Source organism: Anopheles arabiensis, chromosome 3 (genome assembly GCF_016920715.1).
Source record: "Anopheles arabiensis isolate DONGOLA chromosome 3, AaraD3, whole genome shotgun sequence".
Lineage (NCBI taxonomy): Eukaryota > Metazoa > Arthropoda > Insecta > Diptera > Culicidae > Anopheles > Anopheles arabiensis.
The window spans coordinates 75,828,973-76,117,330 of NC_053518.1; the positions used below are offsets into that span (position 1 = coordinate 75,828,973).

The 288,358-nt window shown below is 43.1% G+C and overlaps 14 protein-coding genes and 1 pseudogene across 31 annotated transcripts; 5 read left to right on the forward strand and 10 right to left on the reverse strand.

The window, feature by feature from the left end:
- Positions 1–13,271: 13,271 nt before the first annotated feature.
- Positions 13,272–25,818, reverse strand: LOC120902485 (retinol dehydrogenase 14). 3 transcript variants are annotated; one of them, XM_040311268.1, is made up of 4 exons: positions 25,461–25,810; positions 17,380–17,556; positions 16,986–17,124; positions 13,272–14,155 (listed from the first exon to the last, which is right to left on the reverse strand). In XM_040311268.1, exons 2-4 carry the CDS (start codon positions 17,500–17,502, stop codon positions 13,413–13,415), a joined length of 1,005 nt encoding a protein of 334 aa, XP_040167202.1. In that variant the 5' UTR covers positions 17,503–17,556; positions 25,461–25,810; the 3' UTR covers positions 13,272–13,412. The 3 variants fall into 3 exon arrangements, with proteins under 3 accessions (XP_040167202.1, XP_040167204.1, XP_040167203.1); XM_040311269.1 differs by lacking the exon at positions 13,272–14,155 and adding an exon at positions 15,449–16,389 and having other exon boundaries at positions 25,461–25,818; XM_040311270.1 differs by lacking the exon at positions 17,380–17,556 and having other exon boundaries at positions 25,461–25,811.
- Positions 25,819–29,391: 3,573 nt separating this feature from the next.
- LOC120903377 (protein sly1 homolog) lies at positions 29,392–32,289 on the reverse strand. The gene is made up of 6 exons (XM_040312789.1): positions 32,145–32,289; positions 31,928–32,087; positions 31,553–31,854; positions 30,523–31,486; positions 30,313–30,454; positions 29,392–30,245 (listed from the first exon to the last, which is right to left on the reverse strand). The coding sequence occupies exons 1-6, from the start codon at positions 32,170–32,172 to the stop codon at positions 29,919–29,921; spliced, it is 1,923 nt and encodes a 640-aa protein (XP_040168723.1). The 5' UTR covers positions 32,173–32,289; the 3' UTR covers positions 29,392–29,918.
- A 1,732-nt stretch (positions 32,290–34,021) lies between these two features.
- On the forward strand, positions 34,022–36,525 carry LOC120901191 (protein ALP1-like). Its single transcript, XM_040308899.1, has 3 exons — positions 34,022–34,117; positions 34,602–34,679; positions 35,498–36,525. The coding sequence occupies exons 1-3, from the start codon at positions 34,022–34,024 to the stop codon at positions 36,245–36,247; spliced, it is 924 nt and encodes a 307-aa protein (XP_040164833.1). The 3' UTR covers positions 36,248–36,525.
- A 2,096-nt stretch (positions 36,526–38,621) lies between these two features.
- Positions 38,622–42,467, reverse strand: LOC120903484. 2 transcript variants are annotated; one of them, XM_040312940.1, is made up of 7 exons: positions 41,750–42,467; positions 41,492–41,678; positions 41,125–41,421; positions 39,952–41,058; positions 39,739–39,878; positions 39,406–39,665; positions 38,622–39,337 (listed from the first exon to the last, which is right to left on the reverse strand). In XM_040312940.1, exons 1-7 carry the CDS (start codon positions 41,793–41,795, stop codon positions 38,705–38,707), a joined length of 2,670 nt encoding a protein of 889 aa, XP_040168874.1. In that variant the 5' UTR covers positions 41,796–42,467; the 3' UTR covers positions 38,622–38,704. The 2 variants fall into 2 exon arrangements, with proteins under 2 accessions (XP_040168874.1, XP_040168875.1); XM_040312941.1 differs by having other exon boundaries at positions 41,746–42,466.
- A 4,972-nt stretch (positions 42,468–47,439) lies between these two features.
- Positions 47,440–118,459, reverse strand: LOC120905120 (arrestin red cell). 8 transcript variants are annotated; one of them, XM_040315870.1, is made up of 11 exons: positions 118,259–118,458; positions 73,092–73,389; positions 71,999–72,090; positions 71,606–71,748; positions 60,829–61,188; positions 60,559–60,716; positions 52,256–52,399; positions 51,172–51,201; positions 50,741–50,827; positions 50,424–50,633; positions 47,440–49,946 (listed from the first exon to the last, which is right to left on the reverse strand). In XM_040315870.1, the coding sequence occupies exons 2-11, from the start codon at positions 73,184–73,186 to the stop codon at positions 49,865–49,867; spliced, it is 1,401 nt and encodes a 466-aa protein (XP_040171804.1). In that variant the 5' UTR covers positions 73,187–73,389; positions 118,259–118,458; the 3' UTR covers positions 47,440–49,864. The 8 variants fall into 8 exon arrangements, with proteins under 8 accessions (XP_040171804.1, XP_040171802.1, XP_040171803.1 ...); XM_040315868.1 differs by having other exon boundaries at positions 73,092–73,462; XM_040315869.1 differs by having other exon boundaries at positions 118,239–118,458.
- A 2,661-nt stretch (positions 118,460–121,120) lies between these two features.
- Positions 121,121–122,327, forward strand: LOC120903899 (checkpoint protein HUS1). The gene has a single exon (XM_040313565.1). The coding sequence runs from the start codon at positions 121,402–121,404 to the stop codon at positions 122,278–122,280; it is 879 nt and encodes a 292-aa protein (XP_040169499.1). The 5' UTR covers positions 121,121–121,401; the 3' UTR covers positions 122,281–122,327.
- On the reverse strand, positions 122,306–123,561 carry LOC120903898 (GATA zinc finger domain-containing protein 1-like). Its single transcript, XM_040313564.1, has 2 exons — positions 123,425–123,561; positions 122,306–123,353 (listed from the first exon to the last, which is right to left on the reverse strand). The coding sequence occupies exon 2, from the start codon at positions 123,317–123,319 to the stop codon at positions 122,390–122,392; it is 930 nt and encodes a 309-aa protein (XP_040169498.1). The 5' UTR covers positions 123,320–123,353; positions 123,425–123,561; the 3' UTR covers positions 122,306–122,389.
- Positions 123,562–127,079: 3,518 nt separating this feature from the next.
- Positions 127,080–158,278, reverse strand: LOC120901282 (ras-related protein Rab6). 5 transcript variants are annotated; one of them, XM_040309012.1, is made up of 7 exons: positions 158,098–158,278; positions 156,734–157,497; positions 153,665–153,723; positions 136,011–136,170; positions 132,068–132,273; positions 131,920–131,986; positions 127,080–130,171 (listed from the first exon to the last, which is right to left on the reverse strand). In XM_040309012.1, exons 2-7 carry the CDS (start codon positions 156,801–156,803, stop codon positions 130,101–130,103), a joined length of 633 nt encoding a protein of 210 aa, XP_040164946.1. In that variant the 5' UTR covers positions 156,804–157,497; positions 158,098–158,278; the 3' UTR covers positions 127,080–130,100. The 5 variants fall into 5 exon arrangements, with proteins under 5 accessions (XP_040164946.1, XP_040164943.1, XP_040164944.1 ...); XM_040309009.1 differs by having other exon boundaries at positions 158,090–158,278; XM_040309010.1 differs by lacking the exon at positions 158,098–158,278 and adding an exon at positions 157,926–158,048.
- Positions 158,279–159,368: 1,090 nt separating this feature from the next.
- On the forward strand, positions 159,369–161,025 carry LOC120902897 (protein FAM8A1). Its single transcript, XM_040311979.1, has 3 exons — positions 159,369–159,922; positions 160,031–160,172; positions 160,302–161,025. The coding sequence occupies exons 1-3, from the start codon at positions 159,544–159,546 to the stop codon at positions 160,771–160,773; spliced, it is 993 nt and encodes a 330-aa protein (XP_040167913.1). The 5' UTR covers positions 159,369–159,543; the 3' UTR covers positions 160,774–161,025.
- Positions 161,009–163,135, reverse strand: LOC120902896 (glutactin-like). Its single transcript, XM_040311978.1, has 4 exons — positions 162,138–163,135; positions 161,692–162,066; positions 161,285–161,615; positions 161,009–161,222 (listed from the first exon to the last, which is right to left on the reverse strand). Exons 1-4 carry the CDS (start codon positions 163,071–163,073, stop codon positions 161,089–161,091), a joined length of 1,776 nt encoding a protein of 591 aa, XP_040167912.1. The 5' UTR covers positions 163,074–163,135; the 3' UTR covers positions 161,009–161,088.
- Positions 163,136–164,449: 1,314 nt separating this feature from the next.
- LOC120902898 lies at positions 164,450–168,780 on the reverse strand (annotated as a pseudogene).
- A 1,782-nt stretch (positions 168,781–170,562) lies between these two features.
- Positions 170,563–171,464, forward strand: LOC120904167. Its single transcript, XM_040313976.1, has 2 exons — positions 170,563–170,835; positions 170,911–171,464. Exons 1-2 carry the CDS (start codon positions 170,625–170,627, stop codon positions 171,312–171,314), a joined length of 615 nt encoding a protein of 204 aa, XP_040169910.1. The 5' UTR covers positions 170,563–170,624; the 3' UTR covers positions 171,315–171,464.
- Positions 171,465–173,206: 1,742 nt separating this feature from the next.
- On the reverse strand, positions 173,207–178,426 carry LOC120900973 (gelsolin-like). Of its 3 annotated transcripts, none has more exons than XR_005739265.1 (7): positions 178,088–178,426; positions 176,131–176,205; positions 175,574–176,060; positions 175,290–175,504; positions 174,130–175,212; positions 173,510–174,064; positions 173,207–173,417 (listed from the first exon to the last, which is right to left on the reverse strand). XR_005739265.1 is itself a non-coding variant. In XM_040308619.1 (7 exons), exons 1-7 carry the CDS (start codon positions 178,145–178,147, stop codon positions 173,355–173,357), a joined length of 2,220 nt encoding a protein of 739 aa, XP_040164553.1. In that variant the 5' UTR covers positions 178,148–178,422; the 3' UTR covers positions 173,207–173,354. The 3 variants fall into 3 exon arrangements, 2 of the variants coding, with proteins under 2 accessions (XP_040164553.1, XP_040164554.1); XM_040308619.1 differs by having other exon boundaries at positions 173,828–174,064; positions 178,088–178,422; XM_040308620.1 differs by having other exon boundaries at positions 173,828–174,064; positions 174,130–175,209; positions 178,088–178,419.
- Positions 178,427–180,392: 1,966 nt separating this feature from the next.
- Positions 180,393–182,253, reverse strand: LOC120900974 (gelsolin-like). Of its 2 annotated transcripts, none has more exons than XM_040308622.1 (3): positions 182,119–182,253; positions 181,509–181,737; positions 180,393–181,417 (listed from the first exon to the last, which is right to left on the reverse strand). In XM_040308622.1, exons 2-3 carry the CDS (start codon positions 181,734–181,736, stop codon positions 180,479–180,481), a joined length of 1,167 nt encoding a protein of 388 aa, XP_040164556.1. In that variant the 5' UTR covers position 181,737; positions 182,119–182,253; the 3' UTR covers positions 180,393–180,478. The 2 variants fall into 2 exon arrangements, with proteins under 2 accessions (XP_040164556.1, XP_040164557.1); XM_040308623.1 differs by having other exon boundaries at positions 182,115–182,219.
- Positions 182,254–185,618: 3,365 nt separating this feature from the next.
- Positions 185,619–220,647, forward strand: LOC120902183 (insulin-like growth factor-binding protein complex acid labile subunit). The gene is made up of 2 exons (XM_040310730.1): positions 185,619–186,826; positions 211,715–220,647. The coding sequence occupies exon 2, from the start codon at positions 211,755–211,757 to the stop codon at positions 213,387–213,389; it is 1,635 nt and encodes a 544-aa protein (XP_040166664.1). The 5' UTR covers positions 185,619–186,826; positions 211,715–211,754; the 3' UTR covers positions 213,390–220,647.
- The last annotated feature ends 67,711 nt before the right edge of the window (positions 220,648–288,358 follow it).

The following is a 288,358-nucleotide window of genomic DNA, read 5'->3' on the forward strand; positions in this document are numbered from 1 at the left end:
AGAGAAAGCGTTGTGTTTGAAAAGAATTTAATCCTATCGTTTACATTTCACCGATAACGATCATTGCAATCGGAAGGGACACAAATAGAGGTTTTTATTTTTTTCTTTCCTTCACATTTCTGCTTAGAACGCACCCGGAAGTGAGTGATGGAAAGTTTGTACTGGTCAATAAATAAATGATCGATTAGAAATGAAGATAGCTGTCCCTGGCGAACAGTGGGGAAGAAAAATAAATCATATCAAATGGTTGATTGGTTCTTCCTATTAACTTACACCACAATTGCATCGGACCTGGGAAACGATTTCTGTAAACTATTTTCCACCAATCGAGCTACCAACTTCAAAGAGATCGGTTTACGCCGGACCGGGTGTAAATTAGATTTAATACGAAATCAATCGACTTTTGAAAATAGTACAATTTGCTTTGAACATGAACCGACACATGAAGCGATAGGGAATAGGGAAATGGCTCTATTGATGATAGCAATCAATCAAAAAAAGAATAAATTCCATTGTAATTTATAACATGTGTGGGCATGTGTAATATGAATTTCTTCTTCACCTGTTCCTGGTAATAGACGCCTACAAGTATGCAACGTGTGTGTTGCATTGGTGTAGTAATCATTAACAACATTATTTTTTTCTATTTGTAACATCACAGCAATAGATTTTCAAATAAAAGAAGCATGAAGCTATTAAAGAAACAGTAATACTGATTGTTATCAATTGCCAAGGTTTGGATCGACAAATATACGTACTATAAGTTCTTACAAGTAAAAATAACGCCTAAAGATATGCATGTAAATTAAATGCTTTCTTTCGGTAGCTTCAGGGCGCAAACATTATAGAATCATAGTTAATTAACATTGTCAATACTAATTTAATACCATTTATTTCCTTTTCATTAGTGAGCAAAACAGAGAACAACTACAACAAAATACAATTCAAACAATACTTACTTACTTATCCGGCGCTACAACCGCCTTGCGGTCTTGGCCTGCCTCAGGAGTGTCCGAAACTGCTCACGGTCACGCGTCTTCGTCTGCCAGTCCGTTATCCCGGCCTCTCTCCTCGCCATCTTGCCACCTCAGTTTGGGCCTACCACGACGCCTCTTTCCTTGTGGACGGCCTAAAAGACTTTACGGGCTGGGTCGTCCGTCCGTCCACCGGAGCCTGGCGAGCTTGATACGCTGCACGACAGTGAGGTCGCCGTACATCTCATATAGCTCGTCATTATAGCGGCTCCTCCATTGTCCTTCCACACATACGGGGCCAAGTATCCTTCTGAGCATCTTCCTCTCGAACGCGGCTAAGAGGGCTTCGTCAGATTTGGACAGTTTCCATGTCTCAGAGGCGTATGTGAGTACCGAACCTATATAGGTACTATATAGTCCCAGCTTCGTCCGTCGCGACAGGTTGTTGGAGGTGAACTGATTTTTCAGGCTATAGAATGACCGGTTGGCAGCCAGCATCCTTGCGCGCAACTCAGCTTCCATACTGTTGTCGTTGCTGACCTTTGACCCAAGATAGGTGAATTCTGGGACGACTTCAAAAGTGCGTTCACCTATCTGCACGTCACGCCTACGTAGATTCTGATTATTTGTTGGTAGGCCCGCTGATGTTGCCACCATCAGTTTGGTCTTTGTCTCGTTTATCTGCAATCCCAGGCTCTCTGCCGCCTGCTCGATCCCTTGGTAGGCTTCTGCTACATAGGAGAGCCGCAGACCAATGATGTCTATATCATCAGCGTATGCCAGGATCTGGGATGACTTATAGAATAATTCAAACACTAAGTACATAAATATAACTTTAAACCATGCAAAGACATTCTACAAAATAAAATATATTTTAAACATAACATAAGAGGATGCATCTAAAAAAACAACATATTTCGAAACAACTCAATCCTTTCAAGAATTTCAAATGAAATAAATGTTGTAACTAAATTTGATTTTGAACTCTTCGTCCTATCATTGTTGGTGCAATGACTTCCTCGATGTTTTAATTACTTATTCTAAATGTGGACGAAAACTAGGACGCTCTTGTTGAGATGTACCCATGACTGCACCGATTCCATTACGCTAACTCAAACATGCTTCGCTAAAGTGGTTGCAACCATTCCCAAAGACGAAGATAGCGAAAAGGTAAATAATTTTCCATTTAACACTTCACTCTGATGCAGTTGTTGTGTACGTCCTCCCACTTTCTATGGCAGTTTTAAACGCTTGTGAGTCCACGATTTGAGCAAAATTACGTTTAATAGCTGTACTTCCTGGCTTAAAAGGTGATAAACTGCTTTAAAAAAACAGCCTCTCCAACTAGGTGTTACGTGCGAGTTAACTGCAAGTATAATACATAAGTAAGAGTTGCTTTTACTTTGTCGATAGAAAAGAAGAGGAAAAAATACAACAAGTTCTATGCATAACTCATGAGCCACTAAACACGCGCCCGGTATAAATCAATAGACAACTTCTGGCGCAATAAAACCAGCAGGCCATTCCGGTGGATAGGAACGCTTTCGGCCAGGGCATATTCATCACCGGCCACCAGCGGCAAAGGGAACGTATCAATTATTCACAGCATAAGAACGGACTGTCTTAATTGCCCGTACTTACGACATCGGCATAACCATCGACATTGTCCCCGAAAATAGTTCGCACATAAACCATATGAACAGCGGCTCGGCTTGACGTTTAGTTTAGGTTTTTTTCTATAAGTCTTTCTCTATTTCTCTCTCTCTCGCTTTTTTGTTTTGTTTTTCTCTCCCCAACGAGAATCTGTTGTTGTGCGAGTCCGAGCAGGATAAATTGATGGCTCGAGGAAGCAAGTCACACACTGCGTGCACCGCCCGAGTCGAGATCGGTATCGTTTAGAGGATAAAAGGAAGTTTATGAACTCATTCTTGCCGTTTTTATTTTCCTAGCCCGGGGGGGACTTGTGTTCCTGCTAGGAGTGCCTGTGTCGATGCTGCGTATGAAGTTTTACGGTCTAGTGTCTAGCATAAAATCAAATGACTTGCTAAAGCACTTTGTGCAGCGCAAAAATATTGAAACTGGCCTTTGCAAAAAGGGCATTCTTTGTTATGGATGAAATATTCAATCGAGGAAAGCTTAAAATGAGTTGCTATATTGAGATTTTAATGTTGCTATATTGAGCTTAAGCTTTTTGTTGAATATGCATAAAATTTGCTGAGCAATAAAACAGCTCGAAAACATAATTTTTGTTCTTTTTTTCCTTATTTATCGTTGTTTGTACAAATGTTTCATTTATCAGTTTTTTTTCTTGTTTCTGATTTTTTATTTCATTTCGTCGCTGCACTTATATGTTTCTTTCAATTTTTTTGAAATAAAATAGCATAAGTTTCTGTTATTACTTTTTTCTTATGCCGTTTATCTCATACTTTTTTAGTTCTTTATCTTTACTATGTGTTCAATAATATGTTATTTATTTTTTATTTTCTTATTTCCTATTTTATTTATTTCCTTTTATTTTATTTTCTACTTTTATTTCCTTCTTATTTCGGTAGTTTCCATCTTTTTTTCTTCATTTAGTTCTTTTTTTCTTTTTCATTCATCGTTGCATTTATGTGTTTTATACTAGAAATTCTTACCCTTTGATGCATTAGTGCTGTCTATTTATTCAGTGGTTCTGTTTTGTATCAAATTAAAGAACTAATTTAAATAAAATCAACAATTTGTGTTATCTACTTTTAATTTTTATTGAGGTTATAGTTCATTCACAAGGTTTTTTTTATCCTAAAACAATGCTTTTGAAGAAATAAAAATTTATAAAATTTAATTTCACCTAACATCAATGTTCAAAACTTTTATAGCGCCATTTACAATGATAACAAACGTGAAATATGAACCCATTAAGTACTCGCGCAAAAACACTCGAATGTATTTCTGCAAACTCGATTTACTTCTGATGAAACATTTTTCTGTACCGCCCCTTTCCAGAGGACCCGGTTGCCAACAACGAACTCCCTTCCACCTTTCCCCGTACCCGATGATGCTCACTCTTAAGGACAATATCTGCTTTCATAATCTTTCCACCGACCATTCATCCTCATTTCGGTTCGCAAAGCGTGGTTTGCGTCCTTCTTTTGGCAGCGGCTGGGAGTTTGGTCGAAAACCGCACAGCTCCAAACTCAACCGAACGCTGCCGTTCCGATGATGTTGCGTGTGGTAAAGTGTACAGCGAGATTAATGAATTAACCTAAGACAAGCTGCTTACGCTGTGGGGGTGAGGAGTGAAAAATATGAACGCACTCGGTGGATGGTTCGTTAAAATGAAATACCGGAGAGAAAGAAGAACTCGAAAAAAAACAGCAAACACAAGAATGAGCTGAAACTCGCAGAAAACGCAGCCACACAAGCACACACAAATTCCTAAACATACCATCAGCAAAGTCCGAAACAAGCATGAAAAGTCCATTTATTTTCCTTCCACATAAACACTGGCGAACGGTTTTGCTTATCGACACTAAACCGACACCGGGAGCCGACCGAACCCGGGCATGGTGTGGCGTGGCAAAAAGCATATTTTAGAGATAATGTTTCGGTTTTTTTTGGTGGCCGGTGCAACGAAAAATCTTCAGCCTGCCCTCGTCCCCGTTTGCCGGCTCCGTTTCGGCCGTCAATAAATTACTGAATCAAGTTTAGTGCCAGAAATTAGGAAGAGCATCCTAATAAGCTTAAGTGAGGATCTGCCGTGCCGTGTGCTGCCCTATTATAGCGGACAAGGGATGTACTTTTAAAGTGATTTAATGACGAGTTGGTGGTGTGGATCTTGTTTCGTTGCCAGCCGCTCTTCACCCGAACTGGATACTAAATTTGATTTCCGTGCACTTTTTGGTTTTTGCTTTTCCGCTTCCTTGGCTTGAATGAAGCAATCAAGCATACGAAAGTTATTTGCCGTGCTCTTTTGGAGAGTAGGATGCGGCAACAATTAAGCTTGAAAAAAACAGGAACAATTATAAGGGAACGAGCTTTGCATGAGAAAGCTATCAATTTGACGGGTTTTACGGGACTATTACCACGTGCTTTTAACTTTTCAAACGATCGGATTAGCCTGGCAAGACTTTTCTGATAACATATACATTCTATAGGAAAAACAGATGCTTGTAGCAATTTTTGGGGAAAAATGGATAGTTTATCATTTTAAACAGTACTACAAGCTATAATATATCTAATTTTGCATTTATATTATTTTTATTTTATTAATTTGTAACTAGTGATGGGGCGGAAGAGCTTTGGTCTTTGACATGATAGTGACTCATAACAAAGAACATTGCAATCCTAAATGAAAAAACGAAACAGAAGTTCGTCCAATGGAAAGTTCATATGTTAAATTCAAAGCCTAAAATAAGAAATTTCTGTTGTGACTAGATTATTAGCAACATTTCATTGTAAGTTCATTTCTTAAATGCATCAGATAAATTTAGAGTTTTTTTACAGATTTCATTTTACTCCAATGCCCAATCATAAGTTGTTGAAAGTTGTCTTTACCTTCGACATGTTTGATACTAGATGAAGCTTCTACAGATTCAACATAACTACTTACCAGATTCTGCGAATCAGGATAGGATAGGAGTTTGGAGTTTCAGCGTCAAATATACAATAACAGAACAAGGATTATATAAAAAATTCAAAATTCAAAATGCAACAAATATAGCACACACATCAAACAAATATCTCAAAAATAAATATGATAGAAACACGTCATATGCTTTAGGCCTAAGGTGCTAATGGATTTGATAATGAATGCAAAGAAGCATCGATAATTTAAATAAAGGGCATCGACACAGCTGTAAAGGAGGGACAAAGGAAAACAGAATACATCAATTAACTAAGCTTGGATGCTTCGAGTGTCTACCCAAGTGACATTTGCTCGAAATTGTTTTCCCATATCTGCTCGATTAGTACTCGATACGCTTGAAATTGTGGATTTGTGTGTGATCAAGTGGGTTGAAAGCGCCAAAATTTGATCCGTTCGTAAATAAGACGTTCCTATATCGATGGAAGAAGATGCTGTCGAGGTCATTTTTCATTCATAGCTATGGTTTTTTTGTGAAAAACAAAAGCTAATTTTGTGTGACCCTTAAACTGGTTGGGGGAAGTTTAAGGCTCCAGTTTAAAGGAATTAGCTCAAATTCCCGATTATTCGTGCTCGAAAAAGTTAATTGGGTAAATACTAAAAAAAACAGATATTGTAGTAACCAATCATTGAAAAAATTGCTTTGAAAGCCGTTTACTTTAATATTTAATTGTATTTAAAACATTTTAATTTCTGAAAGTTCCTATTTCGTGAAATATTGACAAAGATTAAACACTGACATGGAAACAAACCTCCCGCTTTAATGTTGGCCTATGTAACACAAACTCACTTAGCATTGATAGCAGCATCCGCGCATTGAATGCATGAAAAACGTATCAAATCAATCGACCCGTTTGTGGGACTTTTTCTTCGGTATGGATCGGCGACAAATGAAAACGTACAAACCCTACCCCGACGCGGACCAGAATTTTGATTACACGTTTTCCATCATCCCGATGATGCTTTGTGGGCACAGGTTGATTCATCAATTTCTAAGGCAATATCCATCCACTTCCAAACTGAACGCAACTCACGGCGAAACGGCAGCAGCCCCGGTGACACACAGCACAACAAAAAGGAGGTCCTCCTTCATTTAGGATCAGGTTGAAAATTAATTTCACAAACGACACATCTCGTTTCGCTTTTCACTCTCTCTCTCTCTTTTGCCCATTTATTTCCTTTTCTCTTCTTTTTTGTGCTTCTCTTTTGATGCAATGCACTGGTCAGGCCTGGTCCCGGTGTAAGTTCAATAGATTCGAGCTTTGCTATCGTTCACTGAAATATACAAAATCGACCACAGAACGATTGGTACAAAAACACATCCAACCCATCGGCTGACGGGCTGACTGGCTGGCTGGCTGGTAGTTTTTGTATCTGTGGCTTGTTCCAAATACACACACACACTATTGGCAATAGGTTGGTGGCGGTTGGCAAAATTTGCCTGTTTGTTGTTTGCATTTCATTTTTCCATCCTTGCGCCGTCCAGTTCTTCGGTCCCATTGAAACGGAGGGGGGGGGGCGCAAAGCGTATCCCTGAATTGGATTGCTTTCTATGGTTTCGATAACGATTGGGATAGGTTCGTGACGGGAATGTTTAAATATTTGTAAACCGTGTGCGTTCGTCCGGCCCGCACGCCACCCGCTCCACGCCTTTTGGCTGGTGGGATGAATAAAAAAGCCTAACGGATCCTCGCCCGACCTCGGCTGGATGATTTGGAAAATTACAATTGCGATTGAATGGGAACAGGGGAAACAGTGGGGTGTTTTTCTGTGCGTGTGTGTGTGTGTATTTGTTTTGTGTTTGTAAGGCGGGAATGTCCTGTTAGTTTGGTTGGAGGAAAATAACCATCCCAGTAATCGATGGGCACGATTTGGACACTGTTTGGTGACGTTCGGTTCACTTCTTGCACGCTGGCGAGGCTTCAAAACGACAGAGGATTTAACATATGTAATGTTTAGCGGAAAAAAAAATATAAAATACAAAATTGCTGGATCGCAGGCAAAACATTGATATCACATGGTAAAGAATCCATATCATTTTTGGACTACAGATTTGATATTGATTTTTGTTTTATTTGATATTTTTGTAAAGTTTTTAGTGAGGACTTTACATTGAAATGGATAGATTTTTAATTTTGTAATTCTAAGAAGCGTTTATGGTACAAAATGAGTTTCCATTTATTCTATTTCATTATTTTGTACCTCAAAAGTCCGAGCGATCTAAGCAGAATTATGCTTTAGTTGTGAAACGCCTAAATGTATGCAATTTTTTTTTCAATTCAACATCGACCCTAGCCGTACTTACTAACCTCCTGAATGTATGCAATGTTATATTTTCGATCATTTTTAATGCAATAAGTAACAAAAAATTATCATTTTGCCTTAATAGAGCTGCTTACGTGTCGAAAAGTATGCAATATATTACTTGTTCATATTTTAACAATTTTATGAGAAAAGAAATCCTCTAGGTGAAGCCAAAACCATCACAATTTTATAATTGTACAACGGAGCATATTTCTACCTAAAATCTGAAAATAATTAAATGTTTTTATTATTAAAGTGTTTTAATGCATATTGCATACATTTCATTACTCGAAGTGAGCGGAGAGAAAATTTCGGGAAAAGGCGTATTATATGTCAATGAACGACCACGTTTTAATACTTTATTTGCCTTTATTATTTTGAAGCACACTCAATCCGAAAAAGGTTTTAAATCAACGACCACTTCGAGTGCACAAAAACTATTTTTTATTCCGATTACGATTACATTACCTTTCAATACGCAATCCCTTGCTAACAGTGCTGCGACATACAATAAAGATAGAAAATTATTCCATTTCTCTCATGCAAAAATATCCTTCGTATCAGATGATGCATAAAACCCTCGGAAACCCATTTCCAAACTTCAACACTGAACGTTCGATAGCGTCCTGGTGGCACGAAATCCGTTCACCAAACCAGAATGCAAAGCTCCAAATGTGTATTGTAGCATTATTTAAACCACAAAATAACTTCCGCTTCTACGAGAAAAAAAGAAAAAAAAAACAAATCATCACCCATTGCATACGCGTCACATACGAGCTCTTCCACAAATGACATGAAAATCTTCCGATGATGATCGTAACTACCGGATTTACTACGAGATAACGAAAGCCACTTCGGTTCAAGGGCGTAACCACTCGAATGTGACAGACCATGAAGTAGCGGAGAATGGTCATCATCCTTCCCTCTCTCTCTACGTGCCTCTCCTATACGGTGGATGAGGTCCTTTCGCTTACAATCACCGCTGCTCCGGCGTGAACGTGTAGAATGTGAGGTTCAAATTTGAGTTGAACAACCCACCGACAGATGTCGCATACCATCCCCCTTGTCCGGATATGCTAACCAACCTACTAGGTCCAGACAGTTCCAAAGGGAAGCAGAAGAAGAGCAAGACAAACACTTTCGAAGCGAGTTGCAGCGACGCGACACGTACCAGGTTTTTTCGGTACCCATCCAATTTGGTGCGCCATTCGTACCGCTTTTCGGTCGGCTGGCTGGGTTTGGAGCAGGTTGTTGTGTGTTTATTTTTTGTTCTGTACCTTTTCACACATCATCCTTTCTGTTTTCCCTGAGCAAATGTCCAACCGTTTTTCATAGGGATGCAGCGAGACAGTAATGGACACCGTACTTGGGGGTAGCTCAGAAAAGCTACAGCACGGTCAACAAAAGCTGAAGCTGCAGTCGGTGTGGGTTAATTTAAAATGTATGCTCCAGTACGCTTACACATTCTTCAGCTTAAAGTTTACTTTTACACACCGCTCTCCATTCCTTTTATTTTTTGCCTTACTGCTCACCACCATATTCGGTTGTCAATGTCTCCCCATGCGTTTCAGGGACACATTGCAGTCGAGTCTGTTTTCGTAAGTACCATCCACCAGCTCGTGGTTGTGTTGCTGCTACCGTTTGACGTGAAGAGAAAATGTATCCCCTTTTGTCACAGGGCGAGACAACGGGACAGTCTTATTATTTTTCTACCTTTTCCTTCCCTCTTGCGTTTATTTATTTTTTTTGAGCAAATGGTGAAAAATTCCAATTAAAAAACTTTACCCACTGTCCCAGTGCCTGTCCGTCGGTTTCGGGACAAGAATGAAGCGAATGAAGTGATTGCTCCTTCCTCCCCAAAATCATGACAGTACCAGCAGCTTCGGTAAGTGTCAAAAGTAATACTAATTCCATCCCAACCATTAACCCTCCTCGGAAAACCGAAGAAGGCAGCTCGCAGGGGGACAATAATCACCCACCAAGCTGTACGCAATGTCTCCTTTCCAGCAGCTCATCCCACTACTATTGCAGCTTTCCTTTCTGGTTCGACACTGCCAGCGGCAACCGAGTCCGTTGAATGGATGAATGGAATGGAAAATTATTACCATCATCACCCACACCACCACCGAACACGGGATCAACAACGCCACCGTTTTGGGTTGATTTCATCTCAAACAACCTCAAACCTACCGCCTGCCATTCATCAAGCGGGAAGGAATATTTGTGCAATTAATTTTTCCACCGTTCCACCAGCGGCAGGATTGAGGGGAAGGATAAAGTTTAGCTGCACTTGAAACATAAAATCGATTTGATGCACCCGTGGTGCCCGTTTGGGGGTACGCGTTTGGGGAAGAGAAACTTTTACACGCGAAGAGATTGGCGCTCATTTCGATCAGTATCAGTGGAACGGATGGAGTGGGTTCAATGGTTGCGTTACATTTGATTGGAGTGCAAGATTGAGTGGGAAAATATTTTAAACCTATTTAAAAAACTGAATCACCATGCAAACATTTGGCGTACCCAGCATGAAGTTGAAAAATAAATTGCAATTGGATTTGCAAATGTTGATGCTACTTGGGACTTTGGTTACATGGATTGTAGTGGGTTGAGCGTAATAAAGGGGTTGTAAAATAACAAGCGCAATTTATAGATTGTAACAACTATTCGCTGAAAAAGTACAATAAGCATAATCCAATGTTTGCAGTTCATTTGAAAACATAACAATCACGACACTCTGCAATACATTTGAACCATGAGTCACAGAGTAGAAATTGATAGAATTTATTTGTTTATTTTTTTCATTTTTTTGTACATTTATGTCAAGTTCTCCGTGTTAGCTTGTTGTTAAATGTAAGCTTGTTGCAGTATTTCGATACAATGGGACGATATTTTTTACTTGGTATTTTTTTACTTCTTTCCTTTGATTCGTTAGTTATTGGAAAAAAGGTACAAGGGTGTACCAAGGGGTCATCCATAAATAACGTAAAGCTAGACACAAGCAAAGTAAAGTAAACTTGTTTAAAACAAAATGTTACGTTGGAAGAATCGCAGTCAGAAATTTATTTAATTTATTTAAATTTTTTAATCCCAGCCAAACTGATACGGCTAGTTAGAATGACTATGACCAACGTCACATGCCAGGTGAGGGTGGATGGAAAACTCTCAGGACCTTTTGCTACCACCACGGGTCTGCGCCAGGGGGACGGGCTTGCCTGTCTCCTACTCAACTTGGCGCTAGAGAGGGCCATGCGCGACTCGAGGGTGGAGACTACGGGAACCATCTTCTATAAGTCAACCCAGATCCTGGCATACGCTGATGATATAGACATCATTGGTTTGCGGCTCTCCTATGTAGCAGAAGCCTACCAAGGGATCGAGCAGGCGGCAGAGAGCCTCGGATTGCAGATAAACGAGGCAAAGACCAAACTGATGGTGGCAACATCAGCGGGTCTACCAATAAATAATCAGAATTTACGTAGGCGTGATGTACAGATAGATGAACGCACTTTTGAAGTCGTCCAAGAATTCACCTATCTGGGGTCAAAGGTCAGCAACGACAACAGTATGGAAGCTGAGTTGCGCGCAACGATGCTGGCTGTCAACCGGCCTACAGCTACAGTTGCTATATATTCTACAGCCTGAAAAATCAGTTCATAGTACTAGTACTCACATACGCCTCTTACTATATAGTATCAGTACTCACATACGCCTCTGAGGCATAGACACTGTCCAAATCTGACGAAACCCTCTTAGCCGCGTTCGAGAGGAAGATGCTGAGAAGGATACTTGGCCCCGTATGTGTGGAAGGACAGTGGAGCCGCTATTACGATGAGCTATACGAGATGTACGACGACCTCACTGTCGTACAGCGTATCAAGCTCGCCAGGCTCCGGTGGGCTGGCCATGTTGTACGCATGGAAACGGACGAAAGTAAAGTAAAGTAAAGTAAAGTCTTTTTAGGCCGTCCACAAGGACAGAGGAGGCGTGGTAGGCCCAAATTGAGGTGGCAAGATGGCGTGGAGGCGTCCGCCATTAAGGCCGGGATAACGGACTGGCAGACGAAGGCGCGAGACCGTGAGCGGTTTCGGACACTCCTGAGGCAGGTCAAGACCGCAAAGCGATTGTAGCGCCAGATAAGTAAGTAAGTAATTATATAAAGATATTTGCACGGATATTGTTTGGAATTTATATATAGCTGAAATCTCAAGCAAAAATCGATTAAAAACCACGGGTTTGTATGAAAAAAAAAACGATTTTTTGCAAAAACGTATCGTGAGGGAAAATGTGCCAATGAAATAGTTGGGGGACAATCTAGGCTCAAGAAATAAATTCAGAGTTGGATGTAAACAACACTACTTTCATGTTTTACAAGGACAACCATACATTTTTCAGTATCCAGAAATCTCTTATGATTATTAACGCTGATGTCCAACCGGTAATTTTATAGGTAAAACAGAGACCCTGCTGTCATATCGAGCTGCTGGAGCTGTAACTATAGTCCAGCATAAACTAGCTTTGCTAGACCAGGCAATGGTATAGGCACGACAACGAAGTTTAAAGTCATATCATGACTCCCACGATGACATAGTGGCCAGATTAAGGTTTAAAAAGCCCTTCATTGGGGCAGGCTTAATGGATTGGTAGACGACGGTTCAATACTATAAACGGTTTCGGATAGTCCTGATGCTATAGAAAGATGTGTAGGAATGTTATTATGATATTACTTTTGTGTGTGTGTGTGTGTGTGTGTGTGTGTGTGTGTGTGTGTGTGTGTGTGTGTGTGTGTGTGCGTGTGTGTGTGTGTGTGTGTGTGTGTGCGTGTGTGCGTTTCAATTGATCTAGGATCTAATAAACAAACAAACGAAATTACAAATAAACGTAGAATACAAATTAACAGTAAAAAGTTCTTCTCATCGATGAGTATTACGTAGTTTACGGTCTATTCATAACGCAGTTGTTGAAGTTAAAGTTATTCAGATTTTTTTATGTCGTGTGTTAAGAGCTCAGGAGAGGTAGTACTCTGATAAATCAGTCAGTAATTTCTTCGAAGCTTTATTAGCTATCGGCTTCTAAGCATAAAAAAAAAAACAAATAAATACATGAAAGCTGCATATAGTCCGATCCTGATTATGTGATCATAATAACACGAAGCAAACCAATTCGTGAAATGTCTGACAAGTTGATTAGTGCCCGAATTCGTTGAATTTGATTTGGATTGAGATTGAATGGACATCAATATTGATATTAAATATAAAATTTAATATAAATCCCATAGGATTTTTTGAGAATTTAAATGGCAATAAACGATTAAAACTGTTCAGTTTCAAGGATTCATTAGCAAAAATATCAAAGAAAACACACGCAACAGCCAAATTTCACTGGGAAATACCATCACGCACTGGCACACAATATGTACGCCAAAGTTTTATTATAAATCTTACTTCCTAAAAACGTACATTCGAACCTGTGTTGACCGGACAGTCAACTGCCTACTTCATCCCAATCGCCACCTAAATCTGTGGATCGTCGGCCGTCAGCTTCACCAGCTTCTTGGACGCTTCCCACAGATCGTGCTGCCGGGCGACGTGCTGCACACGCCGGTTCAGCTGATGCACCCTGCAGCCCCGGAAGTACTGGCCGCTGATCTGCTCCACGTCCGGCGACACCGACAGATAGATGCTCGTTCGCGCCCCTTCCTCCGGCGTGCGGAAGCACATCTGGATCGGCTTGAACAGTATGCTGATCGGGAACGGCACGTTGCGCCAGATGCCGGTATCGATTACGCCCGGATGTAGGCAGTTGGCCGTCACCTTCGTACCGCGCAGCCGGCGGGCCAGCTCCTGCGTGAACATAATCTCGGCAAACTTGGACAGATTGTACAGGTGGATGGGGAAGAGCGAGAAGTAGTTGATCGGATTGATGCTGTTAATGTTGGCCGGATTGAGCGAAGCGAACTGGTACAGCTTGGACGACACGATCACGATGCGGCCCTGGTCGGACCGCTTGAGCAAATCTATCAGCAGATGGGTCAGCAAGAACGGTCCGTAGTAGTTGGTCGCCATCGTAAACTCCAGCCCGTCCGATGTGACCTTGTTGTTGAAGCCCTGCGCCACACCGGCATTGTGTATCAGCACGTCGATCACGGGCTCGGTCGCGACGATCTCCTTCGCGAACGCGCGGACGGAGGCGAGCGAGCTGATGTCGACGTGCTTGATGAGCAGCTTCGTGTTGCCCGTTTCGGCCATTATTTCCTCTGTAAAGTAGTGGCAGCATCAAGTGAGAAACCGGAGCAAAGTGGTCGGAAAAGAGTTAGCATGAGTTGAACGACGTTACGCAGCATACTCGTTCGAAGAGAGCGCATTGCATCGTTAAATGAAATGTTTATGTACTCTTTATGCGAACTAAAGCCAAAATTGTTAATAAGCAGCCAAATCAAGCATTGTTTTATAATTTTGTAAGTAAGCAGTACATTTTTGAGCTATCTTTCTTGTATTAAACTGTCCAGAATGAGGTTTTGAGAATCATTTGCTAAAAATAATACGAAAAGAACAATAGAAAAATGATTTCGCTCCGTGTAAACGTTCATTCATTCGTCTGAAAGCTTTTTGGGAAAGCTTTCACAATTGAAATATTTCGTCTAAAGCCGTTAACTAAAGTCTGCCTAATAAACGATCCTGTTTTAGGTTAAATAGAGGTAAATATTATGAATTTTATCGCTCTTATAAACTTTTAGAAAGATCTTTTAATTTAAAAAATGCCATTTAGTAACATGATTATCGGAAACAAATATTAAAATATACAATTGAAAGTTTAATGAAATGTTTCATCGAAAGCGCATTTCGCATCATACAGTGTGTGTCAAAAATGTTGGAACAGAAACAAATAGAGTAGAAGTTAACATTATTTTTTATAAACAATGTACGAGCAATGAGAATATTATGAGAAAAATAGTACTCTAATACATTAGACAAATGAGTTTAATTAAAATGTCACATGAAAAGTAATGGAACCTTTATGAAAAAAAAATATATGTTATGACTTTTAGAGATTTTATCCCCCTGTTGATGCCTTTCGTCTGATTAAAAGTTATTAAAAAAAACATACATTCTCCTACGTTCAAGAAGTTTCTTATTTTCACCTACTGACCTAGCTCACAATTCTGCTGACACATCGAGTCTATTTGCTCGATGAATAATGAAATTTGTCAGCAGTGGAAAAAACGAGACATTTTTTAATGAAGCTTAGCAATATTAACCACCGAGCGGAGGTGGTCTTCTAAGGCGCTGTTATTATTATATGTAGGTTAGCGAAAACGCGGATGAAATGAAAAACAAAACAAACCCTATAAAAGTAAGAAAAAAGCGTCAACGAAGCGTAAACGAAGCAAACGCGCCCTCAGCACCACACGAACAAATGAAGCGAAGTAATGCAAAAATTGACAATTGAGGTAAGAGCAAACACAAACACAGCACAGCAAAAAAAACGCACGCATTATCTCGAGGGGGTTCGTTCCGCTCTGCAAAAAAAAACGGATGGAACGCCTATCTCAGGTTCATTGACTTGTGGAGGATGGAACCGCTAAACGGACGGATCAACAGATTTTATTTACCCAATACTTCTTGGACCAGCTTGAACGTTAAATGCTAAATTATAAAAAAGAAAATGGATGGAAAACAACAATACTATCTCTGTCTCTCTCTCTCCCTGTCTAGAGATATCTGGAACACAAATCAGGGATGTCGCCCTGGATCTACTAGAGGAGTTAGATTTTAGGATCGCTCTCCGTCAGCTTGACAATTTTCGCCGACTCGTCCCACAGCTTGCGCGCCTTCTCCATGTCGCTGATGCCCGCGCTCAGGCTCGCCTCCTTGCAGTCCATGAAGTACTTGCCGCTGACGCCCTGCACCTCCTCCGAGCAGGCCAGATACAGTGACGTTTGCGCGCCCTCCACGTTCGTCTTGAAGAAGCTCTTGATGACGCGCATCGGCAGCGTCAGCGGGAACGGTACGTTGCGCCAGATGCCGGAATCGATCATCCCCGGATGCAGACAGTTGGCCGTCACGGACGTGCCCTCGAGCCGGCGGGCCAGCTCCCGGGTGAACATAATGTTCGCACACTTGGACACGTAGTACAGGTAGGCGGGCAGGCTGCCGACCGGGTTCAGGTTGTTCAGATTGACCGAGGCGAAGCGGTACAGCTCGGACGCCACCACGACGATGCGGCTCGGTGCGGAGCGCTTGAGCAGATCGATCAGCAGATGGGTCAGCAGAAACGGGCCGTAGTGGTTGGTGGCCATCGTGAACTCGATACCGTCCACCGATTGCGTCTTGCGGAACGTTTCCGCAAACCCGGCATTGTGGACCAGCACGTCCAGCTTGCGCTCCGTGCGCAGCACCTCCGCGGCAAACTCGCGCACGGAGGCCTGGGAGCTGAGGTCAAGCTTCAGCACGGTTACGTTCTGGTTGCCCGTTTCCTTCACTATCTCATCTGCGGAGGAAAAAATCGTTCGTTCGTGTCATCCGGTGCGGGTCTCATCCGTGTATTGGCTTGATCCTTGATGTTTACTTAAGGGTGCCCTTGTTTTGTACAGCGGGTCATATGGACATGCATCGTGCAGTAGAGAGATTGGAGAGATGTTTGGAAGTTGCTATGTACAACAGCTTAAAGAGTAATCCCAATGGTAAGAACCGTCGTCTGCGATCCGTTGGCGATATATACAGAGGTAGATCTCCAGGTGATCGATACGATCGAGGATGAACATGCAAGACTTAAACAGTCTTTTATCAATCCTACATCATTAATAACTAGTTGTACGACTCACAGGTTAAATCAAAGACCTTGATGTATTTCCCAAATTTTGAGGAGGACAACAATCAATAACAACAGAAATGAAAGACTAAATAAACGATAGTATTCTAGGTAGAAGATGATCTCCAACACCAATATCTTTACTCCCCCAAGATACCCCAACGACCTACTTTACTAAACCCACTTCATATTCTACTCTGAAGACACCAACACCATTAGGAAAGTAATATCCTTACATCTATGTTAGCCCATTACAACACTGAAATCGTCCATACCTTGCGCCTGCTTGGCCGTCTCCATGTTCCGGCACGCCATAATGACGCGGGCGCCTCGTTTAGCCAAATCGCGGGCAGTTTCCTTGCCAATGCCCGAGTTTGCGCCGGTAATGATGACCGTCTTACCCTCCATCTTTCGCTGCAGCCATTGAACGGGGGAAAAGGTTTACAAGAACAATTAAGACGAAAGAGAAAGAGATTAATAAAAAAAACGATAGTTAATCTAGCTGGCTAGCGGTAATACACTTCATGATGCCCAGCCGTGCATTACGGGGATATTAGGACCGATGGCATCTTCGTGGCGTGGTTTACACCCCATCGTCCACCAGCACTTTCACCGCCCTGCCCAGCCCACTGTCATGCATCAACTTTTACTATCATATCGTATGCTTACAGATGAGGTAAAGTGCCCGCAGGTAAGGTAGAGGTAGTATTTGATTAGTGACAGTACGATCGCAACTCCCGTGACTACGGATGCCACCGCCGACAGCGGATCGTTGAACCCGAGTGGCGACATGGTCGGTTTTTTTGTTTTTTGGTTTTCTACAGTACAGTGGAAAAGTGTGGGGAGCTAAAATAAATGAGACAAGCACCAGAGAAAAAGAAATAAAAAGAAATGTATTAGTATTAGTTGTACGTGTTCATGCAACTTAGCATTTAGAGCCCAAATTTCCCATTGTGTATAAACAGTTTTGATACAATTAATTGCGTTTTTTTTAGGAAATTAGGTTTTAATTAATTTCACGTCTAATAGATTTGTGCGCTGTGAGGAAAAGCGTTACGTTTCTCTTTCTTTAATTAAGTTTCCGTCTGCCATGCATTGAGATAAATAAAATTTGGTTATTTGGCTCTCATAAACTAACAAAAATAAATATAAATAAATCTGAACGTAGCAGAGCAATTAAATATTAACCGCCAATCACTTTAAACAAGAAAATGAAACTTTGATAGCTAAATAATCAACAAATAAATTAAAATAATAAATAAAAAATAATACAAAGGAAATAATTGAATGCAATGAAAAGCGTAACAAAAGAAAATATTTGTATATTCGTAATTGTTTCATAGTTCAGAATTTCGTTTTACAGTCTTCTGCACCTCTGGGCATTGTACAAATGACCAATATTTATTTAACTCACATAACAACCAAATAGATCAGAATATGACAATAAACCAAGGTTAGGAATTATTTAATATACAATCTCCGTTAGCAAAAGCTCGATATTATTGTTTAATTTTTTTTTTTCATTTGTGCTGTGAATTGTTGGACTTTGTTCTGAGCTTTAATCAGTTAAATGTGTTTAATTAATTTAAACACATTCAATTAAATATGTTATTTGTTGCATAGGCAGCTATTTGCAAGATAATTTAAACCTTAAATAAATAAATAAATATATAATAACTAAATAAATTAAGAATGGAAAAAAACATTATGTAATAATTGATTTAAAAACAAATTTTAAGCGTTTTACAGCGAAAATACGTAATCCACATCTCTTAGCAGTTAATATTACGAGATTATTTTTTTGTAAAAATATATATCTATGTATAAGGATTACTTCCAAAAATATTAAAATTGATTATTTGAAAAATAATGAGAGTGAATTCAAAAAAACTCAAATTTTCAAGTGCAAATATACATTTATGGCATATGAAATGAATAAATATGAATTTTGATCGCCTGGCGATATTGGAGTTGCTAAAATTGCTTACGAAAACTCAAGCAATTCATTATAAAATATGCAAATTGTAATTGTTTTTCAGTGCGTATATTCATTTTACTGAGATTTTCATCTTTTTGATATTTTATAAAAAAATCAGGCAATAATAGAACCATTGCCGACATTATTAACAAATTTAGTACATTAACCCAAACGAAGCAAAGTTATCCTATAATAGCAATATTAAGATCAATCATCGAGCATTTACAAAATAACGCACACGATACAAGCACTATCACTTAAAAGGAAACTAAAAGTTTCAGTAGTACTCCCGCCATGCCAGTAGCTTATACATACAGCAAGTAATGAGACAAGACGCTTTGTTCCCCCTTTTTTTACGTATGCCAAGCATTGTAAAATATTTATATTAATTAATAACCAAAGTTGAACCGTAAATTCGTAATTCATTCATTCGCTTAACGCCACCGAACCGCTTCCCTTCCACGATTATTACCACGCATTTGTGTGTTTCACTTCAAAAGCGTAAGAGTGATGACACAGCAACAAGCCATTACCAAAAGGTCCACTTTACTTCAAATTACCTTGCCCGAGGCCATCCACGGAAGTAGCGACCGTTGGCCAGATATTTCATGCGTTTCACTGTGTGTTTTTTTACGCGCCTCTTCCTATGTTATCCAGATAAACAAAAAGCGATCGATCGCGTTTTACGTCGATCGTGCACGTCAAGCAGGGAGGAGAACATTCTTGAACATTCATTGGCACGTATGAACGAGGACCCCCCCTCCCCCCCCTCCAAACATAAACCATTCCTTCGTTCTTTCACCCATTTTTTGTTCTATTTTGTTTCTCTATGTGCAGCATAACTCCAAGTACTGTCGATGGCCAGTATCGATTACGGAATCGCTACAAAAAAAACGGGGAAACGTCGCCCCACCATAATTTCAATTTGCATCTTTCGCTTGCTTTTTTGCGGAAGAGGATCGCAATGAGGTAGCACAACGTGTGCGCAATAAGATATTCCACTTCGCAATCGTATTTGAGTCAATATTTACACATCGTGGTGATGTGTTTCTGGGAGGCGCGAGTTTTTTTTTTTCTTCTTCCTTCTCGCATACTCATGAGACACTCCTCGAGCGTCTGCTCGAAGTACTTAGCACTCCTGCCACTTGTAGCTACAAAGACACGGCCTGCGATCACAATTCTTTGTCTTTCTTGCTGGGCAGCGTCGCGCAGGGCTGCGATCGTCTGGACATTGGACATGATTTGGAGTTTGCTGGTGGTGCCCCACCAAGCCCCATAAGACAGGTTGCGTCCCCGTTCCACATACAAAAAAAAGACAGAACAGAACGCGAATGGTTTTGAAATCAAACAAACGCAAATTTTTCTGACCAATTGAACCACACTTAACCGCGACGATACGAGAACGGTGCGTAGTTGCCATGCTAATTGCTTCCATACCAAAACGGGGACGCTATGAGCATGTGGCCCGGTGCCCGGTTGAAGCAAACACAACTTGAGAAACTTACTTGCGCTTACGAAAAAGGAAGCGAGCCATACAATCATTTCGTTGGTTGGAATATGTTTTTTTTTTGCGCTTTGTGTTGTTTTCTTTACCGCAGTCGACAGTCAAGACAGTCTGGGTAGGACTGTCTTGTCTGCCGATCCCGGATATGCTGTGAAGATAAGCAGTACAATAAAAAAATACCCATTTTTTCCTCTCTCCCTCGCTATGTTACAGCAAAATCATAAATAAGTCCTGCCTTCGGTGTTAATCGCCTGGCAACATTGAATTGTACAGAAACATTGAAGACTTTTACACGGTTTTGCATATCATCGAAGCTGATTTGGAACGTTCTTAGGGACGTTACTTTGCCATTAAAATGATTAGTAACTAATGTTCCACGACTCCAATTGCTATGCTGTAGATGTTAAGATTTTTTTTCGATTTCCCTTCTCGTTGGTGAACCATTACCAATTTTGTTTAACAAAAAACACAATGAAAAAAACTTAGAATAGTATTTTTGTTTCGTTTGTTTTTGTTGTGTTGTTTTCTTTTTCTATTTTATTGTTTTCTCACTTATGGAACTCAATTGAAATTCAATTTTTCAATTATACTTTCGTGGCTGACTACAACATAACAGTTTGTATGATCAATTAAACTTGTTTTGTTTATATCACAAAATACACATTATTACTCCTTTCTAAAAATTATGCATCAACTATCGAAGTGATTCAAATTGAGGTCAGTAAATAACATTTATTCTAATTTCCTACGAGGGCGGCGAGGGCGGTACAGTCGTCGACTCGAACGACTCAATAACATGCCCGTTAAGGGTTCAAGCTTAGAATGAACCGTCCACGCCGTAGCAAGGATTGACTATTCGGCTGCGTGGTAATGTATTAAGTCTCAAAAGCCTGTTAAGGCCGGCATGTCCGCGTAGGACGTTACGTCAAATAGAAGAAGAAGAAGTCTAATTTCAAACCCCATCATAATAGTACCTATTCATTAGTTAATAGTAGTAAATAAGACATGTGAGCGGTATCACATTTATATTGTTTTCATTCATATTGATTACTGAAAGCTGATTTTTTTTGTTCTTCTCTTTAATACTGTTGCATTGTTCCCTGAACATTAATTCTCTTGTCCTCAGTAATGGAACTATTAAAAAAAAAATAAAAGGCTATTATTACACTTTTTTGAATAAAAATCTGATCATGGTTATCATCTTTTTACTACACGTAAGGTTACAATCTAAACCAAATTTATCTTTGTTGTATTTGTTTAAAATTTGTCAGAACTATTACCTATAACTATGACGCGTAAAGTGAGCCTAGAATACAAAATTCCTCGACTGGAACTGTTGATAATAATCAAACGGTCCATTTGTTCGATCATTAGAATTCGACCGATAGAGGGCACTAATAGAGTTTAATTAGATAACAGGCAAAATCGATTGGGACAAGGATCGGTATGTAATTCGTATGATCAACCGAAGAAGCACCGAGGGGAAAGGGCATCGACCGTCGGGTCGAACGGGAACGAGAGAAAGGGCACTTTAATAACATCAGCAGAAGTAGCGACCTTTTTCTCGCGCATTAAAGTTCCGGAGATATGAGCAATTTTTGAACCCCTTTCGCTAAAATAAAGTGTTAACATAACTTTCGTCGTTATGCATTCACGGATCTGTGAGCGGTCCCAGTTGCTGCGTTGCAACAAGAACCAAAACAGAACAAAAAAGAATTGAAAAGAGAAAAAAAACGAATACAAAAAGCCTTCATAAATTGTCGATAAATAATCGAATACAAACCGATACCGAGACGCATGAATATTCTGGCAGATTCCATTAAAGCAACATCAGCATATGAATGAATAAATTGAGAACCGGTTTTTTAAATGTATTTAAGCCCAGGCAGATAAATGCTTGAAACTGTTCCCATATGTAGTACCGGGATTCACAAAGAAAAGCAAAAACCATACGATAGAGTGAAACAAACATTGCTCCACAATTAAAATGTTTATCACATTTGCGTCGCATTCGTTTGTATGCCCTTCATTTCAACAACGTTAGGCTACATCCTAATCTACTTCAGCGTTTTATTGAAATTACCTAAATCACACTAAGGCGATTGCACAGTCGATGCCTTGATTGAGATAGAAAACACGTAAAATCGGATAAGAAAATCATCAAACCAAAACAAACCCTTGCGTAAGGTGTTTCTGCATTTTGACCGTTTCGGCCAGTTTCGTGGTAAAAATGTGACCTCGCTCGCTCGCTCACTGACCAACAGCTCACACGGTGACGAAAACTGTGTTACCGAACCAAAGGGGAGCGCTTGTTAATCGAAAGCGAAACCCAAATCGGTGTATCGTTTTTCCCATTTAAAGGCTAAATTCGAACGGCTAAAAGATAACCTTAGTTAACCCAACATCTCGGAGTATCTTAATCTCGGTCGAGTGTTGTAAGTGCTTGGGAGGCGAACATCGCAAAACAGAGCCCGTTCAGTTCGCCTACATAATCACAAGGTGAGCTAGCCCTTCGCCAAAAGACAGCTTTTAAAAATGGTGAAGTGTTAAATGTGAATAAAAACGAACAACTTGAATGCTGAGTAAGCGACGAAACGGGAACGCGGAGCGAAATGTCCGAAAATAAAACAAAATTTCATTGTTTTTGATTGTTTACCTGCGACAACTTTTACCAGGAGTCGGCCTTGACCCGAATACTAGCTTTCAACTTGTTCAGACTCTTGTTCAATGCTTGGATCTGACTGGTACGCGATCAACCAAAGATCAGCCTTAATAAAGCTTAAATTATAGTTAATTCCATTTGTTTTTGCTAACACACCTCTTAACCTTTACCAGCATCGCAAAACTACCTATTTCCCAAACATGCAACAGAACTGTCCAAAAATGACCCTCAAAACTGCTGTTTACAACTGACACAGGAAGTGACCCAACATTACAAAAAAAACAACAGAAACCCTCAAATTCCAGTCGAACTAATGATTATTTAAAAGATACTATTAAATGCGTGATATTTTTTTTTTTTTTTTGCTATTCCAAGCAACGTCAAACCATCGATCGAAGATGGATTTATAAGTAGTGTGATTCGACCGGGCAATCGCAGCTCACGAATTCTACCGTTCTTCGGTAAACACACGCGCTTGGTAGTTTAATTTTTCAAGCGAGAAGGGACACGTTAGCTTTGAGAATCAATAAAAGCCCTGTGTGAGCTTGAACACACAATTCCTAACAAACGGAATGAGTGACGTGTTTGAATTTACACCGCTAGAAGTACGGCCATAATTAAATCACAGCACTCGATCATGCCCCTACAGATGTAAAACCGGTCAATTATATGGACAGCTGCACATCAACATGCTACCGCTCCTCAGCACCAGACCGGTGGAATATTTGAAATGTTTTATTTATACAGGAAACTTTACAGAATACATCAATTGTACTTTATGTTTTGAATGGTTCTAATGCAGAATTAGATTGATCAGCTCAACAAAATAAGGTGCTGTGGAAAATTTTAATTTGTTTATTTAAAAAAAAATAAGAACAACAATGATACAGGGTTTTCCCGGTGTTCTCATAGTTGTCGGACACTTTCGTTACTCTTTCTTATTGGAAGTCAACTTGATATGTTGGAATTTGGAGTCTATGGAGGGCACGCTTTTTTGATAGGATTCCTGGAAATTCCAAGTAGATTTGTCCAACTAGGGTGCTATAGAGTCCAATTCCCATTACAATAAGTCCATTTCACGTATGAAAGAGACAATGAAGTGTGTCACAGCTATGAGAACTCCTAGAAAACCCTGTAAAAAGTTTCATTTAGTTTTTGTAGAAAAAATGGAATAAAATCATTATAATAGTTGAAAAAACACTACATGTAAAGTTTGTTTTTAATTTGAAACAAAACTATTTTTTCCACGTGTTTGTATCACACGATCCTATGGCACAATCGCAAAGACAATCTAACAACATGCGATAGCTTCAAATCGCATGTGAATCCCCTTATTAGCAGCACTTATTATTCTTATTAGTCATTCTATCTACGGGATACTTGGGTAAACATAGCCAAGCCCCTGCCCTGAGTGGCTTAGGCAAGTCCAACTGAGAATAATTTTTGCATCCAATAAGAAGAAGATAAAAAAAGATAAAAAATAAGTATTGAAATCAAAATGTAAAATTGCTTTCTCTAGACACATTTAACTATCATTAGCCTCTCGATAAAAGTCAATTTTGTGCAATCATTTGCATGCATTAAAGAAAAATTGCTTTAATTGTATACGATTAAAGTTTGATAAGCTGAGATTACACAACACGTGTTACGAGGCTTTATATAAAATAAAATATTCCCATCTTTTATAATGCTGTTCCGTAGCATCTTTACTAAATGCAACGGCTAAGTCAAAAAATCAAAAAAGCTCATCCATCATCAGCCCCGTATTTTGGAGGGACGAGGAGTGGGGGTGGTGGTGTTTTGTGTCATAGCGTGCTAAAAATGCCGAAAATGCGAAAAACGTAATCACCAAAACCAAAAGACGCAGCAAGCACCGTCGGACCGTTGGACCGTTGGCCACCTTGAATGGAAATATATTGAAAAAGCGATTGCTTGGATTAGGCGCAGGAATGTTTTCGACAAGGTGTCTCAAATTTGGCGGTCTCAGCTTTCGGTGTCGTAATCGGTGGTGCCTGCTGTAGGGCGCCTGTAGTCTGTATCGCGCAAATATCAAATCTTTCATAACACACACTCACGCGCACACAAAATGCACACAAAGTCATCGATTTTGTAATAATCTTCCCGTTGCGCAGGGCGACCCTTCGCGCTCTAAAGCGAAAGCTTTGCCGCAAAACGCCCGCAAGAGGCCTCGGTTTGGGCTGTCTCACTGCCCGGGGCACAACGGTATTCTGCACCCAAAAATAAAAACCCGCTTTGACCTAATTTTGAGCGAGCGCGTTCCTACATTCCACGAAGCGAATAGTAACCTCCAGCCGGCCCGGACGCTTTCTCCTTTACCTGTTTGTACATATCTTTTTTAGCTTCTCATCTTTGTGCATATAGAGTTTCTGGCTTTCTTTTTGGTTAGTTTTTCGTGCACTGTAACGTGGAATTTGTACATTTTTTTTTGTTTTGGTTACGATCTACTCTTGTCCATCAAAACCACATACACACACACACCCTACACTAATCACCAATTAAAAACGCAATTATATACAATAAAAAACTCACGCAAATAATACTTTCACGACATGCAAAAGCCCGCACATAAATACTATCACACTAACCTTTGACCTGTGAAGTTACACGATCTGGGTGTGCGCGCCCTATCTGCACCACCGGCACTGATTACACACTCGGGTTTTTTCCCCCGTTTGCGCTTTCTCAACGTCACAATGGATGCACCACAGCACACCCCCGAGCTTGCACGCTTTCGAGTTGGCAACTTTCAACCTGTCGTGAACGACCAACGCCAACGGACACCAAAGGTTCGCGGTGCGACAGAATAACAGTATTGTCTCTTGGATGACTCAAAAACAAAAACAAAAGGGGCAAGAAGACACTTGTCTTGTTCGGAGCGGTCCGTCTTCCGGCACACTCGACGGTCACGATCGTATTGAGCTGGCGTGTGGTGCGCACCCGGCTCGGAAGTTTTTCGATGCTCTCCTCCCTGGCGCCGATCGCCGTGATCGAGGCGAGTTCGTGGCGCGCGATGACGCCGTGTACAGATATTGGCCGGCGATACACTTGGAGTAGGGGTAACAGCCTTTCGTAACAGGAGCGATTTGTCCGCTTGGTTCGTTTGTGTTTCTATGGTTGATCAAGTTTTGTGTGATGGCTTTACAATGTTACGAAAGGCAGTGGTTTACTCATAGTTATTTACTCACTTATCTTATTAAGTTTAACTTATGCACAAAAATATATATTACAGAGTGATCTGCATTTCCAATATTACACATTTGTATATTGTTTTATACATGAAATGGGTTTGTATGGAAATTCTACTGATTACCGTTGCTGATTTGTTCTCTTATTATCTTAGATGTTTAAATTTTTCATCGATGAACTCATTATTTCAATGACTAATTCTTAAATAATTAAATCGAAATAGTGTATTTTGAAATGAAAATATATGATTCACTGAAAATGTATCCAAATAAATGGGCAATAAATGAGCCTTTGCAACACTTCACTTTGTTTTGCATTAACTTGGTTGCGACGATTAAACGAACGAAAATGATTTAAAGAAGAAAGTTGGGATGACTCTATCAGGTATACTATTTTTAAAGGATTGAGTGGATTTATTGTAAATCAAATACAGTGGAGCGCCACTTATCCGGGCACATCGGGACTCGACCTCGCCCGGATATGCGAATAATACGGATAATGAGTCAAATAATATATTTAATCACAAATTCTTGATTTTTTTTTTAATTTATCTTATGTTTTGATAAAAAATACCCAGTTCTTGTTACCTTTATGTTTTTTCCAATAGGAATATCTGAAAATTGACATGAATTAGTGTGTTTTTGTAATGGCAATGTGTTTTAATAACCGTTTTTTCAAATATCCTCCTCAAAACCAAATGTCACCTTTGTATTGATCTGTCATTCTTCAATAGCACGGATAAACGGACAGCCGGATAAAAGGTACCCGGATAAACGGCGCTCCACTGTATATGGCGTTATGGTCAGTACAATAGCTCTGATCAAACAGTGTCAATAAATAATCGTATAGTCGTAGCCGCTAAATGTTGGTTCTAGCTCACCTATTTTTTTCTCCAAGGCTTCAAATTTTGACTGCAAGTCAATTGTTTTGTTTACTAAATTTAATCTATTGTCTGAAACTGTGTGTTCCAAAATTATTCAATTAATGATAAGTATTTAACTATTAAAATACTAAAATTGCTGCGCCAATTTTGGAAGTTAAATAAAGTTAATGTTAAATAATATCTTGATAATGCAAAATAATGTAAACTGTTGTAATTGTAAAATAAGGTAATAATGTAAAATGTTTGAATATATTTTGTGATATTGCAAGTACCTATTTGCAACATTAAGTAAACATCAACCATAAACATTAACCTAACATTAAGTAAAGCTTAATTCACATCAATTAAGGCACAAAACACATGGAAATTACATTTGATAATGATAATAGAAATTGATTACTTCATAATTGAACATTTATTAAACCTTATTGAATTCTTGCAAGTGTGTGAGCTACAACGATCGTAGTTGTAGCAGTGTGTGATCGGCAGAAGGTTACCGAACGGCCTGCAACGGCATTCGGTCTGTTCGGAAAACGAACGAAGCCTTGGGAGTACCCAAGACAAGGCCAAAGTAGACCCATGCACGATTGTTGCCATCATCAGTGGGCGGCAGTGGAGATCAACCAAATGCCGAGTGGAATGAGTTGCAATGTACATATAATACGCTATTAAAATAATGAAAGGATAAAATTAAAGACCAAAGAAACATTCATAACTAAATTTTATACATTTCACAAGCATGTAAAACAGGTTCGAACGTTCCCATTTTCTAATAGAACGAGTTCATTGTAAAAATATCGTTGACCTGCAGCCGCTTCAGCAGCACTGTAAGTATCACCGACACCTAGGAAGAGTATCATTTGCAAATCAATTTCAAGTGCACAGCCTTCACCGTCAAACCGGTGTGTAATTGTTGAACATGCCCCCAACACATTGTACCATCGCCTATATCAAGGTTTGTTTTGCCGGGCGATCAACCGTACCAGTTACAGCTACATTTTGGGTCATGTCCAAGAATGAAGCGGTTGCAACGGTTTGCAATTGGATTTTGAATGGGCATTTGCAATGAGTGGTGCTTCGAAATGGGTTAAAATTAAGCAAAATGATACATTTTACTTTAAATGTGTCTTCTTCGTGTAGAGAAAGACTCCCACCGAATCGAACATTGCATTGCGTGAAAGTCGCCAACTCTTGCTTACTCAACAATATAAATCAAAAAGCATATAAAGCTCACCGGTCCGTTGAGGAGTAAAATGTTGTTTTCTCCGACCGTTGAATCACTCGCTTAGTGCAACAAAACCGTCCCATAAAACATTGCTTCGTTACTTTCGCTCTCAATTGGCGTTCCTGGTTCGGGGTTTTTTTTCCGCTGTCCAATTTGATCATTCGTCGATCATGTAAAGGTGTCTTAAATCGAGCGATAGAAAGAGTGTTACTAAAAATAATTACTCCTTTTTTAAGCCTACTTTTGTCTTCATTGTTTGAGTCGGAATAACAGCAAATTGTGACAATAAAACTAATAATCTCTCATAAGGAGCGTAAAATTCTGTTTTTCCTTTGCTAAGGACCTGCCTCGCAGGCAGTTATAACGTATGCAGTCAGATTTGTAATTTTAACGGTTGAAAGAACTAGTGTTGGGTTTCAGGAATCTTTTGTTGAGATTCATTCATATCTTCAGTGATAAGTGATTTGAATCTCGAATCGATTCTTCAAATACTCATAAGTTTCTAAAGATTTAGGATTCATGAAAGATCCACAAGGATTCATGAAAGATATCCAAGAATCCATGAATCATCAAAGAGTCAAAGATTTATACAGGTTCCCATAATTTCTTGGGCTCGTCTCACGATTCGATTTTTGTCGTCGATGACGATGAATCATCGTGTCGTATAGATTTTTGGTTGGTTCACATTCAATTATCTTTTATTAGTATCATTCGATTGGATATCAATACAATTGAACCAAAAAAATATGGGAAACGTCCAAGAAATCGTGGACCTGTTGTGTGTTCAAGCCTCGCATGGACCGTTTCTCGCTAGCAAAACAAACTATCCGGCTGCGTGGTACTTGCCAAGAAGTCTCAAAAGCCTGTATAGGCTGGCATGATCACGTACGTTGTTACGCCAAGAATAATAATAATGAAAAGCTCAAGCACTATGAATTCTTGGAGATTTATGAATCCTGTGAGATTTGTGACTCTTGCGAGATTCATGAATCCCTTGAGATTCGTGAATCTTTCGAGATTTATGAAACTTTGAGGTTGATGATTCTTTCAGGTTCATGAGTCTTTGAAATCGAGATTCAAAATCATTGAAACATTTCAAAGGTTCACATTCAGATGTATGAATCTGAATCAGATTTACCCAACACTAGAAAGAACACGCGCGTTTAATCCACAATACTTAAAATGCAAATAATTTAGAGCACACTATTATAAGGACTTTGAGGATTTTTCCGACAAAAACGTATATTTTTCTTTGAATTTTCAAAACAATAAAAAATTAAGCAAACAATAATCCTTTATGACAGAAGAAACTATCTTGTTAATGAAATTAGCATCCACGCCGGGCAATAATGTCTCAGCGTCGACAATTTTTCCTTTTTATTTTATATATTTATCAATACTAGGCAAAAGTTATCCGAATAAAACATAATCGGGTTGGTACTGTCCCTTTTGCCCGCTGGCTAACGTAAATGCGATGCTACCCAATATAAACGCTTCGAAAGCTAACGAAACACAATTAGCAACGGATTGTAACCATCTGCAGAAACATAGAGCCCTAACTAGGAAAACTAGCTCCCCCTCCCACTTAACCCCGTTAATAATCCTAGCCCATTGCGTTAACGACCCTCACTATCATCGCCCCCCCCCCCCCTTCTAGCTAAGCTCACACCGATCATTTCCTACCGCCAGCCGCCGCACAACGCCAAAGCAACGTGCAATGCCTTCCCGGCGCACCGGATCCGATTTGCTCTATACGCCACCGATTTCCTGCCCGAGCAGTGACAGCTGTTTTAAAAACTGTTTCGCATTCGTTAGCGTCGAGGCACCGTAAATGATGCGCCGGATGCTGTTGGTGCTTTGCTTGGATTTGATAAAGTCCACCAAATTCTGGTACTCGATGTAGTTACCGCCGCCGACCACAAACACGATGGCGTCCTGGAAGGGGGCCCGATTTTTCGGCACCACATCACTGCCCTTGAGCAGCTTCGGGTCGAGGTAGAGATAGTCGTCCACCTCCGACCCGCCACCGGACCGGCATTCCATCAGCTGTTCGGTGATTTTGGTTACGGGAAGATTCTAAAATAAAAAGAGGATAATTATCTAGTTTACCTTTAAATCGACAAGATTTTGGTAAACTACGCACATGTCTTTTCACCACCAAGTTCTTCACGCCTTCCATCACGAACGACGACCCCTGCGATACAAGTTTCGAGAACATGGACACCGTCTTCGTGCCACTGCCCTCGTACTGGTTCGAGTTGGTAAGCGTGCTCTTCATGATGCTCCTGCAAGAACAAACTCCCCTTTTAGTAACCGTTAGGAATGATTTTCTCCTCCACCCAAAAGCACTTACTTCCACCGCTGGATGTACGGTAGCGGGGACAGATCACACCCGCACTCCCGCAGCGTCTCCTCGATCCGCTTAAACTCCCCGTCCGACACGTTGCTGCAGATGTAGTAGATGATAAACAGTCGCATCTTGTCCTCGGGCAGCCCAAACTCGGGATCCTTCAGCACCTCACTGAGCGCCCGGTCCAGTGCCTGCTTGGACATGATTTTTTCCTCCAGCTCAAAGAACGAATCCAACCGCCGGGACTTGATGTAGTTCAGGATGGAGGTCGCTATCTTGGTGTGCATGTCGATCAGCCGCTTCTTCTCCAGCAGCTGCGGCAGCGAGTTGACGGCGCTCGTCAGCTTGGCCGTGTTGTCGTTCACCATCGAGAAGGCGGCGTCCGACTCGCCATCGATGCCCATGGTCGTTTTGAGCTTCTTGATTTCCTCCTCCGACGACCGGTACTGCTCCAGCTCCTCCTGTATCGCTTCGGCAACGGTCGGGAAGGGGCTGCCCTTGTGCGTACACCAGAACCGGTCGCGCGCATCCAGATCGCACGCCTTCATCTTTGGCTTGGCCCCGGTCGCCCCGTACTGCTGCTGCTGGTCGGCCGACGGATCTTCCTCCACCACGACCCGGTTCAGGGCGAGCTCGAGCACGTCGTGCGCCAGCGCCTGGTACGTCCAGGTGTGGTGCAGCGGTGTCGCCATATCGATCGTACGATCCAGCAGCACCAACAGCGGGCGCTGAAAGCTGAACGCGCCCGTCTGCGTCGCGTCCATGTGGAACAGATTGTTGCGCGCGTCCCACAGATTTTCGCGCAGCTTCTTTTCCAGCTTGCGGGCGACCATTTCGGCGGCACTGTTCTTCGGGCAGCGTATGATGGGCACCGTGCCGAGCGTTACGAACACCGCGAACAGGCTGTCCACAATGCTGTCCATAATGTTTTCCATCTCGACGTCTTCCGTGTTGGCACGATTAATAGCTACAATGCGATAGAGATGGTTTGTTAGCAAAAGGCAATAGCCAAACACACAGCCACACTCCTCACCGTAATACGAAAGAGCATCGCTGTTCTGGTGCTTCAGCACAAACATATCGTCCTCCAGGGTGATGAAGTTCAGGTACTGGTCGTACACCTTGTGAATGTTCGCTACGCATCCCGCCTGCAGTGCGGCCGCGGCCAGATCCTCCAGCCTCTGCCGGGAGATGGGCGCGATAAAGTTCAGATGGTACACGTCGTACAGCCCGTTCTGGAAGTCTTGCGCGATGCGGCCCAGGTTTTCTTCCGTCGCCGCACAGAAGTATATCGCCGGTACGTCCGGTATGGAATCACGGTCGGAATGTAGCTGGCTGAAAAGGGAAAACACGTCGTTCATGGGACTGTCGGCTGCGTGCCGCTACGGAGCGTTGGCGCAATATTTACATGTGCAGCGTAATGCCCATCTCCCGGAGCTCGCGAATCGATATGAGCGGGGAAATAATGTCCTGCCCGACACGATCGTATATCAGCAGCTTCCAGACGGGTTCGGCCGATATCGCTTTCGTGATGGGTTGATTGAGATTTAGCATCTGCTTGATAGCATCTAGGAAGGCAAATTGCATCAGTACGGAGTGGGCACAAACCGCCACACAATACTTACTAATTTGACGATCTTTTAGCGTCGCCATCGTTGGTAGAGTTGGAAATTGAGCTGGATTTTTTTGTAGGAAAGGCGAATAAATAAAAATATATTTAGTGGCAAACTGTTCCGTGCCGATACGGATTCGAGTGACGTTGACGATATTTTTTTTTTTTATTCGTCATCGGCTGACAACTGTCATGGTGCGGCAACGTAAACAAACTGCTGCATGGGCAGAGTGACCAGAAATACCGTTTTATCTGTATTCCTACCAATTTTTTATATGCCTACCGATTCACAGATGACCGCCCTAAAACTACCGTTTTTTTTTCCTTTATCCTACCGAAAATCACATATATTCAATTTTCCAGTCGTTTAAGTTTAATATGTGGCGCTTGGGATGCTGTTTCCAGGATCGCTATCCTCATTTATTACTTATCGCGCTGATGCAAGTTTGTTTGCCTGGCACTTTGAAAAATGCTACATGCGTTTTGAATTCAAAATTTTATCCGTTAAAATTTATTGTTCATAATAAGTAGAAAATGTCAGTTGTGGGGATTCCGAGAATTACTCGTCAAAGAAAATCATTTAAATTTGAATTTGAATCTCGCTGTCGGCGGTTAAACCCAAGTGCCACAAATCCACTAAACGACCACTAAACGGCTTCTAAACGACTCAAGCTCTCTACCTAAACGGAGTATAGAAAGACTTCGTTTAGCAGACGGCAAACGACTCATGCAGTCTAACACTGCTTCTAGACGACCAACTTTTGTACCGCGACAATTTTCGGCGACAATTTTTTTTGACAGATCTTTGTTCTAAACCTGCTGTTAAAATCGAAAATGTCGCCGAAATTTTATATGGACGTCTAGAAAGCAAATGTCGCAAATTGTGTTGGAGCTGTCAAATTGTATTCACTTGTGATGAAGCTGTTTTTTCAATCTTGAATTGATTGTTCGGTATAAGCAGATATAAGGTAGACACAACTCATCTAATGAAATGTTGTATAAGTTTTCCTAATTTAAAATATACTCAGCAGGAAAATGAATCGAACAAATGTTTTGCTGGGATATACAGCTGCATGGACCAATTTTATTCGGTTGCATATACTGCAACTGAGACAACCCCAAAAGCGGTTGTGGATGCGACCTATTCTACGAGGTAGAAATGAAGATGCAAGTCATAAGTACAACAAAATATTAGAAGAAGAATTGGATAACACCGTCGTGAATTTCCTTCGACTTTCAAGAAAAGATTTTGATTATTTACTGGCTCTACCCAAGCGCCACAGATTAAGCTTAAACGACTGGAAAATTGAATATCCATAGAAAAAAATGAAAGCTCCACAGCTTCATTGGTTTGATCAATAGATGGCGTATTACAACTCATCATTATATAGCTATCATTTTCTTGCAATGTGTTTCGACAAGTTTCATCTTATCATGACCTATATAGCCTTCTAACTTTCCGAGCAAAAATCTATTTGAATGGTCGTGTGGTCAGATACGTGGGTATCAACACCAACGACCATTACTCAAATCTCACTTGCTTCAATGCTGGTGGTTTCCATTGGAGTTTAGTATTTAAACAATCGTATCGCCGTTCTAGTTCTAGCGATGCATAACTTCAATGCGAAACCATACAACAGTACAGAGGAAATGAGAAAGCTCTCCTCCAAGCGAGGAAGCTCCGCTGGTTGGGAATCCCACAAACAGATGGCGCCACAAGCTTTTTTGCTATTTTTAGAATGCATGAGTCGTTTGCCGTCTGCTAAACGAAGTCTTTTTATATTCCGTTTAGGTAGAGTGCTTGAGTCGTTTAGAAGCCGTTTAGTGGTCGTTTAGTGGATTTGTGGCACTTGGGTAATCACTCCTAAGATTGCAAAAAAAGATACGGAGATGAGAAATGCTATAAGTGCTAGAGAACGTTTGATAATAACTTTAAGATTTTTGGCAACTGGGGACAATTATAGAAGTTTGGAGTATACATTCAACGTAAGTATTTAGCTATTAACATGTTTATATAATTATATATTTACTGACTTCCGGATCAACCTGCACCTGCCGGGTTGGAGACATCCGTTAGTCAATGGTCTAATGTTGTTGACAACATGAAAGACATCAAAATATATTGAAATCGTCTAGCAACGTAGACGCTTCGTTCGCTGGCAATTCTGTACAACTGCAAACAAGAATATTGCTGAAGCCTTTCCAGAGACCCTAAAGGTTCAGTTACTGCAAGCCAACAGTTAGAATGCAAGTCGATCATGCTTTCTTGCATCCATCGGAGTGACTACCACAACTAAATTTACTTGTTTTCGATTTTCATTGTTTACATTTTTTGGATTAACCGAACCTACGGGTACACTCGTGGCACCCACAGATGGGAATCCATTCCGATTGCCTCGCATCAATTGCGGGTTCCGTAAAATGAATCTTATAACCAACAACTAATACTTGTATATTGATCATCCAATAGGTTTCGGCACAAACAATATCTACGTTTATCCCAGAGGTTTGCGATGCTTTAATCGAAGTTCTTGGCAGTTATGTACAGGTATGAAAAAGATAAGTATGTAATCTGAAGAAGAAAAAGCGTCCGATTATACACTGAAGAACAATAAAAAAGTAGTGTGTATGTACCGCAAATGTTCGTTTACAAGGACTTATAGGATTTTCTCAATGAACGAAAGTAGTTTAGTCAGAATTATCTAAAAAATTTATTGATATTATTTTCGAAGGATCTTTTTGGGGTTTATTGGAATTTATTCTGAGTTGTAATATTTTTCATAACGTGCCGTGCGTTCAATAGATATCATAGTACCAACACGGGCTACTATTCCCTTACGCCTCTTTGGAGACCATGATTCAATTTCTTTGGCAGCACTGACAAAGAAACGCATTTCCTCACTGCCCTCATCATTAATCGAATTCAACAGAGTTTGTGAAACTGTTGAAACTGTTTTTAGAGTCTGAAGGACTTCTTCATTATACGCCAAATTGGCCTCTACCCGACGCTTCCTCGTTTTTCCAGCCTGTTGGTGAGGCGTAATTGTGGGCAAAGGTGGCTCAGGGACAGCGGTTTGCTCATTGTTGGCTGGTGACGAGGGCGACGTCTCGTTGGCCGTTTGTGGGTTCGTTTGCTCCTCTGTATATATTCCTTCTTTAAAGTTGTTCTCAGGATAAAGCCATTCAATTTCCAGCGATTCCTCCGGAGATGGCATTTCTTGTGGGGTTGGCATTACACGTAGAGATCCCTAAAAAAACATGAGTGTCTTTATTGCAATTCTAACAATGATTTTGATTTTTAAACTGGATGATATGGATAATATGAATGAAATATGGATATATTAATAATTTTTCTTTTTCTTGCAGCTTCCATCAAATCAATGTGAATGGCTGAAAATTTCCAATGATTTTAAGCAGCAATACGGTTTCCCTAATGCCATCGGGGCTATTGATGGAAAGCATGTTCAAGTCAAATGCCCGCGTGAGAGTGGAAGTGACTATATTAATTATAAAAATTTTTTCAGCATTGTGCTTCTTGCCGTTGTTGATGCCAATGGTAATTTTTTGTTTGCCGATGTTGGTGCAAAGGGAAGAATTTCGGATAGTGGGGTGTTAAAGCATTCTCGGCTATATGAGCTCTTAGAAAAAAGAATGCTACATATACCTGAACCGCGACCAATACGAGAAGGAGAACATGTAAGAGTGCCTTTTATGTTACTCGGTGATAGTGCGTTTGCTTTCACAGATTATTGTATAAGACCTTTTGGAGGCGACCCAGAACGACACAATCATACTCAGCGGAAATTTAACGAACGGCATTCCAGAGCTCGTCGCGTTGTAGAAAGAGCATTTGGGATTCTTAGCGCAAGATTTAGGGTATTAAGAAAGGCTATGGAGTTAGAACCTGGCATAGCCAGCAAAGTAACGCTAGCGGCAGTTTACCTGCATAACTTCATCCGAAGAGAAGCATCAATCAGGACTAGTGATAATTTAGTATTTGCTCGACCGGATGCAGACAATCAGCTTACAAATTTAAGAAGTATAAGAGTAAGACATAGTGACCGACTAAATGATATAAGAATGTATCTAGCAAATAGTTTTTCGTCTGTATCATAATATTAAACATAATGATTTTATGGATTATTCACGAAATGAATTCACTCTACGAATATGTTAAGCAAACCAGCTGGACTGTCACTACTTGAGTAATAAAATAAATATATAAATTCACAACATACAGCAAGTGTATACCAATAAGATAAACGATTCCTCGCCTTAAGAACATACCCTTCGTGATTTCGGACATAGCCTCATTCGGATCGTTTACCCGTAGCAAATACTACCTATCCGCCTGCTTAGTTACGACGAATGGAGAGGGAGAAAGGATAACATCACACCGTGAAATGTAAGTGTAAAAGTATGAGCATATCTAGAACGATTCAGCGTATCCGTTAACCTATGAAAAAGCTCTCTCTGCTTAGATCTGCCTTCTTTTTTAAAATAAATACCAGATTGATTTTATATACATACCAACGTATCTACTGTAGTTCCACATTCGTTGGTCACCGACATGAAACTCATTGCATCATATGCAAACCATTTTTTTCTATTGGGTTGCGCAGCTAAAATAAAATAAAATTATAATATTAGTTTTAAACATCGTCTAGGAAACTGAATAGAAATTGCTTATTTCATTTAAACATTGTTTCTATCATTTTGATACATTATGCGAAATGGTGTGCATCCTTTCCTTATCCTTTGATGCCTAGGAGACGTCATAGTATATGCTCCAAGTACAGCTACGTTCCAACTCACATCAACATCAACACATCATACATACATCAACTACTGAAGGGCGGGAAGCTGCGTCTGGAGGAAGCATCCGGTGGGAATCCGTGTGCCGGGTAACGGTACGGGGGCAGCCACGAGTTTTTCGCTTAATACAATTAAGCTATTTGTCCCACTTTTCCACACTGTTAGCTTCTTAGTAGGTTAGAATAGAATTACCATAACGGTTTGTGATACACTTAAATCGATAGAGCAGTCGGCCAGGTGCAAGAAAATGCAATGGAACCGTCCATTGGATCGGTTTCGATTGAAAAAAAGTATTGCGATTAAGATTTTACTGAAATTCACAGTACTGCCAAGCATGGTGTTCCAGGTGCTCGATTGTTTTGTTTAGCCTATAGTAACGTAACCTATTTCTTTATCACACATAATTTACTTACCAGATCCCGTTTGTTCGCTGCTTTTGTAAACACCCTTGAAGTGTCGGAACGAGCTTTGCAGAGATTGCCACTTCTGCCGCAGCTCAAATGGATCCTTTCCCATTAATTCTCCAATTGAAGCCCATGCGTCGGCCTGTTTTATTTTATTTTTATAGTGTATATCACGTCGGTTCCATAAGCATTCACGCATTTGTACTTGCTGAATGAAGAACAAAGAGTCTTCCTGAGACATGTTTGCACCCTAAAAACGAAACAAAAGAGTAAATAAACAAAGTCCACTTATTGATATTGTTTTGATTGTTTGTTTCGTGTACTTACAGTATATTTATTCATATTGTTCGGCACAACCACAGGCAACTTTTCCAAACTGACGTTACGCGCAAAAAATGAATAGAGATTTTGTGAAATTTTCACAACTCTGCGACACTCGCGGGCTGCCGGATGTGTACTAAAAACGATAGGTTTTGACAGCAGGTTTAGAACAAAGACCTGTCAAAAAATTGTCGCCAAAAATTGTCGCGGTACAAAAGTTGGTCGTCTAGAAGCAGTGTAACCGTTCAAATAAACAAGCGCGCGACGAAAAATAGCTCAAAATTTCGCTCGGTGTAGATCAAAGTAGCTCATTTGACTCGTTCAACCAACTTGTTTTTTATTTGAAAACACACAAATATAGGTTAAAATGTATTCAAATCTATTTTTTTGCGTTTGGCATTGATCTGGCTTATAAACAAAGTAGATAATTCGATTATTTCGGATGAAGCAAAAATGTCGCGCGCGACGAGTAGCTCTGATACTCGATACGATTGTTTAAATACTAAACTCCAACGGAAACCACCAGCACTGAAGCAAGTGAGATTTGAATAATGGTCGTTAGTGTTGATACCCACGTATCTGACAACACGACCATAAATATCGATTTATCCGACAATCGCAGAAGTTTTTGCGACAATCGCAAACGAAAACTGCCGATCGTCAGGGAAACGGAGCAAGGCATCAGAACAGAAACGACCCTCCTTACGATACGAGATACGTGTGTGAGAGAAAGTTGAAGCAGTTAGTGACGAAATAGATAAGAGTTAGGGACGACAAAAAGGTAAGTGAAATGAATAAAATGGAAGTACTTTTTAATTCTCTTTAATAAAGTTTCAGAACCGTCTCGAAGGGGGTTACCGAAGATCCATCCTTACAAATAAATAAGCAAAGTTTGATGCTGCGGCATTTGTATGGTTGTCCGTTCGGATCTTATAAATGCAGTTCATGCGTTTTATATTTAACAGCAACTTTCTTTACTACCTATCACTACAATCTTCATTCTTCTTCATAATTACCCCTCACGGGAAGCACCTTACGCAAATAAACTTAGTATACCACCTACGCAAACGACCATCCACAGTGCAGGCAAGAAACGTATCCTTTCCCCACCATTACCATCGCTCATACATCTAATCCCTTCGTGCCGTATAACGAACCGCACCTGATCCGGAAACCGGCAATCGTTTTCATTGCACATCACATTCGAACTTTCCAACCGTACCGTATAGTACAGCGATCGGCACGCATGATCCATAATGCCGTCGCACGGGCGGGTGTGATTGAACCACAGGCTTTCCAGGCCCGGCCCCGTCGTTTGGCAGTGTTCCGGTGCGACCCGATAGTTGCGCCCTTCACACACGGTAAATTCCCCATAGTCGGTGTTCATAAACTGTACCCGCACGTGCTCACTGTTGCGCAGGAACAGCTGCCCCAACCGGTAGCGCAGTTCCACGCCGGGCGTAAGATACTGTTCGTACTCTTCGCGCACGACCGGCGCTCGCCACAAGTCACGATTACTGGCGGTGTGGCAATCCGGTGCCATTAGCCGCTGTGGGATGGTGCGCAGTATTTGGCCTAGCTGATCCTGGAAGGTTGCGATCGCCGTTTGACCAGTTTCTATGATGTGGTAGTGCTCATCGGCCGATCGGCTGTGTGTAGTGCCCGTCTGAAGTTGGAAGAAGAATAGCGTTTAATAAAATAAAAAAGAGCATAAGGGCATTAAGCTGGTCTTACAAAGTTTGTTAACTGCCGGAAGGTGGCACCATCGTTCGTGACAAACGCAAAGTACAGATCGGGAAACTGCTCAAACGATCCACGCAGCATACGGCGGGCACTCTCGAAGTCAGCGTTCGCTATCCGATGCGATTGGGCAAACACCAGCACGACGGGCGCATTGGAGCCGACTGTAAAGTTGGACCGCTCTTGGTCCATCTGGGCCGCAAGGGTACTGACGATCGAGGCGAAGCTTCTCGAAAGGGATAGCTGACGGGGAACTGCAATCAGAAATAGAAAGGTACTTATAATCGGGTCCAAGTGTGCATTAGAAGGTAAGGTAAGGGATCGTACATGATCCTTGGAAGCGAAGAAGCTGCTCAAAGGTTGAAGATATACTGTAGGTCCTGTTCACCATGTACTCGCCGGTAGTACCGTGCACAACGGAAAGGGAAGAACCATAGCTCGAGACATCGATAAGTTCTACCAGATAGCTGCAATTGAAGTTAAAATCTTATTAATACCTTTCATTTCGCACCAGAGCGGCAACTCCTGAAGATACATTACGATATGAGCTGCAGATTGTGATACTCATCACGCGAACCGTCCAGCACGACCGTCAGATCAACGTTGGGTTTGACGACGAAGCTTCCAGCCCCGGCAGGGCACTCCGCAACAGTGTCCAGCAGCAGATTCGCTTGCTCCACAAACCTATCCACCGTTGCGTTGCAGATGCTCTGCATCAGACGCTCATCCACCACCACACTGCCGGTAGTGTACTGTAACAGCTCCACAAACTTGTACGTTTCCTGCTTCAGCTTATCCTTCTCGATCGAGCGGAGAATATCTTTCCTCTCGCAGGCACGCGTCACGTCGATCGTTTGCTTCTGAGTCGGTGATTCCTGCAGTTCCTGCTCCCCATCAAACACCGCATGAAACCTGGTACTGCCGACGGCTTTTGCACTAAACCGACCCCTACCGTCATCCATCTGTTCACGCTCTTTTGCCATGGATGACTGTGACATTGGTCCTCCGGTTCTTGGTCTTCCCTGTCCCAGCCCGACACGCCTCCGATGGGAGATGGTTTCGATTGCCGTCACCGGGATGCCCCGATCACTGTAGTACATCTCCAGCACCTGGGAAAGGCGTAACCGGCGTAAGCGTTTGTACAGCTGGGGTGTTTGCTGCGACAGGAAGAACCCATCGATACCGGCCAATATTTCACTGTCTGTCATTTCCCACCGCCCTGCGTGCGTTTCCGACAGATAGCGAGCCCGTGGCAGGTACGTATCGTTCCAACTACCCGCCAACCCAACGATCACATCCTTCACGAGCGCCGGGCCCTGGTAAAGGCACACCTCCGCTAGATCGCCCGCCAGTCCAGCGGCGTACATGTTATCGATCGATTCTAGCGATGCAAACAGCTTCTCGAGCTGCTTGCGCGTGTCCGCCATGTCCATGGTTTCGAGATTTTCGTACGGATTCTTCTTTCGATACGCCGTCACAAACTCGCTGATGCGTACGTTCTGGGGCATCAGACCGGCGGCGATCGACATGATCACCGCACCCGGTGCGATCGTACCGTAGTCGGCCGTGTGGCTCGTACCACGCTCCAGCGGGCACCGAGAAAGGGGACGAGCGAACGTGGTCCGATTGGAGTTACTCTTCTGTGATCTGGAAAGGGGGCATGTACATTAGCATTAGGATGAAATCGCTTGACAAGCGTCAGCAAGGTCTTACTTGTTCTGCGTGATCCAAGGTGCTTGCGCGTTGCCATCGCTACTCATGAGTGTAAGTGGACAGGTGACCCGTTCGTCGTCCCGCTGGTATGGTTCTACGGAGCTGCTTAGCATACGGTGCAGGTTGCAGATTTCAAACGGTGTCAGGAATGCGTCAAAATCGATCCTCCCGGGAACGTTGGACACCAGCTGCCGGAGAAGCGCATACTTCGGCACCATTATGCCCCGGGGGCTGTACGGTGTGACCCATTCCGTTTCGGCTACACCCGGTACCTTTTCAATGCCATCGACTCGCAATCTGAAATGAGTCAGACGGCTCAACAACGTAAGTGGATGCTCCAGGAACAGCAAGAAACCTTCCGCCTTACCGGTGTATCAGCTCTGCACTAAGCAACCGTATATCGAGCGTGGTAGGATTGTTCCGTTCGATCTTTCGTATCAGCTCCAGCAAAAATGACAGTGTATGTGGAGGACCTGGAAGGGTTCCATTGCCTCGGTAGCAGCGAATCAGCTCCTCCGGCAGATTGTAGTTACCCTGTATCTGGTTCGCAAAGCCTGAGGAACGCAATGAAGATCATTTCACATCGTTTTCACCACATTGAGTGTCTTTTACATGACGTACCTACCTAGTACAAGGGCGCACAAAAGCACCCAAACAGCTTGCCGCTGCATCTCGTATAGGGGGAAGGGCTCTCACAATCTTATCTCGTTTAATCTAAACACTTGCTTCCTCCTCCCGTTGCGTGCGTTTTATCAGTGCGTTGTTTAGGTGCGGTTACGATGACTAACCACCTGGGGTGCTACGGTTTGGTACCAGGCTCAGCTGGAGCATATTCTGCTTTTGTGGTATGTAATAGGGCCGTTTGTCACGAGTAAGGTTATGTGTTTTTAACCTTTTCTTTTCAATTAAACTTTCACACCAACAAACCTCCAGTCATCACATACAAAAAAATCACATATTTAGGTACTTTCCTCAAGCGTGAGGAACATACCTTCACAACAATTGATAACGATAATACGCACTTTAACACACGATTAAGGGAAATAACAGATTGTGCGTAGGAAGTTTTGGAATTCACAGTTACACAATAATATACATTCTGAGTAGCATCTCCCGCTTCACATTTTGCGGCTTAAACGATCATTTTTCACTCCTCTCGCATAGCTGTGACCTCCGCACACATCAATGTCTCGCGCAACACTAAACTGTGTAAGGTCATACGGAGAGTTTCCCTTATCTAGCATACCTTAAAGCATGGCTTGTAATCTGATAAGCAAAGCGTGTATCTTTCAAAAGCGAAGACCAAAGGAACGGTCTTCATTTCAGCACAGGTGCATCTATACTGAACAAGTGCTTGGGTCTAGGTCTTTGATATTAAGGGTAGACCTATTGACTATTAACAAGATCTTAGGTAATCTAAGCGAGGAGTACGGAAGATGTAATTACGACATCTAGCCATTCCCCAAGCAAACCCTCAGGCAATTCTGCTTTAGATACCATCTACGTCCGTGAGGAGCCATCCTAAGACAACGGTTAGCAAAGTATAGCTGCTTACGACCAGTTGCAGTTCCTGATAAAATGGGTTATTTGCCCGTTATTTGTCCTAAACGGTTTAGACTACTTATATTCTATAGTCTTCGGACCCCTGGCTTAGGACAACAGTGAAATTGTTAGACTAATTTCCATAAAGGAGCGATTCTTTTTAAGAAAATTCTGGTAAATTCTTGAAGACTGTCAGTAAACTAACAATGATATAGTTCACTGCAGCTAGTATACATCTTATATATCTCTAAAGATTCATCTTCTCTTCTTCTTTGGCACAACAACAAGTAAGAATAATGTGTGCGTGAGTTGAATCCTGCAAATTGAATCCTAGGCGAGGTGAGTTGAATCCTAGGCATTCGTGAATCTCAAAAGACTCATAGAGTTCTGGGGGTTACAGGCTGATACAGGCTTTCGAGACTACTTTGCAAGTAACACGCAGCCGGATAGTCTGTGCTTGCTTCGGGAAGACGATACATGCCAGGCTTGACCATTGTTCCATGACCACTGATAGCTTAAATTCAATATCTTGAACATCATAAATCCCTAAAGATTGTTGAGTTTTCATATAGTTATGAATCTTTGGGCAGGGCGGTCCCGTGGTACAGTCGTCAACTCGAACGACTCAATAACATGCCCGTCATGGGTTCATGCCTACAATGGACCGTCCCCCGTAGGAAGGATTGACTATCCGCCTGCGTGGTAATGAATAAAGTCTCCAAAGCCTGTATGGGCCGCTATGTCCGTGTAGGACGTTACGCCAAATAGAAGAAGAAGAAGAAGATGAATCTTTGGAAATTCATGAATTTCAGAGATTCGTTCATCTTTAGAGCTTCGTGATTCCTTGGAGATTTATATATTTTGTGGATTAAAGATTCCAATCACTCAACGCTGAAGATGTACATCAACGGAAGAGTATCTCAACGGAAGAGTCATTAAACACAACTCTCATTCAAGCCATGCATGAAATTCAGCATAGAGGCAAAATAGAAGACACAGGCATAGCGAGAAAATCATGACTTTTAGAGGAGTTCTAGTAATTCAAGTATTATTAGCGATTTCTTCATATTACACCCGATCAGTTCTATGATGTTATTGTTTGATCTTTAGAGATTCATGGACATTTAAAAATTCAATTGTATCAAATTTAGACTTACCAGTTACGTGATTCACTTTGACGATTCTGATTCTGATTATGGGGGCCTTCACGATTCTAGTTAGTTTTTTGTATGGAGTTTGACAGTTGGAGGCTGAAATCATGTAAACAATCCATACAAAACCACACAAAAAACTAGCCTGCGATTTTCAGTCTAGAAAATTTTAGCCTAAAAGCTAGAATTAGATTCGAGTACCTCCTCGAAAACGCGGGTTTGTTTACATTTATCCCAAGGTGCATTAAATAGATCATGTGATCGAATCTGGAATCAAAGTGTATGTAGTCCAGGTGGTCTCATAGCATTTTTTATAACCAAATTTGAATAAAACTTTTTGACAGAATGGGTGAACAATTTTGTTCAAACAAGCTTTCTGGAGGCTTGACGAATACTCAAAACACTCTTAAACCCTTCATTCAGAAGCAGAAGCGATAAAAATCAGCCTTCTAAATTCATACACCTTGGGATTAGTTTACCTATATTATACTCACTTAGATAGCTGCTCGAAAACTGCTATACAATGCAAACAGCTGACAGGCTGAAATTTCCGCCTACGAGCTTCAAACGGAAAGCTTCAAAGCCCCTATATCCAGTATATCCAGTTGGACTTTTTCGTTGATAGTATTCATTAGGTTTTCTTTCGAATTTGTGTAAACTTGGAACTAGAATCACATTAGAATTATTAATTAAAACTATTAATTAAAAAATGAATTAAAACAATCAAAGACGCTATTTTTTACACCAAATTATATTTTTGTAAACTTGTTCTTCTGCTGGCTCCCTCATCGTTTAATTTTATGCAAACCGGTTGCATTTGCAAACTACAGAGTTGTGTGTTGTTGCTGTTACTTTTATCGTGCATTTGCGTTTACCGAGTTCTTAATTTCCTGCTTTGTTGACCATGCACACGACCACAATGCAACAAGAGCTCCCGATTCAGCAAGAGCCATGCTGTGTACTGTCTGTTTATTTCTGCCCATAACGTTGGTAAAGTTTGTTACACCGTTGTTTTGTTTTCTTCTATCTTTCGGCCATCCTCGCCTTGCCCAGTCCTTCCTTCCTTCCTTCCTTTCTTTCGCACAACGCCTCGCTCGCTTAGCCTGTGTGTGGTGTTTGTGCGCGTAGGTTAGTTTGTCCTCTAATCACGGTCGTGGATTTTGTGTGCACACATAGCGCAGATCTAAAATACTATACCATAATTTTAAAATGCTTTACACTTTTTGCACCACTTTTGCTTCTTTTATTTGTTGTTGTTGGGGTTGATTTGGACATACAAAACGAATGATGCGTTAAAATATATCTTTCTAACTGCATGTGTGTGTGTGTATCCTGCATAAATCGTGTGAGAAAAGACATCGACACATGGGGGAGATGAATGATTTTGCAAAAGAAGATTAAATTACAACACGCGGTACGTGTATTACTACTAACAATGTTCCGGTTTCGGCCAACGCTACCTCTTACACTTCCTTCTCTCTCTCTCGCTCTCTCTCTATCTTCTCTCTCTTTCTTTCTTTCTTTTAGTATCAACTATTTTCCCTTCTGTTCGTTTTCCCTTTCTCGCTCCGCTGCGAAGAGAATGAAACTATTTTATAGCGGTTAATAGTGTTATTTAGGTATACTTTTTTTATATTTAAACGTTGCAATGTGTTTTCGATTGTTACATTCAGCCTTTGCCTGCTTCTCCGCCTATCACACCTTTTTTCCCTTTTTCGCATTTATATTCAGCTTTGTAAAATCCATACCTCACCACTGAACTGTTCTCTGGTTGTGTGTCTATGTGTGCGCGTGTACATTTCCTCTTTTATTTATACTAATGCTTTCTGCTAATCAACGGGATTGTTTCACATTATGGCCTTCGTGGTTTAGTAGTTGGAGTGAAATGGCATACCACTAAACTGTGCGGGCTGATGGGGTAAATGGTCGAAGATGAAATGGGTACAGTACACACGCATTTTATTGGAGGCTTCCCTTTATGCCTTGGATGGTGGTTTAGTTTATCTACTTTTGTGGGTTAAGTTTTCCATTTACTTTAAATTCATTAACGTTCACGATCATACAGTGAGATCCACTGCCATACCTGTGCGCGGAAACGGAGTTGAACATGTCTGGAAGAGGCCACGCGCATTCGTTTTGGGGAGTTTTTTTGTTTGTCCTTTTTGTATATTTTTGTCTTAACCACATTGACTTTTGTTATCTGTTTTCGAACACACACACACAGCAATCTTCTCCCGGCCAGTTTGTTTTAATAATGGGTGTGGTGGTCGTGCTGGTGGTACTGTTCCGTGTCGCCCAGGACAGTTCCCAAGATGAAATCTTCCTATTTGGTATTACATTTAATATTTGTCTATAGCGTTGAATAAGGTTTTGTTTTTTTTTAATTTCCTACCGAGAAATAGTCTCCATAAAAAACGGAAATCCATTCACTTGATTTTAGTTTAGTATAAATATCTTCGTGCCTGTGTCTGTGCGTTGTTTTCTTGTTTTCTACCATTACACAATTCCAATTAGCCGTTGTACAATTTTTGTCAATTTGGACTACAACGAAACGATTTTTCATGAAACAGTGCGCACCCTGAACAGATTAAAGCAATATGAACTCTTCAATCAATACAAAACGCAAATTTCGAACAACTCCGCCAGGAGCTCTTCATGATTTCCCAAAAACAGACTCTGTCCCGTCTGCCCTTCTCAGTGTGACCGAAAACTATGAGTAAGTATTGTCATTCGGTTGAAAAATGCGAAAGGTACACAATTTTGTTAATTCATCAGGCTTTTGGGTTCGTGAGAACGATTCGAACGGGCCTGGTATCTTCTTCTGGATCGACAATTTGCGCTAGAAAAATTGTACGTGCTTGCATTAGCGTATCTTTAAAAAAAAACGGGATTGTGTAATACTTTTTAAAGCAAGATTCGCCTATAGTTGGTTAATTGCATTTCAAATAAATATTCACAAATACGCAACATAAGCTATTTATAATACATTTACATACCAGCATGGAAAATGTGCTTCAATAAAATACACCTGCATGCAGTGCTAGCAGTATCAACGCAATTTCAACACCTCTGTTAAACATGACTGAAGTTTCCATCTTACTGCCTAGATTTCCTTACACCCTAACACCATGCCTTCTTCCTGGACACTGATGACAGTGTAAACTGTATTTCGTGTATTTTTGCTCTGCGTGTTATGTAAATGATAAACATGTTTTTTTGTTGCAGGTGATTGTACAAAACACTGTTCGCCCGCGTACAAGCATGCACACAAACACACATAAACACTATGCAGAACAACAAGCGCATCCACACCAAAGACAATGAGTAACCGAAAAGAAAAGGGAACAGGGGTAGAGGGGGGTTGTGGAAATCATCCGGTTTATGCCTTTCGTTTTGTGTTCTACATGCTACAGTTATCTAAAACGGTTACGAATCATCTGCCTGCGGCTTCTGTTGCCACCTTAATGCCACTTGGAAAAATGTCCTCCCCCGCGGGCAGCAGAGCGCGGGCGAATTGTACAAATTGTGATGAATACGATCACATGTAAGAGAGAGAGAGAGAGAGAGAGGGAGAGAAAGTGAGACAGAGTGTTGTTGTGTGTGTTGTGTAGAAAACTATTTAAAAAAAAACAGCTCCCTGTCTAGTGCGCTCGTGTCCTCGCGGGTTGTCGGACAGTAGTGCACAGCTTACACTTAATTCTCGATCGTTTCGATCAGTCAAAGGCAAGCGAAAAGTTTCCCATAAAATCGAACACACGTTTTACATGTAACAGAGAGAGAGAGAAAGGGGACTGTGGCTATCTTCTGTGCTTCTCTATTCTTCGAACCATCGGAAATCACGGAATTAATCTAAACAATCCCTGCATTTAATCAGACATTCTTCGCCCGACAACCCGTTTCGTGTGTGTTTTTCGGGGGGAGCAATTTCTCTGTTGAACGACACAAAAAAACATCAACGTACGCCCTGCGCACGAGCCTCGAAGGACACACAAGAAAGAACGAATTGTTAAGTGCTGCGCGTGTGCGTCTGTGCGCGTCTGTTTTGTCCTTACATTGAAGCTACTGCTTCCTTTCATTCTACACCCAGTAATACAACGGTAACTGCTGCAGTGAGGTGCTTTCATTGAGGGCGCGCGGTAAGGGTAGGTATGTACGTCAGGAGCGGAATGGCGTTAGCGTTGGTTGACGGTTGTTTATTTCGTATAGTATCTCTTACACATCGAACATTTCTACCTAACACGTTGTTTTTTTTACTGTGTTTATTCCAATAAATACTTTCTTTTTTCATCCTCTGTGTTATGTGTGTGTGTGCGTGTTTTCTCACCTACAACAAACTAGTTATATTAGTTGCGTTTATAATGAAATTAAAAAAAAGGTATTGCGTTTGCTGGAATTTTGAAAAATAGCGAACTACGAACGGAGAGCAGCTTGAGCGATACATTCCTGGGGCCCCAAATGGTGGGCTTTTTTTTTTTGTTTTTTGTGCGCGCCTTTTAAAATATCAAGCGAACGGGCTCTTCCTCTCATCGTGTCAATGGAACAAGCCTTTAAACGCAACGTTACTTACAATTCTAACTAAATGTGCCTGGCGTAGTAAAAAAACAAAGCTCCGCGTCCGAAATATGGTTGTGTTAATGACTGTGCGCGCGCACCGCAACTTTTGCCACACCATATGCAATGTACGTTCAGCAACGATCGTGTGGTCGTTACTTTTTTATACGCCTACAGTTGGAACAGTGTTCACAGGTTAAATGCACAAAACCGGGGCGGAGAGCTCACTCCTTGCGTGACACACCATTGCTTTTGCCCTATCTTTGTAACAGCTCTATACACACCCTGGGACGGCGCAATATGGAGCCGTCTTCTGCTGGTGTGATATAAACATTATAATTAAATCTTCCACATATAAACCATTTCTGTGCTTTAATACAACTTCGTCAGGGAAAAATACAAAACTAAAAAGCGTTGAAAATAGGCTCCATGTGTACAGAGAGAAATATATGAATCGTTCATTTAAAAAGCAAACGTAACTTTCAAAAACGACTTCATGGATCGTTATCTTTGACACCTAACAGTTGCTTTGAATGTATTCGGATTTAGAGATGGAAGCGAAGGTGCAAAAATCTCTCCTTTCGTTCTCTCTCTCTCTCTCTCTTACTCTCCCTCCGCAGTGTGATGGCAGTTGAAGTACATGCATTCTATAATTGCTCTACCATCTGCTGAATCTGATCTGGCTAACACGCCGTGCTAGGTGCTAACTGATTTACACTCACACTCACACACACACACAGACACACACAACACGCTCGGAAGATAATTGTTCTCTGGGAGAACGTAAATGCGTGTTTCTATTATACGTGGACCGTACTGGCACAGTACCGAACGCACGCAACACACCGTCGCAGGACTGGAAGATGCGCCAAAGGGAAGGAGAGTGCAAAGAATGAGTTATTACGCCCCCCCCCAAAATGGACGCAAATGGATGCAGCAGCGGAACATTGTAATGGAAATTTATCTAGCGCGCTGAAGCCGGAATTCTTGGTCCTTAACGTTATTAGTGACAAATTTCTTTTTGCCGCTTTGCTCGGCCACTCCAATCGTGTGCGTTAAATGCATCTTCGTGTCTGTATGTGTGTGTGTGGTGGTGGCGATGTTGCGTCTAGGAGTTGGTTGAGGAAGAGCTAGACAATCGGTTTTTTGAAAAAACACACATCAAATATGGATACTTTGGCGTAGCTTAAATTATCTCTGTTGGTCGTTTTTGTTCTTAATAATTTTGTTTGTTTGTTTGTTTGCTGTTGTTGTTGTTAACGTTCTGCTAACCAAACGACCTTTGACCTTTGCCTTGACCAATGGCGCTTGTAGCGTAAGTGCGTGGCGCGTGTGTTTGTCTCTCGCACACCTTTGTTGACTGAGGGCAACCGGTGGTGGGTTTGAACCGGTGTATCCCCTCCCCTCGGCAGAAGTTACTTCTCGGGAAATGCACACTACAACACACATTAGCAGCCGACGCCCATCGCACGAAACTGTCCAAACGCTGTTAATCCTTAAGCTTCTGTTTCAGCGCCCTTCAAGCGTAATCGAGCGAAATCCTCAAATATAATATCATCATCCGGACCGTTGTCGTCTCTAAAAGGGTAGAAAAAAAACAAATATTAGAATATTACACAATTTAAAAGTCAGAAAACATAAGATTCAATCAAAAAGGACATGTTTAGCTCTATTCCAACATGTTCATGTAACTCCCTCTCAAGGAAAACGGAGTCGCAAAACGGTCTACTTAAGGGATATCTGTTGTGCCATTTTTACTGCTTAAATCTCACCAGTGTCCGACAAATGGCCACTTTGCAAACCCATGTCAACAGACAGAAGGATACGCCGGTGGTGAGGTTACCCACCAAACTCACCGAACTGAACATAAAATACTTCCAAAAACATGGCACGAACACGATATGCAAAAGCACAACCCTTCCCGGTTCTGATGGTTTGCTCCAACAAGTTGAAGCCGTAAACGATTTGCAACGAATTAAAAATAATAATAATAAAGCTGTCTAACACTCACACATACACACACAAAAGGGGGATGGAGCAAATGTTTTTTCTTACCCGTCCAGCTGAATTAGATTGGGACCGTCCTCTTTGGAGGCGTGTGCGTCCCCGTTGTTGCTGTGCGAGCCCATCTCGTGACCGGCCTGGTAGGAGTGTTTTCGATCCGCACTGTTGACTGTTCGGCCGGGCGACCGGTCGCCTATCACGGGTTCGTCATCGTCCGGCTTCGGGTGCATGAGTATGAACGGTAGCTCTGCCACCAAATCTCTGTCGAAAAGGGTAAAAAACCGAAATCACAAATCAAAATGGTGTGCTGGTGGAAAGCAGTAGAAAGGGAAGTTTTTTTTTTATTTTATTTTTTTGTTTATATTTACCCGCCGAGAGGAGTGATGCACAGCTTAACCTTTACTTTATACTGCACGATAATGCCCAGGTTTTCTCGTTGTGAAGGGTCAGCAATTCTGATGCATTGGTACGTGTAGGTGTGGAGAAGATGAAATAGTTCGCGTAAACAAACGAAGAAAAAAATCATTAAATTGTGCCCGTGAAGATAGAAATATGTTCAAGGTAACCCCATTGTACAGTAAAATTTGGGAAATTAAGCAGTAAGCTGTATTATAATAGTAGAAAACAGAAGATAATAGAAAAAGTACTAAAACAAGGTACAAGCTAATACGAGATACTACTACAAATCATACAAATAATACAAACAAATTAAATAGAATTCAAATATCTTAACCACGTGCAACTGAACTAAACATTTTCTACAAAATTGAATGTTTTAAAATTCGTTCTTCAATTCTACCTATATTTTCCATCCACCAGTGTGCGAGACCTGCAAATTATGTTAAAGTGGATTAGAAGTGGGGAAAAGCGCAGCGCAGTAAAGGAGTGGGACAAAGGGAGTGGTTAAAAAGGGAGCAGTAAATGTGCAAGCAGGTGAAAGAGGTGCGAACAAAACAAACAATCACAAGAAAAATTATACATAAACTCTCATATATATCAAACAATTAAATGTAAAGTAAAAAAACACAAAACACAAAACAAAATAAGTAATAACAAACAGACAAAACAAAACACAATTTAGCTGCTAACAAACGAAACAAACAAAAAGTAAATTAAATTTAAACATAAAACATGAAACATAATGAGCGCCCAGACAAGATGAAAACACAAAGATGAAAATTATAAAAGCTTAATTAAACAAACATTTTTTTAAATAAAAATTAAAATAAGTTTCAGCAGACAAATCTTAAAACTTTTACTTTCCGTAATTATAGCCAATAATTACACAAAAACAAATAAAAAAATAAAAAAATAGCAAATAAAAAAGACATGAAAGAAGAAGAACATCATACTTCAATCAAATCGTATAGCACGCATTATAAAGCTTCTCTCTTTAAGTCAAACAAAACAGATAACGAAACAGAGAACAACAGACCTGCGAAAACGAACAACAAAAAGTAAAAAAGACATAAAACAGAGTGCTATAACGAACGAATGTAACGGCACAGTGCACAGAGAGAAAGTATAACAAGCTCCTAGAGAATCCAACTAGGAAAATGGGCAACAAAAAGCAATGTAGCACGGAGCAGGTACAACATCGTGAAACTCTTTCCGATGGATCAAACAAACGAAACAAAAACAGGAAGAAAAAAAAGAAAGAAAATAACACATGAGAAGAAACTGTAAAAAAAAACACGACACATTTGCCTAGAGCTGGGACACAGAGTACGCACACAACTAGACTTCGACAGTGGGGGGAGTCGAGAAGGGGGGATTTTGGCCCGTGTGTGTGTGTGAGAGAGAGTTTAAGATAGGAAAGAAATGGGAAGTGGGTTAAGAGGGGAGGGAGAGGAGAGGAGGTGAAAGATATATCAACAACTTACAGCGTGCTCGAGGCCAGATTGGTGTCCTCGTGCTTCAGCTGCCCGTCAAGTGCCAGGCCCCACTTGTCTTTATTATTGGCCAGCAGTGGCGTCAGCGTAAACACTTTCGAAAGCGTGAATCCGGGAGCAACCTGGCATCCGTCTCTGTTGCTCGACGATGTGGAGCAGGTGGGGGATGTGGGATGTGGGTGTAGGGGGCGGGTATAGGAGTTCGTTGTGTTGCGATGAGATAGATTGGCGGATGGCGGTTCGCGTTTCGTGTGCGCAACCGTACGCGTTAAAACAATCGACGGATGGGTTTGATGGCGTACGTAACGAGTGTGATCGTTAGCAGGACGTTTTGTGCAGGAGCAAAGGGGAAACAACAGGAAGCGCACACAGCAGACAAAGAGTTCGGGCGCATCATTTGAATACACACCACCGCAAGGGACGCAGATTCGAATATCATTTCCCGACGCGGCGACGGATTGTGTGCGGATTTCATTGTTGCGTTGCGAGTGTGTTTATATGTTTTCGCACGTGTAATAGAATATAGAGCACCAGCAAACGCACACACACATCACGGCGGGAGGGCGTGTTGTTTATTGTTGCATCAATGTCCCGGCAAATACGGAAAAGGAGCGATAGGGAGAGATCAGCAACGGAAGCAGCACGTTTCGTTTCACAACATGAAAAGAAAAAATGGGGAAGAAAAGAGTGGAGCAGAAGAAAAAAGGAACAATTAACATTTTGGAAAGCATTTGGCACTGCCGAAATGGGCAGCTTTGAAGCAAAACCGAATCGACCAGCAAATGACCGGCCGTGCAACACCACCATCCTCCGCTGTGTTTTCTGCCGCGTTAGCAAGCGTTTCAGTATCGTTTTAATTTATTGTTGTTTTTTTTACCACAAAATCGATTCAATCGCATTTCAAAGGGGTTAAGAAACAACGAAATTATATGAAAAACAGCACGAGGAAAGTATCGATTATCAAAAACGACAATAAATGCCCTCATACTACAAGCGGGGCACCCTTAATGAATGAGTTAAAAAATGATAATGCAGACTAGACGGCAGGCATATATCGCAACAAAAAAACGGGTGAAAATGCCCTTCCATTCTGTCTGCTGGTCGCACAAACAAACATACAAACACGGCGCGAAACGAAAAACCCGACACGCATATCATTTTCAATGGAGGCGCATGGTGGCTCACGGATAGCACACGCTGGGCATGTTTATCACACCCGAAACGAAACTACCAATGCCGTAAGGAAACAGATCCGGCAAACACACACTCCACCCGGATACGCGCGAGCATTAGCGTCATCATCATCATCATCGCCGTTCCACCGAACCGCGCGACTCCATTCCACATCCACCGGGCGCAGACAGGCGCCGACGGGGCAGCCCTAGCGGTGGTGGCGGAGGCGGCGGCAACAATTTGAACGACTCCGCAAAATGAATTCATTTCCCGCACGCGCGCTCCAACTGTGTGTGTGTGTGTGGTTGGGTGTGCAAGTTGATGGAATGGTAGGTCTGGTCCGATTTCCATCGATTTCCTGCCGCGACCTGCAGACCTGCCCGGGGGCGATGATACACCACCACCTTCCACAGCGTGCCCATTGTGTGAGTGTGTGGTAGTGTGGGGCGGTAGTTTAGGCGGGGAAACTGGTAAGGTTAAATTGGTTAAAAGCAAACGCCTAGCCACAGCGCAGGACGCCGCAACGGGCGGAAACGAAAGCTAATCACTAGTGGCACGCACAACCACACCATTCCACCCATGTTACCAATCCCTTTGGGCCAGAAAGGTCCAACACACACAAACACACATTGTACTTGAGATTTGCGTTTTCAGAGGTCACAGCAGCGTGTTCGGAAATGTTGGAACTTCATTCCACAGCGAGAGCGTCGCCACTCAACGGTAGGTTCGTTTTTGCTCCCAGCTGCGTAGAGCTGATGCTTTTCCTGCTTGTGCTCTGTGTAGAGTGGAGCGGCTACAACAGCGAAAAGCTAATTCGAATTAGCAAAACTACGAGAAGCGCACGTGTCGGTAGTAGGCTTGAAGTTGGCCATCGCTTTGCAACAAAATCACTTCCCTTCTCGAGCCCCGAAACCGACACGCACGATAGAGCTAACATACACATCCTGCAGGCGTATCATCATCGGCAACCAATGCCACTGAATCCGATTACGACAGGGGAGGTCGATCTCTGCCTCTTTCTTCCATTTTTGTTCGAATACAAACATATCGGTGCTAGCAATGCTAGGCAAAAACACTCCAATGTCACAATGTATCGTGGCCAAATTCGTCGGTATGGGGATTGGAGCCGGTTGGCTTCGCTTACATACTGCACAAACACGCAAAGTCTGCTCATTTCTGCTGATGCTACACTAAAAACAGTAGAAACGTTACGAGTGGGGTAAACTCCGATGCTGGAAGAAGAGGTCGGGCATTATCATTTCGTCAGTGGTTGGCGCAATCGTAGGCAAATGGTTGAAAAGTTCATAACCCATCATAAGGCGCATCGTTGGCAGTGTCTTGAGTTGGAAGTATCATCGTTTCGACCGCGTTGTTGAAGAGTTTGTGGGGCGTCGTTACCTGAGTCGCCCACCTTGTTGACACACGCTCGCATGTTGGTTGGTAATTAGAAGTAGTTCTTAGGTAGACAACGTAGCACAACTAAAACACCAGTGGAAGACGTACACACCGCACTTTACACGTCGGTTTCGCTAGTTTTGAATTCCGGGATGAGAAATGTCGCTTAAGGTGCATGTTCATGGTAGAAACTGTTTCACGCCGTGTTTCAGTGAAATATTTCATCCATTTGCATCGGTTCTGTTCACATTCATTGCAAGCTAAAGGAAGAAAACTAACTCCGTCAATCCTACTAGAATCCTATTGTAAATCGGATAGTAGCTAAATTTCACATAGTTCACTCAACAATATAATTAATTGAAATAACGTCAAAAGAAGGTTGCCTTTTAACACAGATGAGCTTGTTTTGTTTAGCCGACCGACAAGTCTTTCCGGTTGCCGAAGTTAGCTGAAGTTCATGCTAAATTTGTTGAATTTGTTTTTCATTTGATCGTTTAGAATACAGGGTTTTCCAAGCCACTGTCCAATGTGCACATCATTACAGGGGTTCCGAGTCAATTGCCAATGTCAACAACATGTTTCATTGCTTGCAAGATGTTTTTCAAAAGCTGTAACTATTGCATTAGCATTGCAATAATAGTTTAGTTCTTTCACATGATTTTCAACACGTCTCAAGCTGGATTGAGTTTGACACATATTTTGGCGTGTTGAAAATCATGTGTAAGAATTGAAATTTTGTTCTCATGCCAATACAATGTGTTGTTGAAAAACATCTTAGAAGCGGTGAATAATAATATGCATATTCGAAAGTGACTTGAAAAACCCTGTATTCACCGCCTCCGAGATGTTTTCAACAGCTGTCAAATGATGTATTTGATTTGATTTTGATATTTGATGATGTAAGATAAAATTTCAGTTCTTACTCATGATTTTCAACACATCACAAAGGACTGTCAAGCTCAATCTCAAGCATGAGACGTGTAGAAAATCATGTGGAAGAGCTGAAACATTATTGTGATGCAAATACAACACCTTTGACAGCTGTTGAAAAACATTTCGCAATCAATGAAAAATGTTGCAGACATTTGAAATTGACTCGGAAACCCCTGTAACGTTCAGATAATTGAAACTTTTCGCATAAAGGTCTGTTTGCTATCATTTTTTCCGGTTGATTACCATCACCATGATCTAGTTTTAAAAGCTACTGTAATGAATGAAGTGCTAGTGCAGAAAAGTTACTATTTTACTAAAAAAAATTAAAGTTAAAATACTGATTAATCATGTAAACCTAATTGTCCGGCCAGATTTGTGCAACAAGCAATTATGCAATTTGACAACAAAACTCACTATTTACCAAAACCACAACCGTCCATATGAAAATCAACGAAAATAACCATTATTGACCCATGATGCTGGATTACATACAGGTAAGTGAGTTGCAAACTGGTGTTAGAGGATGAACACAGGAACTGAATTAATGGCAGGAGGAATTATCAACCGACGCCCCGATCCCTGTGTGTGTGTGTATGTGTGTGAGAGCTAAAATATATGCGGGGGGAGGGGGTTACGACCGATTAAGTTGTAAGCAAGTCGCCATTATGGTTTAAATACATGACACACACGCAATCGTTCACTTCGTGAGAATAGGGCGCTAACTTGACAAAATATTCCCTATTCCTAACCACCAACGTCCCTTTCAACACCCATTTTTAAACAATAGTAGCGTGTGTTTGTGTGTGTTTGTGTGCATAAAGATGGCGGGCCCAATTTCGCTTACATCGTGCTGGACGCTAGATTCGTATCCTCGTGCTTCAGCTGGCCGTCCAGGGCGAGCCCTCGTTTGTGTTTGTTGTGCTTAAGCAGCGGTTTAATGGTGAACACTTTGGATAGGGTAAAGCCGGGCCCGACGGAGTACTCTCTGCAGTTGCAAGGTGAAGGTGAAAGGTGGCGATTAGATGAATGTGGGGCTGTGTGCCTGCATGACCTGAGGAAACCTTGTGTGCGTATTATTATGTCACGAGATTCGTTGAAAAGCGCGGGGGGAAAGGTGTGAAATGGAGTGGCAATAAAGAAAGATACGATTTGTTTGGGACGATACTGTCGTAAAAAGCACTCGCAGCATCGTTTCAAAATAAGCACGCGGATACTAAAACGTTAAAACGATAGAGAAGCACTTCGTTCTTTAACAATTCCCATAATCGATGACCTCCACACATAGCGATCGCGACCTTTTCCATTTGCCTTCAAACGGGATTCCTCCATAACGAGCGAACGGACCTTTTCTTTCTTTGTTTGGAGTTTATCTATACATAATTGCTGAAGCAGTACAATACGCTGGCCTACAATACGGCCCAAGAAACCTTTTCCACCCGTCTAGGCAACCTTTTGACTGTGTGTGGCGCACCTCTGTCTCTCTCTCTCTGTCTCTCTCTCTCTTCCGAACCGTCTGACCTCCAAATGCGGAATGGAAACGATTTTCGATAAAAGTTTTCCGTTGACCCCGACACATTGTGCCGGCAGGCAGGGCAGAGGTAAAGGCAGCCAATAACGCCATATCGGTCGCTTTCACCGTGCGCACACCTTTTATCGGTGCCCAACTGCCACCAGCAGTGAAAAATGCTCACAAACTAACAGAATTTTCCGACCCAGCCGCACCGATGACCCCAGCAGTACAATGGCTGCCTCTACAGCCCGTGGAGCGACACACACACACACACACACACACTGGTCAGCGCAGGTACTGCCCGACTACTGTTGCTATCGATTTTCCGGATGCTTCTCACCACCATGGCGCGCTGCTGATTCCGGTTCAGGTCAAGCGCAATATGCTCCTGTGCAAACGGGACGGCGGTGGCTTCCCGCACAGAAGGGAAAGGTTTAATTGAAAAATTTAATTGAGAATTGTTTTCCGGTGCAAGGCAAAAATGGCTTGCTCCAAGGTCCAGAAAAGCTTGATGGACGGCGACGGCAGAATGACCTTTCACCAGAGAGAGCATGGCGACAAAACTCGAGGTAGCTTTTATATTATCGCTTCTAGGGAATCCGTTGGCTTAGCTAGCTCAACCGATCGTTTTACAGCTCAACTCGAAAGAACTAATAATATTTAATATTACCACATAAAGCCCGCCCGTTTAACGCTTTCCTGAAAAAAAGGCAAATATTGTTTCCACGTGCTGCATCTATAAGCTACCCCTTTTTTTGCGCAATTAGCGATAGTGAGTGTACGCGCAGTCACTTCTAGCCACGATTCTTCCGGGAAGGAAACTCCATCAACAGTTGACCCCGAAATTGTCAACCCCCATTGTCAATGTCAAACATTCTAGAGCAAACCCTCCTCAACTAATTCTTAGTAATGGTAAAAAGTGAATGAAAAATTGAAAAAAAGACACTTGAAGTCGAAAAAACGGCCCTCCCCTACAAAACCAATCCAAATATAGCAAAAATCCCTTTTGTGACTCCACGCTGTGTGAGAGGAGGCGCGATTGAAGAAGTCAAAAAGCATCATAAAAGCTAATTAATTCCTCTTGCTTTCATCATTATTTGATGTCGCGTGCGCGCGTTCGTGGTCGATGTTCGTGCTATAATGCTATCCGCTATTACCACCACCACCACAACTGTCTTGCGTTTCCTGACAAGTGAGCTTCTTTTCCGACTTATGTGACTCCCCTCCTTACGTGTATGTGCTTTTGTGTAAATCGACCACGCTTGAAGCATTTATTTTTTTGTTCTCTCTCTTTCGTGCTACTAAAAATGTGCAATCTCGGTCGCAGTGTGCTACACCAACTGGACGTAACGAGACAAAAAAATAAAACCAAATGTACCAACCGTTTCCAGAAACATCCATTCGCTTATTATCCGCGTGTGTAGCACATAAATCCCGAGAGGCTGGTTTGTGCAAGGTTTCGGGGCACAAAAAAAGGTGCAGCACAACGTAAACGCATCGTTAGCCCCAAGTAACTCAACACGATTGCATGTGAGCGTGTGTGCGTGTGTGAGTCTCGTGTGTCATACGTCAACCCAGGGAAGCATATAAATTCTACCGCAGCAGGGGGAACCGTAACAGATTTTGCAACGTTAAGTCACTTTGGACAACAGCTGCCTCCAGTCCACGGCGGCCACCATTAGGTCTTTCACCGTCTTTCAAGAGCCACCATAATCCGTTCCACACGCAGTTAACTCCGTTTCCGATGGTAACCGGGCTAAGCTGTGCCTTGCTTTTTTGTGTGGATGGATGCATTGCCACCTTTGCACAGCTACACTGTTGCGTGCTTTTTATGCTTTTTAGAAGCACACACTCACCACTTGCACACTGGTTTTCCTTTTCTTTTTCCACGCGCCGAGGGGAAGCACTCCTTCAAAACACACACACACACAAACAAGGTTGGTTTGAGTATGTGTGAGAGGATAGAGTTTCCGCATACGTATGTATGTATGTGTGTGTACGAGAGAGTTCAGTAGCATTCAATCCTTCAATTAAACCTGAGTGCTCTTCTACGTTCTAGGGATGTTTAAGTAACGTCATAACGGGTGGAGGTTTTTTTTCGCCATTCGCTTTTCAAAGAGGACAACATTTGCCCCTAACCTTAGCCAAACATACACACACATACACAGACATGATTACTGCTCGGTATTCGTTTGGCCCGGGGAGGTCAACTAGGGATGGGAAAAGTTGACAAAAATCCACAGTCGACTCTGGAATGTAGTTGGAATCATCCAGATCCGCTCGGAGTCGTCCGGAGTCATCCGGAGTCATCCGGAGTCATCTGGAGTTATCCGTAGTCATTCCGGAGGTCATCTGGAGTCATCTGGAGTCATCCAGGGGCGTCCGAAGTTTCCCAGAGTTGTCCGAAGTCGCCCAGAGTCGTCCGGTGTCGATATCGTCCGTAGTTATCTGAAGTCGTCCAGAGCCACCCGAAGTCTTCCGGAGTCGTTCAGAGTCTTCTGGAGTCGTCCTAGGTCGTCTGGAGTCATCCGGACGTCAACTCTGGACGACTTTGGACGAATCCGGACGTATCCGGACGACTGCGGACGACTCCGGACGACTCCGGACGAATCCAGACAACTTCAGACGACTCCAAACAACTCCGGACATATCCGGACAATACCGGATAACTTCAGACGACTCAAGTCGACTCCAGACAACCCTGGAGAACTCTGAACAACTCGGGGCAACTCCAGACAACTCCAGACAACTCCGGGCAAGTCCGGGCAACTCCGAACAACTCCAGACAACTCCGGACAAGTCCGGGCAACTCCGAACAACTCCGGACAACTCCGGACAACTATGGACGGCTCCGGACAACTCCGGATAAATCCAAACAACTCTGAACAACACCCGACAACTTCCGATAACTCCGGCCAACTCCAGAAAACTCCGGACAACTCTGGACAACTACGGACAACTCCGGACGACTCCGGACGACTTCGGACGATCCCAGACGACTCCGACTATAGGCGGAACTAGGCGAAACAGAGAGCACACCACTAGTCACAACGTGGCAAAACCTACAAACCACGAGCACGATTAAGCTATGTGCAAGCCGCCTGCAACGAGCAGTAGCCGTAGTTACTTCATCCTTTCGGAAATGTGAACTCAGGGACGTATTATCCCCCCTCGCACATGGCATTTCTGGTTTTTTCCGCTGCATTCTCTCGCAGAGTTTCAGGGGAGACGGATGGTTCACACGGTCCGGGTCGGGCTGCCCGCTCGGCTGCGCTATACTTACTCGGATTCTACCTCCGCTACCGTGCACTTGTACTGTGCCGTCGAGAAGAGACAGATGTCCGCAAACTGTCGGACCGACACTTTGATTTTCTTAACCGTTTTACTTGAATTATTCGCTATATGTACATTCACCGACAAGCTTTCGCCGTGGTGGTAAAGCTGGAAGGTTGAAAAAGAAAAGAGTCATGAGGTAAAAAAAAGGAAATTAGTCGAGTTAAATGATGCCTACTCTCTCGCCACACGCCAAAAACCAAAAAACAACACGCCTTACCTCCTTGTCCAGACTCGCCTCGAGGTGAATTTTATTTGGTTTCAGTATGTACTCTTTGCTAACCTCGATCGACGGCTGCTCGCCCAGCTTCGAGGGTGCGTACATGATTTTCCTTATCGCTAACCGGACCGAGTTCCGTTTGTGCGGTTTGTCCTCCTGCGACTCGCCGACGAAGGCCTTGAGCTCGTAGTCCACGCCGCACGGTTTCCCGGTATCGCCCGGGGCCGGCTGCAGCGACACCGAGGCCGGACAGTGGGGCGGCACCTCGAAGTAGAACGGGTACGCGTTCGCGCCCAGCTTCCGGATCAGCCGCTCCTGGAGCCGGGTGAGCGGCCGGTCCGTTTCCAGCGGTGGATAAATCTGCGATGGATAAAAAAGCAAAGCACAAGAGAAAGAAGAGAGAAACAATAGTATCAGTATAGAGTGAGTTTGATAGAAAGGGAGGAAAACATCCACGTGTAATGCCTGCGCTGATGGCATGATGGTTTGAAGCAGCAAACGCGAAGACGAAAGAGAAATAATTTATTTTCAATTACGGTCGCTAACGTACAAAGCATGTCGGCATGTCTGTGCCTGTCGGCCTGTGTCGGTCTAGCAGCAGCAGCACCCCGGGCTTAAACACAGCGATCAAGCCTGTTAGTGGAGGAGGACCGGCGGTGCGCAGAAGGAAACAAAACGCGTTCTCGCAGCACAATGAGGTGCACTTAATTTAACCTTTTCTTTGTTCGCCGGCTAACTACAATAGCAGCAGCAGCAGCAGCTCGCTCTGTTTAGCTTTCTTTCGATCTGCGCTGGATTACACTATTTGTTTACGCAGCCATTTAATACGCCCTCGTCCACGCGCGGTGCTGGTAGTGTACACGGGAGGTTATGGCAAAAGCGGTCAAATTAATTTGAAATTTCCACCGACACAAACCAACGCACACAAGCAACACGTTTTCGGTGGGAGCCCTCTCTCACACACTTGCAACAGTTATTTGACTCGCAAGTAACAATTGCTTCGCAAATTGGTAAATCCTTTCAAGCAAATGAAATCGCATTTTCGCCCCGTGGCTGGGCAAAACACACCCAAAATGGAGAGAGTTAATGTTCAGTTTGGTAAAATATCAAACTGATGCTAATGCTTAACAAAGCGTGAGCGCAGAGCTTTATGGCGGAACGTTTGTCGTAAAACGGGGGAAACGCCAATCAAATGAACTTCCTTCGACGCCGCCAAATGGGCGAGAACCTATTCAAGTAATTGGAACGATTTTCTTACAATTTTCCCTACCCGGACACACGCAGCAACAGCAACGGTGTGTTTAACGAGGAGTAGAAGTAAATGAAATGACGCTGAAATAGGATCATAAGCCTCCTCCCTTCCTTCTTGCCTGCTTCCTTCCCCTAAAGCACATCATTATTGGTCATTTCGTTGTGCATAACAGTGCGCTCCGCACACAATGTGTCCCTGGAAAATCGAAACAATTGCCCCGTGCCAGTACACCAAGGGAAGATAGCTATAACTTAATCAGTTTATACTCTGCTTCTTCACCTTTCCACCATTGCTCCATCACAAACGCACGAAGAAAAAAAACCCGCTTTGGATCGCTTGGCACCCGCGCCCAAATGAATGCAAGCTTTAATTTACCTTATATTCGCAGAATAATTATCATCAGGGCTCGTTTGGTTTGGTGCGTTTTATTCCGGTGCGACAGCGCGCACCTTCTGTGGTGGCAAAATTACATTACAATCAAAACAATGCCCTAACGAATTGCGTAATTAAACCTGCAGCAGGATCGCGGCGATAGGGCCCGACCATTTTTTTTTCTTACACCTCCTCCGCTTCTGCCATAATCTATTTGCACGCCAGGGTAATTGAATATTCACCCCGGGACTCCCAGGGAGGCGTAAATTGGGGGGGGAAGAATATGAGAATCGTTCGTTTGGCTACATTTTTGTTTGCACTTTGCTGCCCTGAAATTGGCACAGATTGGTACACTGCGGGGCGATGTTTGGTGCGTTGCTGGAATAGAGAATAAATAGTTACACGCGCGCGTTCGGATACAATGTTTCGGGGGGCGTATTATTAATATTAATGAGAACTATAAAAGTAATTCTCACGCAATAGGCAAGTGTGCGAGACAATGGGAGTCTGGTGTCCATAATTAACGTCAATAGCCCTAAGGTGTCTAATGAATTCTGCCACCTTTTTTCGCGGAATTATAGCTGTTGGTTTAAACAGCACCATATTTTAGGTTCAGTACACTTCACAGCATAGTTAAGTGTGATGTCGATTATTAATCTGTTGAAATTATCTTATTCTGAAGCGAATAGTACAGCCTAGATTAAATTTTAAACTCAAACAGCTTGGTATAAGAATTTGACCGAGCCACCGATCAATTCGAATAGTAACATATGATTCCAGAGGATTTTGGACGACTCCGGTTGCTCAGCATTACTGCGGACGTCTCCGAACGACTTCGCATAGTTCTGGATAAATCCAGACGACTCTTGACGACTCCGGGCGACTCCAGATGACTCCAGACGACTTCGAACGATCCCAGATAACTCCAGATGACTCCGTATGACTCCGGAGCACTTCGAACGACTCCGAATAGCTCCATATGACTCCGGATGACTCCGGACGACACCGAGCTACTCTGAATGATTCCAAACGATGCCGGATAAATCCACTCCAGACGACTTCGAACGACTCTGGATAACTCCAGATGACTCCATATGACTCCAGATGACTCCAGATGACGTCAGACGACTTCGAATGACTCCCGATAACTTCAGATGACTCCGTATGACTCCAGAGGACTTCGGACGACTCCTAATAACTCCATATGACTCCGGATGACTCCGAGCGGCTCTGGATGATTCCAAACGACTCCGGATAAATCCACTCCAGACAACTTCGAACGACTCTAGATAACTCCAGATGACTCCAGATGACTCCAGATGACTCCGGATAACTCAGGATAACTCAGGATGACTCAGGACGTCACGGAGCGGTTCTGGATGATTCCGAACGGCCCAGGATAATGCTGAGCGGACCAGCCTTTGGGAGTCAGCTCTGAAATTTTCGGAGTCGGATCGAAGTCGAGCTCGGATTTTTGTCAACTTTACCCAACACTAGCTACGTACTTCTCCGCAAGGCAACGCGACCAATTATCTTAACAGATTTAACCGCAATGGACAAAATATTAAATACTTTACTTAACTAATGTGTCCTTTAGTTCCTATGTTCTCCGAAGAGTGTTATACTGTAGAAATCCGAGAACTCTGTCTAATTTTAGATTAAGAGTAAGAGAAGATCAACCTCTGTGACAGCCCTCTTTCCTTGAATGTTGTTGAAACAATTTAGTGGCTCTTCACTTAAATATAATCTCGAATGTTGATTTTTTTGTTATCTGCATCCATTACACTCACCACATCCATTTTAATCTACGACGCTTTTCCCTTAATTTACTTATTGGAATGTTCTACAAAAAATCACACAAAATGTCTGGGAAGGATGTTTAGGATCATATTTCAGTTTGAAATTGAAATTACAGTTTGAAAAAATGAATGCTCAATGGAAATATATCACCACAAATACAAACAAACATGGTGTCAAAAACAGGTGGATTGAATTCCTCTCGTAAATCGAGAAAGATCTTTCAGCTCTAAATCGTAGAGCCTCTATAAACATTTAGTGATGAATCCTTGTGTAGAAAACAAAATCCCTAATTTTGGGTATGTCTCACGTGTCATCTTCCATCAACAAACATGATCCAGTTTTTTTCCAGATTCAGGTCATGCCAACTTGAACAGCCTTCGAGCATTTACTTTCAACTCGATATTACGTTCAGGTGTTTACTGGTACATTGCAATGAAGATACACTGGAGTTTTCTTTGCACACGCTCGAAGAATAAAACGATCCAAACAATATCGATACATCATTTGATCTGGCTCTGGTTCAATTACTGTGCCTCCCTCCTGCCCTAGACAGAGTATGCGCTCAGATTTCGTTTTAGTAGGATTAGTTCAATTTTATAGCAATATCCGTACCGGATAACATTCGAACAATCTCACGAGAGTGCGGAATCTAATTTCGATACGAAGCTGTCCAGCAATTCAAAGATTCGCAAAAGAGACCAGTATCAGATGGGGCGCCGTTGAGTAGTGAAACCCAATTAAATTGCTGTTTAAACATACAAAATACCCTGGAGGAAGATTTCTGCTTCATATGAGAATGAAATAAAAAATAAAATAAAAAGTTTTTACAGTAAAGTTACGCGTTGAGCATGAAATGTGCATTAATATTACGATTTTTTTTTAATATTTTTTTTTTCTTTAAAGGTCGATTTTAAAAATTGTTAGCAAAAAATATTGCAAACATACCTACCAGAAGCTATCAAACAATCCTTGCTGAACATTCAGACGTTCAGTGCTCGAACAACATTAAACGATCTCTCTCTCTCTCTCTCTCTCTCTCTCTGTCCCCAAAGCAATGCATTTATGTTCCTTTCATATGATTGCTTCAACTTGCTACTTTTCTCCCAAATTGCACAAAAATCTAACACACACACACACAGAAACGTTGTTCAAAAAAAAAAAAAAAGAAGCTAAACATCCTCCAGCTTACATCGTTAAAGTGACGGAACAAATCCGTCATGAATGATGAAGTCGTTCGCTGAAACCCTCCGACCGCACCGAATATATCAAACGGACCAAATATTCGCGCAAGCACGATAGATTGAGTACGTGCTTTGCTGCAAATGTTTGCGCGTTTTTTTTTTTTTGCTGCTCCCCCGCTACAATACAACAAACGAAAAACAGTCAATCATCGACATTTGTACATACATACACGCTCTCGGGACGTTTTTATCTTTTTTCTCTCCACAGAGAATGGTACAATTTAACAGATTTAGTAGCACACGAGGCATGATGTGTCTGGACATGGGTGTATCTATCCGCGTGACGAAATGCACACACACACACACATGTACATTCCACCGCAAGTGCTTTGCGGTAAAAGTGTTTGCATTTGTCTTTGGTCTTCATGGTGGTGCGCGCACAACGGTCGAAAAACCAAACGGTTTGTGTGGTTCTTCAACAACAATAGCACATCCATTAAGAATACAGCGTTGGATTTGTGTCGGCTGTCGACCGGCTGTTTTGAACACCAAGCACAACTGAAAGAGATGCCATTGAAAGCGGCACACTTGCACACTCAATGCTTCTTGCGCCGGTTCCATTTTGCTGGAGGTGATCATAAATTTTGATTATTTTCGTGTGTATCACACCTTTCCCGTATGCCACTAAAAAGGACAAATGCTGCTTTGAGCGCCGTCCTACTGTGCAAAGCATATATTTTAACAGCAACTTTAGCACCAGCTACTGCAGACAGCACTACTTTACCTGGCGGGAAATTTTCTGCCGTGTGTGTGTATTTCTCCATTAGCAAATCATTTGGTAAACTCACAACCACTGGAAAACAAAACAAAACAAAAATAACTACAGCAAATTAATCCAGGGCGCTACCAAAAAACTTTACAGTTTTGTGCCAACAAAGTGGTGGTCGGTGTGGAGCTGGGTGTGTGTGCTAAAAGTAAGTGGTATTATTCTTCCATCATCGGGACGGGCGAGCAGAAAGGAGCTCTCTGCACGCGCGACGGTGTTGCATCGTAAATCAAAATTACATCATTTGCGTTGATGTGTACACAACAGCAACAGCGCAGCGAACGTGTTGCGTTCCTTTTTCGGTCCAAAAGCATCCCGGCATTACTTTCGTACGTACCCTAACAAAAACTCCCGCCGTGTTTTGCTTGTTGTTTTCATCCGCCAACCCCGATGGAGGCGCCTGGTGCCGCAGTGACACGGGCGAATGAGGAAGATTTATTTCATGGATTTTCAACTTGTTTTCGTTGACGGGTGCTCCTGTTGTGCTGCAGCAGAGTGTGTGTGTGTGTGTGTGTGTGTGTGTGTGTGTGTGTGTGTTTTTTTTTTTTTTTTTTTGTTTTACAAGGAGGGGGAATCTTCGAAAGACTCCCGTTGTCGCACGGGTGTTGACATGGGATTCTTACCCAGTAAACCCCCTCCTTGGGCCATATACCCTTCCCCATGGGTTCACCTTTCGGTATGCTTCTTGGGGAAGGGCTTATGCATTAGCATTGCATCCTCGCTATTGCACAATGAACCAGAGTTCGCGAGACAGATCAAAAGTACTATCAAACATCACACAGCAATAGAGCTCACAATCAATACACCAAGCACTTCACACTTCGCATACTGCTCCATGGGGCACACATACAAAACACTCCAAACCGTACCACGTTCACACGCGTCCCAGGTCCTGATCTCCTCTCCACAGCTGGTCCAGCCTTGTCAGGATCAGTCTCATACATGTTGTTGCAGCTTCCCACAACTCTTCGCTATGTAGCATCAGCTGCACTAGGTTGGTCTGTCTTACGGCGGTTCTGCACTTCGTGTCAAGCAGCTGGCGCTCCTCTAGGAAACGTGGACAGTAGAACATTACATGTTCCGCAGTCTCGTCATTGTCCTTACATACTGGGCATCGAGGTGAAGAAGCGTGCCGGAATTTGTGGAGGTAGCTCCTGAAACACCCGTGGCCAGAGAGCATCTGCGTGACAAAATAATCCACGTCACCATGTTTCCGGTTTATCCACATTGCTACATCGGGGATTAGCGTGAAGGTCCATCTCCCATTACAAGCGTTATTCCAAGCCGCCTGCCATCTTCGCATGGACTCCTCATTTGCCTCCTTTGGGGATATAGCACGAGTATCTGCCGCGCGTGAGCTCTGGAAATTTACGGAGTCCTCCTCTAGGGTGATGCAAAGGGGCATCATACTCGCAATTACGCATACTGCTTCATATGAGATGGTACGGTACGCGCTAGCAACGCGTATGGCCATTTTTCGGTGCACCTTATTTATAGCGTACTGGTTCTGTTTATTTCTTAGTATGTGTGCCCATACTGGTGCTGCATACCTTATATTAGAAATGGCTACGTTGGCATGTAAGCGTCTTATTGTGCTGCTTGGACCACCTATGTTGGGTGTAAATTTAGCCAACGCGTTTGCAGTTTTTGTGGCCTTTATGCAAACTTCCTCAAGGTGCTTTCGGAACTTTAATCTGTCATCTATGATAACTCCAAGGTATTTGAGGCTTCTTATAGATTCTATTTGCTTAGTGCCTACCATTATGTGCGCTTTTTGAACCTCCTTGTGGCTACTTATGAGAATAAATTCCGTTTTGGCGTGTGCTATTTCCAACTTCATTTCTCGCATCCAATAGTCAATCCTGCCGACAGCATCCGTAGACAGCAACTCGACCTCCTCTACACTATTTCCTACGACAGTCAGTGCAATATCGTCTGCAAACCCGATGACCTCAGCTCCTGTGGGTAGGGCCAGGGTTAATACTCCGTTGTACATAATGTTCCACAAGGTGGGGCCAAGTACTGATCCTTGCGGTACGCCAGCAGAGATGGTAGCTATTTTTGTTCCCTCTTCCGTGCTATACTGTAGAACGCGCCCGCTGAGATAGCTTCTCAGTAGCCGACACAAATGCAAGGGGATTTTCATGCGCTCTAGAGCTTTTGCTATTTCCTCCCAGCTAGCAGAGTTGAAGGCGTTCTTCACATCGATGGTGATGATCGCGCAGTAACGAGCCCCACATCGCTTCCGTTGAAAGGCAGCTTCACCCTTCACCAGTACCGCCTGTATCGCATCAACCGTGGAGCGCTTCTTGCGGAAACCGAACTGACGATCTGATAAGCCGTGTTCTCCTTCTGTATATGGTGTCAAGCGATCGAGAATTACCATTTCCAGTGCTTTGGCCAGTACGTCGATCAGTCCCAGTGGTCTTAGGGCTGATAAATTCCCTGGAGTCTTCCCTGGCTTTGGTATCAGGACTAACAACTGCTTCTTCCACACTGATGGAAACTGTCCTGTCGTAAGTATGTTGTGGAAAACTTTTTGGAACACCCTAGGGAACATCCTCATGGCCACTTTGACTGCTTCAGCGGGGATACCATCTGGGCCGGGGGCTTTTCCACACTTGAGGCGATCTGCGAGTTTTTCAATCTCTGTGGTCGTAATAGGCACAGAGGTGGATTCTGGCGAGTCGATAATCGAATTCAGTAGCGGAGGGCCATGGGTAGGAAACAGCTGCTGGATTATCTGGAGAAGCTTCACGGGGCATCTTTCCACAGGCTCCTTGGGTCTTCTTTTGTCCATAAGAGTTTCAAAAGCCAATCCCCAAGGCTTCCGAGCTATTTCGTCGCGTAGCTCAAGGAATATTTTTCTTTTGCTCAACTTAATCTCCCTTTTAAGATCTGATCTTAGCTTGACGTAGATAATTTTCAGTAGCTCTCTGTTAGAAGGATTACTCTCGCGTTGTAGTTTCCTACGAGCAGCAATGCACTCAGCTCGGTGCTTCTTGATCGAAGAATTCCACCAGTATTCCGGTGGTCTGGTGTTTATTGGTGTTTTCCTTCTAGGCATTGTGACGTCACACGCTCGGCTCAGTGCAGACACGAGCTGAGAAGGATTTGCAACGTCTCCAAAGTCACCGAAATTCAGGGCCTCTACAAACCGGTCTTCGCAAAAGCTCTGTGTTTTCCAACCTCTTATATCCGTTGTCGTCGCCAAAGTTAGTTTACTCATTTGCCCCTTGTTGACAGCATACCGTATCACACGATGATCGCTGCCTGTAAAAGTATCGCTGACGCGCCAGTGTAGGTGCCAGGCCAGAGATGGGCTACAGAACGTAATATCTATCATAGATGTCCTTTCGTTTCTGCTATAGGTAGCGGTTGAGCCGACGTTTCCCAGAACTACATTAAGTTGGGCAAAAGTTTCGAGCACTGCCTCTCCTCTGTTATTTGTCCGTTTACTCCCCCATTCGACAGCCCAGGCATTAAAGTCGCCGGCAATCACCAAAGGACTGCATCCCTCCAGTGCTGCACATAGATTGTTAAGCATTTCACTAAATTTTTCTGGTTCCCAGCTAGGAGGTGCATAGCAGCTGGCAAAGAATACTCCGTTAACTTCGGCTATGCAGAAGCCCTCGAACGTTTTTGAAACAACCCGCTGAATGGGATATCTTCGCACCGCCCAAATTGCTGCTGCGCCAGTTTTATCAGCCACCCAATTCGTAGATCCGATTGGAGCCCTGTAAGGCTCTGATATAATAGCAATATCTGCCTCCTCTTCAATCAATACCTGGCTCAGGAGGTCCTGGGCTGTTTCACAGTGGTTCAGATTTATCTGGACTACTTCCATGATGTTGTTTTTTTCGTCACTGGGCAGAATGCTCCACTCGAATGATGCGCGTTGAAACCAGCTGGACAGAACACACATCGAGGAGTTTTTTGGCACGCAGAAGCGAAGTGACCTTCATCTCCGCAGCGCAGGCAGCATTTACTCCTGTCTGGACCCTTGCAGTCCTGTGAGATGTGGCCCGTTTGCCAGCAGCGGTAGCATTTTCTGCTCGGAGTGCTGACCCGCACTGGGCAGACTGACCAGCCTATTTGTATTTTCCCTGCTGCTGTCATCGCCGGCACTAGCTTTGCTGGAAGTTTAACGATGGCAGTCTGCATACCCGAGTAAGAAGATTTCATTCTTACTTCCAATTTACAGCCTTCGGTGCAGGCAAATTGATTTCGCACTTCTCGTTCGACATCATCTGCCTCTGTCTCTTCATCGATATAGCGAATTTCGACAGTCTCCATTTGCCCAAGGGTTTTTACTTTTCCGGATTCTCCGATGGCCTTTTGGATTTTTTCGGAATAATCTTCACTGTAGGTACCATCGTTCTTCTTTAGCTCAAAGAGTAAACCTCCATTTTTGGTACTTCTAACTCGTGCGACTTGTTTGCCAAACGGCTGTAGCTCGGGATCAGTCTTCAGTTTTCGAAGTATGTCCTTGTGTGTAGACACTTCGTTTGTCTCGACCAGGATCGCCTCCGTTTTCGGTCGCCATGAGGTCAGTTTAGTTGGACCATTTGGTGCACCAGGTCTACCTTGACCAACATCTGTGGCCGAATCTATTGTAGCCTTACGTTTGGCCTTTTTGCTGACCACCGTGCTCCATAACTCGTGTGTGTGTGTGTGTGTGTGTGTGTGTGTGTGTGTGTGTGTGTGTGTGTGTGTGTGTGTGTGTGTGTGTGTGTGTGTGTGTGTGTGTGTGTGTGTGTGTGTGTGTGTGTGTGTGTGTGTGTGTGTGTGTGTGTGTGTGTGTGTGTGTGTGTGTGTGTGTGTGTGTGTGTGTGTGTGTGTTGCTAGCTCTCGGTGGAATTAAAAGATACACATGTTTACTTTTTGTAAGTGCAAAACGTACGTAACGTTCCTTCGCCAAATGGAATGACTTTTACAATATCAAAAAAGTGCCATGTCAGTGCTTTGAACGGGGTTTTTTTTTCTTCTTTGAGACATCAATGGACCATTTTAATAAAAAATAATGTTACAAATTTCATTCCATCTGTAGCAAAGGCAAAACAAAAATCCCCATTCCTCCGAATAGTGCACGTACAGTTGTGACCTACTGATATACATTCAATTTACCGTACACGTACGGTTAGAACGCTCCTCTGTCCCGTGCTAAGCACGCACACCGTCGCTCGTAGTGTGCCTTCGTAGAATTGGACCGACCAACCAACACGAGGTCGTTTGCCTTTCGATTATTCAGGAGATTAAACGCGCAGCAGCAGCATCATATCAGCGCGGCGCGTTACACGTTTGCAGACAGCGCTCCGTCCCCGCCCCTTTAACACAAATACTAACCTGTTCGGATGCCAGATACAGGTCCTTTCGGAAGGTTAGTCCCAGCACGTCCAGATCCTCCCGCCCGTACCGGAAGGCTGCCAGTACGTGTCCGAAAACTTTCCGCTCCTTCACATAGTCGGGATCTATCAGCACGACACCATCTGGCACAGAGCAGGTTCGTGGCGGTGAGTGGTGTTCGCCGGTGGGGCGCAGTTTATCGTTGATTTTGATGAAGATGGCGGCGTGCGCAGTTGTAGTAAAGGTGTGTGTGCAATGACAAAGAGAAGAAGGAGAACAGCGCATGAAGGATTACAGTGTTTTGGGGTAGGCCAGAGGGACTTGTTGCTTGCCGGTGAAACAACGTGTTACGGTAGAGCGTTTCACCCTTTCGGGGGTTTTTGGCGGGCTTACCTATCGGATCGACATGCGTGATGTGGTCGACGAAGTCACGTTTTCCCAAGTATACGGTGATTTTGCCATTCGAAGAACTTTTCTTAAATACTCTGGAAAGAGAGGAGCGAGAAACGAACAATACATTGTCAGTTAGTTTTATTGGGATAAATTAATGAATTAATTAACTAACTAATGTTAATGAAAAAGAAGCATTCACAAGCTTGAGATTTTAGTTCTAAATTGTTCATTTAGAGGGCGCCACTATGCGTATAAAAAGGTTAAATAGTACAACTAATAGGTAGATCATGTTAACATCTAACGCTTAAATTGAGCGAGATCAAAAAGAGTAATTACGCCTACTTCCGAACAATTCTATATCTCGCTGAAAGAGTCTATTATATGCCTGAACGAATCTACAACTCGCTGAACATGTCTATATAATCCTCGAAAACCCTGTAATGTTTTAAAAAAACAATATTTTACATTCGCTTTCACATGATCCTCCCATTAAATTTAGTAATTCAATTTACCAGATAAGCATTAAATACAATAAATCCTTAAATTATATAATATTGTCAATAAATTCAATAATAACATTCATTGTCTTCTTATGTTATATTGGTATATTGGTTTGATGCCGAGCCCAAATGGCCATGCGAACGACATTGCATTGAATCAAAATGACGAAATTGAATGAAACAATGATGATATCATTGTAGGTATGTTGACGAGTATGATCGCTGACCATCGATTTTGACTCGATTTTATAACAAATATATAACTCAATAGTATTATACTAAAATAAAATAAATATGTATACTAAATATCATTGACTGATCAATAGTACAAATTAAATAATTCAATCCACATAACACGAAAGCGTTTATGCAATAATACAATCTAATATGCAAAATTCATTGCAGGCCATTTTTAACGTTTACAGCAACGTTTGGTGTTTGCTTTCTAGAACAAACTCTAGAGCTCATTTTATTTTTATTATGCCCAGTATTTACCTAAACTGCCTACCCCAATAATGCTAATTACAACATGCAATGTTAATTTTTTATTTGCGCAAAAACCCACAAACCTAACCTAGGCTCAGCACGCTTACCTTGTTGCCTGCTTTTTCGAGCTACCCTCGTCAACGTCAGGATCGGGTGACGGTGCGGGCGATCTGGGCGATGATCCTTGCAGATGGGTATTCATTTCGAAACCGTTGTGTCTAATTAGAGGCCACCGTGCCACCGACCTCCGTACGTCTGCTTGGGCTTTCCACGCACTCTCTCTCACACACACACGCACGCACGCACAATTATTATCCTTTTTTCTTCTATTCACTTCGCAGCGCCACTGTTTCACCGCTTCGTTTTCATACACCACACAGCACTGCAGCGCGCCTGTCAAGGCAACTAAAAGCCAAATCTTGTTAGTTTCCCATACGGATTAACTGTTGCGTTTCACTCTCTCTCTCTCTCTGCCGGGCTGTAACGAAATGTCCAATTGGAAAACAGGTTAATTGCAACGTAAACATACATTGAGTGGGAGGAAAAGTGTTGCATATGCTCGTCCTATATACACGGTTTGTTGCTTTAGCTGCCCCCCTCCGTTGCACGATACACTTCTGGTGTACTACACTCTATAAACGCACAGCACATTCAATCAGCTAGATTGAAGTATTGCAACCCGAACGGCGACGGCACTTACATATATTAAAGTCTCAAAAGTAACAAAGAATGTAAGAAAAAAAAACACAAAAAAACGTAAAAAACTTATAATATTCACGGCCTTGTCACTCCGAATTAGCTGGCGTGTGAAAGGGACACAATGGACATATTTTACACTTCGCCTATTTTGACACTATTCAAACACACTCCCACACACAAACACGCACCCACCATTACTCGGGCTGGTATCTGCACACGAAGAGAACGCTGCCAAATACTAACATTTGCCGGCAACCGACCGGGGGCGCAAACCAAAATTCTTTCTCCACATTGCTTTGTGCTGGCGGCGAAAGAATGGCTCCAACAATGGAGCATCAGCCCGGTGTTCCCATAAATGGTATCCCGACACCGACTGTTTGCGGTGTGCTCGCGCGTGTGCGTGTGCCGATCCGGTTTCACTTCAAGATTTGGAACGAATGGCAAACCACCCCCAGACGAGCGGCAACAAACAAAAAAGAAGAAGATGCTGCTGAATAGATGAAGAGACAACGCTCACGAAGCGTTCTTGCGTTGAGTGATTTTTTTTTTCACACCATTACAGGGTTTTCCAGGGGTTCTCATAGCTGTGGGACACTTTATTTACTCTATCTTATGTGAACTAAACTTATTGTAATGGGAATTGGATTCTATAGCACTCTTGTTGGACAAATCTAATAGGAATTTCGAAGGAGCCTGTCCCAAAAGGGTGGCTGAGAGTCCAATTTATATCATATGAAGTCCACTTCCCATAAGAAAGAGTCAAGGAAGCGTCCCACTCCTATGAGAACCCCTGGAAAACCCTGTATTGCGCTTCTTTCTCTCTCTATCTCTGTGTCCAAGGATAGTTGTCACCCGTAAAGCGATGGATTCATCGAAAGCATGCTACGCATAGTTTTTACACCAGCACCACCCGCACGGAACAGGACACGGATCAGTGAAAAAAGGGAAAAAGTATTTTCTTTTCACACCACGTTCGAACAATTTTCGCATTCTCGTAAATAGTTTACCTTAGTGGGGAGACGGAGGCGAAAAAGTAAAGTTAAGTACAGTATGCACGATTTGCTGTGCAGTGAGCAAAGTTATTTCCCAATCAAGTTGATTTTTTTTGTGCTTGCGCTTCGAAGAAACTTATAAATACTTATAGCATTATAGCGCGCTTCCTTTAGGAATGCCTTGCCGATTCCCGAACAACCTTATTTTTACACCGGAGCTTGCCAAGTTGCTCCAATTTCCACCTCAATCGGGGTTTCGGGAAATGGAATGTACAGCAACAAAAAAAATCAATGAAGAATCTCTCCTGCGCCGGGGATTTCAATTGAATCCTTCTTACCTACAACAAAACCTACACTCCTCCGCATAGGATGCCACATCTCTCGCACCCGAATAGAACGAGAATCGCTAACCGACTCTGCCGGAGGCGAGCAAAGAAATGGCAAGGCAAGCGGATCGAAAGATGAAACGCAAAAAAATATATATACACTACCCGCCGTTCTTCGAGTTCTTTCTTGTCGGCGGAATTTAACACCTTCCCTACCAACCGCCGTTGTAATGCGAGGAAGGTAACGCGAGCGGGTGAAGAAAAACGTATCTCGAAGGCAAAAGGAGCAACACATGCTTCACACGCTCGGCATACGTCCTGTACACAGTAGCTTATCGAACGATCGATTGATGTGTGAAAGAAAAAAGTCTTTACAGTAATTGCAGAGCAGCATGCTGGGGCGTGTAATCCTTTTTGAAGAATGTGTGCGAGATCCATTGAAAATAGAGGGAGTTTTAAATAATAATACAACATAATCAACATTTATTACACAGCCATATCTTTTGATGATTGATAATGTTCGCGTCGTTTGCGAAGAAACGAACGAAAGGAATTAAAAATAATTTTGATAGGCCTTTACACAACATTTCAGGCTTTGGGTTCCAGTTAAAAAAGATATCGAAATGTATGAATGTGTCCAATCACGTGATTTTTTAATTTACAATTATAACCAGGGTGATTCGACAATTCAATATCACAAAAATCATTACATTAATATTGGATCATCCTTCCTCAAATGATGATCCTTTAGAAAATGATGATGTGTCTTTAGGAATAGGCGAAAAATGTACCTGTATACCTGAAGACCAATATAGCCAATAGTGGGTTTTAAGATACTAGCTAGCGTTTTTATATGAAGTTTGAGATTTGATGTCTAAAACGCATGTTAACACACCAAACAAATTCCAACTATCAGACCTCAATTTTTCAGCCTAGCTTATTTCAGCGTGAAAAAAATTTAAACAATCGCCAATTTGTCCCAGGTTCGATCAGGTTCGACCTCATCAATTTATTAAATTTTTCTATGCTATAAGATAACAACAATTTCAAGTAAGTTTAAAAAAAATCAAACAACATTTTTAGCATGTAAAATTACTATAATTCATTTCAAACAGAAAGAACCATAACGATCAAACGTCAATGTGACCAGGGTTTTTTCAAAAAAACGTTTCCCTGCAGAAGAACTCCACTCTAACGCGATGGCTGAAACATGATCTATATCATGACGTGTAAACTGTTAAATTTATCCAGTATATTGTGTAAAAGGCACAAAAGGTCTAATATCAATCAGAGCTCCACTATATTGTAATTAAAAATAGTGAACAATGAAAAAAAAATAAAAAAAAATAACGATCAAACAGAAAAAAACATATATTTATACAAAAACGGTGAAATCCAATATGGCTGAAATTAACTGTTAAAAACAACCCGGGTGATGGATATTCCCAAATAACCAGATCGAACTCTATAGCTGATTAGAGGCTTTTGAACGAAAAATCGTTCCGATGTCGTACTTTATGGCTGATTAAGAGATAAGAAGTATTTTGCGGAACTATGGCGCTTTTTAACAAGCATTCGGTACTCTTTGGAACCTTGACGCTGGTTAGCCTGATGTGTATGGCTCATGATGGAACTTGAAGGCTTGTTAAGAAAGCGTACCGAGCTTGGTGTAGCTTTATAGCTTTTCAATGCATGACATCGGTACAAGATGACTCTTGTCAAAGAGTCAAAGGCTTGGGCCGTCAATCATCTCATTGCTGCTGCACAAGTTAGATACGTTTATTGGAAAAATAATATTGAATGAAGTGATTGTGATTGTACAGTAAATTGTGTGACATTCTGTATAGTTCATGAATATAATATAATGAATATAACAATAATGGATTAAAAAATGTAAACATGCACACAAACAAAACAAATCCTGTTGCTTATTTCATCGATGACGCTTGCTTGAAAATAAAACACAAAGAAAAATAATCCCCGGCACCTTGGCATAAGGTAGCTGCTTAGGAGCTATTTAGAGGGGCCATCTGGAACTTTGATGCTGTTTATCTACTGCCAAAGGCAAATTCAAGCAGCGATCTTTAGCTTGCCAGAATTGGCTGCTTAAGCAAATTTGGCTATTTGGGTTGTTCCACTGATAGGCTGAAATTTCAGCATTCCAGCTTGAGATAGAAAACGGGAGGCTTTTACGATATTAGACAGTTGCTGTATGTATAGTTTGACACTTGGCGACTGAAATCATGTCAACTCCATACACAACCGTCGTCGATTCGTCACATGCACTATAATGTTAGGTCATGACGGATTGATTTTTTTGCTGAAGGATAAATATGTCAAGAAATGTGTCAAAAAAAAGTTCAACATTGGTTTGGATTGATTTTTAAATGTTTTTAGGTACTCTAACTCAATTCAAACAGAAAAAAGCAAAACAATTTTGAAACGCATCTTTGATTATACAAAATTGCTCGAAATCCAATATGGCGGAACGTAACTGTCAGATGGATACAACCCTGATGATGAATACCCAATTGACATTTTCGAGCACGAATAATCGGGAATTCGAGCAAATTCCCTTAAACTGGAGCCTAAAACTTCCCTTAAACTGCACCAGTTTAAGGGAATTTAGAAAAAGGCCTTTAAAATCAACTGTGATGCGGCTTTTTCGTTGTTTTCTTATAGATTCGCTCAAAAATGATGTTTCCTATCGTTATAGTTGGTCATGTAGCCATTTTATACTTAAATAATATTGATTTTTTATAAAATAACGTCACACAAAATTAGCTTTTGGTTTTCATCCGAAATCTAAGCTATGTGTGTAAAATGAGTTCGACGGCATCGTCAATCGATAGAAGAAAGTCTAATTTACGAACTCACCAAATTTTAGCGCTTTCAACACACTTGATCACACACAAATCCACAATTTCAGGCGTATCGAGTACTAATCGAGCAGATATGGGAAAACAATTTCGAGCAAATGTCACTTGGGTACAGCTCCACTGACAAGCTTAAAATTACAACTTGCTAGGCTTAAAATATAGAAGGGGCCAATGTTGAATATATCGAACCCATATACCTTTTGTTTGATGTGCCTGAGATAAATGTTGATAATTATGTAATAATATTTTTTTTTAAATCCTGCTTCAAATAAAGTAAAGTAAAACAGTTAATAACAAAAAGCAGCAAAGGCGTTATATTCACGCACAAACACCAAGGATAAATCCTTCAAAGATGCCAGCTCAAATAGCATCCTCACTGTTGCTGATTTGAAGTACAATCCTATCGCAGGAAAACTGAGAAGCTATCGATCAGTGTGAAAATACCCGCAAGCGACAATGAGATTAGCCGTGGAAGCGCAACCGAATTCCAAGCGTTTGGGCAGTTAGATGCGCCTGAGGCTACCGAGCAGCCCCACAACCCCACCCCCACAGCAGCACCGGCGAGCGTGTAGTATCTCAACCATCCATTTGTTAACCGGTGATGGGGTTTTATTGAATTAATTTCCACCGTGCTTTGGTGATCGTGCTCAAACGCACTAGAGCCGGCGCCCTTGTAAAGCACTGCTATCTTGGGCCTGGGGGTGAGGTGATCGTTGGAGTAAAATTTGAGCAGTAATTAATTTTCCACCGCTTGCAACACGCACCACGGGGCTTGTAGTGTGTCCCGCGGTGGTGGCCGGAGCCTTAACTGAATCTTGCTGATTAAAAGGGGTTCAACTTTACGAATCCTCCACGAAAATTCCACGAGTGATTAATGAGCCTGAAGCCAATTTGGCCGTGTATTCTTTGCAACGCCGTCTAGCGGTGTCGCAGTCGGAGGAACAACAATAATGCCCTCTCCTACGGCACCGATGGTGAATTTCCACGGCCAAGCCTCTCTTTGTTCAAGTGGACAGAGTTTGCCGGTAAGGTGGGATGGTGGGCCTGTAGCTGGGTGTAGAGGTGGTAATGACAAGCCGCCCGAGCCTTGGAGTAAGTCTGCAAAAAAAAAGGACAAAAGAGAGAAAAATTGCACGCATTAGTGGGTTTGTGGGTTGGTGAGAAATGAAGTGGGACGTGTTTTAAATGTGTTTTTATTTAACGCTGGTAATGGTTTATTGGTTTAATGGCTCAACGAGGAGCGCCCGTTTTACACTGGTCGTTATATTGTGAAGCTTTCGTGTGTACCAGATGCTCTTCCCGAGCAATCAATAATCATAATCTACCGTGAATATATTACTTCATTCGCTATAATACTAATACCAAATGCTTTCCATCCTTCGTCGAAGCGCGTGTAAACGTGAGGGTTGAGAATTATTTATTTGTGTGTTCACCCACCAGGAAAAAAGCCTACCTTTATATGTGGCTCAGATTATACACATTTTTATGTCTACAACAAACATTACACTGCGCTTCAAACAACACACGCCAAAACAAAACGGGTTCGTCGTCTGCCTATGGCGCTTGGCTGTACACACTCATGAATAATTAAGCGATCCCAACAAGCCGATAATTTATGCAAGACGGAACGGTTTTTTTTTTTTTGGTTTGTGTTTGTACATTTTTTCGCGTCATTTCCTCTCCGCCTCTTGTCCTTCACTTACGACCCAACAGGCACAAACATCAAACCATCATTTCATCCTTTGAAGCGTGATATATACAATCGTGCCCGGCCCGGTTTTTCACGCTCACAACTATAATCTTTCACGTAATCAGTTCTAACGCGGGCGACAGGCAACTACTAGGCGAGGCAGGAAGGGATGATGGGAACAAAAACAAAAAACTACATCGAACAGGAGGAGAAAAGCATTGCATTGCAAATGTAGTACGCCCTCTCTGTTTCTCTCTCGCGGTACACCAACGAACGGCGCCAGTCGGGCGGCGTACCCAGTGCAGCAGCAGCGAAATCCCCAAAGCCATCGCATGTGGCACGTGGTCCCCTTCTCCTCCCTCTTTCACTCGGTTGTGGTGCCCACACCACGGATAGAGGTCACCGGACAGAAGGACTGCTGCACCATTACTAAGCTCTCGGCACAGTTTCGTAGAACTACAACGAAAAAAAACGGGGCAAGATTTGGCTAAGGATACTGTACGCAACACTCCCACCACCAGACGACTCTGTGCTCTGCCCAGGCGGGGGCCGGGGAGTTAAATTGAAAAATGAAACACTCCAACGAACGCAGCGAGGTGGTAGTGGTGCCAGTAGCGGGCAACGGCTTATCATAACCTTGCTTTTTTTTACGGAAAAAGGGATAAACATAGCGCTCGGTCCTACTATATCCGCACTATCTAGTGCACGCGCAGCAGAGCATTTTCTCCACGCCAAACTCCACTTTCAACTCTTACACTTGATGGCTTGATATTTACTCTAATATCAGTGGTAGGATTTCCCCCTTTCTTCTGCTCTGTGTGATCAACCACACACACACACACACGTTGAAAATCCCCCGGTAGGGTTTCTTTCCGGAAAATTGTTTTCACTCGAATTACGTGTCCCCCGCGCAATTGAGGTCGGTTGCGTCTCGGACGAGCGAAAAGTGTCGCAATTCGTTGCTGCTGCTGCTGCTGCTACGCTACGCTACTTGCGACGTGCAATTCTATATCCCCAACAATCTACGCTGTGCTGTTTTTTTGTTCTCTCCCTTTCGCCATGAATTTACTATCATCCCAAGTTGACCCAGATAGTAAAATATCTTCTTTCAAGCACACACACACAGCTCGCTTGCTGCTTGTGTGCAATTGCGCGAAGAAGCAGCGGCTCTCGTTGTGTTGCCTTCGTTGGTTTAGATAAAAAGACAACGAGCGCTGCAAAAACTCACAATCTACAAAAGCACATACTGAGACACACACACACACACACACACACACACCCACACACACACACACACACACACACACACACACACACACCTACATACACCCACCAATTGCTGCAAATATCCTGCCAGTATCCGGTTGAGCAAGCAGGTTGATGTGAGGTTTTTTGCCGCTTTTGCCGCTTTTGCCGCACTACACTTGGAGCGAGGAGCGACGATTCTCCCCCACCATGTCCTGGGGTTTTGCTGTTGCCATTTTCACCCGAATGGATTTTCTTTTCTGGTCCACTAGAGCCACCACCAACCCATCCACCCACACACACACACACACATATTCCGGTTAATGCAATCCTTTCCCACTGCGTTGATCGTACCGGGCAATGGGTTTGGGCGCTCCTAACCCACATAAATACAACCCTCGCGCGCACTCACACGGCCAACGGAAACGTCCAATGGTCCGGGTGTGGGAATCATCTTGAGCAGTGGAGGAAGAGGCAAAGCTGCAAAAACAATACCGAATCTGGCGGAAACATTGCACTCGATTCGCTCGGTTTTGCGCGAGCGATTGAGAGGTCGTGGACCGATGTGTGTGTGTGTGTGTGTCGAGGCGAAGGAATTCCGGCGTGAAGATCTCCTTGTAGTAGCGGGTAGGGGGTGGTGTAATGCATGCGATATCCTCCTTTTCGGATAACCGCCGTCGGAACACTTTAATCGAAGCGTCTAGAAGGATTTCTGCCACCATCGGGACGGTAGTGGTATTGAGAGCGTAACGAAGGAAACTGTTACATTCAAATGCACACACACACATTACATTAGAGCTCAACCGTACCCCGGAGTGCAGTTGATGAAGACACATACAGTGGTTCCATTTTAATATCGAAGCGTAAAACCGCACGCAGCAACATGCAGACGGACCAAGAAGCGCACGGTTGCGCTTTAGTTTTATAGTGCGCGCTTTCGCTCGCAGTATAATAACAAAGTTGATGTGATGTAAAGAATTGTCCTGTTTACTTGTTGCAGATTTTGAGGTCATTCACTGCATATTAAATTATGTTATTACTTTTTGTAAGATACTATAGCATCTGGAGTGGAATTTACGTGCTGTTCGGACGATGTTATGAATAACATAATATTTTTATGAAAGGATATGTACAAGAGTGATATCATTGCAGAACACCAAGAAGAATTTCAATAGCTGGTGTTTAGGATACAATTCAACTTGGTATCCAATGCTCTACATTTTTTGGTTTATCTTCAAAACCCATTATTTCACATTTACTACACTCACATCACACTTCTTGGACATTAAGGACCTACGCAGTCATGCCTGCCGTCTGTACAGGTTTTTATTTATTTATTTATTTATTTTCAAACATAAATGTCTTGCACTCTTGAAGCTGTGACAAATTAAGTAGTTAAAACCTATCCTACACCTAAGTCCCAAATTATTCCGCTAACATCTTCCTTGATCCAGTGTCGCCAAAATTGAAGATTAATACAATGTTTTCTTTAAATACGTTGGTCGTTAAATTAAAATCAAAGTGATGGGACCAGTGTATGGAATTGCCTTGCCATAGCTAGTAACGGTTCGTTGTATTCAGATAAGGAACGCCTGTTCTCGCCGACAAGTAAATTACGAGAGCGAAGAGGTCTCGAAGGCGCGTGGATATTGATCTTCTCTAGTAAACAAGGGACGTCTAATTCGTTTTTTTAATATTTTGGCTACAAACATACATTGGTTAACCTTAAAACGGTGTTCGAGCGTCTGTAGGCAGAAGGCAACGCGAGCGATAATTTGGCATGGTTGTAAGTCCTCTAAATTGGTCGCATTTTAAAGCAAGTCTTGTAAACTTCCGTTGTATTGCCTCTATTCTGTTAATCATCGTAGTGCAATTCGGGAACCAAAGAATTGAGCAATACTCCACGCACGAGCGCACAAGACCAGTAAACATCGACTTAAGACATAAGACATCATTACATTCACGGAATTGTCTAAAGATAAAACCTAGCATCTTGTATGCCTTGTTAACAGTGTTGTCGATATGTAAACGGAAATTTAAACTAGAGTCTAATGTAACACCTAGATCACAGACTTTCGAGACGATGCCCAGGATTGCGGGACTTCCACAGAAACTGGATTCGATTAGTGTGTACATTGAAGTAGAGTAGAGAACACGTACACATGAGTAGAAATTACACGTGACAAGTGATTTGATACATCTAGGAATTGAGTATGGCATTGACTCACTTCTTCTTCTTCTTCTTTTGGCACAACACCCGTTGTTGGTCAAGGCCTTGCCAGTGTACCACCACTAGTGGGGGCCTTTGTCTTTCAGTGACTTATTGATTACCCCCATATCATAGTAGGATAGTCAGTCCTACGTATGGGAGCACGGTCCATTCGGTGCTTGAACCCATAATGGGCATGTCGTGAATTCGTTCGAGTTGACGACTTAACCACGAGACCCGCCAGGCATTGTCTCACTACGAATCATACAAGTGCATCTCTTGGGATAGATCGAAACAAACAATGAACTCTTATTAAATTTTCTAATATTTGATACAACGTTTTGTAGACGCATAATGTATGCATCTCCGTCAGCAGTATTGATAAGAGTTCTAAACATTTTAATCTCCAGACGCCTAACCTACTATTAATAATAATATATCTGTGAATTGCTTGTATCTGGTGCAATGTCTGACAATTTTCAAATTTTAAAATACGTTATGCTTGTCTACGAAACAATCAACAACATTCTTTGTGATGGCGGTCGGTCTTGTTACCCCTCATTCAAAAGATTGAAAAAAAAACGAATTGAAGTAACTAAAATGATGACCGGTATGATCGTGTACTAGTACTGGCCGACAAGAAGGAGACGAAGATACCACATCCAAAAGTCCTCTTTAACGACCGGGGGGGTTGAATGGCAAAGCAACATGAGCTTTATACAGAGTTTTAATATTTACAAACCCCTTAGGACTTTGATTTTCGCCCTAAACTAGGGCTGTTGATTCTGAAACCAAGTTGTCAAGAGTATTTATTTTAGCCATGATTGTATTTTCTTCACTTGATGTAAAGTTAAAATCAACAGCTATACTTTTGCGCATCCGAGTACTGTTAGTCTTTGTCTAAATATTGAAATTTTATCTACGCTACAAAGTTACTTCTCGTAGGTACCCCAACAATAATAATGTCCTGATAGTTGGGCATGGTCCATCTGTAGCTAGCTTTGTGTGCATATTTCTGAGAACAATAACCCAAAAAATCATCATCCTAAACGGACCAAATGAGCCAAACGCACTAGAACACGATATACAACACTATCATACACGTGTTATAGAGCCCTGTAACTGGATATTATCCGGTAATGCTGGGCCGTATTTCTACACCCCTACAAGTATCAAGAATCAACAGACACATACTAAACTAGGCCCGATGTAGTGTTGGACACACTGGTGGAAAATGATCGTCGTCGGGCGATGGACCGTATCGGTCGCAACGAAAGGGTGCATCTTTCCAATCGACCAATTGTGACAAACGATGACACAGGAGCAGCGTGGAGTTTGGACGCAACTATGCATGCCAGCAGAGTCACACAAACACACAAAAAGACAGGCGCATCTGTTGCGCCTCGGTCACGTTTCGAACGGATCCGTACGGAACGTAAAGCAACTCAACCAGAAACCCCCTGTGTCCAAGAGAACTTTCCGTGTTGCAGCTATAAAGTCCGGTAAGATTATGAAACATGTGGACCTATTTGTGCTGCTGTGGTGTGCCACTTTCCCAGAGGGATGTTTGCAGGCATGTCTAGATGGATGGATATGGGCAAATTTTGGAGCGTTTGGGCGCGCTTCGAGAGGCGACGACGACCGAACCTTCCGAAGGTTTGGCAGGTAAATTGAACCCCACCCATTTGGTGGGGGGCACATACATAGCAGTCAACGTAGCAGATGGAGAGGGATTTAGAAGGTAAAAGGACCATTGGATACGGCACACCCACACTCATCCACTGTTGATACACACAGTCAGTAGAGCCCCCGGTTTCCTGAGGACGACGACGATGGGAAATGTAAAAGCCGTCGTCAACCTGCGGTACGTTCTTCATGCGCTGTGGGAAACTTTGCTGCGATGGGATCAAAAGGATAAGCTACGGGGGGGCTTTGAAAGCACCGATATTGCCTTTCCTTGCAATGTTTTAGCAGGATAAAAACACCCTTATCAGAGTTTGTCATTTTTTAACATTTCCTGATTTCAACAGCCTTCGGATGGCTTGATATTTTGGGATTTTGTGCGAGGGAAATAAATTATTTTGTTAATTTTTTTTTTGGTTGTTGTAATGACATTAAATAACAAAAAACGCGTCTAAAAGACAAGTTGTGCGACAAAAAAATGATACTTCAAAGATCATGCACCTTACGGCACGAGTTCTTGGGGAAAAATAATTTCTGAAGCCAGGCTGCCATTAAAATTGCTCTCTCTCTCTCTCTCTCTCTCTCTCTCTCTCTCTCTCTCTCTCTCTCTCTCTCTCTCTCTCTCTCTCTCTCTCTCTCTCTCTCTCTCTCTCTCTCTCTCTCTCTCTCTCTCTCTCTCTCTCTCTCTCTCTCTCTCTCTCTCTCTCTCTCTCTCTCTCTCTTCACAGTCCTAAGCTCCGCACAAGTCAATTAATTACATTGATTCATATTGCCCACACAGCAATAAGAACGCTAGTGGCACAACGAAACGAAATCAGGACGAACGAAAACACTTCCCCCCGGTGGGTCAAATCAGAAGATTGTGTAATATTAATGGCATTATGTGTGTCGCTGTCCGGTTTGGCGAGATGTAATCAAACCCATCATCCTTAGTCTCCCGCGGATACAACCGAGGTCATGCAACATCATCATCATTAACGGACCGTTCATTGTTGCAATTTTGCTTCCACTTCCAAACAACTTCGTCCCGCGCAAGTGAGTCGAGCGGATCTGACATCCTTGAGGAATTGACTAGAGCTATTTTAGCTAGCAGCATTCGAGCAGCGTGATGGGCACGTGCAAGTCCTGTAATAGGTTTGGCTCATACACTCTCTCTCTCTCTCTTTCTCTGCGTTCAAGTGTTTCTGATCTGATTTGGTGTGGGTGATTAGCATCCGATTAGTGTCCATTCTGGGCATGAATGTTACTGATGAGGGGTAAACATGATATCACAATACACTTTGTGGAACATTTTCTGCTTTTTGATACTGATTGGATTGGATGTAGCCATTGTTTTAGCAATAACTTCTAACTTGCACGATGATGGAGCTTCCAAATACATGTTTATGTTACACGCAGATCGGTTTTTGGCCTTCGATTGACTACACTAAACTGGCTTTTATGAGTTACTATGTCATTTACTTTATGGTATTATAATCAACCATTTGTGAAAAATGGCTCATCTTAGTTTACATCCCAGAATGGTTTCAGCGTGAAGCCAAGCAATAAACTATACAATGTTTGAGTATTATTTACTGCTTCCTGTGCCGCAGTTACTTTATTTATAGCGCCGCAGGTACTGAACAGTCACTAAACAGAGTGTCTGTGAGGCGGTTCTAGATGGAACAAGATTACCAATGGCAAGTGAGTTATGGCTGTCGAAATGATGGACTGCCGTAGACTCAACTCTTCCAATTTACTAGACGTCGTGCCCAGTAGCCCAGTCATCTTTTTAGGTTATCCAACCAATCATACTAAGCGTTTAACTTCCGACACTAACCATGTAATATGAAACCACTATTTCTCACGACCCAAGCATACACAAGCGCACAGAACTTACCGTAGTAGCGGCGCCTAGCTAGCAAGGCAACTAAAAAACGCGCAACGGCAAAATGAAAGCGATTCGACAATAATTGAAAATATTACGACGTCTAACCGGGCGCCGCCACAGAGAGATATAACTCATTTCGGTACGTTTCACAGACCCGCCGCAAGCGTTGGCAGCGTTCCCAAAATGCACACTACTACTGCAAAGGAACAACTCCACACAGGACTTTGAAATGCAGCCAGGGAAACCCATCCAAAAAGCCACCCCTCCCCGTCTGCCAGACCACACCACTCTGTCTGTACCTATGTCAGGTCTTCTCGCTCTGGCGATGGACGACCAAAGCTCATTTACTTTCCACTCACGGCGAGAACCGTCGCGTACCGGGGGAAGAACATTAATCACCGAGGCGCACACAACAGTGCAATGCCCTTTAACCTCGGCTGTGGCTTCCGTTGTGCTGTCCCATCTTCCATAGCAAACCTTAGCAGATACCAGCTGAACTAGGTCACTGGATTTATTTCTCCGGCGCCGGTAAACTGTCTGCGCGCTTGCTGCCTCTTCGTCGTCTTCGTTGATCCAACGTCTCCGACGACAACAACAATATCGAGCGCAATGGGCGTACGGGTAAACACATATCCTCTCTGCTTCACTAAGAGCATGATGCGGCAGATCCCCGTATACCGGTCCATAAATTGTTCGCCCTTATCAGGGAGTTTGCAAAAATAAGACACTCCCCCTTCGCTTTGCGAAACAGGGAAGTCGTCGAACGACGGAGTTCAAGCATTGGAAAAAGGTTAGACAGTGCGCATAAGGTGCATTTATTAGAGATCAGCTGTTTTAAAGGATCACAAGAATTGGGTGAGTAGGTTCGTAGCTTGAGAGTTCTCACTTCAATTCAAAACAGAGATCTATTCAAAACCAATGCTTTATTCTTGGAACGTTCTCCTTACATTTTTAGCATTATTTCGTTTCCAGAAATAAAACTCATATCAACATCTCCTAGAATCATCATAATTCCTACGGTTTTGGAGCGATTTTTCCAACTCAATTAAAACAGAATCATGTTGCCAGCTCCGTAACAATCCATAAAGTACAGACAACAAGAAAAACCGCGCAATATGACCATTCATAAGCGTCACCGACTCATTGATTTTTATTGAAGGGTTTCAATAAAACATTGAAATCAATTCTCCCTCACGTTTACTGGCTCGCGCGGGGAGGGGCGCGTGCAAAAAGCGGGATGCAACTGGCTCGAGGCCAGTACACCGATGCGCGTGCATCGTAATAAACTCTAGCGGCGTTAATTATTATTAATTGCTACCATCATCCACCTATCATGTAACAACCATCCAACAGGGGTGACACGGAATGGTTATTTAATTTCGCATGCTACTTCCGAATACGCGTTGGCGTATTTCGATTCGTGCAAGTGACACAAACAACCGTGTAAAGTGCAAAAGGTCAAACAGGTTTTGTGGTACTGGAAAACAAAAAGGTTTATTATCAGAATAAACCCGGTATTTCGCTGGAAAGGAATAATACATTGAAAACAGCGATTTGTCAAATAATATTCATATTTTAATTCAAAACCCACAAAAAGGTTACTAGCAACGAAATCGAAGAAAGAAAGAACAGCATGCTTTCTGCGTGTGAAAAAGTCTCACCATGCACAAACATGATTCGAGATTATTGTACCAATTTACTTTTACTGTCCATCAGTCCCCTGCTACCAGAGCCGGGGAAGGGCAGTGCTTTTGTACTATCGAATCGAAAAGATGGGATCATTCAAGGGCCGGCCGATCCCAAACGGCATCCAATCGGATTTGGAATCTAATTTTATCTGCAAATGTATTGGTACTGGCACAAAGAAGCCACCTTTTCATGACCTTCCCAAGAGAAACAGAGAGAGAGAGAGAGAGAGTAACATCTGCCCTCCGCCTAACGGAAATGGACTTTTAATCTTCCAGACGATTTTGCCTTTCTTTATTGCATTAAGATACCATCCGTTCTGGGTCCCTTTTTCCGGCCTGAGAGACATTGCTGCCTCTCTATTATCAAGGCTTTCTAATCCAACACTAAAACTACACCCATGGATAGTAGGATAGACACAAAAACGAAGCATATTGTGATCGGGATTTCCAAACGGGAAAGGATCACGAAAACGATGACGAAGATTTGGAAGGAAACGTTGTTGCAAATAAGCAATTTGTTTAGCATACGTTACGAGAAACAAAAATGGAACCTTAGAGCTAGCAGGCTTCTCTACTATGTCCGTCTTTCTCAGTTCCAAACGCGGAAGTACCACCACCAGTGCCCTCAATTACTAATTCCATCGCTACCGCTAGCGAGTTAGTGCAGTTGCCTGCGTGCCGTATCCATCAGATTGTTGTGTGGAGATTTTATATCATTATCGGTTTGGCTCAAGAGCCCCAGCACCAGCACCGGCTGATTGCAATCTAGCGCCGCGACCCGGCACATCCATCAGCAATCGCCACGGCAAAACCTCCTCTGCGACCTGTAGAGCGCCCCCGATGGGACAGAAATCAAACTCAAGAGGGCGACGACGACGACGACGAATGCAAATCGTCCTCGAATTCAATTTATGTACAACCACCTCGGGGCAAACCATTTCGCATGCTACCAGGAACGCTCACAACACCAGTTTTGCAGCGGCGTTTGCGGTGACGGCTGAGAAACGGGATAATGCAAGCCGGAACTATCGGTGGGGGGAACGAGAGACACCGTATCAGATACCTGTTCTAGGGAATCATCATATGGAGGGCGCAGCGGTACAAGCGCACGCCGGGTATGTAAATGGAAATAGTAATATTCAGGCACTATCGGGACATTCGGGCGGAGAACCAAAATGGCATTATGCCATAACTCGATATTGGCGGTGATGGTGATGGTTGGTCGTGCTGTTGATGGTTCGGAGGAATTTAATGAAATTCGCTTCGCTCGTGCACCTTTCAATCATGATTAATGTTAATTTGCCTGCAATATGTGTGATTTTCCGGAAGGAAGCAGATTGAGACAGATAGCTTGCTGAAGGTATGCAAAAACGGAGAATGAGCATGCAAATTATAGAGCTTCGGTATTTTTTTATTTTAACTTATGAGTGCATGAACAGGGCAAACAACGCCAAGAATAATTGTTGAATAATTGCAAATTTTAGTTGCAAAGTTCTAGGTCGCAAAAGTCTAACGTCGCAAAATTCATGGTCGCAAAGTTCTTTGTCGCAAAGGTTCCTTGTCGCAAAGTTCTTGGTCGCAAAAGTCTAGGTCGCAAAATTCTTGGCCGCTAATTTCTATTTCAGAGAGTTATGCAGGAAAAGTTAATCATTTACAGCATACCATTCCTAAGTACGCAATGAAACAGTAGTTGTTTACGGTTTTCAGGTTGCAAAGGATCTATACTGCACATACGAAGCTAGTTTGATGGGTGATTGTCAACCGAATATCGATATGATTTCTGTAAATTGTCTAACCCTTTTGGGAAGAAATTAATTATTTCAATGTGAGTGCTTATTTAATTATTGAAAATATTCCCAACTGCCCAATCGTTCATACAAAAACGAACATAAACGAACGGAACACAAATACTGCTCCAAACAATTTAAAGAGCGTCCAACTTCCCGGAAGCGAGCACACACTCATCGTGATGGTTTTACCGTACGCCTCTCGCCGCTCATCTGTACGCCGTTAGTCACACGCACAAAGGAAGGAGACTCACCTAGCACACGGCCTTTAGTGCCGTAAAATGACATAAGCAACGGGCAGCCTCTTCGCTTGTCTGACATTCACACATTGCTGGACAAACCCCGAAAGCGAGCGTGTTCGGTACCGCCATGCAAAGAATGCGTCATTGTCATATTTCGCATTTAAAAAGCATCGCCATAGTTCTCTCTCCGAAACCATGCCCTCTCCCACCACCTTCTTCAAATCATACCCCCGGAATCCCCCGGAACTGAATTATTTCGCCCTAAAATGCCCCCACCACTACACTACGAGTAATGCGCAAATGTTCCTGATGCTCTAGCAGCGGCTCAGCAATGCCGACGACGTCATCGGTGACAAAGCAAGCAGGCAAGAGAGACATATGATTACAATTTGTCGCGCAATGGGTGCATTGTGTGATGAATATGGTTCCCGCCGTGCATTGTACCGTACGAAATGTGTCTCAGCTGTAAAGGAGGGACCCCGAGAACTGCATCATTGCCTTTCAGCTGTACCGATTGATACGCGCATGACAGCTCAACAGTGAAGGAGGCTTTTTGAACAGAAAAACTCATGACTCGACACGATCATAGTGCGCGCACCCACCAAACCCGAGCCGATTGTGGTCGCGTGGGGATGGAAGCAGCTTACCCCAATGTGTGAATCATTGCAATTTTCTGGTACGTTATTTTAATTAGCTAACATTAAAATTCCACCGCCGATTCTCTTCTCTGTCGGCTTCATTGCACTGACGATGGAAGCCGACACAGACAGTCACCTTTCAACCGCTTCAAGCAGGGTTTCGATATAAGACGGAGTCTACTGCTACAGCTTGAGCGAACTAAATTCACCTAGAACTAGTCCCCAGTGCCCGCAAGCGCCACTCTGCACTCACTGGAAAGATTGCTCACTGGAGGAGGCGGTGCCACGTGTGTGGTGGGCAACCGTGTAAACACACCGCCGTTCGACGTCATGACAAATGAATGTCGGCATGGTTTTGGCAGGTTTGTAAAGGGACACTCCTACTACACCGCAGTGCCGGTTGAAAGCGCCTTCGCGAAACGGTTGACTTTTGTTTCTTCATTGTATGTGCGCGCACCGTCGTGAAGTCGCTGTTTACTTTCCACTGTTCTAGCGCCAGTGGCGGCGATGCGTGCCGGAGCGTGTATCGTACCCAAAGCTAAAAATATACTTCATATCAATCGTTTGACAAGCTCCAGCATTCGTTCACTTATTGGGGAGGGCTTTCTATGAGAAAGCAAATGCTCTTAAAGGCTTATGGAGGAATCGGATCGAGAAAGTTGCGCAAAAAGGCTCCCTCTGAAGATATGGCTTTTGATTCTTCGATGAAACGGAAGCGTTTGAGTGATTTAAGAACATTGATAACACATTTTCGGTGTACAACATGACTTTAAATGCCCCTACTGCCTCTTCTTACTGCACTTTACATCAATTATTCAACATTCGATCATATGACATCAATAATTAATTGGTCAATTTTAAACAACTGGTTCACGTACACGTGCAGTTGTGCAATGCGTTTTGTTTTAAACGTTCTATGTGTTGTCAGATGATCAAAAGAAAGCCACAGCGATTTATAACAAGGTTTTTACTTGTTTTCGCAAGTGTAGCAACATTTAACGCAACTGTAGCATTGGAGAGCACAAGCGCATCAGTTGTTTTCGGAACGTCATCATGATAAAGACAACCTTCGCTCACTTCATATCGCAAGCGCGGTAGATAAGATCACAATTCCAGTGTTGCGGATGCAAGCAAGTATTCAACTACATCAAACGTATTCACAGGTCCATTGAAAGATTGGAAATTTGGTTGTTTACAAATTTTTAGGAGATTTTATAGAAAAAAATCCAAAATAGTTGATCACGATAATTTACAATTGTGAGGGACGAGCACTTTACCTAACTCTGTAAATTCTAATTTTTTAGTTTGTGCATTACTTTGAAAATGTTTATAGGCAATGGTTGTGCGAAGGTTGTCTTTATCATGATGACGTTCCGAAAACAAGTGATGCGCTTGTACTCTCCAATGCTGCAGCTGCCTTCAACGTTTCTACGCTTGCAAAATCAAGGCAAAAACCCCTGTATTTCTATCTAGCAGAGGAATAAAATGCCTAGCACAACATACTATGGCGTGATTCTCCCGGCTTCCCTCATAAGAAGGCAATAATGTGTGACGCGAGGTTGTAGTTTGTGCTGCCCCTTCTTCCCTATTCATCTTAGAAATACATCCTGCTGCATGCGTGTATCATTGACGTCACAGATTCGCAACGACATCGTCGGCTCAGCAACAGTATTGCAGAGAGGAGGAGAAGAAGGAGCAAACGAGTTTACAACGATCCACTTGCTGCTTGGAGTGGCGCTTCAGTACGAAACGTTCATTAATCCCACCCGCTAAACCGCCTACGAGACAGCGAGTACGTCGCCACGAAACCAAACACTCATCCGGTATTGGATCTGTTCGGCCAAAAACTGATACCAACCTTTTGGCGACAGCCAGACACAGGCCCACAACCGCCCTAAACGGTACCACCATCTCCACCACCAATACCAGGCGCGGCTCTTGGCACATAAAAAGAAACCATTGTTCCGCCTTGGATACGCAACCCGGTTTCTATCTGAGTTTTGTTCGCCCTCTTCTCCCTCGTGAAGTCTTCCCTAATTTTGCTTATATTTAATATACAAACAGTCTCGATGCGATGCCACTTCCGTTTACGTCAATCCCATGGAGATTTAATTTTGCGTCTCCATCTACACCATTCCAAATGGCGAATCAATACGTCTCTTCCCAAAATAAAAAGCACACGCATTTCCTGGGCCCGAGACGGACCCACGAATCTCGGGTTGTCCCAGGAACGTTGTGTACAGCGTCTTTCACACGTGCGACATTAACGGTGTAACAAATCACAAAATCAATCCAAGGTTGTGATCGGTCCCTTCATCAAGGCTTGAAAGCCCCCGGAGCATTGGCAGGTAGTTCGCAGCCAGTTCGCAGGCAGCAGCAGCAGCAGCACGTGTTTCAATAATTTATCGATTATTGCCCAATATTTGGCCGCACCACACATTTCAACCCAAAATCAATTGCCGTAAGCAATGTGAAAAGGGGACCGAAACCCAAACAGGGACGAAGAAAGGTGCACTAAGCGGCACTGCTTGCTAACCTGTTTACTGTGTTTCACTACTACTGTCCCCACATTTACGTGTCCCACACGTCGTTAACCATTGCCGCGCAGGGGTCGTAATGGAGTGCAGCGATGGGGTTGCTTCGCATTTTTTTATTTTCCTGGTTCGGTAATAACCTGATATGGGTCACGCAATCCCACGCCATTTGGAAGTTTGTACCTCGAATTTAATGGTTTCAACGGTAGCAGGGTTTGATGAAAGCAACACCATCCAGTGGGCAGCAGTTCCCCAAAGTTCAAGTTTGCAGAGTGGTTGAGGAGGTTCAAGGATGTACATACCTAAAAGTAGAAGGGAAGAAAACGAAAAATTAAAATCAATTTGTGTCACAAATGTTACAGGACAATTAGTTAAATTTAAATTGCGCAGGAAGATCTTCACATCAAACATTGCAGTCCCCGGTTAGAGCGAAATGAAACTGTTGCTTAATTTTAAAATGTCAGTTTGTCCACATAATTTTAATATGCATGCATTTCCGTCTCTTCCGACGTTACAATCATTTGCAATTAAATTGAGAATTATTGTACAGCAGTGTTTGGAATCATAGTGGTGTTTCTGTGTCACACACACCGCACGTTATCGATTATACAGCCTGATGCCTTTTTTCCTCGATGTACCCAATGAATATTTACACTGGCAAACTCGTCCCCCCCCTACAGCATTGAAACTTCAACGCAGTCGGGGCGGCATATGTCGCTGTCCACAATATACAATCGAAACAGCAACAATAACGGAGTGAATGTGCTTTTTCCTCCCTCTTATCAGAAAAGCAATTAAAACACACAATCGGAACGGGCGCGGGAGACGCGAATTTGAAGATTTAAATATAGTCGCCGCACGTTATATTTCATGTGCGAAGGTAGATTAATAATTTGTGTGTGGTCGCCTGAATTAATTGCACTCCCATCGACATCATTAAAGTGGGACATAATTTTTCACCTCGCTAATTGTAAAGTGGAAGGTATTGGAGTTTCGTGAACCGAAGCATTTTGAAATTAGGCAACGTTCGATACCCTATATGACCTCGCTCGTTGGGGACACGAACGCAACAAGAGATTAGTCCCCACGGAACGAAAGAAGAGTTTGTTGCGAGCAGCAGCAATCCAACGTGAATAAATCCATGCCAAACCGGCTTAGTTTGTTTGTAAAAGCTTAACGAGCACCGGGGTTTGTTGCGCATTTCGCGCACCGAAAGCATTTCTCGCACCATCTACCTCCGGAACGGCTGCTGATAAGACGCAGGCGCTGGGACGGTTTAATTGTGCAGCGCGTGCGTGTATATTGTACTGAAATTAGATTTTCTTCGATAAACAAGCCGATAAAACATTTGCATCGGTCTAAAATGGGGTGGAGTGGAGTTATGCCTTTGATCGCGTGAAGTTTGAAAAATAATGCAAAAAGGTAGAGTTTTTGAGCCAAGACAAGAAGATAGCGAATGCACAAGAATGCCCCATGGACCCGTAATTGTAATCTGTTGGTACAAAATTAGGTTTGCAGAAACAAATACGATTCTGCTCGCGAAACCCTGTAAGAGCAGCACATTCTACTCCTCTACTTCTGCTCTACAGAGTGACCTAAATTTGCGCCCGAAACCTGAATTTTCAAACGATTAAATTTGCAGCGCGCTTTTAACCGCCCACCCACCGAAAGGTTGTTGCGGAGGAAATCGACTTTTGCGTGTAAACAAAACTATTTTCACCGACCGAATACCGATCGATATATACCTGTGTGAACACACACACACACACACCCGCTCTTCAGGGCATATTTCAACTCATCGATCGTTCCGGATCGATCGGGAAGGAATGTGCAGCATGTTAGCGCTCTCTCACTGTCCCCCTAGGTGCACGGCTCGGCCATCCAAACAACGCACAAACAACCAATTCCGCCGTTCTGCAAATTCTCCAACCTCGCTGCTGGCCGTACACATTGTGGCTAGGCTATGCAAACGAACGGCACACGGGTGGTGCACGGTTTCCCCGTGTTTGCGCGGTGTTTAGATGCGGATTAACGTTGCCCCCATGCGCCGCCCTTGCCCTGCGCCCTGGACGCTTGGTGCGCGTAGCCAGTAATTAAATTAATTTTCTGCTAACTATCTCTCGGCGCTCTAGAATGTTGTGTGCCCTGCTGCTCTCGGATGCCTAGAGCGTGTGGATTAATCTTCTGCCACCGAACATGCTGGGTGTTTGTGTGCGCGTTACCGTTTCCACGCCGTGTGTTTGGTGCGTTCGACAGAAGCAACCTACGACCCCGGCCGGGGGCCACAAATGGTCACATTTTTGCGCGTTTTGTGGGACTGGGGGGTTAAGCACTAATGCAATTACGTTTGGTGTGGTGCGCTACTGCTTTTCTCTCTCTTTCTGTCGCACACACAATTTCACTCTGATTCAATCTCGAACCATTGAATTTGGACAGTGTGCACTTTCATGCAGGCTAACCGAAATAGAAAAAAAAACCTTAGCCAAAAGACTTTTGCTAAAAAATCAATCAAGGGATTTTGGACCACCCCAATGGTTTCATAGTAGAGACAAGTAAACCCCCTTTAATGGAATAGTCACTTGGTAAGCTTAACTGCACTTAAAGTAGCAATTATTAAAGCCGAAAAGCAAACGTTGGCTACAGTCCAGTAAAGTTCTGGTCCATTGCTGAGGAGCATGAGAAGCTTCTTTTTTTGTAATTGGTATAATAACTAGTTACTTTACTTTAATGAATTTAAAATTTGCTTTTTGGAAATAATCAGACAATGGGATCTTTCAACATATTAGCCAGTTTAATTTGTATATGAGGAGTTTACATTTGAGGCATGGGAAAATACATCACGAACAATAAATATTGTTGTACCAACAGGCTGAAACTTCAGTTTTTGGGGGTACAATGTGCTCTCTGGAAAGCACCCACAACTCAGAACCGACTCCGACTATTGTTAGTCTGATTCCGACTGCGTCAAAATGGGAACCACTAGTTCCGCCCGAAATTGGAGTTATCCGGTTCGGAGTCGCTCGGAATTGGAGTCGTCCAGATTCTTCAGGAGTCGTCCGGAGTCGTCCGGAATCTTTCAGAGTCTTCTAGAGTCTTCCGGAGTGTACCGGAATCTACCGGAGTCGTTTGGAGTCGTTCAAAGTCTCTCGAAGTCGTCCAGAGTCGTCCAGAGTCGTCCAGAGTCGTCAAGAGTCATCCGGAGTCTTTCGTAGTCGTCCGGAGTCATCTGGAGTCGTTCGGAGTCGTTCGGAGTCGTTCGGAGTCGTTCGGAGTCATCCGGAGTCGTCAGAAGTCGTATAAATTCGCAATAACTACAATAGTCACCGGCTACTGCCATAATCAGGATCATTTCAAGATTCTCCTAATTTTCCAAAAGTTGAGAGTTGTTCATCAAAACATTTTGAGCCACGAGATATTTATTGTACGTCAGTCACGGAATGAAATTTCGTCTGAATCTCCACTCTTTCCAGTCTCAATCTAGGATGACAATCACCAGACCAGATCCAAAGATCCAGACAATCCCAAAACTCTTGGTACGTTAAAATAAATTGCTCCATTTTACATCGCAAATACCGATGATAAAATTAAAATCAGACTATTATCTGATCCTGGAACTAATGCCAGATATTATAGCGAAGGTATGCTGCCTGTAGACGCATTTTTTATCATACCCTTTCCCCGAAAACCGTTAAAAATCTTAAGTTTAAAACCCGGCCCTGCCAGGACCAGCGTCCGGTGACCGAAAACCATTTTATCTGTCAAAATTGTTAAGCTTTCCCCCCTCCATAAAACCACATTCTTTGCTACCCCGTGCTGGTCCGAAACCCAAGCCATTCCATAGAACTTTGAACTTTGGACTGTAGAAAAGCCTTCAACTTCCGCCTTGCGCTTTCACACGCCCGTCACTGTGGTGCGTTCCTCCGTACAAACCATTACCACTGGAAGAGTACGCGTGAGACTTTCAGTGAGACTTTAATGCGATGTTTACGACAGGTTTAGGGTGGTCCGAAAAAAATCCATCAGCAAGGTTATTGGCCATCAAGCCTGCGCCCGGACTCACAACGTAAAACATGCAACAATGCCCAACGCCGCAGGACATACACCGACGCGCGACGCGTAGCCACGCAACCGAATTATTATTTTGTGGCAACACATTAAAAAACGGAGCAAATTTTATTAAAGTCTAGACCGCGGACAGCATGAACTAGAGCGCAGAGGGTTGAAACAATCAGTAGAAAGCTAAATTAATGCGATGAAATTGAAGTATGACTCATTTCAGGAATACAATTCCAAAAAAAGACAAATCAAATAAATATTTCCGTAGCACAGGTTGTATTGGTGAAAACTAAAAATTTTCCCTACTGGAATTGCTACAGAAGCATTGCTACAAACGTCAAAAACTGTCAAAATTCCGTCGTTTGTAGACCTGCCTCCGTCAACGAAGCGCGCCCACGCCAAACTGCAAGCTGTAAGAGGAAGCGCCTCCATCACCATCACCACCCATATCTCACCCATTCCAAGTACAAGCATGTTGCCAGCTTGGGCAGCATTAAAGGAGGCGGCCCTTTTTGTGGCAATAAAGTGACATACCAGCCGAGCGGAGCGGAGAATATGGAGGCCGTTCCCTTCCTTCCTCCCAAACAGCCGTGTCTCATGGGAAGGAAACGAACGTCAATCAACCGGAAGCCGGCAATAGGCTGATTAGAGTGCCATTGAACTTTAGAAAAACTTGTTGTACACACCACCATTACGTTGCTACAGGGCGAATCGCACCACATAAACCGCCCTTCTTCCGCGCTTTGCGTCTTCCCTTTGGTGTCATCTTTCGCTCCATCCATGGTCATGGTAACGTGTTTGTGAAAAAGTTTTGAAAAACCGTTTGCAGCAACATCGAGAAACGAAAAAAAAAGCGACGCAATAAAGCTTAACGGAGGGAGATCATGTTCCACAGGCGCGAAGAAAGGATGGTGAAGGGAATGGGAAAAGTTATTCATTCCAACAGTTGATTATCACAGATAATGATCTTTCACATTCTGGTGCTGATATTCATTCCACCAGTGTTGGGAGTGAAGAGGGAAAGATTTGCTAATAGAATACATAAATCTACACGAGAAGCAAACGAATTTGTTTTGCCAATTTGTTTGCATATTGTACCGTCGATTAATAAAATGCAGATCGATAAAAGTAAAAGCAATTGTCAGAGAGGTTTATTTATATCACGAGCAGTTGGTTGCCTTCATTTAAGGTGTAATGTAGAGGGCCCCGCATCTGGCAGTAAGAATATCTTCACCAAGGGTACCCCAGTACCCTTAACAGACAGCGCATCTTCATGACAGGCGTACGCTTTGACGGATCCCGTCTAAGAATGCATTCCATAAACATTCAGCTTTGATCTAGTCTTTGGACTGCATGGCGCAAACAATGATTGGAACTGTTTGCCTGGAACGTATTCCAGCAGAGAGTTAAATCCGGGGACTTTAGAAAGTTAGAAGTCATGCAAAACTCAAAAGGTAAATTAAGGTAAGAATCTATCAATTGTGGGGAACAATGCTAAGGACATTAAGAAACAGTAACGTCAAATCAGATGTTCATATCCGTCATAAGTTATCCTCTTCTTGTCTTATGTCTTATCCGGCGCTACAACCGCTTTGCGGTCTTGGCCTGCCTCAGGAGTGTCCGAAACCGCTCACGGTCTCGCGCCTTCGTCTGCCAGTCCGTTATCCCGGCCTTAATGGCGGACGCCTCCACGCCATCTTGCCACCTCAATTTGGGCCTACCACGCCTCCTCTGTCCTTGTGGACGGCCTAAAAAGACTTTACGGGCTGGGTCGTCCGTTTCCATGCGTATAACATGGCCAGCCCACCGGAGCCTGGCGAGCTTTATACGCTGTACGACAGTGAGGTCGCCGTACATCTCGTATAGCTCGTCATTATAGCGGCTCCTCCATTGTCCTTCCACACATACGGGGCCAAGTATCCTTCTGAGCATCTTCCTCTCGAACGCGGCTAAGAGGGTTTCGTCAGATTTGGACAGTGTCCATGTCTCAGAGGCGTATGTGAGCACTGGTACTATATAGGTACTATATAGTCCCAGCTTCGTCCGTCGCGACAGGTTCTTTGAGGTGAACTGCTTTTTCAGGCTGTAGAATGACCGGTTGGCAGCCAGCATCCTTGCGCGCAACTCAGCTTCCATGCTATTGTCGTTGCTGACCTTTGATTCCAGATAGGTGAATTGTGGGACGACTTCAAAAGTGCGTTCACCTATCTGCTTAAGTTATCCTACCAACGTCAAAAACTAGTAATCAGATCGGGAGTTAACTTGGTACATCATATTTCAGAATAGTCTCCCGACGACCATGCAAATCTCTTTCAGGTCTTCTGATAATCCCATACAGATTAACGAGACTACCTTTTTATTTTAAACCATTTCAAATTATTTGTTGACAAATAGGCACAATACAAATAGGCAAATTCTTCATTCTCCACATCAAAATGTAGCAGATATGTCGTCTTTTGAGACATTGAAGAATCCTGACTTCTTGAGTACGTATGGCTGGCTATCATGCTATGGGTAATCAATAAGTCACTGAAAGCCAAGACCACTAGTGGTATAGGCAGACCTTGAACGACAACAGTTGTTGTGCCAAAGAAGAAGAAGAAGACATCTTGAGTTTCGTGACGCCAACATCGATTCGTAAAATAATTGTTTGACATCACCGTCACGGTGCAGAGCAATCAGAACTTTGAAATACACCAGATATACATCACCGATACAACGGATATGCCGGAGACCATCTATACACACAAAACCGCTTGTCCTTTGAATTATTTCTATCGTACGTGACCACGATCTACGTTTTAAACAAAATGTCAAACAAATTAATATTAATGAACAGCTTCTCTCCCGTGATCGAAACAATTAATAGAATGAACGAGAGAGAGAGAGCGCACACATTGCAAACTTGCCTTCTACCTTCTATTTCCTAACAAAAAGTCCTCGGAATAGTTTTGATCACATTCCCTACTTTTTTATTGTATAACCGTCCTACATCGCTTGTGTGCGCGCGCCATGTGCGCGCTATCAATGGACAAAGCCACATACAGAAACGAACTCCAATTTAACTTTTTATTCACTTCACCAAAGTTCTATTCCCACCAGATGCTTCCCACTGCTCTAGCCATTGCAGTAATGTAATAATAATTTTCAGAAGTATTGAGCGAAAAGTCCAACAGATAATCGTTCGTACATGAGACGTCCACGTGCACACGTTCTAGTGTGTACGAGAGGTTGATACTGTAGCTTGTCACGCCGGGATGAGCGACGATGTTCCACAACGTATTACGATGATGCAGGCCCACGGCGGCTGTGTGACCGTTCCGGTGTGGCAATGGTCCGAGACGGCCGCGCGCCCACCTTCTCCGATCACCTCGGACATCGGTGGGCAAAACAAACATACACCGAAAGCTTCTGGTCGTGGCAAGGCGTAGAACCACCAACCCAAACCACAAACACAATTCTACGTTTCACGGCGGCATACACACAACAAACACAATAGAGAGCACATGCTGGAGCATTCCTTCGTTTTGATCGTATCTGTCGCCGCCCGACACACACACACACACACACACACACACACACACACACACACACACACACACACACACACACACACACACACACACACACACACACACACACACACACACACACACACACACACACACACACACACACACACACACACACACACACACACACACACACACACACACACACACACACACACACACACACACACACACACACACACACACACACACACACACACACACACACACACACAAATTGCATACATCCGTGAGGTGAAATGGTGCATCTTCTGGTCTGGAGGACTGACTTTTCCCGAGAGCCGGCAACACAACTACTACTCGTATGTTATAGGTAGGAAAAGTTTGACGCAGAATATGTACCTGTTGTTGTTGTTGGTGGTGGTGGTTGTGATGTTATTTCAGTTTGCTGTAGGGGAATATGGGGCAAAAAGGTCGTTTTAAGGATTTTGCTCTGTATTGAATAAAACACTCAACACTGATATTGTGATAGCAATGGATAGCTTTTCACAAATGATCTGTGAATTAAAACTGACAGCAGATGCTATTCACATGGAATCTAGGAAATAAAACCAACATTCTGAAATGCCATGTAGGATCATTGTATGAGGCAAAATGGTCAAAGCTTTGAGACAAAATGGTGAACAAAATGGACAACAACCTCAGTTGAAAGAAGCTTATGGTTACAGCTAAAGCAACCTTATACAGTGCGATTAGAGTAGTTCCGAAACGACACTGGAAGTTTTAAGTAAACCAGAGATTGAATTGCATTTTGAGATTGCTTTTGACGATGTTGTAGCTTTTCAGTAGTGTTGGGTTCTTTCGTTGAGCTTCATTCATATGAATCTTTGCGATAAGGGATTCAAATCTCGAATCGAATCTCCAAAGATTTGTAAATCTTCAAAGATTCTCCAAGGATTCATGAATCTTTTAAGATCCATAAACATACGAGATTCATGAATCTTTAGAGATTCTAGAATCCTTAGAGAATCTTGAATCTTTCATAAACATAAATCTGCAGGAATTCATGAATCTTTAGAGATCTATGATTGTCAAAATATAGAATTTGGGCGATCCCATGGTACAGTGGTTGACTTGCACGATATAACAACATGAGCCGTAGAAAATTTAACTATCCGACTGTGTTGCACTTTTCAAAAAGTCTCGAAAGCCTGTATAGCCTGGCATAATGACGTCACCAAGAAAAAGAAAAATACAACGCTCATGTTTTATAAATCTTTGGACATTTATGAATCCCTGGAGATTCGTGAATCTTTCGAGATATTTGAATCTTTTGAGGTTCATGAATCTTTCAAGATATTTGAATATTGGAAATTCAGGAATCATTAGAGATGAAATTTTTAAAATTTACTCTAAACGCATCGACCTGTTCTCTTTCAAAGACCTTGGGTTATACTGTAGAGCTGTCACTTTCGTACCCCTTGACTGCAGCTTGCATCATTCTCATCAGGAGGTAAACAAACGATTTTCGAAAAAAAATATGCTTGTTTTAACTATTTCATGTATTAAACAGCTTGGGGAATGATTATTAGCTACTTTTAGGACTTTTAAGAATGAAAAATTGAACCCTGCGGCGCAGTGCGTAAACAAAACAAATGACAGCACTACAGAATCGCTGAACATGTCAACGCCTACTTCCGAACAATTCTATATCTCGCTGAATTATATGCCTGAACGAATCTACAACTCGCTGAACATGTCTATATAATCCTCGAAAACCCTGTATTTATAAATTTATTATTTTGTAGAGAAATTATTTATCATTCTTCTAACATTAAAAGCTATTTTAAACGAATGCAATTTCCAATTATGCAGATGACCACTTTGCCCCGAGTACCCCTATGATTCACACTACTTAGCTTGTGCACACAGTACGGCAACAGGCACAAGCGGAGCTCTACCTCCAATTTTCCACACCGCAACCGTTGACGAGCGGGTTGTGGGATTAGGGATATGCGGGTCACAAACTTCTCCCTGACCCATAGAGACCATATATGCATTGTACATAATGCTTAGAGCTTAGATGGGATGAGCACACCGAGCCATCGTGTGGGTTTGTGTGTGTGATCGTAGTGCAGAATAGAATCTGGTAGAAAATATTGAATTTTCTCACCAAATGGCCAATGACCTGCCAACGACCGACGAGCAACCGCACACATACAGTGTGGTGATAAAATGCCATACCTCGGCAAGGTGCCAGAAGAAGGGCGGAAAGTGGCGACGAAGTCATTGCCACTTACCCAGCGCGTACAAGATTTATATTCATGCCTCAACTAGCCTCCCATCGATGGATGCACCCATGGATGCACCACAGTCGATCGAGAAGTGAACGGCAAAGGAAAGAGCACGCAAATGAGCGAGACGGAGTGCACTTATTCCATCCTACACAAACCTCTGGCTGGCTCTGTTGCGTTTGCTGCCAATGACGATGTAGAATGTTACCGATTCCAAGCACGCACCAGACACACCAACGCGACGCGATGATGTGATCGTGCTGCTCTTACCCAGCACTCTCCCCAAAGGATGACAACGATGGAACGGAAATCGATGGCCATTTCAAATTCGTCACCTTTGCATTTGCATCATAGCTTGGGTGGCCGGCTCCACATTCCTTTCCCAGCCTATTTTCCCTTACCGAGCTATACCACAGCAGCATTCTATACTGGGGGCATCGCGGAGAGCTGCGCTGAATGTGATAACAGAGTGATGGTGGACTGCGCACACACACACACACCGGGAGTAGATCAAACCATCAAACCTTCGACGACCCCCACGAGTGGCGGTGATATGGTCTCGCTAGTCAACTGGTGGTGCACTTGGGGCAAAAAGTAAGCATGACATCGATTTATCATCTACCCACGGGGTTGGGAAAATGTGAAGCGCGCTCGTGCAAATCGTTACGTTTCTGCCTCTCCTGTGAGCCCTTCAGCCCTTCCATGATGTTGTTAGTCAGCCAACATTGTAGCCGAAAAACAGAGGAGCAAAATAAATTGAGCATTTAATTTTGTGAACTCTGGCAGAGCATCGATTTCCTGGAACTGGTAAAGTTCCAGCCCGGCCGAGATGCCAAAGGGGAGAGAGCGCGCATAATTTAGTTACAATGTGCGCCCCCGAAGCGTGTAAAGTCACAAGTGATTGCATTAGGTCATTGCAGTTCAGGCAAAACACATGTTGGTAACATGTTACGGCAAGCTGTACGAAAATATCCTTTATTTATGTTAATAATTCTTCTCCAAATTCGCATAGAATCCGCCCCGAATCATAACGCACTCCACAGTCCATCAACCCAAATTAAAAGACTTACAACCGTATATAATTAAGAGATCCGCCCAATCCCCCGAATCTTCTGCCACGCGCTTGCAGGAGGATTAGTGGCTTCGGAACACTGCCGCTTTTTATGTTGGTTAAGGTTAGTGGCTCACCCAAAATCCACTCCGTAATGGCTTCTCTGATAGCAGACAGAAAGTAAGCTCCAACCAAAACCAAAACACGTGCACTGCTGCTTCGTGAGTGTGTATTCAAAGAAGTTATGTCTGCTTTGCCGTGCGTTTGTTACGGGTTTGTACTGTGTACTAAGAATTCAATATTTTTCTTATCTGTTTTCTCACCATCAATAGAAGTCATAAGCAAACATCAAATAGCTTTATGTGCGGTACACTCGGTCTTAACACAGTCTTAAGGAGGCATCGGTCTTTGAGACTTACCACACACTTGTCGGGAGTACAAATCCAATCCATACCCTAAAGGACTCCCTCATCGCAAGATCATATAGTAATGATTTCATTATAAATTTTAAAGGTTCACTAAAGAATTAAACTTGACTTTAATCAAATCGATATCAAACATGTTAAGTAGAATAAAAAAATCAAAATCTAAATATTAGAAAAGTTCTACACTAGATTTTACACGAAGACAAATACTGTTTAAAGGTCACTTTTCATATCTTTCTCTCGCTCCAAGCTTATGTACGGACCAAAAAATATATCCACAAACCAATCAGGGGCAAAATTCGTAGAAAAAAGAAGCAGAAGAAAGTAAGTCCCACGAAGATCCCTGCTTCCAAGTGATTGCACACAAAGTTCACGAACATTCCAGTGCGAGAGAGGAGGAAATTCAAATACTCTTCCCGCTTCTTAAATGAGCTTTAGTAGAAAGTTTTTGAAAGCACAACCCTCAAACAAAAAAGACGAAAAGAAAAATACGTGACATTTTAAGGATACCTCAAAAAGTTCATTTTTAATTTAAAACCGAATAAAAATAAATGTCCTGAGAACAAAATCTGTCCTTTTATGATGTATTGAAAATACGATCAAAGCCATCATAATGTTGATCTATTTAAAAATTAATAAATAAAATAAAATAATGGGGCCCTTTCCGTTTTAAGTTCGTAGGCTGAAATTTAGACATGTCAGCTGTTTGCATTATATAGCAGTTTTCGAGCAGCTATTTAAGTCGGTATAGTATACAGGTGGGCTAATCCCAAGGTGTATGTATTTAGAAGACTTATTTTTATCGCTTCTGGTTCTGAATGACTATTTTAAGAATGTTTTGTGTATTCGTCAAGCCTCTAGAAAGCTGGTTTGAACAAAAGTTTTCACCCATCATGTCAAAAAGTGATATTTAAATTTGGTTATAAAAACATTCTATGAGACCACCTGGACTACATACACTTTGATTCTACATTCCATCAACTGATCTCTTTAATGCACCTTGGGATAAATGTAAACATCACCTTGTTTTGCCATTTTTTCGAGCAGGTACTCGAATCTAATTCTAGCTTTGAGGCTAGAATAATCTAGACTGAAAATTGCAGGCTAGTTTAAGGGTGGTTTTGTATAAAGTGTTTACATGATTTCAGCCTCCAACTGTCAAACTCCATACAAAAAGCAGACTAGAATCGTGAAAAGCTCCAATGTTAGTTTTATTTCACTTTCAGACAAAACTTCTTCGTAAACTCTCAGATTTGAACCACAATTTCCAATGTCTAAATCTATTACATTCCACACATGATAGCTTCATTCAGCCGTGCAATCAAACACATCAAAAAGTGATGCATAGCGGTGGTACGAAATCGGTTTCCTCCACCGAAACTACACGCACGATCGATTGCGCGCAAAAGCCCGGAAGCGCACGGAGATTCGCACAATTTCGGTGCTCAACACAAACATCCGGTTTTGTGCTCACAGTCCAAAAGGTCGAAATGTGTATGCATGCAGCAGCCGCAGCTCGAGGGCAGTACGGGGATGACAGCAAAAGAGCGTCGGAATGGGAGGGCAAAAAAACGGAATCACAGCACCGTACCAGTACAAGATGAAAATTTTGAACGACGACAGGAACAGACGAACAGAAGCAGCACCGGAAAAATAACACCAACAACCAATATGACACTACACACCCTCCTCAAACCACATGGTGGTGATGCGGCCACATCACCGACACCTTTCCCTCTCACAACTTTCCACTTTTCTAACTAAATACAAATCTATACACATCTCTATCTGTTGAGGGAGGAAAATGCCTTTGAAAAGTGGGTGAAGCTAACTGAGCCACGCAACACAGCAACCAAACACGCAACAACAACAAAAAAAAACCTCCGTATCGGACAACCGATACGAAATTTTCCACGAAAGCATACCGCAAATTGAGTTTTAAAGTGCTTTCTCATCATTTCTACCACGGCAAAAATCGAATCAACGCCCGCTGCATGTGAACGGAGACGGGAAGGAGGGGGGCAGGAGAGTTCGTGGCATCTGAAAAGAATGCCAAAAGTAGGTTAGCAGCTCGCGTATCTCGGAGGCGCAAAAGGATGGCCATTATCCGGACGCGATTGGTTGAGCATTGTTGTTGTATGTGTGTCTAGGTGGGGCGGGTTGCCGGAAGCAGTGAAAGGGGGATGTACTTGCCCAATGTCCAATCGAACATCACCACTAAACAAGTTAATTTCGATAGATTAAACAGCAAACACAAGTGTAGTTGAAGAAAGCGAAAACGGCATGTAACGAAGAAAGCGAAACGGCAACCACCCGATATATTGGTTTGCTGGAATTTCAATGGATTTTCAAACCACACATTCAGTACAATCGATAATACAGCAATAATACGGTGAACTACTTTCCTATTTCTGTTTTTATTTGTTTTACTTTTTTGCTATTTCATGGGCTCAAGTTAGCTGGATGTATCCTCCAATAATTTAATTTTGTTTGTTCTTCTCTTTCTAAGGATCCTTTTTGTTTGTATCTTATACATTTGAATTATATTTCATAGTTTTAAATAATTTCTTATCGCTTTCTATTCTTTTTGATATCTTTTCGTGTTCTCTGATGATTTATTTTGTCTTTGTTTGCGTTTCTAACGGATTTTAGGTCGCGTTGGGTAACACTTTTCATGATCAGATTGTTAATGTGCAGTTTATTTTTGTTAATTTCTGAGCCACGAATGGACCGCGCCCCCATTTGGTGGATTAACTATGGGCAGTCAAAAAGTCACTGGAAGGCACCGCTAGTGGTACAGGCCAGCTGTGCAAAGAAGAAGAAGAAGAAGAAGAAGAAGAAAAAGAAGAAGAAGAAAAGGAAGAAGAAGAAGAAGAAGAAGAAGAAGAAGAAGAAGAAGAAGAAGAAGAAGAAGAAGAAGAAGAAGAAGAAGAAGAAGAAGAAGAAGAAGGAAAAAGATGAAGAAGAAGAAAGAAAAAGATGAAGAAGAAGAAGGAAAAAGATAAAGAAGAAAAAAGATAAAGAAGAAAAAAGATAAAGAAGAAAAAAAGAGGAAAAATGTGTTCGAATTGATTGACTATCAACACAACGCCATTAGTTTTGCAATTTAATTCTAGAGATTTTTTGAAGAAATTTATGTTATACCTTAAATAAACCAGTGTGTTAGTGCCTTCCGAAGGAGTGAAAAAGCCTATTAGATTCATCACCCTTTATTTAACAGAAAAGGCAAGCAAAACTAAAATCTTATGGATGTTTGGCAAAAAAACGCGCTCATTTGTCGTCGAAACACTACCGCGTAAAACAAATCATTCAAACACAACGCTAAATATTTAACAGCTGCCTCACAAAAGCACTTCGTAAGATTGCTGTGCTTTTGATTAAATTAAGCACAACAGTCTCTGGGCGCATTAAATATGCATTGCTTCATTTCAGACGTTTGCAACCGACAAAGGGGCCTGTGTTCCATAATTTACTACAAAACTTTTACCCCAACGCGCTCCGGAATGAAGTCCGACTTTCGAACAGTGTCTCACCTCATTTCCATTGTGTTCTGCACAAACTAACAAACAGCTCAGCTGTTCCCAGCAAATCGCGTAAAAAGCGCATTTGAAAGCGGATCAAGAACAAGATCAAGATATCGAGCAAAAAGGCAAATCCAGTACACTTTGTACCCAACAACCAATACAGCATATCGGTGTCCGAGGTCGTATCATTTACAATCCAACTAAAATAGCAATATAGAAACGTATAGTTCCGGCTTACAAGTCATTCAGGCCAGATTTTGGAAGTCATTCATTTCCATAACACTCGCACGCGATCTCGAAGCTCCCGCGCACCAACATCTGTCTGTTTAGATTTAGATTTTCCTCGAATTATGCATGCAGCCGCTCCTCGAAACGTCGAAACTCGAAAATGTTGTGCGTACCCGGGTATTATTTCCACTTTCCAGCACACACACGCCGGGGCCACCAACAATGAAAAGGGCAACTCATTTGGCTGTACATACTTTTAACAACTTTCGCGCTTTGCTCTCCCGGTGTTGTCTGAATGGCCCCACTCTCAAACGGGGGAGTCGATGATAACCATAAATCCAGATACGATAGACAGGGCACGCGCGCACGCAATGAATAACACCAAACGAGAGAGAGAGAGAGAGAGAGTCAGGAGGAAACTTCCAGCACAAACGGTGATGGAAGAACAATAAAGGCATCCGCGCGTTCGGCAGTGAAGGTTAGCAACGTACAGCAGCAGCATTTTGGCCCAATTAAATGTCGTAAACATTTCTAGCTAATTGTTTGCCGAAAGTTATCATCGGCCAGCCAAGCGATAAGATTAGCAGCGAGAAGTAAACAATCGAACCAAGCTCTTACGGCTTTCCGAGAACACAAACATGTACTCTCTCTGTAAGGGTTCAAAATTGTTTTATAATATTTATCGAAAAGCTACTTTTTACTGCATTTCACAGTTCACAGGTTAACCCAAAATGGAGCAGAGTTAATGTCGGTCGCACATCGAACAGCAATAGCATCACGAAACAGCTACAGATCGACATCGGCATTAATTGCGCAAGAATATAGCACACAGCAGAGAGCAAATCCCCTATCACTCGCGCTTGTCAATATGTATCTGGTTCACCCAACGGCCACAGTTGGTTGGGAATTAGTTAACTCGCCGCCAGACTGCCTTTTTAGGCGCACGCAACAAACGGGGACATGAACTTGGCATAGCTTAAGCCGATACGGCATTCGATTTGATATGCCGGAGACCTTTGGCGATCATTCTCCACTTCCACCGACTGCCCGAAAGGGTCATTGAGGAATGGAGAGGGGGGAGTTGTTCTATCAGTCCCTTTCCCCGCCGACGTCCAACAAACAAACACACAGACACACACAGATGTATCGTGGTAAATCAAATGACACATCGTCAACGAAGGACACAACTCAATCAGCAAACCGTGTGAGCGAACGTTCCCTAGCAAGTCGGTAGACCCATTCCAAAGCCAAAGGTACCACAACAGTTCACACGGGGACGAGAGGGGGGAATGGGGTGAACATAGTCGCGAGTTTGTAAACTGTCTAAACCGGGACGACCGAGAGCATTGCACGATTGGTTGTTCCGAAACGGTCAGCATTCAGCGAAATGAACCGATCCGGTAGAGGGAGGCCCAATTACCACCAACAGAGCTTGGTGAGGAGTGTGGGTACGGTTTGTATGGCTGGGCAGCTTGCCAGCGATGCACCTTTTTGCGTGTGTCAGCAGCAACACGTACGTACGTAACAGCGACCAGGCAACATCATCCAGACCGACACTAACTCTCCGGCTAGAATCATTCAGAATTAATCATCCGCAAAGGTGATGACGCTTTAGCCGTACGCAGCAGCAGCAGCGTACTCTGTTGTGTGTTGGTAAGTTTACGGAATGTATTTATTCAGGGTGTCAGAAGATGTTTCGAGGTGTCGATGTATAATATGTTTAGCAACTTCCATTTGGTAGGCACAATTTTGCTCATTTTAGAAAGGGTAATATGAAGAATAGAATTATCACGTTTTATTTGTGTTTTATTTGCTTGGGAATTCCTGTCCATTGGTTTTTAATGAACTGAACGATACAGGCAATGCTCTTTCTGCTAAAGAAGAAGACAAACAAACTAGACTCTGTCCGACAGGTGTTCTGTAATCTGTTCCTTGTCTCATAGAACACGGCCAGAACGATCCATTTTTACCGTGGACTATGGTAAAGAAACTATTCTACGAATAATTTGAAATTATTTCAATCAAGAACACATCTGGCAAACTGGTGCGCATTACGCAAACTAAGCGGCCGCGTGGGTCTCCGAGGTCTCAAGGGGCCCCAAAAAAAAAAGGACAACAACCCCTGCTCACTAGAAGATTTGCTTCTCAATTCTTCTCTTGTTTAGTATTCCTCATACAACTTCTCGCTCGACACTTCAGAAAGGCCTACATTCGTATGACCGCTTAGGGCCTTGGTTGTAATTCGAGTCTTATGTCTTGTACGATATGTCTTGTACGATAGCAGATACACATCGCTATTTAAAATGAGTTGAGCTCGGAGAGTCAGAGTGAACCATCGAAATCAAATACTAAAATTAAATCGATATCGTATTGAGGCTTCCAATTTTATAACTCTTACTCTATCTACTTCACTCAATGTACCCTGCCCCTAAATATGCTCCAAAAAGTGAATCGATTCGATCCAGAAGTTGGATGATACTCCTCCAGAAGTCAAACTCCTCCAATGCTATCGTGCTGTTGATCGTACTAAAAACAATCAATCTGACAAAATCTGACATTTTGAGGCCTCAGAATTTGATGATTTTGTCAAGTTTGAAGTACATGAAGAGCGATCAACGATTCGAAAAAGAATAATACTTCACAAAGAATTCATTGAAAGCTACAAAAGAACGATGCAATTCTGTCATTTCTGAGATATTTGCGGAAGTTAACATTTTTGCTAAATCAAAGCTATAAAATGATATCGTATTGCAAAAATATCCTAAATGTATAGTAGTCAAACGGTATCTCTTCTCTGATTACTTTCTATAACAAATATCCCATTATAGATCATCAAGACAATTATTTAGACGATGAAAAAACAATTTCAAATACAATTTAATGCAATCGCAAAGATAATACAGGTAACATCCAACAAATGTTTAATTGAATCAGATACATATCCTAAAACAGAAATAGTTGTGTTCTTTTTCGAAAAGGCTAGAGTTATGGTATCTAACTTATCCCATTTGATCCGCATTTGATCGAACTCGCACCTTCTCATCAAAATACTTGTCTTCTTGTAAGTCTTTCCCGTACAAAGCAGATCATTTGCCCACAGTTGGTACGACCCAAATCACCACACCACCATCATCGGAGGCAGCAGACAGAGCAGAGCGCGCTGTGCACCACACCTTCCAGTGAGGACGACGCAGCAGCAGCAGCAGCATTCACGTCTGGAGTGGCGGATGGATGGGTGTTTTAAAAATAAACACTTTCCCAACGGCCCTTGCACAAAGAACACCGTCTCCTTCGCACCTTGGCATCCTCCGCAGCACACAGCAGACCTCGACCGAAACATCATTCGGTCGAACCGATAGTGTCTACCCCGGATTGCTGCTAAATACCGGAGGCCCTACCACCAACACCACCACCACCAATCCAATCCAGAGACGGTCGTTTACAACAAATCGAAAGCGTGGTTGGTGTAATAATTTTACAAATAGAACAACAGCATCTCCACCACACCTCACTCATATTCCCCCCTCATTCCCATCTTCTTTCTGCCAATCTGGGTGTGTTGGTGGATGCTGCGGATTGGATTGCGTCCAAGTTAGGGTGTGCTGCTGCTGCTGCTGCTTGGCTAAAACGGAAACATTGATTGCCTTGCAACAAATTGACCATCATTGCCAGTAGCAACCTCATCCCCGCTACCATCTCCCCGTGCCTCTAGGGGTGGGTGAATGGAGTGAAAAGCGTTTTGCTAATCCTCCCCCCACCCAATGCCACCCTTTAACCGGCCATTGGTCCGGGGGCTCCCCTCGGATTATTTATTTTATTTTCTCATCATTTTTGCCATTCGTTTCTCTTGTTAAGTGCCACTGCAAACGAGTTGTTTTTTTCCTGTTTTTTGTGAGTTAACAAAACTACACCATTGCCAAATCATCGTCAAGAATTGGGTCAGGAGGTTTCGTATTTTACCCTTTTTTCGGATAAGTTTGAAAGCTTCCGTTTGATGAACAAAAGGGGAAACCAAAACCAAAAAAGGGCTGCAGCATTTCTGGCAATGAGTGTACCTTCTTCTGCACCCGCTGGGAATTGTGGGCCAGCAAATTGCAGCACTTCATGGGCTTCTCGCCGAGCTCAGCCGAGAACCTGAGTGAGAGTACGCTTTCATCATTTGTTGCACATGCTCGTCCAATTGGCTCCACCTTACTAAGCCTCCGTGCTAACGACCGTGCTCGACCCTCCATGCTAAGCCGGTTCAGAGAGTGTGTGTGTATTGGTGCAACATTGGCCAGGGATCATAAAATAAGAACAACCCATTTAATGATGAAAATTGACTGCACAACAAACCCCTTCAAATGATTTCTTCAAACGTGTGTGTGTGCCGATTTTCAAAGCTTTCGGTAATACATGCGCGCCCGGCAGTTCTACGCTTGCTGGAAAAGTCATCGTGTAATTAGTAACTTTATCCTTGCGTGAAATGGGAGGTGGAACCAGGGGGTTATTGCGCATAAACCACCATCACCACCCAACACCAGAGGGTTTTTGGGTATGAACGTACACACACTTTGTGTTGTCGCGATGCGGAATATATTTTACAAAACTCTTCCAGTTGCTACCAGCATCTCTGCACCATCCAAAAAGGGAAAAAGCAGGACCAGGAGGAATGTTCCGGGGGGAGAGCTAATGATGGCAAAATACCGGGAAAAACGCTGTCGCGGGAAAAACAAACCACGTACGGCGGTTGTTCCCGATGAAAAGGCTGTTTGTGCTTTAGATCCCCGACCGAAGCACACGCTTCGCTTCATCAACTCCGCAGTAGATGATGCGCTTAAAAGCAGCACACAGCAAAAGCACACAACTCGATCAATTTGTGCGGATTTTAAAAAGATCCATGGAAACTATCAAAAACCTGGCACCGGATGTTTAAATGGTTGGTTGGGTATCTCAATTGGGGGGAGAAGCTACAGTGGGTGGGTAAACGATCAATTCGACTGTTTCGATTCGTTGAATAATGAGCCCCCCGGACCGAACGAAGTATTTAGATTTAATTAATACTTCACTCGTGGTAACGAGCCGTTTGTAGTGGTTTCTGCCGAAAAGCTTCTAATTTAAATCCCAAAAAGTAACAAAGCGTGTGTGTAAAAGAGTAAGCGGAAAAGAGAGACAGGTCCTCTTGACAATGGAGGAAAGTGTCAAACATTTTAATGAATATTGTAGAAAGATATTTATATTTATTTATTTCGAGGAAATATTTTATTTTCCTCTTTATACGGTAACTGGAAATAAGATAACAATATTTAACGAGAGGTCTTCACACTCACTAGATGTTGTAAGAGATTTAAGATAGCTCCACAAACTGGGGGACATTTCTTAGGCCTAGTGTTGATATTCGTTCGCCTATTTAAATAATACATCTACATCCAATCTACCCCCCTTCAGCTCCTGTATATTCTTCTTTACAAGACATTTCTTCCTTGCATTTTTTGATAGCAGGTCACTTCAGGAATCAGTACCTAAAATCAAACAAAGATCTTGATACTGGCGCACGTCACATAGCGAAAAACTTATTTGATACGAAGATTTTTACGATACGAGAAGCTTTTAGCAGACGAGCCGGTTTGTTGTTGAACGATTTTCATATACTTATGTAGTTAGGCGATGGAAATTGATTAAAGATTCCAATAGATCAAGATCCAGTACACGCACCAAACACTTAGCCGACCGCACGAACCAACGCCGGTAGTATGCAAACAGTACTCGCGTAACGAGCGATTTCGTTGAAAAAGAAAACACATTACAACATAAAGTGCTGGAAACTTCTTGGAATAGATAATAGTATTTGCTGTTAAATCTATCTTTTGCAAGCAACGGCGCACAGTGGTGACGACAGCTTGATATCGACGGTTTGATATCGACGTCACACTGTGGAGTCGCCGGACGTCAAAGCATTGCCAACTGGGATGACATTTGCGGTAGTTCCATTCTCAAGAATAAGATTTTGAAGAAGACAATCAGACACTTCACAGATAGCTGCTAACGGTCTAGTTCAGTGGTCGGGTAAACTTTGTGGCCCAAAGAGCCAAATTCTAAATGCCCGCAGACCATACTTTGCCCGATCTCACTGGTCTAGTCAGTCTCGCATAGATTTGTCACGTCATTAGGATAGCGCCAGGCCGGACAGCCTTCTGGTCCATAAAAGCGACGTAAATGCTTAATAGCTATCCCGGAGGCATTGGAAAGACACAGAAACATATATCTTATTCCAACAACCGTTTGACGGATCTCAGTGCGACCATGTTTTACCTTTATAATCATCCGATTTAAAGTAAAATCATTAAATCAGAGGATAAGTATGGATATTGGATATTAGGGAAAAATCTAAACAGATTGTCCGCGAGATCCACCGAGAAGAAACGGTACATCTAAAATTTCCGAGTAAGTCGAATTTGACGGTTTCCAACCAAACTGAAGGTAATTTTGAGTTGTTTTGGAGAAATTGGTAGGTTTTACCCACTGAATCAATTACTTCAAATGATTCAGACTAGTCATGTGCTATCTGGAGCGCACCCACAACTTCGATCCTATTCCGACTGTTGTTAGTCCACTTCCGACTGCGGCAAAATGGGAACCACCAGTTCCGCCCGAAGTCGGAGTCGTCCAGAGTCGTAGTCGTCTGGGTCGGAGTCGTCCGAAGTCGCCCGGAGTCGTCCGAGGTCATACGGAATTGTCTGGAGTCACCCGGAATAAGAATCGTTCTGAGTCGTTCTGAGTCGTTCAGAGTCGTCCAGAGTTGTCGGAAGTCGTCCGGAGTCGTCCGGAGTCGTCCGGAGTCGTCCGGAGTCGTCCAGAGTCGCCCGGAGTCGATCGGAGTCGGAGTCATTCAGAATCATCCAGAATCGATCGAAGTAGACCGGCAACGGAGTCGTCCGATATCGTCTGGAGTCGTCCGGGCGCGTGATCTTAGTATACAAGGCTTTTTTTTGGAAGTCCGACTGCTGACGACTCCAGACGACTCCGGACGACTCCGAACGACTCTGAACGTCTCCGGGCGAATTCGGACGGCTCCAGGCGATTCAGAACGACTCCGGATCATGGATCATGAACGGACCTACCTTCCGGTAGGAAATATAATATATTGAAGAAATATAATTCTGTATCTCTTTGAAAGAATCTGACAATTCGACCAAAAAGGAATCTAATTTGCATTTGACAAAGGTTGAGCCAAATCAGACACGTCATATAAGAGGCATCCGCGTATCACGGGGACATCCTGTACATTTAAAACTTCCATTAATATCTATCAAGTCTTTTGAAGTAGTTAAAAGGATCCCATAGAGCTCCCCCACAGTTAAATATTGAATTTACTCACCTTTAATTCAAAACAGCATCAGTAGCAAAGCCAACGAGAATGGCAGTAGCACGGCATGGCGCCAGTGAAACAGTTTCGCCTTCGATGTCCACCACTCCTCGCACTGATTTAGATGTGTTTCCTCCGAAACAAAAAACCCCCCCGGCCACATATTTTCTCACACTTGAATACTTTTCTAAGACCGTATCACTCCAGGCCCACCTCTTCCCCCTCTCTCTCACACACACACATTAAACTTGAAAACGAATGATACACTAGAATCTTCAAGTCCTCTCGTCCTTCACGCTCGCTCGCCATCCACATTCCAAACCCCGTAACCGGAATCGGATAGAAATGTCGCTCCGCACAAACCCCCCCCCCCCCCTTCGGAGACAACCTGGAGGGACACTCGGCTGCGTGTTCCTTTTGCGCTACTGCTCTCTGCGTACAGGGGCGATTCTGCGTACACGTGTGCGGTAAACAAACGAAGCCTGTGCGAAGCCACGGATAACACCGCAGCAGTGGAAGCAGTGCCAACAGATAACAACAAATGTGTTGGAGAAATATTAAACAAACCGCCCAAGCTGCTTCCCCGTTGCCTTCTGCTCTTACTCCTCCCTCTTCCTTCTTCTCACCAAAGCTTGTTGTCGCAGTAACGGGAGTAGAAAAATTCAAATCAGTTGCGCCACTTCTACCGGATACCTTCTTCGCCACTCCCCCCGCTGGGGGGTAGGTCTGTCTATCCGAGCACACCCGTCGTCTGTCTCGTGATAACGACCGGGGGAAGGGGGAAGAATACGCACACAGCAGCGGTGTTGCATGGGCCTACTACGACGCTGCCCGTCGCCTTGACAGTGAGGCAGCAGCGAAGGCATTAGAGGAGGTGTGCACACGCCTGCTGCAAAACGATTGAACGTTCATCAATTGATTTCGCGAGGCTCAACCCCCCCCCCCCCCCCCGATGCAGGGTGAGCAAGGCCAATGTACGGCATGTGGGATAATTATATTAATTTTATTATATTATATTCGTTTGTCCCGTCACTCCCGACAATAAAAGGAGCGTGAGATTTCCCCCGGCTCTGTCTCGAATAGTGGCGCGTGATGGGACGAGATTTGCCAAAATAAGAGGACGAGAGGAAAGAAGGAAAAAAGTCCCCCTCCCCCCCCCCCTCCACCGTCTCACACAATCAATCAATCACAGGCGCAATTTGACGAGCGCGGAACAATCACGATCCGGTCGCGTTCGTGTGGGTCCGAAGCAATCCGTGGGTCACGTTGTCGTTCTGGAAGGAGAGTGCCCGAACGTCTTCCTCCCCACACCACCCAACACGCTACGGGTACTAATTTGCCTTCTTCCCTTATCTTGTTCTGCGACCTGTGATTGTGTGTGTGTGTGTGTCCAACTGCGGTTGGCTAGCGGTTCGGGAGGTTGGAAGAGGGTCAGAGAGCAAAGAATTCTGTGGTTCGAGTGGGTGAGTCTGGGGGGGAGGAAGGTTGATGATGGCTTCCCGAATACGCATTTGGTAGCGCCAGCGCTATACGCCGTAGATATATGCGAGAGCGTTCTCCATGTGTATGGGTGTGTATGTGTGTGTGTGTGTGTGTGTGGAGGGCCCAACACACTGTCACAGGGCGTACTAATAACAATGAATGTTCGTCTTCTGCATGGCTCACGGGATTCGCGTTTTTGTTCCAGCACACCACATTCACATACACACACGCACGCACGTACAGGCAGCACACATACACACACGCGTCTTGTGTTTTGAAGCCAGTTGATGATTCACTTTAGATTTTCGTGCATTTTTGTTCATGTCTACCACCCATACAGCACTACTGCACAGCGAGCCATGGAAGGGAGAAGTGTGTGTGTCTGTGAGGGGTGGAGGAGCTATCTATCTTTTCCGGTGCCCGTTTTTCTTCTTCCTCTCGCTTTTTTTTTCACAAACACACAAACACACGGCAACACACTCCGGGAAGCAATTACGCTACCGCTGGCCACGAAAGGCGAACGCTCCCCCTTTACCTCTCTGTGTTCTTGCGATGCTTCCTGCTTCGACGACGGTGCCAAGCGTAGACTTTTCCTATTGTGTTAGCCGAGGCACAGCACAGCCTACGGGGCAGCCAAAAAGCAGGGAAGGCAAAACTCTCTAGCCCACAAAGGCTGGTCGATTTTCGCTCCCCACCCGACGACGTTGAAGCAGCGCGGAGGTGGAGGAGAAGGAGGAAGCGAGATTGTGCGGCGGTCACTTTGCTTCGTCTGCAAACCAGCAGACCAGCGAGAGAGCGACCCGAACAGCCGGATGAGAAACGGGAAACGGGGAAGGTTTGCAGCAGCACACCGACCAGAACTGACGGAAACGAACCAGGGACGACTGGGCTTAAAGCTGGGCTGGTGCCGTTTGGTCCGAAACAAACGCTGCTGACTCAGCACACACACGCACACACGTACGCATACGACCGTGATTGATCACTTCCGATGCAAGAAAACGAAATAAATTCCGGAATTATTGTTCCTCCAATTCCAGCAGCGAGAGCGAGCCGTAGAGAATGAAGGGTTTTTGATGGGTTCGGCTTGACAGTTTCTACCCGTACAACATGGCGAGGGTTTTTGACGTTTTGACGTATCGTTGCAGCTCGCTCATTATTGCTCTCCCTTTTCCTTCCTTTTCCGTTACCTACAGTGCTCGTTTCAAAGTGACCGTTCAAATAGGTATAGAGCGACAACGTATCGCGCGACAAAATGTAGCTCAAATTTTCACTTTGCGTAGCTTGTTTTATAAAGCAGAAATGTCGCACGAGACTAGTAGCTCTGTTTGCAAAATTGAGCTACTTTGTGTCGCTCGAGATGTCGTCGCTCGCGACGTTGTTGCCCTATCCCAAGTGCCACAAATCCACTAAACGACCACTAAACGGCTTCTAAACGACTCAAGCACTCTACCTAAACGGAATATAGAAAGACTTCGTTTAGCAGACGGCAAACGACTCATGCATTCTAAAAATAGCAAAAAAGCTGGTGGCGCCATCTGTTTGTGGGATACCCCAACCAGTTGAGCTTCCTCGCTTGGAGGAGAGCTTTCTCATTTCCTCTGTACTGTTGTATGGTTTCGCATTGAAGTTATGCATCGCTAGAACAAGAACGGCGAAACGATTGTTTAAATACTAAACTCCAATGGAAACCACCAGTACTGAAGCAAGTGAGATTTGAGTAATGGTCGTTGGTGTTGATACCCACGTATCTGACCACACGACCATTCATGTAGATTTTTGCTCAGAAAGTTAGATGGCTATATAGGTCATGATAAGATGAAAATTGTCGAAACACATTGCAAGAAAAGGATAGCAATATATTGATGAGTTGTAATACGCCATCTATTGATCAAACCAATGAAGCTGTGGAGCTTTCATTTTTTTTCTATGGATATTCAATTTTCCAGTCGTTTAAGCTTAATCTGTGGCGCTTGGGTTGTAATTCGCCATCTACCCAAGTAGCCTTAAGAAACTTTATTTGATTATTAACAGTGTTTTAAAGCCCTTAAAAATCAAATAGAGTTTCTTAAGAGAATGTGACATTTGTCAGCGTTACAGCATAACGACGTATTCCGTTACCCTGTTTTTTTCGATTCGGGCCAATATAACACACAGTGTTTTTCAAATTTTATATACACCAGTTTCATTGTTTCAATATTCGGAAAATTATTTTTTTATTCTTATTTATGTAATAATGCGCATTTATTTTCACAACAAAATATTTGTTTGTTTAATGGTACGTAAAATATGTTTTTCTTTTTTCCTTCACTTGAATCTACGGTGCTAATAAAAAAAAATAATAAAAAAATAATGTTTCAAATTTTTAAATATTATATGCAATGAGTTTGATGAAGGATATGCTAATGAGATAAATGTTTATAAAAAAATATTTGTTGTACAAAATAATATACTCTTGATGATGATAATTTTTGAGACATACTGTACATGGTCACGTACATGGCGCCTCCATTTCTGATGTCAAAAAGTTCGTCAAGCTTCTTGTGTATTGTGTGTAGATGACAACAAAACCAAGCGTCTGCGACAACTTCTATCAGCTATCGTTTAATTTGTGTATCATCATGCTTTTACAACAGGTCAGTGTATCGATATTACCAATCTCTACACATGAGCTACATAAGTTTTATATTTCGCAGCATTTTCGATTCGGATAGCGTTTGGACATCATGTTTTCCGTCCACGGCTGCAGCTAACCTCCATGCTTAATTGATGGAAGAAACCCATGGAATGAATGAAACTTATGTGATACAGTGACAATATGCAGCGGCAAAATGATTAAATGTCGAATAAAAGCATTTGTGTTGCATTTATGCATTTATTCCATGAAATAATAACACCCATTGTTGTAACTTAACGAAGATCTAGAAAATTCGTATAGAAAGAGAAACAGCAATACAGCCATCCCTGTCGATATTTTCGTTAATTTTGATCTTTTTCGTTGAAAATACCGGCTAAATTCTAATTTTTAACGAAAAATTGACGAAGCCAGGAATGCGTTACGCAGTGTTTTAAGCCCCGGAATTACTGCTGTATGGAAAGCTAAAAGTAGTACTTTTAGGCATACTTTTAACGGTTTCTTAACAGGATTGTGCTACTTGGGTATTGTGCAAATCAACGAAGCTATGGAGCTTTTGTTTTTTTCTATGGATATTCGATTTTTCAGTCGTTTAAGCTTAATCCGTGGCGCTTTGGATGTCTATTTGAGCGGTGCACTTGTGCGACCACATCGCATATTAATTTCATAAAATACATGGGGTTGAAAATGTTGATCATGCATGAAACGTAGTTCATTTTTTACGTATTTGGGTTGAATTTAAATTTTAAAATTAAATTAAATAAGACACTCCCACACAAGAAATGAAGGAATCCTGGGGGGAGGGGGGGGGGAGAACAATGAGGGAGGAGTTGCAGTTTATTTATTTTTTGGGACTTTTTAATTTTGTCCACCAACACAATCGCACACCAGCGCGAGCTTTTTGGCGGCCACCTTGAACCCTAGCAAGGACTTTCAAAAACGCTCGCCAGCAGAAGCAAAATCGTACTGATTTGAATCGTTGACGGGCTCGTGCAAATCGGTTTTTGGCGTGCGTTTATGGCAAGTGAGTTGAACGCTTGTTGCACGTGGGACGGTGTGTCATCGCACTGTCTGGTTGGCAAATTCAGAAAAATAACATTATTTTTGCATTCTTCTCAATGTTTTTACACAGCAAAGTAAAAAAAAGTATATTTTTCGTTTATAATATTCCAAAATTTCTGTAAATTAGTTTTTTTTATGGAAAAACATCTCCGATTTGTCAACATTTTCAGTTGTCATGTTATTCGCTGACAAACCAACCTGGTGATTTCCATGCCTCTCTACCGGCGCCAAAATAACCGTTGTTTACAAAAAACAACAAACTGTTCCGTTACCTTCCCGTAGAATCATGTGCACATCCTTCTTCCGACATTACTTCCCACCGCAATGAAGTTCCGTGCCGTCATGAACGATGGCATCAACATCAAGGAGTTCCTCAACGTCATCAGCACCTTCTCGCGGATGCAGAAAAATCTCATCATCAACGTGCAGCCGAGCAAGCTGCTCCTGCAGATCGAATCCGAAGCGTACGATGGCCAGTACCTGTGGTGCGAGATCGACGCGACGCTGCGGGACGGGTTCTTCTCCGAGTACCTGATGGACGGTATCGACACCGAGCACAACCAAATCTACATGACCTGCCTGGCGGCGAGCTTCCTGCGCGCCCTCTCCTACGTGCGCAACAACGCGGTGGAGTACATCAAGCTTAAGCTGATCAAAACGCACATGCCCTGCCTGGCGGTGGAAATGTCGACCACCATCACGAACGACCAGGACGTGCTGACGCCCAAGATACAGCACGCCATACCGGTTACGGTGGTGCCGCGCAGCGAATGGAACCAGTACGCGATACCGCTCGAGGTTGAGTACGACCTGTCGATCGCGATGCCAGCGGGCAAATCGTTGCGCGGACTGCTGGACAAGAAGAAAAACCTCGCGCCAACGGTGACGCTGTACGCTACGACGAACGATGAGCTGTCGCTCGTAGTCGAAACGGAGGTGGTAACGGTGGCCAGCCACTACCGCAATCTCAAGTGTGTGCCGGCACACAAGCCGGGACCGGACGCGGACTCGAATCCAACGAACCTGTCCGAGGCGTGCTGCCGGGTGGATACGAAGAAGCTGGCGGCCCTGTTCGAGACGATCAACTTTTACGACGTCATCATGACGGCAAACATACGGCACGAGCAGGCCCTGAACATACGGTTCGATATGCGGCAGCACGCGTTCGTGAACTACATACTGCCGGCGACCAATTTCGAATGATTTCATCGCACTGTTGGGCAATAAATTTGCACTTTTACTTACTTCAACTGTATTCTTCCTTACTAAAGTAGATTGCTTAGCACGCTAGGCTTAACTCGAAACCAGTCCCCTAACGCCCCATGGTGGCCCACACGTAGTTCCGATTGTCGCACTGTGTGGTGTTGCTCGGTCCGTAGCACTCCGGGCGCGGGTACGGTTCGTTCCGGTCGAGAAAGTAATTCACCGGCGCGTTCATGACAAAATGCATGTACGTAAGCCGCCTCGGTGCTTCCTCGTCCGGCCCGGCCATATACGTGGCCGGATCGAACCCTTCGTTCGGCGGCGGGCTGACGGTCGAGGGAAGCAGCCACGTCAGCACCGCACTCTTCTCATTGTACGCGTCCACGATAAGGCCCCGGATCTGGGCGTAGTACGTATTATCCTTCGTATCGAGCATCGACACAATGTCCCCCACCTGGTACCACACGTTGTCCTGCAGCACTTTCGAGACGGTCCTGGTCGAGGCCGTTTCGCGCGGCGCTTTCGTGGGCTGCTTTTTCGTCAGCGCTCTGCGCGATTTAGTCGTGCGGCCGTTTTTCTTCGTGCCGCGCCGTGCCGGCACCCGGGTGACGGGACAGACGCGACGGCGCAAGCGGCGCGGCGAAAACATTCCCACCGGTGGGACGCTATCGTGCAGCTCTTCCTGCTCGTCCATGCCAACGAAGCCGTCGGCGCCTGATTCGAGATCTACCTGTCCTTCTGCGCTGGGTTGGGGAACGTCCACTTTCTTCGGTGTTACCGGACATTCAAGCAAGGCGCGTTCGGGCGAGTGCTGCACAGCAGAAGCGTCTATTCGTGCGGGTGGGGCATCCTCTTCCATGAGATCTTCGTACTGTTGGGGTCGGTTTTCCGGCTCGGGGGATCTTTCTTCCCGCGAATCTAGTGGGGGATTGAGCTGAACGTCGTGACAGTCGGAACAGATGGATCGTCGGTCCAGCAGGTACCATCTCGCCGTCTCGAGCGTCCCACATATCGAGCATCGCTGCACTTTCGGTGACATTGCCGAGGAAGCGTTTCTAGCGTTTGCCTTAGCCCTTGAATAAAGAAAGGTGTTGTTTTAAACACTTGCAAATAGGAAGAGCAAATAACACAATTACCAACTTACTTAAATTTAACCAAGAAAATCACAGTTTGGCAGTGTATTTCTCCGAATGGATTGTTTTGTTTACATTCTTGCTGGACAGCTTCTAAACAAAACAAAAATCTTGAACCACCAGTTTGACAGCTGAGCTGCTCGAACGGACTTTCCACGAAACGCATTTCGAGTAGTTTGAAACAGGGGGTGTAAGTCCGTTAAGTTCAATTTTGGAAAAGTCACACTAATATCATTATTTTCGGCTTAGGGGAGGATGTTTTGTGGATTTAAGCAATGCCCTGTCAAAAAGAGAGGACTTTATGAGTCTAGTTGATACTGTTTGATACATTTCGATACATTCAATCGATGCATACAAAAAAGTATTGTTGGCTAAAGACAACGCCTATCCTTAGATTCATTTTATCAAGAATTGCGGGAAAAGGACTTACATGAGTTGGTTGCTGATCTCGTGTTAATTAAAAAAAACAGTGTATATTGTCTCTCTCTCTCTCTCTCTCTCTCTCTCTCTCTCTCTCTCTTTCTCTCTCTCTCAATTATCCACAATCATTCTCCAGGATGCTCGGTCCCTGGCTGCAGCCTCCCATCCATGTAGACATCCGATCTCCCTCAGGTCTTGCTTCACCCGATCCAGCCTTCGAGTTCGCTGAGCTCCCCTGCGCCTTATGCCGGACTGGAAATTACTGTCGAACACATTCTTGGTCAGGCATGAGTCTGGCATCCTCATAGCGTGCCCCAGCCATCGTATCCTGCCAGCCTTCGCCTCGGTTTGCCGTACAGCTCAGCAAGCTCGTGGTTCATCCTTCTCCTCCACGCTCCATTGTCGAACACACCACCAAAGATGGTCCTGATGATGCGTCGCTCAAACACGCCCTCTTGAGGCATCCTTCGCTCGGATGGTCCAGGACTCGTGTCTACAGAGGGCCACCGGGAGAATCAATGTGCGATATATCTCACATTTCTTGCGGACTTGAAGCAGAGGCGGATTTATCCATCTCGGGGCCCTAAGCAGGGGATAGAGTTGGGGCCCCTGGTTTCCTTAAAAGTCCAGAAAATAATATCGCATTTTTTTAATATCTTGTTACGAATACCAAATATGTTATCCTGATTTCGCTAGGGATTAATTTTCTTCTGTCGTTTTTTATGGCAGTTAGTTCATTATTTTAAGAGCATCTATCTTCTTGTTCATTGGCATAACAATCGTTGTCGGTAAAGGCCTGCCTGTACCCACTAGTGAAGTGGGCTTGGCTTACAGTGACTTTTTGTTACCGTAGCAGGATAGTCAGTCCTACGTATGGGGGCACGGTCTATTCTGGACTTGAACCCATGACGGGCATGCTGTTACGTCGTACGAGTTGAAGACTGTACCACCAGACCGGCCCAAATAGCATCTATAGTCTTAGTGTAATCAAGCTAACATATTTTGCATATTTTTAGGATGTGCATCCTCGTTGTTTCCGGTAGTGCAAAAATCAAAACTATATTCAAATACTAGCTATACTAGTGTTACTAGTGTTTGATATAAAGAAGCATTTCAATCTCTGTAGTAGTTTTTCAACACAAGTACGCATTAGGTCGTTTTTCTAAGCTAAGAGTCTTTTATATTGAAATGAATCAATGAACAATGAAATTATAAACTGTAGTTATCAAAACTCCAGACTTTGAGAATTTCAGTACAGATTTAGGTATATCTAGATAAAGGCATATCGGGAAAACCAAACAAAAAAATCTGAATTGTACTCATTTATACTTTTGTATTTTTATAGCAGAGTTTGCAATACATTTGTTTGCTCATTCATATACATGAGCTGAGAAAGCCACTATACAAAGCTTGTGTGATTTCCTGTTTCACAGATACATGACATGTGTCTGAAATCCAAGCGTCCGACAATGATTATCCTGCACTTGCGTATTTGTAGTCTTTTCGTCTTTGCAATCGAGATCGCTTAGGAAGTTCTTAAACAATATAAATTAATCGTCCCATAAGTATGTTTGTATAAGCATAAGCATGTAAAATTTGTTTTGGCCTTCAAAAATTATCTCCAAAGTTCGTAACATCTTTTAATTGCTATAAACGTTATCAACACATTCCACACACTTACTTGTAAGAATGTACTACTTTGAGAATGATTTAGTTTTCCGATTATTTGTGCATTAATAACAAAAAATCAATCGCTTATAAAAGTGAACTAACATGTGGAGGTTTAGCTCGGGGCCTCCTTTAAGCCGGGGCCCCCCGCGGCCGCTCAGTCCGCTTATAGGAAAATCCGCCACTGACTTGAAGTCTTCTGGATCTCAGCAGTCGATGAAGCCCATAGTATGCCCGATTCCCCTGAACAATGCGTCATTTCGCTACTGATGTCGTTGTCCGAAGTAACGACCGTCTCGAGATAGGAGAACTCCTGTCGCCATCAAATAATACACTGCTTTCCAGATGGTCTGAGTCTGCGGCCAGCAGGTAATTCGTCGCCGTGATTTTCAATCCAATTCTTGCTACTTCGCGTTTGAGTCGGGTGTATGCCTCACACATCTTCGCTGTTGTCCTGCCGATGATGTCGGACGGATGTCGTTGTCTAACCCCGCGCCTCGAATGACACCTTCCAGGGCGATGTTGAAGAGCAGACAGGAGAGTCCGTCACCTTGCCTCAGACCCCTGTGAGATTCGAGCGATTCTGAAGTCAAATTCGATATTCTCACCTTGCACTGCACCTCGTTCTACCAGCCGGACCAACTTCCCAGGAAAGTGGTACCGCTGCATGATGCTTCATAGCTCATACCGGTCTATGGTGTCGTAGCCCGCCTTGAAGTCGATGAACAGGGTGGTGCGTAGAGATCTGGCGCTCTCCGCACTTCTAGAGAATCTGCCGTAGAGTGAAAATTTGGTCGGTGGTGGATTTGCCTCCAACAAACTCAGCTTGGTAGCTGGCGACAAAATTTGTAGCAAGGGGCGCAAGTCTGCAGAACAGGATCTGGGACAGGAACTGGTAGGCGGCATTAAGGACTGTGATGGCTCTAAAGTTCGAGAAATCCAGCCTCTCGCCTGTAAAAATCCAGACTGCGTGAATGACACCTAGCTTCGACTCCTCCGGTTGTTACTCCTGCTCCCAGACTTTCACGATCAGCTGATGTATTTCTGGTCCAGACTTACCAGACTTATTGCTCTTAAGCTGCTTGAAGGCGCTGGTAATCTCATCCAGAGATGGTGGGGGCACTTCGTCGTCTGCACCGATGCTGTCGCTGATGTTACTGCTCTGATGGTTGCATTGTTCTGCCACTTGCGCCAGCCTCTCCTGCCTCTGCTCCATTCTGGTGTCTTTCGAAGTGGCACTTCCACCTTTCGATCACCTCCTGCTCGTCTGTCAGGAGATTTCCAAGAAAAAGGTTGTTAAGGATAAAATCATGCATGAAAGAATGCATGTTAAACATGATGCGAACCAAGATGCTTTAGGATCTAACCGATTACTGTAATGGCTGTTGAGCCAATGTTGAAGTCAAATAGAGGATATTCCACGTGGTATTTCTGTTTGCAAATGAGTCTTGAACCAATGTTCCACCTATTCAAGGGTTGATAAGGATCACCAGTTATGACGACTGGAGTATGTACTTTTAATGAAACGAAAATAAGATGATAGAACCGGGTCAAATGGTCAATTAAAGGACTCGATACTCATATTTTCTGATTTCTTTATTTTTAACTATGAAAAGCGACTAATATGGATGTTGTTATCCCATGGAATGTGTTCTGTACTGTGTGTCTTGGTTTGTAGTTGCTGTTTTATTATTCCCACGGAGGTTTTGTGAAGTTTTAACCGTCTCTATGTCTCGTCCCTTGCCTGTCTCGTCTCTCTCTCTCTTTTTCTTTCTCTTTCTCTTTGAGGGTGTTGCTTTATTTGATTGTTTCAAGTACCATCCTTCGCGTCCTATCATTCCATCCATCAATAGGCACCAGCCTCCCCCACACGCACCTCCTCCTGCTAAAGTTGCGCTCCACATCCTACCGCTATCATGCTTTTCTTCGATTGTTTTTCTTGTTCTTTAAGTGTTTGTTTATGACAAAATGCGTGATAATTATGTATTGGTTGTATGAGTGTGTGTGTGTGCTCGTCGTACTATTTTCATTTTTTGTAGCAAATTTGCATGTATGATTTGAGTTGCGAGGAGTTGCTGTGTGCTGTTGTGTTTATTTGTCCAACCCCATATTCTGCTTGCGGGATGAGAAAGCGGATAACACCACGGACCGCGGGAAGATGGGAAAAGGAAGGGAGAAGGGCCTAGTGTTACTATTGAGTGTTTTTGTGTCTCTTGTCTGCTCGTTTTGCTGTGCCCTCTATTAAGGTGCTTTCGTGTCTCTCTCTCTCTCTTTCAAATATTCGCTTTAGAATGAATCATCCATTAAGTGTGTGTTTCCTTGTTAAAATAGTAGCTTGGTTTGCATGGTAAAGTCATTGGTATTTGGTAGTAGAAAGTGTATATCCATTAGTTTGGTTATCTGGTTTTCTGTTCTTACGGTTCCTACACGTACCCCCAAAAAAGATGCTACAAAATGAGCCGAATTTACAAATTCATTACTTGTAGCGCGAAGGAGAAACCGAACCGGAACGTAACGACGATACAAAACACGACACTTCCTATCATCTGTATTAGGGCGCCCCATTAGAAGGAGAGTTATTCGGTTTCGGTTTTCTTTTCATACAATTTTCCTTTCATCTTCTCTTATCCTTTACATTCGCGTTTTTTGTTTTGTTTTAGCTGCAATTTATTTCGACCGATGTTTGACTCTTCTAAAAGAAAAAGAAACATGCCTTGATTTCTATTAATTTTTTCCCCTTTTCTTTTCCTGTGTCTAAAACTTACAGACTCCAACTTTTCCCATTAGCCCACCGTTTCTGGTTGTTTCCTTGTATTTTTTCACTTTCGTTTTGTTTTTTTTTAGTAATAATTGGTTTAGATTTAAGAGTTGAAGATGAAAGAGAGAAACTTTCTTATTTTGCGTTTTTTTTTCTTTTGTTTTTGCATCATTCCGCTCGTATAGTTGTGTTCCTGTTTCTTTTTATTTTGTTTTGTTTTTTGTTGTGTTTTGTTTGTTCTACAGCTTAGATGTGCGAAGGGTTGGTTTTGAGAGTGTTTAATGATCTTGTGTGTCTTTGTGTGTGTTTTACTTGGGAAAGGGGGGACTTGTGATGGTGTTGGTTGGTTTAGTGCATATTTTGTGTTGCCTTTTTTTATTTGCAGTTTTCTTTCATATACCGTTATCTAGTAATCACGTCATCGGTTTTTTTTGCTAAATCTTTCTCCAAACAAACTGCCGTTTTATCCCTTTCACAAGCAGCACACACGTTGAAGCAGCAGATATAACATGCAGCGCGGTAAAACCATACGCAAGTTTTCTGGCGCACTTTGTGACAACGCTTTTGGTTAGGTGTATGGATTAATTCTTCTCTCTCTCTCTCTCTCTCTTTCTCTCTATCGTTCCATCATGTTTGCTTACTACTACAACTTTTTTCTTGTTTTTAGTGATTAATGAATGAGTTGGTTGCTTGTGTTTGAATGATTTTAGGCAGTGGAGGAGTTGTTAGCGTTGGCGCATTAAGTAATGTGTTTACCAGTTCCATTTACCGAACCACCGAAAGGGTGTTGAATGTTTCTAACACATTAAGCAACACGATTGTATTGAAAAGAAAAAATAATAAAATAAACATAAATTTAATAATTAAATTCCAAACAGTTAATGAACTGATCCTTCCACTGAATGGATTTTAAATTAATTTAAATGAAACCAAAAAATTTACAAAATACATTCTCTTTCACAAATCATTTTAATCATCCTCTCCTGCTGCTCATTCATATTAATGCAGTACTATGAAATCTGTTTTAAACTACTGCAACCAATCCTTCTTGGTTCTCCTTAGCTCAATCCTTTTCTGACTCCAAAAAACCTTGCCTCTTCGCTATTCTGCTAACTCACGTGTTGGCATGCAATAAATGTTTTTTTTTTTTTGCATGTAGTCGTACCACTACACTGCAGCTAATTGAATCGTTCGCTATGCGTTTCGCCGGTTCTTGTGCTTTTTTTTCTCTCCTTGTTGCTTCTCGGTGTGTTTCTAATATTGTTTTAAGCTTTTGTTTCCCCTCCTAGTGTTGTGTGATGAAGCCAGCGTTCTTCTGTCCGTCTATTCTCACTCGTCACACACTACACGCTCCTATAAAGCCATACACACTCATGCACACTCAGGCAGGCAAATATGGGAGAGGAGGTCCTCCCAGGTGAGGTCCTAAGCATAAAAGCGCCATTTCATTTTTTTCTCTTTGCATCTAGAGTAGAGCAGAAAGGAGGGTAAAGAGTAACCAAAACGATACACTAACTCGCCACTAACATATACAGCCCTCCAAAACGTTGTCCACCCATTGGATTGGATGCGCGAGTAGGACCAAAAACGCAACGAAAAAACAAAAAAAAAAAACACTCTTCACAAAGCGTGCGCGTCGATGATTGTTGAACGAACGTTCGTTGCGTATGTTTTGCTTGAAATGAAGACTAACAGAGTTTAGCTACGGGATGTTGCGGCGCGTGCACTCGTTCTCTCTTTCGCTCTCGTTGCTGCGGCACCCGCGCGCACTACTACACAATTAGGAGTATCAGTTTGTTTCCTCTCGTTTGCATCCAGATGCGTGCAGGGAGCATGTGCTCTTAACACATGCAGCCACCCTCCGAGTCTTGCTGATCGCCAGAGTTCGATGGTTGAGTTTGCAGATCGACGGCTGTAAGGTTGTGGTAGTGATGGTGGTGGGGGTTAGCGTTTGGTTTGCATGGGTTAAGGAGCATTAGAGGTACGTTAGTGGGACATTTTTCGCATTATTGTTCACTGTAAGACAACGGTTAAAGGTTAACAGTAAAAAAAAAAGGAAAAGGAAAAGAAAAAAGGGTCGTAAAAAATAAAAACCAAAATCGTCATAATAGAATAGACTTTACTGCGGGTTTTGCTTTTATTTACTTTCCTAACAACTTATGCTTAAAAACGTTAATAAGTAAGAATAGAGTAAGTGACCCCCCGATCTGGTGGTAGTAATAGTAAATAGCAACAGTAGTAGTAGTACAAGTCTCCTATGGGTGTGTGTGTATAAATCTTACAAAATGTCTTCCTCGCGTCTCTACATAGAATCCATCCTTGTTAAGCTGTCCTGGGACGGCTCGGAGTCTCCGTCTTGGTGTATTGTGGGAATAATTGCTCGTTCTATAACAATTTTTCTATTGTGTTTTGTGGATGTATATGTGTGTATGTGTGTGGACAAAAAGTGAATAAAATGAGACAAAACTAAAGCGTACTCGGTCGGTATAAGTCTGACGATGTGCAACAGTTTATACACAATAATATTGCCGCTCTTTCTATATTCACCTCTCTGGAAGGAGTTATCATATCGGAAACGTGTATATATTGCATTTGCAGTCACACAGCGCCGTGGGGGAGTGAATAAGCTACTTAATTTATTTGCAATAATCTAACGCAAACCTGACTGACCTGATTGAAGAGGGGCACAACCGGGAAAAGAATCAAAACGAGAAATGGAATAAAAAATAAGCTGCCCCGACGCAGCTCAATTGTTCATATTTTTACGCAAAACAAAATCCCTCCCACAACACCTGCATTTCATAATAAGCGCGACAATTGTGTCCGTCCACTTAGAAATAGTTCACACCATGCTGCTGCGCTCCATTATTATTATTTTTTGTTGCTACCAAAATAAATAGGTCGGAAAAAACGTGTAACAAAACAAAACTAACGAAAAAAAGACTAAACACTGCACTGCAAGTTCGGGCGCCGTTCGTAGGGATGTGTGTCCGTGTCCGTGTCCTCACTCTCATTATTAGTTCAAGAGCCAGTCCGTCGAGGAGAGGGGGAAGGGGGGAGGGGGCCGGCTTAACACAGCGAAATAAGCAAAATTACAATCAATCGTAATGGTGAAAAACGCTGGTCCGTGTTGCAGTCGTGTTATATTAGCAGTAGTTTGCAGTAGAATAGTAATAGTACAGTCAATAGTAGTAGTAGTAGTAGTAGTAGCAGTAGTAACGGGTTATCATCATAATGCTTTCAAAAATAGTTGTCTCTCCGTGGCGCCGGTTGGGTACGCAGACGAGGAGGGGGATGGTACCGGGAGCGCGATTTCAGCAGGCACAGCCACCTTCCGGGTCTTTTGTTTCGTTTGGCGAATCTTTCAGCACAACCTCGTGCACTGATGGTGGTGGTTGGGAAGGCAGGGAAGGAGTAGAAAGTAAAATGTTAAGGAAAAAACACAAACAAACAAACAAAACAACCAAAACAATAGAGACAAACAGAAGAAAAACAAAAGCAAATGTATGAAAATATGAAAAAAAGTGAATGAAAAGAAATGAGCTATTTTATGGAAATGGCCCAATATACATTCGTTTGCTTTGCGGCTTCCTTGTAAAACAACATTGAAGCTGCAATGGAAACGACGATAATGATCATTTGGCTTTGCTAAAAGGATACTGTCTTCTGGTGGTTTATTCTCGGTCGAATCCATGCCAGGCAGGGCGGCGGCCACTCTTCGGAAAAGCTACAACAAAAAAGAAGAGCAAATGAATTAGCAAAAGCCTCTCTCTCTCTCTCTGCAGGCTTGTCAAACCAATGCCCTTACCTGCTTAACGTTATAGCCGGCTTTCGCACTAGTCTCGATAAACATTACGTTCAGTTCTTTCGCTTTTCGCTCGCCCTCCTCCGTCGACACCTGGCGCTTGTCGGAAAGGTCGGTTTTGTTGCCCACCAGCATGATGATCACGTCGCTGCCGCGCTCCGTTCGCACGTCATCGATCCATTTCGACGTTTGATGAAATGAATTCGCGTCTGTAAGGGAGGGAGGGAATAAAAAGTGTTCAATATATGCAACTAATCAATTAGAAGTACAAAACAATTTAAATAATAGTTGAACAGCTCGAATTTCCTAGTGTGCTGTCGGTTTATCGTTGCAACAGTCAATCGAACGTAGTGTGTAATAGTGATGGGTAAAGTTGGCAAAAATCCGGAATTGACTCTGATCCGACTCCGATAATTTCGAAACCGATTCTGGAAGGTAGGTCCGCTCAGCATTATCCGGAGTCGTTCAGAATCGTCTGGAGTCGTCCTGAATTACCTGGAGTCCCCTGGAGTCGCCCAAAGACGGAATCGTCAGAAGTCGTCAGGAGTCGTCCAGAGTCGTCCAGAGTCGTCCAGAGTCACCCGGAGTCGTCCAGGAACGCCCGGAGTCGCCTGGAGTCATCCGGAGTCGTCGGGCGACTTCGGACGATTATGGACAACTTCGGACGACACTGACTGCAGACGACTCCGAACTATTCCGAACGACTCCGAACAACTCCGGATGACTTCTGACAACTTCGGGCGACTTCGGGCGACTCCGGACGACTCCGGACGACTCCGGCCGACTTCGGATGACTCCGGACAACTCCGGACGATTCTGACTCCGGACGACTCTGGACGACTCTGAACGACTCTGGACGACTACGGACGACTCTGACTCCGGACGACTACGGACAACTCCAAACGACTCCGGACGAGTCCGAACGACTCTGGATGACTCCGGACGACTACGGACGACTCTGGACGACTTCTGAAAATTCCGGACGACTCCGGACGACTCCAGACGACTTCTGAAAACTTCGGACGACTCCGTACGACTACGAATGACTCTGACTCCTAACGACTCCGGACGACTCCGAACGAATCTTCGGACTACTCCAAAGGACTCCGATCTAGACGACTACGACTCCGGATGACTCTGACTCCGGGCGGAACTAGTGCTTCCCATTTTGCCGCAGTCGGAATCCGTCTAACAATAGTCGGAGTAGGATTATAGTCGTGGGTGCGCTCCAGAGAGCTTACAGTAGTGTTCAACACTAAGTGGTGTAACCTACATACTACAAATCGATTAAACTGAGACGGGGTTCAAATTCCCTTTAATCCTGTGCACTGCACAGTCCGCACTAGAGCCCTTTGCGGTGGCTGCGACGGCCAAAGAATTCATTAGCAACTCATTCACAAACGAAGCAATGAAATCTGAATCGACACCGCTTAGAGACACTGCACAAAGCAGAGGCAGGACACGGCACTAGCAGAGCAGCAGAGTGTGGGATGTGACCAAGAAAAACGCCCCGAACAAGAGTCATTTAAGGGAAAAAGGGCAGTTTTCATTATCATTTTATTCATTCGATCTTCTCACCGCCGGCGGTACCTCCTACCGACCGCATTTGCATTAGCTTCGTGCATCGGTCACATTTAGCTTGGATTTGATGCCCATTAGAGGACAGTACGGGGCTATAAGGGATTGGCCTCATCATTGGGTGAGGAGCGCCCCAAGGGTCAGTCGGAGCTTCCTCACCAATAAGCGCTTGTCCTACCGCCAATTTAAGTGTGGTGGAGCTCTCTCACACACACACACAAACACAACTGTGGCTGGTGGAAACGGAAATCGATTCGGCAGCGCTGCCACACAGAAAGCCACGCGGATGTACGCCGCACTGCAGTGAAGTGGTTAGTGCACATCACAGCCGTCCAAGGAGGCGTGTAGGCCGGCCTGTCGAAGCGTATTTCTAGGTTTAAATTTAACCACACACACACACACGTTCGATTGCACACGAAAGCGAACGAAAGTGTGCACTGGACGCCCAGCTGGACACGAACGAATGAACACGAGCGAATGCATTTTGACCTATCCTTAAAATTGCAACGAAAAAGAGAAAGAGGGAGAGGCGCTTCTGTACTTCTTTTCGCTTTATTTATCCTCCCCCAAAGACATGCCATTATTGCACAGCCAGCGGTGTATCGCGTAATGATTTTTTGTTGGTGTCACTGTGTGCATTTGATGACACGTCGGGTCACTGTCTGCATCTTTCTCATAACTTTTCTACGCAAAAAAAACGCTCCATGAAGAAGCTGCAAGTCATAAAACAGTGACACAGTCTCTATCGGGCCACAGTGCCACACCGTAAGCGAGCGAATCATCAAAATGTTGTTGTGCAATGACAGGATGATAAAGCGCGTGAAATTGATCGTTGCTGATGCGTGACCGATTGAGTCACACACACACGGCGAAACTAATTGAATCGCAGCGTCCTATCCATCTGCCGACCGATGAGCCATAGCCGCGTGATAAGTTTGGACAATATTGACCGCTTCACGCGTAACACCATCCCCACACACCACACGCGCCGCATTTGTGGGTAAATGTTTCACTTTCAGTCAGTGGAAAAAAATATAAATTTAATAAAACTGTACGCCAAGCGCATGACGCCGCACGAGAGCAGAGGTATTTACGAAGGGCGTCATGTCCGGAGGTGGGGGAGAGTATGACTAACAGATATATTGGAGGTGTTGATATGGATCATTTGGTTCAACAGGTTTGTGGAATGATGCGTGGGAAGAATTGGAGTGGATTGTTTAAACATTCGTCCGATTCCAAAACAAAATGTGGGCAATTTTGAATTTAATCGATATATCGATTATATCGGAAACCAGGAATTGCAGCATTGAAATGTTTGCTTTTACACACAACGCTTCCAGTTTTGATCTAACATCTCCGTCAAAAATCTTAATCTTAACATAATATCTATAAACTTAATAATTAAATAGAATTACGTCGAGTCCAACAAAACAGTTTGACGCCTCTGAACCAATTCTTTGAATACTACCAAAATCACTAAGTAATTTGCACAAATTTAGAGAAATTTCTAGATCTTGCTTCTAAAGTATTGCGAGTTACACCCATTGTAAAGCACGGCGGCCCATTTTACGATTACCAATCGAGTTACGGCAATCGCTACCACTCGAGGCAGACCTAACTGTGTCAACGGTGATAAGAAGCCTTCCACACAAGTGTGCCTAGCGCCAACGGGGAAACAATTTGTTGCGCTCTTCGCCGTAAAGATATTTTCCAATCAGCACGAACGCACAAACGCACCGTTGCCCTCTCCCGGTGGTGAGAGTTCTTGCGACATTACAAGCGTGTAGAGCAAAGAAAAAAGGCCCTCCTATGAGACTCCACCTCTGCAGCAAGCGTGCACTTGAGTCGTAATTGCACGCCAAACAAACAACAAGTGGGCGCGCACTTGCCCAACGGGCTCTCTTTCTCTCCCTGCAAAAAAGCGCAAGAAGTGATGTGAAAAGCATACATACTGAAAACGCCGAAAATGTCAAACCCCTGAGGTTGCTCTGGGATGACTCAATGTTAGTCCATAGCCCCTTGCACGACGACAGCAGAAAGGTCACTGGAATATCTCAATAAATCGCAAGCAGCACTTCCTCCGACGGACGTCATCTTCCGAACGACTTTTCTTGCTCGGTCATAATGGTGTACGGTGTGAGACACCAGACGTCTTCGTAGCACAACCAAAACCTTGCATGATTTATGGATATGAATCAAAGCATTCAGAGTTCTTGGAGCAACAGTACCAGCAACACTCATGCGAGTAAATGGGAAGAGACGAGTCTTACTAAAATATGCTCGGTCAAAAAGACGTTTGCATTAATCGTTTTTCTCCCTCCGAGAAAAGGGGGAGCCTATCTACTCGCCCTGCCATTTCAATACTTACTTGTAATGTCGTACACCACTACTGCTACGGTTGAATCACGAATGTAGGATGGTATCAGCGACCGGAACCGTTCCTGGCCGGCCGTGTCCCACAGCTGTAATCTCACTGTTCGATCCTCTAGATACATCGTTTTCGAGAGGAAGTCTATACCGATCGTGGCCTGCAAATTAGAAGAAGAGTAAAAAGGAATGCGTTAGTTAAAACGGAAGAAAACAAGCATCGCTATGCGCTTTCCCCCCTCTTACAACTACGAGATATAGAAGGCCGGTCCACCGATAGGGCTGAGGGCCCTTTTTTCATCAACATTGATTCCATGCATCGCTCTCCCAACTAGTGATGTGCTCTCTGGAGCGCACCCTCGACTCCGATCCGACTCTGGTTATTATTAATCCGATGTAGACTGTGGCAAATCTGAACCACTGGTTCCTCTTGGAGTCGGAGTCGTCCGGAGTCGGAGTCGTCCGGTATTGTCCAAAGTCGTCCGGAGTTGTCCGGAATTTTCCAGAGTCATCCGGTGCCGCTCGGAGTGGTCCTGAGTCATCCGACTCGATATGACTCTGACGCCAAACGACTCCGGGCGTCTTTGAATAATTCCCCACAACTCCGGACAACTCCGGACAACTCCGGACGACTCCGGATGACTCTGACTCACAACGACTCCGGACAACTACGGACAACTACGGACAACTACGGACGACTCCGGACGACGCCGGACGACTCCCGACGACACCGGACGACACTGGACGACTTCGAACGACTTCAGACGACTCTGGATAATACTATGAGTCAGAGTCGTCCAGAGTCGTCCACAGTCGTCCAGAGTCGTCTTTAGTTGTCCGGAGTCGTTGTGAGTTAGAGTCGTCCACAGTCGTCTGGAGTCGTCCGGAGTCGTCCGGAGTCGTCCGGAGTCGTCCGGAGTCGTCCGGAGTTGTCCGGAGTTGTGGGGAATTATTCAGAGACGCCCGGATTCGTTTGGAGTCGGAGTCGTACCGAGTCGGATGACTCAGGACCACTCCGTACGAATCCGGATGACTCCAGACGACTGTGGACGACTCTGGACAACTCTTTCAACGCCTTTTCGAACGATGCCGGATGACTCCGGACGACTCCTGACGACACCGGACGACTTCAAACGACTTCAGACGACTCCGGATAATGCTGGGCGGATCTACCTTCCGGAGTCGGTTCCGAATTTATCAGAATAGGATCGGAGTCGGCATCGAGTTCTTGCCAACTTTACCCATCACTACTCCCAACTGCATTGCCACAAGATGAAGATTGCACTACGACACAAAGCCCATCGTTGCCGAACGTTGTTGAAGCGCGCTGTTCAATCAATCGCACACATCCAAAGCCAATTATGGCCACACTTCACCAACATGCGGACGCAAATATGGCCCCGGGGTCGTGTGCTTCCCGTCTATCGGATATCTCATTTCCGACTGGTTTGCCACAGGCTCGGTACGTCGTGCTCGTACGGCAGATGAACCAACGTTCTTTCTGCTGGTGGAGGTTCGTGGCAGGCCTCAAGGATTTTACCTCACAGTGTCGCATCATTCCTACACGTCTTCTTGAAACCTCTCCTCTCATCCCGGAAACGTGTCCCAATGGGGACGACTATTAAAGTATCATTTCCGTCCGTACCGACACGAAAACGCACCATCATGGGTTGAAGTAGCGTCGGATCGATAAAACACGAACGCGCATAAATCTTCCCAATCGATGGCGTCATCCCAGGACCAGGGGCTTCCAGGGGGGAACCAGCCAGCTGACCGACCTGTGTCCTTTTGGTTTGGGCACAGACAAGACGCCAGACGTAGAAGCCGAAGGTAAATCGACCTGTCGTGAGTAAGCCACCTTTTCTCGCGCGCCGTTTTTATTTCGACTCCCCATAAAGCCTATTAAAGGAATGGTACCGTTTGCTACTGTGCCGAGGCCCATTGACGGTGGGTTTTGGGGTGTGGGCCAGACTGCGTCTGGGAAAAACAGGCGCCGCGCGTGCTTCAAAGCGTTTCCAGGGCAAATAAATATGGATCATCTAATATGCATGAGAAAACACACGGGAGAGCTGTTGGATAGGTTCCTTTCTTGCCATTTCTTGGTTACAGATGTACGCGGTGGCAGTACGTTTCATCAAAGAAAGAACAAACGCATGCCTACAAACACTCCCGGAAGTCGATTCTGGAAAATGCTGGAGGTTAGAAGAATAATGAGCACACTTTGTCTAGAGGGGCCGAGCGGATAACAGCAACACACAGTGGAATAGCTCTGTTGGGGATATTTTGTGTGCATCGTGCAAGATATGAAGACGGTGTGGAGGCTTAATTTTAGCACAGGGAGCACTTCTGAATGACCGACAAGATAAGAGCATTCAGGAGAGTTAAATTTGGTAATGAAAATGCTACCGCTTAATGATGAATCATAAGCGTTCATGATAATACACATTTTAGTTGAGATACATTTGGTTTCGGCAGGGCTTTTGTGGCGCACGTCTCGCGCACCTTAACAAACACGGAACAAACAAACATTAGCAAACAAACTAACCGGGGCAAAAGTTTAATGAGCATGTTTTGTCAGTTTTTATCATTCGCTTTCCGTTTTGCGACACATAAATAACTCGGAGCGCAGAGCGAGCTCGCCCGCCATGTGCGCGCTGTTGTGTGCAATAAAATTGGAAAATTGCTCCTCCGGGCAAGAGAGTGGGTCGTCACAGCCCGACACCGGACCGAGGCGAAACCCGTAGACTGAATCGCTACACAACCTACCACCACCCGAGGGGACACGAGGTCGATCACGGGTCCTCGAACCATGTTTTGATGGCGTAATAGGTGCTTTTCTCTCAACGCTTACAGGACACAAGGAAAAACTTGGGGAATAAAGGGGTACACGGCTTGGTCCCGGAGGGAAGTATTGCACTCTTGGGTCGAGAAGAAGACGAGCACCAGCATCAACCCCCCACTAACCCGGCCACTTGAACTCGAGCTCGGGCAGGCACAACTTGAAATACACTTGAAAATCCCTCCGGTGCACGTGCAACCGCCAGCACAACTCTCTAGCCCGCTTTTGTGTCAGATGGGGAGTGGGAAAAGCAGCAAACATAAAATCGGCCAGACGGGTAGTTTTCACAAAAGAGGAACGCGCTGGAACAGTGCTCTGCTGCTGCTGCATTTTTGTTGCCGTGGAATGCATCCCAAAGTTATAAACTGAATAAATAAAACGATAACACCTCGAAAATTCTGGCCACGGAAATTGTACTGCCACGAAACGGCATGAAACGGGTTCGTACGGAACAACATGCTGCTTAACGATCGCGTTTTGGTATGGGCAGGGAAGCTGCACGTGTTGTGCAGCGTTGGGTTTGTGGGTCAGTCGACAGAGAAACACCATCACGAAAATACGGCTAGCAAAGGCGTAAAACATTTACATACGAGCTGGATTAAACCTTTTTTGAAATGTGTATTTGTTGTTGTTGTTGTTGTTGTTGTTGTTTATTGTATTAAGTGATTGGCCAAACAAGCGGCCTTATCACTGAATTAAAACTAAAACTTAAATAACTAACGCAGTGTACAATGACAAAACGAATCAACAAAATCTAGTAGATAGGTGCCAGTCAAATGAAATGTAACGCTGATTAAATTTACGGGCCATCGCAGTCATTGGGTCGTTCTCGCTGTATGCACGTCTTGTAAGGTCAGTTCTTATTAGTCTGTAGTTACGGAACACTCTAGGAGGGACATTTATGTTGACTCTAGCCAGTAGTTCTGGCGAATCTATCTCACCGACAATAAGTTTGGACAAAAACGTACGTAGAGTAAATAAACTGCTACAACATGTTTAAGAAACTTTACAGCATTTGAAAAACTTTCGTAACAATTATACTGATTTGCATAATCGTATCCATAGAAATGAATCAACAAACCACGTTTTTACGTCTACTAAACATGTCCAGTTAACTGGTATGGTGCCAACGGTGCTATTTTGCACAACGAAGGTCGCGTATTGAAATCTAAGTCAGACCCCTTACCCAGTCATGAAATTAAAAATTACCAGAACTTTTTACCGGTAACTTATAAAAATACAAGAAAAGAAAGACAAAGTTTAAGATGTTTCATAGCGTATTTTGAAAGTTTTTCAGATTCTGTTTGCACCCAGTAGTTTTCCTTAATTTATTAACTTTTAAATTTGCCAGCTTTACTCTACATTGCACTGTATATCACTGTTTGGCACAATGAAAGCGATTAAAAGGCAGTGAACACCTAAAACTGTATTGCAAAAATGAACATTTCGTATGCTTGAAAGTTCCTGTTCATTTTATTTTGCACATTTAAATACTTGAACACTCGCTTTGGGTAATAAAGTATTTTGGGATGAAAATTAGGAGAAGCAACAACTTTTTTCTTTACTCTTAGCAATCAGTAATGCTTACTTTTACGGCACTGTGGAGCTGCTTCAAACTTTGAGGTTTTTCCTTTTGTAATAAGTACTTTTGCCATCATTAATAGGCAAATTTTACCAAAAAATTGATTTTTTACACAAACCCCGTCTAAAAGCAAAGGGAAAATGGTTCCCCAACACAAAGATACTGTTTTATGTACTCCACCTTCGTAGTATCAGAACCACAACCACACCCCGAGACAAATTGATTCCATGCAGAGAGTGGATCAATCATCTCGTTTTACACGCATCGATTCCACTTTGCCAAAGGACGCCAAATTGTGCCCTTTACGGCTCCCACCCAATTGTTTCGGCAGGATCTGCTCTGAAAGGCATCGATGGTGCCGATGAGCAGCGAAATTCTAAACCACACTGTTGCAAAAGCAATTCTTTTGTGTGATTTAACACATGTTCGAGCCACACATAACCGGCCAGGGAGTGGAGCTCCAAAAACCATGGTTCAAAATGTAAGCACAGCGCATCCCACACTGTTCCACACACAGGTTCAGTGAGGCTACATAGTGTATCGATACGCAACGACACGTCGGCAGTCTGGTAGGGCTGCGAAATCCCAGGGAATACTGGAGGGTGGCACTGAGCTGCTAAAATGGCCGGAACCTTTACGTCAACCGAATCAACCGGAGGGAGAGTCCCGGGCAGAGGTTGGCCGGTCGTACGGGGTACGTACATTGAAATGTGTGCTCTGCTGTTCGCCGGTCGCCGATATGGTTTGCACTTTGCGTGGGGCGACATCATGTCTCCGCATACATTTTAATGATCTAATTTCACATCACTCCGCCTCGTCCCGCCTTGGAGGACCGGTCGACACAGGGCAAAACCGTGATGAATGTTTCGCGTAGGTGGCAGTGGTTGGCTTGTGGTGGCCGGGTTTGGAGGGTTTTATTGTCTGAAGGACGTCATTGGATCGAAAGTGAAGCGAAGCGCGGCTCTCCAAATGCGCTGTGCCGGTCGTCGCCTGTGCTACGGATCGATTACGATTGAAAAGGGTTGTTTCTCGAGCTTGGCAAAAGTTCCATATTTGCCTCGAGGCGTACCATTCTATTGCTGCAAAACGAGACTGCCATCAAGTAAAGTTTCTTATCGAAATTGTTCGTTTGTTCTGTTTAAAATTTCATTTCTGGTTCTACAATCAAAGGTTCTTCTTGTTCCTATTCTGTAAAGTTACACGAAACATGTAAAGACTAAAGGCCATTTCCCATTCAAGTTTGGAGGCGGTCAGAGTTTAGCTTACTCCAAAGCGCGACCCACCGACACGGAAAATTACCTCCGACACTAAGCAGAAAAATTGCTTCCACCACCACACGAGAGATAGAAGGCAGTTCCGGGTGGTTTCCGGATGAATTATTATTTACGTTCTTATGCTGTTTTCCCGCTGTGAAAGTTTTCCCAAAATTTGCCCCCTTTCCACAAGCGTACAAAGCACAACGGAAGGACCTGGTAGAGCGCGCCTTGGAATGCTCCGAAATTCATTAAAGCTTTCTTTTTCTCCTTTTAATGTCCATTCCTGTGGTGGATGAAAATGAGGAAAGTTAGTCTCAATGTGAGTACCTTGCGTACGGTACACCAAAAACCGGCATTATGTATTCTCGGCCCGAAAAGGTATGCCCCACCCGCCCGCCACCGACCGATGCTGTTTGTCGACCGGATGTCGGAACGGCGCAGGGAACAACAAGAACATTGAAATGAGTGCGCACCCTCGGTAAAGTAATGTAGCCCGACACCCACCCATTTCCTTTCTTCGTTTCGAATTTTCGCGTATGATGTACTACTACTGCTCCTCTTCACAAGAAAACCTGACGGTGTGTGTACCGACAGATGATGGAACATGGCGCGGTTCTGTTTTGCTTTACAGGTGGAAAACAGAGCGAGGTGGATCCGAGGGGGAGACCGAGAGCGTGTGCCAGACGCTGCACATTAAGAGCGGGTAGTAATGGGTCCAGATGAGATGAAAGGGATAAGGAAAATAAGTTATTAGCACCGTTTGTAGTAGCAAGCGAGAGAAAAACAGCCGCAAAAATGGAGCTGAAAGCTTCTCTCTCTTGCTGGGCGTCCTCCTTTGAGGTGAAGTTGTAACCGGTAAGGGGGAGTGAAGGATGTGAGGATAAGGAGTTTTTTTTAATTCTGTTTTACCAAAACAGGCAAAAGCAACAAACAGAAACATACATCATGATAAAAGCGGGTCGTAAAAGTGTGACTTATTTTTCGTACTCTCGAAATCGTAATTCCAGTAAAAGTAAAACAAAAAGTAAAAGAGATAATATAAATTGATGGGTAAAAAATGTATTTTGATAACTCACATATTCTGGCTCAAAATAATGTTTTGACCTTCCGCAATCTGAGTTTCGACTGATCATTATGTTTTCAATTTTTCCAAGAGCAAAAGTAAAAACTGTACAACGAACTGTACGAACTGTACAACGACATGTGAAATGTCATCATCATTTGCTTTGGATTTGCTTGCCTGGTTGTCCCTAAAGGAATGTTTTTTGCTCAACAGTACGTGGCATAGTTATGGAATTATCGTTTTAGGAGCTGAAGTAATGATATTATTTTTAATTATTTTGATCATATCGGATAGTATTCCATATTTTATCATGTGATAATAACTCCATTAAATATCCATTATCATGGTTTTTCATACGATAGAACAACACGAGCGACTCTTATGAAAATATGCAGCAGATGATAACGCAAATGCCACAAGATGACAAGACAAGAGCATCAACCATTAGAAAGTCATGGCAGATTGGTAGATTGATAGTAAAACTAGAAGCACATGTTAGTACCAAGCTTGTCAGACGGAAGTGACCAGTGAAGTTTGAACTTCACTTTCTCGTATGAATACGTCCTGGAATAGATTTTGACAGCCAAATGAGTTCACAATAATTAATGAATTATTAAAATTATATGTTCACGGAAAGTAATTTCAAAACTATCGATGAACGTGTAAAAACGAATATTTCGGATCATACCGTGTTTTCCAAGTTACTCTTATTTGTTTTTCAACAGCTGTTAAAACATTGAGTACAGTAGGTGACCGCTAACTGAGAGGTAAACAAGCTCCAGTTAACGAACAACGTTCGCTAACTGTAGTGACGTTTCTATGGTTTGATTGTTTTGATTGTTTTGATTTGACTGGAATAAACATACCAAACTTTTTTTTTCATTTATGTTGATATAAAGTATACTAATTCGTGTAATTACATAAATTAATAGCAAACGTAGGCAAGATACTCTAAATTTGTTTGAAAAATGCACATTTGCGACAAATTTCTCTTGCGGATGTTTCATGTTTTGACGTTTAAGTGTTCGTTAACTGAGAATCACTCCAGTTAGCGAACCTCCAGTTAAAAAGCACTCCAGTTAAAACACATCCAGTTAACGGTCACCTACTGTATTGCTAAAAAAAATAAATAATAAAATAATTTTAAAATAAAATTTCAGTTCTTAAATATGATTTCCAACACATTACAAAGAACTGTCAAACGCAATGCCCCAAGCTGAATTGTGTTTTAGAAAATTGACATGTTGAAAATTGTGTGGAGGATCTTAAATATTATTGCGAAGCAAATTCAATTTGACAGCTGTTGAAAAATATCTTGCAAACAATAAAAAATGTTGTAGACATTGAAAATGGACTGCAAAACCCATGGAACATTACAAATTATCCATGGTGGTGGTCTGATATCATGTTGTAAACGACAAAAAAAGTTCACATATTAAATAGACTCGGTAAAGCTTGTTTTTTTTTTAAATAAGAAAATTATAATGGTAAAGCTTTACTACAATCTGCTCTGTAACGGATAAATCGTTTTATTTATTAAATTAGGAGCAGTTGGTGGTTTAAATTTAAAAAGAGGTTGGCTTTGCAACTGTGCTAATTGTAATGTTTGATATATTGGCTATACTGTCATTTATTTTCAAGAGTATGAATTTTATGATAAAAATGAAGCTTTAGTAGATTTCTGGCACACCCACTCATGTTGTGCATTTAATAAATTCCATTGAGTACAAATTTCCATTTCATTCCAATGACGAATATTTGTGATCAAATGGAAAATAAAACAGTATGACCATATAATTACGTTCTACACTGTACAAAACCATTCTGCTTTGACCAGACATCATATTTGAACGAGTCTAACAAATATTTTGCATTTTATCAGCAAAACTATGAACAAATGGTCCGAATTCATTACCATTATTCATTACGAATCGCAACCAAATCACTCGCAAAACACAGTAAAGATTTTAACTGCGCGCTTGAGCTGTTCGTCCTTTACCACGACGTCATGATCAGCCACCAGCTACTACAGCTCAACGTTATTTAATCCATTTTATATCGCGCTCCCGGAGTAAACAAATTTCTCTCTCTTTCAAACAAGCAGTTAATTCACGCGCACTAAAAAAAAGGGAAGAGTAGTAGCGAAGTAGAACATGATTATTGCACATAAAACAATCCGGCCAAACAAATTCCTTCCAAACCGACGGCCCACAGCATCGGCAAAAAAACACAAACGAATTCCTGCGAAGCACTTTTACCAACAGTCCGGGGGGTATAGTACAAGCACCACCACCACACCATCACACTACCATCAGTTATGTAGTGAAAATTGTTTGCCAATAAACCGTCTCCATCCTTCTACGGGACCGACCGTTTTGTGCTTGTTGTAACGGGAGGAGAAGAAGTTCCCTCGCAGCGAGAAGCTGGTGCTCCATATATTTTTGCGTAAAGTGGCAAACGGAATCGCTAGGCTTAACGGCGCGTCGCTTCTGTCGCCCATAAACATGTGTATTTTTCCCCCCTTTCATCTTTGTTTTTTTCAGCACCAGCAAAACATAAAAAGAAAAACTCAACCCGTCTCTCTCTAGTGCCGAGAGTCGCGCCACCTGCACACAATGTAAATTTCGTTCCTTTTTTCCATCTCAAACTTCCGCTCCTTTTGTTCTCCAGCGGAAGGTGGCGTCAATTGAAATGTGCAGAAACGGAAAAAGGGCTCTCGCAAAACGGTCGCGGCTGTGCGTTTACTAATACACCGACCCAACAACCCGGGCCGGGTGTGGGAATCTCTATTGTATGGCCTTTTTTTCCTGGATGGTAAAAAAATAATGCAAAAAATAGGGGATCCATGCGTTATGCCATAAACAAAAAAGGGGAAGTCCCATTTTTTTTTTCGAATACCACAAAAGTAATAGGGAACGGAAGAAAGGGATACACCATTTTCACCTGGGGTGTGATAAATTTGTTTACAACCGTGATCGTGTTCTCTCTCCCCCGCAATCAAGAAACGATTCCCCGTGTGTCTTATGGGTTTTATCTATTTTCTATGCACTTTCGTTTGATGTATTTAAATAATTTTCGAAAAGCTTCAACAGCTGCAATCGAACATGAAACGAAATAAACGAGCACCACCACATTAATTGCAGGCAGATGGAAAGCTAATGCTAATGAAATTCTTTTCCTTGCGCAGATCGTACAAACGTATTTCAATCCCACTGCAGTGCCAGAATACAGGGTTTTCCGCTTCACTTTCGAATTCACCACATCCAAGATGTTTTTCAACAGCTGTAAATGTCAACAGCTGTCAAATGGTGTATTTGCATCATAATAAAATTTCTATCCAGCTATCGAACTCAATTCTGCTTGAGTCATGTTGAAAATTTTGTGGAAGAACTGAAATGAACATCATTATGATGAAAATATAACTTTTAACAGTTGGAGAGACAGATGGAGAACCTCTCGCAAGCAATTAAAGATGTTGTAGACTTTGGAATGGGCCGGTCTGGTGGTACAGTCGTCAACTCGTACGACTTAACAACATGCCCGTAATGGGTTAAAATCCCGAATTGACTGTGTCCCCATACGTAGGACTGACTCTCCTGCTATGGTAACAATAAGTCACTGAAAGCCAAGCTCACTCCAAGCTCACCAAGGGTACAAGCAGGCCTTGACCGACAGAGGTTGTTGTGCCAAAGATGAAGAAGAAGACTTTGGAATTTGACTCGAAACCAGTGCTGCAAAATGTCGTGAGTATCACGAGATTTTCACCAACGAAAACAATGAACATATCCGTGGTAGCTTGATGCTCATTGCTGATAGCCAATAAAAGTGCGTCATGACATGCTGAACACAACATGTGAATTCTTGATTTTTTCTGGCTGTGAACAGTGCTGCCAAATGCCACTGTTTCAGTCACCAACACTCATGACTGAAACAATGCTCAAATCAGCTCACGCACACAACTGAGATGATCAGTGATGAGACTCAAGCAGTTGGAGGATCAATCACATGCTTGGTGACATTTTGATTGGAACCCAACTCTTGCTCACTCACTTTGTCACGACATTTTTTGGCGGTGATAATGACGACATTCCTGGAATATACTTGGCGCGTGGGCTCTAACAACAAAATGAGCATTCTTTCTCCCTCTATCTGTTTTGATTATCGTTCGGATTAAACGGAGCGAGAAAACATGCTCATTTTGTTTCTTGGAACCACTCGCACGCAATGCATATCTCCCGTGACCATCGCGATGATCAGCAACTGAAAATGTCGCGACCAAGTGACTGACCAAGAGTTGGTTGCACACAATGTCACCAAGCATGTGATGGTCGCACCAACTGTTTGAGGCTCGCCTCTGATCATCACAGTAGAGCGTGACGCTGACATGATTTTATTTCTGCCGGAATTTGTCATGACTATGTCAGTGACATTTTGCAAAACTGTTCACAGCTAAAAAAAGTCGTTACATAGTGACTAAGCGATGGTCGCTAACATGTCATGAGCATGTATTGGTCACACCAACCGTTCTGAGTATCACCTCTGATTATCACAATGACATGACGCTGTTATGGATTTTGTTTCAGTTAATTTTTTTATGACATTGACAGTGACATTTTGCAGTACTGCTCGAAACCCTGTAAAGCGCACCCGGTCGGTCAGGTGCTGGTTAGCAAGAAACAAAAAAAGGAAACATCAAATGAATCCGAAGCTCATCAGGCTTCTAATTTTCGCTTTGATGAGGAATTTCGTTCTATTCCAGCTTCTCCTCTTCTTTTCCTCTTTCCCGAGTGTGTGTGTATGCGTATTGCAACACAGCTTTAAGTTTATTACCCTCCCGTCGCACGCGTGAAGCCGAGAAGTGGGTGGAAAAAGCGTCTTGAATAATTCAGGATTCAATCTCTCGATCGCGCACGACGCACGATTGGAGGTGAGCGGCAAATTACTTCATTCGTTCGCAATTGGTACTGCGCGCTGGCTGGGCGGAATGGAATATGGGAATGGAAAAGGAATAAAAAAAGGCAAAAAAGCAGGCAAAAAGTTACATCATGAGGTGCAGCAGTCAGTGTCGGATTATGCTAATTGAAATTGTAAGCAGAACTTAGAGCTCATATCTTTGTTCAAACAGTGAAATAAAGAACGGAACGAGCTCTTCAGAGCTTTGGCTAGAAGTCATCGGAGAGGTGGCGGAGGTTGTGCGAACGGGGTGATGATAAAGTTGCTGGCTAATGAATTACAAATGGGTGCTTTATGACGTGGCACTCACTTGAACGGGCACGTTGTTAGAAAAGGGAGTTTCTTGCGTACTTTCAAATAATAAAAAAAACTTTTAAACGGTAACATTACTCACGACACGCCCCACGCACACACCAGGAACCTGTCACACAAGGTCTTGTGTTTTTAGGGGCGGTCGGAGCGTTAAATGATATCTCTGTTTGGAGTGTTAAGTTGCCCATTTACTGCCCCAAAAACAGAACCCGCAAAACAAGCTTAACATTTTACATTAATTTGTTTGGTTTGTTTTAAAGTGGCTTATAATTCCCGCCGTCACCACCACGTCAATCGAATGCATTTCGCTAGCTGGTTTGGGGGAATGTTATTTAACATACATCACACTCGCGCGCACCATGAATCAGCAGCACATACGATTACCAGGTCGGCGGCGGGTGTAATCGTTATCACTGCTGGCCCTCTTTTGTGCCGTTCAATATAGCACCTTTTTTGCCGAAACCTTCACACCGTTTCTTATCACCAGAGCAAATGGGCGAGTAGTGTTAAAGGGGTTGAACCCCCATTTCGAACAGGTGGGGCCGCGGCAGGATTTGTCATCGGCTTCTTGCCATTTGATTACGTGTCCGTTTGCGATGGGAGGACTGTGATTTAGAGTAGTGTTGGGTAAATTAGATTCAGATTCTTGAATCTGAATACATCTCTGGTATGATTCGTTGAATATAAATCTCGGTTGGAAAGATTCATGAATCTCAAAGATTCTTGAGTCTTCAAGAATTTACGAATCTCGAAAGATTAATCAGTCCTCGAAAGATTCACAACAATCTTCTCGAAATCTCCAAAGATACATGACATGATAATCTCGAAAGATTCTAGGGATCTCAAAAACATCATAAAGCTCAAGCCTTTTATTAATCTGCTTTTTGGCGTAACAACCTACGTGATCATGCCAGCCAATGTTGTTTTTTGAATAGTTCAGAGAGGCTTTGGCTCCAACGGAGTTCTTTCGCCTTTTAAATTATTCCAGCATATACAGGCTTTCGAGACTTCTTGGAAAGTACCACGGCGCCGGATAGTTTGTTTTGCTACAGAGAGATGGTCCATGCAAGGCTTGAACCGACAACGGGCAGGTTTTAGGTGCGATTGGGCAAATGCAATATTTTGGAAATCATAGATCTCTAAAGTTTCATGAATCTTTAGAGATATATGAATTTTAAGGTATTTATGAATCTTTGATGATTCATGAGACTTTGAAGATTCGTTAAGATTCGCGAATCTTTAGATATTCATGAATCTTTGAAGTTTCAACTCGAGATTCGAATCACTCATCACTGAAGATTGATATGAATGAATCTCATCGAAAGATGAGAGAGGGTTGGCAGAAGATTAATTTAGAGGCACAAGATTAAAGAGAAGATGTGAAGTGCAACTAACCAGATGATATTACAATTGCATGAGGACATCATATTACAAACGGAAGTTTGATATGTTTTGTAGACAAACAGTTTAACAGATACCAATACAGCATTACAGGAAATACCTATTGAAACGATACTACAATGAAAAAGATGATGTCATTAACAATAAATTTAATATCATCTTAGTGCAGTCTGATATGCTATCTGCTACCATTTATGAGCAAAACATGTTGTGGCCTGCGATATCAAATGATTGATCTGTGGATTTCCCCACTAGGATTATCTTATCCGCTTAAATTGAGATTTAAGTCATGTCCAGGAGCTGCACTGGATGGTCTAATGGTAACAGCACCGGCTCTCACAAGATCAGATGTGGGTTCAATTCCCACGTAGAGACACCACGCGAAACAATTGTTTGTTCGTTTAATCTTCTATGTATATATAAATCTCGTGTCACGGTGTTTGTTGCGAGCAACCTCCGAAACGGCTGGATCATTTTCAACCAAACTTCGCACACACCTTATGGTGGTATGAGAATAGGTTTTAAGATTTAAAAATCGTTCAGATGTTACACTAAACTCAATTTAGTAATGATTTTCTGATAACTCCCATACAAAGAGCAGGATTGTAGTTGTGTTGTATACAGCACTTTGACATTTGGTGTAAGGTCTCTGGCGGTTTACACTCGATGATCGGATCCTGAGGGGATACGGACACGATACAACTATCCCAAGTAACAAAGCAATAATGGAATATTTTAGTTTTTTTGGATTGATTCAGTTTGTCGGGCCAGCTAGTATTGTGTATATAAATGAAGACAGAATAAAATTAAATTATTAAGAAGAAAAGATTATTCATTATTTCAATTACCATTTATCATTGAAAATCATTTAGAGGTTAGGTTTTATTTCTTCAATCAAAACCAAAACCAAGGAGTTAAATTGCACCCCTGCAAATTCGCGACGAAATAAATACGGTAAAGATATTCCCCAAAGATAACAGTGTGCAAGTCTAATTAATTTCACTACCATTTACTATCTTACAACCTCTTTCAACCGATACTTGCACATCCCAAAACAAATAAATTGAAATGACTGCTTGATTTCCCGTACATTAAACATCTCATTCTCTCCACGCGGGAAGATAACGAAGCAGCAAACTCTATGTGTGCATCATCAGAAGCAAACCACATCATCACGTGGAACCATTCATCCCCAGGAAGACTCCCTTTCTGCTGGACACCACCACCTTGCGTTTGTAATCGCTCTATCATCGACACTTCCTTGGCAGGAAACACCACCGATATATCCCCCTGACAAGGCAGACGCACATCATGCCACGAGCGACAAGACAGCGGTCATTTACCGCATGAAGAAATCCTTTAATTTACACTAATCGACACAGCGGTGGCAAATTGACTTCTTCGACGCAGGGGAGTGGATTTGCCGAGTGGAGAGAGAGAAAGATCTCGGGAATGTTAAGAGGTCGATTCCAGTCCATCATCCTTGGGACGTATTACGTGAGAAGTGTAATTAGGTTAAGTCGTTATTAATTACTTGACTAATTTGCACAAGTTTCGCGACCGGTTTCCGCGGCCGGCTTGTTTATTCTACGGCCGACAAGCTTGGCAGGGGAGCAGTTCAACTTCGCGACTAGATAATGGGATCAGCAGACCGGGAGCAGTGGATGGATATATTATCAATTTAGAAATATTCCTTAGGGTGAACGACACATAAATGCTAAAAATAATAATTAATTTTATATAAACAAATTAGTGGCTGCAATAATTCAAGTTAAAAATGCCACACTTTGCTAAACGTTTGCTCTTACTTCTCTCAAAACAGCTTCTGCCCAAAGCTGTCAGAACAGATGTTTCAAGAAGAAGGAAATAAATTGCAAAAAAAAGCGTACGCTGAGAAAAGTTTTGCTTTCCACGGGGTTTGTTTGTCCTCCCACGCTGTAAAAAGATAGCCGGCAGAGCAACCTACACGCAAGAATCTTTCCACCTTAAGATGCCTCTTAATTACGCACCTGTCTGGGAAACTGTGGTGTGTGCGCGTGGGAGCATTTTTCACCTTCCTGTTTCTAGAACCGTTCCCCTACGGCAGACCACGAAAGATGGAAACGGTTAAAAGTCAATTTGGCAAGCTGGAAGAAGATCGGCGCGGAAAGTTTTAATACAATTTTCCGCCCTGCTCTTGATTGCTAAATGCGCACACAGTTTTAGTCTTCCTTTTTTATGTTCTGTAGAAGCCGCAGCAGGGTAACAAGTTTTGCACAGGCATCAACTTTGGCACAGAAACAAAGAAAGCAGAGCTTTGGAGAGGAAAAATGTGGATTAAAGTTACAAACAAAAAACGTATCTAAACCATTATAGAGACATTACGTCTATCTGCAGCGTTGGAGACGCGTCAACTCTGCATACAAGAGCACAAGCACATCTCTTAACCTAGTTTCCGAAAAACGAAGTATCTCGAAAGGGAATTTCAGTGCTTCCAGAGCAAGTAAAGTTCCGCGATGTCACTTCCTTTAGCATCATAAAGTCTAGAATTTTATAGAAAACTATTAGTTTATGGCTTTAGCCCCATCTATAGCTTTAGCTTTAGCTCTGCCCGAGTGACATTTGCCATGGGAAACGCCAAACCCACACTCGATACTCGGTAAATCGAAGGGAAAAGGAAACACGATCCAAGGATAACACGAACGTCGCGTGGGCATTCAGCTCACAATACAACTCAGTTCTATCAGCAGCAACAACAACAACGTCAGCATCTTCCTACACGCCCGGCAAAGGACGTGGGAATCAACCCATCAACAGCAGCAGTAGCAATATCGTAGAAATAGCGCAACTACACGGTGGCAGTGCCAGGCTCAGAATGTCGACGAGTGACAAAAGTACCCATTTTTATAACCCAATTCCCGCTCTACTCAATATTGATTCCCCACTTCGGACCACCAGGGTAAAGTAAAAAAAAAATGCGCAGGAAAGATGAAAGTGATCCAATGGGGGTTGGTAAGGTGACAGAGTAAGATGAATATTACATTCTATTACTAATGAATGAAGGCTGATATGATGGATTGCTGATGTTGGTCCCATGGTTTCCCTATGTAACGGACGCCTGAATCAAGCTTTCAAGTGCCATTCGTACACAAAAGTATTTCAGAAATGTAATTCCAACTGGGCAAAACCTTAATCATTTGATGTCTGGAGGCAATTCCGTTGCCATGACTATTATACACATGGGTCATAGCAAAATAAACTAGTTGGTAAGTGTTACAGAGTTTTCCGGGTCACTTTCCATTGTGAACCACATTATTCACCGCCTGCAACATGTTTTTCAACAGCTGTCACACATTGTATTGGCATCATAATAAAGTTTCAGTTCTTAAACATGATTTTCATCGAATAACACAAAAATTGTCAAACACAGTCCAGCTTGTGGCGTGTTGCAAATCATGCAGAAGAACTCAAAATTTATTGTGAAACAAATAGAACATTTGAGAGTTGTTGAAAAACATCTCGCAAGCAATAAAAAATGTTATTTACATTGGAAATTGACTCGAAAACACTGTATTCATCATCTAACTATACCCGACACCACTAAAGAAGCTGCTCATTTCTACCAGCTTGTGACAATGTGATGGATGACCGGTAAATCTGGTAAATCCAAATACATGTTATTCCAGGTATTGATTATGGAGTGAACCAGATCCACCACAAATCATTTGATCCATTCAACTAATAGTTACAATTACAATCTAAATCCAAGTTTTATATTTACTCACATAAACATACATTTAGGTACAAAATGAAATCAAGTAAACAAACCACAAAAAGCCATCATCTGCTTCAATCTGAACCAAAAAAAAAAAACAAAATCACACCCCGGCTGCAGATGCAAAATGAAAACTGTTGATAATAACGGTCAACAACGAATCGGCACAAACCACTGCCACCACCACCATCGCTCACGAAATCATTGAAATCGGCCAATATTCGATAGAGAGCGCACAACAACCCCTGGATAGCATAAATCACGACGACGGCAACGGTTATCCGATCTTCGAGGGAGGGGTGGGGTTAGCAGGGCCAGCAGAACGCGTAATTCTATTATCCCTCCATTCCATCATCCTCAAACGGTCCCCGAAAGAAGTACCTTTATGTCCCAGGTTTTTTTTTTCTTCTTTGGACCTTCCATCCAACGAACCGATCTTCACTTTCTTCTCATCCGCTGTGTTTCCACATTCCCATCGCAAAAAAACGCACTTACCTGGTATGTGTTGTCGAAGCTGTCGTACATAAACCTGGTGATTAGCGATGTTTTGCCCACTGTATGTGTGTGCGTGCATGTTGAGGGTGAAAGAGTTGGTGGTTTGGAGAGGGCACACAGCGACGGATGCAACCAGCAGACCGTGAATAGAGCATCATCATCATCGAGTTCGTTTTTTTTTTTCGCATAAATCCGTGCCGATGGGGAATCATGAAAAAGAGAGAGAAAGAAGAAAAAAAAATTGGTAAAATACACAAAATGTGAGATCATACACTCTTAAAAATTTTTGCCGAATCTCGGTTAATTTTTGCCGAGATCTGCACAACTGAGATCTCGGCAAGGATCTCGGTTAAATTTCTGTTGCCGACATCTCGGTTAATGACATTTTGTTTTGACGTTTACGTTTAACCGAGATTTTCGGTTAGAGCAAATCGAGATTTCGGCTAAATATAAAAACATTTTATCTTTATTTTAGTGGTTTTATTTGCGTATCAAGTGGGTTTATTTAGGTAACATAAATAAACAATATTATTTACTGGGAGAAATAGTCAAAGCAGTCTGAGCCCATGATGATGGCCGGTGTACACCTTCTGCAGCATGATTTCACCATCGTGCCCCTTACTGTTGCAGGACGGCAGAAAGTCACCTTAATCTTATGAGATTTCTGGTGTGATGGGAAGCGTAGGGACAGGCGTCGGTTCAACCGCCGGATGGGGCACAGCGTTTGGATGTGGTATATGTACAGGAAAATGAGCCGGGTAAGGAGCGGGCACTGGTACAGGCACGGTTCTGTAAAATGGATAACTGAGAGACTGCTCCGAGCGACGCTGTGAAGAGCACCGGTTGCGTGCGCTGATGGAGTTTCCTAGCCCCAACCCCGTTCCATACCCGGTCTCGATCGCACGCTACTGACACTCGGTTTTTTTTTCACGCTGAGAGACTCATTTTCACTTATATTTTTACACTTTTAATTTTGCATCACAACATCACTCCGAAAGGTTTTCGTTTCATTAGCACGAGATTAACACAATGGCGAATGACAGATAGAATACCGAGCCTCGGCTAATCCAAATAGTAAAGCTGAAATCTCGGTTATTTTGACGGACGAGCTCGGTGACAGCTGTGTTAACGTATGTTCTCGGCAAGTTGTGTTACCGAGTTTCGGTTCAAATATTTATTTAACTGATATTTCAGTTTTAAATGGTACTGATTTTTGGCTACTCGGATTTTTCAACTGACATATCAGCAAGAATCGAAAGAGCCGTCGGATTTCGGCAGTATTTTTAACCGAGTTCGTGAAATATTTTTAAGTGTGTACATACAAAGTAGTGGAAAGAAACATACAATCACACACACACAGACATGAACATAGAGTTTTCACATATTTTGTGCATGCAAGCAGAGGCACGAAAGACCAAAGTCAAGAAGAAAAACCAACCCCTGCCTCTGGGAGGATGTGATGTATCGCATAATTTGATTATGCGCCCATCAGCCCCTCATCGTCCTCCCAGAATGGAAGAAAATTTGTGTTTGTGCCCGATTTCAGGGCCGATCTCCAACCGTGATTTGTAAGGTGATTCGTGGTGCAATTTTTCACTGCGTTTTTGGGGGCTGTATCTTTGCGGAATTCCTTCCATTGTGGTATGGTTAAATGCTGGCGCTTCTACATCGCTTTCGCTCTCTTTCTCTCTTCGTTTGAGCTCATTTATGTGCCGTGTGACAATCCCACGAGACAAGTCACGACGCAGCACAGACGACGGGAATGATTCATACCTTCTTCTGCTCGAGACGAGACGAGAACATTCTGCTTCAACGAACGGAAAGGACACGCACGCCCCGTATTATCCAATACATATATTCAATCCAAAAAGCTATGGCGAACAGCACATAAATAAAGCACGGCTTATAAAAGCACACGCTTTTGCATGAGGCCAAACGGGAGCTTGGGATAAAAGTTTGCAAAAAAAAGCGACTCCTTCCACAGCATCCACCGGTCACGGGAACGGTCACGTCAGATGTTCTTTTCTTCTGCGTGATAAGTGAATTAGGTTTTCTCTCTCTTTGTACGTGTGTGTGTGTCTGGGGGAGACACGAAGCACCCCACACGGAAAAAGAATAACATTCCAGCTCTGGAGTTTTCCACCGTTTTTTCCTAGGCATTTTTCCCAACCAGACAAGAGTGCGCTTTCTCTCATTCTCTCTCTCTCTCTCGTTGGATTTTTTTGTGGTTTTGCGCTTTGTGGCGAACGGACACAATGATGAATAATAAATCTAATTCTCAGGACGTTTTGATGGTGGTGGTGGTTGTAGTGGGCTTTCTTTTTCGTGCACCCCGCAGTGCTGGGCGCTCATCTCGCACTTCTCCTCAGCTAATCCGAGTTCACCTTCAAAGCTCGGCTCAATCAGAGTGATGAGGTCACACGCGGTGGATGTTTATCATTATTCGCTCCCCAGACAGCAAAGCTTTCATATCTCGCCTACTTGTTTCAGGGGGAATGTAGTATGGCTATTTGCAAAAGTAACGCCCGCATTCGAGCCGGTGGCGGCGCCGTTTTCCTTTTTGTGTGCCGTGCTGAAAGGCTCAGCCGGCAGCAGCATACATCGAGCGAGATCGGGGACGGGGTTTTTCCTCCAGCTTCATCCACCTGCGTCTTGTGTTTTTGAAGGGATGGAAACATATTTTTTGCCTTTTGCAGATTGAATAAGCCCTAATTAGTGGGTCCCCGTTTCCCACTCGGGGGAGGTGAGGTTCACACGCCACACGCTGGCAAAACAAGACCCGAACCATCCCGAAGCGGGGGCTGTCCTCTCCAGAGTTCGTTGCTAAGAAGCGTTCCCCATTCCCCAGCGGAAGCTTTCTCTTGTTCTGGGACGTTTTGCGGGGTGAAAAACAACAACAACGAAACACAGTAAAGAAGGTAACGGATTTTCATTCTTCTCTCACATTCTCATGAAATAAGAAAACGGGAGAAAAAAAAAACATTATATTGCTGTGCTGGTTTGTGTGTGGCGTGTTTGTGTAGGTTCGTATAAGGTTTCACACCGTTGCTGCATATTCCGCTTACTTACCGCTCTGTTCGCCGAGAAACACCAGCTTGAACTTCCGCAGCGGATTTCCAAAATCGCCTGATGACGACATCGTGTGGAGCGTGTGGGGTGACGGGTGGTGGTGGCGGCGACGACTGTTATGTTGTGGAGGGTTTTCCTTGCTTCTGCTCTTTCTTTGCCCTCCGCTGTGTTTTCCTTTCTATTGCTTCTGCTCCCGTTTCACACACTTGGAGCGCCCAAACACACACTCACACACTAGACACACAACCCCAATCTCAGTAGACACTGGCACAGACACACACACACTGCTCTTCTTTCTTTAGGCCACCAAACGGTTGCTTGTAGTGCGTTTTCCACAGGGGCAGCTGGGGAAAACTCAACGCGATCAAGCACACAAACACACAATGCGGACACTTTCCACTGGAACTGGAGCACACACACAAACACTCACACCTACACACACACACACGATCGACGGTTATTCCAATGGCACGAAACGTACCATCCGCTGGTTCACACTGTCCACCAAAAAGGGAACACAATGTGGAAGGAGGAGGAGAAGCCTATTGCCGCGGGATGTAAAATGACCCCGTTTTCTTTTCCCTCAGAACACAAGACCAACTAATCCTGAGGATGCACTCCGACCGGGGTGAAATGCCCACCCCAATGCTGGCCGTTTTTTCCGGGCGCTCTCAGGTCTTTGCACTCACTGGTCACTACTGCTGCTGCTGCGTTGGCGCTCCGGCGGCCTCTCCGGCGGGTTTCGGTCGGTCAAGGGAGGGGAGCTGGAAAAGGGAAAAGGAAAAGATCAGTTTCAGCTGACACGGCGCACGGCGTTCCCTCTCTTTCGCTCTTCCGGTGTCACTCCCAAAACCGAGACACGATTGCGTACGCGCCCTCTTGTGTGTGTGTGTGTGCCAGTATGTATGTGTGTACGTAAAGTGACGGAACAGCCACGCAGATACTTCTTGGGAGTGTGATGAGTAAGTCGGCCACGGGTCGGGATGACCGCACCACCAGTTCCGGACCCATCACAGCAACGCACACACACGCACACCGACACATGCTACATGCTGGGAAGGGGTGTGGGCACCTCAAATTGGGTATGTTTTACCGTTTTTTTTTGTTGGCGGCCACGACCCCACACACGCACATACACACTGGTACGCGTACACACACTCACACCCTCCTCCCCCCCCCCATAGTTACGCACGACGGACGAAGCGTGTGCAGTTCAACGAGCTCCGGCGGGTCCGTTACGCCCAGGATTTTTGCCTTTGAGCGAACAACTATCACGACCACCTCCCCCCTCCCCTATCCACCCAGACTGGTCGGGGTTTTCTCTATTCAGCGCCTGCTTTTCTTTCCGCTGCTTACACTGGTACCCGATTTTCCCGAAGCGGCTGCGGCACGGGCGTCACTCGGGGTGGATCAATAAAATTAACGGCACGGCTGCTGCTCTACCGCTGCTGCTGCTGCTATACGTGCTGCTGCTCCTATTGGTTTTGGCGAGTCGTCGGAAAAACTTGCATTTGCTTTTGCTTTCGACAAAAATCTGGTGACATTACACTTTTTTGACAGCTTTCTCCAGTGTTGACGGTGCACGGAAGGCGCGCCCCACGATATCGTGAGGGTGACATTTTGTGATATAAATTTATTTTAAACTTATTTTAATTGATAGATAAAAATGTGTTTTATGTAAAAACGAAGTTTGATAAAGATTTGTGAGCTGGTCAAGCAGATACATGAATTTAAAATTTGATCATGCAATATTCCGGTAAAGGCCTGTTTACACGTTACAAGCAGCATAGTTTGCCGTTTTCATTGAAACAATCGGTTCCATGCGCTTGGAGATCGCTATTGGGCGATGCTAAAAAATGCATATGAAAAAGTGAACCCAGGAATAAGTGATTGATTTGGTAAAGAATAAAAAAGGTTAAAATTGTAGCACCTTTTATGAACGATGGTGAAGTTTATTCCAAATACTGCAAAAACCCACTTTTTTCTCCATCGCCATGTACCGATTTATTCTCATTCACTTTTATTTATGGATTTTTGTAGCGTATTTGGCCAGCGTACAGGCCAAGTTCCATTTTTGAAGTCAATCCTGATTCCGTTACCGTTGCAAATTGCGATTTCCAGATCGATTCTGATTCCAGATTTCGAGGCCGACTCTGGAGGCGACTCCGGAATCGACTCTGGAGTCAACTGTGGAAACGGCTCGTGAGTCAACTTCGGAATCGGCTCCAGAATCGGCCCCGGAATCGGCTACAAAATCTGCTACAGAATCGACTCGAGAATCGATTCCGGAATTAATTCCGAACATGGAATCGGCATCGGGTAGGTCTGATTCCGAGCTCCCACCATTACTATATTTAGACGCCTATATGCGGCCATTGTCACCCAACGTTCTATATAAAGCTTTCCATACACTCCTAAGCAGCTTAGAAGCTCCTTTAAACATTTCAAACTTTGATGCGGTTTGTTTTCTCAAATAATGTCGTATTTTCATTCAGCATGATTGTATCTTTTACTTTTCCTTCATAAAAATAAAAAATAGGTTTTAAAAGCCCAAATTTGTATAAAATTCAAACCATTTGTTTATTTTCACAATATTAATTGCGTTGGTGTTCGTGACCGCCAGCGGCACCCACTGTGCACAGTCACAGTTGCACTGACTCAGTTGTTTGGATTTGTGCGCTGGAAAAAAAACATTGCCGTAACAAAAACAAAACCCTCGCCGTGTCCGTGTTTTGCTTGTGCGGGAAAAAAATCTAAAAGGGCACAAATTTCACGCCCGCGTTTCGTTGCATTTTTCAACCCCGCTCATCATGGCCGAAAATCAGGACACAATCAAAGAGAAGCAAGACAGCGGTCCCGTCGACGGCGGGCCGCAGCTGGATCTGACCAAATCGTCCAAACAAATTTACTTCGAGCTGCTGCGAACATGGGTGTACCATGCGGAAATGCAGAACCATCTGCACGCCCACTTCCCCTACTACCTGATGAACAACTATCCGCAGCTGTTTCAGCTAAACAACGGGCAGGCGGCTGGACCCGGCATGATGGGCCAGTTCATGAGCGGTGCGGGAACGGCAGCGGCGAACGGCGGGGGAACGTCGGCGCCCGGAAGCGGTACCGGACAGGGCACGAATGGTGCCGGGAACCGGGGGCGTACGGAAACGACGGATCCCACCCGACCGGATGATGGTAAGTGGTGGAATCGAACCGGGAAGGGTATTACATATTAGTGTAATTAAATCGATTTTTGTTTTTGGCTTAATATCCTTCACCTGTGGTGCCGCTCCCCCTCTGCAGCAATCAACCGTCACGGTGGATATGAGTACGTAATTGCCCCGCTGTGGAAACGCTTTGCCGCCGAAGCCATCGATATAGCGATAATCTTTCTCCTCAAGATAATGACCACGCTCGCGTTTATAGATGCGTTCGAAATCGATCTGTAAGTAGCAGGCCGGATGACGCAAGACCGAAACCAATCGGTAGACCTTTGCCCGCTATCGCAACCCGGGCGCGGAATTTATTTTATCTTAATTTTATCAACGTTTTTCGCACCCACCACCCCCTCCAGCCTGTACATGGACCTGGACGCGATTCGCAACTCGTTCGAGGAGGACTACACCGAGCTGCTGTCGTTCACCTCGGAGCTGATCTTTCTCGAGATCGGCATCAAGATCGCGGTGTGCATCTACGAGGCCGTCTGGACGGCCCACGTCCAGGTCATACCGGGCAGCGCGACGCCCGGCAAGATGCTGATGGGGCTGCGGATCGTGTACGCGGAATCGGTGGCCGTGCTCGAGCCGCAACCGCAGCCCGGCCTGCTAAGCAATCAGGTGCCGCTGCGGGCGCTGCTGTACCCGGGTACGACGCCCAGCTTTGGCCGTGCGTTTGCCCGGGCCGTGGTGAAGAACGTCGTGATAGCGTTCTTCTTCCCGATGTGTCTGCTGCTGCTGTGCTTCCGGCAGAACCGCTCGATCTACGACGTGATGACGAAAACGGTCGTCGTGGAGGACAATCCCAATCCGGTGCTGAGACGCCGCTAGGCAGCAGCAAAAGGCTGTGGAAGGGACCACCTTCCCACCCGGTACCAAATGAGTTCAATTGTTTTTTTGGAGCGAAGTGTAGGGGTATTGTGGCCCTATTTGAGGGCTGTTTTGAGTTAACCAAATACCGGAAAGGGGGGAAAAACGGTGACGAGTTACGCTGGCACAGGCCGGCCACTATTACGTGTAATAAATGCTGCGCACCATCCCCCGCTTAGCAAAGGGGAAAATCAGCTCTAGTTTAAACATTAACTATTCACACACTTTATTCTCTCATTTGTGACGCACCAATCTCTACACCAACCCCCACCACACCTATTGCGCTGGTTTTGGGTGGGATTTCTTTTTCTGAATCTCGGCCGGGCTCTTGATCGCGACGGTAAACTCCTCCCTAAAGTCCTGCCCGATCGTAAACTGCTCGTTAATCTTGAGATACGGCCCGAGAACGTCTGTGGAGAAAAAAAGGGCAATTAATTTAAATAATTTTGAAGAAAACACTGTCTAAACTTACTATTCAACGGTGGCCAGGCGGGCACATCGTTCGCTTCCGGTTTGCCGCTGATGGCGAAGGACGTCCACAGGTCGACCATGCGCTTCGCCACCGATGTGTCCCGCTCGTTCAGCTGGGCGGCGTTCGGCGGGTAGGGGAACAGGTACATCAGATCGTTCGAGTGATGTACGCCGCCATCGAACGGGATGGCCGACGTGTCGCCGCCGTACCCGAAGCGCGTATGCTCGCCGGCATAGTCGAACGAGTACAGGTACGTCTGGTCCGGCAGGTACATCGCATTGTTTTGGGCCATCTTCAACACCGGACCCTTGATCAGTACGTCCGCCGTGTGCTGTGGGAATTTATTGCGAATCAATATAATGTTTTTTTTTTTTTGTAACTATTTTCAGCATGAGGCTTGCACTTACATCACAAAACCCGGCCAGCAGCTGGCGCAAATCGCCCGACGCAAGCTGCTCGTGCGTGAAGAACTGTGCCATCGTGAGCGTGCGTACCGTGCAGGACGGATCGTCCACACCGAGCACCTGGTTGACCTCGTCCACCATCCGGTGGATCGTGATGTGCGGGTCGCCGATCAGCTTCTTGAACAGCAGTATGTTGAACACCTCCAGAAACGCGAACGTACCGTCGTGCCGGGTAACGCCGGTCAGCAGCGGCATGTTCTTGCGCCCACCGCCCTTGCGCATGATGAAGTACGGGTTTTCCGGGAACAGCCCGTTCGGGTCGTTGAACACCATACGAGCGCCCCCGATCGTGTCGGTACCGTTCGGGGTACGAAGACGCTACGGCGTGGCCAGTGGAGAAATCCATTAAATTAGTGTCCCCAGTTCATCGTCCTTTTCCTCTTACTTACATAATGTTGGGTGAACGCTTTCATCAGGCTGAAAATGTCCAGCTCCATCAGGAAGCGCTCCACCTGGTCGAGCGGTGCCTTCCGATCGAACCCGGCAAACCCGGCAATGTCGCGGCAGTTCCGCTCCGGGCTACGGTCCCACACCCACGACCCGTGGCAGTTGCCCGACTGCAGGATGAGCCGCTGAAACAGCCGCTCCGTATCGACCAGCGGGCTGTACGTCATGCTGGAAACCATCGCCGCACCGGACGACTGTGCCATGGCCGTCACCTGTCCCGGGTCACCCCCGAAATGGCTGATGTACTTCTGCACCCACTCGAACGCTAGCACCACATCCATCACGCCCGCATTGCCCGGGATTTGCCGCGTGTTGGAGCACAGAAACCCAAGCGCACCGAGCCGATACTGTGGCACCACCAGCACCACGTCCTTCTCCATGATGTAGTTCGGTGGGTAGTGAAAGATCGCACCGTCGTAAAACCCGCCACCGTGCACGTACACTATGACCGGTTTGCGGCCGCGCAAATCTTTCGTAAACACGCTGAGATTGATACAGTCCTCCAGGTTTTGGGCGCGCTGCTCCTCCGTCAGCAGCTTCATGCGCTTGTACACCGGCGAGCCGAGCTTCGGCTCGGACACATCCATCACGCCGTCCCAGGGTTGCACCGGGACGGGCGGTTTGAAGCGTCGCTCGCCGGTGGCCGGTTCGGCGTAGCGGACGTTCAGGAACTGCAGGATGTTTACGCCCGTCCAGGCGCCCCGTGTCGTTGAGCCTTTCAGCTTCCCCAGCCCGGGCAGCTCGACCACGGGGTTGAGGTCGGTCGATTCCGGACCCGCCATCGTGGAGTAGCGCTTGCTGGAGCTGCACAGTACGGTTAGCAGCTTGCTCGGGCGATGCGACCGGAGCAGTAGCGTTCTGCTGATGCTGATGGCCATTGCAAAACTGAGCGGACCTGCGAATTCCCCCTCTGTTCAAGCAGGCCGGTGCAGCCGTCGAATTTTTCGCGAATCTGCATTAGCTTAAGACGATTAGCTTGCCGGTGCCAAAAGATAAGGGGGGTTTGTTGCTCGTTTTGCACGCACGGTTTGCGATTTTTTGCTTTTGCTTGGTCTCCGGTCTCCGGGCTGTGTGAACCTTTTTTCTTCTGATAAATTGATATCCAATGGGCGGTGGTTTCAGGGTGTGGGATAGCAGCACAATAAAGGCTGGCTGCCGACTAGGTCAGACAAGTGGCTTCTTTCTTTCTAAGGTACGTAGTCTTTGGCTCAGTGTACTTTGGCGGTGTACAACTAAGCCACCCCGTCTGGGGAAGATCGTTTAGAAGCATTTGTTTTGTAAAAGAACTGATGATATGCATTATATGTGTCACACTCATCAGAGGAATTCTGTTGAGAAAAGAGGCACTTTTCAAGCAGTTATTCAATAGATATGAGTGTAGGCACTCTTTTAAGTGAGTTGAATTCGATTTGAAGAGCGATTTCAAATTTAGAGATCAATTTCCAGATAGTTTACATTCTGAATCAGTGTTAACAAGGAGTTCTAACAGAGTGATTCATAGTAACAGTGAAGAGTGAACAGTATAAATAATCATGTAAGCTCTTTGTGCTGAGTTTTAGCTCATCCATTCCCTTACTCAGTGAGCATCATCTCTCTATTGTTCATCTTTCAATGAGAAATGAGGACTCTATTCGTACTTTCAATACAGTACTGTGTGCCCAGTTAGTAACTCGGTAAGCGTATTGTAGCTCCGCACGCTCAATACAGCTCCGCACGTTTAATGCACCTCTGCTTGCTCAATATAGCTCCTTACTCTCAAACCTACCTCCATACTTTCAAGCGGCTCTCTGTGTTCCAATCATTTTGAATTAAAATTCGAATGGAAGTTTCATCAACTAATGAAAGGCTCAGAGAGACGTAAAAGAGCTTCCGAAAATATTCTTAAATATATGTTTTGGGATGGTACCCATGATAGAACTTGTCAGCTCATTTAAAGCCTTTGTTGGGGAAACTCTAGAGATATATTTTATCCCGGTAATCCCTTGGTATCACTGCATAGATTACTTCTTCTTGGGCATTACTACTACGGGGTGATGAATTGGCTGAAGAACTATCTACATTAGGTTAGGTAGATATCGCGGGGTCATAAGACCATTAATGGACCTGTTTTGGCCCAGAGAACTCACTGATGTGTTTGATTTTGTCTCTTAACTTGATAATTTAGCTATAGAGTGTTTAATATTTGTGGATTTATATGGAAAATTGATGAACGGAAAGACAGCAACGGAATTCAATTATTACTTGCCTAATTTTATTTTAGTTATTGTCTGTAATACTTATCACTACTGTTTTTATTACATATTTTTTCTATTTTAATCCATCTTCAATGAATCATGGATCTGACGAAACGAACTCCATTTAAAAAAAACCTTAGCTAGGGGTAAAAAGTGCGTACGAATATGGCAGAAGTTCCTTGTTGACCTGCCGTTATCAAATAATCTTCATTATCAGCTTCAGGTAAATGATACCTTCGCCATCTAAGAATAGATAACTTGTTTTTGTTGGTATCCAGCTAAACCTCGTCACAGGTTTCCGTATTGTTTGTACTGTTTTTTTTGTCTGCTTGTTATCGGAAAGACTTGCCAAACTGGATTAACACAACCCCGTCACACTACACCCGCTGCTGCTGCTGGGTAAGATTCCGCCGGATTAGTTCGTCCTGCTGCTGTGTTGTGACGCCGCGGTCCGCGGGTGCGGATGATTCTTTTTGCTGCTGCCGCTGTCGCCGGGCCGCGTCAGCGTTGACCGTGAATTCGTCCAGGAAGTTGTTGCCAATGGTAAGCTCCCGGTCAAGGTGAACGTACGGGCCGAAGATCTCTGCAAGCGGAGCAAGTCACAGCCGGTTTGGATTAGGAGTTGTTAGTGTGGTTAGAGGTACGGCGGCCTAAACTTACGATTAAACGCTGGCCAGTGGGGAAGATCGCGTGACTTGGGAACGCCCTCCACTATGAACGACGACCACAGATCGACCATCTTCTTTGCCATCGCTGTGTCCGGTTCGTTCAGCTGGGCAGCGGTGGGTGGGTAAGGGAAAAGGTACAGCAGATCGTTGGTATGGTGCACACCTCCATCGAACGGAATGTGACTGATGTCCTGATCGTAGCCGAACCGGGTATGCTCACCACGGTAGTCGAACGAGTACACGAACGTTCGATCCGGCGTGTGGCGGCTGTTGTACTGTGCTAGTCGCAGCACGCTTGACTTGATCAGATGCATTCCACAGAGCTGAAGATCAGGGAAGAGTTAATTTTGTCATACAAACGGAGCAAGCTTCACGAGCGTTACGATCACTCACATCGATCAGCCCTGGAACCATCTTCAAGATGTCCCCATTAGCAGCCGCCTCCATATCGAGCATACTCTTCACGGCGAGTGGCGTCACCGAACACGACACCTCAACCGTACCGAGAATTCGCTGAATGTCCTCGATCACATCGTACCGCAGGAAGTCCTTCTTGTCGTGCAGCTTCAGCGCACTCAAGATCGTGAACACGTCCACCAGCGCAAACGTACCCTCGTCTTTCACCACACCGGTAAGCATGGGAATGTTTTTCCTACCACCACCGGCCTTCATCACCTCGTACGGTGTTTTGGGGAAGAGCTGTGATGGACCCCCGATCGTCATACGACCACCGGTGTTGTTGATTCCCTTGTGAAGACCTTGCCACTGACATCGAAAAGGGGACTTTGTAATAAAATTACTCAAAATAAGAAAATAAAAACCACTCACGTTGTGATGCATGAACGCCTTCAGCAGCGTGTACGTGTCCACCTCCAGCAGGAACTGCTCCACCTGCTCCAGCGGTGCTTTCGGATCGAACCCAGCACGCCGCGCAATGTCTCGTGCATTACGCTCCCCATTATGATCGAACTGCCAGCTGCCAAAAGCAGCACCCGAGTGGAGAATGATCTTTTGAAAGTACGACTCCTTCAGGGCCGGACTGAACAGCAACGAAGACAGTATGCCCGCTCCGGCCGACTGTCCAATGGCCGTCACCTGCGTGGGATCGCCACCGAAATGCTCGATGTGCTTCTGAACCCACTCGAACGCCAACAGCACATCCATAATGGCCGCATTGCCCGGAATCGTCTCCGTCTTGGTGGACATAAACCCAAGCGCACCGAGCCGATACTGCGGCACTACCAGCACGATATCCTTCTCCAGCAAGTACTCCGGTGGATGCTGGGCAGCACTACCACTGTAGAAACCACCGCCGTGAATGTAAACCGCCACCGGACGCTTGGCGGTAGTGTCCTTCGTATACACGCACAAACTAATGCAATCTTCCAGGTTGGACGATTTTAGTTGATCTTTCGGTAGCTTCTTCAGATCACCGTAGCACGGTGCTCCCTGACCCCGGACCGATACGTCCTGGATGCCTTCCCACGGTTGGGCAGGGATCGGTGCCTTGAAACGGTTCTTACCGACCGGGGGTTCGGCGTATCGTACGTTCAGGAACTGTTGGACCGGTGCCCCCGTCCAGGCAGTTTTGGTGTAGGAACCTTTGAGCTTTCCCAGCCCGGGCAGATCAACGATTGGGTCGTGATCGTTGGAGAAGCTTCGCTTAATTACTACGCCGTATTGGGACACCACACGCGTTAGCGTTTCTTTCGAGGAGTGATGGCGCACTGGGAGTTGTCGGAGAAGCTTAAACATTGTGTGGCTTTTGTTTTGGGAACTATTGTTCACTTGAAGATCACGTTAAAACGAGCTTTTATTGTAGTTTACACTTCACAGTTTTTGCTTGTTTCTTTATTCCACTAGTAACACTTCACTTCTAACTTTACAAAATCACTTCAATGCTTCTTTCAAGATACAACTAGTCCCGCGGTCACCTTCCAACTAAACGGACTTGTACCCGTGCTAGACAGTTTTAAGTGAACCTAATGTTTTTGGCCATCTCCAATGCAATATCGTGAGTGGTGGTAATGTGTTAGTTTGTTATCATTCCTTCCCTTTGTCACAGAAATAAACTACTGGAATTTGGTATCCATTTTATCACTCGTCAAACCGAATGATGATCCTCCTTTTGATTAAAAATTAGGGGAAAAACATCGAAACCTCCAAAATAACATCGCATAACGAGATAACAACGGGAGGAGTAGTAAGTTTGTCTTACTGTTGTAGACTCCCACTGAATGAATCGGATTGTTTTTGCGTATGTGTGTGTGTGTGTGTGTGTAGTTCCGATTCAGCGTTCCCCAGGCTTAGCGCATATGAACTCATCGGTGGTCTAGCTCTTTCGCGTGCATTTGTTACAACTTATCTATTGCGTTCCGCATTTCGACCGAATTCCGATACAACGCTATGGCGGGTGACGTATAGGCCGACCAACCAATGGCCAGTTTTTGCGTGGCGTGAGGCGCATTTTTGGGATTATTCGGGAGTAGATATCAAGCTGACGAGACAGTAAGGCGATGGGCGCCCAGCCTGGAATTTCTTTTTCGCAAAAGCCTAGCCATGGATTAGCGAATTTTATGGAGGCGTTGGGGGTGTTATGACCGATAGGTTGAATTAGAAAAACGAGCGTAATAAACTTATTATTTGCAATAAAACGACTTATCTAATTTATGATAAAGAAATCTCACATGTTTTGAATGCTTTTTGCAACATTGCCTTTTATTCGATAACCCAGTGCGTCCTGTTTTGTGTTTGTCTTATCACGCATTCTCACCAAACCTTACATATCCTCCAGCTCAGCCTTATAGTAGTGCAGCGGCTCATTGTTGGCCAGCTTCTCGCGGATGCGATCACAGCGCTTGCTGGCCACCTGCTTATCCTTCGGGCAGGCCAGCGCCATCTGACGCCACATGCAGTACCCAAAGTTGGACGTTTCCGAACTGCATTGGCCCGCTTCCTGGGGCATTTTGGCCGCCTTGTCCTTGGCCTCCTTGACGCAGGTTTCGATGTGTCCGGCCAGCAGCGGCTGCTGCCAGTCGTCCGCCGCAAAGTTGCTCTTCACAAACTCCATCAGCTTCGGCTCGATCAGCGTACCGTCCTCGTTGACGACTTTCTTCTTGCGGCCGACGCACTCCATGGCGCAGATCACTTCCATCTTGGTTTTGTTGAGCCGTTCGCACGAGAAGAAGTCGACCGGTTCGTAAGCTATGGGAAGAGAGTGATTTGAAATTGGTATTGGGAAAACAAATAGCTAAAATCGCTTCGTCATGTTTACCTCCATCGGCCTTGTTCTTGTTGCGCACCTCCATGAAGCACTGCTTCTTGATTTCGTGGATCTTTTCCATGTTCTCCGTGTTGGCGTCGTTGCAGCATTTGTACTTGCGCTTGCACTTATCATCCTGCACTTCAGACGCCGAGCGACGGAACCGACCGAACATGATGGGCTCATCTGCATTGTCCAGCAAATCTTCCATCAAGACCTCATCTGTTTCAAAGGTAAATAAATATATTTAGCAATGATCATTCAATATTCGGCATCAAAACAAGCACTTACTGTAGAACGAATCCTGGAAATCGTACGCAACCACACACCCAACCAAACCGACGAAAAGAGCCAACTTCAGCATGATGTAAAGAATCACCTAAACACTGTTTGCAGAACGAGAAGATCAGCTCCGTTCTAGAGCTTGTTTGAATTTGATGATCATTCGAATGTTTGGGATGCTTTATATACCCTGGAAGACTGCAATGGTAAAAGCAAACAGAGCGGCGAAGGTGTCTGGCAGATATGTATTTTTATTTCACTCACTCCCCTTGACGTGTCTATGTTTGTGCAAATTATTATGCTTTGCGTTCTTCCCGGTGATCTGCATCTTTTAGTGTGTTGATGAACAAGGTAAGAGATCTAGTTAGAAGCTCTGATTGATTTGTGCGGAGATCAGAGATCAAGTGCTTTGTACTATAGGCTATCAGGATGCAGGAAAAGAAGTTTTATTTGTTGCGTTACTTAATCATAATGTTTTGTATTTATTAAACAATACCGTTAACATCTGAATTTCTGAAAACATTACATAATATAATAATTACAGGATCTTTTAAAAGTTCTTCCATCATTATTTCATTAAATAATAATATAATTGGTTTAAATAATTGGTTCCATAAATTTGTAGGAATATTCCAATAGCTAGTAGATTATTGAACTATAACTAGACATTATACTGTTCATGTTCAAGTGTAATCCTTTCGAATGTTTATTCGAGTATTTTTGTGTATTTTATTAAGAAACACAACCCATTAATTAACCCATTAACTAGAGTATAAATATATATTGAATAAAACAGATAAAATTTGGAAGAATTCAATAAAGCATTAACATGTTTCAGATGTTATTATAAAAACCTAAATAATTAATTATGTAATCATGAAATTGTGCTACGAGTTTAAAAGTATTTGAGATCATATGCCAATTCTATAGACCTCTGCGGAGGAATCGTAATAAAAGTTAATTAGAACTAATTTTTTTACTATACTTTTTGTAAAAAAAATATCTAAACACTGAAAATACTTCTAGAACTCAATCCCTTTTTAATGCGCTTCATGCTTCATTTTTTTGCGCTTGTTTGTTGTCTCCATTCTACAGTTTTGTTCTTGCCCACCCCATAACAAAGATTGATGATTGATGGGCGTAAGATCCCGGCCGTAAGATTGGGAAAGCTCACAACAACCTTCGCCACATATGACTGGCTCATCCAGCAGATTCGTCTATGCTCTCTGTTCTGGACCAATCGATCCCCATCCAGCGACCCAGTCTGGCTGCCTGCAGAAAATAAAGCAGAAAATAAATATCACTTTCCTAGGAACTTATATTTGCACCATTAGAAACTGGCCCTTCCAGTTAGGCTGGTTGCGTTGCTGTGGCTGTTGTTGTTTTGGCTGATTCGTGCTACGTACGGTCAGGTCAATGATCCATAGAATTACCGAAAACCGACCAATGTATGCCTATGTCTACAAAACTGCCAACGGGAAGAAAGCACGGCTGTAACTGAACAAATGACATGGTCAGACTTCGCGATCCGCCGTGATTGTGCGCTCGGTGTTAATTCTACAGGTCAACAGAACTATTGTGTAAGAGAAAATGGTAATTCACCTACAAATGTACGGTTCTCTCCAAGCGCTGGAGATATGATTCACTTGACTCGCCACGATTAGGGGCAGGGGCCGGGTCGGATCGTGGAGATCGGAAAGAGTTTGTTTGTACACGAAGTAAACTTCATTTCCTTCCTCTCACACGTGGAGTATTGAACAGATTACAACCGCTTTACAACAATTGTGAGAAACTCATCGTCAGCGAAATTACCGCTGCGACATTGCATTGCGGAGATGGCAATTAATGTACGATCAGCACCACGATCAAGCTTGACTCTTATCGACCGCATCGGCCGGTTGCATCGTGTATAAAAGCACTGCCCGTAGGTTCTAGTGGACAGTTGCAGTGTTTCCATACTCGTTCAGTAAGTTCCGACATACGATGGGAAAGGTGTTGATTCTGTTCGTCGGTGCGCTCGTAGTGGCCAGTGTCGCAGCAGGACGATTTGAGCGATCGGTTTTTGCGCCGAGGATAAAGCGCGATGCCACAATGCGCTGTTGTAACGATGGATTCGAAAAGAGTGAAGTGCATGCCAAGTTCGCTGAAGTCCGGACTGCCTGCATGGAGGAGCTTGGTCTGGGTGAAACCACTCGTAAGTTGGTGATGTTAGAGAAGCATTCTTGTTAGGTAGTCTTAAAAGATCGATTTCTTTGCCTGCGACGTCTAGATGAAGAGCTGATCAAAAACCGAGAACATCTGAACTGCATCACCGAGTGTATCGCCAAGAAGGAGGGCATTGCGGACGAGAACGGCGCACTGCTGCACATCGACCTCGCCAAGGTAGTGCTGGAGCACATGAGCACCATCGAGTGGAAGGTACCGCTGGCGGAAGGCTTCATCCAGCAGTGCTTCGACGAGGTTGAGCTAACGGACGGTGCCTTCGTACCGAGCGACGAGGCAAAGTGCAACCCGGAAGGGTTCGACTTTGTGTTTTGCCTGTGGCGTCAGTTTACCCTAGCTTGCCCGGAGGAGTTCCGGGACGATTCGGAGAAGTGCGCCGAGCTGCGGGACAAGCTCACGAACAAGGAGGACGTGAGTGACTTGCACGATGATATAGAGGCGGCTGAGTAGGGCGGCTAGCTGGGTGCGCGCGCCTAGATGTATGCAACCGGAACGACACCGACCTAATGCTGCTGCTGGAGAAATGATTTAAACTTACGGTTAGGTATCCGTTGCGAACGGATGCAAATATGAATAAATAACACACGATCATGCCCCCAATTTGAAATGAAATGCCGTTATTTTGCGTTTAAAAATAGTGGCGAAGTTTGCAATAATTCATTTGATGTCGTATTGACTTATGAAGTCAGCCAATAGCTGCAGTGTTTGATGATTGGTCTCAAAAAATTATTGTTTGTTTAATTAGGCCGGTTTTGTAGAGCATTTAACCTTTTTGCGACCTTCAAGAGTTCAAGCTCCGTATGCACCAAGTCTCTCAAAGTTTCTCAAAATAGCTTATTCTGCTATAGGTAAACCACTCATATCACTGATAGGCAAGCCCAGGGACAGCTAACATCGGCCTGGCCCGAATAAGGTTGTTGAGTTAAGTAAAAAGGGGGAGTATGAGGAAAAATAATAAGAAAAAAAGAAGATAAAGAGTTAATTGATTAATTGATAATAACTTTCCTTAAACGAATTTTTGTTTCCCTTTTTGGTAACACCATTTTTCGATAATTACTCTTTTTGGTAGACATCAATACCAAGACAGCTGGTTCGGGTTCGTATATCATGCCCCTACGTTTGCTAGCAATCATCATACTTTTGACACCTTTTGATAAGTTGAGCAGTATCTAGTGCAATAAATCTAATAAGGGTGAACTAGATAAGAAAAATGGGGTCTTATTGTGTAGAGCAAGATGATTATGGCTTTTCTCACCCAATTCTTATGACGGACAATTAATAGTAGAGCTATCGCATCTTGCGCCATTTATTATGCAGATTGAATGGCAAAACTAAACTAAAAATATAAAAAAAAATAGTAGGTACATTTGAAATAAACGTTTAGTTTTGATCAAAAGAAAAACTCAAACTCAAAAGAATTCTTGGGACTCAGAAGGTCTTATCATTATCTTATTTTACTATACAAGAACTAGTAAAATAGTGAAATAAAAATTGAGATTTTTCAATAAACTGTTCTTAGCTTTTCTGTAACTTGTTTAGTTAAAATACAGTGCAATAGTAAGGGCACTTCTTTATAAGACGATGATTTAAAATATTGGTCTAACTAAAGATAACTGCTCGTGAGCTGTTAACTGGAAATAGTATAGAAAAAACCACACATGCACATTAAATATATTTTTGAATTATTTTATATTTTTTTATTCAAATATCTTTAAACATGTATTAGCTATAATTCATTGCCAGGTCGTAATAGTAACAGGTTGAAAAATAGAGGCGTTTGTATGTAGTGTTGACAAGACAACCGTCAACTGTCAATCTCTATAGTGGAAAATGGGTTAGTATCATGAAAGGCACTAAAAATTGAATTGGAATATTTATTGGAAATTTTGGAATTGGAATTGGAATTGGAATTGGAAAACCTTATTAGAAAAGTGTTACAGTTTAAACGGAGAGCAAATAAAAGCCAACTTGCTCGTTTGGTGGTTAACTATGAACTGATTTATTACAAAAGAAAGCATAGGCTACTATGCCTAGGAAGCAAAATTCTGCTGAGGCAAAGTCCACTCTTTGGTAGTCATAGACTATTAATAAAGGGAAAGGTTAACCAACATTGATACACCAATAAACATGTTTTTATAATATCACAAACCTTAAGACGCACTATAGAAACATGTCGTGGAGTAATCTTTACTTATGCCAGAGTGATATTAGTTCACGCCTTACCATAACAAGCAAGTGAGCAACTTGTTTTGCAAGCTGCATATCTTTGTAAATGTTTTTTTCAAAACCTTTTTTTAAAATTATAAGTAATTATAAAAAGAAACACAGTTAAAACACGCTCATTTACTTCAAACACAGTTTTATTTCTTTGTGCGAACGTTCGTAATAAACGTACAGATTAAATGTAGCAAGGTAGTAATGGTGCATATACGAGTATGACACGTGACGGGCGAAATGACACGTGATAGTGGATGAATGGTCGATGCGTATCTAAGCAGCATGCTGGTTTTGCTCCAAAGCCTGCTGCCGGTACGCTTCGTATGACATTTGGTTCTGTAAAAAAGAAAGAGATAGAATGACGAGAGATGAAAACTTTTCCATAAACTGCAATGCGTTGTGCTTGATTATTGATTTCTTCTACACACATTACACATCTAAAACAAACCATTCCATAGGTTACCCAAAGGGGAAGCGAATTAATACGAATTAATACAGCAGCACAATCGTAACGTAACAGCTCACAAATTACAACCCAAAACGTACGCAAACCAATTAACGAGCGGATACCGTGCACTGAGGAGAAAGTATACTTTTGTTAGCGATAAGCAATCGAAATTATAGAGAGGTAAGACATAAGTCGGGAGTTACAATAGCATAGTATATCCTACACCAGGTTTACACACGGCTAGTAGCACACTGTTAAGCCAACAACCGGTCGGGGCAAGCGCTCACTAACGACTAACCTCCCAGAAAGCATCGTCCCACGTGGGGAAGAGTCGCTTGAAGCTTCTCGGCTCGGCGCCCTGCTTAAGTACAACGATCGGGACCGTCTCCTCCGACCGTTCGGACGGATCGGTACGGATGTACTGGCGGGCCATATCGATCGACTTGCTGCGTTCCTCCTCGGTTGCACCGTTACCGATCCAGCAGTATATCTCGTCGCCACCATCCAGCACCATCACATCGTCCACGTTGAGATCCTGGAGAAGAGTTGTTTAGTCAATTTGAGGTAAAGTTCACCCAAGTTCCCAAATAACACACTCACCTCCTGCTCGTAGTGTGGCACTTCCTCGACGCGCAGCTTCTTGTTGTACAGAATGCGACAGTGGAACAGCCGGGGCGTCAGGAACGGAGCACCAGCCGGATCCAGCTCCCGATCGTACTCATCCTTTCCACCGAGCGCTGCCCAGAACTCCTCCGGTTCCGACTCTTCCGCAACAACTTCGGCACTTGCGTCGGGCGCAACCACACCGGCAATGTTGGCCGCCATATCCTTCTCCAGATCGGACGCACCGACACCGTGCCAGATGTACACGGTGCCCGCCGTCTTCAGCAGGAACACATCGTCCGACGCTAGCGATGCTGCCGTCGGGGCCATCTCCTCCGCTCGCACATCATCGGAACAGGTACCGCGAATGCGGAACAGTTTCGTATCTTCCACCGACTGCTTGCCGTAATCGCCCAACAGCGTCACCATTCTGCCCTTGAACAGCTTCATAAAGTGGCGCGGTTCATTGCCCTGAGCGACGCGCACAAGAATCGCTTTCCCGTTCAGCTCATCGTCCATGCGGACGGCGTGCATGGCCGATGCACCCTTCTCCGTAGTGCTGGACGTTTTGCCCTGCCAGAAGTACACGATGTACCCGTGGCCACCGGCCCGGACCGTGTACTCGTACCGCACGAGGTACGAGTCACCGGCGTAGAACGTACCGTACGCATCCGGCTCAACCGGCTCCAGGTCGTAGTTCTGTACGCGCCATATCTCCACCGCACCCTGACCATTGTCCGGCATGAAGCCGAGCGCACGGCCACCGTTCTTCTTGAACGTGTGCAACACCTCCGGATCGAACTCGGCCTCCGCATCCGACTCGTCCCCGTTGCCCATGGCGGTCTTGATGAGCTGCGCATGGCTAATGCCCTTATCGCGCCAGCTGGCGAAGAATTGCTTGAAGTCGGTCGTTTCTCCGTTCTCCACCACGCGATGTACGGCGGTGTGGACCGGGTAGCCCTTGGCGGTGATAAACTCCTGCGCCTTCACCATTGCCTGGGACCGTTCTTGACCGGTTGCACCCTTACCGATCCACACGTAGATACTGCCTGCCCCGGTGTCGAGGATGTAGCAGTCCTGCTGAACGGGAGAGAATTGTTGAGAAGTTGAAGAAGGCAACTTTGAGCGGTGTGACGATGAGGACGTTATCTACTCACATTAGAATCCAGCATGCTCTGCTTCAACGGACGCTCCCCGATCGGTGTGATCTCGAGCGATCCGCTAGCATCCGACACGTGGTAGAGAGCGATCGCCTTACAGTCGGACCGTTCGTACGCTTCGTCCGACTCCGACTCTTCTGCCACAGCGTCGGGAGAACCTTCACCGAGCACGTCAAAGAATTCCTGCTGTTCCGCGGAGCTTGCAAACTCATCTGCATACCACAAAAGGGCCTTATTAATTCCATTTCAAGGATTAGGCAAGAGACATTCAAACTTCCTACCTAAGATGTGCACATTGGCACGACCCGCATGATCTTGATCGCGAATCTGGCCCGCAGCACTGATCGCCTTTATCTTCTCCACCCGCTTAGCGGAAGCTCCCACGTACACGTAGATATCGTACCCGGCATCCAGTATGAAGCAATCGCCCTTGTTCATCGACCCAATCGACAGTGGCACCTGGCGGACGCGCACATTCTTTGCGCCCTTCACCTGGAACAGACGCTTCTCGCCGGCCGCATTCGTTTCGACCTCGTTGAAGCCGCTCTTGACGCCACCGGCAGCGTAGCGCACACCGCCCGGGAAGTAGCTCAGAAACAGCGAACCCTCGTGATCCTGCACCTCACGATGCTGAACCGGGGCGCCGTTGTGACGATCATCCAGCTGGACGGTTAGAATTGCCGCCGAACCGGCCTCGTCTTGAGACGTTTCCAGCCCAAGCCAGAAGTGGACGTCCCACGAGAGTATGCCACTCTTGGATTCTTTCGTCTGCAAGATAAACGGGGGGTGTTATTTCTCAAAAACAAGGTTCAGATCAACGAGTTCAGAAAACTCTTACATTCAGTACGATGTAGGAATCACCGGTGTAGAATTTGCCATACTCTTTTACCGGTACCGGGACGGGCTCAAAGTTCTGCAAGTAAATAATGCGTACGATCGCCCGGCGGGCTATTAGAAGTGATTCATAACAGTAGCTCAGTACGATAAGCAGGTTTACGTGTGGAAAATCAACAATCAACCTTCTATATAAGTCATTAGCGACCCATGACGAATGTTTCTTCCGAGCGGTTTGAATTTCCCATGACTCACAAGGTCGCAGCGGTAGTTAAATGGATCGCGGCTTAGAAAAGATCGCGGTTCCGCCTTTCAGCTAAAAACTTTTAGGAGTTTTTGGGGGCAAACTAACCAACGGAAATGGTCTGTTTGAACTGGTGGGAACACAGTGCGACGACTGTTTGAGTGGAGATTAGTCGTGTGGAATTAATTAAACAAACCAGATGAGACTTTGCCAAGAAAACGAAAAGGGGGATATAAAGCTCTTGCTGTAAACAGCATGCGTGCAGGTTTTGCAAAGTTTACATTAACATGCTTTCGCTAAAAATATACCGACTGAAATTCCCCAGAAAAAAAGACGTCGGGTGGGTTGCGTTTTGGCCAGATAGCGTGGTAATTGCGTTTGTAAGCCTGGGGTTCTCGTCTGGGGGAGCATAGATATCAGTGGCAGTACACACGATCGATATGACACATTTCGGTATCTTATCTTATCTTGGGTACTGCGCGTCATATTAGCCATTAAGGTAACGCCCGTTCAGAACATGACGAGTTAAATGCTTTCAATCATATGGATCGTATGAGCTGGTCATTTTTGAATTCGTCGAAGAAATGCTGAGTTTATATGTCATAAGAGGAAGATCTTTCTCGTCTTAAAGGGCATCCAAAGAGTCCAAGAAATATGTTAATACGATAAGATCTTTTTCATCTTGAAGAGTATTTTAGTCACTTGTGTCCAACCATATATTATGCACTAGCAATATCCTCCCGCAACTAGAATGAACATCCAAAAGGGGAAGTGATTAATACTCCTCCGAAAAACAGTGTTCTACTCCCATGTAAACAAAACATCTGGCGTACATTAATGCATTCCAGTTGTACTGTTGGGGGAGCTGCGTTTGATGTATTGCTTGCCGTCGTCTATTTATAAAGCTGCCAAGACCAAACCGACTTGCGGCCCGTAGAAGAAGTCGCTTTCCGTTAACACCAACAACATTGTTTTTGTCTTTGTTGCAAACGTTGTCACTTTTTTCTGTTGTTTTTCAGCGTCGATTCGTAACGGCACGTAACACGCATGGTTGATAATTATCAGCTCAACCACATCGCAACAGATAACATTGTGGTTAGCGTATCCGTGAGTCAGGTATTATTATTTACTACCATCTCGGTTGGATTAGATACTGATGCTAGTGTGCTGTGTCGTGCGGTATCGGAACTCCATGGGGAGCTATTTTTCTCCGTGCCGATGGGATGGTCGTGAAGCATTACGCCAGTCTGGTGCCATCGATTTTTGTGTGCCCAAAACTGGCACATCACCATTTCATCTTGCCACCGTACACGTCCCTCACGATCACTCCCTCGGTCATAGGCGTTTCAGTTTTCCGTCATTGCATCTTCTGTGTTTTTTTATGTGTTTGCTGCTGAACCGTGTCGAAATAGGACCGAAATCGATTTCGGTGTCTTAACCGAATAAAAAACTCGCTCACAAACACGCACACTTACACACACAGCGACCCCTCGTGGCCATTTAAAGCGCTTTATCGCTTCCGGCATCACATCGCGAGCCGCTGGTTTGCTGGTTCGCGAATTTCTAACCGCAACGCATCTTCAAAATTGTGTGGTTGATTTTTCTGCCTTTCATTCAGGCACACAAAACCTGTTTTGGAACAGATTGATGCGGTTTTTTTTGGCCTGTGTTGTTGTGACCTTGTGCATGTAACAAACTCGCGGTATTCTATATTCACCTCAATGCGCCACACTTCCAGACCCTTGCTAATGCCGGCATTTTCAAACGCTGGATGCATCGTTACGTATTCACTGCACTTCGTTGTAATAATAGTAGTAGTAGAGGTAAATAGTCACTTGATCACTCGAGAATCCACCTACACTCAGATTCAAAGAGCAAAATATAGAGGCACTGTATGGAGGCACATCCGCAGCACGCGACTTCTTGCGCGGAACTGTAACGCTTCCATTGGCTGAAACCGGCATTTGTACTGGGACAGCGTTTATCTTGGGTGGCGGGTGTGACTGCGGTGTGGGAGTCTCGAAGGGGGGACCACCCTTTCAGGCGGAACTTCCCAGCGATTGTTGTGGTGGTGGTGGTGTTGATGATGGTGGATAAACAGAGAGAATTATTGAGCTTGAACTTGAGCCGCGCCGTTTCGGCACGTGAACATTGCGAGAGCAGCATTGGATTGAGGTGTTTGTGATGGGGAAACAAAAACTTTGTACATCTGAACTACACGAGAGAAAGAGATATAGAGCATTGTGGCTGGAGAGAACTGAAGATGAGTCATTACAGTGGGAGAGTTTTGGTAGTAGACTACAGTGAACTTCACAGTTTTATCAGAAAGGTATTTTATAATAAGAATCAAGTTGAGTAAACACGAAAGGCTCAAAGTCTCTATAAAAATCAATAAAAAAAAAGTAAACACGAATAATTGATCATAACGTTGAGTTGAATGATGTCATGGTTGGAGATATTTAAGAAAGCAGTTCTTTTTGAATCCAAGGAATATACTAAAACTGCCTCATGCATTGAATTGTCTTACACATAAATGGAACATTTTAAATCTTGAATAAAACAATTAAAAAGATCGATTAATCATAATTGATGATTGATAATGATTGACGTATTATACCTAAATCTAATTAACAGTATGAGCTCGGCAAAATATCAACCTTAAACAACCCATAAATTAGTGCGTTGATAACAAAATACTTATAATGAACTCGGCGTTACAGAACCTTTCTTTCTGAATAATCAAATTGGTAATATTGTATAGCCGCTACATATTAGCCCCAACTCATCAAGTTTAGTCGTTGAGGCTTAATTTTTTTCACTGTAGTCATTTGTTTTATTTACAACACTTATGTCTGAAACGGTTTCTAATCTAATCTAATTCAATTGAAAGAATTTAAAATATTTTACAAAATGTTATGCTATTTTGAAGATCTCAGTAAAGTGAAAAAAGCCAGCTTATTGTCCGGAGTACATAACATCTTATTAATTTAATAAATTTTATTCATTAACAAACAATCGAATTGCATAATTGTTGTTGTGTCTTTGTAATGTAAAATTAAAATTGCTGTAAATTTGATCAAATTTGTAAAATGTATCAGCCATCACATTTAGCATGATCTTAGCAACATTTTATGAGAATTGTCAAAAAATAATGCCTGAGACCAAAAATTTGGTGGAAACGATTATCAATAAGCACAAATAATAATCAGTAATAAGGATAATTTATAAATTGTTTAATAAAATGATGATAGTTCAATTAAAAATATAGATGTATTTTTGATTTAAAAAACAGATTGATGTAAATAAATTTAAGTATCAAATGTAAATCTTTGAATCCTGTGGCAAAAAAATAATAATTTAAAGAACGTAGAATAAAAGCAAAAGCTACGAGACGAAACTGAAAGAGAAGCGACTTGCATACAGTTACAAAACTCAATATAGTTAATGTATATTTAATTTTTTTTGAAATACTAACTTTTATGAACAGCTTTAAAGATAAGGAAATGATGCAAATCATGTGGTGATGTAAGATAAAGTATGCGGTAGACGCTATTTTCCAAATTTATCATCAAATTTATGATATTGAATAAAAAATTCCAACGCTTTACAATTTACGACTAAAGAAGTTTCTTCATTTTAAACAAATTTTTTGTAAAGTACGCTAGCTACACATTTAACTTTTTAGCAATGTTACAATTATTGGCGTTTTAAACAAAAGCTGTATAGTCATCGTTTGCCTTAAAGGCAGCTTCTAAAGGTCGCAGATAGGTTCAATTTAACTACGTTCTAAGATATGGCGGTATAATTAAGTCAATGACATTTCGCTTCGGGCATGCTGGAGGAAACGATAATAGAACCATTTACCGGTAGAAATAATTGACATCAATTAATCTGCAACTGACGCTTCAAACGTGACAAAATATTGACTGAGTGAAACATTACGTAGTTACTTTGTGTTTTTTTTAAGACTTCAAATGTGTTTATTCGGATTGTTTAAAGAGTTTACAATCAACACGTCTTTCATCATTTTGTACATTATCTCATGTATTTCTCTAAAAAAACAATCTCATTTTCTACGCCAGTCAGCAACTCAACACCAAACTTCTACTTACACCAAACGCGACTGGTTCGAGCCGGCAGCACGCCAGGTCTGGAAGAAGTGCTTGAACGGAGCCGTTTCCGCGTTCTGCACCAGCCGCTCGACCGGCGTCCAGGCCGGATACTTCTTCGATCCAATGAACTCCTGTGCCTTGGCCAGTGCTTGCGTCTTTTCCTGCTGCGTCGCTCCCTTGCCAATCCACACGTACAGACCGCTGCCAGTGTCCAGGATGAACGAGTCCTCCTGCTTCAGGAACTCCTGCTTCAACGGCCGTTCGGTGATCGGTTCCACTGCCAGCTTACCCTTGGCGTCCGTCACACGGTACAGCTGAACGCGGGCAGCATCTGTCTTCTCGAACGCAGCATCGGCCGGTGCGGTGGATTGATCCGGCACCAGGGTCGGTGAACCGGAGCCCAGAATCGTGAAGAAGTTCTCCTGATCGGTCAGCGTGGAAAACTCATCCACAATGTGTACCTTCGACCGGCCGGCATGATCCTGATCGCGCAGATCGTTCGCAAAGTTGATCGCCTTCAGCTTCTCGACGCGACCCGCATGCGGACCGACGTACACGTAGATTTCACGACCCGCGTCCAGTATGAAGCAGTCGCCCTTGTTCATGGCCGACACGGCCAGCTCGACCTGGCGGACGCGAATATTCTTCGTACCCTTGATGTGGAACAGCCGCTTCGCACCGGGATCATTGGTGGTTACGTGCTTGAAGCCGCTGGCAACGCCACCCTCCAGATAGCGGACAGCACCCTTGAAGTAGCTGAGGAAAAGGTCCGACTCGGTGCCCTCCACTTCCCGGTGCTGTACCGGCAAACCGCCCAACAGATCATCGAGCTGCACGGACAGGATCGCGGCCGAACCGGCCTCATCCTGGGTAGTTTTCGTGCCGAGCCAGAAGTGGATGTCGTGCGTCTTGACCTTCTTCTTGTCCTCCTTCGTCTAAATTGGAGCGGCAAAAGGACAAAATAGATCATCAATAAAAACCCAGGTTTCTTATCACCTGCATCGGGGCATGGTCGTTATCACTCACGTTCATCACGATGTACGAATCACCAGTGTAGAATTTGCCATGCTCTGCCTTCGGGATGACGACCGGCTGGAAGTTCTCCACACGCCATACCTCAACGCCGACAGTTTTTCCCGCATTGTTGAATGCGGGAATGTTCAGCTTCTTGTTCGGCCCGCTCGCAACGGTAGCACCGTGGACGAGGGCAACCGAAACCGTCACCAAAAGTGCACTGACGAGCAAACGATTCATTCTGTGGGCGAAAGAGTGCAGAACACAGTGTGTTGTTGGTGTTTAATTCTGCTGTTCAATAACATCAGCTCCAGCAGTGTCATTGATGTCACGGTTATCAACGATTGTACAACAACTGGGTGGTTTTGTTTGTACGGTTTCCCCCGATGACCCCTATAGCCTTCACGTTGATAGGCCCGTACGGGGCCCGTGAACAGATGAGTTCAAGGTTTACCGGAACACGGTGTGTAACACTGGCGCATCGGGTTTTGTCACACACACTATCCGATTAGGATATGCTTGAGTGAATGTAGAATGCGAGATATCACATCACAAAAACAAAACACACTTCCTTCACAATCACTTCTAGATTATGTACGATCATGTGCGCAGCCTTACCTACCTAGCAGAGTCTCGCTGTGGTCAACTTCACCGATGTAACTCCGTGAACGTTATGCCGCAACGAAGCTCATGATCATTTATATTCGTTCAGCTTTTTGGAATGGACTCGCGGTGTAACCAACACATGTAAGCGCCGCAATTCCGCGAAAGAAGATCGTAGAGAAGTGATTGAGTGATGACGTACGTTTGGGTAGGTATTGGGAAGGGATAGACAAGTCAGGTGTCGGTGTAAGTGTGTGCGGTCATCTTTACTGATTCACACTCGCTATGCTCCCATGTTGTGAGCTGTCTTGACCAGAGATGTAAAACTCTGGGAGTAGAGTGTAACTAGAAATATTTGGAATATATAACAAGTTTACCAATTGAAATTATAAAAGTGTCGAATACTTATTTTTATTAAACCTGGATTTGGACGGCTTGTTTGTCTAATGAGTAGATCTAATGGATGGCGAAAGGTCATATAGCGCTGGCAAGTTGATCGATTTTCCCCGTAACAGTGAAAACTAATTACAGCCGTATGAACAAAATGTGTAGTAATGTATGTACAACGCTTACATTATCACTTTTTCCAGCATGTAGATTTAATGTATTGTTTGATTTGATTTATTTATTGGTTTCTCCATATACCTTTAATCGTATTTCGCTTCTGATTTGATTAAACTCTTCTAAGATTAGCTAATTTGACAATCTTATTAGAACCTGATTGAACCTTCCAGATTTGAACATGGCACATCTTTCAAAAGGTTACTTAAAGAATCTATGCCATATTTTGTTCTGATTATTCAATATTATATGTTCAAAAATACATTACATAGACACTGGGGTTTGACTACCCAGCCATCAAGTGGCTGATCGTGTGATCGTGCGAATGACACCTCTATACGTTTAATGTTGATACTAAACAAGGGAATGCCCAGTATGCTCACAAACAAACCTAGCGGGGCAACAACAATCTCTGACCAGGACACAATTGTATTAGTGTTGAAGTATGAATCAATCACAAATACTACAAATGTGTGCTGCAGTGTACTGCATCGTACAAAAGAGTTGTTTTGAAACAATAATGTCAAATCTTATCGTTGAATAAGGAAATTCCACAACAGATCTGGTTCGAGATGCAGCGACAGACATTAGCCAGACAAACAAACGGTTCAGTAGTAACTGGAATATGCAGGAACAATCCATTGACTGGACTCTGAGATGCGCTTGCAGAAAGTTTGTTGTTTGTATGAAGAGAAGATAGGCAGATTAATCAGATGCTATGATCGCGTACAGCGTCATTGTCATTGCTCTTTTTTCAGAAGGCCTATCATTTGTATTTGGCGTGTTGAAGGTGGCATCACGACATTTCGAACTTCTGTCTACTATTACTAGTAATAGTCGATACTGGAGGAAGTGCTCATCAAAATTATCATCTATCTGGCCATATTAGGTTGCATCTTGTGCTAGCTAATTTTGAGATGTTCGAGCTAAAGAAACTCAGATATAGAACCTATTAAATCTCTTGAACAAAATATATATTAATTATGTTTTTAAAACTAATTTTATAACACGCGTGATCTTCTAAGAAACAACTTAGACGTGAAGGTGATCACACTGATCAAGCGTTTTGGTCAAATGTATATCCAATTATTAAATTAATTTCAAATACACAAAACTAATATTCTTCAAGGAAAATAACAAAAAAGTTATATTAAAAAAAGCTCAACTTCGGCTTCTCTAATGCAAGGCGTACCCATCTATACTGACGGCTTATAAGGGCTTCTTAGGCAGGAAACCATCTTAAATTATGGAAACATTTGATTCTTTTATCGCTCTTTTATCGCTGTAATGTAACGCCAGGAGAAATATACTTCTAGTTTAAACGAGGTTGCTGGATTCACCAATTAACTTTTACAAACTTCAACCATAAATCATGTTGCGAGTGGTGGAGTCTCCTCGTGCTCGACGGACTTCAAAACCTATTAGTTTGTGTATTATCCGCCTCCTGCTAAAAATTCGTGCCCTTTGAAAGATCGCAACCTCACGAAGCTGCTTAGTCCGCTCCCCGATATTGTCGCTGCTTCTGTTATGGTATTTGTGGAGCATGTGTTATTGTGCTACTGAAAGGTACACCCTATCCTCCTTCGTGAGCGTGACGTTATTTAAGGATAGCCCCTTATTAGTGCAAATTAAACGGATACCAAATCTTTGATATAGAGGGGCATACCGTACCTTTTGATATTGTAAGAGCTGACGCTGCAATATACCAGATCTTTCCAAATTTTGATCCTCAGGCCACATTAGACTATTGAAAGCCTAAAATGGTGCCATCGACAACTTGTAATGGGGTCCTAAATGTAAATAAGGAAAACAATCTGTTATAATATCCTGTTTTTAATTTAACATTGTAATCATTACATGCTGCATTACCTCGCTTCCTTCAATTTATTTATAGTAACTCATGTTTTTATACCTATTTTGCATTTGCTGAGTCACTTTGTAGAGGTAACAGATGCTCTTGTGAAAGTAATTAATTTTATTTTATTTTAAGATGTTTTCTCTAATAGTCGGGCATAGAGTTAAACCTTTAGGTGGATAGAAAAATGCATCCTTTGGCTTTCCCCTAAGCGTTCATTTCTGATGTTGAAATATTTCATCCCCACCACAAAACCAATCGCGAGTAAATGCCCTCTCCTACCGAAAAGGACATGAATGTGTCCATCAAAGAACGGAAGAAATACTTAACGAAGCTTCAACCCCGACGAAAATACGACTCTTCGATTCATTCATCCTTTCGCGGATGCTAATAAGGGGAAACTCGTATGTTGTTCGCGTACAGCAAAACAGGGCGAAAAATGGATCAACCTAGCCAGGACACAAACCACACGAAGGGACGAGTTTCGAAAAGCAAAGGGATTGGTTTTCCCTCCTTTTCTCAGTTTCTCGTTATTACTGCAGCGTACAGTCAGAATAACGGAAGGGAGAACAACACAAAAGGAACCAACCTGAATAAAGGGTCTTTTGTGTGGGGTTCCCTCATGCACAACAACAACAGAAAAGGTTCCTTGTTTCGGCTTTTGTGCGCTGCAACAAAGCGTAAAGGAGACGGGGGGAAGTAACTGTAACTAGCAAGAAAGAGAAACAGATAAAAGCACGTTTTTGTGTGCGTGTTCGAAAATAGAGAGAAAAGAGTGCGATGTGGCGGGTCAGCTTTGCATCCCGAGAGGAGTCGTCGCCGTTTTTCCCGATTTTCCCGACAGTAAAATCGTCCGTCCCAGTGCCAGTTACTTGAACCGTTGTGAAGGCCTTCGTACGCTCTCCCGTCTCCTGCGCTGTGAGACTCTCTTGCTCTCCCATCTGTCAATGTAGGCGCAAGCAGGTGACAAAAGGATATTCGGAGAGATGGTGCTGTGTGAGTGTGAGTGTGTGCGTATACGCTTCCATCCCGAAAGGCGAAGGCTGCTGCGACGCTAAACAGCCGATGCTCCGAGAGAGCGAAGATTAGTTCGAGCTGGATGTTTCATAATATTGGGTCGGTGTGGTTTTGCGCTGCGGAGTCACCGGAACCGTAACGTAGGGCGCATCCCAGTTTCGCTGCATTAAAGCCTACAAGCGCGATGTGAATCGTTCTAGCTGTGTGTGTGTGTGTGTGCGTGAAGAAGAACAAAAAAAATAGAAGAAAAACAGTAACTACAATTGTTTAGTCAGCATAAACCTCCGAAAGCAATCATTGAAAGCTGCCAAATTCATCCGCTGAAGTGTCAGTGCCAAGTGAGTCGATAATAAACGGTTCGTAACGTTCGTTGAGTGTGATTTTTGCTGTGTGTCTGTGTCGTGTTGTGCCAAAGCAAATCAAACTCCTCCAGCTACTACTGTACAATGGACGAAAAACAAACAATTGAAGTGTAAACTATTCCACGCTGCATCCATGACTACGGCCGAACGGAGTGCCGTGGAACAGTAGCAGTTGCAGTTGGTTTGCTCCAGCCCAGGGCCAGCTTTAAACGGTGACCCCCAGGCAAGCGACTTCGGGTGTGTAGGCGTGTCCAGGGCCGTTCCGGTGCGGGTTTTTCGCCTGGTTTCGGATTTCGTGTAGTTCGGCAAACTCTGGACCAAGCGGATTGAAAGCGTCCTCGAAACCTCCGAAACCGTGGTTCGCTGAACCGGAAAGCGTACAAATTGGGGCCATCCAGCAAACCAACCCAGTCCATGCAAAGACCCAAACGAACGAACAAACCGAACCGAACCGAACGGGGACAGTGATTTGTCGGCGTGGGCAGAGTGTGTCGAAAATACCTTCTTTATCATTCCGGAAGTGTGTCCACCCTTGGTTTGTTTGTGTAGTATGGAAAAGCAGAGGGGGGAGTAGCGGATAGTTACGGGAGTGAACCACCCAATCGAAAGGGAGTGGCTCAATTGGGTGAGCGCCTAAAGTTCGCCAGAACTCTTCCGGTTTGAGGCAAGGTGAAGGCAAGCAACGAAAGCATGCTGATTGCGGGCACTGTTTCTGAATGACCATCCAAAGTTCCGGGCTGACGGACTGACAATCAAGGGCGAAAAAGATAAGAACTAATGCGACGTGCGGGTGCTACTACCAGGGAGCGGAGAGCTACTTAAAGTCACCTCAGAGACGCGAGAGAGAGATAGTGAAAGAGAGAGAGAGGGCATAAAAGCGAAGGAGCAGCATCAGCAGTAGTAGCAGCATCAGTAGCATCAGGAAGAAAGAGGTTTGTATTTATTACATTCTTTAAATACCACTCCACGATTGGCCTTTCACGACCATTTTACGGAAGGCTTCTCGCTCGCTCCCCTTTCTTGAGGCTTGCAGGGAGGTCATGAATTATTTATATCGCAACATTACCGTAGCCCCCGTCCCCGTGCGCAGGTCCTCTTTGGATGGGGCAGTGGGTATCCTTTTTCTGTTATCCTTTTTTTTGTTATCACTCCCACCTCCTCCTCCTCCTCGGTAGCGCCATCTGCCTGCGCTGGTTTTTTGTTTAGAAGTTGGGGTGTTTCGTAGCTCCTCGTTTTTTTATTATGGAGCTACCGCGTAAAGGCTTCCCCGCCCGATTTTTCTGGGTGTGTCCGGTGGAACAGCCCAGCGCCGAAAAGAACAAAAGGAAACGATTCTTTGCCTCCTACGATCTAAACACACACAGACACACAGTGAGCCTCGCTGCCAACTCCCATGGTGATGTATTTTAAAGCGCAGCCAACTGCGAGACACAAAGAAGCGAAAGCTTCGGCGTCTGTACAGCAGGATATCTACGTGTTTATAAAGGAGTGGAGCCCCGAGTACACTGAGCCACATTTATATTCCTTTGTGTGTCCTGCGGGTGTGAGTAGATGGATGGAGCTAGTGGCAAAGGCAACGAAAGTGAAAGTTGTGCGGGAATGGAGCTCTCGTTCCTGTTTTTTTTTTTGTTGCTGTGTGGCAATCAAATAGCTTCGCTACGGTGATTCGAAAGGTGCCGACGTTTGCGGTCGAATTTAATACCGTGTCACGCCCTAAATTGAAATTCTACCACCTTACCCTTCGGCAAGGCACCAAGGGAAGATGGAGAGTCCATTTACACTTCCGGGTGCGTTTGTTCGGGGTTGGCAGGGAGGAACCCGGGGCAGCACGTTTGTGGTGCCTTGGTAAATACGGAAGTGTACAGATTCGCGTTTTTTTTACATCCACCTCCCAAGACTCGGCGAGACCATCAAGAAGGACTCCACCAAATTCCAGTACCAGCGAGACAGATGCGACATTGATATTGAGATTTGCGGAAATTTTATTGACTGATTCCGTTTTCTTCAACCTTTTCAATCTGTTTGTTTGATTTGTTGGGCTTTTTTTTTGCTTGGAGCCTAAGGTGTTCCAATATCTGCAAGATTTTTGGCACTTTTTTTGTCGTACTGTTCATGGCGCACGTCGTTCGCAGGGCAAGTCTCCTGTGATCTTTCTTCTGCTGGTGGCCAATGCTTCAGAAAAGCCCTGCTACATGGCGATGTGACCGTTGCCGGGGGTAATGGAGCGAATGGAAATGCTTCTTCGCCAGCGTGACACGCGGCGCTGCTGCTGATGGTGATAAAAAGCTGCCGACGAGACCTGACTGCCGAATCTGTTTTAGGCTTCGGGGCGTGCTCTTCGATACACACACCCGTGGTTGGTGGGATATTTGATTTTTCCCTCATCTTCTTCTTCTTCTTCGCCGTGAAGGTACTTTGATTTGTTGTTTTCCTGTTCCCATCAGTATTTAGTATGATTTTCGGTTTGGCACTCGCAATTTCAATTTCCCCGTGCCCGTGGACCGTTTCACCTGGCGCATTGGTGGAGCTTCCTTTGAGTGGCTCGTGTGCGAAGCTCAAGGAAATCGATTCCCAGTACCGTGATCCCCGTAGCTCTTTGAAAATGGAACGATCGACACACACACATTGAGTGAGGGTAAATCAATATACATGGAAATAAATAAATTCGATTTATGGTTGGAATAAATTTTCAATGAATTGCAAAATGAAGTCGACTGCAATGGGTCTGTTTATGGTGCCGCTGGAGCATGGGCTTAGGCACCGTCAGACAGCAAGATGCTCAAGCGCTTGCAGGTGTAGGAGTCTCGGAGAACGAGAGAGAGCGAGTACATTACACGGTGGCTGTTGACTCCAGGTGGGAAGATGTGTTCGCCAATCCATGGTATCACGTGGTCCCGGAGGGTTGGTTTTCCATCGAACCCGACAATGTATACAATGACAACATACCGCAAACAACACGGCGATATTTACATTTGCCATTGTGAGGTGACTTTATGCATGGAACGTGCTGCGATTGTTTGGAGACGGTCGTGGAGAGAGGATAATATTAAGTTTGTAGCATCAAAGGGCATGAGCTTGGTCACATGATGGTGTACCTATTTGGTAGACGGTTTGTTTGCACAGCTTACAGTTCAGAATTCTTTCTTGGAGCGCTAAATAAAAATTGAAGAATTGACTGATACAAGGAATTTGTTTCAAAATCCTAAATTTCAACAATTAGTACATTATTCTGAATTCACTGGGGAGGATATTTAAATTTTCAATTTCTAGTACATCAAATAGTTGAATGACAGCTAATAATTGTCAGTGTTGTTGGAAAACTGACAGCTGTCAAATGCATTACTACTCAATAAGGAGGACAAGCTTAAAACTGTAAATGGCAAAGAAGGATTAAGATAGTAAAAGATAGTATGAACATTGGAGAGAAATACTTACTAAATTAGAACATCTTACTTGTCTAACTGTGAATATGCTACATTCAATTAGTTGTTTTTTCCGTATTAAATTGACAGTTGAGAGCCACTCTTTTGGATCTTTACTATTGTGTACTAAAAATCGAAAATGTTTACATTATTTTTAACATTACTTGAGTGGTTCTATAGCTAGTGATGTAATCAAAATGTGATAGCATTCTAGCATAGATGAACTGATTTTTTTTAAATGAGTGTGATCAAATGAATTGGTAAACTATTTGTGGCTATTTTTACGTGAGATTTGTTTGGTGAAGAATGCTACCATGTAAACATGATATCAAACTCAATATCAAAAATTTGTAGAAATGGAATAACCACCCCAATAATGGTAAATTTAGTAATGAACAAAGCGTATTTCCTTAATTGATACACATGTTTACTTTCCTATTTACTAAACATCCCATCTCGATCAGAAACTCCTCCAAATTCCGAGCTGATATCAGTTTTTTTTTGTTTCTCCAGGAATCACTACCATGCTTCATTAACCGATTACTGCCCCCCTGTTTGTACACGTTCTGCCCATTAGGCTGCAGCTCTTTGCCACCTTCGCCCAACCTTTCCATCCCATCCCAACACAACCGATTAACACATGTTCCATCGAACATTTTGACCGGGTGCTGGATTACCCGTAGCGCGCTTCTAATCTAATTTGTCACCGAATAGTTTCTGCCTCGGTAATCGGCCCGGCAACACGTGACACTGGCAGCATCAACGAGCCGGGCGTACGAGATTACTGTGAGCAATTTGTTTAAATATCTTTATCGCGTCGTAACGATCGACCGTTCACCCAACGGCGGGTGCCGGACAGCGCCTCTCGGGGACAGCTCCCGGGCGTGTTGGCGTCCAGCTTTCCAACGCCTTTCCGAGGACCGCTTTGACACTTCCCGGAAAGCGAACACCGCTGAAGCCTCAGAACCTTTTTTTGTTGTCTTTCTTCGTCCTCAAACACACACTCTGGTGGTGCTAAAAAGTTGGCCTTTTCCAGAGCGACACGGATGGACCCGGTCACACGCCGGGTTTCCGACGGGTCGAAATTGGTTTCGATCGTATCGGATTGGGTCGGTGGGTGCTGTACGGTAAAAGGGTCCAGACAAGACCGTGCGCAAGAGTGTCCCGGTGTACCTGTGTACGGGCGAGGTGCGATAAGTCAGATGTTATCCTACTGAGCGACGGCAAAGGTATCTTCATTACATCCCGTACAACTTGTATGTGTACCAACACACACACACACACACACACACACACACGCAGGCTGCCAAAATAAGGATTAGTAGAGAATGCGACTGTATGAAACCGTTTTTCGAGAAGCGCAACAAGGACACTGGACCAAGGATCGAGGTACGGCTGCTGTTATGTATGCTTACCGTGCCCCGTTCCTCGGAAATGGCCGGCAACGAGCAGGCCCGAGCAGTCCGAAAAGGGAAAGGAAAGGGCCAGTAAAAATTAATTACTTTTTCAATGGGCTAAAGCCTGGGATCTCTTGCCAGCGATGCACAGGAATTAGAGGAAACAGGGGTAGGATCGCCGTGCGCAGTACCCTTGTCAGAACACCTGTTTCAAAGGATGTAATGTGTTTTGTTGTTGTTGCTCTCTCCATTTCTTTTTCCCGCTGGTTTTTCATCGATTTCTTCTGCGGGACTTTTGTTTCAATGTAAATGGAGTTTCTCGAGAAATCGCGGTTGGCTGGCCTTGCACGCTGCTGGTCGCTCGATCGGTTGATATGGTTGGCTCATTAAAGACAATTAACTCCAACGAACGAATCCTCCGGGGTTTCTTTTCGGCTGGCTTGCTTAAGCATCTCTTTTGATTCTATTTCTGTGTCTGAGGTTTTCCACGTTAATGCGCTGAGCTTTAAACATCTTTAAGGATACGTTCTGGTTTGATTTCAGCATCGCTCGGCAGGATGCATGCAGGATTTCTAAAGCACATCCAGGTCTGCATGAGCATGACTTGGAAGGTTTTATTTTCTTCATCCTAATGAGAATTGTATATTTCGTTTTGTCTTGAGCTTTGCACCAGGAGCAGGTAGAATGGAGAATCCTGCACTATTTCCCATGGGTACCAAACCGGCATTGTGCAAGAGTTCTAATCTGCCGATGCAACTGATACGTAAACGATGTGATCGGCTTTTTTGCTTTTTGCTGCAGTTGGACAGTGAAAGAGCTTATCGATTTTTAAAACTAGCTTGGGAATTAAAAACAAACCTTCTGCTGTGTTCCAATTGGCTTTCTTTCCCAGTTTGCGTTGTTTTTTGCTTGCTCCTGGTCTAGTCCGTTCCTGCAGGGGGGGTCCGCAATCGCAATTAAAGTTCATCAATTTAGCCCAAGGTTTGCTGCCGCCCGAGGATGCCTGCTATTTCCTGCTGGGCTTGTTCGGAGTTTACCCTCCTTCCGGCTGTCGGAGGCGAAGTGCAAGCTTAAAGCCGATGTCGATGATTCATTAATTATTTATTCCACTGAGTGTGGCCGGGTTCTGTTGCGTCATTTTGGTTCCATCCGCCTGCCCGAACCGTTACGCTGACGTTAGGATGCGGATCCTAGGGAAGGTAATTCCTCAAACTCCAACACGCGGCGCTCTTAGAGCTTCGTGGTGTTAGCGATTTCTCCCACAGCTCTTAAGTGGCAGGGAAAGTGAAAATAAAGATAATACATTTTATATTTATACGCCCAGACATTGGCCCCTGAAACGCACACAGGCAAGGATCTTAATGTTGGAAATAATCTACGCAGCCTTGCGGAAACGTGCGTTAGGCCGTATACCGCACCAACAGCTGCAGCAGTAAAGGCTCCCGGGCTCGCACGAATAGCGGAAACTCGGTAGCGGAAAGTTTCATCCCTCCATTCCAGGGCCTTTTCTTTCGCATGCAAGCGGGCGGGCGGCGGCGGCAGACCGGCTCAGACAATTACGATAATTATGATCGTCAGTGCAATCACCAGTCGTAAATAATGGCTATATTTATGGACCAGAAGCGAACGCATAAATCGTTCGCCCGATGAAAGCAATAGATTTTGCTTCGCAGCAGCATCGCCGGTGTGCGATGTGCGTTTTTCCCTAACCGGGTTCGGGCCGTCCTCTTTGCCGTCCTGTTTATTTCACCAACGCACACATACAGAAACAGGGAGAACGCCTTTTGGAGTCCTTTGCCAAAAATAACCCCGAGGGCCGGAGCGCAAACGGAAGCCTGAGAGCTACGGGTGGAATGTTCTACGGTTAAACTCTCAAACGCGGGACCTCCTCCGTTGCGCTGATGCTACCGTTCAGAGTAGCGGCCAGCGCAAAGGTGGCAATGGAATGTGTACGCATTCGCTTTATTTTCCTTACTATTTTTTTGTTTCTTTTTGCCTATTTGCGAAATGGTTAATCTTCATCTCCTTTTTCCGTAAAGAAAATAATGCCTCGCTACCGGGCAGGATTTGAAGTGATTCGAAACGTACGAGTCATGTTTCTGAAAATGGTTCAAAAATTAGGCCTCCGTAGACGTAAGTGTACACCGCAGGTACGCTGTGCTAAGAGCAGCGTATACAACCGTTTGAAGAGGAGGAAGCTGGAAGCTGGAAAAATATTAATAGAACACTCTCGAGAACGCACAAGCCAAATGTACGGTGGTGTTATTCTGGGAAATATCGCATCGGCAAATGCCTCTTTGTTTGTGCCATGGAATGCCATTTTTGGACGATGATGAAAAATGAGGAACCCGTGAGGAGGCTCTTTGTTTCTTCGGGCCGAGGAGCATAAAGGTTGCCCGTTGGGATGCGATGCGTTTGATGAGATTTGTAACGAAGGCACCATGGGAACGTTTTTAGCCCGGCGAATGGCACTGTTAGGTTGGAAAAGCAAGTGAAGTTAAAGCTGGAAGTGATATTAGATTATTTTTGAGTGAAACTGTTTGCTGTGGATGGGCTGTATTCTTTGACGGGAGTTCATTTATTTCCTGGTTTGTTCCAGTGTTCTAGAGTCTAGAGTGTTATACTTCAAAGTTGTTGCTTGGTTTTGAAATTAGTTTTGTATTCCAGTATGAGATATTTAGTGTGATATTATTAAAGACATTCCACTGTTATTGCCTTACTTGAGAGAGTTCTTAAATTGTTTTTTTGTATAATTTGTGTCTTGAAATGGACAATCAATATTACGACTATTGTAAGAGTTGTTGTATGAGCATTGTGCACTTGTTATGATCTATTTGTGACTTTTACTCCTACTTCAAGTGTTGGACTAATTGATAATACTTCATTTGTTGTAGATGTGATACAAATATTATTGAAATATACCTAAAAACTGTCCTACGAATGTCACTTAAAAACTTATGGTTTGTGCAATAGCAGCAAGAAATACTTATGTCCTGCAGGATAATATACTGATAAGATTCTTGACCACGCTCTGTAGTAATTATGTTTAAGCACTTAGAAATGCACTAATAATCTATCCTGTTATGATGCTGTTTGGAGAAGAATAGATAATCCACTAAAATAGTGGTTTTCGTAAAGCTCTAACTATAAAATTAAAACTTGAATTCAAATTGCATGAAATACCGAACATTTTACGTTCCTTCAATTCCATGAATACTCTTGAAATTTCCATGATTATTCTGCTTTAGCGAAAATGCCATAGTTTTACGTTGTTCATTGCATTCTTTCTTTGCGATGCTGCGACTCCACTCCTGTTCCAGCTCAATGATGCAATTGCTTTAGCAAATAAAGATTATTATGTTCACTCCAAACCCGTAAACACGCACAGTTTCATGGCCGCTTTTAATCGCTAAATTTTATTGGGCAGAAAATTAACCTAAAAAGTCGGGGAATAAACATTCCTGTGCCCTTGATAGGCTAATCTGTTTGCACAACAGATTCCGGGAAAGATCTGTGCCGATGGTTCTGTATCCCGTGTTACGAATCTCAGCCCTGCAATGGGAGGTTTTATTTGACGTTCGGCACCAAGACTGCACAGACCGTCCTAAGGGTCCTCACTCGGGATGCGGTGAGCCTTGTCAAACTATTCAAAACATTCCGTATAAATACGGAGGAAAACAGACAACACACGCGCGTTCTCTTGCTCTCTCTCTCTTTCATTTCCGGAGGATGGAATGAAATTCCCTGGTTGCAAAAAAAGGGGTAACATTGAGGCTGCGTGTCGTCCTTTTCGCCTTTCGTTCCCGTAACTTATTCCGCAATGACAACCGCCGCCTGGTGCTGGTTCTGAACGGTGATGACAGCTGTTCGGTGAGGCGTAAAATTGAATCCAATCACTGCGTAATCCTGTCCTCGTCGTCGCCGTTTGCTGTTGAGGTACCGCAGAATCGATGGGATCGATGGGGAAGCCACTCGAAATTATTCATGATAATCATGGCGAGAGGAAAAAATCACGTTCACGGTGTTCAAGGTGTGCAGCGTTCCGACGACGGCTTGCAGCGATGACGGCGCAAATGTTGGATGGTTGTGATTTTTTGGGAAGATCCTATTCATTGTAGCTCCGAAAGCTCGAAGAGCCGTCTCGGTGAAGAGTGGTATAGAATGATCCGAAAATTACACAGCCACACACACACTCGTTGTAGCTGGATGGTTTATTGAGGGTCTATTCAACGCGATGCTCTTAGTGCTTAGTTCGGTTGGCGGGTTGGCTGGGCAAAGGTAAAGGCATTGTTAGACGTAGGTTAGCCTTTGAAGACGTTTGAATACAACTGCTTTGTGCGAAAGGAGCGGAAGAATGCCGTGATGTAACCGCGACCCTCGATTTGTCGGTTGCCCTCGAGAATTGCTTGGAGGTCGTCCTTTTTCGACCGCTTCAACGCAACGTGATTGAGGAGTTAGGATTTTTAGGTCCTCGTCCTGTCGTGTTAGAGGCAAGGTTAAAGAAGAGAGCTTAAATACCAAGCCAAACGCACTCTGTTTCTGCGCTTTTCCGGCTCTAAGGCGGCTATTTTTCCTCTGTCCCGTGATCACATGCTCCAAGGATGATGAAGCTAGTTCTAGGCGGCGTTGACATGCTACGAATGATTTGTATTGAGCCTTTGGTCACCAAAAAAAAAAAAACCTCCTCGCACCGTGTAATAGAGGGAACATAACAACTGGGTATGAAATGGCCGAAGCAGGAGGCAACGCACAAAAAACTAGGTCCCGAGAAAAGATTTCCACTTTTGAGGTGATTAATTCCCAAATCCCTTCAAAATCTCCATTGAGCGCCTTCGTCAGTCGGGACCCGACCTTGGGTTCCGGGATTGTCAGTAGTTGTATGAGACCGATTATTTCTCCCGCTCGTTATCCCGCCCGACAGCAGGGAGACGACGATGGGTTTAGCAGTCCTTTGTCGATGTGGATGGAAGGAATTCGGTCGAAAAGGGATTGGAAAGGGCGGCAACCGAACATGCTCATGCAATATGCTCAATCGATTTCATGTTCAATTTATTGGATTTTTGTGGGACTCTGTTGAGCAGCGAACGTCACGGGTTGGCTGTTGTGGAGCGATGTCCGAAAGCGAGTGACTGAAATGTTTGCTCAACGTTCGGACTGGGATGGGATGAAATGCACGAATGTAAGGCAGTGGACCAACGGTCGAACCTTTTTGTTCGTAACAATGCAATTTTGGAGGTACAATGGATGCATGAAGCAACGATATTGTGTCCATGACGTAGCGTCCTTTCGCGTTCTAAACCCAATTTTTTGTTGATCTAAAGGAGGATATTCGTACGATAGAACAACTTCAATATTGTCTGGTTCTTAAAGCCTTCAGGACACATTCAAATACAAAAGTATGATTTTTAGTAGCGTTTGTAGCCAAAACGCAAGCAAATGTTTTGTATTTCGCTTCCGAAAAAGATAAAAATTATGTTTAAAAATGCTCTACTCGTTTGGAACAGCTCCTCCCCAGGGAGATACCATCGTGACAGTGAATAGAAAATGAACATTTTAACATTTATAACAAGCTATCAAGGGAGCTCCCGAGTATCCTGACAACTTTCCCCGTGCAAAATGGGACGAAAAACTTCTTGCTACCTTTTCTCGTTTTTCGCTTTTGCCATTTCTCTCTCTCGGGAGACTGCCGCTGGTCCAGCGAACCCGAGCGAACGCGGACAATTTTTCACACCGTGTCTCCGTGGGATGGGAATTCGTCGAGCAAAAATCCACCAACAATGGCAATCATATTTCGGCGAAACAATCAACTGAAGAACGCCATGCTCGGGTACGCGTGTTTTGGCTAACGAACTCTATAATTTATGGCATTTCCTATTACCCCAAAGCAAAACCACCCAAACCTGCCCCTCCTGGACGGGTCAGGATGGTTGACAGCTTGGGGTTGTTCGGTTGGGTCGGGTGTTGAAGAAGTTCAAAAACCCCCGAATAATAAAAACAAGGACAGCACAGTGAGCAGTGCCCACAAGTGTCAACCATTTATCCATCGATGCGTTTCTTATGATATGACGACCCATGGGGTCGTAAGATGATATGGAATCGGTTGTCGGGCCCCCCTCTTCCTCTTCAAAACAAAATGGTTTCACTGGAAAAGGGCGGTCCCGTGACGGGAGCTCAAACGCAAGCAATTTATCATGAACTGCCAATTTTCCCCATTCGTATCGCTGGAAACAACTCCAACTCCAATAGCTTCATTTCAGGTGACAGGGACATTGGTTGTTTCCACTTTTTATTGTACTTCCCTTTTTTGTTGTCGTTGTTGCATGCCACAGCTTTCCGTGTCGCGTCCTCGCGTCCCTTTTGCTGGACTGGTCGAAAAGTTCTACTCCCTCGCACGTCTCAAAACCTCAAAACGACAGTCGTAAAATCGCGTGCTCTGTCAGACTCACTCCAGGCGTGCGTTTTGGGGGGAAGGAGTTGCCAGGTTTTGGTGTAGTCAATTTTCACACAACACCTCCTCCGGGCTAGCCGCAGACTCAAACTTCAACTTCAACCTACTGCTACTACTCCCTTGCTGTACTTTTGCACTGTACTGCAATGAAATAAAACATAAACCTTTTCCAACCGTTAAAAAGGGCACCATCATGACGACTTTTTGGGGGAAAAAGATGGAAGGAGAGCGACAGGAGTTTAGCGCGCGCGCGTGTCTCTAGTTGTTGATTTTGGTTCTTCCGGTTATACACTCCGCAGCAGGGAGCTGCGCAAAGGGAGGTAGCCATTTTGCCCGCTGGCAGCAGGCCGACAGTCCAAACGTAAATTGCACCGAAGCACAAAGCGGTAGCTAATTGCATTATCGAGTGTTGGTGCCGCCGAATCAAGGGGCCGGGAAGCAACCAACTCCGAACCATCTGTAAGGGTGCGCGTGTACGTCGCGTGATGGGTTGCGAATTGTTCACTTGTTCACAGCACCGTTTGCAGGAAAGTAGAACCCCTCTGTTGGCTAGCCGAGGACGCTTCCTCATCTTTGGTTGAGCACAATTTTCACGCCCGGCAAACGACGCGTCCACCCGGGAGCCTGTCGGGTGGAAGTGGGGTCGTTCGCGTGTTCCGTGAGCAAATAAACATAAATTAAATTTTCCCATTTTGTTTTGGAGCTCGGCTTTTTCGTTGAGGGGTTTTCAGCTCAAATGGGGGAAAAGCTGATTCCACATCAGGACTACCGGGAAACTTCACTCTATTGCGCTCTATCGGCGTGGATGTCGGAGAACACATTCCCCGCCCCAACACAGGCAATCGTTTAGTGTTGTCCAATCAGGTCGACTTTAAAGCGCTGACGGTTCCGGCTCGACAAGGCTCGTTTGGAGCGCGTCATCTGCCCGGTGTCGACATGTCAGTTTGGGTGTGGAAAAATTGGACGCAAAATGCACGTCCATGCACGGTACTCCAATCACGTGCAGGAACTGCGGAGAGACGGCGTGGAGTGTGAACATGCAGTACGTCACCGCTCAAGTGACGGCAACTTCAAGTACTTCGATCTCCACTACGTAGGGTGTAGGTCCTTGAAGGTTGGCGTTCCGTGTTGCGCTGTCTGCGCACCGTCCCAACCTTCCAGGGGAAGACTTGCTACTTGCGCTCATTCGTCTGAGTGGCCCGGCCTGAAAACCGGAGGCCCAGCCAACACGGGAGTCAGATTGGACGAGGGGGAAGGGTGGGTAAAAAAGAGAAAGAAAACAAAGCATAAATGTCAAACACGTCCCGTCTGACTCGTCTGTTGTTGTGCTGCAGAACGTCGTTGGGTGCGACGATACTCCCTCGGTGGTTTTAATCAAACGAACCCCTGCCGGGACGCACAGAAGAGAAGGCACCCGTCACCGGGTCTAATGATGCGAGCCGATCGATGGGGCAGAGACGGGGGCGAGCCTTATCGTAGTCCCGGCACGATTCTCACCCCGTATCGATTGACGTGCAGCGCGGGCTCCCGGTGTTCTCGGCAGCAGTTGCTCGGGAAGGCAAACCACGTCCTTAGGAAGAGCGATGTACTTACCCGCGTGCGGGTAAGTACACTTGGGCTAGATTGGCAGTTTTTCAAATGCGTCTTGAAATAAACCTTTAAAGAAACATGTGTTCGTTGTCTCGCTCCCGGAGACGGCCAGCAGCACCGTGTGACCGCGGTGGTGTGTTTTATGTCGGCAGCCTCAGACGTACCGTGCGTTGGTATCGGTCATTGCGCAGAGTAGTAGTTGTCATTTGTAGGATCTTTTTTTTGGCTGTTAGTAAAACAGGATATATGCACTTGCCGTTGTATTGGGATGACTCATGTAGCGTTTTATTTTAAGATAGCTTCGTGGGAATTGTTTAGGAGAGTGACTGAGAAGGGAGAAAGACACAGAGTTCGCATTTTGTCGAAAGTTTGATTGCAAAACAAGATGAAGGTCCTTTCTTGGCAGTGCCAAAGAGCACGGCAAATCGGCACGTGGGAGTCGTTTTGTCACCCGCACCCAGCTTGCGGGAGTGCGTTCACTTGAAACGTTGGGATTTTTGGCAATCAACGTAAGTGAGTGGCGAGTTTGGCGCTTGGGTCGCACAGAACTATTTTAAGCTTTTATTTCGAAGAGTGAGTGGGAAATTATTAGTCTAAGTATTTGAGGTTATTCACATCGACAGTGCAAAAGTGTAACATCCCAGCAGTGTAACATGGTTTCACAACGCAATAGTTGGGCATATTTCTGCGATTTTTTAAGTGTTTTGAATGACGGCTTTCCTCAAAAAAAAAAGTTCTTATATAACGTTAGAACAGTGCGGCCAGCCCTATAAGTTTCACCATAGTTATAATTTTTACCAATTTTTAATATATACTATTATTCGGGCCCTTTCTGTTTTAGGATCGTAGGCTGAAATTTCAGCCTGTAAGCTGTTTGCATTGTATAGCAGTTTGCGGGCAGCTATCTAAGGCGGCGCTCTGGGACCAATCGAACGAGACAAACAAACACGACTCTGTTCGATAGGTGCTCTGTCAGCTGTTCGATGTCTTATAGACCTGTCATGATGCACTGCAATACGCCTTTCTTTTCGTCTCGAAAATGAAGCATTTTCATAGTTTAAATGAATATCCACCTACAGGGGGAAGATTCAACTCATAATTTACTAGTTATTCACATCTATAATAACATAGAAATCATTCAAATTTAATATTGAAAAATGTAAACAAACGTCCATGCCAAAACACATACAGTGCATACACATGGATTATGTACACACAATAGTTTAATACGTTTCAATCCTTTATATTTGATGTTATAATTGATTGAAAAGTTTAACAATAATTATTGATAGCTATTTAAAATATTTTGCACGCAATTTAAAGAAGAAAAAGAGACAAACTACCTAAACAAACTTAAAAATGTCCCGAATTGAATTCTATCTACTGTAGCTGTGAAGCGTTTGACAGCCAAGGTACTCACAGCACAGGTGGGTATCGAACATCACAGACAGAATCAACTGACATGTTCGACTCGACGTTTGTCTTGTTTGTTTGTTTGTGTCTGACAGTGCACCTCCATATGATTATATGGGTTTGTTCGTGTCGGATGTCGTGTTCGATTGCTGCTAGAGCGCCGCCTAAGTGGGTATAATATACAGGTGGGCTTATCCCAAGGTGTATGTATTTAGAAGGCTTATTTTTATCGTTTTTGCTTCTGAATGAAGATTTTAAGAGTGTTTTGAGTATTCGTCCAGCCTCCAGAAAGTTTGTTTGTACAAAAGTTTTCACCCATCTTGTCAGAAAGTGATATTAAAATTTGGTTATAAAAACATGCTATGAGACCCCCTGGACTACATACACTTTGATTCTGGTTTCCATCACCAGATCTCTTTAATGCACCTTGGGATAAATGTAAACACCATTTTTCGAGCAGGTACTCGAATCTAATTCTAGCTTTGAGGTTAGAATAATCTAGACTGAAAATTGCTAATTTTATGTGTGGTTTTATATGGAGTGTTTACATGATTTCAGCCTCCAACTGTCAAACTCTATACAAAAACTGACTGGAGTGGTGAAGGGCCCCATTAATGAAAAAGAAAACAGCAATCTACAGTAATTTAAACAAGTTTTGAAGTATAAAACAAGTTTTTTTTGTCAAAAAATGGTTTGAAATTAAATCTTCGATTGCATCATTAAACTATCAAAAGGAAAAACGATGCAACCATAAGCATTATTAAAAAAATGTATTTAATGCACTAGCAGCAAATGTTCTAGGAAAGAGGCACAATTAATTTGTGTTTAATTTAATTATCACGCTCAATCAACAGCTCGCGTTTGACGTTTTATTTTCATAATTTCCCAGAAACTTTATTAGCTGCCAGTGCGCAAAATTGCGCAATTAAATGTAAATACCTTTTTTCAAATATAAATCATCTGGGAGGAGAAATTCCAATCAGCAATTTAGTTTATTAATCAACTACACATTAGCGCGCAAGCTGTATAATTATATCAATTGTGTAAATTGTTCTTCATTGTTTAGCTTACTGCTAATACCACTATTTGAAATTTAAACCGAAGCAAGTTTTAATTACATTTATCAAATTGCACTTAATGGGTGTAATTTAACAACACAAAAAAATATGTGAACTCGACACACCGGTAAAGTGTGCGCACTTCATCCCTTTGAACCGTGTTAAAATGGATCATATTAATTGCGAAAAATCTCTTTGATGAAGCTAACACACGCGCACGTGAGCATGAGACAAACATTGCTGGCTGGGAATGCCGTAGCGGTTGTATATTTACCTTTGTCCCCCAACGGCTACAAAGAGGAAAAGCGCCTTCGTGAAAACGTTTAACTAAGACGAACTGCTACACCGCTACTGTGTATACACCCGCCTACAGGTATCAAATATTTCGTTACATCTCCATATCCTGATTCACGTTTGAAATTCCCACCCATCAATTTCCAAACCGCCCTGCGCACGTTAAACTGCTGTTGCGGTGGTGTGGTGTAATTGACAAACTACGTCCCATCCGGTGCGTCATGCCGCATACCTTTTTCAGGCAGATTTACCGAGTGAAAATGGCGTTGGCTTTTATTAAAGTGAACCACCAACTAATGAATGTTGTTTCTTTAAACTTTTCTCTTCTCTGGTGAGGAAGTTGAAACAAGCAGCAGCACTTCCACCGTTTGATGTGTATCTGTAACCCGGGCCCCATGATGATACAGATGAGATGGAGGTGAACCGTTTCACAGGATCCTCCCACAGCACTTGTCTCCCTTTTGGAAAGGACAACAAACGGTCGGTACACCGTTCCGGTCGGTTTGCAAAAAACCCCTCTGGAGGTGGAAGTGGTTGGTACACGATGACAGTCTTTCCTTCACTCTGCTTCTCACTCCTCACAGCAGTCAATGAGCCAGGGTTGCCAAAAGGAGGAGGGTAGCGCCGTAGCCCGATACGAACGAAGTACAAATTGAACCTGCTATTAACAGCAAATTTCGTACGCAAATATATGCCAAAGACCGCGTGTTCGGCAGGCTGTTCTGGCTCGCCCCGTCGCATTCGGGGGCCTTTCCCGAGAATAAGGGGCTCGTGGGTACAACCAACGTTGGTTGGTTCCAGTGTGCCGTGTTTTACAGATCAGAATAGGTCTGATGTACAAATCACGGTTAGCTCCTATGATGGGGCGCAGCCCTAGACAGGCTAGAGGGCGTTTAGTGTTAGGGGAGAGATTTTTTGTTACTATGTAGCAGGCGATAGGTTTGGGATTGTTTGTAGAATTTGAAATTTTACCCTGCACGACAGAAACCGATCGGGAACCATAGCACGGCACAGGTGGTTTGCGATTTGCCTGGAAATGGGTAGAATCCGGAAGCAGCGGGTAGGAGGTGACTAATTTAAAACATTTTTCCGAAAAACCGAAACCCAACGCCCTGTTTCTGGCTCACCTGGCGTAAAAGTTTGGTGAAGGATTCCGTTCCCGTTGTCTCGGTACTTGAACGCTTGCCCTGCTGCAAACGGAGCATCGGAGGCAGATGATGCTGACGTCTTGCCCGGTTATGCCCGGGTAAATGGCATGGCTTGTTTGCATACTTGCTCGTTTGTTGGTTAGCTATCCCTTCTGTCGGTTCAGCTCCCAGGGAGTGAGAGAGAATTGCATGCGATCACGTTCAACGTTTTGTTTGTCCGCACGCTTTCGGAACGCACCTGAGCATCAGCCCGTGTTTGTGAGCTTAAACTATGCTGCAGAAGTGACGTGACAAGCAACTGCTCCCGCGCTTCGATATCTGCAGCTCCATGGCAGCTCCGATAGCGGAGAAATCCGATCCGACCCAACTACCAGATCCTGGATGAGCTGGACGACGTCTACCAGAACGCAGGGAAACGTTCCACGGAGGCGGAGGTGCAAGTGCCTCTTCGATAGTTGGAGATTCATTAGCAAGTTGTCGGTAACGATTATCCGTGGGTACTTTTCGGGGCGATGGATTTGGGAGTTGGCGGTCGCCGTCGCGTTCGTACTCGCTTTTGAAGGACGCCGCAAAACGCTAACGACTCGTGTTGTTGGGTGCTCGCAGGACTCGGGCAGGGATAGCACAGGCGGTGGTAAATCGGCGGCGACAACAACGTAAAAAAGCCGAACGAACAACAGTGAAAGCGCCATCGCCGCATGGCATGGCGCATTCGCGGCGCAAAGGGAGAAATGCTCCAGAAGCGCACATAAATATTCATAAATGCGTCGTGTTGTGTGTTGCAAGACAAATCGGATTCGCTACGGCGGTTGAACGTGGTTTAATCTTGTACCACGGGAGGTTTTGTTCTGTTTGCCCGCACGCAGGGACCGTGAGCGGGGGGTGTGTTTTTGGTGTTTGTGTCCCTGTCCTTTCGGCATGTTTTCCCTTCGTGTCTGTCTTCTTTTTTTTTCGTTGTTGTTGGCGTGGGTTGGGGAATTTTGCATTCGATTGTTACCGTTTAGTATTCCGTTTAGTACGCTGAACCGTACCGGTACCGATGGCGGGCTGGCGTTTTCTATCGTTCAAAACCATCCGCAGCTGTACTGTTGGCGGACGGGTTGGTAGTAGCAGCAGTAGCCCGATTTGTAGAGGGCAATGTGAAGCAATGTGTAGTGGACCTGTGGTGTGCATGGGTGAGAGCGTGAGCCAAAAGTTTGTACATATTATTAAGGGTAATTGCATGGAGGGAAAAGTGATACAATAGGTGAAATATGGTGGAAAATCAAATTTGCACAATGGAACGATAGGGACAGGCTGATCGCGTGGCTTTTTGCGTGGAATTAAAGTGCAACGATATGCTGCAAAGTGGTAGCTTTAAAGTTTGTTGGGGTTTTGGAGCTAAAATAAGGGCTTTAAAACATTGTGGAAGAGGTATTTGCTACTAGGATCGACATTTTCAGTAATCTTTTTAATTTTCTCCTTTAAATATGAAGTATTAAGCAAATTACTGAAATGCTGGATCTAATCATTCCACTAAAAACTACAATTCATACATAATGTACACTCGTGTATGTGAAGAGTATTTTCACTCCACAGGTTTTACATTAAATTCATAACTAGACTCGATCCCGTGGGGCGGTCCCGTGGTACAATCGTCAACTCGAACGACTCAATAACATGCCCGTCATGGGTTCAATCCCAGGATGGACCGTCCCCCTGTAGCAAGGATAGACTATTCGGCTGCATGGTAATGAATTAAATCTCGAATGCCTATATAGGCTATAGGCTGGCATGTCCGCGTAGGACGTTATGCCAAATAGAAGAAGAAGAAGAAGACATGAAAAATGTCCTGAAATGTGGAATAGACTGTTTTATTATATCTTTGAGCCTTAAGAGAGTTGTGTTACATATTACAAACATTTTTGGGGATTTAAGAACTCATTCGAAAACTTGCGTTACAATCCATTTGGAGTGTGTTCAACATTATAGATTACTTCTAGATCCTATAAGTTGTCCAAAGTTTTTTGGACCAATATCTATTGACTATTGTATTCGAGACTTCTGAATAAGTTGAGTTTCTGAAAAAAAACTCTCCTGTTTTTCTCGTATAATGTAATGTAACAAAGTCTAGATAATTTTATTGTTAAGTACAGGTGACTCCTGAGAAACGACTGTAGGGACCATAAAGTCGCATGTCGAATATCTGTCAATACATAGTTTTTAAGCGAAGTAGATGAGTCGATGAAATCTATGATATCGTATATTTTAACTAAAACAGTTTTCCTTGATGCTTAGGCTTTATAAGAAAAGTCATTTACTGTGCATAAATATCAAAATTCGAGTAATGATGGAATCTTCAATTCTGGAATTCTGGAGTCAATTTCAGCTAAATGACTATTGTGAAATGTCATAATCAAAATCTTCGTACCTCTATTGGGTCGTATCTTGAAGGTCAACTACATCATATCTATGAGCAAAACTGTAAATTAAGTAATATAATTTGCTTTTCATTCATCCCGTTAATATTACTGTCAATGAACTCTGGACTTGGGTGGGGATTGATCCTCTACCTTCCAGTATACCAAACAACGAGCTTACTCCTGCACAAAGAAAGTGTTTACATAGTGCTATACTGTTTCGTGGTTTTTAGTTTGATTCTCTCCGCCTCGAATCATCGTCATTGTAATTCTTCCCGTTCAATGTCGGTATCTAAACAACAAAAGAGAGCTTCTATTATTTAAACCGTCCAGACAAGCATCGCGGAATAAATGGGCGACAATAAAGAATAGCTAAAGTCCGAAACGATAACAGCACCAAAACAACAACAACAGCAATAGAAAAAAACACACTCATCATACACACACACACGTCTACACCATATGCACAGCAACCAACTGCAACCAAAATACGCATTGCACACAATTGTAATAGACAAAACATGTTGTGTAGGCCTGGGTGACAGTGGTGGCAGCAGCAGCAGCATCAAGCAGAGGGCATTGAGGTACATCTTAGTCACAACATCGCATGCAGCAGCAAAAATACATTGGTAAAGAGCAGAGGGTAGAGCGGAAAAACAGTACGAACATGCACATAAAATGGCAACAGGGTTTGGCACAAGCTGGCAAAGAGTGAAGGGGGAAAAGGGAGCTCAACAAATGGCCGGGGAATTATTTATGTCCACGGAAATGGTTTGCTACGTTTTGTTGATGGTCGACGTCTGTGTTTTCTTTCTTTTTTTGGGGACCCTTTCGGTGTGATGGAAGTTCGCGAGGGACGACATGGGAAATGCGGGCGATGGAATGGTTGGACCGAAAACGAGCTGCACTTTCTAATGTGTCCTGTCGGAGGGAGAGAATGGAGGCCGTTCCAGACTGGGGAACTACCACCGATGCATACCACTGACAAGTGTGTGTGTGTGTGCAGTGCGGTAGTTTGTTAAAAAATTTACAGGAAACAATTTTTGCTGCGGCGAATTGTTTTCCACCATGGCAGCTTGTGCACATCCGTGTAGAGTGTTGGTGGTGTGTGTCAGTTTGGTCATATACATCCGCAGATAGGACCCGTTTTCGTGTGCTTTCACTCGTTTTAACACATTTTACTGCGCGTTATCTTGCACCAGATAGTGAATCAAAGCGTGAAGAAGGTGGTGTAAACCAAGCATTTTGTTGTTTTTTTGGTTAGAAAAAAACGAAGCAACGCGTTAACGTTTCCTCCCTCAGGATGTTGAAAATAAAGTCATAAAAATAAATTTCAACTGACCTGCTAACCTAATTATGGGCCAGCAAAAAGCTGGCTGCATATCGTGCTATTTAGCTTTTGCTGCTCTATGTATGTGTTTATGTGTGAGATCCGAAGGGCTTTTTCACCCAAAAAAAAGGGTTTTATTATTTGTTCGCAGTGCTCAAACAATCGTCACAAACAGTTTGCAGGTTTTTCGTTTCCGTTCCGGGTCTTTGTGGTGTGTGAAGGTGTGAAGAGCTGCCAAACCCCGTTTCCCATTGCACACTTCCGGTGATGCAGTATGAGCAGTGTGTCTGTGTGTGTCTGTGTCAGTCCTGCAGCACATCCTTTTTGATTCTGTCTCCCGCCTCATTCCTTCGTGCCAGAGATGCAATAAAATCTACGGTCTGATTGTTCACACGTTCCATGATTCCATCTTTTGGGTAAACTTTGGGATTTTATGGCACTGCGGCGACACTGCACTCGCGCTCCTGTCTGTTTCTTCTGTGCTTCACGCTCTGGCGGAACGTAGAGCCATAGGGATGATGCACCTATTTTTTGCGCGTCCCTCGATGCATTGTAGGTCAGCTAATTGGGGACGGGCATTGCAACGGGGTGCAGCTTCAGGCCAGCTTTGCTACAACAAATAATAACTGGGTCGATGTTTAGCGTCTTTCTGCAGGGTCTTTTGGAACTTCTTGCGAGCAACTCGTCTTAAGACGTGAAGCCGGTGCTACTGCTGCAGCAAATTGGTGCATTAAATCGCAGTGACATTATTGTTTTTATTACTCATCCATCAGAAACGACCGCGGGCGGGGCTTTGGGTGTCTGGGAAGGTCGTCGTAGGATTCGCCTCCAAGTTCTCGCTAACGGCACGTCAGCTCCAATCATTCCCATCCACCCATAAACCCTCTGCTTGGGTACTAATTATTTGTGAAGTTTCGGGGGTCGTTCACGCGTCAACACATCTAAGTGCCGGGGACACACAAACACACACATACACACGAGCCCGCCAGTTAATCCACCCGGTTGAGCGACTTAGCGGTAGGTTAGCGGATGGGAGGATAAGAATGCTACTGGTCTGCCGTGTCACTGTGAGTTTTGTTGCCGGGCCACTGACGGGTGAAGTGTGAAGATGTGTTGTAAGCTGTGGTTCATGTGTGTGGTTTCTGGTACGGGATGGACCGGGGAAGGTAAAGTTTAGCGTCGGCAAAGTTGATCATAGCGTCTTCATGCTATGATTAACTTCGTTGGGGACATGCTTACCGGGCGATTGAATACGACAGGGAAATCGATTTCGAAGGATGAGAAACTAGACACACGCGGCAAGAGCGCGCTGTGTATGATATCTGTAGTATAGGGCGCTGTAATTGGCGGAATTAGTTAGCAAATGTATTTTCAACTCTGTAGGGATACATAAACAAATAATGTGATGTAATGAAAGGGTTTTGATTTGCGTAATAAATAAAGTGATTTTGCTAAGACTCTTCATTGTTTGTAGGAATACAGTTACTAGCTCATGGAGTATTTTATGAAGATATAAACTACAATAAAGCATAGAATCTAGAGATCTTCAGAAGAGTTATGTGAGGCAGAGAGCTATCTCAATTGTTGCACTCAGTTTGATCATCTCATTTAGTGAAATCCATATCAAAAATTGAGCATCAAGGATTATTGAGAAAACTTCGTTTGATTGAGTACTCAGTGTGGGACCTCCTTGAACTCCACGCTCATGATGGATAACTGCTCTAGAGTGCCCCAGGGATAACCGTGCTCCTTTAAGTGAGTTATTCTACTTGGATTTTACTTCCAAGTCCTTTTCAATTATCTGAACGTGAAATATCTTTACTAGAAGTGTTCTCTGGTCTGTTCCTATTAAAATAGTTAAATTGCTGATGTATAGATTGTTTTGTACTTTAAAAAGGACTATTCGTCCCAATTCTCTTCAGAATAGTAGGAGTTTCTGGAGAACCAGTTGTTTTATGTTATATTCAAGAATTTATCATGACAAAAATTTATTAGAAAAAATGGTTAGAAATGAGTTTCATCTTAGGTTCCTGCTGATAAGTATGAAATTCTTTGCTAACTTCTGACGTATTACAATATTAAAGAAGTGTCCGTACTGTTATTACAGCTGGATAGAATTTTTTTTCCTGGATGTTTATCGGTCCAGATTGACAAATCAATCAGAGCCAAACAGTCAGTGGCTTCAATTGTCACGGAAAATTAAGATGCAGTACTGAGAAGTTCCTTGTTCTAAACACAGACAAACACACATGGCACCACACACGTTCTCCCCTGAACACAGCGAGCCCATCAAATCTATTGCTCCCATTGCGTATCGATCGGGTGCGTGTCGGCATCCATCCGGCACGCAAGCGGGATTTGTTGACTGTGCGTTGGCAAATCAAACAAGCGCAAGTGTGGGTGTGAGTTGCAAAACAGAATAATTTCGCCCCGCAGCCATTCTACTGCTGCTGCTGTTGCTTTGATGCGAAGATTGCGATCGCGGGCGTAGATTAGCCATCAACCACCGCCATAACACGCACAAAGAGCAACGATGCGGGCGTTTGACGGCAAGTTGACGGTAGGGGTTGTTGCGTAGCGTAGGCGGGGAAATTGTTTAGCAGAGGCTGCTCATTTCATTCCCATTGGAGTTTTCTCGTTGTTTGGTGTTCCTCCAAAGTTGTGGAAATTTCACTGCCGGATGTCCCCCGCTCGGGGTGCGAAGAGGCAACATGATGCGAAAAGGCGCCACGTGACGGATGGAGAGAGAAGGTGGAGATAAGATTTTTCACCAAAATTCCAGACGTTTGGTTCGTGTTTTTTTCTCGTTTCACTACTCGGTTAGCAACCACCAGGGGCGCTTGTGATGTTGTATGCGAAACATCGGTACATATGAACGATTTCTTCGCCCGCTTACGTAAACGTGTAGTTCTGTGTGCGGCAGTCTGCCGCCTTGGATACACCGCTAGCGGCATTATTTGTCCAGAATTAGCAATGTTCAAACCTCTCAGCACGGTTGCGCAGTCCTGGGCAGGCAGGCAGGCAGGTGGGCCGGTGTACATTATTTCTCGCACATTTCTGCCCGAATTTGCTTTGAAATGTGAACCGAAAGTTGCTCCAGCAGCCGGGTCTGCCCTGAGAGGATGCTTCGGATAAGCGAAAGTGAGTGTGCTGGAGAGAAGCGAGGGCGGGAAAAAATTGATTACACTCCGGGGATTGTTGGGGAATTGTTTGCGAGAATGGAGAGCACAGGGAGGCTCAGGCACCCGTGGGCCATCTCCCGGTGCCGCTCGAACGCTCAGCCGGTGGAAAGCAATAAATGTTGTTCGGAAGTGTACTTACACTGCTCGGCAAGGCTCCGTTCCGTTCCGAGTGCATATGGTATGGAGCGTATGTGGAGGGTAGGATGAGGTGTCGGATTTTCACACAGGTAGGTTGGCCCATATCACTAGCCCGTGCAGCAGTACGGTCCCTCCCGGCAATGCGGCCCAGCAGTGTCGGGGACGGATATAAGACGACAATTTAATGCAAAGAACTCTCTGGCAAGAACACTTTGCGGGAAGGCACAGGAGATGATGTCTACATGTGTTGTGAATAACCCACCCGGGACTTGGTGTGCAAAGCTGAAGCTACTGGAGGACTCGAGGCCTTGGAGGCAGTGAGTTTCCGGTAGAACAGAACGTTATCAAATTCAATTTAGCCCATTGAATCGTTTATTAAAGTAAGCTCCGAGTATACGAGTCTCGGGGACCGGCAAGAAGGCAGCTGCGTGCGTGGTGGAGGTCCAAGACGTGCCTGCGAGAAATTGCAAAGTTTCCATTCGTGTGCTATCAATTCATTTTCAGCTTTACTTGCCGGAACCTGAAGTCGGTGCTTTGTCGACTTTGGAACCTTGAAGAAGTGTGTGATGAGCGTGTATGTGTGCCTTTTTCCTGAAACCGGAAGCGTTCCAAACCATATTTTCTCCACACGTGCGTATGTGTGTCTGTGTCGGTGTGAGTTTAGCAAATAAATGCCATCCATTTTAGGGGAAAGTCAACTGCGAGCGTATGCATGTTCCGGATGAAACTCATTCCATTCCACTTTCGGGGAAAACACGGAACGCTGAAGATCTCCGCTGCAAAATGGCGAGGGTTTGGTTGGTGATGGTGACAGTGGCGCTTGGCTGCCGATTGTCGCCTGCCATTGAAATTGCTTAAACTTTATCATCCTCCACTTTAAGCTGTCAGAAGAAGTAAATAACGGAATTATTGGAAAAGTTGTTTTACGATGCTAGCGGAGGGGTTTTGGGAATGGCGAGGAGGCCGTGGGAGTCCTTTTGCGGGGCGTTTGCTGTACGGAGGCGATGGTAGATTGAAGATCGGCCCAAGTCAAATGCCGATTGTACGCTGGAATGCGAATTCGTGAAGGATTTTTCGTGGAAAAATCACTCGAAAAAATGCTCGGGAGCGAGAAGTTGCTCAGAAGTTTTAAGCACTTGAATCATCGAAATGCTCGCCGAAGTGAAGGTACGGCTCGAAGTAAGGACCGGAGAGGAACCGGGCAGGGGAAGTGAAATGCTTTTAAATGGAAAAAGAAGTTAATCGTTGCTGGAAGTCAGGGGCAAAATTTAGATCCGAGCGTTGAATCAGAAATGAATCCTCGCGCATTAATCCCACCTTTTTTGTTGTCGTTGCTGGAGAGCGGAAAGGTGAAGTTTCGGTAGAAAAGGGCGGATTGGATGGATTTGTTAAAAAGCAAAAAAATAAAAAATCCGAAACTCCCAATCGGCTGAGAGCAGGCAACCAGGCAACCGTGGATGGAAAATTCGATTTCATCTTAGCTGTTTCACACCACCGGTCACCGGGTAAACTTGCAACCTCTCACCAAGACCTCCTGAACGCGGTAGCATATCGCGTTAACGATAACGACTTCAGTCACACGTTATCGAACCCTCGAGTCGTTCTGGGCGGTACGTGTTGGTTCGCTACCGTGCCGGTTGTCACTTCAGCAGCATAGGTGTAATTTGATTTCCACAGCACTCGAAAGGTCTTGGCATAAATTGTGTTAGCAGTGTTAGGGTATCGCTTCGCAGTTGCAGTTTTTACTTTGGTGTGCGCTGAATAAATAATTCCAACGTGTGTATGTAATACGGAGTGAGATATTGGAAGGTGCTCTTGGAGAAGTTATTTGTGATGGGAGTACGTGTTTGACTGAAGTCCGAAACTGAGACTTCAATAGAATTTTTTGTATCATTGCGTGTATTTTCCATGAATTTTGTGAAGGAACTATTATTGCTAGATTGAAGTTTTGTAACTACAAATATCATTAATGAAAAATATTTCTCCGTCTTATGTTTACAGAATACCAATCTATAGCTCTGGATCTTCTTTAATCTTCAAAATGACTCTCATCTTGTCTTGGATCTTCATACTTGGACTGATTGTTCCGGATCTGTCTTCAAGCTTGCTGCACTGTCCTCATCGCTGCCATTGCGATGATGAAAAGCTGGACGTCAACTGTGAGGAAGGTCATCTGGATGTGCTGCCCATCGCGCTGAACCCTTCCATCCAGCGGTTGGTGATCAAGAACAACAAGATACGAATAATTGACTCGTCGATACAGTTCTACTCCGAGCTGACGCTGCTCGATCTCAGCTTCAACTATCTGTTCAACATTCCCGACCGTACGTTCGGCCACCAGCGGAAGCTACAGCAGTTGCATCTGAATCACAACAAGATCAGCACTATCTCGAACCGCACGTTTGTTGGGCTGGGTGAGCTGCTGGTCCTAAACCTGCGCGGTAATCTGATCGATCAGATCGACGCCCTAACCTTCACACCGCTTGCCAAGCTGGAGGAGTTGAACCTCGGTCAGAACAGGATCGCAAGTGTCGGTTTGTCGGTGAGTTCGTTTGTGGGAATCGGTGATCTGAAGATTCTGTTGCTGGATGACAATCTGCTGAGTGTGATCCCTTCGGCGGAGACCTTCAAACCGATCGACAAGCTGGCAGAGCTGTACATTGGCACCAACTCGCTGGTGACCATCGAGGATGGTGCGTTTCAAGTGCTCTCGGAGCTGACACTGCTGGACCTGCGAAGCAGTCTACTGCCGAACGTATCGGAAGGCACATTTGCTGGGATAGAGAACCTGAAGACACTCAACCTTGCCGATAATCGGTTCGTGCGCGTTCCTTCGTCCACACTTGCTGTGTTGCATCGTCTAGAGGAGTTGGCCATTGGACAGAACCACTTTGAGACGGTGCCGGCCCATGCATTCCGTGGTCTTCCGAATCTGAAGCGCTTCGAGCTGAAGGGCTCACTGTACTTGCGCCGGATCGAGCGTGCCGCTTTCCAGACAAACACAAACCTTGAATCGATTGTGATTGAATCGAACAAAGCGCTCACCGTGCTGGAGGAGGCCACCTTTGCCGGACTGCTCTACCTGAAGCATCTCAGCCTGCGCAACAATGGGCTGGAGCGGCTCGACGAAGGGATGCTTTCGTGGAACAGTTTGCGCACGGTCGACATCTCGGACAATCCGATCAACTGCGACTGTTACTACTCGAAGTTGCTGCAGCGGTTACAGTCGGCAGCGCGGGTCAGCTACAATGCTACCGGGTGTCCGCACCATCTGCCCGACCAGTGGGAGTGTGAGTACGCGCTGGAGAAGAACAAAAACCTGATCTCCGTGGTGGTCCCGTTGGTGGCGATCGTTACTGCGATTGCGCTGGCATTCTATCGCTTTCGGGGCCTGTTGCGGGAGTACCTGAAGAATGGGTGCAAAAGCAAGGCGGCAGCTAGTGTAACGCCGGCCGGTCCGCCAGGACTGCCGGTGCTTCCACCGATCGGGCGTACGGAGCTATCGACGGTGGTGGACTACGATAAACCGCTCACCGACGACGACTACGTTATACGGACGGGCAATCTGTACCATGGCGGTGCAGGGCAGCCGATGCTGAACGGGGGCTACCCGCTGTACCTGCAGCAGAACCCAAGCGTCTACTACAACAAGCCACTACCGATTACGGAGTTATAGTATTGAAGGTTGGAGGAATGCGACGCTAGCGTGTAAGTTGGTTCTCGCTTTCGGAATCTAACTGACTACTTTAAGATAAGGTTCTACGTGCAGGTTTAATTTATTTAAGTTTGGAGAGTTACAAGTCTTTTGTTTGATGTGTTAAGCAAGCAGTCCACATTATATTACCATACAATTACATTCCAAAAGAATTGCGCACCTTTCGCAAAACATTCCAGCATGAGACGTTCGGTGCGCAGGCGGATCTGATTTAGCCTCTAAGTTGATTGTGATGTTTTTGCCCCTTTTCTTCAAATAATCATGTATATTTACAATAAGGTTTGCTGTATGATATAATGCTTGAGCTACTCTTTTTTGATAACAAAACACTCTTACTCTTGTCGATACGTGATGTACAATATTGTCTATGATCGAGAGATCCGTTTTAGTCGAGAGTTGTTTTTCCATCGAGTAATCTGTAAAATTAAGTGTATTAGTATAGTTTAACATCTTTCGAACTTTGAACAACTTCGAACATCAAAAGGTCTTGTTGCCTTGACTGGAGGATAAAAGCGAGGGCCATCAGTACTTTGAGACTAACTAGACGAACTGGCTTGCTGATGGAGGAGGGTAGAGAATAATCGATAGTATTTCCTCTACTACTAAGCATCACTATCTGTAATGTACGCCAACGAAAATTAACTTCCCATAATATAAAAAATGAAAACCAGCACAGCAATAATGAAACGGTTCAAAACAAGTCTCCTTTACGGTAGGAAGGACAATAGGGCATACAGTTTAGCTCTACAAAACTTAGAACTGAATGTCAGATAACAAATTACAAAAGATATAACGCCACAACACATTATCACTGCATCTGCACTACATCTCATTACATCTCTATCCTGTGCGCTCTTGAAGCACTTAATACTCTTAGCGTCAAATAAATAAAGCATAATTCCACATACACAAGATACAACGCAAAAAGATGTGAAAACAAACCCGGACTAAACTTTGAACTCGCCTAGCCTTCCCTCTAAGCTCCGAATTTCAATTTGATCAAAGTTAATTGCTTTTTTGTTTCGCTTGGCAAGAAGAGAAGAAGTAGAATCCTCGAAAATAGTTCCAACTTTTTGGCGCCGTATCATTTCCACCTGGAACATTGCGCACTCACCAGCACATACGGGCCCAGGGACACACGGTACGTGCGGTCATCCCGTTTGCCGTGTAGGGTAATTGTAATTATAATGTGTTGAAGTGTAACGAGCAAAGCAGCAGCGAAGTGAACCAACCCAAGGAACCAACAAAAAAAAAGGGCCAAAAAAGGTTAGTGCAAACAGGTCCTTGCCATTGTTGTATTTCCTTGCGCGCTGCGTACGCCGGATACACGTAGATAAAGTGGTTGGAATTTAATCCCGTTTTTGTGCACTAATCCGTGAAGGAAAGGTGTAGTAGTAGTACTACCATGAAATGGTGAAAGAAAATTGAAAGTAGAGGTACCCTTTCCCGAACTGGGGGCTCTCTTCATCCATATCCTCCACAGCTACAGTGCCAGACTAACCACAATCCTGGCGTTTTTTTTTTGCATTTCCATTTCCACAATTTCAACACCAAAAGCCAGAAGCGTCGGTCCGTGAGGGGCCGATGTAACTGCACGGTGGCTGAGTTAGGAATGCGGAAAAAGTTCCACATTTGCCATGATTATCCGATGCCGTTTCACGTGCCGGAGAACGAAGAACGGGTGGCTAGTGCGGTCCTCTGGTCCGTCCATAACAGACGCTCCTGTGTTTTTCGGAGCACTTCAGCTAGAGCGTGAGTAGATTGGAGGGTTGGACGGCTAACCGTTTGTTTTTTTGTTGTTGGTTGAATTTCTGCTACGGCTCCAACGGAAAGCCATTGTCGGAGGTGATGATGGGGAAGATGATGATGGTGGGCTAAAAATTAAAACAAACGATTTGCGAGCGACTCTCGCTTGCTCACCTTGCATACTGGGGCGGCAGGCGGCCCTGGCTCGAGTGTTCTTATCAGTGTACACGCCGTCTGTGGATGGTTTGTGGAAAATTAAAGAGCAACCTTCATCCTGCCTGTGTAAAACTCTCCAACTGTTTCGCCTCTGTACGTCTGTGTTTGCTTTAAGCAATTTTCACATTGTTTGGGCAGAGCGTGTGTTCTCTGGTGGTGGACCAACTTTGGCCCCACACACACACACACACATACACAACACAAATAATGAGCAGAAATTTGGCAACGTACCACAGCGTGCAGACCACATCGAGCATCGAGCTACCGTCGGGCACATTTTGCATTCTCCAAATTCATAACCTGGCAGGAGGTTTTGTGGGGAGCTTTTCCGGGATAGGGGCAGGGCCCGGGACTTTTACTTTCAATTCTCTACCCAAACGCTCGCATACCGCGTCTGCTGCTATGTCGGAATGTACGAATGTTTGTCCAAAGCCTGGTAAACTGGACCGAGACTTTTGGGGGATTTTTTGTTGTTGTGGCGTGTGTTTTCGAGGGGAAAAGGTATGACGCGGTCCTTTTTTGGAAAATGGCTGTACAAATTATGGATTTCCACATTCATTGTTTTTTTTTGCTGATATGGTCTTGGTGGGCTGGACTGTAATCGTGGTGGCAAAGTCGGTGGGGTAGCAAAAAGGATAATAAAACAAATGGAGCAGCACCACGTGTACGTGGTGGAGTCTCGAGTGGATTGGTCTGGCCGGGCGCTCTGTGTTGTGGATGTTCCATTTGCGTTCTCCCCGCATAGCTCACGTTACATGAATCTGTAATTACCGTTGGCAGACTGCCCCAGAGAGTGTGTGTGTGTGTGCGGCGCGAAAGTCTGTATCCTTAGCTAAGGTGGCGGGATTGGTCTGGTCGATTACCTCTTTGCCTGCGATGGTTTGGTGGCCACCTGTGCACAAAGGTGTGCACTCGTGGATCGAGGGAATGTATGTACGTACGGGCCCGACACGTGCGCGAATGTTTTCGCGTGATGTATCGTGTACTTTGAATTCCCATAACACCAGAGCGCTTTTTCGGAGGAGCCTGCAAGAGTGAGAAATTCTACACACAAGCACATACACACGGAGATACATTTCACTGGCATCTCTTGTAGTGGTTATGAATGGTACGCGGCCTGGTGGCCCTTTCTGGTTCAACGCACGCAGGAAAATTCGCCGAGACGAGACGAGACGGCGGCTTTCTGGGGAAAACTGGCACACCGTGATTATTACTGGTCTCTGGCGGGCAGGAAGCTGTTGGCGAGAAGATAAACATTAACAGCACATTGAACACACACACACACACTCAGCGGCTTTGGTTGGAAGTTGTTAGATCGCTTTTCCCCCCTTTTGTTGAACCGTTTTGCTGGTGAAGAGCTTCACGCGTTTTTGTTTTGTTTCACGCTGCCTTGTGAAGGGATTGTGGATACTAAAGCTTTTCGATGTACTGTGAAAGCCCACGCCGAGCCGGTGTCTACCTGGGCGTTGGAACGCTCCTAGTGAAAGAGTTTAACTTTGATCGTGCTGGGTGAAATGATGCCGCCATCGCAAGCGGGTCTGGGAAGTAGAAAAAGGGAGTCATTTGTTGTGGGTTTTTTTTGTGTGTGTCGTTATTCTGGTTCTGGTTTCAGCCGTTTGAAACGTTAATAATGGGCGTGCTGAAACTTGGCGACTGGCAGGATGCCACTTGTACGCCGGCGATTGTTGGGCATTGTTCGCTGGAATGAACTCCGCCAACGATGAAAAGTGTCTCGTTTGCAAATGGATGGAAATTACCGGCCAAAGGGTAAGATTTGCATGAGGTTGGTAATAGTTGTTCCGATGCATAGAACTGAGCTATTAGAGAAACTAAGCTAAGTATTGATTGTACTCAATCTTGGATTCATTTGAGTAAACAGTTTGAGTTCTTTACGTAGAGTTTGAAGAACTCTGTTCTAATGTTGGGCAAAATACAGCAGATGCTAATGTGTTTTTATAAACAAACTTTTTACTGAATTTGAAGTCATCTCGGCAGAACAGTGAGACATAAGCATGACATAAAATACAAAGAATGATCAGACATCTCTATCATTTCCTGCATGCTTAGGACTTACAGAGGCTATATGAAGTATCTGTTACAAAAGTTTGAGCTCTTTACAAATACTTTCAAATTTATTTTTTACTTGTGAACATCGGAAAAGAGTCGCTTTTGAATCCTTAGATATCAATCTCCAATGTCTACTTCCTACTCCGGTTCGACATAATGACACAAGCCAAATTAAAAAGGCTTTTAGCAACATTATCTACAAGTGCCAAGTTCTGCTCTGTTTTGTGCCAAGAATGTATGTTTAACTCTCAACGACGTAGCGAGACAACTACCTTAAGCCATCACAACTGTGTTCTGTCTTAGGTTACAAAAGATTTAAGCATTCGCGTGGATTCAAATTCAAACGAATAGAAATCTATTGAATAACTCAAGAGTCGACTTTTGAACCTCATCAAAAGGCTTCTTCACAGAAAGTTAGTTCAGATTATTGTCCATGAACGCTTATGATACAGTCGTGAGTATCAAATTGAGCTCAATTACGATTAAACTTACTGACATTGAATATTTGATGCAAATGATACAACAGAGCAACACAAAGCAAAGCGTCCATGTCTGACATCACACAAGAGCAAATGTTCTGTCCATCCGCCGTCTAATGCGCAAGGATCATGAGGCGATAATTTAGTCAAGCGAAATTGTGCTTTCAAATGAGCTGTTAAACAAATTTCGCTTCCAACACTAACCGGCGGAGAGGAGTGTGTGATATGTAAATTGGAAAAAATGCCTCCCAGCATCGATCCACACTCACGAGTGTGTGTGTGTGTGCGGCTGGGGATGTAATGTAATAAACTCATCGAATACTTTCACTGGCACTTTTTCCTTGTTCCAACCATGTGGCTGGGTGGGTAGAGGTGTAGAGAAATTGTTGAAATGTTTCCTATCACTTACCACACACGCTGGTTGGGCATGTGCTCGCGAACTCACTCGAGGCTGTAAGTGAAACGGACGAGTTTTCCGTAATTTTTACCGCAAGCTCAACACGTCCCGGCACGGGTCTTGCTGCTGTCACCTGCTGTTGTCGTAATCATGCTCGACCTGCTTTCGGAGATCCTAGTGACCGAGAGAGAGAGAGGGAGAGAGGAAGCGAGATACTCCAACGAGAGTAGCTGTAGTCAAAATGTTTGATTAGATTAACAGGTAATTGAGTGCAGCTGGGTGGAGTTTGTGTGTGCTGGTTGTGTAGCAGCCACCCCGGTTTGGCTTGTCAAATTGCTTGAGAAAGAGCGAACATATTTGTGACGGGATAGAACGCAAAATCAACCAATCAGTAGGGTAGCAGGGGCTCGGTTTACACCGGTAAAAAGTTTTCAGCAATAGGAAAACTCTGGAGAAACCGATCCCTTTTTCCTTCCGGTGGGGTGGTTGGGGACGGATAAAAAGTTTTACTCGGCGGAATTTTTGTTGTTACACGATCCCTCTTTTGTTTTGAAAATTCTCGTAGACAGCTTATTGCTCCATCGCTATCCATTTCTACGCAATGGCATATGAGCTGTGAGCGAAACGCAGGGCACGGCCTCTTCGCTTACCACCTGGAAGGGTGGAATTATTTCCATGGAAAAGCTTCGAGAAAGGTTCTGAAGAAAATGGCAAACACAAAAAACAACTGCTACCACATTACTTTACAGCCCACATCCTAATCAGCTAATCGGTCGGCATGGAATGATGAGAGCCGGCGCACAAATTAGCGGAAGTGAATATTTTGATAAAATCATCCGCGCGGCGTCTGAGTGTGCAGGAGAAAACCCCCGCTGTCGCCCGGTACATATTTGCGTACGGAGACGCACGATGGTTTGGGGGAATGTTCGAGTGCCACGCGAAGGTATTTTCCTTCACGAAACAGACAAGGTAGACAGAGAGAGAGAGAGAGAGAGAGAAAGCAGAGCAAACAGTTAAGAGAGTGTAGTAATTAGGATAAATTATGTAAATGTGGATAAACTCGGAGCTCAAGTTATTATTTTATTTATCTTATCCGTACTCCCGACCGCATCGAATTAGTCGCCCATCAATGGGGCACGGGCACATGGGACGGCTGCTAAAAACGGAGGGTTGGAGAGGGAGGATGCATTCAGCGGGCGAAAGTGGCTAGCCGGGCTTTATCATTTGGCTGCCATTAGGCCGCCAGAAGGGAAGGAGGGGTAGAGCAGAGTTGAAGGGATGATCCATCCTTGAAAAGAAAGTAAAAGTGATGAATATTCATAAGCTCCCGCGTCTTTGGTTCTGCACTCTCTCCGGCTAACGGTAGCAGGGATGCCATGAAAGGTTATCTTTTAGTCCGGAAAGGTGTTTCTTAGCTGGTGAAAACTGTTTCGTTGATTCAAGTTTTCCAAAGTTCCAACGAGGTAGAAGCGTCGGCTCGAATGGGCGGAAACAGTTGTGTTGCGCTTGTGTTTTAATCTACTTTTAACTGAAATAAAGGAGCCAACTGTTTGGGAACGTGAACGCGAAGCGAGAAGTGTAATTAAATAAAGATATAAACATAGCAAGAAAAGTAAACACCTTAACAAAGCAAACATTAAACTCATCAATACAAATACAAAAAAGACTTGAAACTGTGGGCTGAACTGGAAAGGATGTACAGTGAACTGAAGCAAATAGTACTGAACGGAGAAAGAGTAAAGAGGCAAGAAAAACGTTTTGTAAAAAAAAAGAGAACGAAAAAGATACATTAAACTAACAAATAAAGCTTCCCGAAAGCGTTGATTGGAAAAAAAATAGAAAAGTCAAACCTTGTGGTAGGGTAGAGTCAAACAGTGTAGTGAAAGTTTAAGAAAGCATTTTTAGTTTACGATAAAATAGCATAAAAGAAAGTAAATCACCATGAATATGTTAACCAAAGTGGTAACAAAGGGGAGTAAAATAAATACTAACATAATGCCAGTACGAAAGGTGACGTGTCGCCAAATAGCCAAATAAACGTAAGAATCGAAACGAAACAAAACAAAAACATCAGCAAAAATATCAATATATCAGACAACACAATTGATAAGTGGTATAAGTGTGCGTGTGCGTGTGTGTGTGTGAGTGTGCAAACGAAAGTAAACGGAACCGATCCGAACCTGGAATACAATCTTGTACGCAGTTGCAGTTTATAAGGCGTATAAAAAAGTGACTAACAAAATTGTAATAATCGTAGCGATAGGAGGTGTAAGTGCTAGCAATAAAATTGATAATATCATGTTTGAAATTGAAAGTTATGATTATTTCTTTGCTGTTTTCGCTTGCTTTTTTTCGTATACCTCCCATCTCAAACCGTATCCGAAACGAATAGTCCAGCAGGACGCGGGCAGGACATCTTTAAAACAAGCTCAATTTATCCCTTAATGAGGTTTATTACTTTCGGAAAATGGGGAAGAAATAATACAAAAAAACACAGAGCGGAGCAGTTTGCCGGCTCATTGCCTAATAATTGAAAATACTGCCCCGTGCTGATTGAGTTTTGGGGTGAAAAGTTTCATTACGCTTTTAAATTTTAGTGAAGCATTAGATTGGGTGCTTGCGTCGCCCATTTTGGTGTGCTGTGTGCTGATTTGCTTTAACCAGCACTTAACACGGATAGTAGCAGCGTTTTTCGCAAGAAAAGGCTCATCGGAACCTTTTTCCTCCGTCGTACATAAAGATCTTATTATTTTGGAAAACAATCCCGGACGAGCCTCGAAAGGTTCGCGAGGAGGAGGACGAACCAAAGATGGTTGGCGGAAATGGCGTGACTTACATTGGCTGGTCGTTAGGGAAACTTTTCACCGAGCTGGAGGCGCACAGCCTTCTAAGGTTCTAAGTTTTCTTCGAACAGTGAATCGTGCGCTTCTGGGAAACGTTCGTCCCCCCCGCGGGAAAACGAAAGAATGTCAAGAGCAGTGAGTGCGTCAACGGGAAAAATGAAACTTACACCCGCCCCGAAGAAGGCAAGCTACGCGCTCTGGCTTTAGCTTTCTTGAACCTTCATGAGAAGAAAAACAAACGATAGCTCATCAGCCATCAGCCTGTTCGTTGTTTGATACAATCCACTGTACGGGGAAATCTCCTCTCTGACATTGATTAATTTTGGGTACACGCATCACTTCAGCGGTGATGCTGCCGCTGCTTTTTTATCGTGCGCGATCAAATTTTGTGCGCCCGGGAATCGTGGCAAACAGGGCGTTAAAAGTGAGCCTTCGTGTTTAGACAAAACAAAAGCAGGAGGGCTAGGCTGACTTTTCGCAGGAACGACACTTCTAATCCCTATATCGATACCGGTGTCAATTGGGCGATTGAAACGAACACAAACTAAAGTAAAAAAAAAAAAAACACGAAAAAAGCAACGCACCGTTCGTGGCAGGATTCAGGCTTTTTGCGTACCATTGCGCGGATTAATGCAATGAGGAACGGCAGCATGCAAATTGGCCACCGCGTTGTGAGGCTGTCGACGAGACGGTTCGACGGTGTAGGATTACGCGCCATCGATACTACGCCAGCTACAGGATGAGAGGATAATGCGCTAAAAGGTGTGCGGATTGCAAGATTGGAAGTGATCGCAAAAAAGCTTTGCAAAAGGAACTGTTTGCCGGTGGTATAATTAAACCGATTTTCATTAACTCGATCAGCGAAGGGATTAAGCGTTTAGCCGTATTGAAAGGGTGCGAGAACACGTAGCGGGAGGATTTTAAAGGATACTGGATTCAATTTATTGCTGGACCGTTGGCAGGTGACTTTTGTCTTTGCGATAGCTTAATAATGTGATGTTTGAAGTTTGTTTGTGTGGACGTATATTTCAACGAAAGACGAATAATATATTTTTTGCATTTCCTTTTTTTTTAACAGACAACTGTCATTTATTAAATTTATAAATCATTTTTGAAGTTACTTTTTTTTTGTAATAAATATTATATTACATCCAATACTTCCAACATGGGATGTCTTTGATACTTCATTGGAAATATTTCACACATCTCCTACCTAATTGTTTGTGCGATAGCCTTTTATAGCCTGAGGTCCTGTCACCAGTTTACCTCAAAAAAATTTTCGTGATGTATGAAGCTGGGACAATATTGTACCTATATAGTACTTACATACATCTCTGAGACATGCACTCTGTTCAAATCTGCCAAAACTCTTTTAGCCGCGTGCGAGAGGAAGGTAAGGATTTTTGGTCCCGTATTTGTGGAAGGACAATGGAGGAGCCGATACAACGACGAGTTATACGAGATGGACAGAGCGATCTTACTGTGTCGTGTGGGGTATCAAGATCATCAGGCTCCGGTGGGCTGTATCTATGTTATGTATCTCCATGGATGTATTGGTTAAGTTAGTAAGTAATGCCTATAGATTTCATTCAAGTATGTAAAGATTATCGTCTAGATTGCGGCCCAGATATTCACTAAACCACTTTACAACCTCTGTAGATGAAAATTTCAGCAATAGATCTAGACAACGTAATGTTATTGAAACAAAATAAATCAGATTAATTGTAGGAACTTCTCATACCTGCTTCAATATTTTGCCTGTCCTACTGTGTTGATTTTGTAAAAGTTATTAGACATTCTTAAGGCCGGGCTACATTGATCGTACTCTCTGGTGTAATTTTGATTTTCACTAGCGCACCTGGCGGCGGCTGACCGAAGCATTTTTCCAAACAATTTGAAGCCGCTTCAGAAAATATGTAATTTTTCTATGATTTTAACCTAATTTGGACCAGAAAAGTTTTGTAAAAGGTAGATGCACATGTCCTGAACGCATTGCATCCATTTTCATGGCAAAAAACGATGAAAAAACAACTTAAATTTGAGATCCGGCACGACCATTTCCTCGACGACCAAAAAAAGCTTCCTCCAGCCGCCGCCAGATGCGCTAGTGAAAATTGAAATTACAGCAGAGAGTACGATCAATGTAGCCCGGCCTTTAGGCTCGACTCAGAGTTATTTAGCATTGTTTGTATAACTGTTCATTTCCAAGCATTCATATCCATTTAAGATTTAACAAATGGCATTACTTTCATATAGCTCATAAGTTGATAGGGTCTAGGATAATTCTAAAGGCCGGGCTACATTGATCGTGCTCTCTGGTGTAATTTTGATTTTCACTTGCGCTCCTGGCGGCGGCTGACCGAAGCATTTTGCCAAACAATTTGGAGCCGTTCCAGAAAATACGTTATTTTTCCATGTTTTTTACTTAAACTGGACTGAAAAAGCTTTGTAATTGATAGATAAATATGTTGTGCAAGTATTTCAGCCATTTTCGCATCAAAAAACGATAAAAAATAACTTAAATTTGAGATCCGGCAGGTCCATTCCCTCGATGACCAAAAAAAGCTTCCACCAGCCGCCGCCAGATGCGCTAGTGAAAATCAAAATTACGCTTGCGAGTACGATCAATGTAGCCCGGCCTTAACGAAGTATTTATTTACATAGATATACCAATACACAATAAAACTCTTGTCAAAACTATAAACTTTGAAGATGGTTAATGGATGGATGATTATTAAAATTCAATTCATAAGGAGATCTTCAAACATTTGATCGTTTGATTTCATTTATTGTTATGAAATTGTTCAAGTAGCGGGACAGTTTGTTAATCGTTTTTTATACTTTCAACAAACTGTTTAAAGCTCATGTTATCGGTTCAATACAACAAGCATTTTAATTTCAACTCTAATAATCATCCAACGCGCCGCAATTATAACATGAGCGGTACTTCGATTGCACAAAAAAATACATCCTCGAATCAATTTTCCAGCTCCTGCCCGCGGAAAGTGTACAGAAAGATTTCGAATAAATAACACCCCTCCGTACAGGAGCGGCGCATCCCGTTTTGGCGCAAGATCTATGGGAGCACATTATCTGTTCACAACAAAACTTAAATTGAATAATTTCCCACCGCTTCGTGCCCGCAGTGGAATGTGCTTCTCGGCAACGTGAAGGAACATGGGGCGTCTTAACAGCCTCGTGGCACTACGGGCAGGCAAAGCTTGCGCTTCCTGAGCTTCTCAAGTCAGCAGCTTCTGCGAGGGGTTGCACTTGGCAATCGGTTTGCCATTGGCAGTCGTACATCTTACACCGAAAGGCCAATAGATTTTCCACCGGTGTCGACCACTTCGGTACCGTTGATTCATTTCACCTTCCTGCCAGCGCTGTGTTGTGTGTTGCTGGTCGTGTGGGCCAACTCCTCTATATGGTTCCCGTTTCTTCGGGCTGCCATTACTTGGTGCAACCACGGGACGGTACGGTATCTTCCTCAAAGCGCATTTCAGCAAATGACGAAGCAAAAGGCGGAAGCAAACCATCTCACTCCATTTCCCAGGCGGTGGAGAAGATGCACTTCTTGATTGCAGGGATTCGCCGGGGATCTTCTGCAATGCTGCCCCGGAAGCTCGTCTGGATCGTTTTGGCTTGAAGATACGCGCCACTGTATTGGCCATTCGGTTTCGGTAGGATGGCTGAGTTTATAAATTATGCAACGGTTGAATGAAACCAGGGGAAGCTTTCATGTCTTAATGGGATAAATGTTTCTCGGATGCTTCGCTGGCTGGTTGGTGCAGTTCGTCTTGCTGCGCTCGCTCGAGGGTAGTACACATCGAGCGTAGGGTGGTAGATGTTTGGCAGGAGCTAGAAGATGGTGCATTTGTTTCTTGCACGGAGTAGGGAACAGATTTAAACCTTGAAGGAGTTTTTGTAGATTTTGAAAGTAATGTTATTTAAGAAACAGATTTGATTCTACTGATCCATTTTCCCAAATTTAGTTCAAAATACCATTTACAATTTGTGAGGAAGTTTCATTCAAGTAATGAGGAATATATGTTCATTTTTTTCATTATTTCAAAGAACCTTATTTCCAAATCAAACCAACTACCGGAAACCATAAGGGCAATAAAGACTTTTCCAAGCGTCTTAAAAGCTAAGCTAGCTCAACCAACTCTGGGTGTAAATCCTAGTTTATCCCTTCGCCGTCAAACCACTAGAAACCAAACCATCTGAAAATGGAAAATAGTACCTTACCCAACAAGACCACTGTACCGCAGTATTTCGATCATCCTGTGGCACCACAACCGTATGCTTTCTTGGATCGTAAATAAATAGCCGGATTGAAGGTGCTGACCTACATACTAGCAGTCCAAGGCAGTGGGAAATGCACATCCAAAGTGGCCAATCTGCAGGTGCATACGGCTTTACACCAATCAACCCCAACGGTCAAATGGTGCCTCCGATACGAAAACATCCGCAGTCTTCTGTTGATCACACTATCAATCACGAAAAAAAGCTGCAAAGCAGGAGGAGGAATTTTGGAGTTGAGTTTAGCAGGGAATGAACAACTACAACAAAAAAAAGCGTTGGGTAAAAATGCTTACACGGCGGATCAGGTGGCCGCACCGCAAGGCCACCGCACTAAATAGCGATTGCAAACTGTCGATCTCGTTCGATAATTTATAGGACCGTGGAAAAATGGTGTGCTTAAGTCCATTTGGTTTATCGCAGAATTTGTTTTTCGCTTCCTGCTATCCGGCTGCTGCTGCTGGATGCTTTATGGGGCTGCGGCAAACTGGGTGGGAAATGATTTATGTGCGGAATTTAAAATTGCTCGTTTAGCTGCTGGTGGAGCTTTTCACACGCGGTGGAGTGTCCTTTCCCTTTACGGCGGGGAGTGGTGGTGGTGGGAATGCTGTTTCATCTCATTTGAATACAAAAATTAACCTGTCTATCAAAGCTAATGGAATGCATCACTGCTGTGTGTGTATGAAATAGGATGTGCTTTCTGTGTGTAAATAATGGCCATAGATAGATTAATGGGCCTTTTTGTGGGATGAGCCTTGGTACAGTTGATCGTTGGTGGTGGATTTGTTTTAAATTGGCAAGCTTATCTAAATCATATCGTACATTTTTCAAAGGCTTTCAACTGGACCAGTTAAAAAATGAATGAGTAATATATAGTAAGAAAGCTCTCAGCCAATTGAGATATTTATTATTTTTCTTTGTATCCTGGTCACGGCACCAATTGCTATGCGCACTTAAAACCAATTTAATGCAACTGTAATGAGATTTAAAAAATAATCTATTGTGCTTAAGTTGTCAAGACTTATTAAAAGAATAGAGATGCACTTAGATTTATTTGATAACGGAAATGGTAGAATTGAAATTCGATGAAACGGTCTATTAACTCCCATAAAAGCGTATATTCAAACAAAAATACGATTGAGTATTAAATTATACGCTTATCTCATTTCTAAGACCTCATTTTCAATGTTTTTTTTTTCTAATGGTATATCATTGACTTTTCACCGTAACCGCTGTGTCGACTTTCCAGCGTGTCCTGATCGACCACCGTGATGCACCGCAGCGTGTTAAAAAGTAACACCACCAAGGGCTATCAAAGATCCCACAGTCAACGGACATCCTGCAGTGCGTCACTGTCATCAGTCAGCAGCATCAAAGGCTCCGAAGCAGGAATCAGCGAATGTCAGAAAGAACCAACCCTGCAACCATGGGTTGTGTACTAGTGAAGTTAACCACACCGTCTAGACCACCAGCTTGCTTTCTCTCTGTCCCTTTCTGTCTGTGTATCACTTCGTAAACCTTACTTCCCTTCGTAACCGCACCGCTCGGTTTGGGATTCATCATCGTTTTGCGGGAAGTACGCTCCGGGGAAAAATTGCAAACTTGCAAGTAAATAATAAATGAAGCCTGCGCCAGGTGTGGCCAGTAGTGGTGAAGGATGAGCATTGCTTCCGATTTACCCAGGATTTGGTATGTGGCAGTGTCGGCAGCGTAAGAAGGAACGTGTAAGGGAAGAGGCTGCAGAAGAGGGAGAATGTTTTAGCACCTTTCCCGTGTCTTGTTACTATTACCGCACATACTACGTACGGTGTATAGACTTTTATTTCACTTACTCTCGCGAGTGTCTGGCATGGTGTATCAGGCACGGGCAATGGGAACGTTGAAGCGTTTCGCGTGCACTGTTTACTACCGTTGGTGGTGTCGTTTGCGGGACCGTTACATTTTTCCGGACCGTTTAGCAGAAAGCCCGTCCAAGGAGGGACATGTGTTGATGAACCGGCCGGCCACCGTTGTTGGTACGGTGGGGAGAGATTTTTGTTTGGCGTAGTGCTTTTTCCGAAGCTGCTCGAAGGCTGTAAATGATGCAACAGAGATTTGATGAAAAATAACTTGTAAAATAGCTTTTTTTATTGTATGTACCATTTTTCAAACTATTTGAAGTACAATTAAGTTTGATTGGGGGATGTCTTCATAGTTTTTATTGCATGATAGAAAAACAGATAATGGATTAGCCTTTCCTACTTATTCATGGAACTTTTCTAGCCTATTTACTAATTGTTTTGATGTTATTCAAATCAATTTATCAGGTAACAAGAAACCTAACAGCAATCTTGGAATGGGAGACACATTCGGATGGTAATATTCAGTACCATGCAGCCGGGTAATCAGTCTTTGGTATGGAAAAACAGTCCATATGAGGTTTGAACCCACGGCTGACATGTAGTTATGTCGTACGAGTTGACGACTGTACCACATGATCGCTCCTGTGGGTAGGTTAAAAATTTAATACGTAGCTTCTGACATTCGCCGGACCCTTCATAAATTTTGAGTTCTCTTTCTTCTTTAAATGATGTACGATAAACTGCAGAAATAGTGCAACTGTAATTATATTACATGTAATTAAAAGAAGATTATATTTAACGTCTAACTTGCATAAGGTTTGATAACACGGTTTTTCCTTAGTCGTTTTTATTCTGAATCAGTACTGAAAATCCATTATAGCATCACAGTGTCAGATTATCACAATTATCACAGATTATCACAAAACATGTCTGAAAATGAGCGATTTTATTATTCATTTACTATTGTTTAGTTAATTTAGTAGTACATGCAGAGTGCCTCTCAGACATTAGTGACATTCCTTAGGCTTATTGAAAATAATGGTAAAACGATTAAAGTATTTTTTCGATTTTTTAAACGATGCTAAACAATTTAGTTTTTTTTTCTTAAGAACTCCATACACGTTCAAGTGCAATCAGTTGTCTATTAAGTTATGTTTCAATCGCAACATTTAATAGCGGCTCGTATGGTAAAAACAAACTGTAGAGTTAAAGATAAAAATCAAGAAAAACGGAGAGAGTCCGAACTTTCAACAGCATGACATGCAAATGGCTTAGAGTTGAGGTTGTATACTGTGAGCTATAAAAACTACCAGAGTTTATTTAATTTTCATCACCACATTTTATGAATATTCGATAACCTATGTGTTGAATAGTTGTAAGCCCCTTGTGTTGCTCTGAATATGTCGGGATGTGAAAATGTCGTTTTGCAGACATTCAGGCGTACAGTTGCTACATGAGCCTACTGTACTGTTTGATAATTTATTTTTTGGGGCAATGTTAAACAACTCTTTATAAACGAATAAACTTTATAAACGTTCGGTTGGCGAGCATGAAAAATATATTTCTTATTTGTTATCACTTACTATCGCAGCTTGTTCGTATTCATCTAGTACAGGCATCTTCATTTTCATACAATCTCCCAAGCTCATTGGTTATGTATGAAACATTGATTTCCCTGTTCGCTTCCAATAATGATTCGGCAATCGAAGTAAATCTTACACTGTCTGCATTATTATTACTGCCACCAACTCAAACTGGTTTCGGAAATAAAAATCTGCCTCTTGCGCTTATCACGACCATTTCTCCCTTTCCGGTCGCTATCGCCTACGCTAGATGTGATAGAGAAATCGATGCCATCGTTACCTCCATTTCGTTTATTACCTCTATAAATATCAATCGATGGGTTCCTTACCGCACACGTTAGGCATGCGGTACCTTGGTCCTCTAGCCTGCTTAAGTTACGCACACTTTTGTCACGCTCCAAACCGTGTTTTTTTTACAGAGGAAGTGTGCTGGCACTGTTCTTCACGCAGTTTTGCTTCCATCCACGTCAGGACTGGGATGCCTTTAAGATGCTGCTCCTGACAGCTATTCCATCCGGGGGCCGGCATCCCATAACGTACCCGTAGTGTATTCGCGTCAATGTTACTCCCGCTCGTTATCGTTATCACCGGAGCGGGAGGCATGTCCGTAGAGAGCTTTGCCACTTTACGGCGATTACGATGGGTTTCCGCGCGCGCACAACGAAAAGAAAAAAAACAAAACGTAAATTTGTATCGTTTGGACAGTGGAAACGAAGTGTTTAAAACAACATCTACTACTGTCTACTACCTCCCGGGTACCCGGGTACTAAAACGACGACAGTCCACAAATCACGCACAGCAGCGCCCGCTTGCCTGCCATCGCCAGGATAAGGACACGCAGCTTTGCACGCGGCTTTGAGCTTCGTTCCCGCCGGACTACGGCTCGTTGGCAGGGACACGTACTCTCTCACACACACATGGGACTCCCTCGGCTCTGAGGCTGGACTTGTGCCCCAACAGTTTCCCACCCCACGGGAATCGGTCAGCCGGAATGACAAACGAACTGACAGGCGCACTTTTCACCGGCGGCATACTAATGCGCTGCCCGGTGGGTGTGCAAAACGATTTGGATGCTGTATCTGTGTGTGTGTGTTTTTTTTTTCCTATACTTTCCTCCTCCTGCTCCTCCTGCTTGGAAGTGGTCGGAAACGCATGAACTGGCCCGCTGTCCAGTTCGGTTTACGTTTAGCGCGGATGTTTCGGGTCGCTTGAGTACATGCGAGCGAAACACGGAGCCACCATAATAGAGCTTAGTTTATCTAAACGCATGCGGGCTGTGATGGGATGAGGGTTTTGAAATGTTGTGGACATGTTGTGGCGCGCTGCTTGTTTTTAAAAGCTTTGTCTGTACGGGCGTGTTTGCGAGTCGAGTTTTTAAGTGGCTTCAGTACATATGTTTCCGGTTATGATTGGCACCTGCGTTGGCACATTAGCTGGTGATGAAATGTTTGTTCGATAAGCAGCTTTTAATAATTGCAAACAAATGACCGTTCTGGCAGGCGACTATTAGTTGTATGTAATGGTTGTGGCTGTTGTGGAACTGTGTAAAGCAGGGGTATTAGCTTGTAAAGTTTCAATGATCGAGCTGAAATTGCAGTCGTTTTATTTATGCATGTCTATTGCAACATGATAGTTTTAAACAGTGACATATTGATGACTGTAAAATTGTACTTTTGTTCATTTGTTTGATGACTTGAGTATGGTTGAATTTTATTTATTCATGAAATAGATATTTTGTTTTTTTAAACTTTAATTTCGGTTACTTGTTTTGATTTATGCATTTCAATAAGATTGGAACATAAAGCTCATGGAGGGTCCCACTCTATTATAACTTAATTTTACAAGCCTGGTGAGACTCAACTTTTTTGTTCAAATTTCAAAATAATGAATATACTATTTTTCGTTCAAACTACAGATTATACCATTTCTTCAGAAATGAGTAAGAAGATTGAATTTTTTTTGCAAAATGTTGTGCCCTTTAAAAAATGTCCTGTTTGGTGCCATATAAATAGCATACATTTAGGCGCATTGCTGTCACATCATGCCACAGTCATCCCGAAGGTATGCAATCGTACTGGGAAACCTTACAAATGTTCTTTGCTTCTTCCCGATTTCGAGCCGATTTTTCTTTCGCAGCAAATTTGGAAAACCTTTCGCCAGAAATGTAATTAACATTTCACCAGAATGTTACACCGTTCGGTTGCGTTTGACTGGAGCGCAATTGAAAAGCTGAAATCAATTTGTCAATAGGTTACACATTCATACGTTCGTTTCGAGTTGCTAACCTTCCCGGAATGTCGGGAAAGCGTTCCGTGACATTTTAGAAAAGGGCAGCATTGGTAGAAGGGCACAGAACGGGCGAAGGAGTACTAACACGACAGCCGCTTGGACCGATCTTTGGCTGATACGTACCCACCAGAGACTTCACGTTGACAGGTCACAAAGGGATATAGAGAGAGGGATCGAGCGTTGAGGTGCATACAAGTGCAAAACCACCACCGAAAACGATCCTTGTCGCGCGTCAATGTGGATGAAGGTTGTGCTCCGTTATATGAACCGACGATGATAAGTCGCATGGGAAAATTACGCCACGGAAGAAGCAACATTTTTCTTTATCCGATCTCGGGCAAGGAAGAAAGCCAAACCGCTTCCCCGGGCTGCGCTATCGATTTTATGCCATTTCTAATTTGATAGCACTTCCTTCCACTGCTCTTGCGGGCTCGAATCACCAACGCATCCCGACGTCCACCGCATGAATGTTTCCAGACATTTTGTGTTGCTTCATTTCCGGGAGAACACGCGCGAAGGGAAAAGATTCAATGCCCGAAAGCTAATGGTTCAGCGTAGTTGTGCTTGGGTTTCTTTTCACAATAATCCTTGCCCGCCCTCCCCTCGGTACCACTTCTCAGAAAATGGGAGTATGTGTGCTATAGAATTTCACTTTCGCCATCGACAACTGACATTGGTTTTTGTAGCCATCTTTTATTATTTTTTCGGTAAAGACCAGAAAGCAGAAAGCTCTCGGCACAATGTGTGCGAAATTGAAGCATTATGATCTCCGTTCGCCACTCTCTTAACGGCAAATTGTTTTCACCACTGACAACATGAATCATTGTTATGGAATTCGATATGTTCACTTCCGTGCTCGGTGTCTGTAACGACCGTGCGGAAAGGATGCGGAGAGGTAAGGTGCAACGTGGGGAGAGTTTTGAGAATAGGATATTGTTGTTGGTTCGTGCCAAAAATCGGTGTCGAAAGCCAATAAGTAGCAGTTTGAAGAGGAAAAACTGCCCTCAACTGCTGGGAAGGTGTACTGCAGTGTCAAGAGGTGTGAGCACACTCGTTACGAGTGCACTGGTGGAGTGCCGGTATGTATGGGCTACAAGTCTTGTTGCAGTGGGTTGAAGGAGTCTGGACGGTCAACGATTGCATGGTGGTTGCATTCGTGTACTGTTCAATCACCAATGGGAGTAAAAGAGGTGAAATATCAGGTCAGGTTACTGCAGTGTTAAGATGAACAATGATAGAATTGTGGGATTGATTGGTAAATGGTAGATGAATGGATGTACAGTTTTGTGGCAAAAGATAAAACATTGATGGTAGATGAGAAAACTACAAGTTCAATAATATTTATATTGCAGCCCCAATCTGAAATTCCTTTGTTACATGCCAATGGGGGAAGCAAATGGGTACCCAGCCCTTGCCCTGCCCATTTATCAAAACAGTATCACGCACGATGTCCCCATGTCGTTGACATGGGTTCATCGTGTCCCTGTGCGTCAACGCTCACTGCAGTTGTGCAGTGCAGGGCTACATCTCTTCCCTTCTGTCCACGTTGTCGGCATGTTGTTTGCGTACGTTTGATTGCCAGTGTAATGCAATGCAAACAAGAGCGCTAGTCACCATTACCACCATCGCTACAAAACCCTTCATCACAGGCCTTGGAAGGAGTTAGAGCTACGGTAAACAAGCCCGAAGCATAGAAGCTGCCCCAGGGCGTTACAAAGCCGGACCGGCAGGGGCTGAGCTTCCTGCTGCACCGTTACAACCAAAGCTGCCAATCCTTGCAAACAGAACACTCAGCTCACCATCTCTTCTACCCATCCCGTGTTTCAACACACATAAACTCGACAAACGTTCGGTGTAACGATGTGTGAGCTAGTTTTGCGTACGCAGGCGACGCTCTGCGCAAGTGGCAATTAATATTAATGAACTTTAAAATGTTTTCAATGGCATCTAATATTCGATTATGGCGGGTGTCCATGGCTGTGCAAGGTGCTGCTGCTGCTGCACTACGTACTACGTACTAGGCGAAGGTAGTACAATGCAGTGCAGCCCATCAACTAACCGAATGGTCGTTTACTGCGAAATTGCAATTCGTAGCCGTACCGTAACCGGAGCAGTCTCACGGGACGGAGCGAACGAGTTCTCTGCTGCAGCCTCCGTACGGCGCAGTAGCGCAGTCTCTGACGTCGAGTGATGATTGTTCTGCAATTGTGGATGCGTGGTGCCTGATGTTGATGGTTACTGCTTACAGTTCGGGTTGGGTGAAAATGCTAATTTCGAAACGAAATGTGTCCTTGCTTCTTTTTTTTGGGCGGGGAATGAAAAAAAAAACAAGTTGTCTTGTTCATGGTTTCGATGGACGGTGTCCTTTTCGAGAGCGTTGCAAATGGCAAAAGCGCCTAAAGTTAGGCAAATTCGCATCACATAATACTGGAATGGATAGTGAGATCTCTATAGGACCTTTTGTTTGGGTGACAAAGGACACAAATTGAGATAAATATTGAAAATATTGTATTTTTTTATTCATTAAAAACTTATACAATGGAACTCCTCATAACGAGTACCCTTTTGAAAAATGAAAGTCAGTTGTGTATCAGATCTTCAAATAGGTAAAAAAGTTTAAATAAATGAAATTTACAAAGAGTAATTCAACTTAAAGAAATCAACACAGTCATTTATGTTGTTTATGAAATGTTTATTTACAAAAATGTTTATGCATGACTTTAAACAATGTAGCAAAGCACTGCTAAATAAAAAAATATAAAATTCTGTTTTTTTTTCTTCCTAAATTGAACAGATGCATGGACGGCGATTTTCTTCATCCTGCACATCTTTTCAATAAAAAATCATGTAATCTGGTTTGGACAAAATAATTGGATGATCATTCACTTGTTCAGGTGCAATCCTTATTCTCCAAACCTAAACTACTGCTATGCATCAATAGAAACGCCCAAAACGAATCATTTCAATTCCTTACTATCCTCATGATAATTGCCCATATGGAAATGGCCATCAAACCAAAGAGGGTTGAACGAGTTGTGCTTGACTTCCTATGCCGAACGCTTGCAATCTAAGTCAATCGTACCCAATCCTACCAAAACATTCCAGGAAATGCCATCCGAAGAGTTTGTTTTGGAAATTTAGAAAATCAGCTCACGAATAAAAATCTGACCAAGGGTTAGGGCATGGTATTGCGTACGACTGCTGCTGCTACTGCTCTTTTACCGGAATTATTCTACAGCTTTTTTTGTGTGTACCCAAACAAGGAATAAGTGCAAAACCCTCAGACCCCGTAGACCCCGTGCTGAGGCACCGAAGCGTCCGTGACCATCACAAATCTTGAATATCTTGAGCGGCATATCGGTATGCGGATGCTTTGCTACGGAAGCGAATCGAACGAGAGTGCCATTTTTGCATGCCAATTGCAGCTGTGGTGCCGGCAGGCAAATGGACGCATTTGTTGCCTGTGATTTTATGCCCATTCTTTTCCCTTTTGGTATGGAAATGTTTATGTGTGTGTAGAAAACAAACTAAAATAAAGGAAAATGAACAGGAAGAGCTGCAGTGGAAGAAAAACAAGCTATGATCGCTTTCGATTATAAGAACCGAGCGGACGTGTCCCAGACCGACGCAGCATATAACTGGGCTTGACTGGTGGAATTCAACCGTATCGCAACGAGTTTTACGAGCGCTTCTTGTTACGTTGGGCTTAGTCATAAAAACTTAAATTTTATGCTCCCTTTACGTATAAAAAAAAACCCAGGCCAATCTAAGGGCGGTTTCGGTCTCAGATTGGTTGCACAAATCATGAATTGGCCCACCGTTTTTGGGAGTAGTGTGCGTCCTTGAAGAAAATTAATTTATACTGCATTTGATTTTATCACAGATTTGTTTGGTTTTTTTTAACTAAAAAAGATTTCACGGTGTTTAAAACAGGGGATATGTCAATTAAACAATTTGATTTGAAATTTGAGCCTTGAAGGGATATCCTGCTAGCTACTCAATACCCCTGAAATTATGCAAATTGTTGTAGAGTGTACGAAATGAAGATTGAAAATTGCGTATTTTTTGTTTAACTTCTCTAACAGTATACAATTGCCCCTAAAATCAGTAATTATTATATATAATTATTCATAAAATTCTGTTGTATATCTAAATAATAAACTTTGTATAAAAAAAAATTAAAAAAAAAATATATTGCCTACATTTAGGCGTACAGTGAGTTTATTCATGCAACAATATATAAATATATTGCATACATTCAGGCGTCGAGTAAGGATAATCCAGGTAGAAGATGTGCAACCAAAACACATTTCAAACGCAACAATTAGAAGAATCGTGGGAGCAATGAGCAATGCATTGTTATTTTCCAACAAGCACGGCCTAACAACATGTCCTTGACGGTTTCAAGACCTATATGAAATGTGCCCATACGTTACTGCTACGACCGAATACGATTGTTGCGCCAAATAAAACATAAATAACAGTATCAGTCCTCCTTGGATCCTTGAAAATGGTTATTTGGATGGATTAATCGCAGAATGACAATGGAAATCGTTGAGAAATATAGCTTGTTTATGAAATGATACAAAAAACCACCAAAATAAAACAAAATATCATTCCTATTCCTGTTTTACAAGCAACTTTACCCTAAGACTAAGGTAAACAGTGTTGGGCTAGTACAAACAAAATGTTTGATCCCATAAAACGATTGAACTATGTTTCATTTCATAACACGTCGTACATGCAATGTTGAAAAGGGGAAACCTCAATCCAAACCCAGACCACACAACCAAGTCTTGCAGGACCTTGTGCGTAAAAAAATGGTGCAATATAATCCTAGCTTCTACCGTGGCACGTACGCGTGCCCTCCGTATGGTTGCTGAAATTTCGATACCCTTTTCACATAGTACTGAACACTTGAAAATGGGTACAGCTTCGCTGCTCAAAGGAATGCTGTAAAAATATCGTCCCTTTTTCAACGAGCGAACCTGTTAAAGTAACGCATCCGGTTTGACGAACGAAAGTGGTCCGGCGACCACTAACGAACGGAATCGGCAAACCCTTCGAGCTGGTGCTATCTCGGAAGGACACAAAAGCGGACCCTAACAACACAGACAGCCAGAGGACGCAGGGAAGACACGTTTGCTACCGGCAAGCAAGTGAAAAGTCAGAAATGAGATTGAAATTTGATTAAGTGATTGTTGTTATCCGGAATTCAAAACTGAAGAAGTGAGCCCCTTTTTCGCTGTGTGTAAGTTGTTTGCTGTCGGCTGCCAATGGGCGTGTATCGTGCAAGTGTGTCCAAGAGTGGAATGTGTGTAGCGATGGGTAAACACGCACCGTGGCCCTTCTTTCCCTGCTGGTCGATGGGAAGGAGTGTTCCGTGGCTCCCGTTCTGACGAGGGCACGCTGAATGGGTGCCTTGATTGCGGATTTTTCGGTAAACAATACTGACGCATAAAGTAAGGTAATGGCTCACTCGCACTGTTCGCGTCCCGATTGTGGCAAGTCTTTGTTGGTGGTCCGGGTCCGGGTCGCGGGGTACTGGGGGAAATGCTTCCGATGCTCGATTTCCGTTTAGAATTTTTGCACGCTTTTTTCTACGCATTTTCAGTTGCCTTCTACTGGGGTCAACTTGGGTGTGTGTGTGGTTTGTTTTTACTTTTTCTACTCTCCTCCTTAATCCCTAAGCGCCCATTGAACGACGGTCAGATCGGGTGGAATGGTTTAGCGTGCTTAGGTGATAAAGAGTTTCGTGGTGTTAGTGTGGCCCTTTTTTACACACACTCACACACACACTCTCTCTTTCTCTCTCCTTCTTTCCCAACGATAACCCAACACGATGTTGTTACTTAGAAAGGGTGTAAAATTTGAAACCGAACGTTAGCAAACCTGGGGGAGGGGTTGCCCATTAACCCGTGAGTGGCGTTTAAAAAGTAATGATTTTTGGCAATAATGTTTTTTGGTGCTTTTTATTATTTTTTGTTGCTTTGGGAGAAGAAATCGATTTGGATTGGTTCTGGTTTGGGGTTTGTAAAAAAGGTTATTTTTTAAAGGTGCTTTTATGAAGTTGAGACGATAAAAATTGAGTTCTTTTTCGCATGTGAGTGTTGATTGAGAAGGAAGTAGGGTTTAAAACAATGTTTAGATGCACTTTTAAGGACTTAATGTTATGTTTTTCAAATGAAGCTAAATCATTAAAATTTCATTTTTTTAAACGTATGGATATCATAGTTTTGGTAATCATCTACACCAGTTTGTCGTATTTTTGCTGTTCTACAAAATTTGCTTTTGGTTGAAAAAGTATAATTTTAAACTACTTTTCATCATGTTTGAGTTGAATGTTGGATACATTGACGAAAAAAACAGAGCTCTTTGGCCGCTGTTTGTGCATCAGTCTTTGGATTTTTTGATTAGTTGAATTTTAGTACTTATCAGTCAGATCATGTTCGGTCAGATCACACAGTAATCCGAAGGAACAATATCTAAGTTGTACAGCCCGTGGAGAGGAACTCTTATTGCAATGGTTTTATTCTTGTTTTATAGGTGCATTTGCTCACTACTGAATGAACGGCGTTAGAACTATCCCGGTTTCAGTTGATATGACACATTGGACCCCAACTGTTTGAATTATTCTATTTAATGTACTTTGTGTATTTTAATGTACTTTATCTTTGTAAAGATTATGAAATGTTTTTATTTTCAAGTTACTAGCCATAGAAACTGAATAAATAAAGTAATTTCACACATTTTATAGAAATTACATATTTAATAGAACTCTTTTAGATTTTCATCATGAAAATGAGTTTTCTGAATTATTTAATCATTTAATTTTATTAATTTAATTGGTTAAAATTAATACAGTTTAGTTTTTTTCGGATATATTTATATATCTTATTATTATTTTTTTAATTTTTGGTTTGAACGACATAACTCGTACCTCAAAACATTAAAAACATTGATCAAGTATTTAAATTAAAAATGCAATATTATGATAGTAGTGCCATTACATTCATGATTTTTTTCAATTTCGGTTAGATTTTTATTCTTCATTGAGTAAAACACGCTGAAAAGGATACAATATTTTCGGAATGTTGTAACCCCAAAAAAAAACCCCAAAAATGTTGAATGAATGTTGTAAATAAAAACCCCAATAGAAATTCAATCTAGGCAAAAAATGCAATTAAATAAACAGCATTATTATTACACATTTTCAAAAATCTATAAAAATGGTACCCTTAAAGTATTCTGCAAAATTTATATTTTTTCCTGAATATTTGATAAACGCCAACGTTTTATAAAATTCCCATTTTTGAGTTGAAGTCTCATTCACATGTATACGGTTGACAACGCAAAAAACAGCGCATTGGCCATACTCGCCAATCGCCCCAACACGCCCGGCTTGGACCGACGTTCCAAGAACCTTTCAGCACTATCGGCGGGAAGGAAATCATAAGTTCAATTTTGCCCATTTTGCCATCCAATCCGGCTAGATAGATTGATTGATTGAACTTGCAAAAAAAAAAAAGAAAGAATGGGAGTGCAATCAGTGCAACCTTTCGTTGACCGGGTTTGTGTGTGTGTGGGTCGGTTTTTTGTTGTTCATTCTTTGCTAAAAATCAAATGCTGATCGCACATCAAAGTAGCAGGCGAATTTGCAAGCGGACCAAAAATCAAGCGACAAGTTCAAGTGCAATGCCATTCCACGCCATCCGAGCGATTCCGCCAATGCAGCCAACAGATTGACAGCGTGAGGAGGGTATGCGTTTCGCTGTACGTGGAATTGAATCGTAATCGGTTCACGAGCTCGATCGCTTTCTTTTCGCTTTCCGAGAGAGATATATCTTGTGCCTCCGATGGGGCGACAGGGAAGAATCCTTGACAAAACCCCGAACAAGCTGCACTTGCAACGAGATGATGCACACGTTAACGGGATGAGATTCTCGCTTTGCTCGCTCCTTTTTTTTCTTCGTCCAGCTTCTTCACGCTTGCCATGTGGGGTCCGACGGAGCTGAAACTTGCTTTCGATTTTTTTCTCTTCTCTCTTATATTTCATTCCTACCATCTTTTTCCCATTTTGACGAAAGGACCGCTTGATTGGAGCAATGCAAATTTTGCATTTTTTATGACACACAGTGGGGGGGGGGGACCCTTCGCTCGCCAAATGTGAAATCAAAAGCAGGAAAAGGGGGGAGCAAATCGAGAAAGGCAACGACGCTGAATGGAGGTAGTCAAAGCGAAAAGGAAAGCAATTCATGGCAACGGAACGGTTGACTAAAGACATCCGCTTCTCGATCAAACGACAGGTGGAGCATGATAGTTTTTTCTTCTTCTGCTTGTGTGTGTGTGGCATGCCATTATATCTAACTGCACTTTGCGCTACGTCCAGGTGGAGCTGTGCAGCGGTGGCCAACAATAAAAAAATCTCTTCCACTTTGCATCGACCAACAACCGGGCAAAATGCAGTTCAGGTGTCATCTTTGTTGCGTCCAACCTGTTTTGCTGATGTTGGATGCTCGAAACAAAAGAACGAACAAAAGAATAAAAAGGTGCGCTTTCTATCAGGTGAGCTAAAATAAAACGGGAATGTAATGTTAAAATTGCATCACCAATCAAACAACTACACGTTTCATTAAACCGCATAATTGTTTCACGAGAAAAAAAAAACTATAATAAATTCCGGCCCGGAGAAAAAAAAACACTACATTTAACTACATACCGTGTCTAATGCATCGTTTGGTTAGTGAAAGAAGTGAAAAAAGTCGACAGATGTCACCGTTTTCATCACATTTGCCGAAGCTGTGGTGTTTTTAACAGTACCAGCTTTGTTTTTTTCTGCCTTCCCTTTTTCCGCACGAAAAAACTAGCTTCCCCCTTGCACGCTTGATAAAGGCTGGATGGGTGCGTTTCCCTCTTATCTGGGGTGGAAAACAAAAATATTAAAAAAAAAATCCTAACGGAACCATGACCGTTTGTGAGCACTTAATTACGGTTCGATGGTCACGCAGGTTCCGTTCGTGTACGTTTCCTGATACTGATCGATTCGATTGCAAACTGCATGTGTGCAATTAGAGAACTACATTTTTATTTGCTGCACAGTTCGAACGAAATGTGATCAAACTTTCCATCACCAACAAAACCAGGAAACCTCATGAAGTTTTCTTTCTTAGTAATGAAAATGTTGATAGGATGTGAATTATTGCTATTGGATTTCTGAGTAACGCTTTGTCCCCTTTTTAGCTTCCGCTTCATGCGGGTTGTTTTATCAATAATTCAAGGGCAAGGTTGTTCAATAATATTGTGGCATTGAAAGTGGGGAGAATTGTTTAGGTTTAGGTTTGTGTCTAGAGAAGGAATAGAAAAAGTAGGAATGAAGTATCTGAAAATTTGATGAAAAAGATAAAACCATCATTGAATCAACTATCAATTCAAGCGCTTTGTGAAAATAAATAATACGGAGATGTATACACCTTAACAAGAATGAACGTTGAAGGATTTTTGCGGAAAAAAGAAGTTTTTAAAACAAAAGAAATTCCAGCAGAGTATTGGAGCAGCATTTGTAAAGAGTATATGATAGAATATTTACGCTTTAAAAGGCAAAAAAGAGATTAATTTTGCTAGACCAGAACATAAATCAGATTACAAAAAATGAGACAGGAAATAGAAGGGACCAAATGTCCTTAAACAAAACAATAAATTCGAAAATGCAAAGAGAAGTAAACCAACCATAACGAGAGGAAATCAAAACTTCCCTATTTTGTCTTATTTTAGGGTGCACCACTTGCTTATATATAATTTAACAAAAAACTAGATGAAACAAATGAAAACAACCAGCAAACGAACGAAACATAAATCGTTAATCTTCGCCCTCGTTCGTTTATCGAGTAATCGGAAGAAGCGGCATATCAATTTACCGAATTATTTCTCATAACGATAATGATTATGATACTGCGGCGAGCAGTCGCGTCCCACAGCGGCCTGGCATGGAAGGAGTGCCCATTTGCACGAATCAAAACCCCTCTTAAACGTTAAACATAAGAGGGATATTGCGAGATTGTGTGCCGTTGTCCGTTTGATGTTGTTGTCTTGTTACGCTCAAGCGTGTAGCAGGAGATGAGGTCCTTTTTTCTTTTGCTTCTTGTCATTTATTTACTGTAACTGCGTCCAATATACGCTTGATACGATTGACCCATGGGGTGAAGGGGAAGGGAGACGACCGGGGTTTGCTCGATTCAGATGGATCTGAAATCCATCCCACGTAAGGGTGGTAATTGAGACGCCAGCGAAGCGGTCATCGTGCCTGGTGCCTAAACTCTCTTTCTCTCTGATTATTTTGGCTTTTTTTTCTACTTCCGACTTTGCGGCCCCCGGAAGAGGAGGAATCCTTCATCCACTGGTGGCACAGAAGGTGAAACTGCTTTAATCTCTTTGAGTGCAACTTGATCGATTACGGTCTGGTGGGTAGTGGAAATCTGACGCTCGTCCTACTCCCCCTTGTTACAGGTTACAGACCAGATGGTCCAGCGTTGCGATTTTGCGAAGCGCAGATAGTCCCGAGAGTTTGAAAATCTTTTAGCAAACAGGGAAGGAACACACACAAACACATAAATGTGGCATAGCGAAGGAACGTAGCATACGGCATACGAACTGCAGCTCTGGTTATGGTCGGTGAGAATTTGGTGATTTTTTTTGTAATCCAAGCGAGTAAAATCTTAAAAAGGTAAACAACATGCAAAGAATGAAATCTTCAAGTGCATCCGGTGGTGGGATTTTTTACCCTATTTAGGCGCTTACCAAGGTTTAATCGCGAAATCGGGAACGGACGGGCTACGGGGTAGGGTCAAAGGCAAACCGGCAACATGTAGCGGTGCTGAAAAGCACCAGTGCATGCGAGCCACTCGTGAGCGCACGCAGCCTTCACGGGGCTACGGCAAAGGATACGCCTGTGCACGGACGCCGGGGGACTGTGTTTGCACGTTTCGCTGCAAGCACCCTTGAGCACATGGTGCGTCCTGTCTTTCGGGGTTTAGAGTTTAGTGCTACGAGTGTATGATTAATTATTTTCACGAGTCTGATGAGTCCACGGGCTCGGGGTTGTGAGTGTGGTGTAAACGTGAAAGTGACATTAAGCGTTGCACTAAGTGGTTTGGGCTTGGTAGGGAAATTAGGCAGCGACATGTATTTTGGTGGATAGTGTCCAAGAACCCGCTTTATTTTTATACACGAGCTTGAAAAAAGTGGATTAAGAAGTGAAAATTTTACGGGGTTTCACTGGTAAGAACTGCACGAGGAATTTTGGAGTCCTTTGATCTTCTACTTTCATTTTGATGTATTTATTTATCTCTGCTTCAGTGCTATAAAGAGTCACCAAGTTTAGCTCTTCAATAATTTAACAACGTTTGTAATACAACGTGTAGTTGCGGTGAAAAGTATGAGATTGTTGATCCTGACTGACTGATTCCTTAAACTGTTTGCCTAATACATCATCCACATTGTTGGTAAATAGTAAATAAACTCTTAAGTATTGTATTGCGTAGTTCTAAGCCTCCACAATATTGGAAATTAGAACAAATGATTTGAACGATTTGTTAAAGGCTGCAGTAATGTTAGAAAGCTCAGGTGATGGAATCTAAGGCATTTTGATGTTGCGTCACTTGTCTTTGTTGAAGTTGTATTTGAATCAACCTTAGAACATTATTTAAAATAGATAATTATCTTATTTATGATTGGCATATTGGATTGAAGGTAGGTAGGCTCTATACAGAGTCAGAATTTCATCAATTAGGCCTGCATAACGGTTTTTAACTATTCGATATGTTTTTTTCAATAATTGCAATTTATGCAATTTAAGTATTTTAGTTAATTTTTGCTTTAAATTCATATCACCTTGAGGATACGTTGGTGAAAACATGATTTCAGGAATGAAGTAATCGAAATAATAATCATCAATTTCATTTCATTTTCAATTGCGAGCTGTATCTAAAATCAGCTATATAGTGTTTAGTCAACCCATTTATTTTATTCAACAAAAAAGACTGTCTTGGTAGATAAAAATACGAAAATTATCCTTACCCTTCTTAAATGCACTGTTATTCATCGATCGAGAAAATGTATTACGTTTCATAAAGGATTGTTCTCGATAAGCAATACAATAGAATCTGAAAGGAAGGACATGTTTTCACGACTACGCTATCTACCCTGCAAGTAGAAGGAAACAATTGTTGCATGATATTTCAGAGCAGTTTTCTTTTACAAAAAAAAAATGTAAAAAATGATGTACAATCTTTATGCCCATAAATTCGCTGCGCTAATAAATTTTCCCGCCACGTGTGCTTGCGCTGCATTCTGCTCCTTGCGACTGCTCGTCCTTTGCGCTACGCGCTTCTAAGCGTGGCACAATTTAAACTCATTCAAAAATTCCACCCAATCACACACACACACAATAAGCGTGCAACTTGTGTGTTTACAAAACACTGTAGCATTAACCGCAAGCCAGCTGGTAGACCGGGATATGCCCTCCAAGGCAGCTTCCCTTTGATGCTGCACGTTATGCACGTGCAACAGGGAGAGCCCACGCACGCTTACAGGCTGCACTTTCGGTGCGCTTGGTTATGCTTTTGTTCTCGAAGACATGCGGACGAATATCTGTAGCGAGTATTTGTGCTGTGAACGGTGCGAGCCGCATCTTTGATCGTGTACTGCACGCGAGCAACGCAGTGCCCGGTTCGGAAATAACTGCCGCCCGGGCGGGGAGACGCCACGCTACTTTGTTGCTGCACTTCGTTCGTAGCGGAACAGCATCGCTAGCGTTGCAGACGAAATGCAAAGACGAACCCGCTTACGGATGGTGAAAATAACCAGGCGAAGGCACATCAGTGGTGCGTGCAGCATCGACTGAAGGTCGCAAACCACAGAAAAAGGACCAACAATAGGTCCCGGACGGGGAGCGTAAAGTTGGTAATGGTTGTGTGCACACGGGCTCGTGGGGTAGTAAGTGTGTGGTTGACGGGCGGTGATGATGGGGCGTTTGATGCATTTCACCTTTATAGAGAACAAAGGTATGGTTGGTTTAAAGATATGTTTTACTTTTTTCCAGATAATGAATAGTCGTGTTGAGCTGACAGAACAGCAAAGGACATGTTGAAAGAAAAGGCGTTAGCGGATGTTTACGTAATATTTACTATTTTTAAGTATATGAAAGGGAAAATCGATTATTATTTTCAATAATAAACTTATCTGGTTTATCATGATTCCCTAAAATGAGTTATCAACAGCATTGCTTTCATATTTACTGAGCCTGCAATATCAGTTGCACGTACCAAATGTTTAATTTTAAATTTGTCTCTGAAATCGGGAATGTGTTAAGAGATGTTTTCGCAGAATGTGTCATACGCTAGGATAGTCAGTGCTACACATGTAGATACGTAGTTGAGTCGTGCGAATTGATGACTTTACCACGAAACTGGCAATATTCCTATATTACAAGAACTCCTGGAACGGACGATACAGATTTTAACATCTTTTAATTTTGGTCTCAAAAATCTAGGTAGCAAAAGCCTTGGTCGCAAAATCCAAGCCTTGGAAGCAAATCAAAAAGTTAATCAAGCTAAGAGAAACTTATCTGTAACTGAGTAATACAATTTTTCAAAGAATTTTCTAAAGCCTTTTTAAATATTTGAAATGCACATTAAATCATTTGCCAAACAGGCTCAACAGATTCACCGATTAATTTCCATACCTAGAACTGGACTCCCCGCGCAAACAAAAACAATCGCAAACGTGGATGCTTCACACAGGCCTCCCCGGCCGCGGAAACCGCATGTTTATTAATTAATCTGTTCGAAATGCACCACCACTTTCTGCATAAAGTGGTTACGCATATTAAATATCTCAACCCGCCACCAGCCAGCTGTGCACCGTGCCGTATTGATTATCCTGACCGGTGGGGTGGGGTTGGTTGACGCGCAGGTGAATGTTTTTGCTGTCGCTCAAAACACTCGCGAGCATCAAATCACTGGCAAACACACACACACACCGGTGGAGCTTTTTTCATTAGCAAATTGCACCGCCCGGCCCGGCGGGGTTGAAATGGGACGAGTGCGAACGCAATCAAAGTGTGAAGCCAATTTTAAATTTATTCCTTATCAGCTGTGGCGATAGTGTGGCACTACAACATTCCCTGCCACTCCCCCCTACCCCTCTGTGCAACCTCCACCACCCCCTTTAGGGAATCAGTCATACATTTTGCATGGATTTTGGGGTCAAGTGGAATGCAAACAAACTCGCACGAACAACTGGAACTAAACCCCATCAATCCACGGTGCGGTTCCTCAGTCAGCAGTTCCGGTTCATTCAATTAAAACTTTGCCACAAAACCCGGCAACAAAACGCGAAAAGTCGTTACATTCGCCGGCATTCTGTTTGTTTTGCGTGCACACACGGTCCCAACGCGGCATGCATAATTTAAAAAAAAAACCAGACAAAGTCAAATGTGCAAAAATGCATAAAATAAATGTCAAACAAATTTCAGAACAAAACCCCCAATGCGAACTTCCGGTCGGGGGAGGGAAAGGATATTTGGTGTCAGTTGCGCTTGGGTCTCACTTACGTGTGGATAAGCAGTGGGTAATAACGAAAAAAGTGTTTCTGATAATAAATAAACTGTGCGTCAAAAGCGTAACACAAAAATAAAGGTTACAGAGAACACACACCATTCTGCACAAAAATTTGACCGGAGAAACCGTGAGGAGCACCTAGCCAAGGGGGTAAAAAAGGATTGCTGCCATAAAAAATAACCATATTGCTGACCACAATCATAAATTGCTGATGTTGTTGGTTGTGATGCTGTTTTTTCCGATGGGCAGACAATGGGGACAAAGCGAACGGAAGGGGTGCAATGTTTATGGGCGGTGGTTTGCTTTCAGTTTTGCCGCGTTTTGGAATTTACGTCTGGATAATGCACTCGCCACCAATTGAGGTGCCCATGTGTTGTTCACGGAATGTCGTTTGCTTGCGTGTGTTTTTGTATCTTTTTTTATTATTTTCAAGCGACCTTTTTCTTCCTTTTTGTGCCACGCTAAATGTTAAACAAAATGCGCTTTTCAGCCTGCTCGGGGGTGTAAAAACGGAATAGTAATAAAAAAGATCATTTCGGTTTAAGGTTGGATTCATATTCAATTTATAGGAGGACGATGGTGCAACAAAACCGAGATGCTTCGGCAGAGAAAATTGTTTTTGACGAGTGAATGGTAAATAGTTGTGCCGCAGGCTAGTGGCCGTCATGATGAGTTGTATTGTTTTAAGCGGGGAGGTCTAATTAGATCAAGGTTGTATATCTCTTTCTGTCTTAAATATCTTTCTGTCGTGCTTATCAATATACTAGATAAGAAGATCTTAGCTCAAAAATCAACTTATTATAACTTATGTATTTTAAACAAAATTTGGATTTCATTTAATGATTGAGATACTTTGTTTACTTTTGCTTATGTTTACTTTAAATTCTTCTATCAGCTTTCCTAAACTCCAAAAGTATTTAATTCAACGTTTATTTCGTACTACGTTTGTTTCATTTTAGTTGATACGATCTTTTTCCTCGTTTTGACTAGATTCATTTAATTCATTTCATTATTTTTATTAACTTGTTCACATGTTGAATCTCTTTTAATTTACATTTTATTTGCACCTTGGCATCACAATACAAATGTTTTGATTAAAAAAAAGACTAAAACACTAGGAACTGGGTGTTAGTATCGATAATTGTGCATATTGTTAATTTTAATACTTTTTGTTTTGTTTTGTGTATGCTTTTGATTAAATTTCATTTCTTTAATCTTAATGTACCTTTGTAAATTGTGTGTTTTGTGTATTATTTGTATTGATTATAGTTTCTTTATTCTTAATTTAGTTTTGTAAATTCGATTTACCTTTCGTATTTTTATGGATATTTTTTCCAGTTTTTTTTCTACTTATTATCCACGTTGTTATCTATAGTCTGTAGGGAATGAAGAGGAAAAAATAAACTTACTAATATCCTTTTTTTAACGCATCACACAGCAAATTGGGCAGTGCTCGAGCCCAACAAACCAGCTTTTACTTTCCTTTCTTTGTCACGATCAATGAACGCGCATAGGGTATAGGCGGTGTATCGATAGCGCTTCGATTTTCCAATATTCATCGATGCAGAGAGGCATAAATTATTAATAATCAATCAAGCAAATGGATGTGGCAGTTTTTCTCTGTTTTGGCTGTCAGCCTGTCCACGGTAAAAACGCTCATGACCACTCACTAGAATTGGTAGGTATGTCGAGATGATGATGATGATGAGAATGCTGTTGGAGATGATGAGGATGCTGCTGAAGATGATGATGAGGAAGGAAGAGCATCCAACGAAGTAGGTAATAACGAATGCTGTAGGCTCTGCGGTGTGTTTTATGAAGGATGTGACAGAATCGATTCGTTCAAGTTGATGACACATTCGATCAGAGGGTGGTTTTAGTGGTGGACCGCAAACAAAATAAGATTATTCATACAGTTATACATTGTGACATTTTATTCAACTTAACAACTATACAGGAAAAAAGTCTGAGCTTGACAAAAAAATAACATAGATTTGGGAAAAATGCTATCTTTTCATGGTAATTCTTCAATAGGGAATTTAGTTTGAAAACGTTGAGGATGGTTTTATAAGAATAACTGAACACATCTCCAATAATGTACACGGTCCGGTCCATTTTGGTTTGCTTCAGGTCCAATGCAATTTTCTGCCCCAACGATCGGTTTCTCGGGAACCCGAGCGGGACGACCATTCGTTTGAAGAATTCCATTTTTCCGCCCTGCGGTGAGCGCAGCTCATGTAAATTTGACTTTTGCATTCACGCCACTCAATCCCTTTGGGCGGTAACCTGTGTGACGATGATACGAATGCATCGATGCAAGCAGTCGAAAAACTAATATTGTGGTTTCACTGGAGCCCTTGGTGTGGTTTGCGGGACAATACTGTTCGCCGGAACTTTGGAGCGAGGCAAGAAAAAAAAGGAAATCAAAAAAGCATTTTAAAAGATGCTGAAGCGTAGAGCGGGAGTGTATGAGAACAGAAGTTGTTTTTTTCTGTGCAAGCTGAATTTAGCAACGGTTTCACTCTTGATCGTGATTGTGTGCGTGTTTTAAGTGAGACATAGCAAAGGACACAACTGTGTAACGATGGAAGGAGGAGGAAAACTTGTGACCCAGGAAACGTTAATACGTTCGTGTTTTTTTTTGTTAGCTTGTTCACTTCACTTTACTATACCCAGTATCAGGCGCAATCCAATTACTGCAAGCTGTTGGATACTTTGGCTCCGGAAACCAAATGGATTGTGAAATTGAAGCAGGTGAGTTACAGAGAGGTGTACGGTATCGTAGGAAGGAGAAAAAAAAACACGAATACATAGCACTGCGTCTTTGCCCGTGGTTGGCTGGGAAGTAGTTTGGGATAGGATTTGCCGCCAGTTATGCCCGGCACCAGCTGAGGGATCATTCCAAGTAACTTCCCAGCCACACTCGGAGACGATAAAGCAAGGTAGAGCGGCAGCAGCAGCAGCAGCAAAAAAAGAGCGAAACGTAGGTCAGATTGACGCAGTTGCACGGAAGGAAAGGTGCAAAAGGTGTAAGTAAACTATGCAAAACTCAAGCATATTACCACGCTCCAATGGATGCTGGCTCAAGGTTGTGGTGATTTTGCACACCCACATTTACGAACGGAACGTTTGCTGGGCGTACGTTGGGCGAATGGAGATGTCTCATTTTTCAGCATTTTCGGTTTAACGGTTTTCGCCAACTGTTGGGGCTGGGGGGGGGGAGATGAAATTTTACGGTTTTGGTTGAGCGCTTCATGCAAACTACCCATCGTGCATTCGTGGGAAAATGGGCGAAGGAAAGGGGAAAAAATACGTGAATGCTGGAAAGCAAATTCGTTTGTGGCAACTGGTGTGATATGAGTTCGCTTCGCAAATATGTTATTTTGGAGCGAATGTTTGGTGTGTGTATTTTTCCGGTTTGTGCAAAGTAATATCCGTTGCCTAGAAGTAGGTGCGTAATGAAAAAATGAATGTGTAAACGAGCGGTTTGATCGGAGGATAATCTGAATAAAAAGTGAAAAAAGTGTAAACGTATATTGGGTAAAGGTGCAGTTATTGCTATCGCAACCTTTGCCAAAATTGAACAAATAAAGACTCCATAGTTTAGTCATCTCATAATTAAGTCCGGTTGTGGTCCCGTAGTGCAGTCATCAACTAGTAGCAAGAACTGACTGCGTGGTACTGAATAAGTCTCGAATGCCGTAAAGGCCGGTATGTCCTCCAAGGACGTTTTCGCCAAATAGAAAAAGACGTTAAGTTATCTCACATAAAAAGCCTTATTGTGAATTAATAATTTCAGGAATAACTTGACAATTATTATAAGACATTGGACAAGATGAGATAGTTCCTATATCATAGAATAATTAATAATATTTTAGTTTGGAAAATGTTATGGAATTGCGTCCCTCGTGGCTTTTGGAAATCTTCTAGGATCAAAATCAACAATATGACCAAATCAGGACAGGGATTTGGTCATATTGTTTTTGTTTTGTTTTTGTTTTTTTGTAAATGTTAAGTGATTGGCCATCATTGGCCTTATCACTGATCTTATAAACTAAACTTATAATAACATAAAGCATGTAAAGCATGTAAACATAAAGCAAGGTACAATGTAACATCAGCACAAAATAAATAACACAGAGTATCACAGCAAGAAAAACAGGTTAACTTAGGGAATTCCAGTCAAAAGAGTCATAATGTGCATTAAATCTAATAGCCATCGCAGTCAAAGGTTCATTATCGCTATATGCACGTCTAGTTTGGTCAACTCTTAGTAGCCTAAAGTTTCTTAAAATACGAGCAGGTACGTGGAAATTAACTCTAGCTAAAAGGTCCGGTGAATCTATCTCTCCTAGGATGATTTTTTTCATAAACAAGATTTGCGCCGTTTCGCGACGAGTAGCGAGAGACTCGAGTCCAAAAATTAAACACCGGGCATGATAACTAGGTCTCGCTGCTACGTTACGCCAGGGTGTGAACCGTAAGACCAAACGGGTGAATTTTTTCTGCACTGACTCAATCTTATTCGACCATAACGACGACGATGGGATTGGATTGTTGATTTTGATGGCATTATTTGGTCTTTGACTAAATTACTGTTTTTAAGAACTCTTTCTCTTTATCCTGCACTCCTTCACTAATAAAAATTTGCGTTTTGCGTTTGCGCAAATTTCTTGAAGTAAGCTATAGGCCAGGTTACTTTTATTAAGATACAGTTACTAACTACATGACAGTAGCTATAGTCAGTCCCCGAAAAACGTTGTTTTTGCGTTTCCGACTCATCCGCGTTACTCGAATATCCATAAAAGTCGAATATCACATTTTTTAGCCAAAATGCCCTTTTCCAGGCCTAGAGCCTCTAGCCGTAAGGAGGTATAACGCACAGTGCCTTTTCATCAGTGGTTTTCTCAACGATGTCATCGACTCTCCTTCTCTGTTGTCTTCATCAACATTTTTGCACCATCTCGCCCAGGACTAGTTATATTTTGCGGATACCTCAGCTTTTATCCAGAGCTCTGATCGGTCAGACCTTATGTATGTCTGCAGAGTTCAATACTAGCTGCGATGCATTTGACTTTGGTTTATTTTTAGAGCAGTTTAGACTCCTGCTCCTGCCATAGCCTATGTAATACAGCGCATTACTATTGCTATTACTGTTGTAATAATTGCTGCTCTAGTGGAACGTCATTATTATAAATCGTAATAACAATAAAGGCTACTTTGAGTAAGTTTAGTATTTGTATATGCTCTATCATTTATTTAAAAAGATGTCTGCAGCAAATTACAAGACATTTAATAAAGAATTTTTAAATAAACAAAAAAGAAAATCCGCATCGAAACAAAAGAAAACTTTAAAAGTATACAAAAAAGGTAGTATTATACACCAATTTGTTTGCAGGGATTTCACGTTAATGCGACGGTAAAGATGCGCCGTAATGAGCCCATTTGTATCACTGAAAGAGTGAAGGTCAGCTCACTAATACACGGCTAGAAGAGGAGCGCAACAAATTACTATAAATAAATTGATTATTTCAACGAATTTCCCTCACCAAAGCTGGGCAATAAAAAGGGGAACCATTCCTCGTTCCTTTGTCTCAAGAATGATGTGGGTCGTTTTTTGGTATTTTTTCCTCGGGCCTCCCGTATGTGCGACCCTGCGTCCGTGTGCCGTGATTTACTATTACAGGCACTTCAAAATAGCAACAATGGCAAGCTTCCATTTCCATTCCTTACATTTGACCGTCCGGATCGATCGGCGCGATTTTGGACAACTAATCACCCGTAAAGCACGTGATTTATCCTGCGCTGGTTCCCTGCACTGGTTGGTGGGCGACCCCATTTTCCCCGGGACCAATAAATAACGTTCCGCGTGTGCTTCCTTCCGGGTGGCGGCTGGAACCGGGCGGTTGCCGACGACAGCTTGAGGACGAACCTGTGCTCATTACTTAAATAAATGAGCTGCTGGAAGGGGCCGATGGCGCAAGAGCGTCTCATGCAAGCCGTGTGCACCGTCGATCGTTGTTGTGTTTCTCCGTTAATCGTCGAATTCCATTACACCGATTTAGGAAATGGAGAAGGAGTTACAGTCGACGGGAAAAACTCGTCCAGCACGTCAAGATTTTCCAGCCCTCTCGGGAAGAGAAGGCAATTGGTGTAGAAAAAAAAAGACTTGCCAAGAAAAGGCGGGTGCTTCGAGAGTAAGATTTATGTTGAACCCGCGTACATCGTGTTCCCGGTTCCCGGCTCGTATGGCAAGAGGGGAAAAAACGAACGAGACGACGCGGGTGTCAAAAGTGAATGATTCAACTCTTTCGTTGGGAAAGTCAGGCAGCCCCCGCTCATCGCTTTCCAGCCGCGATCACGACCATTTTCGAAGCCGACCTGTCAGCGGAGCAGAAGGATACATCGATATTTATGCTTCAAACTAATCGTTAATAATAAAGTGAGTGGCAGGAGTTAAGCAGGAGCTAAAAGCTAGCGTCGTGTACGCCTGCACACAGTCGCGAGAGTATCACACCGTTACCCTGGCGCTACTAGCATCCGGCACGGGCGTCTCGATGGGATCCGACGGGAAAGCGAAGTAATTACAAATAACCATTTGCGCTGATAATGTTGCGCAACATCTGTTACAAATATATTACTTTTCTCCTACTTGCGTGTCACGTATGGTGTGTTTCCTTTCAACGAGCTAGGAAAAAAGGGGTCCATTGGAGGGAGGAGATGGGATCTCTAGAGGAAGGAGGTTTCCTGTTTCTTTTTAGAAAGGATATTCGACTCAATGTGTACGGTGGGATATAAAATCGCGTAGAAAGGACGAAATAACCCATATTTGTATGTAATGAAATAAGGGATTTTTTAATGAAAAATAAAAAGCTTCGGAAATAATTGCTGCTCTCTTTTATTTAATTTTTTTAATTCGTTTCTTCATTTTGTAAAAGCTGCATGATATGTTATAATTGTGATGAAATGAAATGTAAAGTGGTATTGTGGAAATGTTTATAAGTAAAGTAAAAGTACACCATGAACGGACAAGAACGAATTTAGGAGACGAAAAGAAGAAGAAGAAAAAGACAAGGAAAAAGAAAAAGGAAAAGAAGAAAAATAACAAGAAGAAAAAAGAAAAATAAGAAGAAAATAAGAAGAAGAAGAAAAAGAAAAGAAAGGAGAAGAAGAAGAAGAAGAAGAAGAAGAAGAAGAAAAAGAAGAATAAGAAGCAGAAGAAGCAGAAGAAGAAGAAGAAGAAGAAGAAGAAGAAAAAGAAGAACAAATAGCTAAAGGAAAAAAGGTATCATATTTTTTGACTGTAACAACATTTTTTTCGCTATTTAATTTAAAACTGTTGTGTGATATTTATTGATTATTTATTTTTTTATTTTTTGTGTTTTCTTGATGTATTTTTCACCTAACAGATAATTGTATGTTTGTTTTATTTTACATTATTTCTTATTTTTTATGAAGTTGATAGATAACAGTACATTTTATCAAACTTGAAATCTAGTTTAAAATCTTTCAAATGAGTGCGACAATCAAAACATTATTAATCGCGAATAATTCCCTTGCTGATAATTTAAAGTATTTTAAATGTTGGAATTGATTTTGTTTGTTTTTTAAACTAGATGTGAATTATTCAAGTGATATTAGGAAATAATCTTGTTTAACACTGTGTTTGGACGTGTTTGTTCATATACTAAACTATATAACATAAAACAATCTGATTGCTTGTACAACATGTTTCGATATCCTTTATTCACCCCATAGTGCTAATAAAAAGCATCGCATAGTCGAAGCGATACAGTGCGCCCATTTGTCTTGATTGGTTCAGCTCAAGTACTGTAGTGCTATTTGCGTTCCAGTTGCGCCGGTCTCTAAACCACCGGGAATTAACACGCCGTGATTGAGTTGTGGAATAATTTCGTATTCACCCCTTTTGATTGCCCGTCCTCATCCAGTTCCAGCAAAACAAAGCAACACATTTTTGGTAAAAAAAAACAATCGTAAGTGAACCGATGAACTTTTGCAATTCTATCGCGAAAGGTAGGGCCACCTCATTTGCATTGATTAACACCAAGGTGAGTAAGGTTTATAATTATCTTACGGATTAAGTTTCACCCCTGAGTCTTCGTGTCTTCGTGGGCTTATATTTATTTGGCACTTAGAATGTGTCAGAATATGAACATCCCTTTTTAAAATGTCTTGCAAATGGGAGACTTCACTAGAAGGGTTTCAAGGTATTCGCCACCCCTTTGAAATTATTAAATATACTGTAGGATTTTCATAAGCTTAACCGTCGGCAGCAGCCTCATCGATTGTGCTGAAGAGGGTGGAAGTGGAAAACATTTTCATAAATCGATCATCGAACGCGTTGGCACACTCCGCTAGGTAAACAGTGCAGTTGGAAAAATACCAACGTACCATTCTCTCACGCTTAATCAGCTCCCAGTACGTTTCCAGTAAAACGAGGCTGTCGACCAGTGTCGACAAGTGAAAACAAACTCTTTACCCAAAGTTGAGTGATATTTGCGAATGCTCGGCAAAGCGCAGCGGGAAAAGTGAAAGGAAAGAGGAACCAAACATCGATCGACTGCCATCCGCACACACACACACACATCACAGTCGGGAAAATCCATATCGGATATATTAGCGCCAATCGCTACGGTAGAATTCTCATTTTTCGGTTGAACGAGTTTTCAATTAATGCGACCCGGTTTTTGTTTGCCTTCCCAAATGAGGCTTCTAAGCTGTGCCACATCCACTCCAGCCGTCACATAAACACACGCACACGGTGTGCGATGGCAGATTAGCAGAACAACTGATGGGTGTGTGTGTTTATGTTTTCCTCCCATCCGTATCGGGGGGAGTTTTCCTGCCGGTTTTCGAGACTCCGTGAGGTATCATTGGTAAATTAATCGAGCGGAGGTATAAATTGCTTGGTTTTCTTCGTTATTTTGCAAATGGTTTGTGGGCTGTGGCTTGCGGGAGAAGACTTCGGACGGTATCGATGGGAATTGCTACGTGAAAAGTTGGTTAGGGTTTGCTGAGATAGGGCTACGCATTAAAAAGCAAAATATTTAAATAATAAAAATAAATAAAAAGAGATGAATCTGTAAAAGGGAAAGCATTTCTTTATCCATAAATGTGTTTTTCTCTTTTGACCAAATTTTGTTGAATTATTAAAGAATTTAACTTTACTTTTCAAACTGTGTCGGTCATTAAACATTGAGGCTCTAAGCTTTCACCCTAATGTAGGCCTTATTGAAGTATCGAGCAAGACTGTATGAGCGATTGGCAACCATTGAAGGACCGAGTAGACAATTTACTTGTAAGTGGAGGGTGGATTCATTTTCTCTGGACCTTTCGTGACCTCAGGGCCTCAATTGGAAGCTGAAATGACGCCATCACTCAATACAAAATCAAGCATTATTAGTATTTAAAATGTAAAATGTTTGTAAAAATGTGTTTAAAAACGAATCTAACACGTTCATCAAGTATTATTAAGTTCAGAATTTGCTGTTAGATTCATCTCTCAGCATAATTTTATGCCATTCATTTTGAAAGACATTAAAGCAAAGGATAAATATAGTAATGAAGGCTACGAGTCATATGATGATTCTCTGTGTATTCTTTATTTGCAGCTCTTATGTTATTCCTAAATGTCTTATCAGCTTGTTGTAAACATATTCTAAAGCCTAAAATGTAACAATTAGTATAAAATTACTTAAATGTAAATGTCACAATGGGCCGGTCTGGTGGTACAGTCGTCAACTCGAACGACTTAACAACATGCCCGTCATGGGTTCAAGTCCCGAATAGACCGTGCCCCCATACGTAGGACTGACTATCCTGCTATGGTAACAAGTCAAAGAAAGCCAAGCTCATTTCACTAGTGGGTACAAAGGCAGGCCTTGGCCGACAACGGTTGTTGTGCCAAAGAAGAAGAAGAAGAAGAAGATGAAGAAGAAGAAATGTCACAATGCTCAATCCAAAACATTCTAAAATCGGGAAATAAAATCTCATCCTTAACTCTTGCCGCGTAGATATGGTTTCGCGTAGAATATACTCATTCGCTGGTGCCATTCTAATCCCTTGTGTAGCAATTTTTAAGCACCGATTATTGCCGTTGTTGTCAAAACATGTCACCGTGTTCAGTGCAATGTCTTGATTGATAATCTTTCCCTCTAAACACACACGGACGTGGACACTCCGTCACTGCGATCACAGGCGAACGAAAAACCACTCCCAAAACTCGTGCTTGAGAGCGTGAACAATTAAAAACCGTTTCCACCGCGTGATTGATGGTGTCGTGATGGGTTGGTATTAGATCATATTTCATTCCCCACACAGGCCGCCTGATGAACGCTTTCTTATCACACGAAAACAGCGTGGAAACAAGGGCCAACTCGTCCGTTCACTGCAGGCAACTGCTTGACAACAACAAAACAACCAAAAAAAAGGAGAAAGAAAAACACAGGATAAAAGCATGTCACACGGCCCGCCCGCGTTTTTGGGTGGCAATATTAAAACGCAATCAAATCAAACCGTTGCCAATGGTGATTGGAGCTGGTTTGGTCGATGCGAATTTTGCACCGAAATCAAATTTTCTTTCCGCGTTGGCATTGTTTCGGCAATCCCTTCGCCATTAATCCGTTCTGTTTCGCTCCCCCCTCCACAGTGTGCAAGGACACATGCTTCTTCGCTTGGGAAGTGAAGAAGAAGTAGCGGTACAAGACGAGCCCGTTTACTCGATTGAGTTGGAAGCTACGAAAACCCCCGGAGGGAGGCGTGCTGTGTGTGTATTTCGTTGTCTACGCGTAAAAAAACACGTTAACGAGATGCTATCGCAGAAAAAAATGTACGCGAACTCGCGTCGTCGCGACTAAACCCATTTTAGTCTTGCAAGGATGATTTCGCCTTTGGAGGTTTGCTTTTGTTTTTTATCCCGTGCAGGTGTGTACGTACATCAGAATTGGATCAGAACCCCAAAATTTGAAATCAAATGCCCAAAAACTCATAGCGCTCACAGACACATCGCGCTAGAAAAAAAGCAATCGGGGAAAATCTTGAAAAAACAAAAGAATCTTTTTTTCTTCTTCCAACTGTCGTCCTGGGTGCTAACGGGAACTTCCGACAGGCGCAGGAAATAGCGGGACAGAAGAAAGTATAACACCTCGCCTCGACATTCCCTTCGCAAGGCGATGAAATATAAATCTTTTACAGCACATAAATCAAATCGTTGTCAAAGATTATGTATGTATAAATAAATATGCGAAATTTTGGTCTTGGAATTTGCATCCAATTCCGGGCCGTCTGTGAAGCAAAGAAAAAAAGCACCAGCAGTTCGCTATGCGCAGGATTTTCCCCCAAGGCAAGCGTAACGCTTCTTCCGCACCTTTCGAGTGTCGCGCACGATGACAATGGCAATTTTACGTGCCAATAAATCGAACACCGAAAACCGATGAAAGATAAATCATATTTAGGTTCTGGTGAACGAGATTGTGCCTAAGAGATGGGAGAGTGTAGCGTAAGAGCGAAATTCGATCGCCAAACTTCACGTTCCGATTGGCCCAATTTCGTCTTCGTTGTCGCGTGCTTGTGTACTATTGTTATAAAAAAACAAAACGTCTGCAGCTCACAATTAGCCTGACGATGCCGTTGGCAGATCGTGTGCCTTCCGTAGGCACAAGACTGAAAGACGAGATTGTGAAAATAAATGTTCTACTTCTAGAACGCCGCCCAGCTGGTTGGTAAAGTGTTGATAAAATACTAAGATAAGCGATTGATAAGCGATCCTTCGAGAATAGAGGCATTGCTTTGAGGCAGGACAAGGTTCTAGTGGGATTTTAAAGCTTGAAAAAAAAACCGGCACGAATCAGGACCAATGCTGGAGGTGGAGCCATTTTTGTGGCATTTGTTGTGACAGCCGACGACACCGAAACCTCGCGAGAGCCTCCGCACTTAAGAGTCGTAAATCAAGTCGCACACTCTTGAGCCGCAGCGCTTGATGTGTCCCTGGGTGAAGCGCTGGCTGAACACGACAAACGGAGAGAGTGGTCTCAAGTGGTTCTCCAAAGACAAATCACATCAAATGCGCCTTAAACATCTTCAAGTGCGTTCTTTCTTCTTTTTTTTCGTGCACAGTTTTTCAGGGAAACAAATTTGTGTTTCCTCCGGTGAGGCAAGGCTGTTGGAATGAACTTCAAATTGGATGAAATATTTTGAACTTCACCTTCAACATGTTCGATGATAATTTCTCTTTCACCCACCGTGGAAGTGCAGCTGCTGTGGCTCTTGCGTAGGATGAGCGTTATGAAGTGCGCTCAACGGTATTAGTCAAACAGGCGGAGAAAGTATGCAATCGATAATTAGTGCAGCAATTTGAAGTGTTTGTGGCATTTCGATGGTGGAATGCAGCTAATGTGTCGGTGTCTACAATAGAGAGGCAGACAACAGGGATAAAGAGTGGCGAGGATGAGGCAAAACGGGATGAAATGTCGCTAAAATCGATACATCAAAAAGACACCAGCAAGAGAGTGGAATAATTGCCCTTAGACCACTTGATGGAGTTTGGAGGACTATAATGTTTTACGTACAACTGTAGATACAAAGAAATGCTTAAAAGAGGTATTAGACGATTACTTTTGGGAAGGAGACATAATTTTAAAAAATGTCAAAAATAAAAAATATATTCTTAACTTTAACGTAATTGTATTTATATTAATGCTCAATCCAAGGCAATATATTTATAAATAGCGAAGAAAAATAAATGAAACAAGTTTGAAGTTATTAGATCATAATGTCATTTTTAATCTAGCTGTAAATGAAAAATGTTTCATTAATTTTTAGACTAATTTATCTGATTTTATAGAATAAAAATGTAAATCTTTGTTTGATATTGTAATAAGCTGTATTACTATTATTCTTAAATCAAATTTGTTTTCTTTATTGGGTTCGAAGGTTTGATGGTTTTTTAGTTTATGGAGAATAATTTGCTTGTGTTTTTACATTATTAAACAACTTTTCTACATTACCTTTGAAATTTTCACGATTGACTGGTTCTGCTGCAAACTTGACTCTGAACTGCTGCGAGCAGCCCGCAAAATATGTCCCAATGGAAGGTAGTCTCTTCAATTTTCCTATCCTTTGAACCAATTATGATTATTGTATGAGTGTAAGGACGAGTTAAAGGTTTAGGCATGTGATGAGAATGACCAAAAACTGTATAAAGCAATACAACATATCACAGCATTTTTGGTCAAGATTGTCCTATAATATGGCACAATAATTCTTCACTCTTTGTTCTAGATACACGAATAATTTCCCGTATTCTACATCTTCAGTAAAAGCCATACTTCGAAAGCCAAATTCACTCAATGGCATCGTGTCCATACATTACTCGATCAAAAATCAGCAAACGAAGCATTCGACCCAGAACGGTGCAGTTAGCCCAAAGCTTTCTCTCTCTCTATCTCGGTTCAAGTGGCACAATCGTTCCACCCGGTTTGGAGTAATGCGGCAAATTTTATGCAAAATCACTTCCATGCTTTAGATTCCGATGAACCGTCGCGCGATTGTGCATCGAAGCAGCAGAGGAAGCTTTCGCCCATCCTGTGCTTGTGTCTGAGTAAGGTGCCTTTGAACAAGCTCCATCCGGGCGACGCACACACACACAAAACACCGAAACGAGCATCCGATTCTTCTCCGCATATATATTTTTTGTGTGCATCCTGCGGCCATCCTCAAACCGTACACATTTCGATTTCAGTTCAGGGTGAAGAATAATGCTTTCTGTAGACGTGTATGTGTGTGAGCGTTTGAGGATCGATCTGCATCCCCTTTGATGTACCTTGAAAGGGCGAAGCATTTCTTTCGATTATCGGTTCGATCGTTTGAGTGACACTGTGGGAAATCGGGTGGTATGTCTTTCTGCTCGGTATGCCCTCGATAAGGGACGGAAAGTTGTAAGAAGAAATTTAGCTAGCAGCACATTTTTGTGAAAGCTTTGATCGGTTGAAAGGAAAAGAGAGGGCTGTCCTTGAGATTTCTGGACCCGTTCATCTGTATGGTGAACGTTTGACTGTATGAGAGCCGTTTTCGCCAAATGGAAAACTGATTGATCGTTATTTTTGTCGTACGATATCTCGTGAATATCACACTTGAAGATGCGTTGAGCTTTTGAGTTAGGATGACAGCAGAATGAATGTCAACTGCATGTAAAATTACTAAACTAAACTACGTTAGCTCGTATTCAGGGAGCAAGCAAAATAAGCTTATAAAACACTTTCTCAATTTTAAATATATTCTTTGTAGATTTGTGTTTTTGAATATCTTTATCAAATGTAAGTAAAATCTCTAAAAGACAATCGTTTATTTGAGATAATCTACACTGAAACTCTACATGTAAAGTTTACTTTTTTGCACTGTAGAAAAGATTACGAGTTATCTTCAATGAATTTAAATGATTAATTTCAAAAATCAAAAAGTGGAAGTTATTATTATGATTATTGTTATTAGTATTATTATTATTTGTTTTATTATTATTATTATTATTATTATTATTATTATTATTATTATTATTATTATTATTATTATTATTATTATTATTATTATTCTTATTATTATTATTATTATTATTATTATTATTATTATTATTATTATTATTATTATTATTATTACTATTATTATTTTTACTATTACTATTATTCTTATTATTTATTAGTACTTTCATGTAAATGTAAACACTAATATTGAATAATATTAAAAGTCATTAAAATTAGGAAATTTTCATGGTGATCATTAATTTCATTAAATGATTTTCATTAAAGTCACATGTGTATTTAGAACAATATTGAAACTTGTCAACAACCGTTGTCGGTCAAGGCCTGCCTGTACCACTACTTGTGGGCTTGGCTTTCAGTGACTTATTGATCCCCCCATAGCAGGATGGTCAGTCCTACGTACGGCGGAACGGTCCATGCGGGACTTGAACCCATGACGGGCATGTTGTTAAGTCGTACGAGTTGACGACTTTACTACGAGACCGGCTTCATAGCTTCTAATAGTGTGGTTTATGACTTGAATGTGATAATTTTTAAATTGTACTTCAACAGCTATTGGGTATGTGAAACATAAAAATTAAAATTAATGCTCGAAAAACTCGCAAAATCAAATAATTTTCTTTTAAAAATAATAGCATCAACCAAGGTGCTTGGTTTGGGCAAATACTCCTAGCAAAACCAATACCCACGAATAGGTAAACTACAATAGATAAATCTATTATTAAGTCTTTAACTGGCTCACGACAATCTTAAGACGACTAAAATTGTTGTGTAAAACAACTACAACAAAAACGAGAAGAATACATTGGTTTTCTTTGGACGTTTTTAAATAAACATTGTTTTCACCTTATTTCACTAATGAAATTTCATGTGAGTTATGTTTAGATTTCTTGTTGGCATTGAAAGAATGAATTGAAATAATTTAGTTTTTATACAGCAAAAAGCACACACGTTCTCTGCCAAGCACGTACACTTCCCTGCTAATGCCATCAATAACGTACGTCCTAAATCAACTCCTGTATGCGTTTTGCTGTGCACCAGTGAAATGCCATCCTGTTCATTAGCCAAAGCCATGATTGCATTCCTGCGCAAGGGATGCTAGGCCATTAATTCTCATCATTCCTAGTTTGAGGCTTCCTTCGACGGGAGAAACTTTTTCCCAACCACCACTCTCCCAGCTACACCTTCCGCCTGGGCAACCGTATACAACGATGCTCGAATTTCACTTTTTATTGATCGAAATATCCTGCCCTGCCAGCTTCTTCCCGGTCGGGTTGATTTGCTGCGGGAAAAACGGCGAAAGCGAACAGCCTGAGCCTTATCGTTTGACTCACGGTTCATTAAACATTTATCGAAGAGATTTATTCATTACACAAATCGTGCTCCGTAGCACGGTGCCACGGTGGGTTTGTATCTGTTTTTGTCACGCAGCCGAGAAGCGCCAAGCCAAGCACGGGCCACGATCCCGAAAAAAAAGGGTGACGCGATTTTTACAAAACGGATCGATTGTAGCACAAACCGGATGAATAGAAACGGTGGGGGCGATATGGAGCAGTGTTACAAGAAAAGCGTTTTCAACTTTACAACCCCGGCCACCTGCCGCTGATTATTCGTTCGCAGTGGGTCGCAGTGAAATGAGATTCTAAACCTAGAGAAACGGGCACAGGACCTTTAGTGGGGTTTTGAAATACGGGAGTACAATTGATTGAATTTGCCGTTGGATTCAGACGTGTGCGAAAAAAAACGAGCAGAAGGAAAACAAGGATGAAAACGAATAAAATAAATGAACAAGCGAACAAGCCGAGTGGAAATGGTTTCCGCTTCGGTACAATGCTTTAATTCCATTGAAACAAAGCGGTGGCGCTCGGAATTGAGTGATTTAATTTCGATGAGCAGCTTGTTTCACGACAACGGCTCATCCGCTTCGCGTCTGACTGTTCTTGTTGATCCAATCGTCATAAAAACCAGCAACGAGGATAATGTTGTTTAGACTTTTTTAGGAAAGTGAAAGTTGTTTCTTCTCACTGTAGGCCGATTGTTGTGACGTTTGTGTAGCGCAAAAACGCACTGCCATGGGGTTTACTCATCATTGCCCATCTTGAATAAATGTGTTTTTGTGCTAATTTTACATCGAAACGACGGAGAAACGCTTCTTTCTGCATGGGAGAGACCATACCATGGGTAAACAAATGAGTGGATCAAATTAACTGATTGCACGCTGAAAACTAACTTTTTGTCATTTTGTCGTTTTGAGGCAAAACAAAAAACAAACACAAGAAAAGGTAACGGTTCCAAACGTTTGCACAAACCCAACGGATCGGAAACGATCGCAAAGCAAAGTGTAGTTGGGTATGAATTTAGGTATTCAGAGAGTTTTTATTCGCCTACTCGCTCTTTTTTTTTATTTGTGCAATTGAAATGGTTCGTCGCTGGTTTTTGCAAAACTTTATTTATTTGCTATTTATTCGGGCCGTGTGGGATGCAGAAGGCTACCGCCAAACAAAAAGGGTTTTAATTGCTGCAGCTCAACCGATGGCTTTTTGCTTGCCGGGTGTTTGCGAATACAGGGTGGACTGGGTGGGAAATGGTTTGTACTAAACAGTGGTTTGTGTAGGCAATTAGGTGAAAGTCTTCTGGCAAATATTAGTTCTGTTCGAAGGGAGCTCATTGAAAGTTTTCTAAATGGAAAGTAAATGAGCCCTTTTAGGCTGCATCAAAAAACGGTTGAACACATTCTAAAGGTAGAGACAAGCTGTTTTTTTTTTGACAAATAATTTTCCACGTAAAGGGTGTCCTTAAAATTGCTTGGGTCTCATCACTAAGAATGGGCACTACTTTAGTGTCATTGGCAACTGATTTTATTTCTTTTAAGCTTGTTTACTTTATGAAGGTACACAAAAAGGGTTTCCTGAGCAGAATTAAGCAATTTCATAAACTCAATCAAACTTTGCAATTTGAGTAAAATTAAGTCAAAGGAAAATATGGGGTTATAAATATTTTGTATGCTTTACCCGAATGAGTCAAATGTGAACAGAGTTTGGCGGGAATCGGATAGTTCTAATTGTGTTGTGTATATGTCTGTACATTTTCATGGGAATTGGTAAGTCTGTTAAGCAGGATAGCCAGTCATACGCGGGAATGGTCCATTCCAGGCTTGAAATTCTAAGCCAGGATATAAATTGCAACGAAGAATGTATCAGATAAAAATATTCAGATTCAACATCGAGAATAAGATTAAAGGAAGCGTGTTTAGTCAATTTAACTGAATTCGTTAAAGAGTTGGCAATTACAACGGCTTTTGCAATAGAATGAGATGGGACCTTATCATCATGATCATTATAACCTAATTAAAAAGTATTATTGTATATTAACATATAGATATGTTAAAAGATGCATACCACCATTAGGGATTTATACTTTGAAACGGGTTCGGGAATTTTTCATTTAAAATCATATCAGTTTGATCCGAATTCTGCAAAATATCAAATGGGCCTATCACAATCTGCTTCTCCTACGACACGAATTACTAAACTTAATTAAGATTACTAATGTCTATTAGTAAAATAAGTTCTTTAGAATTTTAGGAAATTTAAGAATTTTCGGGGTGTCCTGAGGTACAGTTGTACTCATACTACTCAATAACATGGCCGTAATGAGTTCAAGCCTAGAATGGACCGTCCCCCCGTAACAAGGATTGACTATCCGGCTGTGTGGTTGTGAATTAAATCTCGAAATCTCGAGTATAGGCCGGCATGTCCGTATAGAGCGTTACGCCATATAGAAGAATAAGAATAATTTTCAAACAGTTTTTAAGTATAGGGGAAGGTAGGTAAAGACGGACACTGCGGGTAAGATGGACACTTCTCATAAATGAATCAAAATGGTAATTTTCGAAAAAATCAAAAATGCAGCATCCTAACTTAAAGTTGAACAACACATTTGAGAACATTTTTGGCAATATATATGCAAAATTGGTTAAATCAGCGAACAAAATAAACTTTCAATCATGAGCATCCTTGTGGATCTAATTTGACTACTACGGATCTTAAGCTCTACAACTTGTATTGTTTATATTTCCGGAAGTTTTATTTCATGAATGGGTTGTCGTGATCATTAATGAAAAAACTGGCGAAAGAACGAGGATAAAAGCAATACAAAATATTGTTTTCTGGTGGTTCAAACATTCTGACACCAAAGCGGGAAAGACGGACACTTTGTTGTAGGGAAAGATGGACACCAAATTTATTGATTTTTTTACTTCTTATATCAATTGGTGATGAATATATTTCTTGAAATACCTTAAATAAGGCTATTCCAGTGCTATAAATCAATCAGTAACTAGAGAAAGTATTTAAATAATCGAGAAATGAAACACCGGTCAAAATATTAGCCATTCGTTATGCTTTTACTCGCTCGACGCTGACGAGGCGCTTCACGAAATCCAATATATTGTCACGACTTGGACAACTTTAAGAAAAAGATGAAGCATTGCATACGACATTGTTCAGGAATAGATGAGACATTCTATGGGATTACAAACATCAAATGTTGAATTTTGACATGGTGGAAAATTGATTAAACTATTAACAAGTCGCTCAAAAATTACTAGGATCGTGGTCTTTTCGCGTAGTAATTTCCTTAAAGGCAGTTCTAGACTGTTGTTCTGTAAGCTGGAGCAACGTCAGCTGTAAGTGCGCGATATTTCAATAATGCTTTAGATTCTGCATTCTATGATATATTAGAAGCGGTGCTTACAATTTCTAAAACCACAGCTGAATGAATCGTCGTTGCAATAGGCCAAAAATTGGTTTATAAACGTACCAGGACGTGGAAAGCGATAGAATTTGTTAAAATACTGTAAAACTCTTCACTTTCCAACGTTTTCTACAGGTGTCCATCTTACCCTTCATGGTGTCCATCTTTCCCATATCAGGTGTCCGTCTTACCCGAACATTTCAAAACCGCACGAAAAAAACCATGTTTTTCATTCATGAAAAATACGCAAAAATCGATGGAAACTTAAAAGTTTCAACACATTTTCTCATAAAACATGAGTCTAAGATAATATATGCACATTTTCAAGATCGTTGCACTTATATATCCCTAGATTTTTACCATTTCCCTTAACGTGTCCGTCTTTACCTACCTTCCCCTAAGAGATATCATTTATACCATGTATTTATGTTCAAGATATTCTTCTTCTTAGGCTCAATAATCGTTGTAGCTCAAGTCCTGCCTTTAATACTTTTTGGCAGGCGGCACGGTCTATTTGGGGCTTAAACCCATGACGGGCATGTTGCTAAGTCGTACGAGTTTACGACTGTACCACGAGACGAGCATTCCTAGTGATTGACATTATCAGGGATACAGCTAATGCTTATAAATATAAGTACAGATAACATTTTGGACTTGTCGAGGTAATTCTGTTTCGTGTAGGATACTGTCTGTCGTTTAGGATTGTTTTGCAATGTGTATCATTATGTGTGGTCATTAAACGAGCGTCGTGTATATCGCATAATGAACCAAATTTTGGTACATTGTGGAACCTAAATGAACAAAAGCTTCAGGTGAATTGACCCTAGCAATCGTGCAGCAATTGGCGATCTTTGTGGTAAGAGGATGGCATAATATATTGTGCGTCAATATATTGTACGTCATTCCTTTGAGAAATCGTTGAGCGAACTATTGTCTAGCCAATTTCATGTTGTTTTATTTGCGTTCATATTTACGAATAATATCTTCCAGTTTCTAATAAAAACAAAATTACAGAAATATTGCAAATTAAATAGATGTTTTAAAAGGGATTCTACATTTTCTACAATCCTTCCTGTTCTAATGTAAACTATCAGCACAATAAACCGGGTCTAGTAATGCATCCATTTCTCTCGGCTATCTAATATCTACAACCGGACATGCGATGAGTCCGATGACTCATCCCACACAGCCACAACCCCTCACCGGTAATCAGTGTTTTATGGAATTGAAATTGCAACCCCTGCCTCACGCGCGAACACATTCCAGTGTGCGCGTTCCGGGGCATGCAACCGATACTATCGCACCAACCGATGGGCGGTGGCGTTCTCCGGGTGGTGTGGATGTTGTCGAAAAATGATCGATTATGGTTTACGGTCAGGATCGGGTCGGTAATAAAATTCATTTATTTCACTCTATCGCATCGGTCGATTGTGTGGTCGATGGGTTGGGGCTGCTGCATTTTCCCAAACACCGGGGCCAACCTTTTGACACGGTTGGGCATCAGCATAAGCTAATCTTTTCCCAATGGACAGCCGAGCAAAAACCCATTCGTCTGATGGATGGTCAACGATTGGGGATGAAGAGAGAGAGAGAGAGAGAGAGAGAGAGAGCGGAGGAGGGCGTTGGGCATGGACACTGGAATGTGTTTGCATGCACAAATATCAATCCAGCCACTCGGAGCCCGCAGGCAACCGCAGGAAAGTGTAATCGTTTAATTGATTTATACGCCCGACCTCAGGCGCATGCCATCCACACCCGCGCGCACCCGACATGCCCGTTGCCCTTGTCCCGCTGCAGAAACCGAAGGTTTAGGTCAGCAGATAATCTAACACTCAGGAGCTCAGTTTCACGCAAACACAAACACACCACCCCTCGTGCATCCGGCGAGGACTCGTAGCGAGGCCGCACTCATGGACGCAAGCAGCACGAGGGGGAAATAACGTATTTGCCCCCGAGGGGTATTACCGTGGCTCCGTAACCGAGCTGAAAATTGGAAAGAAATGACAGCGAACCAACCCACCGCCGAAGCTGGGGCGGAAAATTCTAGGTTTCACTTTTCGCCCACTTCCGTCAAACACGGGCGTTCGATGATGAGGTTTTCCACTGCCCTCGGAACCGAAACCCCGCAGGTCAGGTAATTCCCAAACGGCCTCACATCCTTAACCCGGTGGCCGGGTGAGTTGGGAATGGAAACAGGCTGCGTGTGGGATAGAAGTGAAGGAGACTGCGAGCGTTCTTCTCTTCCGGAAAAAGGAACCTCTAATTACGATTTGAAAGACCGCCCGCAACGGCCCGCACTAGGTAGGTGAGGTGAGGAAAACTTTCTGCCAACGACAGCGGCAGCATTGGTTGGTTGTTTCAGTTACACGCTGGCACCCTGGCGCGTGCTGCAGATGTGGTTGAGGGAAAATTATTGTTTTTCTTCCCCTTGTCTCGCAGAATGCTTGTGCCGATTCGTTTGCTTCTTCTGCCCGGACAACCGATCGGATGGTAACGGACTTTCGGGGTGACTTTTTCCAGCGGGGTGGATTAAAGTTTCATTGCTTAATTGATTGTTTGGTTGCGTGGGATGTTACCTTCTTTGCGAGGGCAAGCTTTTGACAGCTTTTTCGCCCAATATGGGGAGGTTTGACGGTTGTGTAGGTTGTCTATTTCTGCGTTTTTTTTTCACTTCACAAAACTTAGCTGCTGTTTCGGAGGTGGCGTTTTTGATGTTAGTTTCTGTGGGAGGTTCTGGCAGTCGAAAGATATATTTGAATTTCTCGCAAGGTTTTTGTTTGGTTGGAAGTTCCGTCGACTTATAATTAAAAAAAAAAAAACATAGAAGTATCCGTTTTGTACAGTTGTTGCCGCTAAATTTTGGCTCAAGGGCATAACTTCTTGACAGTCTGAATCAATTGTTGCCCCTTATGCACCAGTTTGTGTATATAAATCACCAACTTTTTACTTTAAAAGGAATTCGTGTGTCAGATTATTTGTTTTGATTTGATTGACATGAGTCTCATGAGCCAGATAATTTGATTTTCTTTGTGAAAAAGCTAATGAAATGCAATCAAATTTTTAGAGAATGTCCACATCTGAAAAAACATGCCAACATTAGCATCATTGTCGTTATAATTCTTAGTTTTGAAATTCAATCAATTATATTTTTAGTAACACATTTTAAATACAGTATTTTAGGAACACACAGTTTCAAACATTAGATTACATTTTGTAAACTAAACAATTGACTTACATTCCAGTATTGATACCTTAAAGAAAACACTTGATGGATAAGAGACAATCATTAGTACACGCTGTTAAATATTTGTGCCTTTACTTCAAAAGTAGGAGTTAAAGCCAGGAACTAGCAGTAACGACTGTAAGATTATTTTTTTCTATATGGCCTAACATCCACTGATTAATCACTGATGCATTGATTTATGCCTCGACAATGTTGCATTTGAACTAATTGCCAGAAATCTAGCTGTATGTTGCGATGGCACTGTTTACCCACGAGAAGCGTAAATATATAATTGGATTTTGATTAAAATTTTACACAAATTCCAATATGAATATGAAACATTGTTGTTCAGGAAGCTACGTAATACAGGATAATTGAGGCATAGGTCAAACAATGGCATTTAGATAATGCTAACCGATGACCACGACGAACCTGGAGTGTCTACAAACAACCATACAACTGGCAAACACTAACAGACCTGTTAGACAATAGCTAGATGAATATTAAGCTGTTGTAAAATATAATTCGAATAAAATAAACAAGAGTATGACGGTTTATAATATAATATTTTTTAATGATAAAGAGAAAATTTTCAACACTGAGTTTTCATTACATCGATATTCCACAGTCTTCTAGTCCTGCTAAATCGTCATTCAAACTTTACGTACTAAATCTGAACTGTTTACAATTCAAACGCGCGTTAACATAATTAAACCAAATAAATTATTTATACCCATTCGGATGATTGAAACTGAATCCAATTTAAATAATTACCCAACGCGACACGCACAGCATTACCATCGTGTATGATGTACTCCATACCGTAAGTGCATCCATTGCAATACGGCATAATAGCACCGTCCCATCCACAGTGCATGATGCAATTTTCCCAAATAAATGATTATTGGCTAGGCTGTTCATTTGTTCCGATTACATTAGCATTCCCCAATTCCACCGGCTAATGACGGACCATGAATCTCGAATTTCAAATTCCATTGACACTGGCGATGGCGATCGGCTTCGATCGAAAGACCTTTACACTTTACATTGCACCATGTAATCCAGTAGTTGTGTGGTATTTGCACAGTTAGAAACCCGGTAGCCATCCGAACCGTCAGTACGGTGCCATCTATCAAACAACCGGGCAATAAACATTTATGGGAGTTTTATTATGCTTCTCCAAAATGGTGCATCAACCACGCTAACTAATGTGAATTAATGCAGTTGTAGGGCAGTGGCTCAACGATATCAACCCAATGCTCGCGGTCTTTAGAAGATGCACCGATAGCGGAGGACGGCGTTATCAGTTGCAATTGAAATGGACGGCGCGCGACTCCATTGCCGCAGAGTGGCCCGGTTTTGAAATGCTTTTCATCCACCTGATGAATTACCTTTTGCCGAATGTACGAATGGTACGGCTTTGATAGGAAGCTGGCACAACCATTGGACGGATTTGCATAAAATAATAGATTTTGTTTGGCCCTAGCAATAGTTGGACGGGTTTAATTTTACAACTGTCTGCTCGCTCGTCGCTAACGTGGAATGACCTTTTACGGAACGGTTGAGTTGATTCAGCCGTTTCGATTTCGGAACGTTGGCTTTTGAATGGTGGAAGCCCTCGGAACCACCACCACGTACGTACAATGTTGATTAATGGTCATCTATTAGTCGTGGCACCGGCATTGATCTTCGGTACCGCGCGCGGTACGACATGAAATGAGGCGAACGATGCCACACTTGTTACTAATTACAGACCACCATTACAGGGACGGGGTTGTTTGCGTACTTGTCTGTGTGTGCATGTGTAATTAAATGTTATGGAAATGGGCGCACACACACCTGGGTAAGTGCGCAGTGTACGATCAGAACCGCAGCATCCCAACCGCGGATGAGAAATGCTTTTTCGCGAGGTTGACCTCATGATAAAGCGGATAATTCATATCACTCACCGTTGCTGTGACCAACCCGATGGATGCAAACCAACCCAAGGGGGTAATGACAATAAATGGCAAATGCACACAAATGCACACCCATCATTGAACAGCATCAACAAAAAAAAACGACGAAACGCACTTCAACATTTGACAAATGACGCTACTTCCGCTATCGGTTCATTCGTTATTGAGAACTAAAAGCGTTGTTTTTTACCATTCTGCGCCACCACTCACGGAAAAAGGGGCTGGAATTAATTGACTATAGTTTTTATTTATTTCGTTCACTCACACAGGGGGTTTTTAATGTCGCAAAGCGCTGTGCTTTCAAAGCGGATTGATTTGAATGATGATTGAACTTGAACCCGTAATGGGTGCATTTCCGATACCTGGCCGGCCATGCCGTTTATCATCCGGAAGCGTCACGTCGGTTGAGTGTCCTTTTAGAACGGGAAGGGGAATTCGTCCTTTTTATGCTCGATGCTCGAACAACCATTAAATGGTACACAATGGGAAAGGATGCTTTTGTGCGCAGCGTAAATTGCACTCTCTGCGACCGAACATGGGCGAACCTGTCAGGGTGGAATGAAAATGGTGTGGTTTTAGCAATTAGTGGGGAAAGGGAACTCCAAATATTTCCAGCAGGGAATGTTTGCGATGAGAAATTGCAATAACGTTTAGGCAGTTACTAAAGAGTGGTATGATTGATTGGGGGATGTTTGAGGTAGTTTAATTACAACGATAAATTTGCTGAACTACCGATAGCAAGGGTTTGAATGCAATTTACACCATTTCCTGCATCAATGTGCAAAGTTTTTAGGTCCATCAACATGCAGTTTTTAGTTCAAATTGCTTTAATCCTTTATTTTAGTTCTATGAACCATAAACCTTCGGTATACTATGATAAGAGATACTTAAACGATAATAATTCGCCTAATTCTCAGGCGCTACCGAAACTTAGTCGTCTTCGTTTGGTGAAGAAGAGTTTGGAATGGTTCACGATTTCGCTTAGCCGTTTGCTTATTTATGAACACGGTTTTAAAAAGACACATTTGTTTATTTGTTTATTTGTAAATGTTAAGTGATTGGCCATCATTGGCCTTATCACTGATCTTATAAACTAAACTTATAATAATATAAAGCATCACGGTACAATGTAACATCAGCACAAAATAAATAACACAGAGTATCACAGCAAGAAAAACAGGTTAACTTAGGGAATTCCAGTCAAAAGAGTCATAATGTGCTTTAAATCTAATAGCCATCGCAGTCAAAGGTTCATTATCGCTATATGCACGTCTAGTTTGGTCAACTCTTAGTAGCCTAAAGTTTCTTAAAATACGAGCAGGTACGTGGAAATTAACTCTAGCTAAAAGGTCCGGTGAATCTATCTCTCCTAGGATGATTTTTTTCATAAACAAGATTTGCGCCGTTTCGCGACGAGCGAGAGACTCGAGTCCAAAAATTAAACACCGGGCATGATAACTAGGTCTCGCTGCTACGTTACGCCAGGGTGTGAACCGTAAGTCCAAACAGGTGAATTTTTTCTGCACTGACTCAATCTTTCACATGACTGACACTCGTTCAGATAGCTTAGAGCACACAGCTTGTGATGTTATTTTAGGCAAGGCGATGGACTTTCCCAGAATGTCTAATATTGGGACCCTTCACGATTCTAGTAAGCTTTTTGTATGGAGTTTGACAGTTGAAGGCTGAAATCATGTAAACACTCCATACAAAACCATACATAAAACTAGCCTGCAATTTTCAGTCTAGATTATTCTAACCTAGAATTAGATTCGAGTTCCTGCTCAAAAAATGGCAAAACAAGGTGATGTTTACATTTATCCCAAGGTGCATTAAAGAGGTCTGGTGATGGAATCCAGAATCAAATTGTATGTAGTCCAGGTGGTCTCAAAGCCTGTTTTTATAACCAAATTTGGACATCGTTTTTTGACAGAATGGGTAAATAATTTTGCTCAAACAAGCTTTCTGGAGGCTTGACAAATACTGAAAACACTCTGAAAATCTTCATTCAGAAACAGAAGCGATAAAAATCAGCCATCAAAATTCATACACCTTGGGATAAGCCCACCTGTATATTATACCGACTTAGATAGCAGCTCCAAAACTGCTATACAACACAAACAGGCTGACAGACTGAAATTTCTGCCAACGAACTTAAAACGGAAAGCGCCCTATTGAATTATTTACTATTTGGGATTTTCTACCCGTCCATTCATTTCCGTGGCTTCGCGAATAACGTCTACATCAAAAGTCTCCAAAATGTTTAGTTTGTGGACCGCATTGTTTAGCAAAAAATGTTCTTGACGAGAATTTCGACGTTACTTTTAGCTAATGTACTAAGGAAAAATGAATGAAATCTCGTTTTCATAAGAAAACACCACCTAAATACGTCCAAATTCTACATGCTTTGGGATATTGAAGCTTGATTTTTGTCTTAATAGAGTTAAAAAATAATGCTTTGAATAACAAAGTCAAAACTATAAACTATATTTGATTACCTTTATATAGTCACCGCAGGTCGCATTGCAGGCTATCGAGGGCCGTAGTTTAAAGACACCTGAAGAATCTACTTCATCGGAAGAACAGACCTAATCGCGTGAACCTGGATCATTAAATGATTCGGTCGCATATTAGTACAAAAGAGTGTGGATTGATATGTTTTAGGAATCTGAATTTATTAATATTTAGAAAAAAAAGAAATCATTACAGTGTCATTGGTCATTCTGGCCATAATGGTTGTATGATTTTGAACTAAAGAAATTATTTGAAAATTAAAAAAAAAGTCTTTGCTGAATATTAAAGTAAAACCCACTCCCATTTCGAGATCCTTTCCTTTTCCAATAAATCACTTCAGACGCATCTTGAAGCTGGATCCGTTAGCGGTTTCCAACAATACACACACTAGAAGATGTTAAAAGCACCCATTCAAAGCTGTGGGTGCGATGATTGTCGTGTGCACATTCATGCTCCAACCATATCACGCCTTTCATTCATTTCCTGCCAGTGTGTACAGTGCTCGGAAGGACCCTATTAATGGTACAGCGAGCCCCGATTCACGTGCGAGCCCGTGCCTTTGACCTTTTTTTTACCCACCTCCCCATTCCTTTGGTGCAAAGAAACACACATTCGGTCGACCCGGTTCAACTCAATTCAAGACATGAATGATTCCCATTTCCCATCGTGCATTTTCAATCACTTAACGAAGGGAAAAATCTATCCCCATTAGGACGGTCATCCGTCACAACCCGGGATATAAGCACGGGAAGTCCATTCGTTTTCGTTTGCCCTTGTACGCAGCGAGGGTTTCCACAGACACACACACACACGGTCAACGTCGAGATCAGCCATCAGGACACAGTTCAGGCCACAGTTTGTCCAGCCGTTTGTCGGTTGAATGCTGCGACCATAGCTCTTCGGCCTCTTCGGCAGAGCACATATATATCACACTGCTCCCCTCCTCGAAAGGAAAGCGAAGTTCCGGGTTTTCTTTGCATCCGGCACGTGACGATGAGCGACCGGCATAACCTTACCGATGGTCCCCAGGGTCCCATGCGGCTCTGTGGCATTAGATATCCCAGACACACACACTGAACAGTGCCTTCACACACTGTGTCCCTGTATCCGTGTTTCGTCGGCTGAAATCGTCATCGGAATCGGATTTTGCTCCGTGTTAGTGGTGCCGTTTTCCACACCGTTTGGTACGGTGGTACGGGCGCTTTGCCAGTATTTATGCATTTTCAATTTTCATGAAAACACCACATATCCTTAGGGATATTAAAAATAAATACGGAGATGGAAAATGAATTCAATTTAGCGGCACCTTCACCCTCGTGTGGGTGATGATCGTCACCCGTGGCAGGGTTTTATGGGAGAGTTGTGAGAGTGTGTGTGTGTTGCTCCGTGTAAAAAAGGATCCTTCCGTGTTTGCGTGTGGATGTTGTCAACGGTGTCGGAGCGTGTGGAGCAATTTTTATCCGTCGTTTGGGTGATGCAAAGGAACTGCGGGTAAGGAGAGATTGATTTGAGAGGAGCCTGTAAGAGAGGTATTGAAATAGCTAAGGAAAGATCTGGATCAGTGTTGTTGACATCATGGTAAGAAATTATAAATAGCTATCGCTGATTTTGGAATTCTTGGGAGACGAGTTTATCGTCTTTTTTATGTTAGATATTATGTCACATGTTGAATGAAATCGGACAATTCTTAGTGTTAATTAAATGAATTAGCTTGGTTAGGTTATCATCAGTAGACGTTTCTATCCGGAAAAGAGTTTTTAGATAATGATTTTGTTAACGTTCTCCCCTGCTGATTTTCGAAATCTACTTAAATATCTTAATTAAACATCCCATGAAGTTCCTGATACCTCTGATGGTTCGATATGCTATTGAAATTGTTGAAACTATTCATATAATATAAGAACTGATAGTTTGGAAGCATAAAACGCATTTTCTTCACACACACACACACACACACACACACACACACACACACACACACACACACACACACACACACACACACACACACACACACACACACACACACACACACACACACACACACACACACACACACACACACACACACACACACACACACACACACACACACACACACACACACACACACACAGACACACACACACACACACACACACACACACACACACACACACACACACACACACACACACACACACACACACACACACACACACACACACACACACACACACACACACACACACACACACACACACACACACACACACACACACACACACACACACACACACACACACACACACACACACACACACACACACACACACACACACACACACACACACACACACACACACACACACACACACACACACACACACACACACACACACACACACACACACACACACACACACACACACACACACACACACACACACACACACACACACACACACACACACACACACACACACACACACACACACACACACACACACACACACACACACACACACACACACACACACACACACACACACACACACACACACACACACACACACACACACACACACACACACACACACACACACACACAGTCAAAGAAATCCAAACGAACCAGCTCAATAGTCAGTCTATCGATTTATCCTGCGCCTGGTGAGAATTCAACACTCAACCGCAACGGCTCGACAGTAACGAGGACAAGGATGACGATGCCGCCGTCGATTGTAAACTTTGCGCTGCCAGGCAGCCTCGTACCACCGGTACCATTCACTCAACGGCTCAAACTCAACCCATCAATGGGTGGCTGCCGCTGTGTGCTGTGTGCCACCCCGTTCAGGAACGCAAAACATGGTGCTGCTCCAGTTGTGGTGTCGTAAAGCGGCTCTAATGCCCGCAGATTTCACCACGGTATGACAATGGCCGTCGTCAACGGCGTACGTCCTGTGGCAGCGCTGCGAGTAAAGCGCATGGAGCGTTGCGTACAATGCGAAAGAACTTGCGCAGCAAAAGAAATTGCTTGCATACGTGAGCAGCGTGGGGGTGTGTGAAGAACGAAAGGAAGTAGGAATTTCCGGAATGTCGGCACCCTGTTTTGCAGAAACCTCCGGGTGTAGCAGGGTTTTGAGAGCGAAAGGGTAGAAAGGGATCGAACGGGGTAAAGCCAATTACAGGGCCAGCATCACGCGTGGTGCAGGAGTTCACCGAGCAAGAGCCCATAAAATCATTACGATGACGAAAGGATGACGATTTTCGTGGCGCACGACGACGACGGTACGGTGGTTGGTGGTACGGTTTACAGTTTGGCCGATCTTGATGGAACCATTCATGGTTCGAGGTAGTGGTTGGGATTGGAGGGATAATCTTGGCAGGTAGATGAAGTATTGATTTTTCTGCTCCTTCGGCACGATGAAAAGCATTTCTTAAAGTTAGTAGTGGTGTAAATGTATGTTCGGTACATTATATGTTTTACGTTTTATTACAAACAACAATATGAGCTTCAGAATTTTTAAATGCATCGATAAACAAGATTTGTAAAAAATTACTTCTTATTATATTGATATGTCTTATAAGTTTTGTTTGATTAGATTCTGGGTAAAATTTTTTTAGTTTTGTTAATCTATGGTTTTACGAAATTTAAATATATTGTAACACAACCCGCCCTTCTGTTTTTAAGATTCCGTGTTTTCTTCTTCTTCATTTTGGAAAATCTCTCTAATATCTCTTATCTCTTTTATCATCTCTCTGTTCGCTTACCTGCAAAACAACCTTAATTTTGTGCATATAATTGTTTGCATATGTAAGATTAAGGTATAACCTACAACCAGCTTTGGAAAATGCATAGGTGCTTCATATATGTTTAACAGGGATTTTCAGAAGTTCGAGATGTGGGACACATTATTGGCTCCTTCTTATATGAAATGAACTTAATGTAATTGGAATTGGATTCTATAGCACTCTTGTAGGACAAATCTTTTAAGAATTTCCAAGTAGCCTGTCTAAAAAGGGGGCATAGTGTCCGATTTCCATCATATGAAGTTCACTTCCTATAAGAAAGAATCAAGGAAGTGCCCCACAACTATGAGAACCCCTGGAAAACCCTGTAAACATTCGCTTGTCCATCCTATGTTCCTGCACTGACATATAATTGAAAATCAATCAATTAAACTGTTTTTTAAGTTAGTTTTGGAGAAAATGAACGAATGTGAAACAAAAATGAGTATTATTTTAAATTCAATGTACATTTTTCACCGAATTTAGTAGTAACTAACAACATCAAAAAACTATGCTACTCCAATTCAAAATTCTCAGTTTGCTTAAATAATGCAAGTAAAAATTTTTAATATTTGACACATCAATGCAACATAATATCCAGTTTTGTGGCTCTTATTTGAACAATGCATCACTTACAACAAAAAACCAACCTACACTTACTGCAACGATGTGGTAAAGCTCAGTACAAGCTTAAATCAACACCGACGAACAGCTGATGGAGGATCACCGGAAGCAGACACTTTACAATCCCAAACACCCAGTCTACATTACACATTATGCACCGACGAGTTCGAACACCAATAATCACCCACCCGCCCTTGGATGGCCCAGTACCAGTACCACGCCTAGTGAGCGAACTACACAGCACAGCGGCTCGTACTCGAAAAGGGCACTAATTACCAAGACTTGTAGGGTATTAAATATGACATAATTGAAACATTGACATGACAGTACACTTTTCCATCCGGTGGAGCGATGGAGGGAAGTGGCACGGAACGCAGCGGATCGATACGACCCCTGGGAAACACACATGCTCGTGGGATCGCACATTGATGCGGAACGCACAGCCGCACACTTTGGGAAGCGCAGGGTGGTCGTCCTGGATGTTGGTGACACATACGTACGCTACACCCCGGCTTAGGTTGTCTTGCGCTGAGTGGATTGGCATTCTGACAGGGCGATTTCCCGCGAGGATCGAACCCCATTACAAACGCTCGGGATGGTTGGGCTGCCACTTGGCACTGGACGCCAAGGTCAAGATGGTGTGAAATAACAGCGCACACCTCGAAGATAATGAACCGAAATGGAAACCGGTTGGAAGCCAGTCCATTCCCCATGACATGTCCAGAGCTGTGGATTAGGCGTGTTTCATGCGTGGTTTGGTTTCGGCTGTCGAAATACGGATCATTCCTCAAGATGTGACGGTCTTTGCAGTTCTTTTTTGTTGTTTCGAGTTGTACTGACAGCCGACCTCTCCCATCCAAGAACGTTTCAATAGCCGTAGGTTTTGCAGAAGGGAGAGTGACAGAGTGCCCGGATCGTGCATAACGAAAATTTGATTTGCATTTACAACCAATCAAGCCCTATACGATATGACAGCCAGCCACATCTGGTCGGCAGATCGGCGTTGTAAAAGTTCCGTTCCAGGCCTCCCTCTTCAGAGCCCAAGGGGCGGAACGAATCGGGGAGAGTTCCTCGTCACCCACCCGCCATAATCTCCTTCGCTCAATTTCTTCCCAATGAATCGCCGTAATGAAGAGTGGCAGTTTCTGGTGATGTCTATTAATTTACTGGCGCTGTGTTCTTGGTTTTGTTTCTTGAGATTGACTTTCTTTCCCCGGGCAGGGTAAGCGGATTTTGGTAGCCGCAGTGGAAGCTACCCCCGAGGAAACAGTGCTGCCGTTGTTTTCCTACCCCACGCTGTTGGCGTGTCATTCTTGACGCGCCGGGCCAGTAACCACATCATCATTTAAACACCCCGGATGAACAGCAGCGGATAGTTTTTCTCAACCAGCGCTACCAGGCAACGACGATTCCCGGCTTCCTTCTCCGAGCTGGCGACGGTCTGCGGCCCGAATTGGAGTTCTTCCCGAACCGGGCGTAATCCAACTGTCAAATCCGTATCAACCGCTGCCTTCCAACGAGACGGTGAGACGACAAATATGAGCGTCGCCGTGTAGTACCCACCACGAGGCGGTTCGTTTGTGCTATTCCCCAAACGCGCGGTAGGAATTGATTGGTTTGCAGTGAGTGAAAAGTTGTATCGAGTAGAAAAACTAACAACCCTGCCCCGTTCGCTCGATGGGGCAGGATGAGATGAAGCGAACTGGCGAAGAAGCTGAAAACAGTATAATGTCAAACATTTTGACGGGTTTTGGACTGCCAAGGCGTGACAGAAGCGATGAAGTGGGCTTGTTCTAATTAGCAAACATCAATCAAACGGTACAGTGAGACTCGTATGAATGCCGCAGCAGTTTCCCAGTGTTTGTTCGAGGGTTCGAGAATGGCTGAGCTGGGTTAGCGTGGGATGGCAATAATAATCATTTGGAGGAGCACATTTTGTATGAATATTTATTGATACACAATCGCTATTGAGGCTGATTGATGGGTTCCATGCTGGAACTATGAATAGTATTTAAACGGCTGTATTGTTGGGCGATTGGTCGTAATGAGTGTGATAATCCTACCGAGGTGGAATAATTATTGAATGGATAAGCCGATGGCTTCACGATGTAATTGCTTTGAGCTAAATGATACAAAATTCACACCGTCTCATATCGGACAGATTAATGATGGTGTGAATTTGGTTCTTTATGGGACTTCTCTTTCATGAAGCTTAAATCAATTGTGCATCCGAAAGAAATTGATCTTACTTTTAGTTTACGTTGAGTTGTCTTTGGGATATTAAATTATTTCAAATGATGTATGATGTCGTTAAGAAAACATCTACACCTATAGTGAATCGTAAAAGCTTTTTTTTACCATTATTACTAGACTTTTAACGTCCATTGTAGATAGTGTTTTTGGACCTTTTAAATTCATTTAACTCTGTGTTCATCTCAGGTGCTTCACACTTCGGTTAATATAATAAAGTATGTAGACTGCGTATATGATATGTTTTTATCATAGCTTCCCTGGTTTTTTGACTTCAGAACTCATGGGTTACACATGTTTATTTAATACTTTTTTTATCTTTTTCTTGGTTGAAGTTTTAAAAATATAAATAATCATTTGTAATATGTTTAATAATTTTATTGCATGCTTTCAGGCGTTTTGTTAGGTACAGGATAATTTTTTTACCAAACTATCATCGTCAGATATTGTTGATAGGTCGTGCAAATCACCTAGAAATAATGTTTTAATAATTCCTATTACTCAACACATCCCGTAACATCATTTCCCTTATTAATTTACCCATAGCATAATACTCAGCTCTTATTAGTCTTTACCGTTTGTCATATGGGTTGATATAACGTATCAGCACTTCAATCAAATTATGAAAGAGCACTAATAACATCAAACATTTATTTAATCCATGGTTTGATCAATGCACACTTAACGATGAATTTGAATTCATTGAATTCTGTTTGAAAGGAATTGAAGTTTGAAACGCCTGAAATGTTTAAAATGTCATTTTATTCTCACTATAAAGATTGACAAAATCAATGGCTCTTGTAGTACACCGGCACACTTTCCTCAATTGACTGTTGACTCCTCAATTGACTGCTCTCGCTTGCCTGGATTTGACCTTTGCATGCATGCCACTAAACGGAATGATTAAGCTCGCTTGCATAACAAACTAGCAGATGCCTCAACTTGCAGCAGGTCGCATTCTGTTACACTGTATGCGCTGTACCTTCTTGCAATTGTTTCTTCATGCATATCAGCCACCAAGACAAGCGTTACCGAATGGAAAAGTCACCGTCAGCACCGCCGGTCCCAGCTGCTCTCGGCAGGAGTCTGATAGTCTGAACCGGCCTGAAGGAGTGCCCACGAGTAAGCGCCCGCCCGAACGCATCCCACTGCAACTGTGTTTGTTCGAGACGTGTTCAAACGATTGACACCGTTGGCCGTAAAACTCGAAGCACTCCGTTGTCAACGTTAAACATCTGGCAAATTGAAAGCAAATGTTCGGTCCGTTTTCGCAGGCGGAATTCTCATTTCCCATTCCCCACTGCGCCAGGACACTGTAGGACAACGTGTGTGTGGGTAGCTATGCCCTGCTACGGGAGCTTCTATCTATGTTTCCACTCGAAGTGTGTGTGTGTGTGTGGGTTAAGGGTGATGGGCATGCGGTGCTTCCTGGTGGTTCGTGTCACAGCTTTTCCCCAGCAAGCTTGAATAGTACACCGACCCAGTTCTACCGGTGTGGTACCAGAACGGAGATTACTCTATCGCCGAGAGGACAAGGGCGGTGAAGTTGGGGCTTTAGCAATTCGGTACAGCACCGAAAGGACCGAACCGCTACCAGCGGGCCATACGGTCTGCTTCAACCGTAAATTATTGCTATGCAAGTGGCAATCCAAGTAATATTTTACGTCTTTAAGAAGTCCAACAATCGAAGCCCTTACCATTTGGCTGCCATGGGTTTGGCTTCTGCCATAACTTACACGTTTTTAGTGTCATCTCATCGTGTTGCAGCGCACGCACCGCACGTTACGTGCTTCGCTCCCTGCTTCCCCTTGGAGGGCGGAAACCACAGTTCGCGAGCGGAAATCTTTTTTCTCAATTTCACTCCGTGCCACCGTGGCTGCAACGACCGAGCGGCCGGTCGGTCTATAAAGATTCGATTATTTCTTTCTGTGTCCCCTTTTTATTGGCTGGCTGGAGTGTGTGGCGAGGACATTATCGGGACACCTCGGGTGGATCGAGAGCGAGCCGGTTCAAGCAACCGGAAACCCTTGGTTACCCATTACAATTACAATCAGCACGATTTGTTGCCCACTTTCGTAAGGAAAGCAAAAAAACTATGTTCTGGAGAGTGGAGGCGGCCACGGACACCAGGTGGGACAGTGCTAGATGGGATTTCCCAAGGAGAAAAACCAACAAAAGGATGGTAACAGCTGCTTGAAATGAGTGCTGAGGAAATTAAGTGACTTTGAAGTTTTCCTGCACAATTAAAGAAAGGGAAAGAACTGCAGTAACGGTGGAAAGTTTCAAATGCAGTTGACGTTATCAGTTGCCAGCTGAAAAGCCAGAGAAGTTTAATGTTGAATAACATAGTAAATATTGATAAAGAACCCTTTTTTGTGTTGTTTAATTTATAGAGTTTAAAGTTAAATCCTATTGGAAAAAATAGGATAATTGTTTATATTGTTAAGCATATCGTAAGTAGGAGTAATACATGTTCTACTATTTAGAATAATAAAGAAAATTAATTGTTGCATTGTTGCTTCTTGTTGGTTTCATCATAAAGTACATCATCTGCTTGAAAATGCATTTTATTTATTTATTTATTTATTTATTTATTAATTAATTAATTAATTTATTTATTTATTTGTTTATTTATATTTAATATTTATTTATTTATTTTTCAAGTAATTTGTTTTGAAATTAAGTGTTAATTTTTCAATCAGTTTCTTACGTTTCATTTGATTATTTTCCATGGCTATTACGTTGATTTTCATTCTCAGAAACAAGAAGCTTAAACTCATCAATCTCTTTATTCTAGCACTTTTCATCCTTTTAATTCACGCCACCGTCGTGTAACAGTAATTTCATTCCCTGACAGGTTGATGCGACGGTGCCACCCGCAAACTGCCACATTTATGCAACAAATGGCCATCCCTTGCTACCATAGCGCCACCCTCATCAGCCCAGGTGCAGCCGGCTCCCTCCCATTTGCGGTAATCCCATATTTAACCATCCTTTTAAAACGGTTTCGCATTGAATTTCATCATCCGTACAGTGCGCCGTGGGCACGGGCAAAGCTTGTGCTGCAAGGCCACCCTGGCCACCCTGGGCCCCCTTGAGTGGTACGGGTGAAAAATCGATGATGAGCAGATTTCTCAAGTCACATGTCAAGTGGCTTCATTTCGGCAGGTTCAAGGCAAGCCGCTGCTAATGCTTCCGATGTTTGGCAGTTTTTCACATGATTGAGCTGCTACGGGTTGCCGTTTATTATAATTAGGGGCCTGTCTTTCTTCCTCCCGCCCGAGTTCGGTGCTTTTGCCTTCGTTTTGGCTTCTGTTACCCGGTGCGCGCCCTTGACGTGGTTTTGGTTGATGTTTTATTGTTGTTTTCCCAATTTTTTCTCCACTCACCGTGCTGGTTCTGTTTCATTTTCGAAGAATCGGTCCACCCAAATTTGTTGGCAAGCGGTGTGCAGCATTGGCTCTTAAGAAAGCCTCCGTCCCGACCCTATTAAGCCCGGTCCAATATCAAATTACCACCTCTTGGGTGGCCCCACCCGGCACCGCACGGTGGGGAAGATTTTAGCATAGCGGCACCTTTTTATGGTAAAATATGGACAAATTCACTCGCCGATCGGGAGCCGTGGAGTGTGGAGAGCGCTGGGGAAAAAAGGCAAGGCTTGTCGCCCGGTAGTAAAAAGCAAAAGGATACACCAGTGCGCTTCTGTCAATATTATGATTTTTGGCTGGAACAGGCTACCAGTGTTTACTGAAATCATATTTAGCAGCTGTTCACCGGGTCTGGTGTTTCGTTTCGTTAGAATTGCTTTTTTCTTCTTCTTCTATTCGTTTGGTCGTTCGGTTGCAAAGTGGTTTGAGCGTTCATGGCCGAAGATGTCTTTCCATTCGAGTCGATGCTTTCACGGCTTCCCGACTCCATGCTATCGTTTGCTGAGCAGTCGACGTTAAGAGGCTAATAAAGGTCTGTTATGATTAAAATTGTAACATCAGGATGGTTTGCTTAATACGCAGCGAGGGAAGAAAGCAAGCTATCTTCTAATAGCCATTTGGGGATAGGAATGGGAGTATTCGGATTTTGATAAGCGTATACAAGCTTATGATTGCAAAAGCAGCAGTGTAGTTTGAATCTTTGGGAGGGTAATCCTTTATGTTATGATGATCGTTTTTATTGTTCCTTAATGAAAACGATAGAAATTGAACGGTGAATTTGGAATTTAAAAGTAGAATTTAGTGCGTTGCTGAAAATTGGCAGTGATATTAATGAAACATACATGTGCTTCAATCTGGAATTTTATTGTGCATACTCAAAGGTATCTTTATTTTTATATATTTTATCCGACATTCATTTCAATCATTTTTCCTAAGTGTTTGCAGAAAAATGAAAAACTATAATTATGTTGATAAACTAGTGCTAATATCATTAAAAACATAAATAACGACTTGAATCCTGAGAATGTTCAGTGTGTTATTTTGAGCTGTCAGTCGATTTTTTCAAGTCATTTGATTTATACAATTCTTGTTTGGTCGTGATTACATTAAATGTAGTACAAAGAGACGTTAAATTGCTAAACTTCTCCTTATCAGATGTAGGTTAAGTTTAAAGTTAAGGCAACATCATGAGAGCTATCCAAACAGTCTTTCGTAGCTACTGCAGGTCAAGCAATATTTTTGAATTATGCCAATAATTTTTATTCATTTACTGTTCTGAATCGAGATTTAAACACGTGCGGAGCTTAGGTATGAGTCTTCTGTAATGGAAGCTCAGATGTGAGCCCTGAGACTGATAATAACACTTCACTAACAACTCTTATTTACAATTTCACACACATTACCCGTTCTTCAATGCCCAGAAAAAACTGATTTTTTGTAGGCGGCCTAACCATCAATAACAATCGCTTCACAAGTTTTGCAATCTTACAATCTTGAAGTTGTATCAAGGACTCTGTATTATTGTGAGCAGGTTTTGTTTTCAATCATTTCAAAATTGTTGATAGCATTGCCATTTCACTGCATTGACTTTTCAAACATGTTTGCCTAGATAATGTCAAAACACTTCTTCAGGATGATAATTCTCTAGATCAGTATTTGGAACTAGTGCATCTTAGCTGGCCAAAACACGCATCATTAACAGAATAAGTCTCTTGTAGTTCGTAGCACCCTACTATTTGTCTAATTAAATGTTATCCGAACGTCATGTGAAACCATCCGTACCATAACCATCATAATTTTATGGCATGAAAACGACATTCTCTCACGCCGAAGGTTTCATTGCCCTAATTAATGTTTAAACTTTCGTACCTCATGCAGTTTAACGCCAATTTCATTGTTTGAGAAATGTTCAATTGTCACGTCTTTTGATATTTCCGCTCTTGGACTCGTTCTATTTACAAAGGAAGTTATCGATCATGGTTTTGGGCAGTACTATTTCCCTTTCTCACGCATGCTCTTAACATCCCACCTTCAAAGCGCATCCGATCTACACGACGCACAAGCTTTGGTGCGTTGTTATCTGCAGCGCTCATCTCAACACCGGGACCATGTTATCAAAACCGGCGCCTTGATGTGGTGCATGTACACGGCTGAGATACGGGCAAAGCGGCGAACACGCGGGATGGTGCGTACATCGTTGTGCGCACGCCAGAATTATGTTGTAATGAGTGCAGCCATTAATCTTGTCCACTCGCTGCAAGAACAAGCAAGAAAGTCGTCGGAGCAAATACAAAGGACCAATAAATTGTCCCGAAAATTACATCCTTCTTGCCGGTGGTGGTAGAAAGAAATGCTACACCCCAAGCAAAGGTGCCTACTAGTGTTGACTGTTTCTGCGGGACGGGGACTCGCTAGACGCTTACCCGTCATTGAAGACGCGCCTGATGCCCCCCGCGGTTTCTCAGACCTTCAAACTCCACGGGTCGAGAGTGTTCCGGGAAAGGCGGTCGAGAAGCCGTCCATTTCGAGCGGCTCGAGCGACAAAACGATGCACCTGCAGCACCACCGGCCTCTAAGTCTCGCAGCACGGGACGCCCCGGTTCGGTACATTCGGCGTTTCTCTTGATTCGCCGGAGAGATTATTTATTCTGCACCCTCATCGTTGCCCCGACGCCCCGAGACACACACACCCGCCAAAGCGTATTAGAAACATAAATAAGGAATGAGGTCAATATTACGGGAATTATGTAATGCTTTACACCTGTACGCCGGCGGGAGTTGGAACGTTGTAGCTGTGTTTCGTCAGGATCTCACCTTCCCAAAAGGGACGGAACCGGGCCGTAAAAGAAACGGAACGATGATGACGATGGTGATTGGGCACCGGCGCACGGTGGAAAAGGAAACAAATTCATCTGAAAGTTTTCACCTGTTCGGTCGAGCCAACGCTGCCGGGCAAGTAGTCCGTCAAGGATCCCGGCGGGAATTTCAGTCTAACGGATCCCGGTCATTCGTCGGTCCCGGATCGAAGCTCGCTCTAATCGTGCGGAAGGTTTGCCCAACCGAAAGTGTGTGTGTGTGTGGACCGGTGTGCTTTGTTTTCACTGCCCGGTTTTCCTCAAACGATAGCCATGTCCCTTATCGGGGTTGAGCTTAGGTCTTTGGTATGTTTTATCCTTTTTTTCCCCAAGATAAAGTTTTCTGGCACTTTTGGGATTTTTTTCCACTTTAGGAATGTTGCATTAACATGCGCCTGTTTGGGATCCTCCCGAAAGGTAGGAAGTTTTGGCTAAGGTGTACAACCGCAACAAAATAGTCGGTATGAAAACAATGTCGCGATGCGGACCGGATCGTGGCTGCTGATGGGTGATTTCATGGGTCCGTACACAAATTTCCTCCACAAAACCGGGTGACGACGTTCAACCGAACAGGACCGAAAAAAGAAGGGCTAACCTGTTTCGTTCCGGTTGCGACTGGAGCTTTTTTGTTGCTCTTAATCTTAATGGAATTTAGTTGTTTTCAAAATATTGTTTCAGTGGATAATGATCCCGAAGAGCGAAGTGGAGTGGAAGTGAAAGAACGGATAAGATAGCAGCAATGGTCAACCGCGATAGTTGGCTGACTAGGTTCGCTGACGTGAATTAAGATATGGAACGTTCGATACGGCAGGGCAGTAGTTGTGTAGTCTTATCGCAACCCTAAAACAATATTATCGAACGGTGATGGATTGGTAAGCATCGAAAGGATCGTACTCGATAAACCCAAATGATCACTCAGGCGAACAATGTTTATTTTTGGCATTTCCAAAACCCAGAGTTATGGGTTCCTGCACAACATGAAAGTTGTTTGTGTTCCTCTTTGGAGGATTACTTCAACAAACATGCTTTTCTGGTTTATATCAGACGTTGAATTAAATATCAATTATTTTAAAACTCTTAAGCACATCTGTACCATACCTTAAATGCCAAAGTTAATGAAGGTAATAATTGATTAATTAAAGAAATGGGGAAAAATGCATTTCGTTATCAAGAAGGTTTAAAACTGGAAATCATTGAATTCTATCGTCTGCGACTCTGTTTTTTGTATTAGTTTGGCGTTTAATGTACTAGTGAAAAAATATTCCGATTTTTTTTTTAAATACAATGTCTTGTTTTTTTTCAATTTCGGTCCTTCAATTTATCCCACATCTGTAGTAGCCATAAAACTAATATTGAACCCTGTTGTGGAACCAACCATTTTAGACATAAAGTTCCCACATCTCCCACCAGTGATGGCGCTGATCTGGAACTCATACTGGTCTAAGAACCCATATTGGTCTTAGAACCAAATACGATCCCATACCATAACTGTTTTCAAGCTCATTGGGGTCCAAGAACCGTTAATAAACTCACACAATTTCTGGAAATGATTCTGAATACATAATGAGCCCAGACCGTTTATTGCAAATATCGCAATGCTAGCCTGTCCTAGTCTCGTAATAGAAAACGAATTTCAAGGTCCTCGAATTGGTACCTCGATATTAAACTCGTGTGATTTTTGGAACTGTTTCAAATTATAAAAAATCCAATGATCGATTAAAAATCTAAGTTAAATCAAGCATAGAAATTCATACTACAAATTCTACGGGTCGATTTAAAGACATATGCGGTCATGCCGACTAATACAGGCTTTCGTAATCATGTTGTTACCTAGCCACATGGGTGCATTAAGCTTAAAAGAAGTGTAGGTTTATATGATACATAAATTGATGTTCTTGTCAGTATCCCTAGTAAAAAAACATCATCAGAAATCTCTGTAAATACTTCTGGCTTCTTGGAAACGCACAAGACATGTAGACAAATTATCCAACAGATTGGCGATTTGTCTACAAACTTAGAAGCCATGTGAAAATAGCCAAGAAGATGACATTCATTTATTAAAATGCGCAACATTTTATTGTAGATATTAATTCCCATGTTCCTCCGGGACCGCAATTTGGCAGAGCAAAAACGTTCATTTTCTTCGCCGAAATGGAAAATTTCATTCTCAATACCGTGCGCTAACAATTAACAATGTTATACTTGCCACAATATTAAAACTTTTGATGAGCTTGCCAGCTCCAGCTAACGATAAGAAGTTGCAAGACAAACAAAAAAAAAAAGAAACTTTGTAGTCGATCCTTTTATCCGCTTGCTGCCCACCATAGCACGGTTGCATTTCGCTTGACCCATCACACCGGAAGCGTAGTCCCGTCTTTTGGTTGAATATTGGTTATTGCAAAACGCTCTTTAGCCAAAGAACGACTCTTTAGCCGGTTTTATCGCATCAAACGACCGACCGAAGAACGGTAAGCAAAGAACGCGAGAGAAAAAAATCTAAACGACACGCTGCTTAAACCGTCGATTGCCCCGAAGGTAGAAAAGGCCACGGTTGAGTTGGAAATATTTCCACTTTGATATTTTTCGAAATTATTAAACTTTCCACCATCCCTTCGTCTCGCGTTC

Bases quoted from the DNA above. Each gene is read 5' to 3' on its own strand.
- LOC120902485 (XM_040311268.1), bottom strand. From the start codon at position 17,502: ATGTCGCCACTCGGGTTCAACGATCCGCTGTCGGCGGTGGCATCCGTA. The intron at 17,125-17,379 runs GTAAGCATACGA...CAATGGCTGCAG, and splicing joins GCGGGCACTTTACCTCATCT to CGAAAGATGGAGGGTAAGAC. The intron at 14,156-16,985 runs GTATGGACGATT...ACTACTTTACAG, and splicing joins GACGGCCAAGCAGGCGCAAG to AGGAAATAATGGCCGAAACG.
- LOC120903377 (XM_040312789.1), bottom strand. From the start codon at position 32,172: ATGGCGACGCTAAAAGATCGTCAAATTA. The intron at 32,088-32,144 runs GTAAGTATTGTG...TTGCCTTCCTAG, and splicing joins GCTAAAAGATCGTCAAATTA to ATGCTATCAAGCAGATGCTA. The intron at 30,246-30,312 runs GTGCGTAGTTTA...TTTTTATTTTAG, and splicing joins ACTTGGTGGTGAAAAGACAT to AATCTTCCCGTAACCAAAAT.
- LOC120901191 (XM_040308899.1), top strand. From the start codon at position 34,022: ATGAGAAATGCTATAAGTGCTAGAGAACGTTTGATAATAACTTTAAGA. The intron at 34,118-34,601 runs GTAAGTATTTAG...ATCATCCAATAG, and splicing joins GTTTGGAGTATACATTCAAC to GTTTCGGCACAAACAATATC. The intron at 34,680-35,497 runs GTATGAAAAAGA...TTTTTCTTGCAG, and splicing joins TTCTTGGCAGTTATGTACAG to CTTCCATCAAATCAATGTGA.
- LOC120903484 (XM_040312940.1), bottom strand. From the start codon at position 41,795: ATGCAGCGGCAAGCTGTTTGGGTGCTTTTGTGCGCCCTTGTACTAG. The intron at 41,059-41,124 runs GTAAGACCTTGC...CCCCCTTTCCAG, and splicing joins CCTTGGATCACGCAGAACAA to ATCACAGAAGAGTAACTCCA. The intron at 39,338-39,405 runs GTAAGACCAGCT...TTCCAACTTCAG, and splicing joins TCCGGCAGTTAACAAACTTT to ACGGGCACTACACACAGCCG.
- LOC120905120 (XM_040315870.1), bottom strand. From the start codon at position 73,186: ATGAATACCCATCTGCAAGGATCATCGCCCAGATCGCCCGCACCGTCA. The intron at 51,202-52,255 runs GTAAGTTGTTGA...CATAATTTGCAG, and splicing joins AATCTGGCCTCGAGCACGCT to GTCTCGCACACTGGTGGATG. The intron at 49,947-50,423 runs GTAAGAAAAAAC...CTACCCTTTTAG, and splicing joins AATCTAATTCAGCTGGACGG to AGACGACAACGGTCCGGATG.
- LOC120903899 (XM_040313565.1), top strand. From the start codon at position 121,402: ATGAAGTTCCGTGCCGTCATGAACGATGGCATCAACATCAAGGAGTTC.
- LOC120903898 (XM_040313564.1), bottom strand. From the start codon at position 123,319: ATGTCACCGAAAGTGCAGCGATGCTCGATATGTGGGACGCTCGAGACG.
- LOC120901282 (XM_040309012.1), bottom strand. From the start codon at position 156,803: ATGTCGTCATCAGGCGATTTTGGAAATCCGCTGCGGAAGTTCAAGCTG. The intron at 153,724-156,733 runs GTAAGTAAGCGG...ACACACATACAG, and splicing joins GTTTCTCGGCGAACAGAGCG to TGGGCAAAACATCGCTAATC. The intron at 132,274-136,010 runs GTAAGTATTGAA...CCTCCCTTACAG, and splicing joins AGTGGTGTACGACATTACAA to ACGCGAATTCATTTCATCAA.
- LOC120902897 (XM_040311979.1), top strand. From the start codon at position 159,544: ATGGCCGAAAATCAGGACACAATCAAAGAGAAGCAAGACAGCGGTCCC. The intron at 159,923-160,030 runs GTAAGTGGTGGA...CCCCCTCTGCAG, and splicing joins TCCCACCCGACCGGATGATG to CAATCAACCGTCACGGTGGA. The intron at 160,173-160,301 runs GTAAGTAGCAGG...CACCCCCTCCAG, and splicing joins GATGCGTTCGAAATCGATCT to CCTGTACATGGACCTGGACG.
- LOC120902896 (XM_040311978.1), bottom strand. From the start codon at position 163,073: ATGGCCATCAGCATCAGCAGAACGCTACTGCTCCGGTCGCATCGCCCG. The intron at 162,067-162,137 runs GTAAGTAAGAGG...GCCACGCCGTAG, and splicing joins AAGCGTTCACCCAACATTAT to CGTCTTCGTACCCCGAACGG. The intron at 161,616-161,691 runs GTAAGTGCAAGC...AAATTCCCACAG, and splicing joins TGCTGGCCGGGTTTTGTGAT to CACACGGCGGACGTACTGAT.
- LOC120904167 (XM_040313976.1), top strand. From the start codon at position 170,625: ATGGGAAAGGTGTTGATTCTGTTCGTCGGTGCGCTCGTAGTGGCCAGT. The intron at 170,836-170,910 runs GTAAGTTGGTGA...TGCGACGTCTAG, and splicing joins TGGTCTGGGTGAAACCACTC to ATGAAGAGCTGATCAAAAAC.
- LOC120900973 (XM_040308619.1), bottom strand. From the start codon at position 178,147: ATGCATCCAGCGTTTGAAAATGCCGGCATTAGCAAGGGTCTGGAAGTG. The intron at 175,505-175,573 runs GTAGGAAGTTTG...TGTGGTATGCAG, and splicing joins TGCCAATGTGCACATCTTAG to ATGAGTTTGCAAGCTCCGCG. The intron at 174,065-174,129 runs GTGAGTGTGTTA...ACTCTTCTCCAG, and splicing joins TGCCACACTACGAGCAGGAG to GATCTCAACGTGGACGATGT.
- LOC120900974 (XM_040308622.1), bottom strand. From the start codon at position 181,736: ATGAATCGTTTGCTCGTCAGTGCACTTTTGGTGACGGTTTCGGTTGCC. The intron at 181,418-181,508 runs GTGAGTGATAAC...GCTCCAATTTAG, and splicing joins ATTCGTACATCGTGATGAAC to ACGAAGGAGGACAAGAAGAA.
- LOC120902183 (XM_040310730.1), top strand. From the start codon at position 211,755: ATGACTCTCATCTTGTCTTGGATCTTCATACTTGGACTGATTGTTCCG.